The sequence below is a fragment of the Oryctolagus cuniculus genome, chromosome 7 (genome assembly GCF_964237555.1).
Source record: "Oryctolagus cuniculus chromosome 7, mOryCun1.1, whole genome shotgun sequence".
Classification (NCBI taxonomy): Eukaryota; Metazoa; Chordata; class Mammalia; order Lagomorpha; family Leporidae; genus Oryctolagus; species Oryctolagus cuniculus.
Genome location: NC_091438.1, coordinates 77,676,432 through 77,908,522, shown reverse-complemented (window position 1 = coordinate 77,908,522; position 232,091 = coordinate 77,676,432). Strand labels below are relative to the sequence as shown.

The window sequence follows — 232,091 nt, the reverse complement described above, 5'->3', positions numbered from 1 at the left end:
CACACCGGGTTCTAGTCCCGGTCAGGGCGCCAGATTCTGTCCCGGTTGCCCCTCTTCCAGGCCAGCTCTCTGCTGTGGCCAGGGAGTGCAGTGGAGGATGGCCCAAGCAGTTGGGCCCTGTACCCCATGGGAGACCAGGAGAAGTACCTGGCTCCTGCCATCGGATCAGCGCGGTGCACCTGCCACAGCGCGCTGGCCGCGGCGGCCATTGGAGGGTGAACCAACGGCAAAAGGAAGACCTTTCTCTCTGTCTCTCTCACTGTCCACTCTGCCTGTCAAAAAATAAATAAATAAATAAAAGCAATATAAAATTTAATGCAAAAAGAGCACTTAAACTATCAAAATAGCTGAGAATGGGACCAACGCCATAGCACAGTTAGATTAATCTTCCACCTGCAGCACTGGCAACCCATATGGGTGCCGGTACTAGTCCCGGCTGCTGCTCTTCCAATCCAGCTCTCTGCTGTGGCCTTGGAAAACAGTAGAAGATGGCCCAAGTCCTTAGGCCCCTGCACCCACATGGGAGACCCAGAAGAAGTGCCTGGCTTCGGATCAGTGCAGCTCTGGCCGTTATGGCCATTTGGGAAGTGAACCAATGGAAGGAAGACCTTTCTGTCTCTCCCTCTCACTGTCTGTAACTCTACCTCTCAAATAAATAAATTAAATCTTTTTAAAAAAAATAGCTGGGAACTAGCAACTTGTAAACTAATGAAAATGATTACACTGTGACCTAAAATTTAAAGTATATGAGGGTACTTCAAAAAGTCCATGGAGGGTTCAGTGTTGTGGTGTAGCGGATAAAGCCGCTGCCTGCAATGCTAACATCCCATATGGTTTCTAGTTCAAGTCCCAGCCACTCCATTTCCAGTCCAGCATTCCCAGGTGGTCCCAATAGCAGAGGCTGGGCAAGGCTGAAGCCAGGAATGAGGAGCTTCAGCCAGGTCTCCCACATGGGTACAGGGACCCAAGGACTCAGACCATCTTCCACTGCTTTCCCAGGTGCATTTAGCAGGGAGCTGGATTGGAAGTAGAGCAGTGGGAACTCAAACTGGCACCAATAAGGAATGCCAGCATTGCAGAAGGCTTAACCTGCTGCACCACAACACTGCCCCCCCCTTCGGTTTCTTTACCAGGCAAATAAAGATAAGAGTCCCCAATGAAAGAAATACTGTGAGATATGTTTTTATTTCATGGAAATGGTTGAACAACCAAAAGGGGGGAAAAAAACAAGCCGTGTACAAACTTTAGATAAGGCTAATTAGCACTGCACCCTCATCTCCCCTTGTGGGGAAAAAGGATCAGGAAACACACGGAAGTGTTGCTTTTTAGTAACGTTAATTTAGCTTTTGTTATGAACTGGGCTTCTAAATGTGACTGGGAAGCAGCATGCCTGACAGGCCATGCTGCCACCACCAGTACCACTAAATAGAATTTGTAAACGAATACTATGGTAATGAAGTCATTTTCCTTGGCTAATCTGAAGCCCATAGAGACACACCAGGCCTCCTCTGTGTAGGACATTAACAAAAAAGACAACCAGAGGCCAGTTACACAAGGAAAGAAACAGTGTTGAATTACGAAAAGTCAATTATTAAGTTACCTTTCTTTCCTGCAGGTGTGGAATTCAGCCTAAGGCTTCATAAATTCTTGTTCATCATTTGAATAGCCACAATGCAATGAGGTAACATTCTTAAAATAAAACTGAAGAAATGTTAACAAGCTGTTTCTGCGTTTTGAAGATTAAGCTAAGTATACAAATGCTAACTCAATAAAAAAATTTCCTGCTGTAGCAGTTGCGCTATTGTAAGTTTTTATATGCAATTAAATGTCGTTGTAGACATTTACCCGTTTCCCTTTGGGGTTTCTAAAGGCAGCAGTCATTTTGGTGGTAACCATGATAAGCAAAGACAGAGAGACTAGGGATTTGAATTGAATTTATAGCTGACTCATAGGGAGTGTTTACAGCGACACTGGCACTGGGATCTGCCCATCTCACACCCTTTCAGTTCCATACTGCACACTTGTTAGGTAGTACCTGTAAGGAAAGCTAGAAATGTAGAGGACTAGGAATACTGAAAGCAAAGCTTTTGGAAATTTTATGAGCTCTAACAGATTTTTATTTTCTTCCTTATTTCTTCTCTCCCTTCCTTCCTTCTTTTCTTCCTTGCTTCCTTCCGTCCGTCGTTTCCTCCTTCTGTGACTTAGTTTGTCTTAGCATGACCTTCTCTTACTGTGTTTTAGGTGCCCAGTCTGAGGCATTGGCTACAGGCTTATATAATTAGATGGTTTCAGTTCGTGGAACTTGACCCTAGATAAAATTATTAATTTGGTAGAATTTTCCTTTTTGGCTATTTTTTCTCTGTAGCTGAGATTTGCCAGCTATTGTGTTCTATTAATGGATATTATAGTCGCATTAATCAGGAACAATTGGGAGTTTATTGTGCAATGCAGAAGCAAGGCATATGCCTTTAAGAGGTCTCTAAAAGAGAGTAAGCCACTTCTTCCACTCTCCTAAAAGAGGTCTGGTGTACTATATTGGTTTCAAAGGATTGCCTCTCTAATAATGGCTTATGTTTTTAAAGTATCTCTAAGATCTGGGTCCTGTGGAAGTACTCCCAGTCTATTATCTCACTTTAATCTGCACCATAATCCTATTGTCAACCTTGTTTACAAGTAAACCCCAAGGAAGTCATGAAGAATGCTTCATTTATTTACTCACTCATGTACTCACAAACATTCAAGTGTGTCAGACACTTTCCTGAGAAGAACAATAACTACAACCGATCAGCAATAATGTCATAGGCCACATAAGACGGCCATTATTAGGCTCAGTTAAAAGATGAGGAAGCGGCTGGCTCCACGGCTCACTAGGCTAATCCTCCGTCTTGCGGCGCCGGCACTCCGGGATCTAGGCCCGGTTGGGGTGCCGGTTCTGTCCCAGTTGCTCCTCTTCCAGGCCAGCTCTCTGCTGTGGTCCGGGAGTACAGTGGAAGATGACCCAAGTGCTTGGGCCCTGCACCCGCATGGGAAACCAGGAGGAAGCACCTGGCTCCTGGCTTCAGATTGGTGCAGCGCTGGCCGTGGCGGCCATTTGGGGAATGAACCAACAGAAGGAAGACCTTTCTCTCTGTCTCTCACTGTCTAACTCTGCCTGTCAAAATAAATAAATAAAAGATGAGGAAGCTATAGCTAGTCCAGAGTCAGTCACATTGTTAATAAAAGGAAAAGCAAGAACGTTACATGTCTTTCTTGTGTCATTTGGAGTCAAAATATCGCAGCAGTTGTGCTCACACTCTAGTGTAAGAATGTGTAGTCTGATGTAGAAGACATATATATGAACAAATAAATGGACAAGAGCATGGTGTGTTCTGTGATATGAAGATAGAATGTTGGCTGGTGCTGCGGCTCAATAGGCTAATCCTCTGCCTTGCGGCGCCGGCACACCGGGTTCTAGTCCAGGTCGGGGCGCCGGATTCTGTCCCTTTGCCCTTCTTCCAGGCCAGCTCTCTGCTGTGGCCAGGGAGTGCAGTGGAGGATGGTCCAAATGCTTGGGCCCTGCACCCACATGGGAGACCAGGAGGAGTACCTGGCTCCTGCCATCGGATCAGCGCGGTGCGCCGGCCGCGGCGGCCATTGGAGGGTGAACCAACGGCAAAGGAAGACCTTTCTCTCTGTCTCTCTCTCTCACTGTCCACTCTGCCTGTCAAAAAAAAAAAAAAAAAAAAAAAAGATAGAATGTGGTGGGAATAACTCTCCTGGCAGAGAGAGCTGTGCTAGTGTTATCTGCCTATTCCCCCTTCCATCTTTCCCTATAAACATGTATAATCACTTTTTTCAAGCTAAACCAGTCACATTAACTTAACTGCCTGGCTGTGCTAATTGGTTCAAGGGGGTAGGCTTGCAAGAGTCTATCCTGGAATTTTTCAAGCCAGATGATGAAGCTCTGAGGATGTGAACTCAGCAATCCTGACTGTACTCAAGGCAGCAAAATGAAATGGAAAGCAGTCTAAGGGTATTAGAATTCCTGGTTCTGGTCAATTCTCACTTTCCTAAGACTTTATTGTTCTGATTTTTTAAAAAGAAAGATTTATTTATTTGAAAAGCAGAGGGACAGAGAGAGAGAGGGAGAGACAAAGGTCTTCCATTCATGGGGCTGGCGCTGTGGCTCACTTGGTTAATCCTCTGCCTGCGGCCCCGACATCCCATATGGGTGCCAGGTTCTAGTCCCTGTTGCTCCTCTTCAAGTTCAGCTCTCTGCTGTGGCCTGGGAGGGCAGTGGAAGATGGCCCAAGTGCTCCCGCGTGGGAGACCAGGAGGAAGTGCCTGGCTCCTGGCTTCAGATTGGCACAGCTCCAGCCGTAGCAGCCATTTGGGGGGTGAACCAACAGAAAGAAGAACTTTCCTCTGTGTCTCTCTCTCTCACTAACTCCACCTGTAAAAAAAAAAAAAAAAAAAGAGAGAGATCTTTCATTCACTGGTTCACTCCCCAAACACCTGCAACAGCCAGAGCTAAACCTGCCAAGTAGAAGCCAGGAGCCTGGAACTCCAACCTGGTCTCCCACATGGGTGTCAGGAACCCAACTACCTAGGCCTTCTTCCACTGCCTTCCTAGGCACATTAGCAGGAAGCTGGATTGAAAGTGGAGCAGCCAGGACAAGAGCCAGTGCTCTGACAGAGGATGCCAGCCCTGCAAGCAGCAGCTTAACCTGCTGTGCCACCATGTCAGCCCCCAGATCTTTCTTTAATGCAATGATCTCCCCAATAATCTTCTAGTGACTCATTAACTCATCCCTATTTTTAACAAGTTACACTGGGCACTGTTGTAGGCACTGGAGGTAGATACCTGCAGAAGCCATACTCTAACATGGCCCCAAAGGATCCTGGCTGCCTGTTACTCATTCCCAAGCATGGGACCTCCCACCTAGAATAAGGACTTCTCTGTGTGACCAGTAAAGCACAGCAGAAGTGATAGGGTATACCTCTGAGAACAGACAGGCCTTTGTACCTTTTACTCTGTTCTCTTAGATCATCTGTGTCCTGGAAGCTCTGGGAAGGGTAAAACCCATCAATGTGCAGAGCCACCTTGAAAGCAATTCTTTCAGCCCCAGTCAAGCTATCAGATGGCTTTGATCCTGGCCCACATCTCACTGAATCTGACAAGCATTCCAAGCCAGAACCAGCCAGAATGCTGCTAACAAGTTCCTGATACACAAAAACCATAAAATATAATCAATGTTTATTTTTGCTTCAAGGCACTAAATCTCAGAGTGATCTGTTGCCCAAAATACTAATGAATAGCTATAGATAACCCATATAACGTATCAGTGACAAAAAAAATATAACCTCTGTCTTGACTAAGCATAAAATCCTGGTGTGAAGGCTCTGCGTGGTGGCGTACTGGGTAAAGGTGCTGCCTGTGACAACTGCATCCCATATGGGCATGGGTTCGAGTCCCAGCTGTTCCACTCCTATCTAGCTCCCTGTTGATGTGCCTGGGAAAGCAATAGAGGATGACCCAAGTGCTTGGGCCCCTGTACCCATGTGGGAGACCCAGAAGTAGCTCCTGGCTCCTGGTTTTGGTCTGGCTCAGTCCTGGCAATCTGGGGAATGAACGAGCAGATGGAAAATCTCTAGAGCTGGCACTCTAGCGCAGTGGGTTAAAGCCCCAGTCATCAGTGCCAGCATGCCTTATCCCATATGGGTGCCAGTTTGAATCCTGGCTGCTCCACTTCCAATCCAGTTCCGATAATGGCCTGGAAAAGCAACAGATGATGGCCCAGGTACTTTTGCCCCTGCCACCCACATGGGAGACCAGGAAGAAGCTCCTGGCTCCTGCCTTCAGCCAGGCTTAGCCCTGGCCATTCCAGCCATTTGGGGAGTGAACCAGTGTATGGAAGACCTCTCTCTTTCTCTCTCACTCTCTCGCTCTCTCTCTTTCTCCCTACCTATCTCTGTAACTTTGTCTTTCAAATAAATAAAATTATTTAAAAAAAAAAGAAAAGAAATCTCTTGCTCTGTGTGTCTATCCCTCTCCTGTGACTCTTCAAATAAATAAATTAATTAAAAAATCCTAGTGGGAGGAAAGAGGCAATAAACAAATATACATTGTACATTTAAAAATATGGTAAGAAAGGCCGGCGCCGCGGCTCACTAGGCTAATCCTCCGCCTAGCGGCGCCGGCACACCGGGTTCTAGTCCCGGTCGGGGCGCCGGATTCTGTCCCGGTTGCCCCTCTTCCAGGCCAGCCCTCTGCTGTGGCCAGGGAGTGCAGTGGAGGATGGCCCAGGTGCTTGGGCCCTGCACCCCATGGGAGACCAGGAAAAGCACCTGGCTCCTGGCTCCTGCCATCGGATCAGCGCGGTGCGCCGGCCGCAGCGCGCCGGCCGCGGCGGCCATTGGAGGGTGAACCAACGGCAAAAGGAAGACCTTTCTCTCTGTCTCTCTCTCTCACTGTCCACTCCGCCTGTCAAAAAAAAAAAAAAAAAATATGGTAAGAAAATGGGATATCCTTATACAAATGAAGTTGGATCTTTATCTTATACCATATATAAAAATTAACTCAAAATGGACCAAAGACTTAAAAAACTGCACTCAATACATGACCAAGGACAAAGCCATTAAGAAGTTTCATTCCGGAGCTGGCATTGTAGTACAATAGGTTAAAAACCACTGCCTATAACGCCAGCATCCCATATGGGTACCAACTTGAATCCCAGCTGCTCCATTTCCAATCCCGCTCCCTGCTAATCACCTGAAAAAGCAGTGGAGGACGGCCCAAGTGCTTAGATTCCTGAACCTACATGGGAGATACAGATGAAGCTCCTGGCTCTTTGCTTTGGTCTAGCCCAGCCCTGGCTTTGTGTCCATTTGAGGAGTGAACCAGCAGATGGAAAATCTCTCTATCTCTATTTCTCCCTTCTCTCTCTCTCTCTCTCTCCCTCTCTCTCTCTCTGTATATATAGAAATATAAATATATATTATATAAATATATATAATATATAAGATAAAATATAAATATACATTATATAAATATATTTAAAGGTGGAGATTTATATATATAAATCTATATATATATATCTCTACTTTTCAAATAAATAAAGTAAATTTTTATTTAAAAAAAAAAACATCTTCAGGGATATTTCTGAAGCAAGTGTCTCGGACATCTTTGGGCTTCCCAGGCTGTAGGAGTATGTGAAGCTGCATTTCTGTGTGAGTTGTGCCATTCAGTGCAAGGCCATCAGGAATCAACATCATGATCCCGGAAGCACGGAGCATCTGCACCCCAGTTTAGACAGGCTGCTGCTGTCCACAACCTCCAGCCAGGCTATGTAAAGACCTGAGTCCTTAAGGACTGAAGGAAACCACCCCTTGGAAAGACAAAGTAGAAATCACCTTTAAAACAAACAAACAAACAAACAAAAAACAGTGAGACAGGGGCCAGTGCTGTGGCACAGTGGACTAAAGCCGCAGCCTGCAATGAACGCCAGCATCCCATATGGGCGCTGGTACAATCCCAGCTGCTCCACTTCCCATCCAACTCCTTACTAATGTCCCTGGGAAAGCAGCGGAGGATAGCTCAAGGACCCAGGCACTTGGGCTATGTGGCAGACCTGGAAGAAGCTCCGGGCTCCTGGTTTCAGTCCGGCCCAGCTCTGGCCGCTGTGGCTATTTGCAGAGTGAACAGCTGATAGAAGACCTCTCTCATTCACTCTGTCTCTATCTCTCTCTGTAACTCTGTCTTTCAAATAAATAAAATAAATATTTAATGTGGTTGGCACTGTGGCACAGCGGGTTAATGCCCCGGCCTGCAGCACTGGCATCTCATATGGGTGCTGGTTCGAGACCCAGCTGCTCCACTTCCAATCCAGCTCTCTGCTATGGCCTAGGAAAGCAGTAAGAAGATGGCCCAAGTCCTTGAGCCCCTGCACCCGCATGGGAGACCCGGAAGAAGCTCCTGGCTCCCGCAGCTCCAGCTGTTGCAGCCAATTGGGGAGTGAACCAGCGGATGGAAGACCTCTCTCTCTGCCTCTCCTCTCTGTGTAACTCTGACTCTGACTTTTTTTTTTTTTTTTTTTTTTTGACAGGCAGAGTGGACAGTGAGAGAGACAGAGAGAAAGGTCTTCCTTTGCCGTTGGTTCACCCTCCAATGGCCGCCGCGGCCGGCGTGCTGGGGCCGGCGCACCACGCTGATCCGATGGCAGGAGCCAGGTACTTATCCTGGTCTCCCATGGGGTGCAGGGCCCAAGCACTTGGGCCATCCTCCACTGCACTCCCAGGCCACAGCAGAGAGCTGGCCTGGAAGAGGGGCAACCAGGACAGAATCCGGCGCCCCGACTGGGACTAGAACCTGGTGTGCCAGCGCCGCAAGGTGGAGGATTAGCCTAGTGAGCCGCGGCGCCAGCCTGTAACTCTGACTTTCAAATAAATAAATCTTTAAAAAAATAAATAAATAAATATTTAAAAAAGAAAGAGAGATAGCAGAAAATACCAAAGTAGGATATATAATCTAATGCAATTTTTGCTTGTTTCTTATACATTAAAATATTCTATGTGTATGTATATGTATGTCTAAGTCAAGATGTAAACTGTACACCATGGTTTTGCAAAAATGCTGCCATTGGGAGAAACCAAAACATACAAGAGATTTCTCTATAGTATTTCTCTTTTTTAAAGATTTATTTATTTATGTATTTATTTATTTATTTATTTTAAAGTCAGAGTTACAGAGGGAGGGGAGAGAGAGAAAGAGAAAGAGAAAGAGATCCTCCATCTGCTGGTTCACTCCCCAGATGGCTGCAATGGTCAGGGCTGGGTCAGGCAGAGGGAGCCAGGAGTTTTTTCCAGGTCTCCCATGTGGGTAGCAGGGGCTCAAGCACTTGGGCCATCTTCCACTGCTTTTCCCAGGCGTGTAAGCAGGGAGCTGGATCAAAAGTAAAGCAGCCAGGACTCCAACCAGCACCCATATGGGATTCCTGTGTTGAAGGTGGTGGCTTTACCCACTATACCACAATGTCAACCCCATCTGTAGTATTTCTTACAACTACATGTGAACGTACAATTATCTCAATAAAAATTCAACTAATGAAAGGTGAACTAGACAAAAGATAGCTACAGTAGCTATTAACACTAGACACATTATATTATCAGGGATACAGTCACTGCATAGTGAAAACTTATCAATTCACCCAGAAACAAAATAAGTTTTTGTTTTTAAAACTTAGTATGAGGAGCAGGTAATTTTCATAGCAGTTAAACCACCACATGAGATGCCCGCATCCCATTTCAGAATCCCTGAGTCAGGTCCTGGCTCTGCTCCTTATCCAGCTTCCTGTTAAAACACATCCTGGGAGGCTGTAGGTAATGGCTCAAATACTTCAGTCCCTGCCACCCACATAGGATACCCAGATAGAGTTCCTGACTCCTGGCCCAGCCCCAAATGTTAAAAACACTGGCAAAGTGAAACAACAGATAGGCAGTCTCTATTGCTCTAAAAAATTCTTACACACATGTATTAGGAGACAGGTCCAACTGGGTTCACATTAGCCTCGTTAGTAATGTTTTAAAAACCTACAAACAACCCAAAGAATGAATGCAGTATATTTACACAACAGGATATTATATATCAGTGAAAATCAATGGACTACTGCTCCAATCAACAATATAGATGAATCTTAGAAAAGTAGTACTGAGTTGCAGAAGCAACAAGCAGAAAACATCTGAAGATATGAGACTATGGGCAGTTTGAACTGGTGGGTAAGCTGCCTGCATCTCACACTGGAGCACCTGGATTTTTTTTCCCTTAAGATTTATTTATTTGAGTGGCAGAGTTACACAGACAGACAGATGGACAGAAAGGTCTTCCATCCACTGGTTCACTCCCTAGATGGTTGCAATGGCCAGAGCTGGGCTGATCCAAAGCCAGGAGCCAGGAGCCAGGAGCTTCTTCTGGGTCTCCCACATGGATACAGGGGCCCAAGCACTTGGGCCATCTTCCACTGCTTTCCCGGGCCATAGCAGAGAGCTGGACCAGGAGTGGAGCAGCGGGACTCCATCCATATGGACATCCCCTATGGATGCCAGCACTGCAGGCAGAGGTTTAGCCTACTATGCCACAGTACCAGCTTAGAACACCTGGATTTGAGGGCACCTCTGGCTGCTGACTTCAGGTAATGCAAACCCTGGGAGGCAGTGGTGATGGCTCAAGTACATGAGTTCCTGCCACCCATGTGAGAGACCTGGATTGCATTCCTGGATCCCCCTCTGGGCTGCCCTGGCCCTGGCCATTGAGGCATTTCAGGAGTGACAACACAGGCAGGGGTTTTCTGTCAATTGTCTCTGTGTGTGTGTTTACCTCTCAAGTAGGTAAATACAAGTGGAGGGAAAAAAAAAAACCATGATATTAAATAGTGCATTTTATTAGAAACATAAGTATCTCCCAAAAAATATTCAAAAGAGATAAGAGAATGATGATAATGTTCAGATTAGTGCTTTCCCTCTGCAGAGAGAGACAAAACATAAAATGAAAAGAGAGTGGCCCAAATAGGTGTAATGTTATTGGTAATATTTAGTGATCAGGTGGAGTTCTGGACTCAAAGCCATTTGTTTTATGCATTAAGTTTGATTATACACAGATATTCTTCTTTGGGCAAATACTACCTACTAAAAAAATAAATCAAAAGGAAAGCTCTGATACAGTGAACTAGCAGCAACACTGTTAACATCCCAAGTTTAGGTGACAAAAACATCCAGTGAAATTTTCATTCCACTTCAAAGAAAATCCCAGAGATTTAAGAGCTGGGTTCACTGAGCCCCTTCGCACTGTTTTGTCTGAAGGGAATGCCCCTGACCCTCAGTTACTTAGAGCCTGGGAAATATAAATAGAGCCCATCCTGGACAATGCAGGCAAGTTGGCATAGTTTTTGTTAACCAAGGCTTTTTCTCTCCCACCCCTAAGGAACTGGTCCAGCTCTGCATGTTTCTCATTCATTTCCACAGTGTTCTGGTTCCCAGGGTGGGAAGGGAATGTTTTCAAGTTTATTGGGAAATTTCTCTGCACCCTTCCTGCCATGCATCCTTTCTTTTTCTCTTTAATTTGATTACAGAAGCATTACATATTAATTGCATAAAATGTCATTACAGAAAAACACAAAGATTAAAATCACTTGTAATCTCATCACCAAACGATAATCACCACAGATATGCAGTCTATTTCCTTTCTGTCTCATTTCTAAGTATATGAATACATAGTTCATTTGTTTGTGAAAACAAAAGATGGGATCATATTTCTTAATGTATTTAAGGTCATGAAATTGGGGCTGAAATTGTGGCATGGTGGGTTAAGACTCCACTTGTGATGCTGGCATTCCATAGTGCAGTGCTGATTTGAGTCTTGGCTGTCCCACTTCTGATCCAGCTTCTGGCTAACACACCTGGGAAGGCAGTGGAAAACAGTCCAAGTGTCCGGATCCCTGCCACGTATGTGGAGACCTGGATGGAGACTCCTGGCTCCGGCCTAACCCAGACCTGGTTACTGTGGCCATTTGGAGAGTGAACCAGTGGATGGAAGATCTCTCTCTCTCTCTCTAGCTCTCTCTCCCTTTCAAATACATAAATAAATCCTTAAAAAGAAACGAAAAGAGAAAAGAATCCTGAATCTGCAGCAGTCAGCCTCTGGCTGTCCTGCCTGCCCACTGTTCCCTTGCAGCATGTGAAATAAATCTGACTCTGCTCATTCTATCCGACTGCTCTGCTGCACTCAGATATATATATATATATATATATATATATATATATATATATATATACTTAGAAAGTGGTGTTTATTTTCCGTCAACCTCATTTCCGTTTTTGCTTCAGAGACTGTGCAGAGCAGCTTGAGACCACCCAGAGGTTGTTCCCACCCATGCAGTGGCCCGAGCAGTGGGAGCTGCAGCCCAGTCTTCAGGGTCGGGCTCAGGGGGGAACTGGTGAGTAGGCACAGAGGTCACCTGCAGGCCGGTCCTCAGCCTCAGGGTGAGCAGCAGCCAACTCAGGAGCTGGGGCCCTCCCTTCAGCCTGAAATTCCCCCTTGCTCTCGCAGCGGCCTGCTCTTCTTACTCAGTCTCTTTGGGATCTCTGTACAAGCAGCGACCGGGCATGACCTCCCATGGGTGTTGGGGAGATGGTACTACGCATGCCTAGAACCTCCCAGGCCAGCACCCACCACACAAGACCACTGAGTGGGCTCCCTTGCTGCTGCATGGGATGGCAATGTGCCATGGTGCAGAGGAGAGTCTGTGTTACACAGAGCAAGGGTAGGCAAGTTCACAGAAGACGCCTCCATGAGAGGCAGGTGGTCAGCCCCAAGATCACCCCTGTCGCACACATGGGAAACCTGGAAGAAGATTCTGGCTCCCAGTTTCAGCCTGGCCCAGACCTGGCTGTTCAGTCATTTGGGGAGTGAACCAGCAGATGGGGGCTCTGTGTGTGTGTGTGTGTGTGTGTGTTTCTCCGTCTCTGTCTGCAACTCTGACTCTCAAATACAAGAGGGAAAGGTGTATGTCCACAACAGCATGCAGATAGGTGGGTAGCCTGGAAATCTGTAGACTTTTCTGATTGTGTTTATAATTTCTCAGTGAAATTTGAAGAAAGGTTATCATCAGGGAGTGAGGGTAGGAAAAAGATTGACAGTTTGAGGATCAAAGAATAAGTATGAACTTTTTGCCTAGGTCCTATAATTCCAATGTTTGTGTCACCCAAAAAGTCATACATTGAAAACCTACTCACGCCGGCGCCGCGGCTCACTAGGCTAATCCTCTGCCTAGCGGCGCCGGCACACCGGGTTCTAGTCCCGGTCGGGGCGCCGGATTCTGTCCCGGTTGCCCCTCTTCCAGGCCAGCCCTCTGCTGTGGCCAGGGAGTGCAGTGGAGGATGGCCCAGGTGCTTGGGCCCTGCACCCCATGGGAGACCAGGAAAAGCACCTGGATCCTGGCTCCTGCCATCGGATCAGCGCGGTGCGCCGGCCGCAGCGCGCCGGCCGCGGCGGCCATTGGAGGGTGAACCAACGGCAAAGGAAGACCTTTCTCTCTGTCTCTCTCTCTCACTGTCCACTCTGCCTGTCAAAAAAAAAAAAAAAGAAAACCTACTCACAAATATGATGATATTAGGAGGTGGGCACCTTTGGAGGGTGATTAGATCATGAAGATGGAGTCCTCATGGGTGGGATTAGTGCCCTTATAAGAGAGGTCACATTGTCTTTGGCACAAAAGCTTAAGCTGCCATCTGCAATGCTGGCACCCCATCGGAGTGCCAGTTCAAGTTCTGGCTCCTCCACTTCTGATCCAGCTCCCTGCTAATGCACCTGAGAAAGCAGCAGAAGATGGCCCAAGTGGTTGGGCCCCTGCACTTACGTGGGAGACCTAGATGGAGTTTCTGACTCCTGGCTTTGGCCTGGTCCAAACCTTGCAGTTGTAGCCATTTGGAGAATGATCTAGCAGATGGAAGATCTCTCTCCCTCTCTCGGTAATTCTGCCTTTAAAATAAATAAATAAATAATTTTAAAAAATTAAACCAAATAACCAAAAGAGATCACAGAGAGCTAGCTTGTCCTTTCTACCATGAGGACACAGCTAGACATTACCATCTATGGTCAAGAAACTGAGTCTCACCAGACACCAAATCTGTTGGCAGCTGAAGCTCAGACCTCCCAGCTTTCAGAGCTAAATTTGTACTATTTATAAGTTATCCAATTTACAGTATTTTGTTACAAAAGTCTGAGTGGACTAGGACACCTGAGATTACCAGCTGTCACCAGCCATGGTGACATGATCTCAACATAGGAGCAGCCAGCATTGCTGTTTTACTTCCTTCACACTGGGCCTCCTGGGTACAGACACAGAGGAGGCAGAGATACAAATGAGATCAAAATTCAGATTTTGATCAAATGAATAATATTTTTCTGTGACTTTACATTATTCCCCAAATTATTTGTTTAGTAGAAAATAGAATGAAACATTTCAACCAAAACAAAAAATGTCACCCATATCTATGCATTCTTCCCCTTGTCATTGTAGTCTCTGTCCCGTGGCTTCAACCTGTCTGCCTAATTCCTTCCTGCCCTCTCAGAATGATGTCTGCTAGTCCTGCAAGCTTTAGCAATACTTTTCATGCACAGCTGCATTTCTCCTCTCTTTTATTTTTAAATTTTTTAAAAAAATTATGTGAGACAGAAAGAGACAGAGAGCTGCAGCAGCAGGCCAAAGCCAGGAGTCCAGAACTCAGAAGCAAAGCCAAGACTCCAACCCAGGCACTCTGATGTCGGATGTGGGCATCCCAAGTAGACTCCAATGCCAAATGCCCGTCCCCACCTCCTTTTGGGTTTGTTGGCTCGATAAACACCTGATTACACTAAAGGTCACATCTTTCCCCACTTAATCTTGTCCAAAACTCCTCTTTCCCTCCCCGAGTAGGGCATCTGATGGGACATTTGTCATTCAGATTTCAGAACTACTTTGTCCAACCGTCTTCATGCTCCATCTTTGGAAATGCTTTTCCTACAGGATGAAAATTCAATCAAGTTTTATTTAGGATATATAAATAGTAACAGAGAGAGAGAAAGAGAGAGAGGTCTTCCCTCTGCTGGTTCACTACTCAAATGGACACAACGACGAGCTGGGCCTATCTGAAGCCAGGAGCCAAGAGCTTCCTGTGAGTCTCCCACGTGGGTGCAGGGACCCAAGGATTTGGGCCATCTTCTACTGCCTTCCCAGGCGCATTAGCAGGGAGCTGGATTGGAAGTGGAACAGCAGGGACTCAAATCGGTGCCCATAAGGGATGCTGGTGCTGCAAGTAGAGGCTTAACCTACTATGCCACAGAGCCAGCCCCTGGAATATATATAAATAATTAATTACTGTTTTATGTGATTGGATTTATGTTGGAGGAAGGTTATTATTAATCATGATATGATTAAAGTAGAATTTCAGGAGTGCAAAACTTATGGAAGCATGAAGAATAGATGGAGGCAAGCATGATGATAGGTTGGGAAGTCAACCATACTGCGAGTAATTTGTGCCAAAAAAAGAGTGTGTCCAATTTACCAAGTTTATCAGATAGACACTTAATGATTATAATACAAAATTATCAGATAGACACTTAATAATTATAATGCAAACAACCGCTTCTCACTGAGACAATCCACACTGGAGCTGTGTCTAGTAGGGTTCCCTGTGCTCGGTGGTCTTCCTAGCAATGCCCTGTTTTTCAAGTAATTGTCAACAGAGTATGAAGTGAATAGTTTCTGATGAGCAGACTTCTCTAAAAATCTGAATCCTTAATGCAAGCATTGTCTAAACAAATCTTGCTTCTTGCCCAGACGCGGCAATTAGTTTATCTGAGTTTTCATCAATGGCTAAGGGCTCTTTGGGACTCAAAAATAGCAATTTCTGACATCCAACTATGACCTCATGAGTCCTCTATCTGCAGTGATCTGGAAGCATGATAGCAATATGCGACAAATCAGAAGACAGTCCCCGGCTCGGGATCCTTAGGGGTTGGAGGACGTTTTCCTTTCCCACGTATTTTGTTGCCATTTACCTCTTGTTCAGAGTCATTGGCGAATAGGAGGCTGGGAGGGCCAGTCTCCCTGTGGTGATTCCGTACAGCGCGTCCTCAGTCTGACACTGCAGTCTCTGAACCACGAGGAAAGAGGTGCCTCTGACAGCTCCTCCCTGTGAATGCCAGGGCCAACGAGGAAGGTGGGAGAGAAAGCAGCCCCTGGTAGAAGAGAGAGTTCCTGGGAGGGACCAGGCCTAGTTGTGTGTGTCACTTGCTGTTGGGCACTGGTTGAAGAACTACTTCCTGTGGAAGTTCTAATTTGGTCTAGGGAACTACTTAGAAGATCCTATTTTTCTTTTTTCTTTCTTTCTTTTTTTTTTGTAAAGCATAATGAAATCTCAGTGCACATCTACTGAGTTTTTTTTTTAAGATGTATTTATTTAAAAGGTTTCTTTGGGAAAAATAAAATAAAAAATGTATTTATTTATTTGAAAGGCAGAACTAAAGAAAGAGGGTCAGAGACAGAGATCTTCCATCCGCCAGTTCACTCCCCGAATGGCCTCAATGACCACAGCTGAGCCAGTCTGAAGCCAGGAGCCAGGAGCTGCTGCTGCTGCTGCTGCTTCTCCTTCTTTTTCTTCTTCTTTTTGCTTAAAGACTTATTTATTTATTTATTTATTTGAAATTCAGAGATACAGAGTGAGAGGGAGAGACAACAGAGAGAATCTTCCATCTGCTGGTTCACTCCCCAGATGGCCCCAATGGCTGGGACTGGGCCAAGGCAAAGCCAGGAGCCAGGAACTTCCTCCAGATCTCTCATGTTGGGGCAGAGGCCCAAACACTTGGGCCATCTTCCACTGCTTTTCCTAGATCATTAGCAGGGAGTTGGATCAGAAGTGGAACAGCTGAGACACGAAATCAGTGCCCATATGGGATTCTGATAATGCAGAGGGAAGCTTTACTTGCTATGCCACAATGCCAGCCCCAAGATCCTATTTTTCTTAGAACCTCTCTCAAATCTCTCCTTCTTTCTATGGTCTCTACTGGATGCCCAAAATAAATTCCATATATATCAGAGAAACAGAACCAGTAGAGGACACACACATGCACAAACTCAATTACACAATTTCTTTTAAGAAATTGGCTCATGTGGCTATGGAGGTTGGCCCATCTGAAATATGTAGACAGACAGACAGACTGGAAACTCAGGTAGGAGTGGATGTTCCAGTCTTGAGTCTGAAATTTGCAGGGCAGGCTGGTTGGCTAGAGACTTGGGCTTTATATTGTTTCTTCTCCAGGAAATCTCCTTGTTTGCTCTTTAGGTTTTCAACTGATTAGATGGGGCCCACTCACATTATCAAGGGTAATCTCCTTCACTTAAAGTCAACTGATGATAGATGTTAACCACATCAACAAAATACCTTCACAGAACCACCTACATTAATATTTAATTAAATAACTTTGTACTATAGGCTAACCCAGTTAACTCATAAGATTAACCAAGACACTACCACATAAAAACAAAACTACAAAAATAGCTATATTGGGGCTAGCACTGTGGATAGAGTGTTAAGCCTCTGCCTGCATTGCCAGCATCCCATATAGAGGCCGGTTTCAGTTCTGGCTGCTCTACTTCTGATCCAGCTCCCTGCTAATGTGCCTAGGAAAAGCAACAGAAGATGGCCCAAGTGCTTGGGCCCCTGACCCTTATGGGAGACCAGGAAGAAGCTCCTGGGTCCTGGATTCCATCTGGTCCAACCCCAGCTGTTTCAGCCATTTGGAGAGTGAATCAGCAGATGGAAGATCAATCTCTCTCTCTCTCTTTCTCACCTCTGTCTGTATCTTTGCCTTTCTTTTTTTTTTTTTAAGATTTATTTATTTATTTGAAAGTTTGAAAGGGAAGCAGAGGCAGAGAGAGGTCTTCCATTCACTGGTTCACTCCCCAAATGCCCGCAACGGCTAGAGCTCTGCCTATATGAAGTCAGGAGCCAAGAGCTTCTTCCAGGTCTCCCATGCAGGTACAGGGTCCCACAGCACTGGCCCCATGTATCTCTGCCTTTCAAACAAATAAACAAGTCTTTTTTTTAAAAAACTACATTTTATTCAACATTTACTATATGCCAACAATAAAGCTAAATACTTCATATGAACTACATTATTTAATATGACAATTTCAAGGAGTAAGTAGTATCTTTTTTATTTACTTATTTATTTATTAAAGTTTTTTTTTTTATTTATTTGAAAGGCACAGTTACACAGAAAGACAGTGGGAGAGAGAAAAGAGAGTTTCCATCTGGTTCACTCCCCAAATGGCCACAACAGCTGGGGCTGGGCCAGACTGAAGCCAAGAGTCAGAGCTTCTTTCTTTCTTTCTTTTTTTTTTTTTAATCTTTTTTTATTTTTTTGACAGGCAGAGAGGACAGTGAGAGAGAGAGAGAGAGAAAGGTCTTCCTTTTTCCATTGGTTCACCCCCAATGGCCACTGCGGCTGGTGCGCTGCGGCCGGTGTACCACGCTGATCCGAAGCCAGGAGCCAGGTGTTTCTCCTGGTATCCCTTGCGGGTGCAGGGCCCAAGCACTTGGGCCATCCTCCATTGCACTCCCAGGCCATAGCTGAGAGCTGGAAGAGGAGCAACCGGGACAGAATGCAGTCCCTTAATCGGGACTAGAACTCGGAGTGCCGGCGCCGCAGGTGGAGGATTAGCCTAGTGAGCCGTGGAACCGGCCTAGAGCTTCTTTTGGATTTCCCACGTGGGGAGGGGCCAAAGCATTTGGGATATCTTCTGCTGCCTTCCCCAGGACATTAGCAGCGAGCTGGATCAGAAGTGGAGCAGCTGGGATTTGAACTGGTGTCATATGGGATGCCAGTGTCACTGCCAGTGGCTTTACCTGCTACATCACAACACTGGACCCAAATAGTATCATTTAATACCATTGTGCAGGTGGGAAAAACAAGGCTTGGAGCAGTTAAGCTTAGAACCACACAATGAGTGAGCCATTGAGCCAAGATTCAAACCTAAGTCCATCTCCACTTCTGATTCAACTTCCCACTAATGCAGCTGGGAAGCAGCAGATAATGGCCCAAGTACTGAGTCTAAGCCACCAGGAAAGACCGTGATGTTGTTTCCAGCTCCCGACTTCAGCCTGGTTCAGCCCCAGTTGTTATGGGCATTTGCAGAGTGAGTCAGTGGATGGAGGACATGTCTCCATGTCTCTCTTTGGTTCATATGTTGGAGCTTGCTGCTTTGTTCCTCATTCATTAACACTGGCCAGAATTAAGTCCTTGATGAACTTTCACAAGAAATTCACTTCCAGCAACATTTTGAGAATTTTAGAAGACTTCATTAAAGATATGTGGGGTCATGGAGAGGGGTTAGCTCACAAAAAAGCCCCCACAGTGGCTTTACCCTCGTTTCTCTTCTTTTCCCTCTGTTCCACCCATTCTACTGCTTTTCTTCATCAAAGTGAGGTCTTCACCTGGCTTGTTCTGTGCAGTCACCAATTTGTATGCTTGTTCTCAAGGTCTCATCCTCCACAGTATCCCTTTCTCCCAGTTTTTCCTCCACACACACTGTCCTGTGCTCTCCTGAGTGGGGAAAAATGTGGGGCTGGCCTTGTGGCACAGCAGATTAAGCTGTTGCCTGAGGTGCCAGCATTCCCACATGAGCACCAATTCCAGTCCCAGCTGCTCCACTTCTGATCCAGCTCCTTGCTAATGTGCCTGAGAAAGCTGCAGAAGATGGCCCAATTGCTTTGACCCCTGCCTCTCACTTGGGAGATCTGGATGGAGTTCCAAGCTCCTGGCTTTGGCCTGGCATAGCCCTGGCCATTGTGGCCATTTGGGGAGTGAACCAGTACATAGAAGATCTCTCTTTCTCTCTGTAACTCTGCCTTTCAACTACATAAAATAATTTTTTTAAATCTAACTACTACAGAGGAAAAAATTCGCTTTGTTCTTGGGAAAAGGGCTTGTTTTATGATTCTTTGATAAATGTGTCACCATCACTAAAATCTTATCTTGGAAGTCATGTTAATTTTATACTTCTGGTGGTTGAAAAATCTATTCTAAATTGGGTATTTTTAAAGCAATCTGCCATTCTAGAAATTTTCTTGCCTGTGCCTTTACTTCATCTGTGATAAGAATGACCCAATATTTTAATAATTATTTCCATGATAAATGACCAAAGAAAGTACACATGGTAAAGGCAAACATTCCGGTTTAGTAGAGAAGTTAAAGCTATACCACTTACACCCACACTAATACTGATCATAATCTGTTATTCCAGTGTCAATATTGCAGCTATACTGGTTATGTGAGACTTGTTGGGCAAAGGTCAAAGGATTTCAACTGCACCTCCTCAAAAACTAAAGATAAGGCTGTCACCATCAACCCAGGAAGCCAAATGTAGGTCACTGCAGATAACCAACGGTGATGACTTTAGGATTTCTACAGAGCAGGGGCATAGGGCAGCCTTCTAGGTGGGGAGGTGGATGAGGGGACAGGTCTTGCAGTGCATGTGCATAGCACTTTCCAGAAACTGAAAAGCTACCAGTCGTCTGTAGCAGTGACTGGGGGATATGCTGCAGATCATGTGGAGACCAAAGCCCATCCTCCCCTTGGGCTCCTGGCCCTGGGCTCTGAAATGGCCTGGAGTCTTTCTGGCTTGCTGGTTTATGCGGTCATCAGAATATACAAATTCACTGCAATAAATAACCTTAGACATCTTGAAAACCAGTTCTCACTCTGAGCTGACCTTTGCCTCAATTCAAGGACTGGCAGCAGGTTTTATGAGGTCAAACAGAGGGACGAAAATGAGGAGGCAGTAGGGCTAATAGGTGCAATCAATTCATAGCTGAAGGGAGAGCATCCCTTTGTGCTTTTTTTTTAAGATTTATTTATTTAGTTGAAAGTCAGAGTTACACAGAGAGAGGCAAAGAGGCAGAGAGAGAGAGAGAGAGAGAGAGAGAGAGAGAGAGAGAGAAAGAGAAAGAGAGGTCTTCTATCCACTGGTTCACTCCCCATTTCACCACAATGACCACAGCGCCTGCCCTTGTGCTATCCTTTATAGAAGATAAAATGGCAGAAACTACTGTGATACCCACATCAAGTGTTCTATATTTTTGGGCCAAACTCAGAAGCATACATGAATATGATTTATGCAAAATCCATAAAGTCCTGTGTTTACTCCCTGGCTTTAGGACAATACTTTGACATGTGAAATCACTTACTGACATCTGCTGACTCTGTCACCAACCACCTTCACTTCCTGAGCATGCCCTGTGCCCGCCAAAGCACTTAAAAGACACACCTGTGCACACACACACATTTTTACTTATTTGGAAATAAACAGAGGAAGCTCAGCAAGCTTCTCTCAGATTTTCACCTGTATCTTCCTCCCCTTCCCAATTTCCGAGCCAGTAGCCAGTAGTTGCACCTTCTTCAGGAGTATGTAGTTGGAGAGGAGTAGGTCATCTGTTCATTTCTCTGTTTTCCTTTGGTCTCTAGAAATACGGTGCCATTGGGGCTGGCACTGTGGCATAGCAGGTAAAGCCACCACCTGCAGTGCTGGCATCCCATATGGGTGCCAACTCGAGTCCCAGCTGCTCCACTTCCGATCCAGCTCTCTACTCTGGCCTGGGAAAAGCAGTAGAAGATGGCCCAACTGCTTGGGCCCCTGCACCTGCATGGGAGACCTGGAAGAAGGTCCAGGCTCTTGGCTTAGGATTGGCCCAGCTCTGGCTGTTGCGGCCATTTGGGGAGTGAACCAGCGGATGGAAGACCTCTCTCTGCCTCTGCCTCTCTGTAACTCTGCCTTTCAAACAAATAAATAAATAAATCTTGAAAAGAAATACAGTGTCATCTTAGGACAGCTTTCTGGCAGCACGCCTCCTTCTGGTGTGTAGTGGTACTGCAAATAAAGCCGAACTACCCAGCATCAACTGTAAACTTGTATTTGTGGGAATACTTCAAATACAAGTGAGGGGGCTGGTGCTGTGGCGCAGCGGGTTAACGCCCTGCCCTGAAGCGCCAGCATCCAATATGGGCACCGGTTTTAGATTTGGCTGCTCCACTTCCGATCCAGCTCTCTGCTATGGCCTAGGAAAGCAGTGGAGAATGGCCCAAGTGCTTGGGCCCTGCACCCACGTGGGAGACCCGGAAGAAGCTCCTGGCTCCTGGCTTTGGATCAGCGCAGCTCCGGCCATTGCCGCCAACTGGGGAGTGAGAGGCCTCTCCTCTCTTTGTGTAACTCTTTCAAATAAATTAAAAATATTTATATTAAAATATATTTAGGCTGGCGCCGCAGCTCAATAGGCCAATCCTCCGCCTGCGGCGCCAGCACCCAAGGTTCTAGTGCTGGTCGGGGCGCCGGATTCTGTCCCGGTTGCCCCTCTTCCAGGCCAGCTCTCTGCTGTGGCCAGGGAGTGCAGTGGAGGATGGCCCAAGTGCTTGGGCCCTGTACCCCATGGGAGACCAGGAGGAAGCACCTGGCTCCTGCCATCGGATCAGCGCAGTGTGCCGGCCGCAGCGGCCATTGGAGGGTGAATCAACGGAAAAGGAAGACCTTTCTCTCTCTGTCTCTCTCTCTCTCTCACTGTCCACTCTGCCTGTCAAAAAAAGAAAGAAAGAAAGAAAGAAAGAAAGAAAGAAAGAAAGAAAGAAAGAAAGAAAGAAAGAAAGAAATATATTTAAAAAAAATCAGTGAGAAGGTGAGCAGCAACAGCTCAGGAGAAATATTAGTGCTCCCGATACATAAAGAACACTTACAAATCAATCGAGGAAAAGACCAACAAGCCAATAAAAACTGATAAGTATAAACAGTAATTTACAAAAGTTAGTCAAGTAGTATTTGCCAAGGTCAGGAGTTTAACCTATGTTTATCTAACTTTAGAGAAAGAGAAATATTTGCAAAAGAATTAGAATATTTGGGATATGTGACCAGAATACTTTTATTGATATTTTCAATTTTATTTAACATAATTGTTTTAAGATTTACATATTGGTTTGAAAGGCAAAGTTACAGAGAGGCAGAGGCAGAGAGAGAGAGAGGTCTTCGTTTGCTTGTTCACTCCCCAAATGGCTGCAACCGCTGGATCTGGGCCGAACTGGAGCCAGGAGCCAGGAGCTTCTTCCAGGTCTCCCACACAGGAGCTGGGGCCCAAGGACTTGGGCCATCTTCTACTGCTTTCCCAGGCCATAGCAGAGAGCTGGATCAGAAGAGCAGCAGCTGGGACTTGAACCAGCGCCTATATGGGATGCCAGCACTACAGGCAGCGGCTTTACCTGCTATGCCACAGCACTGGCCCCTATAGTTGTTGAACAGTAAAGGAAAGAAAAAAATTCTGTCCTGGTTGAAGTTCTTTCTTACAAAAATTTATTTTTACTTACTTAAAAGGGAGAGAGATAAATGGAGAGACAAAGAAAGATCTTCGATCTGCTGGTTCACTCCCTAAGTACCCACTAGAGCCAGGGTTGAGCCAGGCTCAAGCCAAGAGCCTGAAACTCAGTCCAGGCCTCTCACGTGGGTGGCAGGGATCCAAGTGCTTGAGCCATCACCTGCTGCCTCACGGGATGCACATTAGCAGGAAGCTGAAATGTTATGTACGGTCAGGACGTGAACACTCCTGTATGGGATACAGGTGTCCTATGTGCTTTACCAAATGCCTGACATCTCTTTTGAAGCAGTTTTTACAGATGCTGGAGAAGAACCAAAGGAACCAGTAACAGAAGTAAAGTACAGAGAGAAACTGGATTTTTTCCCCTGAGATCCCGTAGGCATAACTTAAAAAAAATTTTTTTAATCTATTTGAAGGAGAGAGAGAGACAAAGAGTGAGAGCGAGAGAGAGAGAGAGAGAGAGAGCGCTGCCACCTGCTGGTTCACTCCTAAAATGCCCACAATGGCTGGGGCTGGGTGAGGGCTATGGCCAGTAACTCAACCCAGGTCCGTCATGTGGGTGACAGAAACCCGACTATCTGACTCATCACCTGCTGCCTCCAGGGGTCTTCACCGGCAGGACGCTGAAATCAGGGGCTAGAGCTGGGAATCAAAATCAAACACTGTGATGTGGGGCAAGCATGTTAGCCACTAGGCTAGCCACCTGCTCTTTAAGCACAACCTTCTAACATGAGCCTAATTTATTAGGTAACATAGTTGCATACATACTGATGTATTTTATTAACATTATTTTACAGTTTGTCAATAATTAATTAGCTCAGCAGATTATATTTCTCAAAGAGGGCTACAATAAACCCATTCTGCCTGCCCTTCTAGAACCATCCAACTGCTCCCATTGGGAAGTAAAATCCTTGTCTGTCCTCTCTTGAGTGGGTCTTTTTGATGACCTGAACCAACACAGTACTGTGGAAGTCATTGTATGCCAGGCACTTCTACATTGTTCTCTGAGAAACTCCATCTTGGAACCTAGCCATTCATTCTTTTAGGAAGCCTGGAAATCATAGGCAGGCCTATGCAGAAGGAACCATGCTCCTAACCAAGAGCAAGCTCCCACTTGCCAGCCATGGGAATGAGCCATCTTGAATGTGGGGCCTGTTGACCCAGCTGAGCTGCTTCAGCTGACACTGAATGGGGGAGAGGTACACTTGCAAAGCGAGTCCTGCCAAGTTGCTGATTCCTGTGCAAAATAAATGAATACATTTTCATTCTAAAAGCCTCTGTATTTGGGGGTAGATTGTTACAAATTGATAAATGGAATATGCAGAATAAATGATCAGAGATAGTGTGCTTGCCGTAATAGTCATTTCACACCAAACTCTGTTCTGCATGCTGGGAATATAATAGTGATGGATTATTTTTAAATATTTATTTATTTATTTGAAAGTCAGAGCTAGAGAAAAAGAGAGAGAGAGAGAGAGTGAGAGAGAGAGAGAGAGAGATCTTCCATCTGCTGATTCATTTGTCAAATGCCCACAACAGCAGACTGGAGCTAGGAACTCCATCTGCATCTCCCATGTGGGTGGTAGGACTCCAAGGTGAGCCATCATCCACTGCCTTCCAAGTACATTAGCAGGAATCCAGATTCTAAGCACAGAGTAGAATGTGGGACTAGAACTGGCTCACTGTTATGGAATGCAGGTGTCCCAAGAGGAGGCTTAATTCACTGTGCCACAATGCCCACCCCAGCCATGTTTTAAGCCTGAAAGAATTGGCAAAAATAGAGCAGGAAGGGAGGGGCGGGGAGGAAGGGAAGAAGGGAATATCATTATATTTCTAGAATTGTACCTGCAAAGTGCATTGAATTTGTTAAAAACTAATCAAATAATAAAAAAAAAAAGGCTGTAGCTACTTTGGATAATTACAGGAAAAATGTAGACACAGAAATTTACTTCCCAGTAGGATTCCCATCATGGAACACATTCCTGCCCAGCTGCTTCTTTCTCCTTATTTCTGCCCTTTCTCAATCTAGTGGCGATAAGAGGTTTTTCAGGCAAGTAGTGTGATGACAACCATCCTTAAAGCAACATTAGCCTCTAAAGTATAGCAAACCTCAGACTTTTCTTAATGACTTGCTAAACCTGGCCTCTAGGGAACCATCTAAGTATTACAAAATCATTTAAATGTTTTAGCTTTCACATACAGTTTTAAGTAACCATATGATAGATTGGTGTTTAACTGTCCAGATTTGTCCTAAGAACTGCCTTGTGAACTCCTCCTATTTCTAGTAATATGGGCTTTGAGTGAACAGAGTTTTGTACATCTTCATTTTCTGAAGGATTATAATGCTTCAGGCTCAGCATGATTGTGGGGAGCAACTCGGACTAGACTAAGTTACTGGAATTAAGACTTATTCTATGCATCTGCTCTCCCACAATATGGCGCTGGGAGAGGAGAAAACAGCTTCTACACAGCTGCCTCCAGTTCAACCAATAAACTGTGGGACCTGCTCCTGATTGGAGGAGAGCAGCGTACTCGGCGTGTGGGTAGCAGAGTTGGGATTGGCGGAGGAGGACTATAAAGGAGGAGAGAGAGAACATGCACGAGGAACATCTAAGAGGAACATCTAAGGGGAACACCTATGCAGCCCCCGAGAGAGCCGGCCGGCGGTGTGCCGCTCCCCTGCGGAAGTGGGGAATGCGGCCAGGGGGAACTGCCCTTCCACGGAGGTGGAAGGGACAGTAGCCAACCCGGGAAGAACCAGCAGCAAACCCGGGAAGGGCCGAGCAGACGAAAGAACAGCGCAGGGTCCTGTGTCGTTCCTCCACGAAGACGGGGAGCGACATAATGGTGCCGTGACTCGGATATAAAACCTAGGCAGGGTTTAGTGTCGTCCCCCCACGAAGAGGGGCAGCGACACATGATGATCTAGAAAATAACCGTTTACTAGTTGTAGTTTCTTCTTCATTTTTAAAATGAAGTAATTAATGTAAAAGAGAAAGAGACAAAGAATGAATATCTCCAAATACCAGCAATGGGTAGGGCTGGACCAGGTTAGGACAAGGGCTGTGCTGGGCCACGTGGTGGGAACCCAGCTACTTGAGCCATCGTTGTTGTTCCCCAGGGTCCGCACTAGCAGGAAGCTGGAGTCAGGAGCCAGAGCTGGGGATCAAGCCCAGGTACTCCAAGGTGGCACCTGGGCATCTTAAACACAAGCTAAATGCTCACCCTTTCTTCATTTTTAAACAAAGCTAGTTGTAACTGGTCAAGCCAAAGAATGTTCACAATTCAGTCAAACAAAAACATGTTCAAAGTCAAATACACACATTTGAAAATTTTCAGAGTACCAGTTCCTTCTTTTAGCACAGTTTTAAGGCAGTCTCAGAACTGGAAACTATGCTGAATACTGCCTGTGTCCCACTGTGATAGGCTGTGGCGTGCATTTCTTCAACTGTACAACGAGGAAAATGATATTATCTTCTAGACTAGTTTAAAGGATTAAATGAGATAATGTAATAAATGCTTAGCATCGACCCTGGCACATACCAAGTTCTCAGTAAATGCTTGTTATTTTTAATATATAGAAGCCCAAAGCTCCCTTTGTTTTCTGCACACAACTTCTCCCCGCAGTCGAGCCCAAGTCATTGGGATCAACCACAGATCAGCGGAAGCAGGGGCAAGTCCAGCACAGCAGTGGAGCTGGAAGCAGGGCAGGCATTTCGGGGACTGTTGTCTCTGGGGAATGTGGAGTTGCCAGAAGTACTCCCTTTAAGCCAGGCAAAAGGGAAGCTTGCTCTGGCCTTGGACTTTTATGAAACCCTGCATATCACAAACACACAGAAAAGTCACTGCATTAAAGAATGCATTCAAAACAGAAACAGTGTTATGACCACAGACGCTCCTTTCACTGAGGACTTGGCCCTCAGCTCTCACTAGAAACTCTAAGCACCAGCCCTGGTAATCAAAACCCTCCAGGCCCCAGGCAAAGGCCACTCTGCCTTTCTTGTGCTGGGTCCTCAAGACAAAAGGCAATTGTGTCTGAATGCCATGAAGAGTTTTAGGGTTTGTGCTGCTGTTGACATTTGAAATGGACACCGCTTTGGCGCACACAAGGATCTGAGTAATGGAATTTTTCTTTCTGTTAGAGGAAAAACACAGGCAGCAGCATCACCAGCTACACCACAGCTACGGCCCCTGTCTTTATCTTGTCAATCACACAAACATCACTAACCTATCAACAGAACAACCTGGCATGCTCAATTATAATTGCCTTTTATATTTTTGGTGACTTTCAGTCCCACTAAAAGCTGTAGTTTTACGGGAAGGAGTTAGCTTAGTGATCAAGACAATGGTTACAATATCCGTGTACCACTTTAGAGTATTTGGGTTTGATTCCCAGCTCTGGCCCCTGACTCTAGCTTTCAGCTAAGGTAGACCCGGGGAGGCAGCCTGATGGGCCAAGTGATTGAGTTCTGTAACCCTAATGGGAAGGCTGGATTGAATTTCTGCTTCCCAGTTTCTTTTTTTCTTTTCTTTTCTTTTTTTTTTTTTTTGACAGGCAGAGTGGACAGTGAGAGAGAGAGACAGAGAGAAAGGTCTTCCTTTGCCGTTGGTTCACCCTCCAATGGCCGCCGCGGCCGGCGCGCTGCGGCCGGCGCACCGCGCTGATCCGATGGCAGGAGCCAGGAGCCAGGTGCTTTTCCTGGTCTCCCATGGGGTGCAGGGCCCAAGCACCTGGGCCATCCTCCACTGCACTCCCTGGCCACAGCAGAGAGCTGGCCTGGAAGAGGGGCAACCGGGACAGAATCCGGCGCCCCGACCGGGACTAGAACCCGGTGTGCCGGCGCCGCTAGGCGGAGGATTAGCCTAGTGAGCCGCGGCGCCGGCCTGCTTCCCAGTTTCAGCTCCCCTTTGTTCTGGGCATTTTGGGCATTTGGGGAGCGAACCAGTGGATGGATGGGAGCCTGCTCTCTGCTCCACTCCTCTTTTCTCTACCTCTCAAATAAAAAAAAAAAAAATCATAGCTTTAGATGTATTTTTTTTGCTTTAGATGTATTTTTAGAAATAAACAAAGTTTATTCTTTCTTTGGGTATTTTTTCCCTAGATTAAAAATACAGGCTTGAAGTATGAAAGAATTTTCTCCAGTGGATACATCTATAAAGTAGATCCAACTGTAAAGCAGTTCACTCTATTTGCTGCCCTTTAGTGTAAAACTACAAACTCACGCAAAGCAAAAACTGATCACAAAGAAAAACATTTGAAAGTAACATGATACTTTATAAATGTTGATAAGTATTATATATATTATATACAGCATATTTGGAAATACATACAAATTATAGGATGATTAAATTGAGTTAATTCACATATGCACCATTTCACCTATTTGTCATTTTCTTGCAGTAACAATGCTTAAAATCTACTCTCAGCAATTTTCGAGAATATAAACCATTGTTATAACTTCAGACACCATGTTGTGCAATAGATCGCTCCGCCCCATTCCTCGGTCTGACTGAAATTTCGTATTGTGACTTTTTATATCATGATTATGAGTGTTGGTGGTTTCAGTCCAGAACCAGCTGATTAGGGCAGCATGCACCTCAAATCACAATACATGGGTAACATCTTCAAAATTGTTCCACATATTGGTGTTACATCATCAAACCATCACCACCAGAGGTAAACATTGCTGACTGCCGACTTCCTTCTCTCTCTCTCTGAGTCACAGACAGCAGAAACTGCCTTCTCACAGTGGTTCCGGGAGCAGGCAGTGTGAGAACGCGGTGCCAGCAAGGCGGGTGTTGCCACGGGCTCTCTGCCGGGTTGCAGGCTGCCGACTTCCGCTGTACCCTCAAATGGTGGCGAGCAGAGAGAGCTGCTGATGTATTTTCCACTTGTAACAGATGTTTGATAGGTTTGATGGCACTGAATTCACTTTCATTTTAAATAATAAAAGCTATGCTCCCCCAAATCTCTCTCTCTAATTTTTAATTATTTGAAAGATAGAGAGCGAGGGATGGAGGGAGAGAAAGATCTTCCATTGCTGGTTTACTTCTCAAATGCCTACAAGGAAGCCAGGGGCCTGGGACTCAATCCCAGTTTTCCACATGGATTCAGGGACCCAAGTACTGCAGGCATCACTGCTACCTCCCAGGTGCACGTAGGCAGAAAGCTAGGATTGGAAGTGGAGCAAGCACTTGAACCAGGCTACTATGATATGGGATATGATGTACCAAGCAGTGTCTTTTTTGTTAAGATTTATTTATTTATTTGAAAGGCAGAATGAAAGAGAGAGAGAATACGTGAGCTGGCGCGTGCTATCTTCCATCTGCTGGTTCTCTCCCCAAATGGTTGCAGGGACAGGCTGAAGCCAGGAACCAAGAGCTCCATCGTCATCTCCCACATGGGTGGCAGGAGCCCAAGCACTTGGGCCATCAGCTGCTGCCTTCCCAGGTGCATTAGCAGGAAGCTGTACCAGAGGCAAGGTAGCTGGGACTCTGATATGAAGTGGCACAATGATATGGGATGCTGGTCTCCCAAGCAGTGTCTTCACCACTGTGCCAAACTGCCCCTTAACCTGTCTCGATTGTTTCCTAAGCCATTTGTTGAAAGTTGCAGAAATAATGGTCATTTCTCCAAAATATTTCAGCATGTGTTTCCTTAAAAACAAGAACTCACACTCATAATTATGATGTGTCTATCACATCTGAAATCAACACTGATTCATTAGTGGCATTTAATCCACAAACTCCATTCAAATTTCACTGATTGCTCTGACAATGTCCTTTGAACGAAATAACTAAAAAGCCTTCTCTCCTCCTTTCTTCTTTCTTGTCCAGTACGCAATCTGACATCATACATTGCATACGGTTGTCCCGTCACTTTGCTCCTTCAACTCGGAATACTTCTTTACTTTATCTTTCACAATCTCATCACTTTTTTTTTTTTTTTTTTTTTTTGACAGGCAGAGTGGACAGTGAGACAGAGAGAAAGGTCTTCTTTTGCCGTTGGTTCATCCTTCAATGGCTGCCGCGGCCGGCAGGCTGCGGCCGGCACACCGCGCTGATCCGATGGCAAGTACTTCTCCTGGTCTCCCATGGGGTGCAGGGCCCAAGCACTTGGGCCATCCTCCACTGCCCTCCTGGGCCACAGCAGAGAGCTGGACTGGAGCCGGGACTAGAACCCGGCGCCCATATGGGATGCCGGCGCCGCAGGCAGAGAATTAACCAAGTGAGCCGCGGCGCCGACCCCCAATTTTCATTAATACCCAAGAGCACCTGTGCAACTCTGTTAGGTGAGACACATTCTCGCTTGAGGTCCTTTTCTGTTTGTTTACTTGGATCGTTCTCTTCAGTCTCCACGTGGAGAATGGGGAAAGGAAACGACTCATTCTCCCAGTTACAACTAGTTTTAACATAATAAGGACTTAAAACTTCAAGCATACCAGTTCAGAATGGTGGAAGAAGAGAAGAGGAATGCAGGTGATAGGAATCAGGGCAGCCGATGGAGGGAAAGGGAGACCCGGGAGAGAGCAGTCGTTCTCTTACTGTGTAGCAAGTACCGAGCGCTTGCTCAGGGTCCACACTGCGCCAGGTGCTGGAGAGCCACAGGTGCACCAGACGGCGGGGCCCAGCCGCCGAGTTTACAGTCTGTAGTGGGCTGAAGCACGTGCGAAGGTGCGTGGGAAAGGAGGGCGCTGGCCCCGATCCCAGACTTGGGACTCTCAGCAGAGCTTCCCGGACCCAGTGGCACCTGTATCCTCTGGACTGGGATAGGTGGTCCAGGATTTTATATAGTCCTAAATAGTGCTTCAGAGCAAATTCATTTTGTTTAACTTTTTTTGGTCCTGTTTACAAAATTAACATGCTATGAAAAAAAAGGTTCTAACCAACAAAGTGAAAGACTCTTGAAATCCGCCGTGTTCCTGCTCACGGTCCACCCTCGGTGGCTCCTCTACTAGGTGCGACGGGACCCAGCGCCGTAGAGGCGTCGTCGCGACCAGACTAAGGCCTGTATTCAGCCTCCAGCCAGCAGGGGGAGAAACGACGCACGCGTAGCAGCCAGCAGCCTCCCTCTTCCGTACGTCGCTCGCGTAATCGTCAGTGCTACATACTGCGCCTGCGCACGAGCTACGGCCTTTTCCCCCCCTGTAGCGCTGCTGGGCCTGCAGGTCTGTGTCGAGCCGCGGTTGCGGGTCTCTGTTCCGCAGGATGGTAAGTGGGCATCTTGATCTTGAGGCTCCGGATGCACGGGGGCTTCTTCTCTTTCCCCGAACCCTAGTTTAGAGACCATTCTGCGCGGCGTAGGGGTCGGATGGCGGTAGATTACCCGCTCTGCTCCGGTCCTGCCTGTGGCTCCCAGCGTGGCCTTAATGGCTGCCGCCCAGTGCTGAGCTGAGCTTGGGGGGAGGGGTTGGCGAAGATGGGGAGCCGGGAGCTGGGGTACTGAATCCCGGAAAGGGGTAAGCATGCGGGGGTAGGGCTGGCTCGTCCGAGGGGGTGCCGGCAGCAAGCTGGGCGGGGAGGGTTGCGTGGAATTGGCCGTAGACTACCCGGGGGATGCGGAGTAAGCGCGGGCTGCCGGATCCTCTGGTCGGGCTCGACCCCCTGCTTCGGGAGTTTTCCGAGGAAGGGTCCTTGCCGGCTAGTTTTTCGGAAGACCTGTCCCCGTGGGCCGAGGAAGTGGCTTTTAAGCCGAAACTGTCAGTGGAGCTTGGATACTCTGGCGTTCCTGGGTTCCGGAAGGGAACCTGGTTTGCCGTAGGCTCTGCTGTCTGCTTGGTCCGTCTCTGGCTCCAGCTGTTAATGAATGTTGGGGTGGAGTTTTAAGATGGGATGGAATGCTGCATTTAAGGGGGAAAATTGCTGAATGTGCTGTTGTCTAAATGAGCGTTACGGGAGGTGAATTAAATTCTTGAAAAACCGTGGGAAGGGAGAGAAATAGGCAGTTTTCTAGAGTTAGGTGTTCGAAGTGGGACTTGGAGAATTCAGCTTGAGGTTTGGTGCCATTGACTACTGCCTAGAAAAGTGCTTTTTAGCAAGGACACCAGTGCAGAAATTTTGAGTAGACATTTAAAAACCCTGAAAAGCAACGAGGGAGTGCTCTTATATAATGAGTCTGACAAATTGGCACCTGCACCTTATATGTGTTAAAACTATCAACTCCGTGACAGATGAACAGTTGAAGAAAAAGCTCGTTTGAAGGTGGGAGCCTACTAAAGTTGACAGAGGGTCTGGACTGGCTCTGGAAGCTCAAGTGATACTTTGTTGCGCTGTTTACTTAAATCAAAAGTATCACCAGCTAAAACATTTACCTTTTTTTCCTTTAAGGGGTTTGTTAAAGTTGTCAAGAACAAGGCCTACTTTAAGAGATACCAAGTGAAGTTTCGAAGACGGCGAGGTAAGGATACTGTCATATGTACAGTATTAGAATGATCTGCAGTGAGAAATTTTTCCTAAACTATATTTTTTCTCTTTTCAGAGGGTAAAACTGATTACTATGCTCGGAAACGCTTGGTGATCCAGGATAAAAATAAGTACAACACACCCAAGTACAGGATGATAGTTCGTGTAACTAATAGAGATATCATTTGTCAGGTAAATTGTATTCTAGACAAGTGGATGGCAAACCCTCCCCCTTTACTCATGAAGTTGTGTTGGGAGAGCAGAGCGTGTGCTGTAAGGATTAGAAGAACTGTGCGTGCCTCCTTTGAGTTAGTAGTGGTAGCTCTGGAGTTGGAGCTTGGAAAATGGGTATTTTAAAGATCGTGCTGGGAAATGCTGAGCCAACTGAATTCTATTCATTTCCTAATTTGGAGGAAAGAGAAGGAAACCTCTATATGTGTGTGTGGGTGGGAAGAATTTGAGACAGGTAGAAGGTTCCTGCCCATCCCAATTCCAGTAGAATAATTGCATGTCATGGATTAAGTCCTAATGCTTGCTATATGGCGTTACATACCACTTACTATTGAAGAGGTAGGTAGTAACGAGGGTTAAATGGGATTGCTCTTACTTAGGCTTGTTTGAAGTTCTTACTAAAATGTGCAGAGGTGTCTCCCATGTGAAAGACTCAGACAGTGGCAGTTATCTAGAGTTCTGGACTTTTGTGGGGAAAATTCTACCTGAGGTTGGCTGAAGCTTTGCAGGCACACCCATTCTCTGAGCAGATTAATTTGTTGATCGCGATGTCTACCTTCATACTCAGATTCAGTTAACTAAACAGGAGGCACCTGGAACTTTAAGCTTTTCAAAAGGTGTTTGAAATGGTTGGGTATTCCTCTGACTTTTTAAAGTGCCTTTTATATTCGTTAGCTAATTCAGCTAAGAGTCTTCTACAGTTAGAAGTTAGGAACCACATAATGAGTTCCAAATACATTCTGGTATGCAAAATCTGGTTGGTAGCTTTAGCCTTGCAAACTGCCTCACATTTAACTGCTGTCTAAGTGACCAGGTCATGAGTTACAGTAGGTTGCACAGAGACAAATATTAAGTGATACAGAGCTGTGTTCATCCAATTGTTTCTTTTGTTAATCCTTGGGAAAAGAAGGCACTTAAGTAATGAAACAGTGAAAGCAACAGATGACTGAATCGATTTTTCTCTTCCTGTAGATTGCGTATGCCCGTATAGAAGGGGATATGATAGTCTGTGCAGCTTATGCACACGAACTGCCAAAATACGGTGTGAAAGTTGGCCTGACCAATTATGCTGCAGCATATTGTACTGGCCTGCTGCTGGCTCGCAGGGTATGTACAAGATGATACAGGTCTTGGGTTAGCTCATTGTGTGGGGTGGTTTGATGTTAAGATGTTTGCACATGTGTGATAAGATACCTTCAGTTGTGGCTTCCAAGGACATCAGCAGGCATGATTTTATAAATACATAGTCAGCTGATACAGTGTTTTCCAATAATCTGGGGGAGCAGCTGTCTCTTCCTATTTTCTTCCTTTTGGTGGGTGTTTTCTAGATCAACTCTGTCCAATAGAATTTTCTGCCTTGATGGAATCTGTAATTTGCCGTCTAGCTGGGATACCCACTAGCCACTGCTGAATTCTTGAAATGTGGCTTGAGCTAACAAGGAATTTTTTAACGAATTTGTAAAGACATTGATGGCTACTTAATTAGAGGTGTATTTCCTCTGGCTGTCAGCGTACATGAACTTTTTGTTTGTTTGGATTTTAAAGATTTATTTATTTGAAAGGCAGAGTTACAGAGTGCCAGAGAGATCTTCCATCTGCTGGTTCGCAACCCCCAACTGGCCGCAACATCTGGAGCCGGGCCATCCTCCACTGCTTTCCCAGGCGCATTAGTTGGGAGCTGAATTGGAAGTGGAGCAGCCAGGACTCAGGGTCCATATGGGATTCCGGCTCTGCAGGTTGCAGCTTTACCCACCACATCACAGTGCTGGTTCAGCGTGCATGAATTTAAGCAGACTTAGGGGGATGTACTCCACACCCTCAGGATCTATTTTGATAGGCTGTCACAGTGATTATATGCATAGTGATGGTTGAGAAGCAGTGTCTTTGGATGGGGTGGGGGGTGTTGTGGCATTGATGGGAGGATCTTTTGTTTTAATCCTTTTCCATTGAGTTGGCAACATTTCATATTGCAGGTGTGGCATAAAAATGTGATTTTGCTTTGTTTTTGCAGTTGTAAAGAATATGTATCAGTGTTGAGGACCTATATCTTCATTGATGATAGATAGGGGGGAGGGGATGTTGTCATTGTGTGTGAGAGCAGCTTGGTGCAAAGGCACTATCTGGTAAAACGATCAACCATCACGAGGTGACTGTACCAGCAAAGGAGTGTCCCTGAGTAACAGTGCATTCAAAGAGCAGAACCACAGTAGATGTCCCCTTCAGCCCAGGATCCTCTCCCACCCAAAAAACTTCTTTCAGATTAAGTTAAATAAATCTTCATGTGATCTTTGGTAGTTAGTAGTTGAATTATTAGAGTCAAGTATGACTGAAGAAATGTGAGGTTACCTGAGTAAATGAAGTATGAAAGATCAGATTGGGCATTGAAATAGTGACAACATGAAATATTTTAGAGTGGTTTGAATGTATTCAAATTCAATATTTTAGAGTGATTTGAATGTATTCAAATAGGTATTTACATTGGCTTCTTTGTTAATAGCTTCTCAATAGGTTTGGCATGGACAAGATCTATGAAGGCCAAGTGGAGGTGACTGGAGATGAATACAATGTGGAAAGCATTGATGGTCAACCTGGTGCCTTCACCTGCTATTTAGATGCAGGCCTTGCCAGAACTACTACTGGCAATAAAGTTTTTGGAGCCCTGAAGGGAGCTGTGGATGGAGGCTTGTCCATCCCTCACAGGTAACGTTAGAATTCAAGACCTCACTGCCCCGACTCCAGCAGTTCCCTATCTGTAGCTGTCACTGAATGTCTGCTTGAGGCTAGGGACTCTGCAAAAGGAGCCTGGCAGGAGGACAGAATTGTAACTCATTTTATAAATAGACTGAGACTCGCAAGAAAGAGTGATTTGTCCCACGTTTTGGAGCTAATAAGAGGAGCTAGGGCAGAGTAGAGACCTACTTTTTTTTTTTTTTAAGATGTTATTTACTTGAGAGGTAGAGTTACAGACTGAGAGAACGAGAGACAGAAAGATCTTCCAGCTGCTATTTCACTCCCCAAATAGCCGAAATGGCTAGAGCTGGGCTGATCCAAACCCAAGGGCTGGGAGCTTCTTCTGGGTCTCCCACGCGGGCACAAGGACCTAAGCACTTGGGCCATCTTCTGTTGCTTTTCCAGGCCATAGCAGAGAGCTGGATCAGAAGAGGAGCAGTCAGGACTCGAACTGGCACCCATGTGGGATGCCAGTACCAAAGGCAGAGGCTTAGCCCACTATGCCACAGTGCCAGTCCCAAGACCACTACTTTTTGCATTTGACTTAATTTTTATTAAAAATGAGCAGCTCCATCCTCCTGGAGCTTTGTACATTTTCTCATTCAGAATAATTTACTACAGAAGAGTGTGGGTCCTAGAATAAAAAATTTTAAGAAAGCTTATGAAAAATTTCTAAGCTTAGGACTGAAATAAGATTGCAGGCCATTCTTGGAAGTTGAGGTTATTTAATTTGTAGTTCGTCTGGTTTGAATTAATGATTTTTTTGTTGATTAGATGTATCTTAAATTATTAACTTTTTTTAAAAAGATTTATTTGTTTGTTTGAAAGGCAGAGTGAGATCCTCCATCCACTGGTTTACTCTCCAAATGCCTGCAGCAGCTGAGCTGGCCTAGGCTGAAGCCAGGAGCCTGGAACTCCATCCAGGTCTCCCACAAGGGTGGCAAGTGCTGAAGCACTTGAGCCATCCTCTGTTTCCTCCCAGGGTGCATATTAGCAGGAAGCTGGATTATTCACTTCTTTAGGATGCTTTTATAGGTGATTATGTAACAATCAAAAATGGTTTTAAACAATATTTATTTGTAGTAAGCCTGAAATGTAACCTAGTTAGAATTTTAGTTTTACAATGTATGAAATGGGGGTTCTTTTTTTTTTTTTTTTTTTTTTTTAATTTTTTTTTGACAGGCAGAGTGGACAGTGAGAGAGAGAGACAGAGAGAAAGGTCTTCCTTTGCCGTTGGTTCACCCTCCAATGGCCGCTGCGGCCGGCGCACCGCGCTGATCCGATGGCAGGAGCCAGGAGCCAGGTGCTTTTCCTGGTCTCCCATGGGGTGCAGGGCCCAAGCACCTGGGCCATCCTCCACTGCACTCCCGGGCCACAGCAGAGGGCTGGCCTGGAAGAGGGGCAACCGGGACAGAACCCGGCGCCCCGACCGGGACTAGAACCCGGTGTGCCGGCGCCGCTAGGCGGAGGATTAGCCTAGTGAGCCGCGGCGCCGGCCGAAATGGGGGTTCTTTTTGAGACCTTGTTAAATCTCTTGCAGGGTACTCAGTAAATGTTTTTGCGTGTTTTCTCATTTACTTTCTATAATGGTCAAAATCAGCCTACACTGTAAATTCCTGCTGTTAGAAATAAGGTAGGCAGGTCTTAAATGTCCTAAGAACACTCACTTGACCATTTTGTTACCAGTTTGTTACCTGTGGTCTTGGACAGACAAATCACTTAGGCCACATACCTTGAGGTACCACTGAGAAATGGGCTGAGTTTAGGGACGCTTTATGATGCTGTTCAGGAGACCTTGCCTCGCAGTGATAGAAAGCCATTGCAGCGGATTTTAAAGATGTTTGTGCTGTGAATTTCTTTTCTAACTGGAATTCGGAGATGAGCTGCTGAATGATGATATCCCACTCACTGAGCAGTCAGTAGTTGGTCCTTTGGTTGCATATGATGCAACAGTTGTTTCAAGACGGGACTGATGGCAGCTGCTGATATGAATTCCTGCAATGAACTAGCTCTAATCAATGTATACTAAAATGTGAAAAACTTTATTTTAGTACCAAACGATTCCCTGGTTACGATTCTGAAAGCAAGGAATTTAATGCAGAAGTACATCGGAAGCACATTATGGGGCAGAATGTTGCAGATTACATGCGTTACCTAATGGAAGAAGATGAAGATGCTTACAAGAAGCAATTCTCTCAGTACATAAAGAACAATGTGACTCCAGACATGGTAAAAAATTTACCTAAAAATGGCTTTTTTGGTTTATTTATAGGAACAGGTTTACTGCTTACATTGTTAGGTGGGCTCATAGGTAGTCATGTGAGCTGCCCTTGGTTTAAAATGTAGTTAGAGTGGATTAACAAGTCGGATAAGACAGTGTAGGTAATGTGCTGGAAGTGACTTGTTTCAGGAAGCTTGTTTCCAGCTCCCGGTGCCACCTTTGATACTTTGGCTGTTCTCTCTATAGAAGTCATTCCTGGCGTCAGATGTGTTCTGCTTTGCTTGATTTCAAATGCTAGATTAGAACTAAATTGCACTAGTTTTGAGGCTAAAGGGGAGGAAAGTTGTTTTTGTTTTGTTTTTGTTTGTTTGTTTGTTTGTTTTTTGACAGGCAGAGTGGACAGAGAGACAGAGAAAGGTCTTCCTTTTCCATTGGTTCACCCTCCAATGGCCGCAGCGGCCGGTGCATCACACTGATCCGAAGGCAGGAGCCAGGTGCTTCTCCTGGTCTCCCATGCGGGTGCAGGGCCCAAGCACTTGGGCCATCCTCCACTGCACTCCCTGGCCACAGCAGAGAGCTGGCCTGGAAGAGGGGCAACCGGGACAGAATCCGGCGCCCCGACCGGGACTAGAACCTGGTGTGCCGGCGCCGCAAGGTGGAGGATTAGCCTAGTGAGCCGCGGCACCGGCCGGAAAGTTCTTTATAGCAAACAGGTACTATGTTGTGGCTTTCTAAATAGCTCTGACATGCACACGGAAAGGGAGCTACAGATTCCAGCACTCTGATCTCACATGCACGGAGGGCGCCATGGTTTCTTGAATGTTTACACTGGATGTTTACCAGGACTAAATCTAACCCTCAGGGCCACCTCTGTTGAGAACAGAGTAACTGAAGGTGATGGTATTGTTTTGAAATTACAGTGAGAATGTAGAACACAAATCACATTATTATAAATCTTTCATAAATATAAGTAGATGATGTGTTAAGTAATTGTTTTGCTAGGTTCTTTTCTGTTGGTATATAGTGGTTTCTGTTTGGCATAGCTTTGGCTAACCAGAGGTTTAAAGAGTCATAAATGGGAAGAGATCACTTTATTTGTATTTGTTGAATGCAGTCTGAATAAACACATAGTTTGACTTTGGTTTTAGTATTTTATTTTATTTGCAAGGTTGGGTTACAGAGGGAGAGAGGTCTTCTATCTGCTGGTTCACTCCCCAGATAATGGCTGTAAAGGCTGGAGCTGGGCTGAACCAAAGACAGGAGCTTCATCCAGGTCTCCCACGCAGGTGCAGGGGCCCAAGTACCTGGGCCATCTGCTGCTGCTTTCCCAGGCCATAGCATAGCAGAGAACTGGATGGGAAGTGGAGCAGCTGGGATACAAAACTAGCACCTGTATAGGGTGCTGGCACTGCAGGCGGCTTTACCTGCTATGCCATCAGTAATGTTTCAGACTCCCAATTTGTGCTTTTAGATTTTTTTTTTAAGATTTATTTATTTATTTGAAAGGCAAAGTTACAGAGGGGGAGAGGGAGAGAGGTCTTTCATCCACTGGTTCACCCCCAAATGGCCACAACTGCTAGAGCTGGGCCAATCCAAAGCTAGGAGCTTCTTCCAGGTCTTCCACACAGGTGCAGGGGCCCAGCACTTGAGCCATCTTCTATTGCTTTCCCAGGCCATAACAGAGTTGGATCAGAAGTGGAGCAGCTGAGATTTGAACTGGCACCCATATGGGATGCCAGCATTACAGGCAGAGGCTTTGCCCGCTTTCCAGCCCCTTAGTTTATTTCTCAATGCCTCCCTTAGGCTATAGGAAAGGTAGAATGCTCTTTGGCTACTGTAGTTTCTCACTGGATACTATCTGCCATGGCCTGTTTCTTCCTGTGTACCTGTTAACATCCTCTGCAGTCATCTGAAGTTGTCTTTACCTAGATTGACTGGATCACCTGCATACATAGTTGTGTTTCCTACTTACCCCTTGGAGGGAAGAACCCGATTACTTAGATATGTAAATGACTACTTGAAGTCATGGTTTATTAAATGCAGTGGGTAGTTATGATAGAGTGCTAAAAGAGAGAGGTTAACTTTTAAAGGAAATGTATGTAAAGTCATAAATGCAGTGACATTTTTACATTGTTTACCTTTGCTAAGCTTTTTTTAAGATTATTTTATTTGAAAGAGTTGCAGGGAGATATCTTCCATCTGCTGGCTTATTCCCTAAATGGCCTTAACAGTCAGGCTTGGTTTCTGGGTCTCCCACTTGGATATAGGGGCCCAAGATCTTAGGCCATCCTCTGTTGCTTTCGCAAGCCCATTAGCAGGGAGCTGGATTATAAGTGGGACTCAACTCAATTATAAGCCGGGACTCAAACCAGCGTTCGTATGGGATGCTGGTGCTGCAGGCAGTGGCTTTACCTGCTATACTACAGTGCTAGGACTGCTCCACTTCCCATATGGGATGCCCATAGGGGATGCCAGCGCTTCAGGCTAGGGCGTTAACCCGCTGCGCCACAGCACCGGCACCAAGTAAAAGAATTTAAAAAGTTTTTGTTATTCTGTATTAGGAGCTCAGTATGTGTTTTTGCAGAAATAAGTTTCCTTTAGAGTGACTTGAATAGTTGAGTTCCTCAAAAATATGCATATAGATTTTTCTTGAATAAGATAATTTACATTGCATAAGGTAAAAATTGGGAATCCGGCTTAGGGAAGGACAAAATAGAACATGTAATAGAATACTGTACATTAATGTAGGGCATATGAAGAAACCAAGTACTGTTTGCTTTCCTTTGTTTCAGATGGAGGAGATGTACAAGAAAGCCCACGCGGCTATACGAGAGAATCCAGTGTACGAGAAGAAGCCCAAGAGAGAAGTTAAAAAGAAGAGGTATGTGTCTTATTGTCATGTTTTCAAGAGAGTGAGTTTGAGAGTGGTTCCTGCCTTACTTCATCTTGTGGGTCAAATTCTCAGTATTGTGCAAACTCGATCACTGGCTCTGCATGATGTGGCAGTAGCAAAGGGAACCAGGTTTGCAAAAGTAACTGTGGTGATAGAAATGTTTTAGCCTCAGAAGCTGCTGAGGTGGCCCATTCTATCCCAGTACAGTGCTACTGCATTTTTTAGGGGCTACCTAAAGAAAATAGTTACCTTTTGTTGATCTTTCCTGTTTTGGTTTTTGGATGGAATAAAATATGATACTTAACGAACATCTGAGCACTATACTAACAAGTCTTATTTGGCCATGTGTTAATAGGCTGGGGTTTCAGAAAGTTAAAGATCATAAACAAAGATAAATATTAGAACTTGGATTATTCAGCTTTCATCTGATAATGAAATTTTTCATTTTCAGTTGAAATTAAATATTGTGTCCTTTTTAGCCATAGATTTAAAATATATATACTTAACTTTTTCTTAATTCTTTGTTTTTTAGGTGGAACCGTCCCAAAATGTCCCTTGCCCAGAAGAAAGATCGGGTAGCTCAAAAGAAAGCAAGCTTCCTCAGAGCTCAGGAGCGGGCTGCTGAGAGCTAAACCAAACAACTTTCTATGAAGATTTTTCTGATAAAGACAATAAACTTATTGAAAGCAGCTATTTTGTGTTGAGCTCTTGTTATGAAACTGTAGGAGACACCCTGAAGTGCATTTAAAAGCAGAGGAGTTGACAGTTTGCTCCAGGAAACAAGTACAGGTTTTTCTAGAAAAAAAAATTGGCATGTTGGCTCCAGTAAAGTTGACACCCGTTTCTTGGGCTTCTATTCTCCCTGACAGGAGTTACCGCCTCAGGTTTTTTGAAGTGCAGCTCTTGCTAGAATCTGGCAAGCAACAGACCAGCGATCGATCATTTGGAAATGTTACTTCCATCCATTTATTACAACCAGATGGTTAGTGGGAAGAAAAAGTACCCTCAAAGTATACAAACCTAAAGCATACAAAACTGGTGGTAATCCATGGCTTTATATTTTGAGAAAATTGATGAAGGTCACATAGATTTAACACATTATATTGAACCCGGTGAGACCTCTCCAAAAGGAGGGGTTGTATTTTGTGAAGATGTTGAAAGGTACATGCCAGGGCCTGAATTTACATGGGAAAATGACATGAGAGGAACAAGTATTAAACTTATCACTGGTGGTAATGTTTGATAAGTAAATTTATATGCCAATTTAAGAAATAGCCCTTTGGCCCACAGGAAATGCTGTTGGGAGATAGAATCTCCTGGGATTTCAGTCTTGTCCCTAGAGTTACAAATACCCTAGCTCAGATTCAGAACATGTGGATCTGAACTGGGCTGATCATATGAGGTTAGTTTTTAAGGGCTCAGTCAGCTGGTTGATAATAGGACAGAGCCTTCAAACAGGATAATTAGAAGTATGCATTTCAGCCACAGAAATCTTGAGCTAAAAGTCATGGAAACAATCTGAAGCTTACACAAAACATTGGATGTCTGAGGTTAAAAATGTAATTCTACAATAAACCATGCTATTAACCCAACATCTGTTTGTAAAGGAGTAATTTTAATTTACCTGCTTCGCAGTTTTAAACTTCAGTTAATGTGCAAATTTTACCATGCTAAGACATTAGTACATTTATGTATAAATCTTTTTAAAACAGCAGCTTCAATGCAAATATTTCCAGCAATGGTAATTTGGCTAATAGTCTACAAAACACTTGATGTTTATGGAATGAGGCTTTTCACAGCATTATTTCAGTCATTAGTCAATAGTTAACACAGTGAATGTATTTGGGAAATGTAACAGGGCTTCTAAATGGGGTAGGAATGCAATCTGGACCTGTTGGTCCTACACCTGCCCTTCAGTAATTGCATGTATTTAAGATGACACTTAAGCCTGGGGGAAGTGATCTCTGAATTAGAAGCCATTATTTTTTAAACGCTCAAAATTGTTCAGAAGTGGTGTTCCTACAATGGCAACAGTGTCCAAATGAACTAAGAGTCATTTGTGTAGGAAATTTTCTTCCATAATAATGTTTTTAGGTTATTTAGTATCAAAGAATGTTCCATTTCCATCTGATTTGCTGTGACTTTGAGAGCAATACAAGAATAAAGCTGTTTTTCTAATTCTTCTCGGATTTCGCTGGGAGCACCACGCAGTAGGTAGTCTTTGAGCAACTGACAGGCTTTTGCTAGGTTTGGCTGTATTACTTCGGAAGTACACTTCATTGTACTCTGATCACAGCTAGTTCTGCAATCTGTGCCGTAGACACAGTCCAAATCAGACTCACAGTGACGATCCTTAATCAGTTCCTTCAGGTTTGTCTCTGGCACGATTTTTCTCATATCTACCATTTTCAAATCATACTTCTCATTATATCCTAGGTTTTTGGCACTAGTATCGCACATGAGGAAGTTTCCATAGGGGCCATGGAAAACATCTTCCACAAATTCTAGAAGTCCTATGGCTATTTTAGCCTTTCTAGGCCATGATGGTGTGAACAACTGGTCCATACTTCTCCTGAACCCAGATGGAATAAAAAGCTCAACGACCCAGGGAAGACTTATTCCATAAAGAGAGGTGTATTCAACACTTTCCATCACATAGAGGTCACCACAGAACCCCATTAGCTTGGGGGTGTGTTCTTTGTCTTGCAGGATCACCATGAGAAGAAATTCATTGAGCTGAAGAAGAGCCCACGCTGACTTTGCTTCTCCCAGGGAAACCTGGCCATCTTTGTCTCCATCAGCCACTGTCAGGATGAGGTTAACCAGTTCGGAGAGGTTTCCTTGGTCACCCAACTTTGCCTGTCAAGAATTATACAGAAGGAATAAAAAACTAATTCCCCATCACTGAACTTCCTATGTGAGCATTATGGTCATGCTAGTAACCTTTCCTGTGAAGGACAGGGGTGCTCCACCTGCTGGTTCACTCCCTAGATGTGTGCCAACGGCCAGGGTTGGGTCAGGCCAAAGCCAGGGGCCCAGAACTCCAGCTAGGTCTTCCACATGGGTGGCAGGGACCTAAGTAGTTGAGTGAATCTGCTGTCTCCCAGGGTGCACATTAGTAGAAAGCTGGATTCAAAGCACTCCAATATGGGGTTTGGGCATCCCAAGTGGCAAGTTAATAACCACTATACCACACACCTGTCCCATCCTGGCAATAATCTTGTTAAATTTAACAGGTTATATCTCCAAATACTTACGATGTTTCATAAGCAAATTAGAACCATGTTGTAGGGAAGGGCATTTGGCACAGCAGTTAAGATGCCGCTTGGGATGCCTGCATTCTATATCGGAGTACCTGGGACTGAGTCCTGACTCCACTTCCAATGCAGCTTCTGGCTAATATGCACCTTGGGATACAGAGGTATTGGCTCAAGTACTTAAGTACCTGCCACCCACATGGGAGACCTGAATGCAGTTTCCCTGGGCCCATGGCCATGGCTCTGTTGACGGCACTTGAGCCATCATGGGCGGCTTTCCCAGGCACATTAGCAGGAAGTTGGATAGGAAACAGAGCAGCCAGACACGAGCTGGCATTCTGATACAGGCTGCGCCGCAAAGGCCAACCCCTGTATCTCACCCTTTTTTGTATCAGTTGTAACGTCAAACTCTACAGTCTGGGTATTTAAGGAAACCCTCTTATACCTGGACATTTTTTTTTGCTATTAATGTTAAAGTAAACATCTTCCAATATGTGTATTTTTTTAAATTATTGCCCCAATGATGGAGACCCTGATAGAGGTCAAAGCATATCAGCTTTTCAGTGTTTTAGCATGAGGTCCCGCCAGTGCCTTAGGAAGAGTGTGCGTCCCACTAGCAACATGTGAAGAGATATCCTTACCTTAAAGAGACTGTAGACCATTTCTTTGAATTTCTGCACCGTGGTTCCCCTTGTTGGCTTGTCAAATAGCACTATTTCTTTTCTAGGTTCCAGTTCAGTTCCAAAATCAACATGAAGCGCTTGTTCCATTTGACATTTCACAACACCTGGTAGATTATCCCAAACCCCTAAATACATCTACATGAAGAAGAATGACATTATGCATTACGCTGAGTAGAAAACTACAAAAATATAGCACAGTATTTTTACGGTTCAGCTCCTCTTTAAAAAAAAAAATTACACAAGCCAGCATCACAATTCTGAGATTGAGCTATGACTGTCTGCTTGTTTATTTATCTACTTTTAGTTATTTCTTTAAAGATTTATTCATTTATTTTGAAAGAGTTATAGAGAGGGAGAGAGAGACAAAGATAAAGATTGTCCATTTGCTGGTTCATTCCCCAGATGGCTGCAATGGTAGCACTGAGCCAGGCGGAAGCCAGGAGCTTCATCTTGGTCTCCTATGTGGCTGGCAGGGGCCCAAGTACTTGGGCCATTTTCTGAGGCTTTCCCAGGTTAACAGCAGGGAGCTGGATCAGAAGTGCAGCAGCCAGGACATGAACCAGTGCCCATATGAGATGCCAGCATTGCAGGTGGCAGCTTTACCCAATACACCACAATGCTGGCCCATATTTATTTATTTGAAAGGCAGAATAAGAGAGAAAAATATCTTCCATCCACTGGTTTCCTTCCCAAATGCCCACAACAGCCAGGGCTGGCTGGGCAGAAACCAGGAGCAGGAACTCCTCTGGGTCTCCCTCAGGGATAGTGGGGACCCAAGTCCTTGGGCCATCTTCTGCTACCTCCCAGTGCATTAGCAGGGAGCTAAATTGAAAGCAGAGTAGCCTGGACTTGACCTCACTCTGATATGGAATGCTGGCAACACAAGTAGCAGTTTAACTCACTGTGCTACATACACCAGCTTAAGTCACGGTGCAAATATTTTCGAAATCCATATTTGAAACAGTTCAAAGAATTTTTTGCTTAAGCTAATATTTTTAATTATAAAGTAATGTATACCTAAACATATTTTAATGATCAAATTAGTAGGATGTAAGACATAAAGCAAAGTTCCTCCACATTCCATTTCCCTAATTCCTCTCCCCAGAACTAATCACATTTTTTTCTTTAAACAGAATTTTTATGTTCTATCTATCTATAGTGTTCCAATAATGGAGGTTAAAAAAGTTTTCCATGTTAAGGTTCTCTGAGATAAATTAGTCTGAAATGCATGTTACATGGCCAAATGAAAGATGTTGAGTGAAAAGAGGAATAAAAAAGAGAAAAATAGTTAACACTGTAATCATTTTCATTTTTATATATTTCTACATTATATGAGTATTTCTTTAAATTAAAAATAAAATTTTCAGAGTACATTAATTTATTTTATTTTATTTTTATTTGACAGACAGAGTTAGACAGCGAGAGAGAGAGACAGAGAGAAAGGTCTTCCCTCTGTTGGTTTACGCCCCAAATGGCCACTACGGCCGGCGTGCTACACCGATCCAAAGCCAGGAGCCAGGTGCTTCCTTCTGGTCTTCCATGTGGGTGCAGGGGCCCAAGCACTTGGGCCATCCTCCACTGCACTCCTGGGCCACAGCAGAGAGCTGGACTGGAAGAGGAGCAACCGGGACCAGAACCCGGCGCCCATATGGGATGCCGGCTCCGCAGGTGGAGGATTAGCCAAGTGAGCCATGGTGCTGGCCCCAGAGTACACTAATTTTGTCTTACCTTTTTTTGGTATCAGTTTTAATGTCAAACCATACAGAAGTCCAACAAGTTAATGAGATTCCCTCATATATGGACTTTTTTGCTATTATAAATAATGTCAAAGTATATACCAAATTAACATTACAGTGTGTTCAACATGTCCTAACTTATTTTATTGTTGTCTGAATGCTTCTATCCCAACCCAGTGAGGTAGGTACTATTGTTACCTTCCCTTCACTGAGAAGAAAATCAAGCAGTCAGGGGAAGTGGCTCGCCGAGGTTAACACAGAAGTGCAAAACTGGCACTTGGACCCAGAGGTCAAGACTAAGAGCTCATGGTCCATTTTTCTTTCTTTTTCCTTTAAGAACTTTTATTTGAGCGACAGAGAGAGACAGATGGATACATAAAGAGAGAGCTCCCATTCACTGGTTCACTCTCCAGATGATTGCAACAGCCAGGATTGGGCAGGAACTGACTGGACCTCCCATGTGAGTGACAGGAACCCAACTCCATGAGCCGTCACCTGCTGCCTTCCAGGGTCTGCGTTAGCAGGAAGCTGGAATCAGTAGCCACAGCCAGGTATTGAACGAACCCAGGCACTGCGGCGTGGGACACAGGTGTCTTTAACCAGCATCTTAATGACTAGGCTAAATGCCTGCCCTGAGCTTAGGGTCTTATCTACCAGGGTACGCTGTCTTACTCTATATAAAGAAACAAATAGGATCATATGAATTAATAATAATAATAATACTAATCCAAACAAAGCAGATTATATCATCTCCCTGCTTCAAATCCTCCATTAAATTCCTAAATCAATTAGCATAATGTCCGAAGTCCTTCCCACTGTCTGCTGGCTCCATCTGAGCTGGCTTGACCTACTTCCCCGGCCTGATCTTGTCCCCCTTCCTCCCTGATTCTCCCCGCCCCAGCTACACTGGCCCTTCTGTTCTTTGCACCTGCTCGTTCCTGCTTCACAACGTGCGTCACCTGCACTGCTTCTGCCTGGGATGCACGCTCCCAGATCTCCACGTGGCTGGTTCCTGCACACCATTCAAGTGTCGGCTCAGACGTGCGGCTCCTTGGACGGGTCTCCCCCGCCCCTTCCTCCAGTAGGTTCCTCTTCTATCCCAGATGGCCTCTAACCCACCCCTGCTAGCCACGGCACTGTCTGAAATGGTCTTCCTTATTTGTTGACTCATTTCATAGCGTCTTCTTCCATGCTAGAGCGTAAGCACACGAGGCCAGAGGCTTGTCTGTCTTGCTCTCCGTGGTCTCTCCCAGTGCCTCACACAGTGCCTGGCGGGCAGCTGACATTCAAATGTTGGCCTTTGTTTCAGAAATCCTCTTAAATATGCTTGTTAATTTAAAAATCATTTTAGGGCATGGCATTGTGGTGCAGGGGGTTAAGCTACCGCCTGCAACACCGGCATCCCATATGGGTGCCAGTTCGAGTCCTGGCTGCTCCACATCCAATCCAGCTCCTGCTAATGTGCCTGGGAAGGCCATGGAAGATGGCCCAAGTGCTTGGGCCCCTGCACCTACATGGGAGACCCAGAGGAAGCTCCTAGTTCCAGAAGCCTGGCCCAGCTCCAGGCACTGTGGCCATTTGGAGAGTGAATCAGCAGATGGAAGATTTCTCTGTCTCTCCCTTTCTCTGTAACTCTGCCTCTCAAATAAACAAATAAATGTTTTAAAAAATTCTTTTAATAATGCCTTTAGCTACCATTAAAATCAGAGTATACGATCATTCTGTGCATACCTGATTGTTGGGCTTGGTGGATAAGCATTTTCCAAAGTAAAGCGTTTCTGTTACACAAAGGCTGTTACAAGCAGGCCCATCAATGACTCCAGTCTTGTACTTGTCACACTGAAAACCAGGAAATAAAACAGCAGTTAACAGAAAGAAAAATGCTCACAAGAAGGAACCTCGGAAAGATCCCACAAAGAGATATCTACATCCTTAAGACAAAGTCCTGTGATGGGAGGATCTCAGCCTCAGATCAGTCAGAGCTGGATTTGAGCCCAGCCTCTGTTACCGCCTCCACGACCACGAGGGAGCTTGCTGCTCCTGCCCCGAACACTGAGTTCCAAACTAGTTTCCCCTCTTGTGCCCTGAGGCAGTGCGGCACCTGCTCCTCCAGGAACAGAGCACTCTCTCTTTAAAAATGGCTGTGGTTTTGGGGCTGGTTTGCTGGAGCCTAGTAGAATAAGCCTCAGTCTGAGGCACCGGCATCCCATATGGGAGCCGATTCTCATTCCAGCTGCTTCTCCTCCATCCAGCTCCCTGCTTCTGGCCCGAGAATGCAGTGGAAGGTGGCCCAAGTCCTTGGGCCCCGCACCCGCGTGGGAGACCCGGAGGAAGCTCCTGGTTTCCTGGCTTCGGATTGGCACAGCACTGGCCGTTGCGGCCATTTGGGGAGTGAACCAGAGGCTGGAAGATCTCTCTTTCTCTCTCTCTCTCTCTGTAACTCTGCCTCTCAAATAAATAAAATCTTAAAAAAGGGGCATTAGCTTTAAAATAAACTTCAGAAGTTTAAAATATGAAAATAACATTAATTTACTTCTTCGATTTCGTCATCCCGAGACCACACCAAAGAAGGAAAGGAAAAGGAAGCAGGAACTCAGCCTGTGCCAAAAGAAGGCCTGGGCGGGGCTGCTGAGGCCCGGGAAGAGGAAAGCGGAGCCAGGAGTGCACAAGAGCAGGAGCCTGAGGCGGCCCGGCCCTCGGACCCGGCGGACTGGGCAGGGGCACCCCCTGCTCTGCAATGAAAGCTTAAGGGGCGCAAGCTGCGGGGGCTTCCTCGGACTTTATCAGGCTTGTGCAAGTAGTGGGGCAAGGCAGGGCTGAATGACAGAGCCCTTGACAATGGTTGCTAGCATGAGCTAGGGCTGGGGCAGCCCCAGCTGGGAGCAGCCCTGCAGCTTCCGGGGAGGGCGTAGGGTAAGTGCAACTGTGTGGGTCTTCCAGTCTCACCTTTCTTTTCTTTTCTTTCTCACACCACACCACACCACCTGCACACGCACCTGCACCTGCAGCCACAAGCAACTTCTCTCTCTCTTTAAAAGATCTATTTATTTGAAAGGCAGAGTTAGAGAGAGAGAGAGAGAGAGAGAGAGTGGGAGATGGAGAGAGATCTTCCATCTGCTGATTCACTCCTCGAAGGCTGCAATGGCTGGAGCTGGGCTGATCAGAAGCAGCCAGGAGCCAGGAGCTTCTGTGTAGGTCTCCTATGTGGGTGCAGGCGCCCAAGGGCTCTAGGCCTACCTTCTGCAGCTTTCCCGAGCTGGACCAGAAGCAGAGCAGTCGAGACTCAAACTGGCACCCGCACAGGACGCTGGCATTGCAGGAGACAGCTTTCCCCGCCATGCAACAGCGCCCGCCCCACGCAGCTTCTCTTTTAGCTCAGTTCATTGCCAGCTGCTTCCTGCAAATGGCTAGCTGAGGAAGAACTCACTTCCCTCAAACTGAGTAATAATCAAAAGAAAACAAACAATCTATACAGCAAATCCACAAGAATTAGGAAAAAAGGAATAGGAAAAGGAAACATCAGAAATTGTCCCCCGAAAAATGCTGCCACAAGGCAGACCAAATGTATTGCCATGATTTAAAGAGACTTCATGAAATGGTTTAAAGTAAGAACTCAGGGGCCGATGTGGCACAGTGGGCTCAGCTGCTACCTGCAACACCCGCATCCCTTTATCAGAGCGCTGGTTGGAGTCTCAGCTGCTCCACTTCCAATCCAGCTCCCTGGGAAGACAGAAGATGGCCCAAGTGCCTGGGCCCCTGCCACCCATGTGGGAGACCCAGCTGGAGTTCCAGGCTCCTGGCTTTGTCCTGGCCCAGCCCCGGCTCTTCCAGCATTTGGGAAGTGAACCAGTGGGTGGCAGTGTTCTCTCTCTCCTCTCTTTCTCTGTCACTCTGCCTTTCAAATACATAAAATTTTTTAAATAATATTTTAAAAAAGAAGAAATGATGCTCAACAGAAAAAAGCGAGCTAACAGAACTCAGAAAGGAAGAAAAAGAAAGAAAAGTCCCAGAAATAAAAGCTACATTAGAAATGGGGAGAGGGAAGACAGATGAAGAAAGATAAAGACCCAGAGAGACTCAGCAGGACAACACTGGGGAACAGGCACGAAGCGACATGGGAATGCGAAGAATCAAAAGGGATCCTGGACAAACTGACAAACTCAGATGTCAGAAGACATCCAGTATGTCCATGTGAAGGAAACAGGAATAAAGTAGAAAAGGAAAAAAAAAAATCCAAGCACAACTCAAGGAAAGTTCACACAAATGAAGGAACATTTTAATTTATAGACCAAAAGGACATATAGTGTCCCAATAAAAACGGGTATGAGTAATCGCTGGAACACATCCCAGAGATGATTACTGGACTTCAGAAATAAACCATCCTTTAAGCATCTGGGTAGAAAGATCAAGGCATCCTTAAGGGGAAACAAACCAGACTGCCATCAGATTTCAGTGCTGGAGAAGAGCGCAACGCCTCTGGGCAAGGCAGTGTGACTTCCTGCATCTAAACTTTCTCATCTGCAAAAGGTGATGTTCACAGTATGGCAGCGGGGCAGGCAGTTGGCCTGGTGGTTAAGATGCCATTGGGGCCGGCGCCGCGGCTCAATAGGCTAATCCTCCGCCTGCGGCGCCGGCACACCGGGTTCTAGTCCCGGTCGGGGCGCCGGATTCTGTCCTGGTTGCCCCTCTTGCAGGCCAGCTCTCGGCTGTGGCCCGGGAGTGCAGTGGAGGATGGCCCAGGTGCTTGGGCCCTGTACCCGCATGGGAGACCAGGAGACGCACCTGGCTCCTGGCTTCGGATCAGTCCAGTGTGCTGGCCGCAGCGGCCATTGAGGGGTGAACCAATGGAAAAGGAAGACCTTTCTCTCTGTCTCTCTCTCTCACTGTCCACTCTGCCTGTCCAAAAAAAAAAAAAAAAAAAAAAAAAAAGATGCCATTGGGAACGCTGGCATCCCCCACTGGACTACTTGGGTTCCAGTTCCAGCTCCACTCCTGATCTCGGCTTCTGGGGAGATCACGTGGGAGACCTGGGTTGAGTTCTGGGCACCTGCTCTCTGCCTCGCTTGGTTCTCCACTTTGTGGGCATTTGGGGAGTGAACTAGTAGATGAGAGTGCACTCTCTCTTCCTCTCAAATAAATAAAGTAAAAATTAAAAAACAAAGCTAAAGCTTGAAAAAAAAATAGTATGGCACTCTTACGATGATTAAAGGATATAATAAGTATAGCTCACTTGTGACTTCACTAAGTGTTCAATAATAGCTATTATTATTTTACATAGCCAAACTGTTCATTCTAGTAAAAGACATCAAATGTTTTTGAACGTGCAAGGTTCAGAAAATATAATTTGCATTATTAGTATCTCTTGAAGAAATTACAAGAGAATTTCAGCCAACCAAGACATGAGATGAATGGGGAAACCGAACATGGAAGCCAGATAAAATGCAGCCCTGGGTGTTGAATTAATGAGAATTGTTAATGAAATGCCTGGCAGTTACTATTTGCTTACCACACATCAGGTACTATTCCTAGTGCTCTACATTTTAAAAAATTTATTTGAAAATCAGAATTACACACAGAGAGATCTTCCATCTGCTGGTTCACTCCCCACATGGCCTCAATGACTAGAGCTGGGCCAGCCTGAAGCCAGGAGCTTCTTCTGGGTCTCCCATGTGGGTGGCAGGGATTCAACTATTTGGACCATCTTCTGCTGCTTTCCCAGGCCATGAGCAGGGAACTGGATAGGAAGTGGAGCAGCAGGGACATGAACCAGTTCCCGAATAGGATGCTGGTGTTGCAGGGGGCAGCTTTTCCTCCTATGCCACAATACCAGCCCTGTCAGTGCTCTATATTTTTTAAAAAATATTTACTTATTTATTTGAAAGGCAGTTGAGAGTCAGAGAGAGAGAGAGAGAGAATCTTCCATCCACTGGTTCACTCTCCAAAGGCTACAACAGCCAGGAGCCTCTAGCCAGGTTTCCCATGCGGGTGCAGGGGCCCAAGCACTTGGGCCATCTTCCACTGCCTCCCAAGAGCAGCGGAAGGCAGCTGGATCAGAAGTGGAGCAGCCAGGATGCCAACAGCACTCTGACATGGGATGCCAGCATTTAAAGTGGCCACTTCATGCACTTCATGTGTGAAGGATCAGGCCCTACTTTTAATATGACAAAAACCCTGGGAAAGAAGAGCAATTGCTATACCCATTGTGAAGACAAGGAAGCAGAAGTATCTGTTAAGTGACTTGTTCGCTGCTACAAAAGGAAAAAGCCACGTGTCCACTCCAGGCAGGCTCCACAGCCCATCTGCTGAACCATGACTGTGAACTGCTCAGAACAGCGCAGGCCCCTCAGACATGCCCACTGGGTCCTCCTCCCAAAAACACAGCCCTGACTGGGATCAGGGGCGCTGGCCAAGCGAAGCACTAAGTGTCAGCAGGCAGGAGCTGAGCCGGAGGAGTTCCGGACCATGGTCTGCATTCTCTGTCTAATCCTGGCTCTAAGCAAGAACAGGAGTTTCCATAGAGAGCAGGAGCCACGTTCAGTTCCCAGGCCCGAGTGTGGGGCCCATGTGGAGACATGCTCAGTGCCTTCCCTCGATCTGGTCGACCACAGGGGAATTTTAGGAAAGGCAGAATCACCTGCTTGGCCCCTCTGCGCAGGACCAGGTGGCCAGCAATCTCACTGGCACATTTCTCCATGGTTGCAAAGGTCCTGGGGCCCTGAGGTCTTACTCGGGAGCCTGAGAGAAAGCTCCTACAGCTCCCAAGGAATTTAAGCCACAGAGACCACAATTTTTTTTTTTTATTGGAAGGAAAAAAAGTTAGGTTTCAGTTCTACCCATAGCTCCAACATGGCTCACTGGAAAACAGAAAGTAAAATGAATGAAAAACATTAAAGGCAAAAAAAAAAAAAAAAAAAGATAAAGTGAAAAGGGACACAGATATATATGGCAACTACAAAGCACACCCCTAAATGACGTGTGGGTTACAGCAGAAATGGCTATGGAAATAAAGACTAGTCAGCACCGAGCAGTAACAAGGGCACTGGAATCCCAACCTTGTGGGAGGCAGCAGCTGGAACAGTGCTTAGAGGGAAATCTCAGCTTTGAACGCAATGACGCAATGACGAAAGGAAAAAAAAAAAAAAAAAAAAAAAACCAAGAGACTGAATATAAAGAAGCAAGCACTCAACTTAAAACATCCAACAATACCTGTGACCGACTGCTGGCAGGTGGCAGGAGCCCAAGGCACATTTCCCCCACCCGGGCTTCCTGCTGAAGGGACTTGTAGTTGCCAATCAGGTAAAGGGCTCCCGGGTGTGGCCCAGGCCTGTCTGGATCACATGGAAGGCTACGTAGGCTAGGTGACCTTCAAGCTGATTGGAGAAACAAAGCGGCACCAATATTGGCTTTATCCTACAGAATCAGTGTCGCCCTGAACTAGCTACGCCTCCTCTGCCTGCCCTTTCAAAGCTTCTGCTTGATTGTTAATAAACAAACATGTTCACCAAAACTTGTCTCCAGAGTTTGTCAAAGAACGTGACGCCCAACCATCCCGACAGTGCGGGCCTCGGAGGACGAGCCCGTACAGAAATGCAGTGGAAGAACTAGACCCTCATATATCAACAGGGGAAAATACTAAAACCTAATGTTAAAGTGGAGAAACTCGCAGAATGATTTATGCAGATCAGCACCAGTTACTAAAATTTAGAAACACGCAAAGCAATACTCTCTATTACTTATGTACCCATAAGCACATGGCAAAAGCATAAAACATGATGGCAAAAGTTCCTACCAATAGTGGTAGGATAGTGGTGACTCAGGACAGAGAAAGTAGAACTTGAGGAAAGAGAAAGGGAGCTTCTGCAGCTCCTGTAATGTTTTACTTAGTTTTTAAAAAGTGAAGCCAGGGCGGGCATTTAGCCTCGTGGTTAAGATGCCCATGGCCCGTCACGGAGTGCCTGGCTTGGATTCCTGACTCCAGCTTCGTGTTAATGCAGAGCTGGGAGGCAGCGGTGATGGCTCAGGTAACTGGGTTACGGCCACCTGTGTGAGAGACCTGGATTCGGATCCTAACTCCCAGCTTCAGCTCAGCCACCACAGGGATTTGAGAAGTGAGCAGGTGAACGGGAGCTGTTTTTCTCTCTCCCTCTCAAATAAAACATTAAGTAAAATTAAAATGAAGCAAATACGGCAAAAGGTTAAGATTTGTTAGATGGCAGTAAGTACACAGGTGTCTGTCCTCCTGCTTTTACATGCCCATCTCTTAGATGGCACGTAATCTCCAGTCCTCACAGTCTCCCTGCAGAGTAGATATCACCGTGCTTGCAGCGGGGCAGGCACTCAGGGGGGTGAAGTTGCAGCTCTGAACACCTGCGGGTCGCACTGCGGTGCCTGGTTTGAGTTCCCACTCCATTTCCAATCCAGCTTCCCGGGAGGCAGAGGATGGTTCAAGTACTCAGGTCTCGGGAGGGTGATCCAGACTGACTTCCCCAGTTGTTGGGGGGATTTGGGGAGTAAACCAGCAGATGGAAGTGCACGCTCTCTCTCTCTCTCTCTCTCTCTGTCTCCATATCTCTGCCTTTCAAATACGATGGAAAAAAGAAAGAAAGGCACAGAGCTGATTAAAGGCAAAGTTGGAATTGCAGTCTGCGCAGTTTGCCTGGGGAGCCTGTGCTTTCACTCAAGCAGGGGCCCCGTGTCAGAGATGACCACTCGGGCAGCTTTCACGGGGCAGGGCCGAATGCCTCTCCCCAGAGATCCCGCTAACGGTCTCTGGTCACACCCATCCCCTCCACACAAGCATTTGCAAAGAGCGCCGAGACGTTCCTCCGTGTTTCCTTGGGACTGTGCAGGGCACCTGCCGCATAATCCAATGCACATGAAAAGCACTTGCCGGTGAGTGGATGGACGAGGTGCATGCTGAGCTTTTCTCCAGAAGGAGGGCACCGCGACAAGGACAGCCTGATCCCGAGCACCTTGCAGCCTTGTGTCCCCAACTCTCTGATCAAGGTCAAGATTGAAATGTGGGCCTCCCTACACCACCAAATCTTCCTACGAAGAACTCAGGTTGTGTGTCTCTCGTGTGAGTCCATATTCTCCCATATTCTCGCTCTCTTTTTTCCTTGTGTTCCAAATTCTTTTTTTCTTACATTTATTCATTTATTTGACAGGCAGGGAGAGAGAGAGAGAGAGAGAGAGAGATATCTTCTATCCACTGGTTCACTCCCCAAATAGCTGCAAAGGCTGGAGCTGAACCAGGCTGAAGTCAGGAGCCAGGAGCTTCTTCCAGGTCTCCCACGTGGGTGCAGAAGCCCAAGTAGCTGGGCCATTTTCTGCTGCTTTCCCAGGCACATTAGTAGGAAGTTGGATTGGAAGTGGAGCAGCCGGGACAGGAACTGGTGTCCATATGGGATGCTGGGACTGCAGGCAACAGCTTTACCTGCTATGCCAGCCTCTGTATTCCAAATTCTAACATCGTTTTTGTTCATGTTTTCTTTCCTGCTGAAAAGCAAGATGGCTTGGAGGCAGAGGCTCAACCCTGGCCCGCCCCAGCACATAGCACAGTTAGGTATTTCAGCAGCTATTAAACAACCAACATAAAGAACCTGTGGTTTTGGTTTTCAAATTACACTGAGGATAAAGTGAATATTTTCCCATAATTCTAAAACTTTTTTTTTAATAAAAGTACGAACCAGGCAGCTTATTAGCCGACTAGCGAGTAGGGAAGAAAGTCTGGCATTCAGCTGTAGGAATCAGATTCTGGTGTTGCACAAAGGCCTCAAGCCAACCCTGCCTCAAAGAGGGAGCCACAAAGAACAGGCTCTTCAGCCTGTGGCTTCCACCCCACACCAAAAGCCAATTTCCCACATGCCTGTGTGGAAAGGATGGCTGGCCACTTAACGGTTTCATTTCATTTCTCAGGCACAGCTATACAAACAGTCATCAGTATCAGTAATATGATCATCTGAATACAAAACAGAAATGATAAAGCATGTTCAACTGGCATTGAAATTGAAAAAGGTTTTCCCCAAGTCCTCACTACCTCCTTGCTTGCACATACCTCACAGGACCGGCAGAGGGCACTCTTTAGCTTTATTTTCCAAAGCCCACCGGCGGCGAAAGAGTAATTTTGGTACTGGGGGAACTGTAGCACGAGGGGGAAATAACAATCAACTGACGGATAGCGCCAGATTTTAAATAATTTTCTAAGATCCGGGTTTTAAGAATGTGTTTCAGACAAAAGCATCGATTTCTCCTTACTAAGAAAAAAAAAGTAGCAGGATTGGATTCTTCATGCCGTGGGCCGCTGACACCGCGCCCACTCCTGGCTCGGCGGTCCTCTGCGCTCTCAGTGACAGGTCCCGGGCGGGGACCGCGGCTTCGGCCGGAGCCCTCGGCGGCAGTTCTCGGAAGCTGGTGAAGTGCTTCTACCAATATATCCCTGACCTTCACCGCAACCGATCCATTTCTGAGCTTTTGATTAGAAACGGAGGATTTTAATCGGTAAAACCTGTGATTCGTTATACAGTGTGGCGCCCGTTAGAAAGGGACTCTCACTGGTGAAATGCAAGGTGCCTCTGCTAGGTAGACTGGCTAGAATGTGAGATATTCCGTCCCTTTCCACAAGGAGGAATTAGGACCAGCTGGGGCCCTGTGCTTTTGTCTTTAGAGGTTTCCAGTGGGGGTCCTGGGACTTTAGGGAGCTTCGGGTCACCTGCAGGCCTTGCTGGGAAGATTCTGGACCCCACTCTCGGAGTCTTGGGTGGGGCTGACATTTTGCGATTACAGCAGGTCCCCAGGTGATGCTGAGGCTGCTGGTCTCAGAGAATACTCGAGAGTCCCTGGTTCAGAACTCACGGTCGCCTCATGTTCATTTTAAGGGAGCAGAAGCCTGTCTCTGGGGTATCGCTGCTTCTGCCTCCCGTTAAGTCGTTCGTGCAAGATGACAGAGCACCCCAGAGGACTGAGTTACAGCGTCCAATAGCTGTTTTATGACTGAATAGATGCCCCTTCGTGTAGCAGAAACTGTTTTCTTTATAAAATGGTAATGAGATTGTGTGGCATTAGTTAAGCCTCATCTATATCAAGGACTTTCAGTGGCTTCCGTTTCTTTCTTCTCTCTGTGTCTTTTATTTCTTTTTCTTGCTTAATTATAGCAGCTAGAATATTTGGTGAGATGTGGACTAGAAGTGAGGCAGTCATACATCCTTGCCTTGATCCTAGGCTCAGAGATTATAAAGAACTATAGAAATGGATCCCTGAAAAGTACGGTCTATAACCTTAGAGGTTATACATTCCAGCTCTCATCATTTTTTACAATGGTGGCTGTGGTTTCTTGTATATGCCTTTATCATACTGAGAAAGCTCCCTTCTGCTCTTACTTTGCTAAGAATTTACTGAATTTTGTCAAATGCACGTATTTTATTTATTTATTTATTTATTTATTTTTTATTTGAGAGAGTTAGACAGTGAGAGAGAGAGACAGAGAGAAAGGTCTTCCTTCCATTGGTTCACCCCCCCAAATGGCCACTATGGCTGGAACTACGCTGATCCAAAGCCAGAAGCCAGGTGCCTCTTCCTGGTCTCCCATGCAGGTGCAGGGGCCCAACCATCTGGGCCATCCTCCACTGCCCTCCCGGGCCACAGCAGAGAGCTGGACTGGAAGAGGAGCAACCGGGACTAGAACCCGGTGCCCATATGGGATGCTAGTGCTGCAAGTGGAGGATTAACCAAGTGAGCCATGGCACCGGCCCCAAATGCATGTATTTATATAATATAGTATTTCTCTTCTATTCCTTTAAGATGGTGGTAGAGTTTCAAATGTTCCACCAGTCTTGCATTGCAAGAATAAATCCCACTTTGTCAGGACCCACTTTCCCCCCCCCCAAGATTTATTTATTTATTTGAAAGGCAGAGATACAGAGAGGCAGATGCAGAGACAGAGGGAGAGAGGTGTTCCATCCGCTGGTTCACTCCCCAAATGGCTGCAATAGCCAGAGTTGTGCCCATCTGAAGCCAGGAGCCAAGAGCTTTCTCCAGGTCTCCCACATGGGTACAGGGGCCCAAGGACTTGGGACACCTTCTAATGCTTTCCCAGGCCATAACAGAGAGCTGGATTGGAAGTGGAGCAGCAGGGACTTGAACTGGTTCCCATATGAGATGTTGGCACTGCAGGTGGTGGCTTTACCCGCTATGCCACAGCGCCAGCCCCATGACCCACTATTTTTCAAACAGAATCTAAGGAGTACAATTGAGTAAACTAGATTGGGTCAATGTTAGATAGTTTCCCAGACAACAGGAGAGAGCAGAGCAGGTGTGGTGTTGTGGCACAGGGAGTTAAGCCACTACTTGGAACACCTGTGTCCTCCATCACCATGCCTGGGACTGAGTCCTGCCTCCCTTCAGATCCAGCTTCCTGTTAATACACACCCTGAGGGAGAAGGTGATGGCTCAGCTACGTGGGTCTCACGGGAGCTCCTGGCTCCGGCCTAGTGCACCTGTGGCTGTTGTGGACATTGGAGTGTGAAGTAGTGGATGGAAGATTTCTCTATCCCTGTTTCTGATCCTCAGCCTTTCCAACAAATAAAAAATAAAAATGAAAGCAACCTAAATGTTCCTCAGCGGATGAGCAGATACACAAAACGTGGCAGATACACACTGTGGGATATTATTCCACCTTGGAAGGGGAGCGGTTCTGACACCTGCTACAACCAAGGAAGACGCTTGGGGACGCTGTGCTAAGTGAGACGAGCCAGGCACACCACCAATACTGCGCGATTCCATTTACGCGAAGGTTCTGGAGTAGTTCAAGCGACAGAAACAGAAAGTGGGAGAGCAGCTGCCAGGGGCTGAGGGGTGAGGAGCCGGAAGTGGCCTAGTGAGTGCAGAGCTTTCAGTTTCCAGAATGAAAATGCACAGCACGAGCCGGCTCCAGCGTGGCTGGGTGAGGTGGTGAGTGTCACATCAGGCGTATTTTACCAGGGTCTTAAAAGAACAAACCCATTTCCCAGCAGTTTGTAGACGGAGCCCGTGTTCAGGGGTGGGGAGGGGAGCACTCACTGCTCCTGCGGCAGCTCAGCCCCACACCCTCTGCAAATGCTCATGACCACTTCCAGCGAGGGGCGCTGAGGGGCTCGGCTCGGCTGGAGCAGGCCCTCCTGCGGCATCTGTCCTTGCCGGCTGCCCTGCAGGAAACTCCGCCCTCACGCTTCAGTTATGGGCCCCTCAGTCTGCACCCCTATAGGCCTGTGGGCATCTCAGGGCAGGGACACGCGTGTCTGTCTCCTCCGCAGGCTCTAGCCATGGTGCTGGCAGCACATACAGAGAAGAGATCAGGAAATGAACCCATGCTGGCATAAAGAGAAAAGGGGCTATATTTTTGTTAGAAGGGAAAAAAATTCAGCCTGTACCATGTTCCAGGGTGAACACTGTGGTGCAGCAGGTTAAGTCACCACTTGGGACTCCAGCATCTCACGTCAGAGTGCTTGGTTCGAGTTTCAGCTCCTCTGCTTCTGATCTAGCTTCCTGCTAATGTGCCTAGGAAGGCAACAGATGATGGTCCACGTTCTGGGTCCCTGCCACCCATGTGGGAGACTGGGATGGCGTTCCTGACACCAGTCCCTAAAAGCACAGGCAAGGTAACACCTGCCCGGCCTCCGGCCCTTAGCCCAAGATCTCCTTGCCTTTCCCCTGGGCTAGGGAATTGAGGGAGTGGCCAGTACAGCTGGCCCTGTGAGATGCTAATCACTGGCCTTAAGGAGTCATCTCCCGTAGATAACACCTTGATGGCCAGTACTGTCCAGAGCGGTTGGTTTAGGCCGGGTCCATCCAGACAGGGAACTTCCAGGTCTGGGGCAGAAGGTATGTAACTCCCCAGGCCAGCTGAAGCCACCTAGCCACCATAAACATTCCCTACAGAGCATCGCCGATCACAGGAAGGCCACAAGCACCATCGATGAACCAGGAACCTGGAGACGAGTGAACGCGCACCTCTCAGTCCCCGTCTCAGCCTGAAAGAACCTTCGGTCCTAACTCCATGGATGAAGCAATGGCTGCCGGGCTCCTGGCTCTGTGCTTTGCATTAAATACCCACTTTCTTCCTCCCCGATGTGAGTGACTGGCTTTCTGTGCACGTGGCGAGGGGACCCAGGTTGGGGGTTCTGGAGCAACACCTCCAACTGGTTTGGGGGTTGTCCTGCAGCCTTCCCAGCTCCTGGCTTCGGCCCTGGCTATTGCAGGTATTTCCAGTGAGCCAGCACATGGGGGGGTCTCTTTCTCTTTCTTCCTTTTTCTCTGTCACTCTGCTTTTCAAAGAAATAAACCTTTTTGAAAAAAAACACAAAAACCAGAACACAACAGTGTGCTCCAAGTAGAACTGGTTCAGGACATTTAAAAATACAGAATAATGACACCAAATGAACTTGTCAAGTCAAATCAGAGTTGATGCTAGGCCAAGGCCGAGCTACATGAAATATCATTATATATTACTATCTAATTGAACACATGGTTCTAAACATCTCAGATTCAGTATATCTTTTTTTTTTTTTTTTTTTTTTTTTTATTTTTTTTTATTTTTTTGACAGGCAGAGTGGACAGTGAGAGAGAGACAGAGAGAGAAAGGTCTTCCTTTGCCGTTGGTTCACCCTCCAATGGCCGCCGCTGCAGCCGGCGCACCGCGCTGATCCTGGCAGGAGCCAGGAGCCAGGTGCTTTTCCTGGTCTCCCATGGGGTGCAGGGCCCAAGCACCTGGGCCATCCTCCACTGCACTCCCTGGCCATAGCAGAGAGCTGGCCTGGAAGAGGGGCAACCGGGACAGAATCCGGCGCCCCAACCGGGACTAGAACCCGGTGTGCCGGCGCCGCAAGGTGGAGGATTAGCCTATTGAGCCACGGCGCCGGCTAGATTCAGTATATCTTATGCTAGTTGTTTTACCCAATAAACCATTATCCCTAGAAATTGAATCACAGAAGAGACTGTAATAAAATTTGGAGGCTCTTTCATCTTTTAATGGTTCCTTTATAAAGGGTGTGCTCATGTCACCGCGACAAAGGCCCGCTGGGGTGCAGTGAGCGAGTCCTCATTATTATCCAGGTGGAGCCTTGCGACTCTCGGTCACAGGGCAGCATGTCAGAGACATCAGCATTAAGTGGTGTTGTCCCGAGAGACGTGCAGAGGGGAAACAGTCCTCCCTGCCGCTTCTTCTGTTTTTTTCTTCCAGAATCGAGCACACATAAGATGCTGTCGGGGTGGGCGTTGCTGTAGTACATTCAGCCACTGGGGTGCCTAGGATTGAGTCCCACCTTTGCTTCCCATCCGGCTCCCCAGTAATGCGCTTGGAAGGCAGCAGGTGGTGGCCCAGATATTTGGCAGACCTGGATGGAGTTCCTGGGTCCTGTCTTCCACCTGGCTCAGCCTTGGCTGGTACAGCATTTGGGGAATGAACCTGTGAATGGAAGATAGCCTCTCTCTCTTTCTGCTTTTCAAATAAAGAAACATAAGTAAATAAGCCTTCAGACATGCTGTGTCAAGGGAATCTCACCTACACAGACAGTGCCACACTTCTTTATCATTAGGCACCAAACAGATTTCCCTGGAACAACGAATGAATTGGTGATTTCTATAATCAGAGAAAATGTACATTGAATGACACATCATATTATGTAATCAGCTTGGTGGAAAAAGCACAACTGGGGAAAACCCTGGACCCTACCAAGCACATCAAAGTAGGGTTCAAGGTTGCTTTCATTTGGAGAAAGAGGTCCCTACACAAAGAAGAGCGAAACACAGGCCCTCTCCCCGCAACTTCCCTGAGTTCCCTTGGCTTTTTCGGGTGCTGCAGCCTCTGCTGCATTTCCCTCTGAGTTTTACAGACCTGTTATCCGCTACACCAGAGTCAAGCCCTAGGGAATGGATGTGACACTGGGAAGTTTCATGCATTAATTAAAATAAGAAATATAAAAACAAGAAACTTGAATTCTAGTTGCAAATCAGTGTACAAGTGTGCAAAATTAAACTCAGTTTTGGCTCCTGGCTTCCTAGAAGCTGAGAAAATTTAAGAATCCTATTAACTTTAGATGATTCTCCTCTTTTTAATAAAAATTATCCATTGGTTGCAGAAAAAATCTCAGGGAAATAATACCAATATCCCAGTGACTGCTGATGCTGAAATGGTAATACACTTGGATTATGTAATTAGACTTATCACCCAGTACATAATTTATATGAAATACATATCTAATTTGCTTGACATTCTGAGTTTGTTTTAAAATTTGCTATTAAAAAAAAAAAAGAGAATACATTAGTTTACAGTCAGCCAGAAGCCCCAACCAAGGTAGTTCTGGGAATTCTCTGGCCTAACATTAATCAGTATCTTGCTCTGTGGGATAAAAGTGGAAAGGCAGGGTTGGCTTATAGTTAGGAGGGCTCTCGCCTTTTTCTTTGCTTTATTCTCTTTTTTTAAAAAGATTTACTTATTTGAAAGGCAGACTGACAGAGCGAGAGGAAGAGGGACAGAAATAGATCTTCCATCTGCTGGTTCACTCCCCAGATGGCTGCAAAAGCCAGGTCTGGGCCAGGCGGAAACCATGAGCCAAGAACTCCATCCAAGTCTCCCACACAGGTGGCAGGGGTCCAACTATTTGGGCCATCTTCCACTGACTTCCCAGGTGCATTATCAAGAATCTGGATGGGAAGTAGAGCAAAAGGGACTCAACCTGGCGCTCTGATATGGGAGATGGGTGTCGCAGCGGTAGCTCCTGAGGGGACCCTCCTTAGTGCCTTTCCAAATTCTAAGGTCCTGTGGAAGTCCTATTTCTTCTACAAAGCCTTTCTCTACTGTTCTAATTGCATTGACTTCTTTATTTATTGAAGGCTTCTTTCTTTCAATTTTTGTACTACAACTATTTATGCCACAATCATCTTAGCTGGCTGTGTCAGCTTAGCCGGGCTACGGCCCCCGTTTACGGACGTCCACAGCGGAGGTGCTGCTGTACTCTAGGGATGACAATCCATGCAGCTGATGCAAGGTAGTTTGGGCGGGCCTGGTCTGGTCTGCTCAAGGACCTGCACGGCCCCGCAGAGGCTTCCCAATCAAAAGGAGACTCGTCAGGACGGGGAGCAGATACTGTGTAGACAGCAGCTTCAGCCCATGCCGAGAGCTCCAGCCAGCCCCTCCCGACGGCCTGCCCTGGGGATCTGCCCAGCCAGCCTCCACAACCACGCAAGCCAATGCCTTGTAATAAATCTCCCTATATTGCTTTTGCTTCTCTGGTTGAACTCTGATACACTTGATCGTGTCAACATTGTGTGTGTCTGGATGTGTATCTTATCTTGCCAGACAGACTCAAGGGCCGGGACCTGACAATATAAAATGATGGTAATACTACTTTATCGAGCAACTCCTGTGCATCAGGCACGGTGTTAAGCCATCAATACATGAATTCGTTCTGCCCTCACAACCACCTGATGTGCAAGTATTATTAATCCTTGTTTTCATACAAAGGCTAAGTAACTGCCCAAGCTTACAGGGCTCAGAGATGACGAAGCTGGAACTCACCAGAGCTCTTTTATTCCGGTGCTTATGCTTGAAGCCACTTGAGCAGAATTGAGCCCTCCCACACAAATGGAAAGACAGAACACACAGAGGGGAAGAAAGCTGTGTACGCCAGAGAGACCTCGGTGATAACCCTGCTATAACCCGCCCACCTCCTCAAAGATCATCTCAGCTTGGGGCAGTGCTTTAGTGGGTTGGCTACAGCCAGCTCCTAGGGACAGTTCTGAGTGGTAACGTTACAGGGTCAGCATGACAACCACCAGAGCACTAAAGGCAGGCAGGTAAGGCCTCAGGAAACTCCTCTGTGCTCCAGGCATCTCTCCGAGCATCACCCAGCGAGACATCCAGGTCAGCTGGCTCCCTTCCGCTGCATGAGTGACAGAGATGTTTTCCTCACGCAAGCCATGAAGTGACACACGCCACTGAAAGTAACACACTCCACTGCAAGAGAGGGGAAGGCGGCTGCTTGGAGTCCAACCAGGTATTTTTTCTAACAGATCAATCAGGTTATTACAGGTAGTAAATAAGTCCTTCAGACTTGGTGGGTTGCACCTTTCATAGGCAACGTTTAAAAATGTTCATAAGCCGGCCAGTGCCATGGCTCACTAGGCTAATCCTCCACTTAGTGGCGCCGGCACACCAGGTTCTAATCCCGGGCGGGGCGCCAGATTCTGTCCCGGTTGCCCCTCTTCCAGGCCAGCTCTCTGCTGTGGCCAGGGAGTGCAGTAGAGGATGGCCCAAGTCCTTGGGCCCTGCACCCCATGGGAGACCAGGAGAAGCACCTGGCTCCTGCCATCGGATCAGCGCGGTGCGCCGGCTGCAGCGCCCCGGCCGTGGTGGCCATTGGAGGGTGAACCAACGGCAAAGGAAGACCTTTCTCTCTGTCTCTCTCTCTCACTGTCCACTCTGCCTGTCCAAAAAATAAAAAATAAAAAAAGTCCATAAGCCACACGTGAGAAGAAATTTCTGAATCACAATGTTATGGTTTCGGCAACAACAACTATTAGTTCCTGTCCCAGGTGGAAGGGCTCGGGAAGCTTCTCCGTGCTCCGCAGAGGCGTCCGTGCATCACTCGGCAGCACACGGCCAGGTTATCTGGTTCAGTTCCACTTCATGCTCATATGGCCATTTCCTCAACTCACACCCTTCTGGCATTTGCACGCTCCCTTAGCTTACTCATTCTCTAATAATTATTACAATTATACCATTTATCGCTGTGCTCGGCAGCACCTGAGTTAATAGCTTTTGTTTTTATTGTACACCTTCCACTGTTAGCACGTCAGCTCCTAAACGGAGCTGGGGATCCTGCTTATCACAGGATGCAGCAGGTGCTCCACAAACACTTGTTGACTGATGCGGCTTTTAAAACAGGTTATTCTGTTTATATGATTGTTAGAAGATAGTAGCTACCATGAAAATGCATATAAATTATTAAACATAGGAGAAAAAGAGCAAGAGGAAATTTGAAATCAGCAACATCAAATACCAAAGGGAAGAGAAGAACCCATGCTTTTAAACTTCAGCAAATATTTATAGACCCTCTTTTGGATCTTCTGTGTCTCTTTATAATCTTCTTTATTCACAAAGATGAAATGGACTGAGGATTGGATGGAAATCCATCCTAAGCTTATGCACAGGACACTGTAATCCTGTGCCAAGCATGCTTTTGCTAAATGTGGTTGTGACATACTGCGGTTTTATATTTATGCCCAAATTTTAAAACGACCAATCGTATATGCTGTGGTTCCATCCAGTCTATTTAAATAAAAGAATTATCTATGCAGTAATTGAAAGAGAGGGAGAGAGACCACTGGTTTAGACTTCATATCTCAAAACAAGAGTGGCCAGGACCAGAATTATGTGTGGCTTTATTATCATACTTTATGAAAAGGCCAGGCAATTACTTATGCAGATATTGCAAAATTGGAACAAGAGAGAAACAAATCTAAAATATATTACTTCTCAAGCCAAGTAAAGACTGATTCCGATTTTAAAAAAGAGGTGTGCAGAAGGTGTTTAATCTGGTGATTAAGAAACCATTCAGATGCCCTCGTGCCTGGGTTTGATTTCGTACTCCAGCTTCTGACTCCAGCTTCCTGCTAATGCAGATCCTGGGAAGAGAGGTGCTGGTTCAAGTAACTGAGTTCTTGCCACTCACGTGGGAGACCCAGATTGAGTTCCTGGCTCCAGGCTTTGGCCTTGGCCTTCCCCTGGAATTTCGGGCATTTGGGAAGTGAACTAGTAGATGGGAGTCTTTTCTTTGTTCACATCTGTCTTTCTCTCTTTACCAAATAAATAAAATAGAAGGCTATATAGTATATTAACACAAACACACTCGAAAATACATAGAAAATACCATTTCTTTTTTTTCTTTTTTCTTTTTTTTTTTTTTTGACAGGCAGAGTGGACAGTGAGAGAGAGAGACAGAGAGAAAGGTCTTCCTTTGCCGTTGGTTCACCCTCCAATGGCCGCCGCGGCCGGCGCGCTGCGGTCGGCGCACCGCGCTGATCCGATGGCAGGAGCCAGGAGCCAGGTGCTTTTCCTGGTCTCCCATGGGGTGCAGGGCCCAAGCACCTGGGCCATCCTCCACTGCACTCCCTGGCCACAGCAGAGGGCTGGCCTGGAAGAGGGGCAACCGGGACAGAATCCTGCACCCCGATCGGAACTAGAACCGGGTGTACTGGCGCCACAAGGCGGAGGATTAACCTAGTGAGCCACAGCGCTGGCCTAATTCTTTTTTTTTTTTTTAAAGAATTTTCTGGCCGGCGCCGCAACTCAATAGGCTAATCCTCTGCCTGCGGCGCTGGCACAACAGGTTCTAGTCCCCGTCAGGGTGCAGGATTCTGTTCTGGTTGCCCCTCTTCCAGGACAGCTCTCTGCTGTGGCCAGGGAGTGCAGTGGAGGATGGCCCAAGTCCTTGGGCCCTGCACCCCATGGGAGACCAGGAGAAGCACCTGGCTCCTGCCTTCGGATCAGCACGGTGCGCCGGGCCACTGGAGGGTGAACCAACGGCAAATGAAGACCTTTCTCTCTGTCTCTCTCTCTCACTGTCCACTCTGCCTGTCAAAAATAAATAAATAAATAAATAAATAAATAGTTTTCTATTTATTTGAAAATCAGAGTTACAGAGAGGGGGGGGGTGGAGAGATCTTCCATCTTTTGGTTCACTCCCTAAATGGCCAGCAATGGCTGGGCTCGGCCAAGCTGAAGTCAGGAGCCCAGAGCTTCTTCCAGGTCTCCCACATTGGTGCAGGGGGCCAACCACTTAAGCCATCTTCTGCTGCCTTCCCAAGTGCATTAGAAGGGAGCTGGATCAGCAGCAGAGAGAATCAGCACCCGTATGGGATGCCAGCGGCAGATTAACCTGCTACACCAAAATGCTGGCCCCCTGCTTTCGACTCTTGGTATATATCTGAAAGTGAAATTGTTGGATCATATGGCATTTCAATGTTTAAATTTTAGAGAGATTCCATACTATCTTCCAGATTCTTTTTTTTTGCCAGGCAGAGTTAGACAGTGAGAGAGAGTGACAGAGAGAGAGTTACAGACAGTGAGAGAGAGACAGAGAGAAAGGTCTTCCTTCCATTGGTTCACTCCCCTAACGGCCGCTACGGCCGTTGCGCTGCGCTGATCTGAAGCCAGGAGCTTCCTCCCGGTCTCCCATGCTGGTGCAGGGACCCAAGCACTTGGGCCATCCTCCGCTGCCCTCCCAGGTCACAGCAGAGAGCTAGACTGGAAGAGGAGCAACCAGGACTAGTACCTGGTGCCTATATGGGACTAGAACCCGGGGTGCTGGCACCACAGATGGAGGATTAGCCAAGTGAGCCACAGCGCCGGCCTCCAGATTAATTTTTATATGTTGCAATTCTGTATTGAAATTATCCATTGTTTTATATAATTATTCTCCCATTTCCCCTACTTAATTGAACATGAACAGAAACATACGTTATTTTAAAACCTTTTTTAGAGGATGCCAAAATCCAGATCATCTGTGGATCTGCTTCTAGTGTCTGTGCTGATCTCTTAGGTTTTGGTCATGTTGTCTGGTCTTCTGGCACCCCTGGGATTTTTTCACATAGCGCCTTTAAGGCTGGGTTTCCCTTTCCTCCAGCAGGCAGGTGTCACAGTCGCCGACCACCTTCACCCAGTCAGTGGCTCTGCTGTGCTGAGGCTGAGTGGCAGCTCTGGTAGAACTCACTCCAACTTCAGCTCATCCCTAGTCCAAGGGCAGAGTCCTTTGATGTTTTCAACAGACAGCGTGGCATTCACTGGGGCTTATCCCTCTGGCGGGTTCGTAACTCTCATCTGTATCGCGTGAGGCTGCCAAAACGTCTGTTCTGCTTCTCAAAGGCTTTGCAGGGAGGGTTTTCGCCTTCGTTTCTGCAGAGCCCCAGGAACTGGCCAATATCCCAATGGGACAACTGGCGGACATGGGCGGGGGGAGGTGAGGCGAGTTTTCGAGGCAGCCTCTGCTGGCTTCTTGTCCCCAGCAGCGGCTCCCTGCCAGCATATACAAAGTTCTGTTCTCAAGCCCCTGTCAGGCCCAGAACCAGCAAATTCCGCTATGGTAACAGATGCCAGAAAATGCCCCCGGGGTCAGAGGCCAGGAAAGTCAGCTGATCCTCACTCCCGGCTTCAGCCCTTCTGGTGTCCGCCCAAAGCATGGTACACCAAGGTCCCTGCGCTTGGTTGAACTTGGACCACCGTCTTGTTTCCCAGCCCCGTAAGACTGGATTTCAGGGCAAACGTCTCCAGGACAAGCAGACACAAACACCAGACTCACCTCTTTCAAATCCTATCCTTTCCCAGATCACAATCAAGCAATCCTGCATTATCTTGTTACCTTTTGGAAGCTTTTAAATATACTTTTTAAAAAATCTATCTATTTATTTGAAAGGGGAAGAAGGGGAGAGGGAGGGAGGGGGAGAGTTAGAGGGAGGAAGGGAGTGGGAGGGGGAGACAGAGAAATAGAGAAGGAGAGACAGACATGGGTGTCTTCCATCCTGGTTCACTTCTCAATGGCCACAGCAGCCATAGCTGGTCCAGGCCTAAGTCGGGAGCCCAGAATTCCATCTTGGTCTCCCATGTGGGTGGCAGAGTCCCAAGCACTTGGGTCATCTTCTACTGCTTTCCCAGGTATACTACCAGGGAGCTGAATCAGAAGCAGAGCAGCTGGACTTAGATATGGGATACCAGCAACCTAAGTGGCAGCTTAGCCTGCTGTATCACAACCCCGGCCCCCTACATATATATACTTAAAAATTTTTTTCTGCTTCCTTTTTAGTACTAACCCCATGGCTCCTATGTAATATTACTACTATTTTAGCTTTATAATACTGACCTTAGTCCTAAAAATTTTTTTGTTTTATTTGAGAAGCAGAGAAAAAGAGTGAGCTAGAACTCATTCTCATCCACTTGTTTACTTCTCAAATGCCTATAATGGCCAGGGGACCAAAGTCAGTAGCCAAAGGAACTCAACCTGGGTCTCCCATGTGGGCAGCAGAAACCCAAATACTTGAGCTTCACTGCTGTCTTCCAAGATCTGCATTAGCAGCAATGCCAGAGTCGGAGGTAGGAACCAGGAAATGAACCCGGGTGCTCTGATGTGGGGTGCGGTTGTCTTAACCAGCATCTTGTTTTTTGTTTTTTTGTTTTCATTTTTTAAGATTTACTATTTGAAAGGCAGAGTTTATATATAGAGAGAGGAATAGAGAGAGAGAGAGAGAGATCATCCATCCTCTGGTTCACTCCCTAAAAGGCTGCAATGATCAGGGCTGGGATCGGCCAAAGCCAGGAGCCAGGAGCCTCCTGGAGGTCTCCCATGTAGGTGGCAGGGGCCCAAGCATTTGGGCCATCCTCCACTGCTTTTTCTAGACCATTAGCAGGGAGCTGGATAGGAAGTGGAGCAGTCAGGACTCGAACCAGCATCCATACAAGATGCTGGCAGCACAAGCAGTGGTTTTACCTGCTATACCACAAAGCCAGCTCCAAAATCCTCAAACATTTAAAAAATAAGTGCTATAGAGCCAACAGTGACTACTAGCAATCACAGACTGATAGTGATTTTCCTAAGATGTATCTAATCATTAGTATAGAATTAAATAGATATATTTATATGGTTTTTAGGCAAATTTTGGTATTGAGAATGACTTTACTTAACCAAAAGATGTGCTCCAGAAATACTTCCCATAAATAACACTTTCACACTCTACACATTGAAAAACCCTCCTTATTAGAATAAACTAAACCTCAGATGTATAAATATTCAAAAAACAAAAATCCCTCTTTGTAATGAGGATGCCCCCACACTAACTTACTTATGTTAATATTTAGATTTCTGAATACTGGAGTTTTCAAAGTGGAGAACACTCCCAACTTGTTATATTCATAAAGTTAAGACGCTCATCACAACTCCAAGATCAAGTTAACTTTTATTTTGAAAATAACTATGGGCAAGGACATAAGTAATAAACACAATGTGTTATTAAGCTTTTCAATGAGCCAGGAAATTAACACTACTTACTATGATTTTCTTACAGTCCTTCCCTCTGCATAGCTCTGTGTAGGCGGAATACTGCACATACAGAATCCAGCTGCCAACAAAAACCGCCAACCAGGAGAAGAAGAGATATTTCATCCGCACGTACGAGAAGCGAGCCTGTTAGTGAGAGAGCACACAAGGATCAGTCACTCAGCCCCGAGTCAGCATTCACCGTCCTAGAACACGAGTCTGCCCCCTTTCCTGAAATAACCCAGTATATATTCTAGGCTTTCACGTGGCGATTCTAGAACAAAGTGCACTTTCACCGAGGCCAAACAGCACCGATCTTAGAAAAGGAAGCTCCTTGGTTCTGCCAAAGAGGAAGGGAACAAAATACAATTTAAAATACATAAGCTTGCAAATACCAGCATCAGCAAGAGCTACTTATTAATAAGCACCAGCATGTACTCCCCTGCCACCCTGTGCGCCTGCGATCAGGTGAACAGAGATGCAATCCTGTTTCCCAGGAGCTTACAAATGACAGTTGCGGATATGAATCTCAAAGGTCTTATGGATAATCATGCTAATAAAGAATGATTTCATTTTCAAAAGAAATAAGAACCAAGAATCTGATTATTTATCTAATGTCTCACAGTGATGATCAGAATGAAAAATTAAACTTTTCAGTCACTCCCATTTCCTCGTGGTGTTCAAAAGGGCTTTCTGTCCCTTCCATTCAACCAACCAAATGCTCGACCTGATGGATGTTCTAGAAACTGAAGAGAACGTTGCAAGTATTAAAGGAGAAACGACTGGAGAGGAAGGGTTAAGAGGCATCCGGAACAAACGACTCCTTGCATGTCAACTGGTCAGACCCCACAATAGCAGCCTTTCTGCATTGTTTTGCTCTGAGCCTCTGGTAGCTGACTGCAACCTGGGTCCGCTGGTGCCTTTTCTCCACCAACCACGTATCAAACAGTTTGGACTTCAAAAGTGAAGTCGGTCGACATAATTTGGCATTTATTTTTGGGGTCTGGAGCTCCAATGTGACTTTGCAAACGGTAGAACTGGGAACCAGGGAGAGAATTGCGCAGAATAAATTAAAGATATGTAAACAGACAATGAGAAGCTAGTTTTGCTTGTATAATCACGAGCCAGTTTCTCACACTGGGAAACAGTGGGATATTGTGAGCCCTGTGAGCATGCAAGGAAGGCAGCGAGAGAGATGAAAGAGACTTAAATGCACCTGCAGAAGACAATGAGTGCACAGGAAAGAGAGGCTCAGGAAACACTGAATTCCGTTGGCCCTGTTTGCATTTAGCTATCCGTCTTTGTGAGGTGAACAGATGGTAAATCCCCTACCAAAAAGCTTGAGTACAATGAATTCACAGCTAAATGACAGGTCTCTGAGTTCTATTATCAATATTTTAAAATTAATTTTAATTGAAATTTTTAATTAAAATATTTTAAATGTTAGCTTTTAATTAAAAATGCTTTTAATGTAAAATATTTTTATATAGCTCTAAATGAATTCACTAAAAGAAATTCAGACACAACTCCAAATGAAACCACATAATGCCAGTGGGGTAGGTACCAAGGTGTCTGGAATACGCTGGAGATCACTCTTCCCCTAATGAAAGACCTAGTCATCACTCAGGAGATGGACCAGTTCAGTGAGGCTTACCTGAGATGAAACAGTGCAGTGCCTTTAGGGCGTGAGCACAGCGCTGGGCACACTGTAACCAACTCATCTGCAAGACGCAGCCAGGCTGCCATTGGCTAGCACCTGCTTTTCGGACTTGCCGAAAAGGAAACTGAATCTGGATCTGATCAAGCCTTTACCTGCAGCTCCCTGTTTACAGGAAACACAGGAGGCAGAGGGACAGAAGTGACACTTCAGTAGGCGACATTATGGGAGGACACAACCAGCAAGCTCCAGGCTGCGAGGCAAACAACCACCCACCTTCTTCAACAAAGAAATTATGTGGCGGAACAGAGAGCAGGGGAAATTTAAAAACACTAAGAAACATATCAAATACTTAAAGCACATGCGTCTTGCCTGAGTCCTGATTCAAAGGAGATTATAAAAAATGATAAAATGAGACAAGAGAAAATATGAAGAATGACAGGAGTATTAGGTGATGTGGAGGATTTTCATTTTTAGATGTGATTGTGTTTTTGTGGTGCTATTGAAATATTTGCCTTGTCTCTCAAGGAGCTGCTACGTTCCTCTGCCTCCCCTGGCTTATGTGTCAGGTGAAGCACACACGGGCACTGGCTTGCCCTGGGAAAGGAAGTCAGATGTCCCCAGCAGGGCTCTGGCATCCCCTGTTGTGGACAAAGTGACAAGAAAGTGAAGCATGTTTTTATTCCAGTATGTCGTGAAAAACTGCTGTGGCTTGGGAGTACCACAAAATAAAAAGGCCTTCATGTGTCCTTTAATATGTGCAGATGCTGTGGCTTTACATTTTTTTTTCCTTCCGGCCTTACATTTTAAAATAATGATTAAAGAAGGAATGGGCCATAAATTACATCAGCAGCTATTAACTAATTTTATTGCCCCGTATGGCATTCACTAAAGTGTTCCTAGTGGGCTCTTCTGTACCAATTACCTAGATCATCCAGTCCTTGATTAAGGAATGTAGTCTGACATTTTTGTTTATGCTGAACTGTGCAAAACTACTGTCTAGCACCTTTTCCGCTCTGCTGATTTTGTGCCTACCTAACGAATAGTACATTGCTTTATTCTAAATTATGCTCATGAAAAACATGAGTAAGAATTTTGGTATATATACCAAGGCAGGGCTTCTCAGTTGGAGTCAGTTTTGTTCCCCAAGGAACACACTGCAATGTCTGGAGACATTTTTGGTTTCAGGACGGGGGATCAGTAGCAGGATTTTGTGGGGAGGGGCCAGGCATGCTGTTAACATCCTGCACCGTGCAGAGCAGCCTCCACGACAAAGCAGCATCCAGTCCCAAATGTCCATAGTGCAGTGTTTGAGAAACTCTGTATTGTGTTTATGCAAAAAAAGGAAAGCAAAAATTACGGAGTTTTAAGAATAAAATTTGTGGGGCCAGCGTTGTGGCACAGCAGGTTAAGCTGTCTACAGTGCCGGCACCCCATTTGGGCATTAGTTTGTGCCCCAGCTGCTCCATTTCTGATCCAACTCTCTGCTAATACTCCTGGGAAAGCAGAAGAAATGGTCCAAGTTCTTGGGCCTCTGCACCCATGCTGGAGACCCAGAAGAAGCTCCTGGCTTCGGCCATTCAGGGAGTGAAGCAGCGGATGGAAGACCTCCCCCCGCCACCATAACTCTTTCAAATAAAATAAATTTTAAAAAATTGTATAGTACTGTCTTTGTTAGTAAATTAGCCTTTCATGTATAAACTATTACTAATTAAAGAAAAATCACTGGATATAGAAAACATGCACATGATGAAACAAACTTTCTCTATGATTCCACTCTAAAGAACAGTGAAAATTTTTCTTTATTCTCTTTTTAAAAAGATTTATTTCTGGGCCGGCGCCACGGCTCACTAGGCTAATCCTCCGCCTAGCGGCGCCGGCACACCGGGTTCTAGTCCCGGTCAGGGCGCCGGATTCTGTCCTGGTTGCACCTCTTCCAGGCCAGCCCTCTGCTGTGGCCAGGGAGTGCAGTGGAGGATGGCCCAGGTGCTTGGGCCCTGCACCCCATGGGAGACCAGGAAAAGCACCTGGCTCCTGGCTCCTGCCATCGGATCAGTGCGGTGCACCGGCCGCAGCGTGCCGGCCGCGGCGGCCATTGGAGGGTGAACCAACGGCAAAGGAAGACCTTTCTCTCTGTCTCTCTCTCTCACTGTCCACTCTGCCTGTCAAAAAAAAAAAAAAAAAAAGATTTATTTCTGGGGCCGGTGCTGTGGCCTAACAGGTAAAGCCGCCGCCTACAGTGCTGGCATCCCATATGGGTGCCCTACTTCCATGTGGGAGACCCGGAAGAAGCTCCTGGCTCCTGGCTTCGGATCGGCGTAGTTCACTCCCCATTGCGGCCAACTGGGGAGTGAACCAGTGGATGGAAGAGCTCTCTCTCTGTAACTCTTTCAAAAAAATAAATAAATCTTTTTTTTTAAAAAAGATTTATTTCTTTGAAAGACAGAGTAACAGAGGGAGAGGGAGAGAGAGATCTTCCATCCGCTGGTTCACCCCCAGATATTGGCAACAGTCAGGGCTGGGCCAGCCGGAACCCAGGAGCCAGGAGCTTCTTCTAGGTCTCTCACATGGGTGCAGGGTCCCGCTGCTTTCCCTGGTACATTAGCAAGGAGCTAAATTGGAAGTGGAGTAGCTAGGACTTGAACCAGTGCCTATATGGGATGCCAGTGCCACAGGCAGAGGCTTAACTCAATACACAACTCAGGACTTCCTCCACCCCCCCCATTTATATATATAAACTTGTTCTCATTGTGATAACTTCTTTTAAAACAAATCTGAAAACCTTTTTACATTGTTATAAAAAAAATAGGCAGAAAGAGGCAACACACAAAAATTTAGCCAATTAAAACTACCTCTAGGGGTGGATGTTTGGCTCAGTGCTGAAGGCCACCCAGAGTGCTCTGATTTCAGCTTCCTGCTAATGTGCACCCAGGCAGGCAGCAGGTGATGGCCCAGGTATTTGGGTCCCTGCCATCCATATGGAAGAGCCAGATGGGCTCCTGGCGCTTGGTTTCTGCCTGGCCCTGTCCCAGCTATTGCAGGCATTTGGGGAATGGACCAGGAATGAAATCTCTCTCTCTGTCTCCCTACCTTTCAAATAAATAACATAAACAAATATTTTAAAAATGAACACAATTAGGCTTATAAAATAAATGAAATAATCACTATCACTCATCAATCGTTTATATTTAATGTCTTACCTAAACATCTAAAGCACAAAGTCCCACTTACTTTACTCTTAAGTGCTTCCTACACAAATGTTCTTGATTTTGAGAACTGGGGAAGAAATATACAGCTTCACTTTTGCCCACAAATATTTTCCTTAACATATTTAATGGATTTGAACACTCAGAAAATATAATAAATTAATAAATATATCACTTGCAAAAGCTCAAATATAATCATCCCATCATTTACCATTTCATAGTAAAAGCTTGGAAATACATTTGCTCTTTTTAGTTTTGTCATCACCAATCATTCTGAAACAATCTTGAAAAAAATTTTTTTCTTCTAGTTATATTTACAACACTGTAGCTAGCTGTCTTTCACAGCATCTTTAGGGGTAGTCTTGCTGAAGAAAAATCAGACAAGATTATTTAACCATATCCCCAAATAAAACTTTTATCATTTCCTTATAGACTCTAGAAATTTGTAAGAATAATACTTTTGAAAAACATGCTCATTGTAAAACCAAAGATATGAAGAAAGATATAGGGAAAATATTTTCTGTATATCACAACACATCCAAACAAATTTTATTTGGAATGGATCTTGTACTCTTATAAAAGGCACCTCACTGCCAGTCAGAGGGCTGCTGGAAAAATCATTCAGAAGACCCACATGTTTCCAATTTAAACTGCCCAAGTGATAATTTTCACAAACATCAAAAGTCAGCTAGGATATGCAAAGAAAAATTTAAAAAGTACTTTTGTCATTTCAAACAAGAAAAATGTTATTTTTTGACTATTTAAAATGCCCATGCTCTCCAGTTCTTTTGAGCATGAAAAATGTTTTATGACAAAACTTTGAACAGGAATTCCTTGTCAAAGGCCACTAGTCCACCAGCCAGGGTTTTAGCATTCTTAATCTTTCCAAAAGATAAATGTTTACGTTTATGGAAAGAATTTTAGTTCTCCTCTGAACTAGCATCTAAAGATTTTATTTGCATGAGCATATTCTCTGTCTCCATTGCACAAGAACTCTAGAAATAAGACTTCAACAAGGAGCCAAGGAGCAGATAATGTTGACATTTTCTCTGAATACTGGTTCATATTTCTTATGCTTGAGGTTGACAGCATAAAAAATGCAAAAGCACCTGGGAATGAGCTGCATGGGGGTAATTCTCAATTCTGTGGCTAGGCGCGACAGTAAAATACTATTCCAAATTAGTGTCAAAGTATGGGGAAAATGCTCATGATATATGAAGTGAAAAAATCAGCTTTCAAAACAACATGCACGATATGTTCCCAACTTTGCTTTTAAAAAGAGAAAGCCTCTAACACACTGTAGAAACTACCAGGAAATAAACCAAAATGTCAAAGGTGGTTATTCCAAAATGTCAGAAGCATGGAATTATGGATGATTTTTATTTTTCTTCTCTATCATACACTTTTTTCTATAATAACATGTATTATTTTGTAATCAGAAAAAATATAATTTTGCATGGGTGCATTTAACATACATATTTTAAAATACATCCTTAGGATCCAAATGTCTCTCTCTTTTTTAAAAAAAGAATTATTTTACTTATTTGAGAGGTAGAGTTACAGACAGTGAGAGGGAGAGATGGAGAGAGAGGTCTTCCCTCCGTTGATTCACTCTCCAAATGGCCGCAACGGTCGGAGCTGCACCGATCTGAAGCCAGGAGCCAGGAGCTGTTGAGGGCACTGGGGAGTGAACCAACAGGAAGATCTCTCTCTCTCTCTCTCTCTCTCAAATAAAATCCCAAAGTCATAAGTTAATGGTACTGAGAGTGGAAACTTAAATCCAATTATGTTTACGAAGTGAGGCCTGGTGGAAGGTCCTCAGGTTGCTGGGGGTGTGCCATAGTTAGGTAGTTCTCATGAGATTATTATAAAAGCTTGAGCTGACTGTAGCCTATCTCTCTCTGTCTCTCTCTCTCCCTCTCTCTGCTTTCTGGTCCACCATCCTTCTTCTACCCGTACTCCAGCACCTGCCCTGTGGCACTCGCTGACACCTGCATCATGCCGCTAGCACGTGCAGCCTCCAAAACCTGCGTGAGTGCAGTCTTACTCCTTATTAAGTTAGTTGCTTTAGGAATTCCACAACAGTAACAAAAACCTGACTTACATACTGACTACGGGTTCTTCCTTCTGCTATTATAGTCCATTAAGAATATTCGTGGGTGTATATATTTATGCTCAAGTTGACAATATAGTTCTCATTCCATATAATGGGCTCAATGACTATGAACAAATCTTTTGCTTATGTACATAAAGTCCCAAGTTCAAGAACTCCTTGAGATATGTCTTTTAAAAAAAAAGATTGATTGATTTATTTGAAAGTCAGAGTTACACAGTAAGAGAACGAGAGGCAGAGAGAGAGAGAGGCAGAGAAAGAGAGGTCGGTCTTCCATCTGCTGGTTCACTTTCCAATTGGCAGCAACAGCTGGAGCTGCACTCATCCGAAGCCAGGAGCCAGGAGCTTCTTCTGGGTCTCCCACATGGGTGCAGGTGCCCAAGGACTTGGGCCATCCCCCACTGCTATCCCAGGCGATAGCAGAGAGCTGGTTCAGAAGTGGAGCAGCCGGGACTTGAACTGGCGCCCATATAGGATGCCGGCACTGCAGGCGGTGGCTTTACCTGCTATGCCACTGGACGGGTCCCTGATTTGCTTTTGCTACATAAGAAAAGCACAAGTGTGTGCCCAAACACAAGGTGGCCAGGAAGGGGTGGAGGTGGCTGCGCAGCTCTGAGCATCAGCGCTCTGACTCTGGATCACTGAAGGATGCAGGCTGCCGGGGGAATGGGAGCCCAAAAGAGCTGGCAGGCATCTGGCCCGAGGGCCCTGGAGGCCATGCTACTCCCACAGGTTGCTACCCTGTCATGGGCTGCCACGGGCTGAGAAGGCAACAACTTTGTTTTGAAGGGGAAAAAGAAAAAAAGAAAAAGGCAACAAGTTGGAAAGTGTCCATCTAGTCCATTCTAATGAGCCTTCTCCAAGGTAAAACTTTTCATCTGTTAAGCAATGAAAACATAAGTAGCATATAAATGGTAACTACATCAGAGCTACAAGTATCCTCAGTGAACTTTGAATCAAAATACTTCAACACCAGGTAACAGTAAATGACTAGGGAAGAAAAAATGGACAGGTTGTTGTCCATGTATGTGCATGTATGGAATGCATTATCTTTTAAGAAAAATAAAATTGGAGCCGGCTCCGCGGCTCACTAGGCTAATCCTCCGCCTGTGGCACTGCCACGCCGGGTTCTAGTCCGGGTCGGGGCAGCGGATTCTATCTTGGTTGCTCCTCTTCCAGTCCAGCTCTCTGCTGTGGCCAGGGAGTGCAGTGGAGGATGGCCCAAGTGCTTGGGCCCTGCACCCCATGGGAGACCAGGAGAAGCACCTGGCTCCTGGCTTCGGATCAGTGCAATGCACTGGCCACGGCGGCCATTGGAGGGTGAACCAACGGCAAAAGGAAGACCTTTCTCTCTGTCTCTCTCTCTCTGTCCACTCTGCCTGACAATAAATAAATAAAAAGAAAAACTGGAGTCACATGAGAAATATAATTTATCTTTTTTCACTTAACATAAACATGTGCCTTTGCCATCAGAGTTGATATTTTTAAAAAAGTATAATTAAGGAGCCAGCACTGTAGCATAGCAGGTAAAGCCACCACCTGCAGTGCCGGCATCCCATATTGACGCTGGTTTGAGTCCCAGCTGCTTCACTTTCTGATCCAGCTCCTTGCTATGGCCTGGGAAAGCAGTAGAGAACGGCCCAAATCCTTGGGCCCCTGCACCCATTTATGAGATCTGGAAGAAGCTTCTGGCTGCTGGTATAAGACTGGCCCAGCTACAGCCGTTGCGACCATCTGGGGAGTGCACCAGCGTGAAGAAGACCTCTCCTTCTGTCTGCCTCTGCCTTTCAAATAAATAAATAAATCTTTCTTAAAAAGTATAATTAAACAGATTCACTACACCATTTCACAGTATCAGTGTGCAATAATTTCCTTCACCCTATCTCTATTGTTGAACATTTTTGTTACTTCCAATATTGTGCTATAACAACACTCACATAATCATAAAAGATGACACCATTAATGAGAACCAGTATTTATCAGTATCACTTTGCACCTGGAACTGTTGTATGTACTTTCTCAATTTATTTAATCTTTATAAGAACTCTAGGAGCTAGTATGGTAAATTAGTCGGGTTGGAAAACTGTGGCCCATGAACCCAATCCAGCCTGCTCCACCTGGCTTTGTAATAGTTGTTTTGGCACACAGTCACCTCATTCAGTGATAATGCTATCAAGAGCTGCTCTCTTTCTATAATCAGAGTGGAATGGCTGCAACCGAAATGACGCAGTCCACAAAACCCAAAATATTTACTACCTGGCTCTTTACTGAAATCATCTGCTGACTCCCGAATTGCCTAGAAAATTCTCACACTCTCCCTCTGTGTCATCCTCTCTGCCTTACTGACATGGGGCCCAGCCTTGTGACTCGCTTTGGTCAGTATATCTGCTGGTGGAGGGGACACAAAGCAGAGTGTGCACTGCACTAGTCGTCTTCCACTTCAGACACTGCAGGTAGACCTACTGCAGGTAGGTCCCTGGTAGTCTACTGATGCCCAAGTTATAAGTGACACTGTAAGCCCCCTGAACCACACCACTGTCTACAGCCCAGTGGGACTCCAGCTGCCATGCCGATGTACGAGTGGGACATAAGTGCTTTCTGTTTGCCACCAAGTTTGGGGGAAATTTGTTACACAGCACTGCTGTGGCAATGCCGTGACACTGGAAGGACTACTATCCCTAACAATAACTCCTGAGTGGGGACTGTGCCTCATTTGATGGACAGAGAAACTGGGAAACACACAGTGGATAACCAAGACTGTATTAGTCCTAAATAGGAGGACCAGGATTTGAAATGAGACAACCTGGCTTCAGAGCCTATGCTCACTCTACTGCTCTTGTATTAAATATAGACATAGTTGCCTGAGTGTTTGGTTATTTCCTTTTTTTTTTTTAAAGATTTATTTTTTTTTTGAAAGTCAGAGTTACACAGAGAGAGAAGGAGAGGCAGAGAGAGAGAGAGATAGATAGAGAGGTCTTCCATCTGCTAGTTCACTCCCCAATTGGCCGCAATGGCTGGAGCTGCACCGATCAAAAGCCAGGAGCTAGGAGCCTCCTTCAGATCTCCCACGTGGGTGCAGGTGCCCAAGGACTTGGGCCATCTTCTACTGCTTTCCCAGGCTATAGCAGAGAGCTGGATTGGAAGTGGAGCAGCTGGGTCTTGAACCAGCGCCCATATGGATGCCAGCACTTCAGGCCAGGGCATTAACCCACTGCGCCACAGCGCTGGCCCTGGTTATTTCTTTTCTTTTCTTTTTTTTTTTTTTTTTTTTTTTTTTTTTTTTTTTTTTTTTTGACAGGCAGAGTGGACAGTGAGAGAGAGAGACAGAGAGAAAGGTCTTCCTTTTGCCGTTGGTTCACCCTCCAATGGCTGCCACGGGCAGCGCATCGCGCTGATCTGAAGCCAGGAGCCAGGTGCTTCTCCTGGTCTCCCATGGGGTGCAGGGCCCAAGGACTTGGGCCATCCTCCACTGCACTCCCTGGCCACAGCAGAGAGATGGACTGGAAGAGGAGCAACTGGGACAGAATCCGGCGCCCCAACCGGGACTAGAATCTGGGGTGCCAGCGCCGCTAGGTGGAGGATTAGCCTAGTGAGCAGCGGCACCGGCTCCCTGGTTATTTCTTCAGAAGAGATTTCAGAAAGTAAAATTTCTAGGTCAAAGGTTATTATGCAGTTTTCAGGATTTATAAGAGGGGCTGGCGTTGTGGTGCAGTGGGTTAAGCTCCTGCCTGTGACTCCAGCATCCCCTGAGGCCTGGCTGTTTCATTTCTGACTAAGCTCCCTGCTAATGCCCCTGGGAAGCAGTAGAAGATGGTCCAAGTGCTTAGGCCTCTGCCACCCATGCGGGAGGTCCAGATGAAATTCCAGGCTCCTGGCTTCAGACTGGCCCAGCCTGGGCTGTTGTAGCCATTTGAGCGGGTGAGCCAGTGGATGGAAGATCTTTTGTCTCTCCCTCTCTCTTTCTGTCACTCTGCCTTTCAAATAAGTAATAAATCTTTTAGAAAAATATTTTTGATACATGCAGTTTCACTGCTTTCAAAGCAAGCTTCTACCCCTATAATCCAATTTCTATTTATTAAATAAATGTTTTTGTTTTTGTTTTTTTTGACAGGCAGAATGGACAGTGAAAGAGAGAGACAGAGAGAAAGGTCTTCCTTTGCCGTTGGTTCACCCTCCAATGGCCGCCACGGCTGGCACGCTGCGGCCGGCGCACCGCGCTGATCTGAAGCCAGGAGCCAGGTGCTTCTCCTGGTCTCCTATGCGGATGCAGGGCCCAAGCACTTGGGCCATCCTCCACTGCACTCCCTGGCCACAGCAGAGAGCTGGCCTGGAAGAGGGGCAACCGGGAAAGAATCCGGCGCCCCGACCGGGACTAGAACCCGGGATGCTGGCGCCACAGGCGGAGGATTAGCCTAGTGAGCCGCGGTGCTGGCCAGCCTTAGGAGCTCTTAAGATACTTGCATTTGACTATGTTATCTCTGTCCTGCAGGTGCTTTAAAATTTGACTAGCTCTCTTGCTTCCTGGAATCACTTTGAAATAAATTTTCCTGGGTACATTCCTGCAGTTCCGTACTGTGGCATTCTGGAGGTGGTCATTCACCAGCTGTACTCAATGCCCCACAGACCTAAGCCTGCCTGGACCTTTGCCATATGGAATGCTAAAGAGTCAGAGGGCATATTTTTTAAAAGCCAAGACAAAAATCACCTATAGGACTGGGCAAGGTAGAAGAAGTGCATTTGTAAGAATCATTGAATGTTGGGGCCGGCACTGTGGCACAGCAGGTTAAAGCTGCTGCCTGCAGTGCCAGCATCCCATATGGGCACTGGTTCAAGTCCCTGCTGCTCCACTTCCGAGCCAGCTCTCTGCTATGGCCTGGGAAAGCAGTAGAAGATGGCCCAAGTCCTTGGGCCCCTGCACCTACATGGGAGATTGGGAAGAAGCTCCTGGCTTCAGATCAGCACAGCTCTGACCGTTGTGGCCATCTGGGGAGTGAACCATGGGATGGAAGACCTCTCTCTCTCTCTCTCTCTCTCTCTGCCTCTCCTCTCTCAGTGTAACTCTGCCTTTCAAATAAATAAGAAAAAATAAAAACGCATCTACAGGAATTTTTAAAAATTTTTTAAAAATTTTTTTAAAAATTTTTTTAAAATTTTAAAGAATGACCGTAGCGGTCATTTGCGGGTGAACCAATGGAAAAGGAAGACCTTTCTCTCTGTCTCTCTCTCTCTCACTGTCTAACTCTGCCTGTCAGGAGAAAAAAAAAAAAAAGCTCCTGAGGGTGAATTCCTGGGGCCTGACCTAGAATAATGAAAACACAGAAGACTCTAAGATGCGCCTTCAGGTCACATGGGCCCAGGGGATGAGAATTATGGCCTTAACCTGTCCCTCTGCAGTCTTGCAGGGAACACAGAGGCTCCTTTCTGGGTGAACACCACCAGCACTTACCTTTCAGTTTGATAGTAAACTGCTGACGGTCGCCGCAGCTTTAGAATAGCCCAACAATCTGTGCGGAATGGCAGAATCTATTTTGAAAATATGACAAGCCATGCAAACCAGATGGCCACCTAACTCTGTCACTTCTCAGACAGGTGTTAATACAAATTCGTGCTCTCATTTCTCTCAAAATTCAAAAGAAAGCTAAAAACAAAACCTGTAGAAAATGCTTCACAGACAAATGACAGCTGTTTTGATCGTAGCAATTTTTACTTAGAAGGAGAGGAGCTGATTCCCAAAGAAAATGCAGAGACTATTTCTAAACGACAACGTTCTTGCCATGGCATCTCAGAGAGCTGAGGCGCCCTCTACACTCACAGTTATTTACCACAACACAAATACTCAGAAAAATAATAGGATTCATCCTTCCATATGGGAAAATGATGAAAAATAATTACTGAAAAGTTCTCATGAAAATATACAGATAGACATGACTTTATGGTGCTTAAGGTAGCAGGTACTTTGTAAATGATGTTTGTAGAGACTGCTGCTATGAATCTCTTGAATACACAGCACATATCTAATATACAAGATACTGATGGAGTTTTAAATGATAACAAAGATCAGGAAAACTTTTTTTTTTTAAGATTTATTTATTTATTTATTTGAAAGTTAGAGTTACACAGAGAGAGAGGAGAAGCAGAGAGAGAGAGAGAGAGAGAAAGAGAGAGAGAGAGAGAGAGAGAGGGAGGGAGGTCTTCCATCCGCTGGTTCACTCCCCAATTGGCCGCAATGGCTGGAGCTGCACCGATCCAAAGCCAGGAGCCAGGAGCCAGGAGCTAGGAGCTTCTTCTGGGTCTCCCATGCAGGTGCAGGGGCCCAAGTACTTGGGCCATCTTGTACTGCTTTCCCAGGCCACAGCAGAGAGCTGGATCGGAAATGGAGCTGCCAGGTCTTGAACCGGCAACCATATGGGATGCCAGCACTTCAGGACAGGGCGTTAACCCACTGTGCCACAGCGCCAGCCCCAAGATCATGAAAATTTAACACTGTGTTAGTGAATTAATTGTGAGAGAGAGAGAGGCAGAGAGCTCCCAACCATTGGTTCACTTCCCAAATGCTCACAATGGCTTAGGCTAGGCCAAGCTGAAGCTGGAAGTCAGGAAGTCAACAAAGGTCTCCTCGAAGGTGGCAGGAATCTGGCCGGCACAACGGGTCACTTGGCTAATCCTCCACCTACGGTACCAGCACCCTGGGTTCTAGTCCTGGTCGGGGCGCCAGATTCTGTCCCAGTTGCTCCTCTTCCAGCTCTCTGCTGTGACCTGGGAGGGCAGTGGAGGATGGCCCAAGTGCTTGGGCCCTGCATCCACATGGGAGACCAGGAGGAAGCACCGGGCTCCTGGCTTCGGATCGGCGCATTGCGCTGGCCGCATTGGCCATTTGGGGGCTCCTGGCTTCGGATCGGCGCATTGCGCTGGCCGCATTGGCCATTTGGGGAGTGAACCAACGGAAGGAAGACCTTTCTCTCTGTCTCTCTCTCTAAAACTGCCTATCAAAAAAAAAAAAAAAAAAAAAAAAAAAAAGGAAAAGAACTAGAAGAGGCTTTGAACATGATTGCATATAATAGGACTCCACAGAGTCTTTAATTTATAACTGAGGTCTCAAATGTCTTGGGATTTGTCAAATACCTCTCAATTACTAAGTTACATGATGTTGAGTGAGTTACTAATTTTCCCTGAGCTTTAACTTAGCGTCTTGGGCAAAATATTACATATATTTGAAAATTCCTACTCATGGTAGTAAGATAATATACACCGCATTAATATAGTGGCTCAGATACTGAGTGGCATATGCTCAAAAAAAACCTCCCAATGGAGATGCATGATGAAAAAAGTGGAGAGCAGCGGGATAAGGCCCGGCACATGGGACCTGGCAGGGAGTGTTTCTGCTCAGTTAGCAACAGATCCAGCATCCTGCTCTTCTCATGACACTCTGGGGTCTCCATCAAATCTAGGGACCCAAACCGTCTGGCTATGAATGCAAAGGGGCTGAGCTCCTTGGAGAAAGGAGCCTAAATTACCTCTGATCATTAAAGAGGGTCTCTGAATTAGAATGCAATTCAATCTGGATCAGTATGCGTGAGCTTACCATCCCAACCGATCCTATCCTGGGAATAATCCTAAGTCAGTGTCTGAGCTCAGTTAGAATCCTTAAATGTTTGCTATTCATGGGAATAACAGAATAACTTAAGATTTATATTTTTAATTGATGGGAACTTTAGGGTGTGACTTGGACAAATTAACTGAGAAAATAGAGAAATGGAAAGACATTGGCATACAGCAGTCCATAAATGCTAAGATTAAAAATTCTTTAAGGTTTTGGAGAGATTTTGCTGTTCTTTTAGATATATTACCTAAATAAAAATGAGAGCTCTTTTTTAACTAAAGTAACAATTATTTGTACTTACATTGCTTTATAGACACAAAGATATATAGTTTTGTATATAAATTGATTTATTTTGTGGACTTACTTCCCCCATCTCCACTGCTCTAAGTATTCCTAAAGGGTAACAGAATGTGTGAGTGTGCAATATAAGGGAGAATTAGAATAGTGTTGAATTATGAGTTAAGAGTTTAATCCAAAAATTTCTATATATTTAATGGGTAAACTTAAATAGAAAATAAAAAACTTTTTTGCTACCAAATTATATTGTTTATTAATAAAATCATTATTTTAAAAAATATTTTATTTATTTGAAAGAGTTACACAGAGAAAGATACAGAAAGAGAGAGAGATGGAGAAAGAGTTATTTTGGGGGCTGGCGCTACGGCATAGCGGTTCAGCTGCCGTCTGCAGTGCCAGCATGCTATATGGGTGCTGGTTCAAGTCCTAGCTACTCAAATTTTGATTTGGCTCCCTGCTAATGCACCTGGCAAATCAGCAGCAGCCGACCATGGCCCAGTGCTTGGGCCCCTGCACCCCTGTGGGATCCAGAATGAAGATCCTGGCTCCTGGCTTCTTCCTGGCCCAGCCCAGCCATTGAAGCCATTTGGGGAGAAAACCAGCAGATGGAAGGAAGATCTGTCTCTTTCTCTCTCTCTCTCTGCCTCTGCTTTACTGTAACTCTTTCTTTCAAATCAATAAACATTTCTTAAAAAAAAAAAAAGAGAGAGAGAGATCTTCCATCTGCTGGTTCACTCCTCAAATGGCCACAATGGCCAGGGCTGGGTCACGCCGAAGCCAGGAGCCAGGGGCTTATTCCAGGTCTCCCATGTGGGTACAGGGACCCAAACACTCAAGCCATCTTATGCTGTTTTCCAGGCCATTAGCGGGGAACTGGATCAGAAGTGGAGCACAGGAGAGAGACTTGAACCGGTATTCATATGGGATGCTGACGCTGAGGTGTGGCAGCATTAGCTTCTATGCCACAACACTGGCCCCTATTTTAAATTTTAATTGATATATAATAATTATACATATTTATGGGGTACAGTGTGCTACTCCTATACATATATTCAATGTATAATGAACAAAGTAGGGTAATTAGTATTTCTATCACCTTATACATTTAACATTTCTTTGTGTTTAGAGATTCTAAACTCCTCCCTCCCAGCTTTTCATAAAATACATAATAGGGGGCAAGCATTTTTTCTAAGTTAATGTGGTTAAGACACTCACATTCCATTCCATATGGGAGTACAGCAACTTTTCTGAGGCTCTGAGTTGCTCTCTTCCTTTATTCCCAGAGAGAAAACAGAAGTCTTCCGGGATTTTTTAAAAAAAGATTTTTATTTATTTGCAAGCTAAAGTGGTATGCACACACATGGGAGTGTTGGGGAGGAAGAGAGAGAGATCTTTTATCCACTGGTTCACTCTCTAAATGCCCGAAACAGCCAGGGCTGGGCCAGGCCAAAGTCAAGAGCCTGGGGCTCCATCTGGGTCTTCACATGGACAAAATGGACGCACATACTTGAGCCATCCTCTGCTGCCTCCCAGGCACCTTTGCAGGGAGCTGGATCAGAAATGCAGTAGCTGGGACTTGAACCGGCACTCCAATATGAAATGTGGGATCCCAAGTGGTGGTTTAATTCTCTGCACCTCAATGCCCTCCCTGTGTGGTGTCAGTCTAAAAACAGGGACTGCTGGAGGACAGAAACGCTGGGGGAGGTGGGTAATCTTCCTTAAGTTCAGTTTTGTTCATATTGAAATGGATGTGTCTCCCAGTCACTCAATGGCAAATGGGGGCCAACTGGATGTCCAGGTCTATGACTGAGACCAGAGTCAGGGCTGCAGGGAGAGCTTTGGTGGTTACAGAGAAAGTAACAGAAACCATGGGAATAACTGCCATCACTGTTGAGGAAAAAAAAATCTATAGTGAGAAAAGAGTTTAGGACTGAAGCCCAAGAACTGTCACCATTTACTGATTCAGTAGGAAAAGCAGAGCTGATAGGAGAGCAGGGAGAAGCAGACAGGATGGGAGAAAACCAGAATGGTGCAACATGGGTATCACGGGAAGGGTTTCGAGAAGCAGAGTGGTCAGGATGACGAACCGAAAAAATAAAGAAGCATCCGTTAGCACTAGTGACCCAGAAGTCAGTGCTGAAGGTCAACGTCGTGGAAAAGCCAGACGGGAATGGTCTGAGGAGTAGGAAGTGTGAAAAGGAAGACCACCAGGCAGCTGCCTGTAACGATAAGCTGCACTAGCAAGTGGGGAGTGTGACATTAGCGGGCTTGAGGCGGAGGTTTGTAAAAGACATTTAAATGCTGACAGGAAGAGGCTGGATACAAGGAGATGTTGACAGAGGACAGAACAAGGTTCCTGAGCGGTTAGAGGGAAGGGGTGCAGACAGGAGACCAAGGGGCTGGGCTTGGGCTCAGGGGTAGCTGGAGGAAGGCCAAGGGGGCACATATGTGTGCCTGGGGTGGGAGGCAGGAGAGTCCCTACCAGGAGACTTCTATTTTCTCTCTGCTTGAGAATCAAAGGGGAGAGAAATGTTTCAAAGTATAGGGAAAAAATAAGTCTGTTCAGAAAATGAGAGGAAGTATTACAACAGGCAGCTCTGTACCCACATGTTTGTAAACAAACACCACAAAGTTTGCCATTTGAATTTTCTAAGAATAAATAAAATGTTAGCGCCAGACCTAAGTCCTTTCACCTTCCATTTCTCATCTCTCCTTTTGTCCTCAGAGGAAATCATTGTTTGGAAATTGATGCGTCTGTATCATTACCATGAGTAATCTGTACTTTTACTACATCAAGTATCGAGTTAGGTAACACACAGTACCATATGTTTTGTACTCTGAGGTACAAAGATACAATGAAAGCTGTGCCTGATACACAGTAAATACACTTGGGGTCAGGTGCAGGGTTCGAAAAGAGCAAGCAGGTGCAATGTTTGACCATGACGACCTGAAAAGACAGGCTAGAGTGAGGGCTTCCACAGGACAGCTCACTCGCTCAGCGCACATGTCCAGCAGTCTGGGAACAGGTTGGATTAGAATCTAATTCAAGTCCAAAGAACCCTAAGGGAAGTCTCCAGTGATTTGCTCAAGGTGGTAGAGCAGAGAGAGAGTCACCCAGATTGCTCAAGCTACAACCTAAGCACCCCAAAAGGTAGAATACAATTTATTTGCATCTGTTTTTCAACATCAACAATCATTTAAATGACCTGACTCATACTGTTTGAGGTTGGGGAAAGATGGACCAGTTACTTTGTTGAACTTCATTTACAAAAAAAATGATGGATTAAATGAATACGATATTTTCAGAGTTTATCTAATGCTTTGACATGCCTCATCCTAGCAGGCTTCCCCTACCTGTGTCACCAGTGCAAGAGTCTTTACCTTCTTTTCACCAAATAAATCACGTGGTCAAGCCGACCAAAGTTAGGGGATAGGGCAGGGGCTCCTTCAACATGAATAAAACCAAAGGCAAGCTCCTTTCTGAGTCAGAACAAGTACTTACTCTCAGTTTGGTCAAACATTCTTTTTCAACATGTGGATGTTTGAAAAATTTTATAAGTACTTTGCTCTCAAGATTCTCGCTTAATCACAGATCCAAAGGAATTTAAAGGGCTCTTACTTACATATCATATGATTCATTCTTCATAATTGTTGACCTCTTGAATCAGAATCACCTGATACAATTATTTGTAGGTTGACTGAACCCAGAGAAGCCTAGGGCCAGGGGCAGACATTGTGGCACACTGGGTTAGAGCTACTGCTTGGGATTCCCACGGATGTGCCTGGGATCAAACCCTGCCCTGGTTTCTGAACTCAGCTTCCTGCTGATGTGCCCAGGAGTCAGCGAATGATGGCTCAAGCACTTGAGTTCTTGCCACCCACATCAGAGACCCAGACTGAGTTCCTGGCTCCTGACTTTGGCCTGGTCCAGCTGTGACTGTTGTAGGCATGCGGGAAGTGAGCCAGAGGATGGAGCATCTCTATCTGCCTCTCTCTGTCACTCTGCCTTTGAAACAAATAAAAATTAATAAACATTAAAAAAACTATCTAAGTTATCCATATTAAATATAGGGGAAAAGATAAAAAGCTAATAGTGAAAACTTTTCAGGAATCCCCTGTCTAGCTGTAACTAAAATAAGATTATATTGAACAACTACTTTACTGGTAAGGGTGCCAGGACTAGAGTAAATCATTCAAAGCCCCTGACTTATTGAAATTTGAATCAAAAATATTATTTAAAATTGGTTTTTTTAAAAATTTTGGGGGCCAGCAGCACCAGCATCCCATATGGGTGCTGGTTTGAGTCCCAGCCACTCCACTCCTGATCTAGCTCCCTGCTAGTGTGCCTGGGAAAGCAGTGGAGGATGGCCCACGTCCTTGGGCCCCTGCACACATGTGGGACACCAGAAGATGCTCCTGGCTCCTGGCTTCAGATCATTCTCAGCTCTGGCCATTGAGGCCATCTGGAGAGTGAACCAGCAATTGGAAGACCCCCACTTCTCCCCCTCCCCCAGTCTCTACCTCTCTAACTCTGTCTTTCAAATAAATAAAATAAATCTTTTTAAAAAATTGGGTTAAGGGTCGATGTTGTAGCATAGCAGGTAAAGCTGCTGCCTACAACACCAGCATCCCATATGGGTGCTGGTTCTTATTCCATTTCAGATGTGGCTTTCTGCTATTGGCCTGGGAAAAGCAGTAAAAGATGGCCCAAGTGCTTGGGGCCCTGCACCCATGTGGGAGACCTGGATGAAACTCCTGACTGCTGACTTTGGCCTAGCCCAGAGCTAGCTGTTATAGCCATCTGGGGAGTGAACCAGCAGATGGAAGATCTCTCCCTCTCTCTGTGTAACTCTTTCAAATAAATAAATATTTTAAAAAATATATTAAATAAAAAATTGAGGATATTTTTAGAATCATATAATACAGAAATCCTTTTGCTGGGGGATGGTGGGTTAAGCTTCCACTTGTAAGGCTGACATGCCAATGGGAATGCTGGTCAAGTCCTGGATATTTTGCTTCTGATGCAGCTCCCTACTAATGTTCCTGGGAAGGCAGCAGAAGATGACCCATGTATGTGGGCCCCTGCTACCCATATTGGACACCTATATAGATTTCTTGGTTCCTGGATTTGGCCTGGCCCAGACTTGGCTATTGTGGCCATCTAGGAATTAAATCAGCAGATGGAAGATTTTCTTTCTCTCTCTCTTACTCTCTCCCTCCCTATCTCTCTCTATCTTTCTCTCTCTCTCTGTGCTCTGCCTTTCAAATAAAGAAATCTTTAGAAATCCTTTTGCTGAGTTTTCTCCAAAGTTAACACTTTGAAAAATTCTAATATCTCAATTATGACACTGACACTGATACAATCCATTGATTTTATTCAGAATTCCAGTTTTACTTGTTCTCATTTTGTGAGTGGGTGGATACATTCAGTTCTCTAAACTCTTGTCTGTAGGGTTGTGTACACAACCATTTCCATCACTACAAGAATCCCTCATGTTTTTCTTTAATAACCACATCCACCTCTACCTCCTTTCCTATTCCCTGGCAACCATGAATCAGTTCCCTAGCTCTACAATTTCAAGAAAGGCATTTAAATGATTCATACAGCATGTAAACTTTTGAAGTTGGCTTTTTTTTTTTTTTTTCACTCAGCATAACTCCCTGGAGATCCACCCAGGTTACTGTATTCTGTGGTCTGAATATTTGTGTTCCTACCAAAACTCACCTGGAAACCTAGTGCCCAATGTGATGGCATCAGGAGGTGGAGGCTGGGGAGGTGCCTAGGTCATTAGGGCAAAGCCATCATTAATGAGATTAATGCATTAATGCCTGTCCTTCCCACCTCCTGGGAACATAGCTAGAAGGCACTGTTCTATGAACCAGAAAGTGAGCCTTTACCAGACACTGAATCTCTAAGTACCTTGATCTTGGACTTCTTGGCCTCCCAAGACTGAGAAATAAATTTCAGTGGTGTATAAGCCACTCGCTTGATGGCATTTATTATAGCAGCCCAAAAGGACAAAGATGTTGTACAGATCAGTAGTTCTTTCCATTTTATTGCTGAGTAGTACACAGTATGCATGTGCCACAGTTTGTTTAACCATTCACCTGCTGAAGGACAAAGGACATCTGGATTGATTCTAGTTTTGAGATATTCAAACAAAGCTGCTGAAAACATTTATTGTGTACATGGTTTTACATAAAAAGAAGTTTTCATTTCTCTGGAATAAACACCTAGAAGTACAATTGCTAGGTCATATGATAATTACATGTTTAGTTTTTAAAGAATCTGCCAGGCTGTTTCGCAGAGTGGTTATACCATTTTTTTTAAAAGATTGGATTTATTTATTTGAAAGGCACAGTTATGGGGGCGGCAGGGGTAGGGAGATAGATCTTCTATCCCGTGGCTCATTCCCCAAATGGCTGCAACAGCCAGGGCTGGACCAGTTCAAAGCCAGGAGCCTAGAACTGTGCAGGGGCCCAAGGACTTGGGCCATCTTCTGCGGCTTTCCCAGGAGCATTAGTAGGGAGCTAGATCAGACGCAGAGCAGCTGGAACTCGAACCAGTGCATACATGGGATGCTGGCATCACAGGCAGAGGCTTTTCCTGCTACGCCACAGTGCCAGCCCCAGTTATACCATTTTACATTCCCACCAGCAATGCGGGACTGATCCAGTTTCTCCGCACCCTCACCAACATCTGCTGTCACCAATGACTTCAATTTGACGCACAACAATCCACATTCTAATTATTTATCAATTGAGGAATCATGTATTTACGATGAAGAGCACTGGGCTTAGGATGAGAATGTTTAGGTTTCTGCCCCATTTCCAGCACTTGTTAACACAGACAAACTGTAACTTAAAATTCTTAAGTTGTGATAGGTTCATTGGTGTTAGTTTTTTATTATTATTATGATTTCTAACTTACTATGATATAATATATATATATTTATGTGCCATTAATGGAATTTTAAAAAGAAAACAGTACACCTCTCATCATAAAATTCTAAAGTCCCTCAGACCTAAAAGGAAAAGGCAGAGAACAAATGCATTACATGAAAACAAAGACATAACTTTTTTTTTTTAAAGGTTGGGTTTTTTTTTAAAGATGTATTTATTTAATTGAAAATCAGAATTACACACAGAGAGGAGAGGCAGAGAGAGAGACGTCTTCCATCTGCTGGTTCACTCCCCAATTGGCTGCAAAGGCTGGAGCTGCTCCAATCTGAAGCCAGCTGCCAGGAGCTTCCTCCAGGTCTCCCACATGGATGCAGAAGCCCAAGCACTCAGGCCATCTTCTACTGCTTTCCCAGGCCATAGCAGAGAGCTGGATCAGAAGTGGAGCAGCCGGGACTCGAACCAGTGCCCATATGGGATGCCGACACTGCAGGCGGCAACTTTACCCGCTATGCCACAGTGCCAGCCCAAAGATGTAACTTTCAAAATACTGCAGAATATCAGATACTTCCACAAAAGCCTCACTTACTTGGACTTCCAATCCCCACGGGCTCCCTTCTCCAAGGTCTGATGAATCCAAAGATCTAGAGCTTACAGTCCAACACCATCACTCAAATTCTCTCTAAAGTCCAAGTGACCACAAGAAGCTAGAATTCAGAGGCCAGTTGAATAATCCAAAATATGCACTCTTTTTTCCTCTGATGTAGCTATACCCAATGCATTACGTTATCAGCCACAACATCATGTTTACATGTGTAGAGGAAGCCACAGAGTTAATTAGGCCATTATTTCTAGCCACTTTGCTAATGCCAAAACATGTTGATTTTCTTACTATGCACAAAATTCAATACTGACTCACAATAAAATTAAAATTTACACAATTTATTCCAGAGTTCACCAACTGGTGTGTGAGAAAAGGTTAAAAGTGGGTCAAGACACTGAGCAGGGGCTGCACTAGGGCTCAGGGGTTTAAGCCACTGCTTGCACTCCTATGGGACTGCCAGTTTCAGTCCAAGCTGTTCCACTTCCAATCTAGTTTCTTTTTAAGCACCTGGGAAGCAGTGGCATATGGCCTAAGTACTTGGGCCCCTACCACCCACATGGGAGACCTGGACAGAGTTCCTGGCTCTTGGCTTTGGCCTGGCCCAGTCTTGGCTATTGTGGTCATTTGGGGAGTAAACCAGAAGCTCGCGTGCGTTCATTCATTCTCTCTCTCTCTCTCTCTCTGCCTCTCTGCCACACTCCCTTTCAAGTAAATAAATCTTTTTTCTTTTTAAGATATTGATTGTCTCAACCCCAGGTTAGTCCCCTCCAGCTGACAGTAGCTCTGTTTGTCCTAGCGCTTTATAAATAACCATTTTTAATCCCTAACAATAATAAGGAAGATATCAGTCAGAACAGTTAGCACCTAGTCAATGTTTACTGCATAACAAACACTGCATTAAGAACTGGAAGGGATGTTAAAACATCACCAGGGAGCCCTCATCCTCTGCTAGTGGGGATACACAATGGTGCAGCCGCTCTGGATAGAGTTTGGCAATTCTTCAAAAAGTTAAACACAGACTTACCAGATGACCCAGCAATTCCATTCCTAGGTATATTCTCCCTAAGAACTGAAAACATATGTCCACACAAAAATCTGGACATGATCCAAATGCTCACTGCAGCACTAATTACGACAACCAAAAAAAAAAAAAAAAGGAAACAATCCGATCCAAACCTCTACCAACTGATGAGTAGAGAAAGTTACAATGTGTTATACCACACAATGGAATGTCATCTGACCATAAGAAGGAACAAACTACTGACTCATGCTACAGCATGGATGAATCTTGAAAACATTATGCAAAAGGAAAGAAGCCAGTCACAATGGCCACATATTTTATGATTTGATTTCTATGAAATGTTTACAATAGGCAAATCCACAGAGACGGAAAGTGGATCAGTTGTTGGCAGAGGAGGGGGAGGGTGGAGGGGAACGTGGATTTTCTTAACCATTGCTGACTTCCCCAGGAGGCCATTCGGTATCATGTGCGCAGAACGTTCATTTTTATCTTACTAAGGAAGCACACGTTTTCTTCTTTCCCTGGGTGCAATTATTTTGGCCAATGAGAAAACACAGAGAGGAGCTCGGATTCCACAGTCTTTCCTTCTCTTTGCTGCAAAACTTCTAGGATAATAGTTTTAATTTGCTGGCAATCTGAAACTCTTTAAATTTTCCTAATTTTACTTATTGAAGAAAAAAACTCTCAATAAAGTTTAGAAATTTGCCCATAATTCCACTACACCAGAACAACAGCTGTTTTCATTATTCATTTTCCTTTCTAGTTGTCCACATGCAATTCATCTTATACACAGCTGCAATCAGTGTACATATAATTTTGTATTCATTGTTTCTTTCTACTGTAAACATTCTGTTGAACATAGTTTTAATAACAGTCATTTTCAGTGTTGCAATAATATTCCATTTGGATGATGCATCATTATTTACCTAACTTTTCCCCTATGTTGACTTTCAAGTTTCCTTTCCCCAATTTTTCTGTATGTAGACAAGCCAATAATGGACTTTTAGACTTTTCCTTCTTTTGAATTATTTCAAAATAATTGAGAAAGCACAGTTTCCAAGTCATTCAATATGAATGTTTTGATGGCCCCTGCTTTCCGAACCATTTTGAGTTTTTCAACACTATTTCGTCCTGCTGGTGGTAGTTAGGGGTGTGTGTACACAGACATAGACATACATCTACTAAATTAACTTAATAGAACTGAAATGGTACTAAAGCCCCTATTACCAAACTTCATTTTTCAAAACGGAGCCATCTCTACTTTAGCAAATGCGTCTGGACAAACAATGTACAAAGCACACGCTCAGAAAGTGAAAGGTTTCCTCACTCTTCCTTTGAAGCATGATTCAAAGGCATCACATACATTTGAGTTCACCAAAGTGTGAAACATGCTCAGTGATCAGCACTAACCCTTGGGTGCAGGGGCCCAAGGACTTGCGCCATCTTCTACTTCTACTGCTTTCCCAGGCCATAGCAGAAAGCTGGATCAGAAGTGGAGCAGCCGGGACCCATATGGGATGTTGGCACTGCACCAGCCCTGGAGGGTCTTTTTCTTTAAAAAAAAAAAAAAAAGATTTATTTATTTGAAAGGCAGAATTACAGAAAGGTAAAGGCAGAGAGAGAGAGGTCTTCCATCTGCTGGTTCACTCCCTATATGGCCGCAACAGCCAGAGCTGAGCTGATCCGAAGCCAGGAGCCAGGAGCCAGGAGCCAGGAGCCAGGAGCTTCTTCTGGGTCTCCCATGTGGGTGCAGGGTCCCAATCACTTGGGCCATCTTCAACTGCTTTCCCAGGCCATAGCATTGAGCTGGATCGGAAGTGGAGCAGCCAGGTCTCGAACCGGCACCCATATGGGATGCCAGCGCTTCAGGCCAGGGTGTTAACCTGTTGCGCCACAGTGCCCACCCCAGGGCATTTCTTAACAACAGACTCTAAAACACTAACAAATCTTCAGTTTACAAGTATCTCTCAATTTTGCATTTTCCATACTCAGCTATCTCTGATGGAAGCTGTTTTTCTTAAGACAAACATCTGGTGGTTTCTTGTTAACCCCACACAGTCTGAATCATTCACATAACCCTGTGTCGAGATTGCACTTAGATTCCGTCTTCACAATTGTAGTTGGCACTAACCTGTAGATTGCTTGGCAAGTGCTCTAATCTACATACGTGGGTATATTCTGTGTCCCCAGCGACAATGCATGCTTCAGGGAGCACCTTCATTTTCATTCCTACAACTACTCATACAAGAAACACTACAATGTTGCCGGATGACAACGGAACCTTGCAGAATTCTATGAAAAAAAGGTGATGGAAAATTGCAACACATGGCTTCAAGTCTGGGTTAGTAACTTCACCAACAATATTACAGACTCTACCATTCTCTTAGTTGGAAAGCTGCCCGAACACAAGAGATCATAGCACTGAAAACATCGTCTATTACCCAGCTCCATCTCTCACCACTACCACCACCTTCATTCTACTGAACTTTGTACTGCAGAAATAACCCAACTATTTATTGTTTCTGGAACACACGGCCCTATTTCTCCTGTAGGCCTGTTGCACAGGTAGTTTCTTCTCTCAGAGTACCTTAAGCTTCTGCAGTGTCTTTTCATCCTTTAAAACTCACTCAGAAGTTGCCCTGTCCAGGATTCCCAACGCCTACCCTAAGAAGTCAATCATGCTTTCCTCTTTGCTAACTCTGTACCTGGCAGAAACTTCTGTCCACTGAATGTCCTGGAGAGGAACTGATTTCTTTACTCTTCCTTATTCGATTAGGTCTGATTCTAGGCGAGTTGTAGTTTTAATGTGGCCCCCCAAAATTCATGGGTTGAAAACTCAATCCACAAATCCATATGCTAAGAGTATTTGGAGATGAGGCTTTTGGAACATAATGAGAAGTAGATGAGGTCATAAGGGTCAGGCCTCCACGATGGGCAATAGTGGCTTATCGAGAAGAAAGACCTGAACCAGCAGGCAGGGCTCTGTCTTGCCATGTGATGCCCTCTGCCATGTGATAATGCAGCAAGAAAGCCCTCACCAGATGCTGAGCAGGTACTGCACCAAGTTCTCAAGACTTCCCGTCCTCCAGAATCATGAGCCAAAAAACTTCTACTCTTTATAAATTACCTGGCCTGGGCTATATTGTTACAGCAACAGAAAATGGACTAAGACAAGATTCATTAGCACTTTATCCAGACAAGGAAGAATGGGAGGAAAGGATGTAGAAATGAAGGGAGGGAGCCCCAAGAAGTTTCAGGCACTTGCTCTGGGGCAGGACCTATGCCTTATTCATCTTCATGTACCCGGCGGGAGGGCAGTATTTAGGACACACAGCTGCTCGTCACATATGTGATAAATATATTTGGCATAAATCATTTTTGGTTTATGCTTTTAAACTTTATTTAATTTACTTTTTATTGATTTTCTTTATTTTTATTTCAAAGGCAGAGAAACAGGGGGGAGAGGAGGAGGGAGAGAGAGAGAGAGAGAGAGAGAGAGAGAGAGAGAGAGGGAGACATCTTCCATCTGCTAGTTCATTCCCCAGATTCTTGCCAGGGGCTCCATCCTGGTCTCCCACATGGGTGGCAGGGATTGGAGTACTTGAGCCATCACCTGCCACCACCCTCCAGGATGCTTGTGAGCTAGAAGCTAGATTGGAATCAGCTAGACTCAAACCAGGTATTCTAATCTGGGTTGCACGTGTCCCAAGGGGTAACTCAACAGCTGTGCCAAATGCCCACCCTGACTTAAATCTTAAACGGGAAAAAAAAATGAAACACCACTACATGAAATTCTTATCAAAGGGAAAACTGCCAGTATTCAAAATGATGTATCATTAGAGCCAAATCTATTGCAGTACACATGAGCTCATCATGGGCCCAGCTGAGACTATATAACTACTAATTACCAAGAACAAATCCAGACACAGAATTCAAAGATGCACAAGATAGGGTTCTCTTCCTCTCAAAAAGCTGATAGTTTAGGTGAGGAATCAGATTTGCAAAAAGATGATTACCATACGAAATGAAGAAAACCAAATCTAGGACATGTTCAGAATACCATGGTAAAAGAAAGAGATGCATACAATGTAGCTGGAGGCAAGGCAGTTGGGGGAATTCAGGAAAGACTTCCTGGAGGAGACTGTCCCTGAACTGAACCTTCTATGATCAAAGCATTTTTAACATGGTAAGTGGGGTAGTCCATTAAGCAGACTTCTTACACTCCTGGGAGAAAATGTATTGAAAGGGACAGTGAATCCTAGCACATAAACCAGGCTAAACACAGTGGGCTGGTGTTGGAGAGACAAGACAATCCTGAGACCAGCTAAATAATTGCATCTCAAAGAACATTGTCTATCAAGGCATGGGTGTGGCAGAACACATTACATAGGAGCCAGGGTGGAAGAGGAAGGGAAGAGGTAAGGGACACAGCAGCCAAGAGAAAACCAGCCATGGAACACAGGCTGAAGGCAACAGCCACCGCAGAACTGTCCAGGGATCTATCTTCGAAAGCACGTTTGAGCTGTCCCTGGGGACTTCCTGAATTAGTTGGGGGAAGCGTTTGGAGGAAGCCAGGGTTTCCCCAGTTGGGAGGCTAATGCACAGCCAGAGAAATGTTACTTGCTGCTGTTGCTGACACTTCATCATTTATTATTTTTTTAAATCCCCAGTTGCTTTGTCCTACTAGGTTGCATAAGAAAAGTATGAGACACTTTTCCAGGCATCCAGGGTTTACAATTGTGTAGAGAAAGCCATTGTATATGATCTTCCCATGTCATCAAGAAACTTGTTTTCTAGATGAGGAATGGCAGGATCAAATGATCAAATGAGACTTTTGGAGTGAAGATCTAGTTAACCCCTACTCAGTTTGGACAGCAGAGCAGTGTAGTGTTTTTTTGTTTTTGTTTTTTTTGTTTGTTTGTTTGTTTTTGACAGGCAGAGTGGACAGTGAGAGAGAGAGACAGAGAGAAAGGTCTTCCTTTTGCCGTTGGTTCACCCTCCAATGGCTGCCACGGCTGGTGCGCTGCGGCCGGCACACCGTGCTGATCTGAAGGCAGGAGCCAGGTGCTTCTCCTGGTCTCCCATGCGGTGCAGGGCCCAAGCACTTGGGCCATCCTCCACTGCCTTCCTGGGCCACAGCAGAGAGCTGGCCTGGAAGAGGAGCAACTGGAAAGAATCCGTTGCCCCAACCGGGACTAGAACCCGGTGTGCCAGCGCCGCAAGGCGGAGGATTAGCCTATTGAGCCGTGGCGCCGGCCCAGTGTAGTGTTTTGACATCTCTCCCTACCTGCTGCTTGTGATAGGCTCATCCTGAGAACATCCCATAGCAATCTGATATTATCACATGACCTATGGGATATTGCGTCTCCAGGGCTGAGTCAGTTGGGAGAGACCAACGACTACAGAGTAGATCTTCCTGTTGGGTTAATGAACTAGACTGCTTCTGTCCCCTAATTCTTATTATGCAGGAAGCAACAGTTAGGATATCTTCTAAGTGTCTGTATTAACTCAATGGCAAGTGCCTCAGATTCTCTGCTGGTCTTGGCCAGTCTCCCTGATTTGGGGTACCAGCTATATTTCATCTTTGACATTAAACCTTTCCAGGGTAAGGTGTGCACCCTTATCCAGGTGCTGCTTTACAAAGGCTAATTACTCCTAGTCATCACCCAGCAATCAGAACCAACGGATTGCCCCTTTGCCCATGGTTATGATGTCAAATAGTGGACTGACTCCAGCAACAGGGGAAACAAACTTTAATCACAGGCCTTTACTGACCACTGAGAGTGAGGCCTCACGCTCAGACTGGGATATAGCATGTGGAAGCTTTTTGTTTGTTTATAATTTATAAAAATGTAAATGATTACTTTATTGCTAATTTAAAAATAAATAACTTTGTATTGATTGGGGTGGGGGAAGCCACTGTGTGCTTTAGGTTTTAAGTGCTATAGAAACACACTCAGGATGGACAAACTGTGAGCCTTCCCAGAACAAGAAAGAATGGGAGTAGGTGAGAATGTCAGACCAAATCCAAAAGATACCTGGAAAATGCAATGAGTTTAAACACACACACACACACACACACACATACACAACACTGAAGTAGAAACAGGTGGCAGACATAGGTTTACTAATTAGAGAGGTGAGTTTTTGGTGGTAGGGTGCAAAAAAAAGGAAGACAATGCATACCCCCTGCCCCTCAGAGGATATAGCATTTAGAGTAGGATCTGAGACTCAGTGCAGAGAGGCTGTGGGGGCATGAAAACCCAGGGCCATGCTGTGGCGTAGCGGGTAGAGCCACTAACTTTGATGCTAGTATCCCATATGGGTGCTGGTTAGAGTCCCAGCTGCTCCATTTCCCATCATGCTCCCTACTGATGTGCCTAGAAAAGCAGCAGAAGATGGCCCAAGTGCACCCACAAGGGACCCCTGCACCCATGTGGGAGACCTGGGAGAAGCTCCTGGTTCCTGGCTTCAGCCTGGCTCAGCACTGGCGGTTACAGCAGATAGAAGATATCTCTCTGTGTAGCTGTGCCTTTCAAATAAATTTTTTTAAAAAAGAATGAAAACCCCATCTACAGAAAGACCAAAACTCCTCAGGGCTGGGTGGGAGGTAAGAACTGCATCCACAGAGAAGTGTCTAGAAGATTCTGACGGACAAGTGAATTTGGGAGAGGGAATTTGGAAGGATTTGAGTCAGAAGTAGCACAAAGAACTCTCCAGGGAATTCTGAACCTGAGGTGAATGATGAAGGGCCCTGGCTTAGCCAGGAGCTCCGAAGCAGGCCCTTTAACTGGAGCATCTCTGTGTCGCCAGTGGTGGCGGGCAGGCAGGCAGTGAGCATACGCGCATGTGTGCAAGTACTCAGGGCCTGCAAAACATGTCAGTGTCTGCTTCTCTTCAGCTCTCTAAGCAGACTAGGTGACTGGGTGGGCTACTAATTGCTAGAGGAGGGGCTGATGTGGGTGAACGTTTGATGCCATCTCTATTTTCAGATATCAAACAAACCAGAGCGGTCACTAAGAAGTACACACAGGTCACGTAGAAAAGGTACAGGCGCCAGAGCTGGACTTCAGTCCTGCAGCCCTTGACTCTCTACCCGGGAACAGCGACCTGGGGAGCTGTCAGGCCTGCAGGTCATCAGAACGTGGTCTGATCATTGCCTCAGCTTGGCGGTCAGAGCGCAAAGGTATGGAGAGTTCATGTGTGCTTTATCATTTGTTTTGAGAAGTTGAGAATTTTAAATCTAGAAAGGTCAATGTATCCAATGTTTACTTTTATGTTGGTTTAGCTAATACAATCTTCTGAATAATATTTGTGTTTTCGAATTTAACTGTTTAGTAAAATCTTAATTGTTTTGGATTTCTCTTCTTCTACTCTTTTGTAGCCTTCTTTCCATTAAAGTAAACAATACCATCTTCATCAATGTCCTTTTATTTATAATTTTTCATTTAAAAAAGCTCTTTTCAAAAGTTGAAAAATGCTAGGTACAGAAGATCTTTTTAAAAAATCACATCTTAGTAATAATTAAATTTCTTTAACATCTTAAGTACTTCAACCAGAAATTTTTCATGCCATTTTTGTAATCTTATTTAATTGAACTTCTGACTTTTGTGGTAAACAATGCCGGAGGGAGAAGATTTTCCAGATGAATTGTTTGTGACCAATTACACAATTTTGTCCCGGGGGAGGAACAACTCATGAGGAAACTGTTTGCTTTTAAGTTTCACCCCATGCCAAGGCGATAGATACCCTTTTGCGGACTCACGGCTGCACCCGGCTACGCGGCTGGCTGAGGAGCAGACTCTGCTGGCGACAAGGGATGGCCTGGTGCTGGGGGGCAGGCCCTCAGAAGCCCACAGGGCTTTCCGAAAGGCACGTTGCATTCTCGATGCCGTTCTGATTTGCCTTTCAGTCAACCCAAAGCTGGTCTGGTCTTTTCCCTCTGAGCAGGTTCCGCGGCTGGCAAGTGAACGGTCAGTTACCTTCAGGAATGAGGCGTAGCGGGAAGGGCCAACCCTCCCCAGGCACAATCCTTTCCCTGGAAAACTCTGGCTCACTCAGACACTGGTGTTTCAGAAACGCCTGCCACCCACAGCTACCGTCTCTCCCCAGGTCTGCATCTCTTGTACGCTTTTCCTCAGCAACCCAAGGAAAGCAAGTCTCCGACGTGTGTTTGAGTTCGGTGAGCTCAGGACAGCTCGGAGCAAGTCCTGCTTTCCACGGCCTTGCAGGAGTGCTGGAACAGTGCCACCGCACGTCCTGCCACACACGCCACCGCCCCCTTGCATCTGGCCTCTGTGTCCCCCCTCTAGCGTGCTTCAGTCCCAGGGCCTGTGTCTCCCTGAATCCACTGAGCATGCCCAAAAAGCTCTTAAAGTTTCTACCAGTTCTTTCTTCTGAATGTTCATAACGATGTTCCCCTTTTCCCTGTTTTGCAAAATCTTTTTTCTTTAAAAAAAAAAAGATTTATTTATTTCAAAGTCAGAGTTACACAGAGAGAGAAGAAGAGGCAGAGAGAGAGAGAGAGAGAGAGAGAGAGATCCTCCATCTGCTGGTTCACTCCCCAATTGGCCGCAACAGCTGGAGCTGCGATGATCCGGAGCCAGGAGCCAGAAGCCTCCTCCAGGCCTCCCATGTGGGTGCAGGGGCCCAAGGACCAGGGCCGTCTTCCACGGCTTTCCCAGGCCATAGCAGAGCGCTGGATGGGAAGTGGAGCAGCCAGGTCTTGAACCAGCGGCCATATGGGATGCCAGCACTGCAGGCGGCAGCTATGCCACAGTGCCCGCCCCTGCAGGTTCTCTAAGTCCCATCTTGTTACGTGATAACTCACTGGAGGATGAGAAGAACGTCCAAGCCCTGGGACTTGACAAGGCCCGCGGACTGCCCCTGGCCCCATGCTGTCAAGCCAGGCACTGGCAGCCCCGCGCTGAGCGCAGCTTCTAATCCAGCTCCCGGTGCCTGCCTGCCTCCCGTCTGGCGCATATCTGCTGGACGAAGATCCAAGTCTCAGGCTTACTGCGGCGCAGAAATGGAATATTAAAAACCACAACCAAAGCAGAAAACCTACTGCCTTCTGTGTATTACTACCTAAGACACTCTCGATGAGGAGTTAACAAAAAATCGTAACTACCTGGCTTCAACTGCGACGGGGCACGTGGGCTCAAATGCCTGGGAAGTTCTGTACTACTCAGGGGGCTGCTGCCGCTTTTTTACTTTTCATTATGGAAAACTTCAAACCTGCACAAAGTACACAGAACAGTACAATAAACCCTTACACACTCATCACCCAGCTTTAACCACTCATTAAGATTCAGCCATCCCTGTATCGCCTATGCCTACACTCTCGCCTTCCTCATTCTTGACTAATTTTTTTAACAGATGTTTTTGGTTAACATATATGTAAATTGAAAAGCACAAATCTTAACTGAGTAATTTAAACATCTGGCTACACCTATTGCTGGATGTGGTTAGGCCCCAAGGGATAGTCTCTTATTTTCTTCTAAAAGCTCTATAGTTTTAATTTTTATGCTTAGGTCTCTGATTCATCTTGCATGAATTTTTATGTGTAGTGTAATGTGCCTAGGATTGGGTCCACCCCTGCTTCCCATCAAGCTTCCTTCTAATGTGTGTGGCAGGCAGCAAATGATGGTTCAAGTTCTTGGCCTCCTGCCACCAACGTGGGAGATCTGGATGGAGTTCCTGGCTCCTGGCTTCGCCCTGGCCTATGGGCATTTGGGGAAGTGAACCAGTGGATGGAAAATCTCTCTGTCTCTCATTCTCTCTCTCTATATATATACGTGTGTGTGTCTGTCTCCCACTCTGTCACTTTGCCTTTGAAATAAATAAATCTTTTTTTAATATAATAAAAGAAATAGTGAGTAGGCATCCTGTCTTGTTCCTGATCTTAATGAAACTGCTCAATGGTTGACTACTAAGAAAGATGTCACATGAAGGCATTTTGTAGAATGAGTAAGTTACCTTCTAATTCCAGTAGGCTGCATTTTATTTAAACCAAACATAAATGCTAATTTTGTCAAATGCCTTTCTGCATCTATTGCAATAGCCACATTTTTCCTCTTTATTCTGTTAATATGGTGGATTACTTTGATTTATTTTCAAATTTAAAACCAATTGTACATTCCTGGGATAAAATCCACTTGGTCATGCTGTCTTAATCCTTTTATTTATAGCTGGCTTCAATTTGCTGACATTCTGTTAAAGGGCTCTATGTCCATGTCCATAAGGGATTTTTTTATTTTAATTTTTCATGATGTCTTTACTAGGTTTTAGTACCAGGATCATACCAGCCTTACAAAATTGAGATGTGGTTCTTCTTCTTCTGTTTTCTAAAACAGTTTGTTAGACTGTTATAATTTCTTTCCTAAATATTTGATAGAATTCACTAATGATCATCTCTGGGCCTGGAGTTTTCTATATGAGTTTTTTTTTTTTTTTAATTACAAATTCAATGTTTTTACATATACAACTATTCCTACTTTAAATTTCATTTTGTATCAATTTTAAAAAGTTGCATTTTTCTAGGACTTGATTCACATCATCTAAGTTATCAAATTTATTGAATTTTTTTCTCTTACTAACCTTTGGACACATATAGATCTGTAACAATGCTCCTCTTCCATTCCTAATATTGGTAACTTTTGTTTTTCCCAGGAATCTTTTAGTGTCATTTATCTTTTGGAAGAACCCATTTTGGCTTTATTAATTTTCTATATAACTGATATCTACCATTTTCTTTCTCTTGGTTTTAATCTTTTTCTAGCTTCTGGAAACCTAAATGTCACATTTTAACCCTTCTCCCTTTCTAAATAAACAATTAAAGCTATAGATTTCTCTTTTAGCAATGCTTTTGTTGTACCCCACAAATGCTGACATGTTTGTTTTTCATTATTATTAAGTTCAAAACATTTTTACCAGGGGCAGGCATTTAGCCTAGCAGTAAAGATACTGGTTAAGATGCCCACATCCTATATACAAGAGTGCCTGGGTTGAATACCAGGTTCCAGCTCCTGACTCGTTTCCTGGGAGGCAGCAATGATGGCTCACCTAATTGGGTTTCTGACACCCAAGGGGGAGATCTGGACTGAATTTCCAGCTCCTGGCATCGGCCCCAGCCTAGCCTTAGTCATTGTGGGCATTTGGGGAGTGAACCAGCAGGTAGAAGCTTTCTGTCTCTCTGCCTCTTTTTTCTTCCTTTTTAACATTTTTATTCACTTATTTATTTTTTAAAGATTTATTTTATTTATTTGAAAGGCAGAATTACAGAGACAGAGAGAGAGAAAGAGAGAGAGAGAGAGACAGGTCTTCCATCTGCTAGTTCTCTCCCAGATGGCTGCAACAGCCGGAGCTCTGCAGATCCAAAGGCAGGCATCTAGTGGCCACTACAATGCCATGAACTGAATGGCTTAGGCTTGAATCCCTGGCCATCTCCCACCTCTAGCCTCGTTCCTTATTTCCCCAGAGGCCTCAAGTTTCAAGCTCCTTGGTGCTCTCTTAGGCCAAAGAAGTGAGGTGGTCGTATACCCCTCCTTGTGGAAGGTACAGCTTTTGGTGGCTTGCAACTTTGAAGACAGAGATCAGTTCCAATTCTGACTCCACAGGTCTGAAGCCTTTTATCCTCACTTCCTTAGGCCTGAGAACCACAGCGCCCACTCCTCACTGTCCACACCAGCCTTATTTAGCTCCCTTTCCTATCTGGGTTTTAGTTTCCTCTTCATTTCTAGTCTCCTTTTCTTGCTTTCCAGCTCAGTTACACAGGGAGCAAGAAATAACTGGGAAAGAGAGCTTACATCTTATTAGCATTTCTAGGGACTTGAAGAAGAAAGTAAGAGGGATCTTCTCATGTCAGCTGAACCCACCTCAGTAGCTTTCCTAATCCTTCAGGAGACACTCGAACCCTGAAACGGCACAGACTCTAATTCACTTCGTACACGGTGCCCTTTATGATGTCGTCGCCCTCCTTAGTCTCAGGAACAGCTATCCCCAAATGCAGCAGCTGCCTCTGCTAACGGAAAACTGTGTAATTCCTCGTTCACGTCCTGCCCTCTCACCTCTGTGCGCTTTCAAATACTGTCAGTAGGGAATGCCGTCTCCTCCAGGTACCCACTTCCTCACACTCAAACGTTCATGAAGGCAGCTGCCACTCACTCTAAAAACCTCTAACCAAGCATGACCTGCAGATGCCTCTTCAGTCGCTCCTTCCCCTATTTCAACTCAAACTAAGCAGTTCCTTCCCACAGCCCTCTAACATGCTATACCCACTCCTGCCCTAGCCACTATCACTCCCACTGTGGATTTACCTTCCCTACTGAATTATACACTTTTGGAGAAAAATAAATCTTATACAACTGTTTATCTATAGTTATGTTTTCCATGGTTTCTAATACTCTCATTCAACTACCGTCTCAAAATATTAAATGGAAGATCCCAGAGATAAAGAATTCATAGTTTTAAATTGCACACTCTTCTGAGCAGTGTGATGAAATCTTGCTCTGTCCCACACCGTTCTGCTCAGAATGTGAGTCATCCCTTTGTCCCATACATCCATACTACAAGTGCCACCCACCCATTTGGGCACTGAGTGGCCATCTTGGCTATCGGAGGTGCTGTCGTGGTATTCCAGAGCTACCCACAATTTCAGACATCCACTGGGCATCTTGGAACAAATCCCCTGAGGATAAGGAGAGACTACTGCAATGTATTGCTTCTCCCACTTCATTCTTTCCTTGCCACACAGCTTATATTTCACAAGTGTCTACTGAATCAATAGATTGAAAAACATACCTTTTTTTTTTTTTTTTTTTTTTTGACAGGCAGTTAGGACAAAGTTTTTTGACAGGCAGAGTGGACAGTGAGAGAGAGAGACAGAGAGAAAGGTCTTCCTTTTCCACTGGTTCACCCCCTAATGGCCACTGCGGCCGGCGCACCACGCTAATCCAAAGCCAGGAGTGAGGTGCTTCTCCTGGTCTCCCATGGGGTGCAGGGCGCAAGCTCTTGGGCCATCCTCCACTGCACTCCCGGGCCTCTTGGAAGAGGGGCAACCGGGACAGAATCTGGCGCCCCAACTGGGACTAGAACCCGGTGTGCCAGCGCCGCAGGTGGAGGATTAGCCTATTGAGCAGCAGCACCAGCCAAAAAAACATACTTTTTTTAAAAAAAAAATTAATAATTTACTTTTAGACCAATTTTAGGTTTACAGGAAAATTGAGCATAAGTTCAAGAGTCCTCATACAGCTGCCAAAACCTGGAAGCGACTAAGATGTCCTTCCATAAACTTCAGTACATCCAGAAAGTGTTAAAAGAAATGAACTGGTGCGGCACTGGCACACCGGGTTCTAGTCCCAGTCGGGGCGCCGGATTCTGTCCCGGTTGCCCCTCTTCCAGGCCAGCTCTCTGCTGTGGCCCCGGAGTGCAGTGGAGGATGGCCCAAGTCCTTGGGCCCTGCACTCCATGGGAGACCAGGAAAAGCACCTGGCTCCTGCCATCGGATCAGCGCGGTGCGCCGGCCACAGCGCGCCAGCAGCAGCGGCCATTGGAGGGGGAACCAACGGCAAAAGAAGACCTTTCTCTCTGTCTCTCTCTCTCTCACTGTCCACTCTGCCTGTCAAAATAAATAAATAAATAAATAAATAAATAAATAAATAAATAAAATAAAATAAAAATGAACTGGGACAGGCACTGTGGCATAGTGGGTAAAGCTGCCACCTGCAGCACCGGCATCCCATATGGGTGCCAGTTTGAAACCAGGCTGTTCCACTTCCAATCTAGCTCCCTGCTAATGCATCTGGGAAAGCAGTAGAGGATGACCCAAGTGCTTGGGCCCCTGCTCCCACATTCAGGACCCAGAAGAAGCTCCTGGCTCCACGCTTCGACCTGACGCAGCCTTGGCCATTGTGGCCATTTGGGGAGTGAATCAGCAGATGGAAGATTTCGATCTCTCTCTCTCTGCCTCTATCTCGCTGTAATTCTGCCTTTAAAATAAATAAATCTTTAATAAAAAAAAAGAAAGAAGGAAAGAAAGAAGGAAGGAAGGAAGGAAGGAAGGAAAGAAAGAAAGGAAGAAACTGTCAAACCATGAAAAGGCATGAAGGAATCTTAAATGCATATTTTTAAGTTAAAGAAATTAATCTGAAAAGGTTATATACCGTAAGATTCCAATTATGTAACATTCAAAAAATGGCAAAACTATAGAGACAGTAAGAAATATCAGTGGTTGCCAGAGGTTAGAGGGAGGGAGAGACAAACAGGTAGAGCATGGAGGGTTTTGGGAGCAGTGAAAGTGTTCTGTAGGATACCATACTGATGGTTACCTGTCATTATACCTTTGTCAGAACTCACAGAATGTGCAACACCAAGAGCAAATTCTAATAGGGACCATCAATCTTAAACAGCTATAAAAAGTAAAGTCTATTTTTGAAAAAATGAAAGAGCTAAATATACATTTCAAGAAGTTAAAAAAAAAAAAAAAAGGAACAGCAGAACAAAAACCCAAAGAAGCAGAAAGGAGGGAATAATAGAGATAAAAACTAATGAAGGCCGGCGCCGCGGCTCAGTAGGCTAATCCTCTGCCTTGTGGCGCCGGCACACGGGTTCTAGTCTCGGTCGGGGCACTGGATTCTGTCCCAGTTGCCCCTCTTCCAGGCCAGCTCTCTGCTGTGGCCCGGGAGTGCAGTGGAGGATGGCCCAAGTGCTTGGGCCCTGTACCCAATGGGAGACCAGGAGAAGTACCTGGCTCCTGCCATCGGATCAGCATGGTACACCGGCCGCAGCGTGCCGGCCGCGGCGGCCATTGGAGGGTGAACCAACGGCAAAGGAAGACCTTTTTCTCTGTCTCTCTCTCACTGTCCACTCTGCCTGTCAAAAATTAAAAATAAAAAAAATAAAAAATAAAAAATAATGAAATAGAAAATAACCTAAAGATCAACCAAACCAAAACTTCATTCCTTTAAAAAAATTCCTGGAGGAAATAGACGAGAATAATTTCTATACCTAAAAACAAGGGCTGACACTGTGGCACAGCAGGTAAAGCTGCTGCCTGCAGTGCCGGCATCCCATATGGGTGCTGGTTTGTACCCAGGCTACTCCACTTCTGATGCAGCTCCCTGCTAATGGCCTGGGAAAAGCAGCAGAAAATGGCTCAAGTGCTTGGGCCCCTGCACCTATGTGGGAGTCCAAGTTGAAGTTCCTGGCTCCTGCCTTTGTCTTGGTCTAGCCCTGGCTGTTGCAGCCATCTGGGAAGTGAATCAGCAGATAGAAAATCAATCTCTCTCTGTAACACTGACTTTCAAAATAAATCAATAAATCTTAAACAAACAAACAAACAAACAAAAACTCACAAGGGAAGGAGAAAGTGTCAAGGAGGCAGGCAAGGTCAATAGTAAAACAATGCCAGAACAAAGTAAGGTGCCATTAGGCTTGGAAGTCGCCTGGAGAAACCGGCAGTAAGATCACTGATAACCTTAGCTAGAATGGCTTCAGTGCAATGGAATGAAGCAGAACAAGTTTCTAAATGGAAACAAGAACCCTGGAAGTTAACATTAACACCGATATATATCTGTAAGAAGCTAGGTTTTACTTCTTTTTACCTTTGCACAATGTCTCCCACGTGGATGCTCACAACAGTGTGTGCTGAATTAAGTCAGCTGGATAGAAATGAAGAGACCACATACAGAAAGCATTCAATGCTTGACAGTACTGAGACTTGAACGCAGAAGTTCCAAGATTTCTAAACAGACATATTTAGTCTGTTAAATTTGATGTTTAAAGATTCAATTTGGATGTCAGCTCAGTAGTTTTGAAAGGGAATACTGAGGGCAGGGAGAGCAGTTAGGAAGTTGTGGCAGCAATGGAGGCCATGAGTGATTCGGAGAGGCCAACTGCAGCAAGGACGCAGGGGGAAATGGGAGAGACATGAAAGTAAAATCGCTAGCACTTGTCAGTAAATAGATACGCAAGTTAGAAGAAAATGATGTTAAAGGTACTTGAAAGACTAAAAAAACTGATACTTAAGAATGAAGATCAGTGGAAGCACACAACTTTTTTTTTTATTTCTAAGGCAGAGTTACAGAGAGAGAGAGAGAGAGAGAGAGAGAGAGAGGGATCTTGCATCCACTGGTTTACTCCCCAAATAGCTGCAACAGCCAGGGGGCCAAAGCCAGGTGCCAGGAGCTTCCTCTGAGTCTCTCACATGGGTGCAGGGGCCCAAGAACTTGAGCCATCTTCTGCTGCCTTCCCAGGTGCATTAGCAGCGAGGTGGATCAGAAGTGGAAGCGCTGAGACTCAAACCGGCACCCATATGGGATGCCAGCACTGCAAGCAGCAGCTTACCCAGTTATGCCACAAAGCAAGCCCCATACAACGACTTTTTTTTTGTTGTTTAAGATTTTAGTTATTTACTTGAGAGGTAGAGTCACAGACAGAGAGAAAGGGCTTCCATTCGCCGATTCACTCCAAAGCCAGGAGCCAAGAGCTTCTTTTGGGTCTCCTGCACGGGTGCAGGGACCCCAGCACTTGGGCCATCCTCCACTGCTTTCCCAAACCGTACCAGGGAGCTGGATCAGAAGAGGAGCAGCTGGGACACAAACTGGCACCCTTATGGGATGCCAGTGCCACAGGCAAAGGCTTAGCCTACTAAGCCACAGCACCAGCTTCACACAATGACATTTTAACCAAATGTAACCTCAACTAGATTTATTTCTGTAGTTTAAGAAATCCGGGTATTTAATTTTCAGCATATAACTTTCAGTGCCCAGGCAAACTTTGTTGAACAAATGAATTTTAAATCCAGATGTTAATTGGGATCTTTACTCCGCACATGAATAAAAAACAGGGAGGAATTTATTCAAACTCAAATACTTTTATTTCCAGGAGGTAAAACAACAGGATAGTTTTGAAATATTTAGTTCAACATGTCAATTTTTCATAAAATAAAAAATTATTTTTAACAGTTTAAAACTAGGAGATTAGTTGAAAATATAAAAATTTAGGCAAGACAGTCTAAAATGACAGATCTGGTAAGATATTTAATATTATACACATGTTCCAGAACTTTTCACCTCTTTTCATTTCATTTTGGCTCATCTCCATCCTCAAACATCTTGGAAACACAGATAGTATGGAAACAAATGAACATTAGCTATCTCTGAGAGCATTCAGAATCAAATAGCTCAGCATTCCTCTTCTTTTTTCACTAAACTGTGCACGGCACCACAAAATTAAACAGACGTCTCCAGGGATGAGGATTTGCCAAGAGTGCTTTTGGCAAAAATAAAATCTGGCCCTTCTCCAAACTGCTATACATGGACACAGTGACTGCTCTGCAGATGGAGACCGATTGCTGGCTGGCTGGTCTGTGGTTACTTCGTAGTGTCAAGATGAAGAACAGCGGGCACAGATCATTTCACGTCCATAGGCTTTTTTTTTTTTTTTTTTTTTTTTTTTTTTTTTTTTTTGACAGGCAGAGTGGACAGTGAGAGAGAGAGACAGAGAGAAAGGTCTTCCTTTGCCGTTGGTTCACCCTCCAATGGCCGCTGCGGCCGGCGCACCGCGCTGATCCGATGGCAGGAGCCAGGAGCCAGGTGCTTTTCCTGGTCTCCCATGGGGTGCAGGGCCCAAGCACCTGGGCCATCCTCCACTGCACTCCCGGGCCACAGCAGAGAGCTGGCCTGGAAGAGGGGCAACCGGGACAGAATCCGGCGCCCCAACCGGGACTAGAACCCGGTGTGCCGGCGCCGCTAGGTGGAGGATTAGCCTAGGGAGCCGCGGCGCCGGCCTATCCATAGGCTTTTGACAACAAGCGCGCACACATCCAGCAATGACGAGAGCTATGTAATGAGGAGACGGTCCTAATTCTCACCCCATTCCTTTACGGTACAGGCAAGCAGACGGAAGCCCAGAGAAAGTAGGCTGTTTGCCCCAGATCACACAGGCAGCTGGTGACAGGACAAAATCTAAGTCTTGAGACTCTCGATTCAACAACCTTTCAACCTCCCTATTGAACCATACTACCTGCTAAATTAAAGAGAACATGCGTGTATGACTCAAACTCTTTTTATCTATGCCATCAAAGGCTCTTTCCCATACAGTGTTTTGGCAGAAACAGCTATTGTATTTTATGAGATGCTACACTTTATAGTTTTTAAAAGGACTCTGTATTCAAAGTCCCACAGTCACCAATATAAAAATGAGACTAGAACTGGCTGAAAAATGATTCAAACACAATTCAGAAATTCTAAATATTTAAACATGGGTAGATTCCTTTAACAGCGTAGTTCCAATATGTTTAAGAGGAGGGGGCAGCAAAATCAAGGTCAGGAGACCAGGTTTTAAGACCTAGCTCTGCTACAGACCTGCTGTGTGCCAAGAGCCTGTTCCTTCCTTTTCTATAAGATGAGCAGACTGGATCAGGCTCACTAAAATTAATTCTATCACATAAAATATGATTCCAGATAACTCAAGGATAAGAGCTTTGTCTTACCCTTTCTATCTTATGACCTACTCAAATAATAGAGCAAAACAAACATACTGTTCCATACCTGATTAGCAAAAGAAGTTAAAACAGGAAATATTACCTCTACTATAAAAAAGCTGTATGGGGCTGGCATTGTGGCATAGTGGTTAAAACTGCCAGTTGTGATGCTGGCATCCCATACGGGCACCAGTTTGAGTCCTGGCTGCTCTACTTCCAATCCAAGTCCTTACTAAATTACCTGGGAAAGCAGCAGAGGATGGCCCAAGTGCTTGGGCCCCTGCACCCACGTGGGAGACTCAGATAAAGCTCCTGGCTTTGGACTGACCCAGCTCCAGCCATTGCAGCCATCTGGGGAGTGAACCAGTGGATGGAAGGTCTCTCTCTCTGTCTCTACCTCTCTGTAACTCTTGGAAATAAGTAAATCCATCTTTTAAAAAATAAGCTGTAGATTTGGCTCTGCACATAGTCAAACAAGAAAACAATATTGTCAGGAAAATACAGCACTCAACTGAAGTTACGGAGCTGTGGATCACGTTTCCACAGTCATTTAACAGCACACCCAGGGAAGCAGCAGGTGATGACTGGTTTTGAAAACTTCAGAACAGTTTTCCTGAAGGAGGAGTAGAGAAGGAGACCTGTTTTAGTCCAGCTCTGCCAGAACCACCATAACAAGCATATACCAGATATCAGGAACCTTTATCTATTGCTTTGTTGAGTATACAGGGCCCAGGATGATTTAAGTTTGAGCTTGTTTAATGATAGATCTTTGAGGAGGGGAGGGGAAAACCTACCACTAGTTAAGAACTTTCATATTCACTTTTGTACTTCCTGAGATTACTGTTAGTCCACAGAGACTCCAGATGTCCACTACATGCAATGCAGTGTCAGCTTCTCTAGGGACAACCTGCAGGAGAAACCCAGCCCCTGTACGCACCTGCTGCTGTTCACCACTGACCAGGATCATGTGAATGTGACACCTCTGAGTTACTAGTTTTTATGTCCCAATTTAATTGCATTTAGGCCCTCTATCCCTTAGCTAATAGACATAAAACAGAAAAGTTCATTTGTAAGGTACTAGAAAAAAGGATTAAAGTATCAGAAAGAGTTAATCCAACTGATAGTCATAAAAGGAAGACAACAAGGGACTATAAGATTATTGAGCTCTATGAGCTGAAACCCTTCCAACCTCCAGCTCATTGGTCAAACTTAAAATATTTTACTTTAATGAAACATTGAATTTTATTTATTTTCCACAGGATAAATCAAATTATGAAGCTCTCTGTCTAGATCAGTTTGCCTACAACCAGTTGATAAAGATGGTTGGGTCAGGGCAATAAGACTACTGAGTTATCCTTTTTTCCAAATTATTTATAAAACTCCTGCTAAACTGTGATAATAATACCAGTCTCAAAAACCTTACAATGCTAGTTAGTACAAGGATTACAATAAAATAGTATAAGTGAAGCTACTTTGTCAGTAGTTCCTTTTTTTTTAACTTTTATTTAATGAATATAAATTTCCAAAGTACAGCTTATGGATTACAATGGCTTCCCCCCCCCCCATAATTGTAAGTAGTTCTATACATATAAGATTAGTATTAACCAGTTTTTTTAAAAAACTGTCACATAAAGTCCAAAACTGGATATCATCAGTTTTGTACCTTTCTCCAATCACTTCAGCCTCCACCTGGCACATTAATTGGTGACAGATCCATCATAAATAATTTGCAAGTGTTCAAGGTAACTGCATGCCAGTACTTCTATCTACCTGGAGCAGACGACTTTCAGCTTGTTGGGGCTTCAACAGAAATCCACACCTGATTTATTTGGTAGAGTCTTGATGGTGAATCAAGAAAGAAAAGAGGCCTTGAAACAATCTTTCAACCACCTCTTGGGCAAAGATTGGAACTCATTCTAGTAGTGAATGACCCAACTACTGCCAAAGTATTCATGCTGCTTTTCAAAATATCTTAGCACCAGATCACGTGAATACCCAAATGGGAGATATATATCTAAAACTCTAATTACCTATATACAAAAATCAGTTCTGGATGGGCTGCATTTATTTTTTTTTTAAGAGTTACACAGAGAGAGGAAGTGATAGAGATAGAGACAGAGAGAGAGAGACAGAGACAAAGACAGAGACAGAGTCAGAGAGAGAGAGATCTTCCTTCCAGTAGTTCACTCCCCAAATGGTTGCAATGGCCAGGGCTGGGTCAGGTCAAAGCCAGAAGCTAGAAGCTTTATCCAGGTCTCACATGGGTGCAGGGCACCAAGCACTTGGGCCATCCTCTGCTGCTTTCCCAGGTACATCAGCAGGGAGCTGGATTGGAAGTGTAGCAGCCAGGTCTTGAACTGGTACCCATATGGAATGCTGGCACGGAAGGCAGCAGCTTTACCCAATATGCTACAACTCTGGCCCTGCAGTTTTTTTAAAAAATATTTTATTTATTTGACATGCAGAGAGAGAGAGAGAGAGAGAGAGAGAGAGAGAGAGAAATCCCCCATCTACTGGTTCACTTCTCAACTGCCCAAAACAGTAGGAGGACAGGCCAAAACCAGGATCCTGGAACTCAACCCCAGTCTCCCAAATGGGTGGCAGGGACCCAACTACTTGAGCCATCACCTGCTGCTTCCCTTGGAGCACATCGGAAGGAAACTGGAATTGGGAGTGGAGCCAGGATGCAAACCCAGGCACTCTGAGACGTGGGTGTTTTCACTACTGCACCAAATGCTCATGCCTAGACTGCAGATCTAAATGTGAAAGATGAGACAATAAAATCTGAGAGAAAAACCATAGGATAGCTTAGTGACTTTAGAGTATTTAAAGTATTCATATTCTCTTAAACAGGACACAATAACTCTGAATTTAAAAGGGAAAAAAATGATAAATTAGATTATATTTAGAATTTACCAATAGATAACCAATAAAAACAGAAGAAGATACGACAATAACAAATATGACAAAGGACCACATAGATTATGTAGAGAATTTCCATGAATCAATAAGAAAAATACATAGATCACCCAAGAGAATTAGGAACAGAAGATGTGAACCTGTATGACTTCTTAAATGGCAAATAAATCTGAAAAGATGCCCAACTTCATTAGTCATCAAGGAAATACAAATTGAAACTACAATGTGACATCTCTCTACAATCATCAGAACTTTTTTTTTTTTTTTAAGATTTATTTGAAAGACAGAGTTATAGACAGAGAGAGAGGCCTTCCATCCGCTAGTTCACTCCACAAATGGCCGCAACAGCCGGAATTGCGCTGATCCGAAGTCAGGAGCCAGGAGCCTCCTCCAGGTCTCCCACGTGGGTGCAGGGGCCCAAGGACTTGGGGCATCTTCCACTGCTTTCCCAGAGCCATAGCAGAGAGCTGGGTCCTCAGACCCGCTGCTCATCACTGGGTCCAGGTGTTTGGGCTCCAGATCCACAGCTCAGCCCACTGCTCGAAGATCAGCATCTTCATTTTAACCAGACCCACAAGTGATCCAACAGAGCAGTGCTCAGTTTTGGAGTCAAGTCCAAGATCAGCAGCAGCGGAGGGTGGAGGTGTGGAGATCGAGTGGAGAAAGCGCAGTACATGCAGGCAGCCAGTCATCAGAGCTTCTAAAATGATGATGATGGAAAATACCAAGTATTGGGGCAAGCATTGTGGCACAGCAGACTGGGTCTCCATTTGGGATGCCTGCATCCCCTATCAGTGTGCCTGGGATTGAGAAGTCTCATTTGCATTTCCAATTCAGTTTCCGGCTAGTTCATCTGGGAGGCATCAGGCACTTGGGTTCATGTCACCCATGTGGGAGATCTGGACTGAGTTCTTGGTTCCTGGCTTTGGCCTGGCCCAAGTCCAGCTGTTGTGACCATCTGGGGGAATGAACCAGCAGAAATGATATTCTCCCTCACTCTCTCCCTCTTTCTTTCTCCCTGTCTGTCACTCCACAAAAATATCGGGGGTTGGTATTGTGGTGTAGTGGGTAAAGCCACCACCTGTGATGCTGGCATCCCATATGGGTGCTGGTTTGTGTTCCAGATGCTCCACTTCCAATCCAGCTCCCTGGTAATGGCCTGAAAAATGCAGTGAGCAATGGTTCAAGTGCTCAGGACACCGCCACCCACATGGGAGACCCAGATGAAGCTCACAGCTACTGGTCTCAGCCTGGGTCAACCCTCGTCATTGCTGCTACTTGGGAAGTGAACCATCAAACGGAAGACCTCTCTCTGTCTCTGTCTCTGCCTCTCTCTAACTTTGACTTTCAAATAAATAAATAGGGGCTGGCACTGTAGCTAAGCGGGTTAACTGGCAGCACCAGCATCCCATACAGGCACCAGTTCTAATCCCGGCTACTCCACTTCTGATCCAACTCTCTGCTATGGCCTGGGAAAGCAGTAGAAGATGGCCCAAGTCCTTGGGCCCCTGCACCCACGTGGAGGACCCGGAAGAAACTCCTGGCTCCTGGCTTCAGATCAGCGCAGTTGGGGCCGTTACGGCCAACTGGGGAGTGAACCAGCAGATGGAAGACCTCTCTCTCTCTCTCTCTCTCTCTCTCTCTCTCTCTCTCTGTCTCTCCTTTCTCTGTGTAACTCTGAATTTCAAATAAATAAATAAACCTTCAAAATAAATAAACCTTCTTAACGCCTATATTAAAAAAGCTTCACATAGTGATCCACCCTTTATCGCCATTCTGCCTACCACCAGATGAGAATGTCACAATGAATAGGGCATCAATAGAGCAGGACCTCACCAGGCACCTAACCTGTGGAATATTGATTTTTGAAATTCCTGGTGTCCAAAACTACGAGAAGTAAGTTCTGCTGTTTATAATTTCCCAGCCTCAGATATTCTGCTATAGCAGTACAAGTGGACTAAGACACTGCTGGCATTTGTGGGCCTTGTAGAAAGGCCCATGGAACCTCACCACAGCAACTGCTGGACTCTGAATGCGGTGCGGCTCCTCCTAAATCAGTCCTCAGCCCCCATCTGCTCTCCGGGATGGCCTCGGCCCCAGGCCCTCTGGGACCACTAAGGGGGTACCCTTTGTGGCTGCCTCCTGTGCCTCTATTTTGAGGAAGGGCCTCCTCTCATCACCCTGTTCACACTGCTAATAAAATTGCCAAGAGTTTGGCCATAAATAAGCAAACTGGTAGAATCATTTGGAAAACTGATTGCAATTATTTATTACAATTGAACATGGGGAAGATGTTGGTCAAAGGATAAAAAACTTCAATTAGGAGGAATAAGGTGTGGAGATCTATTGTATAACATGAGGACTACAATAACAGTTTATTCTAAACTTGAAAACTGCTAAGAAAATAGATTTTAAGTGCTCTCATCACAAAAAAATAAGTATATGAGGCAAAACATGTTTATTAGCTGAATTTAGCCATTCCACAATGTATGCATATTTTAAAACATCAGTTGTGTACCATACATGTATACAATTTTTATTTTTCAATTAAAAATAAATTTTTAAAAATACAAGAAAACTGAACATAAGAGTATCTATGGCCCAGTCATTCTGTTCCAATAGAAATGCTTACATATGTTTACCAAAAGACAGGTACTAGAATATCCATAGCTTTAATGGCTAAAATATACCCATGAACAGTAGAATGAATGAGTTGGGGTGTGTTCATTCAATGCAATACTACATAGTAATGAGCATGAATGATGTATAAGTACATGTGACAAAACAGGATGAGTCTCAGAAACCAACACTGAGCAGATGAAGCCAGATTTGAAAGATAGGAGTCTATTTATGTAAAACAGAAAACAGGCAAAACCAGACTTGTATCAGAAGTCAGGGGTGGTGGGGCCAATGCTGTGGCATAGCAGGTAAAGCCGCTGTCTACAGTGCTGGCATCCCATATGGGTGCTGGTTGGAGTCCCGGGTACTCCACTTTTCTTCCAGTTCTCTGGAAAGCAGAAGATGGCCCAAATCCTTGGGCCCTGCACCTGGTTGGGAGACCTGGAATAAGCTCCTGGCCCCTGTTTTCAGATTGGTGCAGCTCCAGGGGTTGCAGCCATCTGGGGGAGTGAACCAGCAGATGGAAGACACCCCCCAAACCCGCCTCTAATTCTGTAACTCCGCCTTTCAAATAAACAAACAAATCTTTAAAAAAGAAAAAGGATAGGTGCCACGGCTCACTTGGCTAATCCTCTGCCTGCGGCGCCGGCACACCAGGTTCTATTCCCGGTCGGGGTGCCGGATTCTGTCCCGGTTGCTCCTCTTCCAGTCCCGGGCTGTGGCCCGGGAGGGCAGTGGAGGATGGCCCAAGTCCTTGGGCCCTGCACCCCATGGGAGACCAGGAGAAGCACCTGGCTCCTGGCTTCGATCGGCGCAACGCACCGGCCGTAGCGACCAATTGGGGGGTGAACCAACATAAAAAGGAAGACCTTTCTCTCTGTCTCTCTCACTGTCTAACTCTGCCTGTCAGGGGTAGTAGTGACAGGAGCAGGACAAGTGAGAGTGACAGGAGGGAGCCTCCGGAACGCTGGCGAGGTTGTTTCTCAAGCACACTTGTGCTTTTCCACACATGCTGCACGTCCGTAAAAGGTGAAGAGGACTGCTTTTTCTTGCTACTTCATGTTACAGGTCTGGCTTTTCACAGAGGAAGCCAGCCTCCCCTTGGAGAAACTCCAAAGGCGACTACCAATGCAAGAAATGAAGCTGATTTTAAGCCAATTGCAGATTAACTCTTACCCAGGCTCACACAGCCTCACACAATGAGGAACCTAGCAGCAGTCTGGCAGAAGGAACTTCCTCTTTTCTGATTAAAAATAAATAAATATTTAAAAAGTCAAAAGCACACTAGAAAGACTTGATCCTACCCACCATTATTATTGCTTTTATTACAAGCTACATAAAGAGCAAAGTGTATTATATACATTATTTTATCTAATCTTCATAAATCCGTGAGATAATTTTATGAGATACAGGTTGAGTCCCTTGTCTAAAAATACATAGCACAAATGAGGTAAAGCCAGGGTTTGAATCCTGGTTTGTCTGACTCCCAAGTTCATATTCCTCAATATCTTACACTGTCTCACTGTCATACTGAGGGCTTTGCAGCACAGGGTGATAATACGCTTCGGCTTTTGTCCAGTCACTTTAGAAGGCCAAAGCATCCCCGTCCGCCCACTTTTTAAGTAAGAACCTATGGAAGGCCTAGACTTTTAAGGAGTGAAAGGCAGATATTGACAAGCCAGGACAGAGAGCCCATGCCACAGGCAGGTCTGCAATAAAAATCTCTGACAGCTTTTAACACCTGGCTGAGTAGGAAATTCCATAGAGGTCTAAGCAGATCATTCTCAAAAATGCCAACAATTCAGAGTGCGTGTTTTACTTAGGCCAAATGGAGGAACCAGGACTCACTAAGCAATTTTGTCAAAAATGAAGATTAATGAGAAGGTTCTTGATTGTGCACACAGACATCTGTGTGTCTCTGAAGCTTTCTTACAGCATATTAGTTTTTTCAAAAGTTATGCGGAGGGGCCAGCACTGTGGAGTAGCAGGTAGAACAGTGGCTTGCAGTGCCGGCATCCCATATGGATGCCAGTTTTGAGTCCCAGCTGCCCCACTTCCAATCCAGCTCTCTGCTGTGGCCTGGGAAAGCAGTAGAAGATGCCCCAAGTCCTTGGGCCCCTGCACCCACGTGGGAGATCTGAAGGAGGCTCCTGGCTTTTGATCAGTGCAGCTCCAGCCATTGCGGCCAATTGGGGAATGAACCAGCGGAAGGAAAACCTCAATCAATCTCTCTCTCTGCCTCTGCTTCTCTGTAACTCTGCCTTTCAAATAAATCAATAAATCTTTAAAAAACAAAAAGTTATTCTGACAAGTACTGATTATTTAAAATGGGTGCTATTAAAGCTTTAATACAGTTTAGTTTGTTAGAAGAAAAATATGATTGACTGGATGATTAATCGGATACTTCTCCATTTACTAGGCTACTAGATACTTTCCCAAGTTGCAGATATGGTGCCTGAGAGAAAATAAGCACTTTGGAATATCCCAAACTTAAAAAGTTTAAACAGTTTTTTTTTTTTAAACTTAAAAAGTTTGGGATACTGGAAGCGATTATTTTGCCGAGCAGTTAAGATGCTCATATCCCACACTGGAGAGCTTGAGTTTGACTCCCAGCTCCAGTTCTTGACTACTGAGACAGAACCTGGGAAGGAAAAGGTCATGGCTCAAATAACTGGGCTCCTGCCACCTACAGGTGACCTGGACTGCCTGGCTCCCATCTTCGGCCTCAATCTGATCCCAGATAACGGTGGGCGTTTGGGGGGAGAAACTGTGGCTGAGAATTCTGTGCATGCCTATGCCTGTTTGTCTGCCTCTCTCTCGAATAAATAAACTTTCAAAAAGAACAAAACCAAAAAATGTGTGCCAAAGTTCAATTTTAGAGTTAAAAACTAGATCTTTGCCTCAGTATAGTTCTATCATCTTTCATGTAAGGAAGTTGAAAGTTTATTTTTGAACCACTCAACATCAAAGCCATTTAAAATTTAAATGTCATTCTTTATAACAAGAAAAATGTATTTATCATTATTATAGAATGCAATACTTAATGAGTATGTTAACTTTTTTTTTTTAACACAAAGTCAGAATCTTAAATTAAGAACTAGGGATCCTTCCCACTTCCACCCCTCCTGACACTTATAGACGAGGCAGCTTCCACAGGGGGTGTCCCAATCTTAGCTGTCTAGTGGAAGAGGCCCGATGCTGAATCTAGGCTGGCCATCACCTGCCGTGAGGCTCAGAGGAAGGACATCCCATGTAGACCCACAGTTGCTAAGGACGCAGTGGGGAAAGTCACAGGTGGCCCTCTTGAGCACATCCACAAGCAGCCACTCCCAGCTCCACTGTGCTGCTCTCCTGGGGTCCCTCCTTCAGGTGCACAGTGAAGGGACTGCTTACGCAGACGCCTACGAAAATGTCAGAGGAGCCTTTTTCACATTGGATAATGTGACTATGACTCTACTGCATGCCTCTTACTGAAGGGAAGAAGAATGGGTAACTTTATACTTTGTCCAGTATCTGCTTATTATATACAAAGTGAAATTTTCTAAATTCAATATGACAAAATCTAAATAGAGCTAGTATATTTTTAAAATCTTTGTGTAATAGGTTTATAAACAGCTCTCACTAAGAAAAAAGTATATTGATTACTCCAAGGTAACTCATAAGCATATGCCAATAATAAATAGACAATTGATTTGAAAGGAGAAATTTGCCATTTCACTAATCTGATCACAAAAACTTCTTAAAATAGGCAAGAGTCCAACATAGAAAAGTATAATGTGTATTTTGAAAGTCATTCAAAAATTTTTAATTTTTGGACATCATACCATTTTATAAGGAAACTAATAACCCTCTTTTTTTTTTTTTTTTTTTAGATTTATTTATTTGAAAAGCAAAGTTGCAGAGAGGCAGAGGCAGAGGCAGAGAGACAGAAATCTTCCGTCTGCCGGTTTACTCCCCAAATGGCCACAACAGCCAGGGCTGAGCCAGACCAAAGCAAAGAGCCAGAAGTTTCATCCAGGTCTCCCACATGGGGTTCAGGGGCCCAAGTACTTGGGCCATCTTCCCCTGTTTTCTCAGGAGCATTAGCAGGCAGCTGGATCGGAAGTGGAGCAGTTGGGACTTGAACCGGTACCCATTTGGGATGTCAGCGCTGCAGGCAGCAGCCTTACCTGCTATGCCACCATGCCAGCCCCAAGATTCCTCTTTCAATAGTCATTTAGTTCTCTCAGAATTGTTATTAGGGAGGTAAGAAAACACTGTCCCATCAGTCATTGTCTCACAAGTAAATGCAAAAATAAGGCCAAGAAAGGCAAGGGAGCTTGATACAAGTCAAATCACATATTTGAAATCTCATGGTCAAGTTGATTACTCATCTAAAAATCACACAACATTAGAATTCTTTCTGCTTTTCTTTAAATTCAAAATTATTTGGGGCCAGCGCTGTGGCACAGCGGGTTAAAGCCCTGGCCTGAAACAACAACATCTCATATGGACACTGGTTTGAGTCCCGGCTGCGCCACTTTCAATCCGGCTCCCTGCTAATGCACTTGGGAAAGCAGCAGAGGATGGCCCAAATCCTTGGGCCCCTGCACCCATGTGGGAGACCCAGAAGAAGCTCCTGGCTCCTGACTTTGGATTGGCTCAGCTCCAGCTGTTGCAGCCATTTGGGGAGTTAACTAGCAGTTGGAAGACCTCTCTCTTCTCTATTTCTCTCTGTAACTCTTTCAAGTAAATATAATAAATCTTTTTAAAAAAAGATTATTCATATTAAAATATTTGCCCCATAAGACATTTGTAACCCAATACTACCATTTTGTATACTCAATTTCTTTCATCTTTGGAGAGAGAAATCTACATAATATAGTGACTTTTTACAGTCACTTGGTAGATCAAAGCTATGGGCCATTTTCCCATTAATCTTTTTTTTTAATTGAGATAAAAAAAAAAAAGTGATGGAAAGAGACAAGAGAACCCCACAACAGCTGTGGAGACAGCTACCAAGTCTCATTGCTTGAGCCATCACCTGCTGCCTCCCAAGGTCTGTATCAGCAGGAAGCTGGAGTCAGGAACTGGACCTGGGAATCAAACCCCAGCACTCTGATGGGGGATGCAGGCATTTTTATCAATAGGCTAAATGTCAGTTCCATATATTGATCTGAATTAATGGGATCTATTTCAGGTTAACTAACCTTCAGACATACAAATTCCTCAGTAAGGCAGTCAGTAGTACTTCTTAAAATTTACCAAAACATTCATAAATTGTGTTTATTGAAACAAACAAAATACTTCATATTCTGCTTCTATTTGTAGCCTTTAAAGCTTAACTCTCCGTTTCCTTACCTTCCCAAATGCCCCCTTCTAACCTATATCTTTCCTCTACATTCTTCTCTATCAACTAGAAAAAATTGCATCAGACATAATTTACATTCATCAAATAGCTAAAATTGATTTATACATAAACAACATAAGTAACCCCAAAAGGACTTGTATATTAAGCCAACTAATAGTGACAGGAAAGGCTTAATCTCTTACATAAGACGACTGAGCCATCATCAAGCATACAGAGAGATTTTCTTCTGGGGAGGTACAAATAGGAAGCCTGAAATCATGAATTATTTCACACTTCTGGAGGCTGGAAGTGTGAGGTCAGGGTGCCAGAGGGCTCTGTGGAGAGTTATCTTCCTGGCTTGCATACTGCTGTCTTTCTGTGTCCTTCCATGGTAGGCAAAGAGAAAGAAACACAGAGAGGAAGAGAAGGAAGGAGAGAGCAAGCTCTCTAGTGTCTCTTCTTACAACGGCACTGATCCCACCACGCGGCCCCTCCTTCATGATCTCATCTAAACCTAATTATCTTCCAAAGGCTTCACATCCAAATATCATCATGTTGGGATTTGGGCTTCATCATATGAACTGGGGAGAACATAAGTCAGCCAATAGCACTAAGTTTTCATTTCTCTGGGATAAATTTCCACGAGTTTAACTGCTGAGTCATATGGTGGTTGTATTGTTGTTTTTAAAGAAACTGCCAAACTGTTTTCCCTAGTTATTATCATTTTACATTAATGTATGAATGATCCAGTTTCTCTGAGTCCTTGCCAGCATTCTTGACTTCAGCTACTCTGATGATATCTCATCATGTTTTTAAAAATTTTTTATTTATTCAAGAAACAGAGAAGGCTCCCATGTGCTGGTTCACTCCCCAAAAGCCTTCATCAGCCAGGGCCGAGGTAGGCCAAAGCTGGGACCTGGGAACTCAATCTAGGTCTCCCACATGGCTGCAGGGACCCAATCACTTGAGCCATCACTGCTGCCTCCCAGAGTCTGCACCAGCAAACTGGCTGGAGTCAGGAGCTGGAGCAGGTGCACCAGCATGAGACACGGATGTCGTAACCGCTAGGCAAACTCCTGCCCTCTCATCTTGCCGCTGCTGTTGTTTTAAGATTCATTTACTTACCTGATAGGTACAGTGACAGACAGAGGGAAAAGCAGAATACTTGCAATTGCCAGGGCTGGGCGAGGCCCAAGTCAGGAGCCAGGAATTCTATCCCGCTTTCAAGTAGGTGGCGGCAACACAAATACTTGAGCCATTGCCCACTGCCTCCCAGTGGCATTAGCAGGAAGCTGGATCAGAATCAGAGGAGCTAGAACTCAATCCCAGGCACTTCAGTATTGGGTGCTGGTGTCCCAGTGCTTAACCTACTGTACAATGCCAGCCCCTCATCTTGGTTTTTAATCTGCAACTAATGAGCCTGAATGAGCTAATGAGCCTGAATGTCTTCTCATCCATGCTTATTTGTCTGTCATTTATAGAACACTTTTGGTGAAATGTCTGTGCATTTTCTAATTGGATTGTTGAGTTTTTCATATATTCTAGATAGGATGTTTGCAAGCCTATAGCTTCTATCTTTTCATATTTATTTTTTATTTTTTGACAGGCAGAGTGGACAGTGAGAGAGAGAGACAGAAAGGGAGAAAGGTCTTCCTTTTTTTGCTGTTGGTTCACCCTCCAATGGCCACCGCGGGCCAGCGCGCTGTGGCCGGCGCACTGTGCTGATCCAATGGCAGGAGCCAGGTGCTTCTCCTGGTCTCCCATGGGGTACAGGGCCCAAGCACTTGGGCCATCCTCCACTGCACTCCCTGGCCACAGCAAAGAGCTGGCCTGGAAGAGGAGCAACCAGGACAGAATCTGGTGCCCCAACCGGGACTAGAACCTGGTGTGCCGGCACCACAGGTGGAGGATTAGCCTAGTGAGCTAATCTGCGGCGCCGGCCTATCTTTTCATATTTTTAACAGGGTCTTTTGTGAGCACAAGATTTTAATGTTGATGTTATCTAATTTATCGATTTTTTCCTTTGGAGCCGGCACTGTGGCCCAGCAGGTTAAACTACTGCCTGTGATGCCAGCATCCCATATGACTGCAGGTTTGAGTCCCAGGTGTTCCACTTCCAATTCAGCTCCCTGCTAAATCCACCTAGTAAAGCAGCAGAAGGCACAGTGCTTGTGCCCTTGCCACCCACATGGGAGACCAGAATGGAAGTTCCAGGCGCCTGGCTTCAGCCCAGCCCAACCTGCAACCCTGCTGCAGCCATCTGGGGAGTGAACCAGCAGATGGGATCTCTCTCCCTGTTTCTCCCTCTCCAACTTTGCTTTTCAAATAAATAAATAAATAAATATTTTTAAAAACTGCTTTTTCCTGGGCCGGCGCCGCGGCTCACTAGGCTAATCCTCCGCCTAGCGGCGCCGGCACACCGGGTTCTAGTCCCGGTCGGGGCGCCGGATTCTGTCCCAGTTACCCCTCTTCCAGGCCAGCCCTCTGCTGTGGCCCGGGAGTGCAGTGGAGGATAGCCCAGGTGCTTGGGCCCTGCACCCCATGGGAGACCAGGAAAAGCACCTGGCTCCTGGCTCCTGCCATCAGATCAGCGCGGTGCGCCGGCCGCAGCGCGCCAGCCGTGGTGGCCATTGGAGGGTGAACCAACGGCAAAGGAAGACCTTTCTCTCTGTCTCTCTCTCTCACTGTCCACTCTGCCTGTCAAAAAAATAAATAAATAAATAAATAAAATAAATAAAATAAAAAAACTGCTTTTCCTGTTATGGATCAAGCTTTCGGTGTCAGATCTAAGAACTTTTTGCCTAGTCACAGACCCCAAACATGTTTTCCTTTTTTGATCTAGAATAGTTTCAATCTTTCCATTTAAATGTACTTTGAGTTAATTCAAATCCAATACTTTTTTTTTTTTTTTTTTTTTGCATAGTCCTGGGCCCCAAATATTTTTTCCTTTTTTTTTTTTTTTTTTTTTTTTTTTTGTCTGGAAGTTTCAAGTTTTCCTTTATGGCTATGAACCACTGTGGCTTATTTAACTTACTTAAGATATGTCAGGCTGCTCCTTCCCCACACAAACCCGACCCCCTTCCCGGCCACCAACATGGATATCTAATTTCTCCAGCAACGTTTTTTTGTTTTTGTTTTTGTTTTTGTTTTTTAATATTTATTTATTTAAAAAGGCAGAGTTATACAGAAAGAGAGAGAGAAATCTTTCACCTGCTGATTCACTACTCAAATGGTCACAATGGTCAGGGCTGGGCCAGGCCAAAGCCAGGAGCCGGGAGCTTCTTTGGGTCTCCTAAGTGGGTGCAGGGGCCCAGGCACTTGAGCCATCTTCCCCTGCTTAACCAGGCACATTAGCAGGGAGCCGGACTGGAAGTGGAGCAGCCAGGACGCAAACCAGCACCCACGCGTGATACTTGTGTCACAGGCGGCGACTTTACCCACTACGCCACAGCACCAGCCCCCAGTACCATTTATTAAGAAGGCTATCCTGGGGCAGCAGGTTAGCCTAACAGTTAAGATGTGTGTGTCCCACATCGAAGTACCTGGGTCTGCATTAGCAGGAAGCTGGAGTCAGGAACCAGAGCCAACACCCAAACCTATGCACACTGATGTGGGATATGGGCATTTGCTAATGCAGACCCTGGGGGTGGCAGTGATGGCACAAGTGAGTGAGTTGCTGTCAGACCTGGATAGAGTTCCTGGATCATAGTTTTGTTTTTTGACAGTTACAGACAGTGAGAGAGAGAGAGACAGAGAGAAAGGTCTTCCTTCCGTTGGTTCACTCCCCAAATGGCCGCTACTGCCGGCGCTGCGCCGATCCGAAGCCAGGAGCCAGGTGCTTCTTCCTGGTCTCCCACATGGGTGCAGGCGCCCAAGCACTTGGGCCATCTTCCACTGCCTTCCCAGGCCACAGCAGAGAGCTGGACTGGAAGAGGAGCAACCGGGACTAGAACCCGGCGCCCATATGGGATGCCGGAGACGCAGGTGGAGGATCAGCCAAGTGAGCCATGGTGCCGGCCCCCTGGCTCATAGTTTTGGTCAGCCCAACCCTGGCCATTGTAGGCATTTGGGCAGTGAACCAACAGATGGGAATTCTGTTTCTGCCTCTCAAATAAATAAATAAATATTTTTAAGAAGAAATGAGTGAAAATTTTCTTCCTCCATTAGTTCATATTTCCATGCCATGACCATTATTTATGGCCAAAATTAAATAGGATTAACATTTAATTCTATCCTTATTTTTTTGTTTTTTATAACTAAGTAGTGAAAATCTTTTTTCCAGAAATGAAAAGATGAGAATGGAAGACTTGATATAACAACTTTCTCTCAATCTGCTGAAATATTTTGGGTTACATGGCAAATAGTAACCTGACATCAAAAATATACTTAAAGATCTATTAGTTACTTAGACACTTCATTCAGTTTTGTGGAGATCAAAATAACAGAAACCATTTTTTTAAAAAAGCAGTTGCTTGGTGCTCTGCCTGAGCCTGAGCCTGAGCCATTTGCCAGCTTGGTCTTGGGGATTACTGTATCAGGATTGCAGGATTTTTTTTTTAAGATTTATTTATTTATTTGAAAATTAGAGGTAGAGAGAGATAGGTCTTCCATCCACTGGTTCACTCTCCAATTGGCCACAATGGCCAGAGCTGTGCCAATCCGAAGCCAGGAGCCAGGAGCATCTTCTGTGTCTCCCATGAAGGAAAAGGGGCCCAAGGACTTGGGCCATCTTCTACTGCTTTCCCAGGCCAGACCAGAGAGCTGGATCTGCAGAGGAGCAGCCGGGACTCGAACTGGCACCCCTATGGGATGCTGGTACTGTAGGTAGAGGCTTTACATGCCACACCACCATGCCAGCCCCAAGGACTTTTTATTTATATATTTATTATTTCAGCAACAGAGAGAGAGAGAGAGAGAGAGAGAGAGAGAAACAGAGACAGAGAGACAGAGCTCCCATTCACTGTTCACTCCCCAGATGCCTGCAGCAGCCATGGCTGAACTAGCTTAGGCACTCCTGACGGATGACAGTGTCCCAGGCAGACCAAAGCCCTGCCCTTGGAAGCCTGAACTGCAAAATCAACTGTTATCCAGTCATTCACTGAGATAGTATTACTTAGATATTCACTATCTTAACGCAAACATCAGTATTTTCGATTGTCCTTTGTTTGGTGCCCTGGCCATTTTTACATCCAGGGCCACAGACTCTGAAAGATCAGCGCTGGATAAGCAGTATGCCGTTCTTGTACAAAAGAGGGAGAAGGGCAACTGCGCAAGAGCAGCTGGGAAAGCAGAGCCTGTACCTCCACCACAGGCTCAGGCTCAGGCAGAGCAAAGCCAGGAAAAAAGTACATGGAGAAATCAAACACCTAGACCTCAATTCCCTTACACTATCTATGCTCCACACTCGGAAAAGTGCAGCCGAGTTAAAAGACAAAAGCCTGGGTGTATCTGCAGCCCATATATCAACACCAGCACGCAGAATATACGGAAGGGAGCAGTAAATGTTTTTTGATGAGGGAAAGTGCAACAGCAAAATGACAAGCACCAAAATAGCAACACGATGTATCAAAGGAAGAACTCCACTTGAAAGCTAGGAATCAGACTGAAGCAAACTAAGTTGTTGCTTAAAGCATAATAATTAAGGCTTTTAAATTCAGCAAACCATTCTGCTATCACAGACTAAAAAGGTTTGTTTATCCCTTCTTTGTCCTAGGGGAATAAATTATCCCATGAGTCTTTCTATTTCACCCAAGTGCTACTTAAAAGCTGATGAAATGTTTAAGCAATTCATTACATTAATATAAAGATCTTTTATAGGACCAACGTATGATCAGAACCAAAGTGTAGATAGCACTATGAGTAAAGTGGAAAGGAGACTGAATATATCCTGTAGAAATCAGGCACAACTTGATGCTAATTTTAAGATCCTAAATTTTGAAAAGTTTATTTCAGGCTTTACTCAAAAAAACTGTTGTCATTATACAGGACTTTCTGGGGAGGAAAAACCATGCAATCATATCTTTATTCATCTGAAGTTATTTACTCTAGTTCTCTTGCCTTATTTTATTGAAATAATTTATTAGGTATGCAATGCTAACCAGACTGCAGCCATGAAGACAGAGTTGGTAAATAGTTCAAAATTCCCATCAGGATTTTCAGTTCAAGGTGGTATACTGAAGATACAGGTTTGCTATTTATGGCTTGCAAAACCACACTCAGAAGAGAGATGCAATTGGGACCGGCGCTGTGGCGTAGTGGGTAAAGCCGCCGCCTGCAGTGCTGGCATCACATATGGGTTGCCGGTTCGAGTCCCAGCTGCTCCATTTCCAATACAGCTCTCTGCTATGGCCTGGGAAAGCAGTAGAAGATGGCCCAAGTCCTTGAGCCTCTGCACCCACGTGGGAGACCCAGAAGAAGCTCCTGGCTCCTGGATCAGCACAGCTCCAGCCCTTGCAGCCATTTGGGGAGTGAGTGAACTAGCAGATGGAAGACTCACTCTCTCTCTCTCTAAATCTGCCTTTCAAATAAATAAATAAATAAGAAGAAGAAGAAGAAGAAGAAGAAGAAGAGGAGGAGGAAGAAGAAGAAGAAGAGGAGAGAGGCAAAAGTGGTAATAAACCTCCAACATCAGGAAAGAAAGAAAAGTTGGGGATTCACTAGTGGATAAAAGAGCCAACAAATTGTGTTGATGGACGAGGCAGGCAGAGACAGCCATGGCCCAGAATACTTCATTAGGCAACCTAACAGAAGCTGGAAGCCACAGTGTTTGTTGGAATGCTATGAAGAATCCAGAGGGCCAATCTGTCCCTTGGAACACCTGATGGCTCTAGGCTCTGTGCCAACAGGTACAAGGGAGGGCAGGAGTAGGAACTGAGGCTAAAGACAGCAGGGATAATTGAAGATCTGTACTTGGAAATGCACTAGTTGGCAACCCCATCTGCTTACCCCACTGCACACAGATCACAGGAGCCTGGCACCAAGTCTCAGTCAAAAAACCAGATAGCTGAAGGAACAAACAACTTGGGGAAGGCCAAAGCTTCCAGTGTGGGTATGATCTGACCCGAGCAAAGTATTCCAATGGCACAAAGGCTTCTGGGGATGAGCACAGGCTCATGCTAGAGCAAACAGGCCAACCAGTGCATCCCTCCCCAGTGCAGGGCTCAGCTGGCCATCCACTCAGCTGTCAGTCCTAACGCAGAACAGACCAACTTTTCAGTTACCCAGTCCTTCCTTCTAAAGCATGCATAGACAGCTAGGGTACACCAGGCACATGAGGAAACCCAGCAGCATGAAAGACAAGAGCCAGGAAAAAACATACACAGGAGAAAAAAAAAATATTCCTGATGACAATGAAGGTAATTAAAGGACACAAAAAAATTTTTTTTAAAAATACCATAATCAGGGGCAGGTGCTGCGGCGTAGGGGGTAAAGCAGCATAGGGAGTAAAGTGCTGCCTGCAGTGCCGGCATCCCATGCGGGTGCCAGTTTGAGTCCTGGCTGCTCCACATCCGATCCAGCTCTCTGCTATGGCCTGGGAAAGCAGTAGAAGATGGCCCAAGTCCTTGGGCCCCTGCATCCAGGTGGGAGACCTGGAAGAAGCTCCTGGCTTCGGATCGGCCCAGCTCTGGCTGCTGCGGCCATCTGGAGAGTGCACCATCGGATGGAGTTCTCTCTCACTCTCCTTGCCTCTGCCTCTCTGTAACTCTGCCTTTCAAATAAATAAATAAATCTTTTTTAAAAAATACCATAATCAAAATATTAAAGAGAAGGAACAGAAAACAAAATATGTAAAAAAGGAACAGGAACCATGAACAAGCAACAAAGAACTGGGAAGAACACTTTTAAAATAAATTCAAAATCACTGGAGTTTAAAGAGATTAGAAATCAGCAAATGGGGCCGGCGCCGCGGCTCAATAGGCTAATCCTCTACCTTGCGGCGCCGGCACACCGGGTTCTAGTCACGGTCCGGGCGCCAGATTCTGTCCCGGTTGCCCCTCTTCCAGGCCAGCTCTTTGCTGTGGCCCGGAGGTGCAGTGGAGGATGGCCCAAGAACTTGGGCCCTGCACCCCATGGGAGACCAGGAGAAGCACCTGGCTCCTGGCTCCTGCCATCGGATCAGCGCAGTGCGCTGGCTGCAGTGCGCCGGCCGCGGCAGCCATTGGAGGGTGAACCAACGGCAAAAAGGAAGACCTTTCTCTCTGTTTCTCTCTCTCACTGTCCACTCTGCCTGTCAAAAATAATAATAATAAAAAAAAGGCCGGCGCCGCGGCTCACTAGGCTAATCCTCCGCCTAGCGGCGCCGGCACACCAGGTTCTAGTCCCGGTTGGGGCGCCGGATTCTGTCCCGGTTGCCCCTCTTCCAGGCCAGCTCTCTGCTGTGGCCAGGGAGTGCAGTGGAGGATGGCCCAGGTGCTTGGGCCCTGCACCCCATGGGAGACCAGGAAAAGCACCTGGCTCCTGGCTCCTGCCATCGGATCAGCGCGGTGCGCTGGCCGCAGCGCGCCGGCCACGGCGGCCATTGGAGGGTGAACCAACGGCAAAGGAAGACCTTTCTCTCTGTCTCTCTCTCTCACTGTCCACTCTGCCTGTCAAAAAAAAGAAAAAAATAATAATAAATAAATCAGCAAATGATCTGCAAAATAAAATTGAAAGACTCAGGAGAACAGCATATGGATAAAAATGAAAGTAATAGAGAAATCTATCCATTATAAAGAGCCAACCTAACAGCTACACCATTTGACTAACAAAGAATCCCAGAAAGAAGGAACAAACAGAAAGGAAAATCTATTTAACAACCAGCAGAATACCCTGGAACTGAGGTACGGAAGACCCAAGTCAGATTCAAAAGGTTCAGCAAGGGCCCATGTGTATGGCTAAAGATCCACATCTACACAGTTCCTCATGGAATTTCAAAACAAGAATAAAAAAGAGATGATTCTGCATGGGAAAACAGTTCACCCACGGAGGACTGACAATTAAACCAGCTTCTCGTCTGCATCAGGGGTGCTGGAAGACAATGGAGTCACGTTTTCAAATTTTCTAAAGAGAATTACTTTCAACTCAGAATTCTACACCCAGTCTATCTACAAAGAAGTACTAGGTGCGGCAGGCATTTAGTGCAGATGTGGTGTGGACCCAAGTGGGAAATCCGGATGAAGCTCCTGGCTCCTGTCTTCTCCTGGCCCAGCCCCAGCTATTGTGGCCATTTGGGAAGTGAACCAGAAGATGGAAGGCCTCTCTCTCTCTCTCTCTCTTTCTCTGTTTCTCTCTAACTCTTTCAAATAAATTTTAAAAATTTATTTTTAAGATGTAGCTTGAGATGTCCACATCTCATATAGAAGTGCCTAGGTTTGGATCCTGGCTTCACTTCTGATTCCAGCTCCCTGCCAATGAACACCCTGGGAAGCAGCAGGCGATGGCTCAAGTCTAAAGCCCTTGCCATCCATGTGGGAGACCTAGACTAAATTCCTGGCTTCTGCCTTTAGCCTGGCCAGCTCTGGTTATAGTGGGGTATCTGAGGAGTAAACCAGTGGAAGGGAGACCTCCGTCTGTCTATCTCTACTTCTTTGCCTTTCAAAAACAAACAAAAGTGGGGGGGGGGGGGCAGCATTGTGGCACAGCAAGTTCAGCCACAGCTTATTATGGGAGTGCCAGTCTGAGTCCCAGCTGCTCTGCTTTGAATTCAACTCCTTGCTATGTACCTAGGAAGGGAGCAGACGATGGCACAAGTACGTGGGCCCCTGCTACCCATGTGGGAGACCAGGACAGAATTCCTGGCTCCTAGATTCAGCCTGGCCCAGACCTGGCTGTTGTAGCCATCTGTAGAGTGAACCAACAGATGTAAGATTTTTTTCTATCTCCCCCTCTTCATCACTCTGCATCTAAAATAAATAATCTTTAAAGAAAAAAAAAATAAGTACTAGAGTATAATTAAGATGTTTTTAGACACCAAAGAAATCCCAAGATCTACTACCCACGCATCCTTTCTAATGAAACTATTTCAGGGTATACTCTAGTAAAATGAGAAAATACAGCAGGATAAAGACAGTATTCTAAGAACAGTGACTCCAGTCCGAGAGAAGAGAAGGGGGAAAGCTTAGGAAGGCAGATGTGTAGTAGGCCTAGAAAAAGCATCTGGTCATATGAAAACTACAGAATGGAAAAGCAAGGTTTAGGGGAAAAAAAAAAAGGGAAGGGGGAAAAAAAAGGACAGAGGGGGTTTCCAAAGAATATAAAATATAACTGAGAGTACAGAAAAATGAGACTATATAAAGGCGTATTATGCAAGACAAAGATGAAAAGCAATTAGAAACCCTGAAAATATTTTCAAGAGAAAATGAGAGAGAGAGACAGAGGGAAAGAGACAGAGGGAAAGAAGGAGTGAAGGAAGGAAGGCAGCAAAAAAGCTACATCCCAAACACGAAGCAAGCTTGTAAGTACCCGATTATAAGGAACTGATGGAGTGTGAGAAAAGAGGATCCAGTTGCTATTAATGCCGGAATCCTGAGAGCCCAGGGGTTATTACCCTGGCCCTAGAGAGAAGAAAATGTAATCCTAGCATACAAACTGGCTCTGAACTAAATAATATTTATAGAATCAGATTTTACAGGGTACTAAAATTAGAGATGTCCTTCATCTTAGGCCAGAGTCAACTTTGATATGTTTGGTCTCAAGACATAAATTTCAGAGTCTTAAGAGAAAGATTGGCTCAAAGTGTTTTTTCTTCATTTTCTGTACACATGGCACCAATGAGTCCTAGTTCCTATCTGCAATGCTCTCTCTGAACGTTTGAGTCCCTTTCATTATTCAAACGGACCCAGGCACAAGAACTAGCTAGGCTCACTCGCATTTAGGGGTGGATAACAGAGGAATGGATGCTTCCTGCAGTTGAGTATAACTGCTTAACCATACCAAGTATGCCATCCCTTGGCACACACAGGGGATTTGTTTCCAGATCCAATGACACTGTAATCTGCAAATACTCAAGTCCCTTATTCAAGCATACAGTAACATAGTATTTGCACATAAGCTACACACATCCTTCCATATACTTCAAATCATCTCTAGATTACTTATAATACCCAACACAGCTGGCGCTGTGGCTCAATAGGCTAATCCTCTGCCTGCGGCACTGGCACACTGGGTTCTAGTCCCGGTCGGGGCAACGGATTCTGTCCCAGTTGCCCCTCTTCCAGGCCAGCTCTCTGCTGTGGCCAGGGAGTGCAGTGGAGGATGGCCCAAGTGCTTGGGCCCTGCACCCCATGGGAGACCAGGAGAAGCACCTGGCTCCTGGCTTCAGATCAGCGCCGTGAGCCAGTCGCAGCAGCCATTGTGGGGTGAACCAATGGAAAAGGAAGACCTTTCTCTCTGTCTCTCTCTCACTGTCTACTCTGCCTGTCAAATAAATAAATAAATAAATAAATGCACAACACAATGCAAAAGCTATGTAAATGGTTGTTATACTACTTGTTTAGGAAATAATGACAAGAAAAAAGTCTGTACATGTTCAGCACACGTGAAATATTTTTTCTGAGTATTTTCAGTCTGTGGTTGGTTGAATGTGTGAATGTGGAACCCATAGGAAGGAGGGCCAACTGTAATGACAGCTCAAGGGAGAAGTTGTGGCCCAGCATGACCTTAAAACATAAGTTAGATATTTCAATGAGGATCCCAAATGCTAGGTTTGATATTACTATACTTTATCAGAAGTACCAGAAAGCAAAGCAGCATGATTTCTTAATAGAAAGGGACTTTTTATAGGGAATTTGCAAACATCACGTGTTTTTTTCCCTACTGGCAGAAACACAGTTTAGCTTCTGGGAAGGACAAATCCTTGCAGTAATGTGCTTAATAACAAGAGGCAATTGTTGAGCTCTCTTAATTCTACTTGCTTCCTATGACAGAGGGGAAAAGCTACAAGCTGCCATCAGGGGTCTCAGGTTCGTAAGGGAGATTTTTCTTTACGGCAGAGCTAACAAGCAGTAATGACAGGACCCTATTTATAGTTTTCATCCTTTAGATTCAACTTATTTGGAGACTTGGATGTGGTAACAGGACAAAGTGTGGATGTTATCAACTTTGACAATGTAAAAGCATAGCTGACGGAAGTGGGAAGTAAGAGAGCCCGACAAGCAGGTGGAAAAGGAGCACGTGTTCCAACGTGCCCCCTTACACAGGGGGAGCCAAGACAGACCCACCAAAGCTGGTGAAGTAACAGAGAATCATTATTTTCTGAAGCTACCAAGGTCAGCAACAGAGGAAGCAAAATCAAAAATACAGCTATCAAACTCTGGAAGAGAGATGAGATGACTGTAGTGAGAGAAAATACTCATTTTTAATGAGAAATACTGGGAAAGTCTATGCATTAGAGCATGGTCTCTAAACATTTAAAAATATTTATTTGAAAGGCAGAATAACAGAGAGAGGGGGAGAGACAAGAACATCCATTGGTTCATTCCCCAGATGACCCCAATAGCCAGGGCTGCGCCAGGACAAAGCCAGGAACCAGGAACTGCAGTTGGGTCTCCGAAGGGAGGGGCAGGGGTCCAAGTACCTGGACCATCAGTTGCTGCCTTAAAGGTGTCTTTGCAGGGAGCTGGATTGCAACTGAAGCAGCCAACTCTGATATGGGATGTGGGCATCCCAAAAGGCAGCTCAACCATCTGTACCACAGGCCCACTCCCCAAATGTTTTGATGGCACAACTCTATCAGGAAAATATTTCCAAGCATAAATTCCTAACTTAAGCATTTTGCTTATTTATATCCTAAATAAATGCATGACTAGGGGCTGGCGCTGTGGTGCAGTGGGTTAACACCCTGGCCTAAAGCACCGGCATCCCATATGGGCGCCAGTTCGAGACCCAGCTGCTCCACTTCCAATCCAGCTCTCTACTATGGCCTGGGAAAGCAGTAGAAGATGGCCCAAGTCCTTGGGGCCCTGCACCCACATGGCAGACCTAGAAGAAGCTCCTGGCTCCTGGCTTCAGATCGGCGCAGCTCTGGCTGTTGCGGCCAATTGGGGAGTGAACCAGCAGATGGAAGACCTCTCTCTCTCTCTCTCTCTCCTTCTCACTCTGTGTAACTCTGCCTTTCAAATAAATAAATAAATCTTAAAAAAAAAAAAAAAGAAATACACTATGAAATTTTTAAAAAATGTATGACTATAAGGCCGGCGCCGCGGCTCACTAGGCTAATCCTCCGCCTTGCGGTGCCGGCACACCGGGTTCTAGTCCCGGTCGGGGCGCCGGATTCTGTCCCGGTTGCCCCTCTTCCAGGCCAGCTCTCTGCTGTAGCCAGGGAGTGCAGTGGAGGATGGCCCAGGTGCTTGGGCCCTGCACCCCATGGGAGACCAGGAAAAGCACCTGGCTCCTGGCTCCTGCCATCGGATCAGCGCGGTGTGCCGGCCGCAGCGCGCCAGCCGTGGCGGCCATTGGAGGGTGAACCAATGGCAAAGGAAGACCTTTCTCTCTGTCTCTCTCTCTCACTGTCCACTCTGCCTGTCAAAAAATAAAAAATAATTTAAAAAAAATGTATGACTATACTAATCTGTTGTATATACAAGGTAATTTACACAAAACTTGAACCTAAATGAAAATATGTTGATAATTTTGAGGGGCCAGCATTGGCGGTAGTGACACGAGCATTCAATATGGATGCTGGTTCAAGTCCTAGCTGCTCCACTTCCAATCCAGCACCCTGCTAATGCGCCTGTGAACGCAGCAGAAGATGGCCCAAGTTCATCCTGGAGACCAGGATGAATCTCCTGGCTCTTGGCTTTAGCCTGGCCCAGCCCTGACTGCTGCAGCCATTTGGGGAGTGAATGAGCAGATGGAGAGGCACGGGCTGGTAACACAGGGTTGAAGCTCACTTCTATTTGGATTGGAATAGAAGACAAGCGAAGAGATAGAACGACCCCGAGACTATACAAGACGAGAAGTAGGAGAAGGTTGGAGCCCTGGGAAAAGCAGGAATAGAGGAGGAGGGACAGGTGGAAGAAAGTGTGTGTGGGGGGGGGGGGTATCTGAGTAGCAACGAAGGAAGGAGAGAAATGCAAGGAGGTGGCAGGTGAGCAACAGGGAGGAGCTGAAATGAGGTATCCTGGGAGCCATGTGAATGGGGAAAGCAAGGAAGCCAGGAGGGGCTGACAGAGGAAAAAATAAGGGTGGCAAGGGCCTCAATCAAGGTGATGGTGACTAAGACAATACGATGGTGGTGCAGGTAGCAGTAGAGGGAGAATGCGAGGTTGGTGCTGTGGCATAGTAGACTAAGCCTCTTCCTACAGAGTTCAAGTTCAGTTTATATCTCCTAAAAACAAGCACTTTATATCAAATAGCACAATTTTACAATGATATAATAGTACTATATGACACACAGTTCATTTTCAAATTTCCCCATTATCTTAAAAAAATCATTTATGCCTGTTTAAAAATACAAAGGATCCAGGGCTGGCGCTGTGGTGAAGTACACTGAGTCTCCACCTGTGGTGCCAGTACCCAATTTGAGCACTGGCTCTTGTCCCATCTGCTCCTCTTCCAATCCAGCTCTCCGTTAATGGTCTGGAAAAGCAGTAAAAGATGGTCCAAGTGCTCGGGCCCCTGCACCCATGTGGGAGACCCGGAAGAAGCTCCTGGCTCCTGGCTTCGGATGGGCTCAGCTCCAGCCATTGCGGCCAATTGGGAAGTGAATCAGCAGATGGAAGACCTTTCTTTCTGTTTTTCCCTCTCTCTGTAACTCTACCTCTCAAGTAAATTATAAATATATATATATACAAATATATAGGATCCAATAATATATACACATACATATATAGGATATGTAACTTGGCATATTGATCAATCTTTTAAAATTAAAGTAAATAGGGACCAGCGCTGTGGCGCAGTGGGTTAACACCCTGGCCTGAAGCGCCGGTATCCCATATGGGCGCCGGTTCGAGACCTAGCTGCTCCACTTCCAATCCAGCTCTCTGCTATGGCCTGGGAAAGCAGTAGAAGAAAGCCCAAGTCCTTGGGCCCCTGCACCCACGTGGGAGACCCAGAAGAAGCTCCTGGCTCCTGGCTTCGGATCAGCTCAGCTCCAGCCGATTGGGGAGTGAACCAGCGGGTGGAAGACCTCTCTCTCTCTCTTTCTCCGCCTCTCCTCTCTCTGTGCAACTCTGACTCTCAAATAAATAAATAAATCTTTAAAAAATTTAAAGTAGATATGAAGTACTAATATTCAAGCAATGGAGGACAGGGAGTAAAGCTTGTGGTGCCAGCTCTAAAAATCTAACAGTCCAAGATTCTGATACTACTTATATCTAAAATAGATGTACTAATTATTAGTTCAGAAGGTTATTAGTACACTAAAAAATCTCTTGCAAGAAGTCTGGAGGCCAGTGTTGTGGGCACAGCAGGTTAGGCCACCACTTGTGACATGGGCATCCCATACTGGAAGTTCAGGTTCAGCCACCCATGTGGGAGACGACAATGGAGTTCTGGCTCCTGGCTTCAGCCCAACCCTGACCTGACTGTTGCAGCCATTTGGAAAGTCTCTCTTTCTCTGTCTCTCCCATTCTCTCTGTTGCTCTGCCTTTCAAATAAGTAAATAAATCTTGTTTTAAAAAAAGTCCTGGCCGGCGCCGTGGCTCACTAGGCTAATCCTCTGCCTTGCAGCGCCGGCACACCAGGTTCTAGTGCTGGTCTGGGTGCCGGATTCTGTCCCGGTTGCCCCTCTTCCAGGCCAGCTCTCTGCTGTGGCCAGGGAGTGCAGTGGAGGATGGTCCAAGTGCTTGGGCCCTGCACCCCATGGGAGACCAGGAGAAGCACCTGGCTCCTGCCATCGGATCAGCGCGGTGCGCCGGCCGCAGCGCGCTGGCTGCGGCGGCCATTGGAGGGTGAACCAACGGCAAAGGAAGACCTTTCTCTCTGTCTCTCTCACTGTCTACTCTGCCTGTCAAAAAAAAAAAAAAAAAAAAAAAAAAAATCCTAGGGGCCAGCGCTGTGGCGCAGTAGGTTAATCCTCCGCCTGCAGCGCTGGCATCCCATATGGGCTCTGGTTCTAGTCCCAGCTGCTCCTCTTCCAATCTGGCTCTCTACTATGGCCTGGGAAAGCAGTGGAAAATGGCCCAGGTGCTTGGGCCCCTGAACCCATATGGGAGACCAGGAAGAAGCACCTGGTTCCTGGCTTTGGATCAGTGCAGCTCTGGCCATGGCAGCCATTTTGGAAGTGAACCAACAGAAGGAAGACCTTTCTGTCTCTCCCTCTCATTGTCTGTAACTCTACCTCTCAAATAAATTTTTTAAAAAATTAAAATCTTTAAAAAAAAGTCCTAAAATATGATTACTCTGTTCTTGGGAAAGAAAGGGGAACTCCACTTACAACAGCCCATAATCCTATTCAATAAATAACAATCTGAAACAATAAGAAGGAGCTTTCTCCAAAGAAGATATACAAATAGCCAAGAGTACATGAAAATATGTACAACATCACTAATCATCAGGGAAATGAAATCAAAACTACAATATCACCTCACATCTGTTAAAATGGCCACTCTCAACAAATCAGAAAGATAACACGCGCTGGCAAGGATGTGAAAAAACTGGAACGCTGGAACTCCTGTAACATTGTTGGGAATGTAAAAAAAATAAAAAATAAAAATAAAAAAATACAACCACTATGGAAAATAGAATGAAGGTTCATCAAAAACTTAAAAATAGAATTACCAGTTGATCCAGGAATCCCATTCTGGGTATACAAAAGAATTCGAAGCAAGATTACAAAGAAATATTTGCACTCCCATGTTCATTACAGCATTATTCCCAATAGCCAAAAGATGGGATCAGTCCACTGACTGATGAACAGATTCAGAAAATGTGCTATATGCATACGATGGGATATTATTCAACCTTAAAAAAAGAAGGCAATCCTGTCATACTCTACATCATGAATGAACACTGAGACACCATGCTAAGTGAAATAAGGCAGTCACAAAAAAGACAAACACAGCATGACTTCACTTTTATGACGGATCTAAAACTAACAGAAAGCAGAATGTGGTTCTCAAGGGCTGGCGGAAGAGGAAATGGGGAGCCGTTATTCAATGGGTAGGGTTTCAACTTTGCAATAGGAAAGAGTTCCAGAGATTGGCTGCACAACAAGGTGCTCATAGCAAAAGCTCCTGTACAGCACACTTAAAAATGGTTAAGATGGTGATTTTATGTGTTTTAGGCCACACATACACAGAAAAAAAAGACATAATACCATGATCACATCTAAATAAATACCCAGTTGACAAAAAAAAAAAAAAAGGAACTATTTATTTCAAAAGAAAATTCATCTACTAATACTTTAAGTTATTTAAATATATTCATGTTAGAATATCCTGATTTTCTAAACCCATAACTTTGTGGGGTTTTTTTTGCTTCATTGTTTTCTAGAGAGACAGACAGCTCCTATTGGCTGGTTCACTCCCCAAATACTTGAAACGGCCAGGACTGGGCTGCAGTTGGAAGCTGGGAACACAATCCAAGTCTCCCACTTGGGTAGCAGGGACTCAGACTCTTGAGCCATCGCCACTGCCTCCCGGGGTCTGCATTAGCAGGAAACTGGAGTTAGCAGCCAGAGCTAAGTGTTGACCCCGAGTACTATGATATGGAACACAGGCATCTTAACTGGTGTCTTAACTGCATGGCCAAATTATCCACCCCAGTAAGGGCACTGTGGTGTAAGAAAAATTTTGAAACCCATGAATGTAAAGAATAAGGTATCAGAAATGTTAAACAAGAGGCAGGCACTGTGGTACAGTAGGTTAAACTCTTGCTAGAGATGCCTGCATCCCCTACTGAAGTTCCTGGTTCAAGTCCCTGCTGCTCCACACTTCTGATCCAGTTAACTGTTAACACATCCAGGAGGCAACAGATGATGGTCCAAGTACTTGGGTTCTTGTCACTCACATGGGAGACCCAAATGGAGTTCCTAGCTGTACATTGCAGTCTTGCCCAGCCCTGGCTGTTGGGAGCATTTACGGAGTAAACCAGTAGATGGGAGATTTTGTCACTTTGCCTTTCAATAAATAAAATTAAATCTTAAAAAAAAGTTGAACAAACACCAACACCCCAATTAGAACACACCATCTATCACTCATTAAAGATAACTGAATATTTTTTTAGAGAACACCTCAAGAAATTTAAAACTTTTGCAGTCTAAAGGGCCTGAAAATCTTCAAAAGCTCTAAGTATCTCAGACTTCAAAACCCGTAAGAACTGCACCAACTTCTCGTAGGCAACAGGGCACGTAGGCGGGATGACTAGAATGGAAAATGTGTATAATCCAAGTTTAGAGAATTACCCTAAATTGTCTTAAACTTTCATTCTTCCAGGACTTAATGATAGTGAGACAGAATAAGGTATTCAAAACTAAAACCAACAAATTACAGGGCTGCTGTGTTATCAGCCTCATTCAAAACCGCGAGTAAATCCTAAACAAAGTAGATCTTAATTTGTAGAAAACAAACTGCTAAAAACAGACAAATGCAGGTGTTATTTTGACCATATCCAGGTCATAAGTAGTACACATCATAAGGGGCATGGAATAAAAATACCACCTCAGGGGCCAGCACAGTGGTACACTGGGGAAAGCCACTGCCTGCGACGCTCTCATCCCACATGGGCTTCACCTCCCATCCAGTTCCCTGCTAATGTGCCTAGGAAAGCAGCGGAGGGAGACCTAGAAGAAGCTCCTCACTCCTTGCTTTGGTCTGGCCCAGCCCTGGCCATGCGGCCATTTGGGAAGTGAACCCAGAGATGGAAGTCTTCCATCTGTCTTCCTCTGCCTCTCCATCTCTGTAACTCCACATTTCAAATAAATAAATAAATCATAACTAATTATGATTGAATCAGGCTAATATATCCACAGGATATATATATATCCAATGAGATCAGAGGCAGGATTCTACTGTGTTCAACGCACTGCAATAGTTGGCTCATCTCAGAAGTGCTATTTGCCAGCTAAGTTTTCAAAAAACAAAACAACAATTGGAAATTGGCCTGTTCTGAAAAGCTGGCTGGCCAGGTAAACGCTGGCTCTGTGTTTCAGACAGGCCCTGAGCCCTCCTGGCCCACACAGAGGCTGCACAGACAAGGCCCATGCACCACTCCCCTGTACCAAAAAGCTGGCATCGGGGCGGACTGCTGCAAAGGGCAGACAGGAGGATGACACGGCCATGGAAAGAACTCTTCCACAGCTAGAATGAAATTCACCTACCATGCAATCTGCTCACTCAAAGTGGCCCATCCAGTGGCTTTCAGAATCCTCTGAGCTGTGCGACCATAACCACTATCCATTTTAGAACATCTCCATCCCCTTCCTCCCCCAAAAACCTCCTACTGGTGAACATCACTCCCCATCTCCCCAGCCCATGGCAAGCACCAGTCTATTTTCTATATTTACAGATTTGCCCATGCTGGACCCTTCATGTAAATGGAATCATATGGTGTGTAATGTTCTGTGATCGGCTTCTTTCATTTGTTTCATGCCTTCACGGTTCATCCACACAGTGGTATGGATCAGTTCTCCATTTTGCTTTATTGCTGAATAACATCCTACTGTACTGGCAAATCTTATGAGTTCTTTTCTTTACAAGCAAGAGAATCTCAGTTGCTACATGAACAAAGCTGAACACAGTGATTAGGTGCTCATACATGCCTATTACAGCTGAAAATAGATCATTAATTGCACAATGCTACAGTGTTGCAGAAGGATCATCAACTATTACAGGGATGGCTACTGATAGATGCCTCTTTTATAGTTAAGTCAACTGCTTAAAATTTTTCCTGTAAGTTGCAAGAAAAAAGGAACTTGCAAACCCTCGGGACTGATCACCTCAGGACTGCGGACAAACTCACTGCGCTCTGGGGACAAACAGAAAAACTGCAAGCAACAAACCTGCCTCTGCAACCCCCTCCCCTCCTGCAAGGCCCTTCATCTCTTCCCTGATCTTTGAAACAAAGCCAAATGCTTCCTGAACTCTTCCTTCATCTACGCTAAAACAATCTCTCTCACACCTGTTGAATCATTACAGCCTCCCCCTAAATTAAAAGAACACACTTGTTTGAAAATGTTACTTAAATCAGCCATGTGTGTTCTAAGATATGAACCTGAAACAGAAAATAAGTGTACCTCCTGTGAAGAATTTCTGGGCACTGAGCAAGCTGGGAAGGGGGAGGTTTTTTTGTTTTGCCAGGAGAACTTTTTGTATCACAGTAAAACCTTTCCATGGCGAACTGATTTAGCCACCACTTTCAGGGTGATGCATGTCCAGGAGAGTGGGGACAACATAAGAAATTGTTATTGATTTTGCTAGGTGTGATATGGTCTTGTGATCATATCTAAAAATGTACTCATCTTTTAGAAACACACACTGAGGTCCTTGGATGAAACAATGTCTGAGGTTTGCTTTAAAATACTCTGGTTGGAAGTGGGTGTTAGAGAAGGGAAATCAAACAAAATACTTTTAACAGGTTTTAAAATATTTATTTTATTTGAAAGAAAGACAGAGACCTCTTCAAATGCCTACAATAGCCAGGACTGCCAGGCTGAAGCCAGGAGCCAGGAACTCAATCCAGATCTCCATGTGGGTGGCAAGGATCCAAGTGCCTGAGTCATCACCTGCTGCCCCCAGGGTGCACATTAGCAGGAAGCTGGAACAGACAGCAGAGCTGGGACTCAAACCCAGGCATTCCATATGAGACAGGCATCCAGAGTAGCAACTTAGCCACTATACCAAACACCCACCCCTGATAATTACCAAGGACATGTGATGGGTACATGAGAGCTCTTTATTCCTTCATTTTATGCATGTGTAAACATTTCCATAGTAAAATATTTTTAAAAGAGAGCAACTCTTCTCTCTTCTCAGGCAGTCTTTTGCTCATTCTCTTTACTTCACAGCACTTACTGTTGTTACTACACATTCCTGAGATTATCCGATTACTGTCTCTTTCTCCAACTAGACCCTTAAGTTCCTTAAGGATCACTAAGGTGTCTGCTTAACTTGAAGAGAATCCCCATCCCCACCTCACACAGTCTAGAGCATGTGACAGCCATCTGACAAATATATACTAAGTAAATGGATGAGTCAACAAAATAAGTAATCACAAGCACCTAATCAATAAATGCTCAAGAAATAATAGAGGTGGGATGGAAAGGATTCAATGTATTTGCCTGCATTGACTTACCATTGACATCACATGCTTTTCTATTAAAAATGCACTGAAAGGCCGGCGCCACGGCTCACTAGGCTAATCCTCTGCCTAGCGGCGCCGGCACACCGGGTTCTAGTCCCGGTTGGGGCGCCGGATTCTGTCCCGGTTGCCCCTCTTCCAGGCCAGCTCTCTGCTGTGGCCAGGGAGTGCAGTGGAGGATGGCCCAGGTGCTTGGGCCCTGCACCCCATGGGAGACCAGGAAAAGCACCTGGCTCCTGGCTCCTGCCATCGGATCAGCGCGGTGCACCGGCCGCAGCGCGCCGGCTGTGGCGGCCATTGGAGGGTGAACCAACGGCAAAGGAAGACCTTTCTCTCTCTCTCTCTCTCTCTCACTGTCCACTCTGCCTGTCAAAAAAATAAAAAAATTTTAAAAATTAAAAAAAAATGCACTGAAAGGGGCAGCTACTTGGTGCTACGCTTCCATCTCTGTGTCAGAGACCTACATCCCATATCAGAGTGCCTGGTTCCAGGTCCCACTCCACCCCTTCTGATCCAGCTTCCAGCTAACACACATCCTGGGAGGCAGCAGACGATGGCTCAAGTATCTGGGTCCCTGCAGCTCATATGGGAGACTCAAAGGAGTTCTAAGCACCTGGCTTCAGCTTGGTCCTGCCCTGGCTGTTGCAGGCATTTGGGGAATAAACACCAGATAGAAGATTTTCTCTCTCTCAAGTAAAATGAAAATACATTAATGAATAAAATAGCAAAAAATAAAAATAAAAGGTACCAAAATTGTCACAAAATAGATTTATTTAACTCCATCTAGCTTATCCAGGAGTACATTCATGCTGTGCACTTAGCTAAGAATTAAAATCACCATTTAATGATATGGAAAATCTAAAACCAAAAAGTAATTAATTGTTTAAGGTCATAATGAATCAGATGCCCAAATGTGAGCAGAATTCAGAACTACTCTCACTCCTCATGCTATTTCCAAAGAAACATGATTTTATCTCAAGAAAAATCAGAAAAGAAAAGGAGTGCTTTATTAATTCAAACCTCTGTGGCTGAGAAACTAGCTGAATAGTAGTCTCAGTTGAAATATTTTTGTTTTTGAAGTTGAAGTCTGAAGTTCCTCTAGTGGTAGAGGAAATGTAAAAAGCAGGTGAGATATTTAGGCAATAGGGAATGGAAGGTGTGACAACAGTAACTTGAAGCCACTTTAAAAAAAAATTGGTTAACTTGAAACAGCATGGTGAGGGACAGCTAGAAAGAAAATTCACAAAGAGAATTCACCTTGATATCAAGATGATGTTTAAAATACCAGTCCCCTAGGATTCTAGTTCCCAGGTTTGGGATCTTTTTTTTTTTCCTCTCAAATACACTATAACCTATGGCGTTTCTATTTGATAATTATTTTATACAGAAATGACCCAGTAAAATATCACTATGCCCCAAATGCTTTTGAAATGCTGAAAAATCCGAGTTTACCTTCACTGGGTAATAGTAATGTGCAAAATCACAAAGAACTGCCGAATGTTTGCCGTTGGTGGAAGTACAACTATTTGTAAAATTAATCTTAACTCATCCGACCTGAAAGCTCTGGTGCTACAGTATCCAAAAAAAAAAAAAAAAAAAAAGTTCCAGCCTCATTTCTGGAGACTATTTATAGCCCCCCAAAAAATCAAAGTCTAAAATAAGGTCTATGACCAAATTTTCCAAAACCAAGCATAGTCAGGTAATTTTAGGAAAAATTATATATTCCACGAAATTAATTTGGGGGGGGGGGGGTCAGGAAAGAGGTCCCTGGCCTGAGAGGAATTCTAGCTCGATGATACTGTTACTCCAGGCTCAATTACTAGTGGTGGCGCTGCTTGCAAAGACTGTGGATGGGAAGTTTCCTTTCCGCACCCTGATGACCACGGGCTGTCAAACCGTGTTTCCAATTCGCAGCACATCACTCACCGCAGGGTAATGAATCACACACGCGCTTTTCAAAAGGACATCAAGATTCACTGCCCCAGGAGGCCCCCTCACCACTTTTTTCAGCATTTATAAGAGCACCAGGCGACCCACAAATAAACTAACGCAGTCTCTCCGTGTAGGCGGTGCAGGATCCCCGGGCCCCTCAAGGCAGACACCCCGCATGGATTTGTAGTTGTTTTCGCAGCGCGGCGAGGGAGCGGCGCTCGGCTGCTCACGCCGTCTGCGAGGTCCCCCTGGTGACCAAACAGTACCTGAAGCCAGCAGCAGGGTTCGAGGGCGCAGGCTGGCGGCGGAACAGAAGATGGAACGGGATTCGGGAAACATCAACACGCGATCGGTTCACACGACACGACCGAGACCTGCATTCGTGTGGCTGGGGTACGTGCAACCCTCAACACCAGCCACTGCCCCCTCTCCTCCTCAAAAGCAAACACCCATCCTCCGGGCTCGGGTTTCCCATCCCCACCTCCCATTTAAATCACCGATGCGATGGGAAGACCAAACCGAGGGGCTCCGCTCACTCCGCTTCCCGGGGGCGTGCGGCGGCCGATGTGACAAACTGTCACGTTTCCTAAAACATGGATGGATGACCCACCACCCTCCCCACCCCGGGACCGGAGACCCGAGACGCTGAGTCCGGAACAGCCGCGCTGCGGGGCCCTCGGGGGAGGGGAGCACCGCGGGAGCCGGGCGAGGACGACGGCCGCACGTCCCAGGCTGCGACCGGACAGGGGCACGGGCGGGGGCAGCGCCGGGGCGCGGGATCGCACCCGGGTCACGTCTCGGGCTCCCGGGCTGCGAGGGCGAGCCCGGGCGGAACCACCTGGGCGCCCGGCCCCGCCGGCCGAGGCGCGGGAGGCCGGGGCCGCGGTGGGAGCGCGGGCAGCTCCGCCCGGGGGCTGCGGCGCCGGGGCGGGCGCGGAGAGGGCGCCGCCAGGTGCCGGACGGCAGGGGGCAGCGGGCTTCGGGGCGGGCGCCGGCCCGCGGAGAGGACAGGGCGGAGAGTCCGGCGCGGCGCGGGAGGGCGCGCGGCGGGTGGCGGGGCCGCCGCCGGCCTACCTGGAGGTAATAGGGTTTCCTTAGCCAGGCCCCCGGACAGAGACTCCTCGCCATGGTAATCACACATCGCCCCGCCGCGCCGCAGTCAGAGGCGGACCCGAGCGCCGCCGGCCGCGCTCCCCGCCCCCTCCCGCCTCTCCGCCCCCTGCCCGGCCGGGCCCGCCCACTCCTCCGCCCCCGCCCCCGCCGCGCCGAGCTGCGCGCTCCCGCCCGGCCTCGCTGCGGGGACGGCGGCGGCGGCGGCTGGGGGCCCGAGGCGCGGTCTCCGGCTTTGCCTGCCGGGCCGCCGCCGCTGAGAGAGCTGCCGCAGCCGACTCCGCCATAAAGGGGAGTCGCACCTCGCTTCCGCCGACACAAATCCAGCGGCGCCTCGCGCTTAAAGGGGAGGAGCGCGGAGGAGGGAGGGGGCGCCGCGGAAGCAGCGGTGTCGCGCGAGGGGCAGGCTGAGGGGCGGGCGGCGGCGGCGGCCCGGGGCGCCCACCCTCGGAGCGTCCCGGCTTCGCCCCCTGCTCGAGCTGCCTGCTCGAGCTGCCCGCGTCGCGCCCGGCCGCGCGTCCCGTCCCCGCCCCCGCCCCGCCGCCGGACTCTCGCTCCTGGGTCCGGACCTGTCTGGGCGGGCAGCGTCGAAATTCAAGGGAAGCGCCGGCTGCTTCCCCGGAGACCGGGGACTTACCCGGCGCGCAGCGGCTGGCGACAGGCACTGCGGCCAGGGCGTCCGCTCTTGCTGACCTCGCCTTGCCCCGCACCCCGTCCTGTTCGCCTCTAAATGACCTTTAACTTCTGTGTGTGTGTGTGTGTGTGTGTGTGTGTGTACTTTCGTAAAAAAAAAAAATTCCGGCTTTTTTGGGTTTATGTTGTTTCAAGAGAGCTTCGGGGTTTTCCTGGCCCCACCCAGGAACCTTGATTCAAAGGGGAAGAAAATGATTGAATTCAGTCAGTCCTGAAGGCGAGAGACCTCGGACGTGGCACCAGGGCCACTGAAGGCGGCAGGGTGTGGTGGCTCTCTTGACTGTGAGGTCCAAATAAGGGAAAGAAAAAGTCATCGTAGTGGAGAGCAGCTGTTGATCCGGGCGGCTTCAGTGCGGGTGTCGCTGCGTCGCACCCCGCGTGCCCACTCTGCCGGAGGCACCTCTGCATAGCTGAGGTGGCCGTTTAGAAGGCCTGCTGTGAGGGGTGGGTTCCCCAGAAGCAAAGCTTGACCCACTCACACCATGGGTTTTACAGAAGCCTGCTGGTGCTGTTCCTCTCTGAAGGGCTACCTTCCTCCCACCCACGCACACGCACAGGTTTTTAACTTTGAGGGTGTTTTATTGCTTGCAGATAAACAGTTTTCATTGATTTTTTGTTTGGGTTAAGAGACTTCAGTAATTTCTGGGTAAGCTAAGGATGGATCCTACTGTGTTCATTCATTCAGTCATTGACTTTGCATGTGTGGAGTACCCACATTTCAAGTTGAGTTATATCTGTGAACAAAACAAAAATCCCTGCCCTGGTGACATTACGTTTTTCGGGTGGGAGAGAGGGAGGCAATAAATAATAAATGCAATCAATAAGGAAATCGAATAGAGTAAGAGAGCTGCTAAGGGTTATGGCAATGGCAAGAAGGCTACAGGTAGAGGAGGTTTGAGGGGAAAGGTCAGGACGTGTTGCATTTGAATTATCCGTTAAAAATCCAAGTGCAGAGCTTGAGCAGGCGGTTGTGTACTAGAGTCTGGGATTAAGCAGAGTGGGCCAAGTTGGGGGATACAGGAAAGATGTCAGCATTTAGATAGGATTTAAAGCCATGAGACTGGAGAAGATCACCAAGTGAGTGAATGTAAGTAGAAGAAAACCTAGGATGAAGCCCTAAAATGTGACTGTAAGGGGAGTGAAGTGAGTGAGTCAGCAAATGAGTCTGAACGGCAGCAGTGAGTCTGCCCTGACAGGCAGGTGAAGTACTTGTGCGTGAGTGAGGCTTGAGAATTCACCACTGGATTTAGTGACACGTGGCCAGTTTTTTATTTAATAAATATAAATTTCGAAAGTACAACTTTTGGATTATAGCGGTTCCCCCCCACCAATACCTACCCTCCCACCCGCAAACCATCCCATCTCCTCCCTCTCCCATCCCATTCTTCATTAAGATTCATTTTCAATTATCTGTATATACAGAAGATCAATGTAGCATATTCTAGGTAAAGATTTCAACAGACTGTACCCACAAAGACATACAAAGTATAACGTACTGTTTGAATACTAGTTTTACCATTAATTCGCATAGTACAACACATTAAGGACAGCTCCTATGGGGGAGTAGGTGCACAGTGACTCCCGTTGTTGATTTAACAATTGACACGCTTATTTATGATGTTAGTAATCACCCGAGGCTCTTGTCATGAGCTGCCAAGGCTATGGAAGCCTCTTGAGTTCACAAACTGACCTTATTTAGACAAGGCCATAGTCAGAGTGGAAGTTCTCTCCTCCCTTCAGAGAAAGGGACCTCCTTCTTTGATGGCCCGTTCTTTCTGCTGGGGTCTCACTCACAGAGATCTTTCATTTAGGTCATTTTTTTGACATGGCCATTCTTAACACTTCAGTGGAGGAACTGCAGTGGGTTTAAGAAATGGCTAATGCTCTCCTGCAGTGAGCAGTCCTCAATGGGACAGTAGCTGGTGGGAAAGTGGAGTCAAAAGTAAATTTTTTTTTAAATGAGGAAGTAATGTTCATTTCTGATGGAAATGATCCAGAAAGGAAGGAAAAATCAATGAAATTAATGTAGGAGCAAGAAGGCTGAATTGCAGGAGTGGTGTTCTTCCGAGGGGAAAATGTTTGGAATCTAGCAGAGAAGAGGAAGAATCATTATGTAGACCAGAGCACAGACTGTCCATCCATGCAACAGGCAGGCAGGTGGGCAGGGATCAGAAGTTCTTTTCTGGTTGTTTTCCTTTTGTTAGAAATGTAGGAAGTACTTACCAGCTGAGAGGAGGTGGGAAAGATTAATGGAGGTTTAATGAGCAACGAGAAAGTGTGAAATAGTCATCTTGGAGAATGGGAAGATGAGTAGGCTAGAAAAAAATTGTGCACTGCCGACTATCATTAAGAGGCCACTTGAGTTCACGGTCATGAATTCAAGTGGGACAAGTCAGTGTGACTGTGCTTTTTTTCTCAGCGATAATCAACTGCTGGGATGCAGCCTCAGAGAGTAGGCTGAGAATTCTATTTAGTCAGATTTTACCAAGGGAATAAGCAAGGAGAGGAAAGCGAGGAAGTTGAGAATACAAGCAAGGGAGTGATAGGATTCACCATGGATTGGAAATAAGTGAAAAGGGAAGAGTAGATATGGAGACATTAAAAACAGGGAAAACAGGACTGTTTCAGAGTTAGACCTGGTCTCCTGGATGCTCGGCAGTGACTACACAAGAGATGAGAAATTGATGCAGGGAGCCAGTAAGGTTATCAGAGTGGCCACCAGAGCAAGGCAGACTCTGGGGTCCCAAATGTGCTCTTCCCCACTTTGAAACTAGTAGGGTGACTTTTCAAGGAGAAAGGGTACCTGTGGAGGCTCAGGGAAGACAGTAGGCCCTTAAATTTTTAGACAATCAGCGTGAGACCCAAGACTGACCACAGGTAAGTTACAAGTGTAGTAGTCAATTTTTGTTTGAATGTGAAAAGAAAGGAAGATGGTATCTGTTATGGTTACAAAAAGATGGTAGTGTTGGTGAATTGTGGGGTTGAGGGATTGTAAGAGTAAAGGGAGCTGGCGCTGCGGCTCACTAGGCTAATCCTCCGCCTTGCGGTGCCGGCACACCGGGTTCTAGTCCTGGTCGGGGCGCCGGATTCTGTCCCGGTTGCCCCTCTTCCAGGCCAGCTATCTGCTGTGGCCTGGGAGTGCAGTGGAGGATGGCCCAAGAGCTTGGGCCCTGCACCCCATGGGAGACCAGGAAAAGCACCTGGCTCCTGGCTCCTGCCATCGGATCAGCGCGGTGCGCCAGCTGCAGCGCGCCGGCCGCGGCGGCCATTGGAGGGTGAACCAACGGCAAAGGAAGACCTTTCTCTCTGTCTCTCTCTCTCACTGTCCACTCTGCCTGTCAAAAAAAAAAAAAAAAAAAAGATATTGAGGGTGTTACTGGAGAATGGCAGGGTTCTTGTCTTTGGGCAAGAAAGAATTCAGGCGTGAGACAGAGTAGTGGAAAGTAAAGTAACAAAGTTTATTAGGGAAGGGACATCCATAAGAACGGATGGGCACCTCTCCAGACAGGACCTGAGAAAGAGTGCCCAGTAGCTCGGACTTGGGGGAGGAGCGAGGTTACATGGTTGAGTGGAGAGATTACACCTGGGAAGGCCAGGTGAGCGGCTCACCAGAGAGGAGGAGGGCTGAGCGTGCAGTCCTGTTGAGGCTGGGGGGTTAAGGAGATGGGTCTTTGTCTTCATACATCTCCTCCTGAAACAAAGGATTTTATGGATGTAAATATTAAGAAGCTCCTATCTGAGTTTTCCCCTGAAGGTATCAGACAGGAGGAAGCCTAGCTGTCGCCATCCTAAATTTAGAGGAAGGACACTGGGCTGCAGATGCAGATGCTGGACATAGATGTCTTGTCTTTAGGCCTGTCACACACACATAAGCTCATATCTGACTTCCTACCTAACAAGGGCATAGAGGGTTTTTGCTGGTGGTGGCCTGAGGTTTTTCTTCACAGTGGGAAAGCCTTGGAAATTGGGGAGTAGGAAAAAAGAGTTCAGAATAAGTGCTGTGAAGAGCTTTGGGTGGGTTAGCACACAGGAGACTAGGGGTGACCTGAACTCTGGAGTTTCTCTGGTAACTCATGTAAGCAAGGATAACAAGGACAAAGACTGCTGGAAGTGGGAAGAAGTAGTATTCACTTTCTGTTTACAGTCAACACAGACTGAATGTCATTCATATTTTATTTGAAAGGGGAAAAGTAGTTTAGATAATTTCCATTTCAAACTTCGATTTATTCCCTTATCATCACATGCCTCAGGACCCTGAGGGAGACACCTGGGGCTACTGCAGACCCCAGGGTCTATGCTGGGAACCTTGTACTACTAGACTTGCATTTTGTCTTTAAATGCACTTGGTAGTCCAAAGGTGGGTCCAAGCAGGTTGGCCTGTGGCAAACTGGGGACTACAGAGGCCCTGCCATTCTTCACGTCATTTAAGGGACTTACTTTACTGACATCTAAAGCCACCTGTTCTAGTGCTCATCCTTGTAGAACTCAAAAGTTTCTGTTCTTCTAAGTAACAGCCAGCTAACTCAGAGACATCTATATGTGGAGGTGCTAATTTGGGTCCTCTTGGTCATCAGGTATAATGTAACTTTGGCTTTTCAGAGACAAAAGAACGACTCCAGTGGTTTTATATATAGGAGAATAAAAATCAGTGGCCTTTGAACTTAAAAAATTATTTATTTGAAAGGCAGAATTACAGAGAAAGAAACAGAGAGACAGAGATCTTCCAGCCACTGGTTCACTTCCCAAATGACCATAACTACTGGGACTGGGCCAGGTACAAAGCCAGGAGCCAGGAACTCCATCCTGGTCTCCCTTGTGAGTGGCAGGGCCCTAAGCAATTGGACCATCTTCTACTGCTTTTCCTAGGTGCATTAGCAGGGAGCTAGAGCTGTATCAGAAGTGGAGCTGCTGGGACTCAACCCAGCATTCATATGGGATGCTGGCATTGCAGGCACGCGTGCGGTGACTTAACCCAGCGCACAACAATGCCAGCACCGTCTTTGAACGTTTTAATTTGCATATACCCAAAACAACTTTGAAAAATGCTTGCATCCCTTTCCTAATGTTTTATATCAACATCCAAAATTTGTATAATAAATTTAACAGTTGTAAAGCAAGTAATTTCCAGTTTTATGTGTAAATATTGGCATTTAAAAACAAAACTGTGAGGGCAGGCATTGTGGTGCCGTCAGTTAAGCTGCTGCTCCATATTAGAGTGACTGGTTCAAATCCTGGCTCCTCCATTTCTGATTCAACTTCCTGTTAATGCACCTAGGAGGCAACAGATAATGGCCCAAATACTGGGGTTCCTGCCACCCATGTAGGAGACCTACATGGAATTCCTGACTCCTGGCTTTGACTCCTAGCTGTTGCAGGCCTTTGGGGAGTGAATCAGTGTACGGAACACTCTCTCATTCAGTGGCTCTCTGTGTCCCTCTGTCTCTCTGTCTCTCTATTCTGCCTTTCAAATAAATAAGCGACTCTTTAATTTTTTAATTTTTTTGATTTATTCATTTACTTGAAAGTCAGAGTTACAGAGAGAGGAGAGGCAGAGAGAGAGAGAGAGAGAGGTCTTCCTTCCGTTGATTCACTTTCTAAATGGCCGCAATGGCTGGAGCTGCGCTGATCCAAAGCCAGGAGCCAGGAGCTTCCTCTGAGTCTCCCACGCAGGTACAGGGGCCCAAGGGCTTGGGCCATCCTCTACTGCTTTCCCAGGCCATAGCAGAGAGCTGGATTGGAAGTGGAGCAGCTGGGTCTCAAACCGGTGCCCATATGGGATGCCAGTGCTTCAGGCCAGGGCGTTAACCCGCTGCACCACGGCACTGGTTAATTTTTAATTTTTTAAATGATACATTTATTTATTTGAAAGGCAGAGTGTTAGAGAGAGCACAAGATCTTCCATCCACTGGTTTACTCTTCAAATGACCACATCAACTAGGGCTGGGCTAGGCTGAAGCCAGGTGCTAGGAACTTTAACCTGGCCTCCCATGTGGGTAGCAGGCACTCAAGTACTTGGACCATCTTCTGCTACCTTCCCTGGTTCATTAACAGGGAGCTGGATTGAAAGCAGAGCCTCTGGGATTCCAGCTGGCACTCCAATATGAGATGCTGGTCTCACAAACAGTGGCTTAACCCACTGGACTACAACATAGGCCCAACATTATTTATTTTAGTATTTTTAAAACTTTTATTTATTTATTTGAGAGGAAGAGCGACAGAGTAACTCAGAGACAGAGTGAGCTTTCATCCACTGGTTCACTCTCCAAATGTCCACGATGTCCAGGGCTGGGCCAGGACAAAGACAGGAGCCAGGAACCAATCAGGGTCTCCCACATGGGTGGCAGCAACTCAAGTACTTGAGCTATTACGGTTGCCTCCCTGGATTTGTGTTAGCAGGAAGCTGGAATCAGGAACCAGAGCTAAGTATCTAACCCAGGTTCTCCAATGTAAGATGCACATCTCTTGACTGCTAGACTAAATTCCTGTGCCCTGTTTTAATTTTTAAATACACAATACTCTCACCAGCTTCAAAAATTAAAACTAAATTGAGGGGCCAGCACCGTGGTTCACTTGGTTAATCCTCCACCTGCAGTGTTGGCATCCCATATGGGTGCTGGGTTCTAGTCCTGGTGGCTCCTCTTCCAGTCCAGCTCTCTACTGTGGCCCAGGAAGGCAGTGGAGGATGGCCCAAATGCTTGGGCCCTGCACACACATGAGAGACCAGGAGGAAGCACCTGGCTCCTGGCTTCAGATCAGTGTAGCTCTGGCCATAGTGGCTATTTGGGGGTAAACCAACAGAAGGAAGACCTTTCTCTCTGTCTCTCTCACTGCCACTGCCTAACTCTATCAAATAAATTAAAAAAAAAAAAAAACTAAATTGAAAGTATATGTTGAGAAGTCCTATTCATACAGTCCGTGCTTTTCCTCTTTACTCTACCCTTCCCCACCAAGAATGCTCATTAAATTTTAAATGTACCCTTTCTGTGCTATTCTTTCTCTCTATTAAAAAAAATTGAGTATGTAGTATTAAGTTGAATATGTATTTCATTCTCTCTTTCTTAGTAAAAAGTGAATTACTAGGGAGGGCTTTTGGCTCAGTGTTAAGACACTGGTTGGGACACCCACATCCCATATTGGAGTGCCTGGGTTCAACTTCTGGCTCTGCTTCCAATTCCAGCTTCCCACTAATATATTCCCTGGGAGACAGCAGGTGTTGGCTCAAATACTTAGGTCCCTGCCACCCAGTGTGGAAGTCCTGGATTGACTTCCTGGCTCCCCTTGACCCAGCCCCTGCCATTGCAGGCATTTGAGGAGTAAGCCAGCAAATAGAAGATCTCTCTGTCTTCCTACCTTTTAAACAAAAATAAAGAGAAAATTATTTTTATAAATCACTTATGTTTTTAAAACTGCAGAATGAAAATCTATCAGACTAATGAAAAAAATCCTAAGAGACCAATATCAAATCACAGGCTCGATAAGAATTCTGTTCCCTTTTGCCTTGATAGTTGGGTTAGATCACAGAACTCAACTCAGATTCTTCAAAGTCATGTCAGAAATCTATGACGCTTAAAGGGCTTTGAATTCAATACTGAGGCAAGCACAGGTTGCTGCTATGGGCAGCCCTAGGCAGATACAAGGGTACTTCAAAAAGATCATGGAAAATAGAATTTTAAAATAGGTTTACTTTGGTGCAAAAGAAAACTGAAATCTATGCATACAAGAGGTCTTCAAAAGATTCATAAAAAATGCACATTTTGAAAAAACTATGCATGGATTTCCAAAAATCTTTTGCACCATAACAGACTTATCTTTTAATTCCATTTTCCATGAACTTTGGAACTATACCTTCTATGTTTCATTTGACTAGTCCAACATTTACAAATTGGGGCATTTTTATATAAACATTCAGATTTCTGGCCCTTTTGAAAATTAGAAGACCAGACAACCCCGCCTTTCATTCACACATCAGCTAGGCTGGTGTGGCCCCCTCTGTGTGGAGCCTGTACCCTGAAGTCGGCCATAGTCCCTCTCATTCTCTTGTTTTCCTTCTCCAGCCCTCAGCATTTACCAGCTTTTCCATCTGGCCCCTGGAGACATCTGACCTCGTGACTCTGAAGTGAAGTCAGAGCAAGTGACTCAGGAGAGAAGACGCTGGGAAGCTTTGGAATGCGAAGCAAGAGGCGCCCAGGAAAAGGATACAGGGAGGAGGTTAATTTCTGAATTAGTGATTCTAACAACCCATGCTTTACCTGAAATTTCTCAGATAACAGACAAGTGAGTTTTCTTACATATAATGTAGCCTACATTCACCTTTGTAGGGCTCTAGGTGGTACAGGTAAGATGGTGACTGAATTTGTACCCCTTGAAAAATAAATGTTATGACAATCCAGACTGAAATGAGAGGCAGGGCTCTTTTTTTTTTATCTTCCACAAAAAGGCACATTGGATATTAGAATTAAAAATGATTCTCAAATTTTCACTCACCGCCACCAAATATTAAGAACATATTGTACGGGCTGACACTGTGGCATAGCCTGTAAAGCTGCTGCCTGCAGTGCTGGCATCCCATATGGGCACAGTTTAAAGTCCCGGCTGCTCCACTTCCTATCTAGCTCTCTGCCACGGCCTGGGAAAGCAGTAGAAGATGGCCCAAGTCCTTGGGCCCCTGCACCTGCGTGGGAGACCCAGAAGAAGCTCCTGGCTCCTGGCTTCAGATTGGCACAGCTCCAGCCATTGCAGCCAACTGTGGCCAATTGCAGAGTGAACCAGCAGATGGAAGACTTCTCTCTCCCTCTCTCCTCTCTCTCTCTCTGTATAACTCTGACCTTCAAATAAATAAATAAATCTTTTAAAAAAAAGAACATATTGTATCTAAAGTGTTATAAAGGAGCTGTGGCTCAGTAGGTTAATCCTCTGCCTGTGATGCCAGCATCCCATATGGGCTCTGGTTCTAGTCCCGGTTGCTCCTCTTCCGATCCAGCTCTCTGCTGTGGCCTGGGAAAGCAGTGGAGGATGGCCCAGAAGCTTGGGCCCCTGCATCTGCGTGAGAGACTAGAGGAAGCTCCTGGCTCCTGGCTTCAGATCTGCACAGCTCTGGCTGTTGCGGCCTTTTTGGGCAGTGAACCAGTAAATGGAAGACCTGTCCCTCTGTCTGTCCTTCTCACTGTCTGTAACTCTGTCTCTCAAATAAATAAATAAAATCTTTCAAAAAAATAAATGTTGTTCAGTATGGAACACAAGAAACTTCTTATGAAGTAGGGCAGGTGTTTGTGTACTTGGTTTTTATTTGGAATGCAATGCTTTAAAAAAAGATGATTAGAACTTGGAGGGAGATCCTAACTCATTGTATGTCCCCAAGACCTAGCACAGCACTTGACTTACAGAAGGTAATCCATAAATATTTGTTGGAAGAATGAATGCATGAATGAGGCTGCCAGGATGATACAAAGTATAAGAATAGAATAGTGTTTTATAGATTGTTATTTATTTATTTGTTTACTTACTTACTTATTTGAGAAGCAAGAAGAGAGACAGAGCTATAGTCAGAGAGAGCACAGTGCCTCCTGCTGATTCACTCCTCCAAATGCCTGCAACAGCTGAGGCTGGGCTAGACTGAAATTGCGAGCTAGGAACTCCACCAGGGTCTCCCACATGGGTGGCAGTGCCCCAACTACTTGAGCCATCACTTGCCATTGCCCAAGGTGTCCATCGGCAGGAAGCTGGAATAAGGAGGGAGTTAGGGCTCCCCAGACACTCCACTAACCTGACATCTTAACTGCTAAGTCAAACACTTACCCCAGAATAGGTTTTATTTTTTTTAAGATTCATTTATTTATTTGAAAGTCAGAGTTATACAGAGAGAGCAGAGGGGGAGAGAGAGAGAGAGAGAGAGAGAGAGACAGAGAGACAGAGTCTTCCATCCGCTGGTTCACTCCCCAATTAGCTGCAATGGCTGGAGCTGAGCTGATCCAAAGCCAGGAGCCAGGAGCTTCTTCTGGGTCTCCCATGCAGGTGCAGGGCCCAAGGACTTGGGCCATCTTCTACTGCTTTCTCAGGCCATAGCAGAGAGCTGGATGGGAAGTGGAGCAGCCAGGACTCAAACTGGTACCCATATGGGATGCCAGCACTATAGGCAGCTGCTTTACCTGCTATGCCACAGCACCAGCCCCTAAAAACTTTTTTAGAAAATTTATTTAAAAGGCAGAGTTACAAAGAGGGAAGAGAAAGAAGGATCTTCCTTCTGCTGGTTGATGCCCTAAATGGCTGCAATGACTAGGCCAGGTTGAAGCCAGGAGCTTCATCTGGGTCTCACTGAGCCGGCCCCCTAGCATAGGTCTCAAAGGTGTTTTGGCTCTCTGCTCCTCCCCATTTGACAGACAGCTGCATGTTCACATGTAGTACTGAGATGGTAGAGGTCAAAGTAAACGTATTTGACCATATTGGACACCTGATCACCAGGACTGCTTTTTAACTCTGGCAAAGTAGATGTTGTTGCCATCAGTGACTCCTTTACTGACCTCAAGTACATGGTCTACATGTCCCAGTAAAATTCCCCCCATGGCATGTTCAGTAGCACAGTCAAAGCCAAGAACAGGAAGCTTTCTGTCAATAGGCCATCCATTTCTCCACCAACACCAAATGTGGTGTTGCTGCTGATGACATGTTGTGGAGTCCACTGGTATCTTCTCCGTTATTGAGAAGCCTGGAGCTTACTTGAAGGGTGGAGCCAAAGGGTTTATCATCTCTGCCCCCTTTACTGATGCCCCCATGTTTGTGATGCGTGTAAACCTTGAGAAGTATGGCAACTCCCACAAGATCTTCAGCAGTGCTTTCTGCATCACAAACTGCTTAGACTCCTAACCAAGTCATCCGTGACAACTTCGGCATCATTGGTAACATCAGCCCATGCCATCACTGCCACTCAGAGTGCTCCAGGTGGCTCATCTTTGCAAATGTGTCTTGGTGGCCATGGGGCTGCCCAGAACATCACCCCTGAATTTATTGGCCCTGCCAAGGGTGTGGGCAATGTCATCTCTGAGCAGAATGGGAAACTCACTGGAGTGACTTTCCGTGTGCCCACCCTCAACAAGCCAGTTGTGGATCTGACCTACAATCTGGGGAAAGCTGCCAAATATAATGACAGCAAGGATGTGGCAGGCTTTTGCCATAGTGGTTAAGATGCCATTTGGGACACCCTCATCTCATATTGGAGTCCCTGGGTTCAAGCCCTGGCTCTGCTCCCAATTCAGCTTCCTGCTAATGTGTACCCTTGGAAGCTGCAGGTAATGGCTCAAGTAGTTGGGTCCATACCATCTGCCTAGAAGACTGGGATTGAGTTCCTGGTTCCTGGCTTTGGTCTGGCCCAACCCTGGCTGTTACAGGCATTTTAGGAAGTGAACCAGTAGATCTCACTCTCTCTCCCTCTCTCCCCCCTCCCCCACCCTTCAAATAAATAAAATCAATTGATTTTTAAAATATTTAAAAAGAAGGTGGGCCGGCACCGCGGCTCACTAGGCTAATCCTCTGCCTTGCGGCACTGGCACACCGGGTTCTAGTCCCAGTCGGGGCACCGGATTCTGTCCCGGTTGCCCCTCTTCCAGGTCAGCTATCTGCTGTGGCCAGGGAGTGCAGTGGAGGGTGGCCCAAGTCCTTGGGCCCTGCACCCCATGGGAGACCAGGAGAAGTACCTGGCTCCTGCCATAAGGAGGACCTTTCTCTCTGTCTCTCTCTCTCACTGTCCACTCTGCCTGTCAAAAAAAAAAAAAAAAAAAAAAAAAAAGAAGAAGAAGAAGGTGGTGAACCAGACACTGGCAGGTCCCCTAAAGGGATCTTGATTACACTGCAAACCAGGTTGTCTCTCTCCTTCCTTCCTTCCTTCCTCCCTGCCTTCCTTCCTTCCTTCCTCTATTTTTTTTTTTTAGATTTATTTATTAATTTGAAAGGCAGAGTTACAGAGAGGCAGAGAAAGAGAGGTCTTTCATCCACTGGTTCACTCCCCAGTTGGCTGCAACCGGCCAGAGCTGAGCTGATCTGAAGTCAGGAGCCAGGAGCTTTTTCCGAGTCTCCCACACTGTTGCAAGGGCCCAAGGACTTGGGCCATCTTCTACTGCTTTCCAAAGCTATAGCAGAGAGCTGGATCAGAAGTGGAGCAGCCGAGACTTGAAACTGCCCATATGGGATGCTGGCGCTGCAGGCGGCGGCTTTACCTGCTATGCCACAATGCCAGACCCTCGTTGCCTTTCATAAAAATGAATTTGGCTACAGCAAACAGAGTGGTAGACCTTGTGTTCCACATGGCCTCCAAGGAGTAAGAGTCCCCTCGATTGCCAACCCCAGCAAGATCATCAGCAGAGAGAGGGCTCAGCCACTGGGGAGTCCCTGTCCCCACTCAGGCCCCCAACCCTGAGACTCTTGCGTCTTGCAGTGCTCATCTCAGATCATCTGAAGAAGGGAGGGTTTAGGGAGCTATACCTTTCAAGTGCTGTCAATGAAGTCTGTGGCAGCAAGCCAAAAAAAAAGTGTTTAGTTTGAAAGCGATATTCAAAAACTGAAACAGAATCATGAATGTGATTATGATCGTCATGAATGATAATTTATTTTGTTATTCTTATTGGTATATTCCCTGAAGAAATGCTGTTGTTTGGAATAATCCTTCAAGAAAATAAACAGCTGAAATATGCGCAATTATTGTGTGTCAATTAAAAAAGCAAACAAAGAATGATCAGCCTATAATAATTTGGTGCTAGGATTCTGTCTGGCTTGAGGCTTAACACTATAATTCTAGAAACTGAAATTCTCCCTAATAAAAATGTTGAACTAAAAGACACATTGTGGGGGGGAGCCGGCACACCCCACTTGGTTAATCCTCTGCTTGCGGCACTGGCATCTCATATGGGCACCAGGTTCTAGTCCCAGTTGCTCCTCTTCCAGTCCAGCTCTCTGCTGTGGCCCGGGAAGGCAGTAGAGGATGGCCCAAGTGCTTGGGTGCCTGCACCTGCATGGGAGACCAGGAAGAAGCACCTGGCTCCTGGCTTTGGATTGGTGCAGCGCCAGCCATAGCAGCCATTTGGGGGAGTGAACCAACGGAAGGAAGACCTTTTTCTCTGTCTCTCTCTCTCTCTCATTGTCTATAACTCTACCTTTCAAAAAAAATAAATAAATAAATAAAAGACACATTGTGGGGCCAGTGCTGTGGAGTGCTGTGGCATAACGGGTAAAGCCACCACCTGCGGTGCCAGCATTCCCATATGGGTGCCAGTTCGAGTCCCAGCTGCTCCACTTCCAATCCAGCTTTCTGCTATGGCCTGAAAGCAGTAGAAGATGGCCCAAGTCCTTGGGCCCCTGTCCCCACTGTGGAAGACCTGGAAGAAGCTCCTGGCTCCTGGCTTTGGATCGGCGCAGCTCCGGCTGTTGTGGTCAATTAGAGAGAGAACCAGCATATAAAGACTTCTCTCTCTCTCTCTCTCTGCCTCTCTTTCTCTCTCTCTCTGTAACTCTTTCATATAAATGAATAATTTTTTAAAAAGACACATTGTCAGAAATAAGCATATGAAAACTATCACAGGGAAGTTGTTAAAGAAATTGAGACCAAACCCCTATAATATAAAGGCAAGACCCAGCCTCTCATCTGTCTCCCTAAGCCCAAGGTGTCCTTGCCTGTCCTTTATCAAAAGAAATTCACTGATTGAGGGAGTGATACATCTGGCCCAACAAGATTCTAATCACCAGACTCAAAAAGTCATTTGTGGTGCCAGCATTGTGGCATAGCGGGTAAAGCCACTGCCTGTAGTACCAGCATTCCATACGGGAGTTGCTTGAGTCCTGACTGCTCCACTTCCAATCCAATCCAGCTCCTTGCTAATGTGTCTGGGAAAGCAGTGGAAGGTAGCTCAAGTGTGTGGGCCACTGCACCCACATGGGAGACCCTGAGAAGCTCCTGGCTCCTGGCTTCAGCCTGACCCAGCACTGGCCGTTGCAGCCATCTAGGGAGTGAACCAGCAGATGGAAGGCTCTCTCCCCACCCCCCGCTTCCTTGCTCTCTCTATCTCTGTTTCTCCCTCTATCTCTGGAACTCTGCCTTTTAAATAGATAGATATGGGCCGGCGCCGCGGCTCACTAGGCTAATCCTCCGCCTAGCGGCGCCGGCACACCGGGTTCTAGTCCCGGTCGGGGCGCCGGATTCTGTCCCGGTTGCCCTTCTTCCAGGCCAGCCCTCTGCTGTGGCCAGGGAGTGCAGTGGAGGATGGCCCAGGTGCTTGGGCCCTGCACCCCATGGGAGACCAGGAAAAGCACCTGGCTCCTGGCTCCTGCCATCGGATCAGCGCGGTGCGCCGGCCGCGGCGGCCATTGGAGGGTGAACCAACGGCAAAGGAAGACCTTTCTCTCTGTCTGTCTCTCCTCACTGTCCACTCTGCCTGTCAAAAAAAAAAAAAAAAAAAATTAAAAAAATTAAAAATTAAAAAAAAAATAAGATAGATAGATAGATAGATCTCTCTTCTTTTTTAAGAAGTAATTTGCTTCTATAATACATAAAACACTGTTGGCTAGTATTGTCTATAGGGGCTTGTTTAGGGGAATTCCAGATCTAGACAGGGAAATTCCAGGTCTGGGCAGAAGGTAACTATCCACACTCCCCCCTACCCCTGCCCAGACCAACTGAAGCCCACCTGGCCATCATAAATTCCCCGAAGACCACAGCATCATGAACAATCAAAGGAAGGCCACAAATACCATCGACCAACCAGGAATTGGACTCCAGCTGATCATGCACCTCTCAGCCCTGATTTCAATCTGCAAGAACCTTCACCTCCACCTCCTTGAGGAGCCCGGGGGAATTCAGTAATAGCTGCCCGGCTGCTTGCTCTGCTTTGCAGTAAACACCCTACTTTCTTCCCTCACCCTATGTCAGTGACTGGCTTCTGTATATTGGGCAAGCAGACCCAGTTTGGGGGCGTCTATAGCAATGCCTCCAACTAGTTTGGGGGGGTCCTGCTGCAACAGGAATGCATTATCGCAGTGGGCTATGATCTGCAGAAGGATGTGAAGCGATCTGAGACTGAGACTATGTGAAGCTTCCAGCAATGGTCTCAGGGACTTTGTGTGCATTAACTGTCGATGGCATAATATGATTTCACCACTCATATCTTTCACAATATGGTTTCACTGCTGTCTTAATTTGGTGTCTAAGGACATGTCATGTTCTCTGCAGAAGAGGAAAACAGAGGCATCATGCAATGCAAAGTGGCCTGGGAGTGCTGCCCCAGCACTGTTTGCTGGGTGACTTGTGGTGTTCTCTTCCCTCTGATGACCAGCCCTAACACTCCTAGTTCTCTTGAGCACAGGAATGACCATCCACACCCAGGAAGCACCTGGGCCCTTCCAAAGGCACTCAGAGCCTCGAGGACCCGGATGTTTCCTTGCTGATGACCCTCAATAAAATCCACTGAGAGCCAAGCACTTCAGACAATACCCCCCAGCATCCACAGTCCTTGTGGAGCATATTCCTTAGCTTTTCCTGAGTTTCCTATGTAATGATTAAGGAACTCTATATGAACCACTGGAGACAGATTGGCTCAGTCTAATTCTACCACCTTCTAGCTGTGCGACCACAGGCAAGTTACTTAAAATCTCTATTGTCTCAGTTTCATCTTCGGTCAATGGGTGATTAACCTGTGTGAAGATTAAATGAGGTTATGTGTTATAAAGTGCTTAACATCTGCTTAGCATAGAGCAGGCACTGCACACGCATAGAGGGCCTGACGCAAACAGGCATCTAAAATGTCATACTGCGGGGGCCAGCGCTGTGGTGTGGTGGGTAAAGCCTCTGCCTGCAGTGCTGGCATCCATGTGGGTGTTGGTTCGAGTCCCTGCTGCTCCACTTCCCATCCAGCTCTCTGCTATGGTCTGGAAAGGCAGTAGAAGGTGGCCCAAGTCCTTGGGCCCCTGCACCCACATGGGAGACTCAGAGGCTCCTGGCTCCTGGCTTTGGATCAGCTCAGCTCCGACCATTGCAGTCAACTGGGGAATGAATCAGTGCATGGAAGACCTCTCTCTCTCTGCCTCTCCTCTCTCTGTGTAACTCTGACTTTCAAATAAATAAATAAATCTTTCAATAAAATTATAAAATATCATACTGTGGATGATTAATATTGTTATGGAAGAAATTCACAGAAAACCAGTTTCTTCAACAAAACTCCCCAAAAAGCTTTAGAGAAAAATGGCAGTTTGAGGTGAAAACAATTTTTAGTTATAGGGAAATGACCTTTTCCACAGAGATTAATTATTTTTATTTTTTTCCTCATTAAATTTATTTCAAAATTCTGTGACAGATTTTTGGTCAAGGTGTTTCCATTGGAAAAGTACTGATTTTATAAACTAATAATTAAAAGATGCCACTCACACACACCACCACCACCACCAACAACAACAAACAATGGTCCTCAAAACATTTTTTCTTCCTGAAGGCTTTATGTTATGCTGCTATTAACCCGTCTTTACTATTAAACTTTAATGGCCATTTGAGACAAATTATTTGACTAAGACCGAGGTGACTGAGGTTAAGGAATGTGTTCATTAGGATCTGAGATTTCTGGACAGACGTGGTGATCTTGCCAGCCTCAGCAGGCCACTACTTTGATGACATCCACAGCATCTGTGTGTCTCCTATCATGAACAGCAACAGGAGCCAGAGGAGGATAGTCAGAGAAGCTCTCAACACACACGGACTTGCCAGGAACCATATCAACAACGGCAGCATCACCAGATTTCAGAAATGTAGGGCCATCTTCCAGCTTCTTACCAGAACAGCAATCGATATTCTCCTTTGGCTCAGCAACCTTGCAAGCAATGTGAGCTGTGTGACAGTCCAGAATAGGGGTGCAGCCTGCACTGCGCAGCCTGGACAGTCCAGGGTAATCACCGGAGCAGTGAGGCCACCTGCTCTGTGGGCAGGGCATTTGTTTCATTTTTGTAAAGATTTATTTTATTTATTTGAAAGACAGCGTTACAGCGAGAGGTAGAGACAGAAAGAGAGAGGTCTTCCATCCACTGGTTCACTCCCCAGACGGCTGCAATGGCCGGAGCTGCACCAATCCGAAGCCAGGAGCCAGGAGCTTCTTCCGGGTCTCCCACGCAGGTGCAGGGGCCCAAAGACTTGGGCCATCTTCTACTGCTTTCCCAGGCCATAGCAGAGAGCTGGATCAGAAGAGGAGCAGACGGGACTAGAACCGGCGCCCAAATGGGATGCCGGCGCTTCAGGCCAGAGCTTTTACCCACTGCACCACAGCGCCAGCCCCATGGGCAGGTCATTTTTGCTATCATCTCTGATGTTGCCATGATAAACATCATTGATGGACACGTTCTCACATGGACACATTCTCACACCATCTCCAGGAAGAGCTTCACTCAGAGTTACATGGTGCATTTCAACAGATTTTGATGTTGACTGGAACAAAGATGACCACAGTTCTGGGTTGGGGGAACACCCCAGTGTCCACTCAGCCCACAGGAACAGTACCAATACCACCCATCTTGTAGCCCTCTGGAGGGGCAGACACAAGCTTGTGGCTTGGATGAAATGGTGGCATGACCCAATCCAGAGCTCCAGATAGCGTGATTCCACTGGCACTGGCATCTGTATGGTCTTTCCATCCCTTGAGCCAAGGCATCTTAGCACTTGGCTTCGGTATGGTGTCACCATTCCAATCAGAAATTAGCACAAATGCTACTGTGTTGGGATTGTGACCAATTTCCTTAACGTAGGTGCTGATTTCCCTAACGACTTGTTGCTGAATGTGGCTTGCTGTAATCCATTTTGTTAACGCTGACAATTAGTTGCTTCATAATCACTGTGCTCACGAGTCTGCCCATTCTTGGAGATATCAGGTTCAAATTTGCGAGTACCAAAAGCAACAGTCAGGACAGCAGTCAGGCTGAGATGTGACTATAATCATGATTTTGATAAAGTCTCCTGGGGTGTTAATAATAGTCCCATAATACTTGCTAGTCTCACATTTCCATGGGGAGATGTCAATAGTGCTATCACGCTCATGTTTGGCTTTTAGTTTATCCAAGACCCAAGCATGCTTGATGGATCCCTTTCCCGTGTCTGCAGTCCCCCTCTCAGCTTTTTCAGCGGCTCTTTTGTCACTCCCACCACGTGGCCAGTAGTGGTGGACTTGTCTGTGTGAGTCCACTGACAATTATGTTGATTGGAGTCTTGTTTCCACTTTAGGCTTCATCTAGCCATGGTTTTCATGACATCTGTCTTCTGGAAATAAACTCATTGTGAAAAAATATTAGTTTTCCTTAAAAAAATTTTTTTTTTAATTTATTTGAGAGAGAGGGAGAGAGAATCAATCCTGCTTTGGCTGAGTCAGTCCCCAAATGCCTACAATAGCCTGGCTTGTGCCAGGTGGAAGCCAGCAGCCAGGAACTCCACGCACATCTCCCACATGGGTGGCCGGGACTCAAGTACTTGACCATCATCTGCTGCCTCCCTGGCACATTAGCAGGAAGCTGGGTTAGAAGCAGGGTAGCCAGGACTTGAACCAGGCACTCAAACGTAGGATGTAAGCATCCAAAGCATCAGTTTAATCCACTGCAACACTAAGCCCATGCCAGTATTAATTTCCATAGCAAAAACAAAAATAAACAAAAAAACCTAGACCCTTTAGGCACCAACTCTTGCAAAACTTTTGACTGTAATTATATTAATAGAGATCTTTTTGAACTGTGTCACCTGGCCCCTGTCTTATTAAACAGATTGTAAGGGACACAACGTAATATACACTGCAGAAATGTATCTGGCACCTCGGGAATAGTCTGAGTATGGCCTACCAATACCAGAGAGGAAAAAACCAGTTCTGAACACATCTCCTAAGATGGGACATGCCAACAAGTATTTAAAATATTTCAGAGCGTCACGCTGTATAGTTCATGGAAGCAGTTGTCAGTGTGTGGAACAGGCAGCAGCTAGATAGAATCAAGTTGACATAGAATCAGTTTAGAGGGAGATACTGCCCTGGAATTCAGACCAGCATGTTGCAGATGGCAACTTTGAGGTCTGTTCTAAGATTGCCGGTGTATATATCCACCACCTGTGTGAAGGGCAGAGATCGACTCTACTGAAGTTCAGTTTTGGAATTAGGACCAAGACAATAGTATGGTTATAAGAACAGGGAAGAGATGGCCAGCACCGCAGCTCACTAGGCTAATCCTCCGCCTACGACGCCGGCACACCGGGTTCTAGTCCTGGTCAGGGCGCCGGATTCTGTCCCGGTTGCTCCTCTTCCTGTCCAGCTCTCTGCTGTGGCCTGGGAGTGCAGTGGAGGATGGCCCAAGTCCTTGGGCCCTGCACCCCATGGGAGACCAGGAGAAGCACCTGGCTCCTGGCTTCAGATCAGCGCAGTGCGCCAGCCGCAGCGCGCCAGCCGCAGCGCGCCGGCCACAGTGGCCATTGTGGGGTGAACCAACGGAAAAAGGAAGACCTTTCTCTCTGTCTCTCTCTCTCACTGTCCACTCTGCCTGTCCAAAAAAAAAAAAAAAAAAAAGAATAGGGAAGAGAGTCATAAAGAGAACTAAAGTTTAGTATCTCATTAAGGTGAAACCAGTGGCAGAATGACTTGACCCTAGGTCACAGGCTGTGGGACTGGAGTTGGTTAAAAATCTTTCTCAGAGGGCAAGAGGCTGAGTAATTCGCACAAGGTCACGTTGTGCAAGCGCACAGCCAGAATTCTGTCACAGGCTGTCTGACTCCCTACATATTTCGGCTACTTTGCTCCATTCACTTAAAGTAAAACAAATGTTAGGCTCTTCTGGCGAATATAGGAATAGTTGGATCTGTTTTTCTGATTCCAAGGGAAATTCCAGCTGTACAATTCTAGAGTCACATAATTCAAAATGTTTGACGAACAAGAGAGAGTTACATAATTATTTATAAGGAAAACATGTTGTTCGTATGGAACTTCTTGTTATATGTCTACCTTAAGAAATAACTCTCTTAAACCCCTACAGCCTAAACTTAAACTTTCTAATGGAAGCCACTGTATCCCTATAAAAATAGTATAATTCAATTAGATTTAAAATAAAACATGAGTTTCATATTTGAGACACTAAAAATAAATTCTCTTCGGAATCTGTGAATGTTATTTTAACCGCTTTAAAAATCAAAATCTATAGATTCAAATTTTGATATAAACTAAAAGTTCAAAGAAACCAAACTTTCATGATATGAAAAATATAATATTATTAAGAACCAGTGATCTTGCCGGTGCCATGGCTCACTTGGCTAATCCTCCGCCTGTGGCGCCGGCACCCTGGTTTCTAGTCCCGGTTGGGGTGCCAGATTCTGTCCGCGTTGCTCCTCTTCCAGTCCAGCTCTCTGCTATGGCCCAGGAGTGCAGTGGAGGATGGCCCAAGCGCTTGGGCCCTGCACCTGCATGGGAGACCGGGAGGAAATGCCCAGCTCCTGGCTTCGGATCGGCGCAGCACTGGCCATAGCGGCCATTAGGGGAGTGAACCAATGGAAGGAAAACCTTTCTGTCTCTCTCTCACTGTCTATAACTCTCTCTCTGTCTCTCTCTCTCTGTCTCTCTCTCTCTCTTTCACTGTCTAACTCTGCCTGTTTTCCAGCAAAAAAAAAAAAAAAAAAAAAAAAAAAAAAAAAAAAATCAGTGATCTACCAGGGTTCTTAATTCAAATTCTCCTTAAACAAAATTACTATCATTACCAATTTACCAACAGTAAAAGGCTTTTCTACCTCATCTTCAAATTCAGATGTTGTTCACTCTGTTCTGCATTTTTGCCTTCCTAGGATTCAGTTTTAAAAAGGCTAATCTCCACCTCCACGCTAATCCTGCATTTCCTCTTTCCAAAAAGGCATTTCCTCTCTGTTGCTCCACCTCCAGTTCTAAATATATATATTGTCTCTGGGATTGTGAACAATGGTGGTGCTTTGAAAAATGGGTTCAGAAAAAAACAAATAGGTGAAGGAAACTGGAAGTAGGGTGTCAGTAAGACAGCGGGCCAGCAAGAATGGGAAAACAGGAGTCAAAAGCACACAAGAACCAAAGGATAGCAACAATCCCTGATCCAGTTGCCAAAGACAAGCCACTGGGAGTGTGCCAGAAACGGGGCTTGCAGGGAGCAGCCAAGGGCAGCAGCCAAGGGCGCCAGAAATCCCGATGGAATGAATGCATGGGAAAAGCCCGGCAGGCGATCAGACACCCAGTGAGCAAAGAGGTGATCGGGTCGAAAGAGGTCTGGACCCCAGAGGTCAAGCACCCAGGTAAAGAAGCTACAAGGAGAGCTCAGTTCTCAGACCAAGCCACGTCGAGCTTGGCACTCTCGGGAGTAGGGCCGACCAAGGCAGGTCCTTTTCCTCCTGGGAACAAATGGTTGGTTCAGGACGAGATGGTGAGCCCAGGATCTTCACTTCCGAATGCTTGTATCCAGGCGCTCTCTGCGGCTGTCTTCCCAGGAGAGTGCTTCATCAGTAGCCACAGGTGCTAAGCTGATTCAATTTGGAAAGAGACTTGGAGTATCTCAGGACAAGTTGAGAACTGAAAATAGATCCTTCCTATTGACTCAGCAGGACTGGAGGACTGAAGACCGACACACCAAGTTAGAACTTGCGCTTAGGACGTCCTATTCCATCCCAGCATGGGTGTGGTTTGTTCTGAAGGTGGTTTTCCTGGTTAAATAGAAGCATGGACAGCTGGTACCATAGGATGGTCTCCCTCTTTCAGACTCCAACCAAGTTCAAGAGATGCAGAAAGTCTGAGAACTTTTCACAAGTACAGGTCTCACAGAACCCACCCCCATCAGCACCATCTGGGGAAACAGTCTTTTCATAGCTCTTGGCAGAAGAGTTCACTGTTTTACTTCCTGTTTTTAAGCTAGGGATCTTCTGATGTAGTTACTTTTGTAGGTAAATTACTTCCTGCCTCTGCCTTACCTGACCAAGCAGGTAGCAGAGGTGAGGGTATTTCCTTCAGGGGGTGAGAACCTTTGTCCTGCCAGGGACCATGTGAATATTTCCAACATCAAAATGACAAGCTTCAAAATGAGCCTGCTATAGTTTGATTGAATTCAGAGTTCCACCTGTGGTTCTTTGGCAGGGCCAGACCATGTGATTCTTGTGGGCCTTCTATGGCCTGCAGGCTGGACGGTCCCACCTCTACAAGGTAACATTTCTTTTACGTTGGGATCATGAATGAGGATGGGCAGAGTTAGGCCCTCCACCCCCTTATCTTCACAGTGACTGTCGCTGTCAGACAATTCTGGGTCACATTTAGTATTGTTGAGACCCCTTTGGTGAGCCTTCTGTGAATTGGATCAGACTGCCCGAATCTGAATCCTGGCTCCATAATTTTCTGGCTATACAATCCTGGGTAAGTTACCTAATTTCTCTGGTGCCTAGGTTTTTTTAAGTACATTTAAAAACTGTTTTTTAAGATTTATTTATTTATTTGAAAGTCAGAGTTACACAGAGAGAGGAGAGGCAGAGAGAGAGAGAGAGAAGTCTTCCCCATTGGTTCACTCCCCAACTGGCCGCAATGGCCAGATCTGCGCCAATCCAAAGCCAGGAGCCAGGAGCTTCTTCTGGGTCTCCCACGTGGGTGCAGGGGTCCAAGGGCTTGGGCCATCCGCCACTGCTTTTCCAGGCCATAGCAGAGAGATGGATAGGAAGTGGAGCAGCTGGGACTCAAACCGGCATCCATATGGGATGCCAGCATTGTAGGCAGCTGCTTTACCTGCTATGCCACAGCACCAACCCCTAAAAACTTTTTTTAAAAATTTATTTAAAAGGCAGAGTTAAGAGAGGGAAGAGAAAGAGGGATCTTCCTTCTGCTGGTTGATGCCCTAAATGGCTGCAATGACTGGGGCTAGGCCAGGTTGAAGCCAGGAGCCAGGAACTTCATCTGGGTCTCCTATGTGAGTGGCAGGAGCCCAAGTATTTGGGCCACTGTCTGCTGCTTTCTCAGGCCACTAGCAGGGAGCTGGATCAGAAATGGAAGAACCAATATTCAAACCTGAGCCTACATGGGATGCTGGCATCAAAGGTGGTGGCTTAACGCACTGTGCAACAGGACTGGCCCCTGGTTCCTAGTTTTCTTATGTCTAAATAGAGAGAGAGAGAAAGGGAATACTGTACTTACATTCCAGTATTTGTGGTGTGGAATACACAAAACAATATCTGAGGGTGTCTTAGATATTGTAAGTGTTCTGTGGATGTTAACAAGGGAGGTGTGCAGAGGGTGTTCCCTTTAGGCTCTTGATCACGTGACTATTTACACCTACGACTGTTCTTTCAGGGAGCATAATTTGATTATTTTTTTTAAACTCCCTAAGGGCCCCTTTAAATAGATGGCTTGCCTCTTGATTAAGTGGAAATTTGCAGCATGCTGGTCCCCAGAGCAGGTTAGTTTAACTTTTGTGACTTTAATAGTAACTTGGTAGGTAGTTAAACGATACCATGCACAGAAAAATCAGTTTTGCCCCTTAGAAAATAGGCTTAGAAAGGTGGGGTCGCTTGCCATGGCTCGGTGGCTCGTGGCGTTCTACCCGGTGACTGCCCCAGCCTCGGCTAGTGCCGCTGTCCCTCAGATGGGGTGCACTTCGCCACACAGACTTCCCTTTCAGTTCCTCCCTTGCGCCACACTCGCTCCTGCCACACGGCTTTTGCACATGCTGCTCTCACTTCCTAAAATGCTTCTTGTCTCTCCCCAAACTGCTGATTCCCCTGCAGCTCTCAATTTAGAGAAGTTTTCCCTGACGTCCAAGAAAACTTCCGATCCCACTTCACATGGTCTCAAAGCCCCTCCCACCCACAACCACTTATGACCTGTACTGCACTTGTGTGACTATCTGATCAATGTCTCTCTTCACTTCTAGATCAGAAACCCCATGAGGACATGGCCATGTCCACTTTTTTTTTTTTAAAGATTTATTTATTTGTTTATTTGAAAGATTAGAGAGAAAGAGAGAAATCTTCCATCCACTCACCCACTTCCCAGATGGCCACAGTGGCTGGAGCTGGGGCTGGGCCAGTCAGAAGCCAGAATCCAGGAGCTTCTTCCAGGTCTCCTATGTGGGTGCAGGGGCCCAAGCACTTGGCCCATCTTTCACTGCTTTCCCAGGCCATTAGCAGGGAGTTGGATAGCAATCATGGCAGCCAGGACTCCAACTGGTGCCCATATGAGATGCGGGTGCTGCAGGTGATGGCTTAACCCACTATGCCACAGCATTGGCCCCTTGTTTTGCTTTTTTTAACCTCTTATTCCCAGGAACTTACTGGATGCCTGGTATATAGTAAACTGGTTTATTATTTAAATAAATGAATTAACTGGTTGTAGCATTTAGATCTTTATGACTTTTTCACTATCATTTCCCAGAATTGTTTAATCTGGACATGTTGCCATCACAGGGGTAACTCTCCTGGTCACACTAGAGTTGTGACAACAGAGTTTGATGTTGATATTGTGGATGCTGGTATTAATGTGGTGTCATAGACGCCTCATGGAACACTTTAGATTCTTAGTTTGAGCTGTGTAAGTGCAGTGACTGCTCCTCGCCACCACCAGAGAATTAGGCAGGCTGCCCGCAGCTTGCCTTGACTGAGGAGGGAAAGTGCGTCACCCGCCACTCAGCCTTCCCCAATCAGGGGCGGTGTGGAGCCCAGTCGAAGCAGGGTCTCACTTTATTGTAAAAGGGAGGTGTATATATAGCTGAGGTACAGAGCGGATGGTACAGAGTGGGATGAGCAGATGCGGGCAAGGGGTGGGGTGTTATGATGTAAAAGGGTCTTAGTCACTCCTATTATACCACCTTAATGATCGTTAGGCAGAAGCGCCCTGGGGCTGTGGTGTTTGCCACCAGGGATTTGAAACTTAAAGTCAGGTTTTCAAACTCGAGGCAGGCTCAGGAAGAGTCCTCTAGGCCTCTCCAGATTCAGCCTCCCACACGATCCAAAGGTAAAATGGATGACTTGGTACCATGCATTCTAAAAAAGAAGAGAAGATTTAAGGTAGTTTACATAAATATATAAAACATGAAACTTTTTAAATGTGCTAAGATAAATGAATAAGTGAGGCAAAGGGAAAGTAAAAAGATAGGAAAAGGTGGTATCTAGAGTTTAAAATCAGATACTGTTAAATATTGTAACATATATGAGCAACATCAAGACACAGAAATTCATGCATGAACTCATAATAGATACTGAGAAGTAAAGAAATTTGGCTCAGGGAAAAATAAAGCTAATACAAGATTCACAGAACCCGTAAGATAAAAGAGGACCCCACGATGACACAAAGAAGCTAACTTTTCTGTGCTGTGATGTGTAGATGTTGTTCTGGACCAGCAGGGAAAGTGTCTTTTCCTTCTAACCCATTTTAGGCTCAGTAACTGGGGCCACTGTGACAAGATAGGCAGATGAGAGGAAAGCATACAAATCTGTTTAACCTAAGCCTCACGTGACACTGGATCCTTCACAGGAGAACGAGATCTGAAGAAGCAGTTAAGCCTGAGAGTATTTGTGCTAAGTTTCATGAAGAGGGGAGCGTCGTGGAGAAACATGACAGGGCCAAGAAGAAGGAAGGTCAGGTGTGATAAACTGGGGCGACAGCAAGGCCTGTTGTCCGGACTCCTCTTGCTGGCCTTGTGTCTATGGAGATAGACTCTCTTTTTCTCAGGGTCAAGGAGGCCACCTCCCACTTCTAGGTGGTTCTTACAAACCGCTTCCGGGGAGGTCAGAAAATCTTTCCTGCTTATGCCTTTTCCCAAATTCCTTCCCCCTAAAAGATTCAATACACATGTTGGGCTAGTGCGTCTGACACCATTCTCAATGATCCTGTGGTGTGTGCTGTGCTGAATGGAAAGTGACTGTTTCTTAAAACACCTCGCAGTATAGATTCAAGGCACGATGCCAGATATAGAACAAAAAAGGGGCCAGGCCGTGGGGCAGTGGGCAGTGGAGACGGCGTGGTCCAGGAAATCTCCCCAAGGATCTGTCTGTAAGTCTGAGGACGTCTGGAAGACTGGATGTCCATTCCCATCTGGCAGTTCTCTCTCACATCACTTTCACAGCTAAACCTTTGCTAATAATTCCACACCAGGGGATTCGAGGTTGCATTTTTCTGAGAACAACACCAGGTGTGGATACGCTACAGGTTTAGCATAATGAGTCAGAATGGACTCCCTTCAAGACAGGAAAGCCCCACGCCCCTATGCGTACCTAAGTACAAAGCCTGCCAGGGCCCAGATTTTCCTCAGACTGTACTTCTGGGTCCCTTCCAACACACACACAACAGGCATTCACATGCATTCTCAGCAGGGAAGAAGAAAGCATTTTAATTACAAAAGTAACAAACACTTGTAAAACGGTCAAGCCAGACAGAAAGCCTTCCTCCTGGTTCTTGCTGCCTTGAGAAACCACCAGGGACAGTTTCCTGGGTCTCCTCCCAGGCCTTGGTTTCATTGAGGACACCCCCTCTGGGAGCTCGGATAGCCTTGGCTCTGTGCTGTGATCAGCCTGCTTGGTTATACGGAGCAGATGAGATGAGCTGGCTGTATTATTCTTAAGCAAGGTACACCAGCACCTGTGTGGTCTTTCCAAGGAGATAGCACACGTTTCTGCCACAAAGGAAAGCTCCTGGAGCATCCACAAGTACCCTACTTTGAGCTCAGTATTAGAAAGCAATGCTTGGCCGGCGCCATGGCTCAATAGGCTAATCCTCCGTCTCGTGGCGCCAGCACCCGGATTCTGTCCCGGTTGCCCCTCTTCCAGTCCAGCTCCCTGCTGTGGCCAGGGAGTGCAGTGGAGGATGGCCCAGGTGCTTGGGCCCTGCACCTGCATGGGAGACCAGGAGAAGCACCTGGCTCCTGGCTTCGGATCAGCGTGGTGCACCGGCCGCAGCGCACAGGCTGCAGCGGCCATTGGAGGGTGAATCAACGGTAAAGGAAGACCTTTCTCTTTGTCTCTCTCTCTCTTACTGTCCACTCTGCCTGTCAAAAATAAATAAATAAAAAGAAAGAAAGAAAGAAAGAAAGAAAGAAAGAAAGAAAGAAAGAAAGAAAGAAAGAAAGAAAGAAAGAAAGAAAGAAATGATTGCTTTCTGTGTTTCTGCAAAACCCTGGCAGAAACAGCCGGCTGTCCTTTGCCGTCCCAAATGAAGTAAGAGGCCAAAGTTAGCTGTCACCATAGGGGTCACAATTTATGCCCTGAGAGAATTAATAGACGACATCAGAACATCTTCCTGCTTCAGAACGTGAACTTGGGTCTGGCAGGGGTAAACAGTATCTTTCCTGTTGTTGATGCTCATTGCTTAGCAAGAGAACCCACAGAGGGGCCCAATTCCGCTTGGATCATCGAGCGGCCTCACCTTCAGGCAGAGGGGTGGGGGTTGCGTGACTGGTATCAAGACATTACCAGTGGGCAGGTGTTTGCTGCTGTAGTGCTTAAGACTCCAATTAGGATGCCGCCTTCTCATATCAGAGGGCCTGGGTTCAAGTCTTGACTCTACTCCTGGTGACTCCCACTTCCGGGTAAAGTGCACCTTGGAGGGAGGAGGTGAAGACTCAAGGACTTGTGCCCCTGTCACCCACATGGGAGACCTACACTGAGTTTTTGGCACCCAGCTTCAGGCCTGGCCCAGTGGACATTGGGGAGAGAATCAGTAGAAGGAACATTTTTTTTCTGTCTCTCTCTCTCTCTCTCTGCCTTTCAAACAGACAAAAAAAGATACTGCGTGGTCTAATTATAAACTACAAAACAAAATTTTCTCTCCTACCCACTAACAAAAAGCAAAACCAAAACAAAACTAAAAAACTCCTATGACTCTCAGTAATTTTTGTTTTTTTTTTTTCCTGTCCTGAATTACATTTTTAAAAAATTGTTTGAAGGGCTGGCGTTGTGGCACAGTGGGTTAAGCTGCCACTTACAGTGCTGGCATCCCATATGGGCACTGGTTCTGGCTGCTCCACTTCCACTCCAGCTCTCTGCTAATGGCCTGGGAAAGCAGCAGAAGATGGTCCAGGTCCTTGGGCCGCTGCACCCACGTGGGAGACCCAGATGAGGCTCCTGGTTCTTTGCTTCCATCTGGTCCAGCCCTGGCCATGTGGCTATTTGGGGAGTGAACCAGTGGATGGAAGATTTCTCTCTCTCTCCCTCTGCCTCTCCCTCTCCCTCTCCCTCTCTGTAACTTCACTTTTCAAATAAATAAATAAATAAATCTTCTTTTAAAAATGTATTTGGAAGGTAGAGAGGCAGAGAAAGAGAGACGATACCCACTCCCTGATTCATTCCCCAAACACCCACAGTGGCTGAGGCTGAGTTGGGCTGAAGCCAGGAGCCGTGATAGACATGCAATCACTTGGGCCTTCAAAGCTACCTCTCAGAGTCCACATTAGAAGGAATGCTGAGTCAGGAGCAGGACCTGGTACTACAACATGCTACTCAAACATGGGATGTGGACTTCTTAACTAGGAGACCAAATAACCTAAGGTCATCCTATTCCTTATAACAGTTTTATATTTATACTATAGGGCCACAGTAAAAAAGAAGCCCATTACAGAATTGTAATAAAATGTACTATCATATGAAGGGGCCATAATTTTTCAAAAACTTTTTTATTAACAAATTTTTTACTTTGTCCAATTTTCAATTGTTCAAATAATGCTTTTATAAGAATAGTTATATATATATGTTCTTAAACTTTAGATGGAGTGTAGCTTCTTGGAAATGAAATTGTAGATCAAAGTATACATGCATTTTATTAGTTTATTTTTATTTATTATTTATTTTAAAGGCAGAGAGACAGAGATAGAGAGGGACCATCTAGCCAATGACTCACTCCTCCAAATGCCTGCAACAGCTGGAGATGGACGAGGTCAAAGCCAGGAGACTGGAACTCAATCCAGGTGTCCCACGCTGGTGGGAGGGACCCAAGTACTGGGTCATTATCTACTGTCTCCTAGGGTCTGCGTTACCAAGAAGCTGGAATCAGAAGCAGAGCTGAGACTTGAACTCGAACCCAGGTACACCAACATGGGATGCAGGTGTCCCAAGCGGTGTCTTAACTGCTGTGCGAAATGCCTGGCCTCTGCACATTAAATCACAGTAGATATTAGAAAAATTTTCTCCAGAAACGTAGTACCAATTTATATTCTTATAATAGTTTATTAAAATGTTTGTGTTTTCTCTTTGTTTTAATTCTTATTTATTTATTTATTTGAGTGAGAGAGATCGAGATCGACCTCCCGTTTGCTGGTTCACTCCCCAGATGCCTGTTATACAGCAGGGGCTGGGCCAGGCCAAAGCCAGGAGCCAGACCTAAATCTGAGCCTCCCACTTGGGTAATAAGAACCTAACTACTTGAGCCCTCAGGGTGCTTCCCAGAGTGCACTTTTGTAAGAAGCTGGAATTGGGAGGGGCAGGGACTGGAACCCAGGCACTCCAATACAGGATGCAGGCATCCCAAGCAGTGTCTTAAATGCTACACCAAAGGCCTGCCCTGTTCCTTTAATTTTTTTAAAGATTTATTTTATTTATTTGAAAGGCAGAGTTACAGAGAGGCAGAGGGGGAGAGAGAGAGAGAGAGATAGAGAGAGAGAGAGAGAGAGAGGTCTTCCATCCACTTGTTCACTCCTCAGATGGCCGCAATGGCCAGAGCTATGCTAACCCGAAGCCAGGAGCCAGGAGCTTCCCCTGGATCTCCCACATGAGTGCTGGGCCCAAGCACTTGGGCCGTCCTCCACTGCTTTCCCAAATGCATTAGCAGGGAGCTGGATCAGAAGTGGAGCAGCTGGGATTCAAACCGGTGCCCATACGGGATGCTGGTGCTGCAGGCCACAGCGCCGGTCCTTAACTGTTGTTTCTAATGGAGGAGTATATCTGGTTACCATATTCTATCATGTCTGGAAACAAAGATTTGTTATTCTAACAAATAGTTAATAGTACTCTGTTCTTCATTAAACCCTTACTGATCAGTGAAAGCAGATCTTTCCACACTTTTAAGGCCTACAGACACCAAATCTTCTGTTTGATACCATTATTAATGAGTAGAGAAGCATGAACGATGTGTTAGTTGTGTTTGTTACTTGTTTTCTTTAACAAAATGAGTGATTCTTTCTAGGTGAAACATCTTTCCTCTTTTTATTCTGTAGTCTTTCTTTATGTCTTAGTCTGTTAGTGCTGCTGTAACAAAATACCTGGACTGGCTAATTTATAAGCAGCAGCCATTTATTTTCCCAGGGTTTGGGAGGCAGGGAGGTCCAAGGCCAATCGCACCATCGAACCACTTCTCCTCATCCTCCACCTCCTCCTCCTCCTTTAAAGACTTATTTATTTATTTATTTGAAAAGCAGAGTTACAGAGAGGCAGAAGCAAAGGTAGAGGCAGAGAGAGAGAGAAAGAGAGCTCTTTCACCTGCCAGTTCAGTCCCCACGTGGCCACAACATCCAGAACTGGGTTTCCTCTGGGTCTCCCATGTGGGTACAGGGGCCTGAGACTTGGGCCATCCTCTACTGCTTTCCCAGGCCATAGCAGAGAGCTGGATTGGAAGTAGAGCAGCCGAGACCTGAACCAGTGCCCGTATGGGATGCCAGCCTGCAGGTAACGCTTTACCCGCTGCGTCACAGCACCGGCCCCAGAGCTTCACTTCTAAGATAGCTCCATGGTGCCACATCCTCTGGAGGGGAGACCCCCTGCATGCCTCACGTGGCAGATCCCTCATGACACGATCATCTCCTAAAGGCCTTGCCTCCCCACAGTGTTGTGTTGGAAACTAAATCTCAGCATGAATTTGGGGAGGAGACAAAAATATTCAAACAACCATTTTGCAGTTTGTGACATCAGAGCTCAACACATTTCTAGGTTTTAGAGGAAATCACTATCTGATTGGCAATCCAAGGGAAGAAGTGATGTTTCTTAAAAATCTCAAGGACCGGGGCTGTGCTGTGACATAGAGGATAAAGCAGCCACCTGTAGTGCCGGCATCCCATGTGGGCACCCATTCAAGTCCCGGCTGCTCCACTTCCCATTCAGCTCTCTGCTATGGCCTGGGAAAGCTGTAGAAGATGGTCCAAGTCCTTGGGCCCCTGCACCTATGTGGGAGACCCAGAAAAAGCTCCTGGCTCCTGTCTTCAGATCAGCTCAGCTCCAGCCATTGCGGCCATCTGGGGAGTGAGCCCACAGATAGAAGACCTCTCTCTCTGCCTCTGCTTCTCTGTAAGTCTGCCTTTCAAGTAAATAAATAAATCTTTAAGAAAAAAATCTCAAGAATCTTTATATATATATATATATGTCAAATACGCATGCACACACACATGCACTATTTTCCTATGTTATTTATGACATTTTCATTTTGCATATGGTTATTTTTAACATGATAAGAGTAATGTGTAAACAAATAAGCAAAAAAAAGTCTCAAAGATCTAATTTTTTTTTTTTGACAAGCAGAGTGGACAGTGAGAGAGAGAGAAAGAGAGAAAGGTCTTCCTTTTCCATTGGTTCACCCCCCCAATGGCCGCTGGAGCCGGCGCGCTGCGCTGATCCGAAGCCAGGAGCCAGGTGCTTCTCCTGATCTCCCTTGCAGGTGCAAGGCCCAAGGAATTGGGCCATCCTCCACTGCCTTCCCGGGCCACAGCAGTGAGCTGGACTGGAAGAGGAGCAACCGGGACAGAATCTGGCGCCCTGACCAGGATTAGAACCCGGGGTGCCGGTGCCACAGGCAGAGGATTAGCCAAGTGAGCTGCAGCACCCGCCAAGCCTCAAGGATCTAATGATGCTCCAGGGTTTATCCATATGTGCTCAAGAAGGGGCAAGAGCGATGGCTTCCATAGCTCAGCAGGATCAGAGGTGTTGACTCGGGTCCCTGGGTGACCAGTGTGGCACTCTGAAGTGTGGCACTATTCCCTGGAGGGAACTGTAGGATTCAGAGGAAGCTAACCAGACGCCTCGGGCCTGCCCCATCTGGCAGGCTCTCTGAAGTTGGACTCTACAGGGAGTTTTAAATACATCTGCAAAATTGCTGCAGCTCTCCCCTTCGAGAGTCTTCCCTGCCCTTAGCTGTGATGTGCACTTGGAGACGTGCTTCTAGCAAACTGAATGTGACGCCGACACACTCGGAATTGCTGCTTCTGCCTGGCTCTCTCTCCCTTGGGTCACTCACTCTTGGGGGAAGCAGCTGTCAGGTTTGTGAGGAAAGGGCCAACAGGGAGGAATTGAGCCAACAGCCATATTAGGGAGCCACCGTGGAAGCAGCTCCTCCAGCCGTCTCCAGGTGACGCCACCCCAGCTGACGCGTCGCCTGCAGCGTCATCAGAGCCCCTGAGCTAGCGGCACTTTGCTTAGCCGTTCCTGAACTCTGACCTTCAGAAACTGTGAGCGACTGTAAATGCTGCTTTACATGTGGTGATCTGCTATGCAGCAATAGGAAACGAGTGCTTTTTCATGATAAAATAAGTTTCTTGGATTTGAAATAAATAATAGAACTCTATTTCTATTTCCGGAACTCAGAAGGCACCAGGGCACATTCCTCTGCCATGTTCTGTAAGAAGCACTGAGAATACTGATGTGGAAACAGAAATGACGGGGCAGAGGGCCCAGGGACGATGGGGCCAGGTGCTGCAGCAATGCAGACTTCCACGGGACGTGGTCGCAGGCAAGTGGCCCTGTGGCTATGGGAAAGTACCTGAGGCTGCTTATGCTGATACAAAACCACACCGGTTTCATTTTAGATTCTGTTATGCTTTAAAGACTTTTTATTTATTTATTTGAAATAGAGAGAGAGAGAGAAAGAAACAGAAACTTCCATCTTTTTCAAATGGCTGTGACAGCTGGGGCTGGGCCAGGCCTTAGTCAGGAGCCAGCAACTCCACCTGTATCTCCCATGTGGGCGATAGAAACTCACATACTTAGGTCGGCACTTGCTGCCTCCCAGGTGCATTGCTGGGAAGCTGGAGTGGAAGCAGAGGAGCCAGGACTTGAGCCAGGGCTCTGATGTGAGATGCCACACCCCAGGAAGCAACTTAGCCCACTGTACCACGATGCCCATCCCTCCACGCAGATTGTAGAGACTTCAGGAGAGAAAAGGCAAAGATTCTGGAACTCAAAGTTAGAGGGCTTTTTGCCTGTCTTGTAGCTCTTCTCTGCTCCTGCTTGGACTGGATCATGGATATGCCACTGCCATCTTATAGTGGATTTCTAGTGGGGCCATCCAAACTTTTTGACTTAGTGGAATTGACAGATACAGTTTATAAATTCTGGACACCTGGGTCATTTGTTGTGCCAGTAGTCAAACAATATGCCTTTACCAGAGAACTCGCTCTCTGCAGCTTACCAAGAACTACTTCTTCCTTTCCTTCTTCTTTCTTCTTTCTTCTTTCTTCTTCTTACAGGCAGAGTGGACAGTGAGAGAGACAGAGACAGAGAGAAAGGTCTTCCTTTAGTTCATCCCTTGATGGCTGCTACGGCCAGTGCTGCACCAATCCAAAGCCAGGAGCCAGGTACTTCTCCTGGTCTCCCATGGGGTGCAGGGCCCAAGCACTTGGGCCATCCTCCACTGCCCTCCCTGGCCACAGCAGAGAGCTGGCCTGGAAGAGGGGCAACCGAGACAGAATTCGGCGCCCCGACCGGGACTAGAACCCGGTGTGCCGGCGCCACAGGCAGAGGATTAGCCTAGTGAGCCCCGGCACCAGCTTTCTTCTTCTTTTTTAATATTTATTTATTTATTTGAAAGTCAGAGTTACAGAGAGGTAGAGGCAGAGGGGAGGGAGGGAGAGAGAGAGAGAGAGAGAGAGAGAGATCTTCCATCTGCTGTTTCACTCCCCAGATGACTGCAACAGCTGGAGCTGTGCCGATCCGAAGCCAGGAGCCAGGAGCTTCTTCCAGGTCTCCCACACGGGTGCAGGGGCCCAAGGACTTGGGCCATCTTCTACTGCTTTCCCAGAACATAGCAGAGAGCTGGATCAGAAATGGAGCAGCCGGGACTCATACTAGCGTCTATATAGGATGCCAGCACTGCAGGCGGAGGGTTTATCCACGACGCCACAGCGCCGGCTCCCCAAGAACTGTTTTTCATAGGGTATGGAGGTCTCTGCTATGAGTGCCACGACTGTTTTCCTGAATCTCAGGGCCTGCACTGTGATTCTCCCACCAGGGTTCTCCAGGGATCCCTTCCTGCATGTTTTACTAATTCTGACACACACCATGGGGCCTGCTGGGTCGTGTGCCCCAAGCGGCAGAGCTGTTATGCCATGTCCCAGACCAGCTGGAGTGTCCTTTCTTGTTCTAAGCCCTCTCAGAGCTGGCAGCCTTCCATATCGCTTAATACATGAGCAGGAGTGATATTCCTACATGCAGACCGTGCCGCTCCACAATCCTGAGATTCCAGGCTCTGTGCTGCTTTCTTTATGGTGCGGGTGAAAGATGCTGCAATTTCTCTCTCATTTTGGAGAGCTTTTTCTTCAAAAAGAAGACCATGGGACACCTAGAAGCTGCACTACAGTATCTGGTTCCTGAATCTTCGTGGAGTTTATCTCCCAATTTTGGAACACATGTCTTACCAAGGTATTCAGCTACCTCCACCTGACCACAGCACACCCAATAGAAAGAGAGTTGCCCACTTATCTGGGAGCTATCTAAGCTGCCAAATCATAGATCTGGTGAGCCTGGAGCATCCCACCATCAAGGGGAAGTTTCATATATATATAAGGTCAGGTTCAAAGAGCTTCTGAAGACCCAGGCAAATCACATGAGCAGGTGGCTCTCAGGGTGCTTTTTCCATTCTGTACTTTGTAACTCTCGTGGGAAGTTTTCTACAGTCAGTTGATAAAGGAAGAAAAAAGTCAAGCCCAGGTCACAGACAGCTTTCCTTGTTGTGATGTCACCAGTCAAAATCAAATGGCAACAGCAGTCCACATGTATGTGTGTGTGGAGGGGAGCCTGAAGGAAAACAGAGAACAGGCACCTTCCCTTGGAACGTCACTTTTCAGTTCATCTCATGGTCCATTTGCCAAGGAAGACAGGTGGACTGAGATGAAGACCTATACAAATTCAAGAGCAGGGCCTAAGGGTACGGTTGCATGGTCACAAACTTGGAAGAAAGACCAGAACATCAAAGAATTGGTAGCTGGTGATTTAGAGAAAATGTATGTGAATGGCCCCAGAATGTAAGAATATCTGTGTCCCGTGTGAATGATCATCAGATAGCCTTTGAGGTTGATAGGTTCTGAATAATCATCAGTGAACAAGATTAGCCATTCCCCAAACAGGTCAGTATTTGCCCAGTTATTCATGGGCTTACATGGGTTTCCCCTCCACAAAGCTGATCCGGCTTCTGCCACTACTGAATGTCAGCCTGACCTTGGCCCTCAGTGCCACATACCTTGAGTCTCTGCTTCACTACTGTGGTCATCAGGAAAAGACTGCCACCTAGTGGCAGGTTGATTACATGGGTCCTCTTTCTGTTACTCTAAATAATAAGCGGGTAATTTGTCCTCATTGGAAGAGAAATTTATTCTGGGCAATCTGCATTCTTGCCTTTCATGTATCTGCCATCAATACTATCCTTGAACTTAATGCCTCATTCATTAGAAGAGTAAACAACACAGCATTGTTTCTTGGTCAAGGAATTTATCTTACAGTAAAAGAAATAAGGCCAGAAAGGGTGTTGTGTTAGGCTACTGCTTGGGACACTTGAGTTTGATTTCCAGCTCCGCTTCTGATCCAGCTTCCTGCCAATGCACACCCTGGGAGGTGGTAGATGATGGCTCACGTGCTAGGGTTCCTGCCACCTACATGGAAGACCTGGATTGAGTTCCTGGCTCCTGGCTTCAGCTTAGCCCAGTTCTGGCTATTACAGGCATTTGGGAGTGAACCAGATGATGGAAGATTCTCTCTCCCTCTCTCCCTCCCCCACCCCCTTTCATCTGCCTTTCAAAATAAATAAAAACAGTTTTTTAAAAAGAGAAGAAATAGGGGCCGGCGCCGTGGCTCACTTGGTTAATCTTCCACCTGTGGCACTGGCATCCCATATGGGCTCCAGGTTCTAATCCGGTTGCTCCTCTTCCAGTCCAGCTCTTTGCTGTGGCCCGGGAAGGCAGTGGAGGATGGCCCAAGTGTTTGGGCGCCTGCACCTAGAATTAAAAATTCTAGAATTAAAAGAGAGAGAGAGAGAGAGAAGAAATAAGGCTATGTCTCTGAGACTCACTGACCTTAATATATAATTCACCTCCCGAAAATCTTAGCATTCAAGGTAATCTACTTAAAATTCAGTGCCCTGAAGGGAATGGGGGTCTAGCCTCTAGGAAATGAGACTACAGGAATAAGGTGGGAAAGCGAGATGCTGGCTTCTATCTGGAGTTCAGGACAGAGTTAATATGAAGCTGGAAAAGTCATGCAACGAGCAAGCACTGAGCCCCGCAGTTAAGCCGCCCCTGGAGACGGCCACATCCCATACTGAAGTCCCGGCTTTGCTTGATCCCAGCTTCCTGCCAAGGCACACCCCGGGGGGCAGCTGTTATGGCTTGAGTTTTTGGGTCCCTGCTACCTTCATGGGAGAGACTTGGATTGAGTTCCTGGATCCTCTCTCTCTCTCTCTCTCTCTCTCTCTCTCTCTCTCTGTTTCTATCTCTCTGAATCTTTTAAATAAATAAAAAATACATCAATAATTTTAAGTCTAGCTTTTGGAAAATCATAAAGCTCTTTGAAAAAGCCAGAAAGAAAGAAAATCCATGAGACCCAGCAAGAAGGAGTGTAGAGTGGATCCAGCTTCTTCTTTATTTATTTATTTATTTGACAGGCAAAGTGGACAGTGAGAGAGAGAGACAGAGAGAAAGGTCTTCCTTTGCCGTTGGTTCACCCCACAATGGCCGCCGCGGCCAGCGCACCGAGCTGATCCGAAGGCAGGAGCCAGGTACTTATCCTGGTCTCCCATGGGGTGCAGGCCCCAAGCACCTGGGCCATCCTCCACTGCACTCCCAGGCCACAGCAGAGAGCTGGCCTGGAAGAGGGGCAACCGGGACAGAATTCGGCGCCCCGACCGGGACTAGAACCTGGTGTGCCAGCGCCGCAAGGCGGAGGATTAGCCTAGTGAGCTGCGGCGCCGGTCCAGCTTCTTCTTTTTTTGAAGATTTATTTATTTATTTGAAAGTCAGAGTTACATAGAGAGAGAGGAGAGGCAGAGAGAGAAAGAGGTCTTCCATCTTATGGCTCACTCCCCAGATGGCAGCAATGGCCAGGGCTGAACCAATCTGAAGCCAGGAGCCAGGATCTTCTTCCGGGTCTTCCACATGGGTGCAGGGGTCCAAGGATTTGGGCCATTCTCCACTGCCCTCCCAGGTCGTAGCAGAGAGCTGGATCGGAAGAGGAGCAGCCAGGACTAGAACCGGCGCCCATATGGAATGCCAGCGCTTCAGGCCAGGGTGAACCCGCTGCGCCACAGCGCTGGCCCCCTAGCTTTTTTTTCCCATGGCCTTTGTGGGGACCCTATTCAGAGTGGGATGGTCACATTTAGAGTTGTTTGCGGCTGGGAGAGCCTGAGCTGCTTTTGTCATCTCTGTTGGCTCAACATGCTTTTAAAAAAATGTTTTAGGGCTGGCATTTTGGTGTAGCAGGTAAGACTGCCACCTGCAATGCCAGCATCCAATATGGGAGCTGGTTCAAGTCCTGGCTACTCCACTTCCTATCCAGCTTGCTGCCAATGGCCTGGGAAAAGCAATAAAGGAAGGCCCAAGTGTTTGGGCCCCTGTTACTCATGTGGGAGACTCAGATGAAGCTCCCAGATCCTGGCTTTGGCCTGGCCCAGCTGTGGCCATTGCAGCCATTTGGGGAGTGAATCAGTGGATGGAAGATTCTCTCTCCCTCTCTTTTTCTTTCTCTCTCCCCGTAACTCTGACTTTCAAATAAATAAATGAAAGGCAGAGAGAAAAAGAGAGAGAGAGAGATACAGGGAGACTGAGAGATCTTCCATCTGCTGGTTCACTCCCCAAATACCTGAAACAGCCAGGGCGGGGACAGCCAAAGCCAGAAACCAGGAATTCTAGCCATTCCCCCACCTTGGGGACAGGGACTCAAGAACTTAGGCATCATCTGCTGCTTCCCATGTGCCTGAGCAGGGAGCTGGATAGGAAGGCGGGTGCTGGATTCCATCCCAGGCACTGAAGCACGGGTTGCAGGCATCCCAGGCAGTGGTTTAACCTGCTGTGCCACAGTGCATGCCCCAGCTTGCCTTGTCATGCAGCCCTTTGTCCTGTTTTTTTTTCCCAGTCTGTGCTCACATCCATTTCATTGACCACCACTCATGCCGCTGCATCTCCATGAAGCCTTCCTTCACTGGCCACAGCAGCCCAGAGTGATCTACTCCTCATCCATAACGCTTTCTGTCTGTATAATTTGTTTGGCATTTATCATTCATTCTTCAATGATAAATGGACATATCTTGTTTTTCCAAGTGGATTCACAGGGACAACTGCACAGACTTCATGGCAGGAGCACAGTCACTGACGCAGCTGGATATCTACAAATGCATACGGAATGATTGATTGTCTAATATAACTGTGCATGATAAGGGGTAAATGCCATAGACAGTCACGGAGGGAAGCGAACAGAACACAGTGCGCAGCAGGCACTCAATAATCATTTGAATGAATAAGTGAATGATTAAACTGAGAAATGAGCTGATCGGTTGGGGGAGGTGGCAGGAAGGAGGTGGGGTGGGGGTGGGGGGCTTAATTTTGCTTGAGGAGTAAAGCCGTGTTTAGAAAAGAGAAGCAAGAAGCCAGAGACTGAAGCCTCTCCCTCCTCAACTGGGAGGCCCTCCACACCCCCCTCCCCACCCACCCTGAGGTTGCTTCATAGAGAAGTGTGGTCACTGGCAAACAAGCCCCAGAAGAGCAGGAGAGCAAACTTCATTTGTTGCAGAGCCGATCACGTGTCCCGCCTGCCTTCGGTCTCCAGGACCATGACACAGCACAACATTTTGGTGAGTAGAGCCAACACCCAGAGATTGGTTCTAGGCCAGTCCTTACGGCCCAGGCTGGAATGAGGCAAGTCTGTGTCCTCCTCCATCATCTGAAACAGGCCAGTGTTGACTCCCTCTTCAGCTCTGTGCTGTTCTGGGAGGTTCGGCGGCCGCCTGGAGAATATACCGCAGGATAAGATCAGTTCAGGTGGAATGGAAGCCCAAGACCCTCTCTGAGGCAGTAATGGATAAACTGCAATTTTGGCATCATTTCTTGTCTCTGCTGAGTCATGGGCTGGCTAACGTGCTGCATTTTTTACTTAGCTGTTTCTTATGTCCCAGGGGTAGGGGGTAGGGAGGAACCTTGGGAGTTCTGCAGAAGGGAGGACAGCTATTTGTTATTCCTTGTCTCAGACACTCTGGAAGATTCCAGATGAGCACAAGGATATTGGCAGGCTCAGCCTGGGGACTTCTCGATCCCGTATCTGGAATAAGGTCTTTGCATAAAAGAGCCAGAGGGATGCCAGACTGTCAAGGCCAACCACAAGCCACGGGTGCCATCGATACAGCGTGGAGTTATCTCCATCACCTCTCAATCACGGAGTGGTTTTCCTGGACCAGGACTCACTTATGAGGGCCACTTATTTTCTTTACTGTCAGTTCATTAATCACTTTTACTACTTATGGCTAAATCTTAGTCCAAATTCTTTCTTACCAGTTCTCGCTTTATAAAATAGCTTTCCTTGACTGGGTTTATTCTGATTAATTAGCATGGTTTTTCTGCCGTCACCCTTATTGTTTTAGGGGAAAAAAGATTACTTCTTTAGAGGGATATTATGCCAAGTCATTTTTTCTTTTTGCCTTTTTGGGATTCTTTTTGCCCTTATGAAGGAAGTTCTTAAATGCATTACTTTCATCAGGCAGTTTTAATTCTGTTTACTGTTTATATAAACGGGAACTGATTAATATTCAGAACTTTCCTTTTTCGATCCAAGTCCCTTTATGAAAATTAGGCCACGACAGTTTGCCAAGTGAAGAAAGAAAAAGAAAGAAAAGGGCTACTGAACTCTGGCTGGAACGGTGCAGCCGTGTTGAATAATGCCAGAGATCCTAAAGCTATCACTAGCTTTATTATGCCTTTTAAAAGCTATTTTTATTTATTTGATAGAGAAAAATGTCCACAACAGTGGGGGCTGGGTCAGGATCCAAGCCAGGAGTCAGGAACACAATCCAGGTCTCCCACGCTGGGGGTAGGAATCCAAATATCCTGCCACCTTCTACTACCCAATCAATCTCACCGCCCTGAATCACCCCTTATTCTCCCCTGCTTGGCTGAGGCTGATACTGAGTCTCAGCCGTGATGACCTGCTTTGATATATGTCTCCGGTTTGTCCTGGCTCTTGGTTTTGGACACAGTCCTGGAATTTGCCCTGTTAGCTCTTGCTTCCAGGCCTTTGAAGAGACACCCTCTGCCTCTGATGTCCACTTGCCAGCCCCCTGTTAGGGGAGGGGAGCCTGACCCAGCTCTGACACAGGGTCAGGGCGACATCAGGAACAGACCAGTGAGAGCTGGCAAAGAGTAACAAGTCAGGCAGGGAAACAGCAAGGAAGCATGCCAGCGCCCCCAGCATGGCCAGTGACCCTGGGGGGAAGTTTCTGAAGGACGGTGTGGACTTTGGAACCCTCAGACTTTACGGTTGAAGATGATCCGGAGTTAGATTCCGCAACTTGGTCTTCGTAAGACTTGCTTTCGTATGGCCCGGCTCACTCGCTCTGTGGTGGGAAGAGTGAATGTTAGTGTGTTGGGTTGTCTGTAGAGGGATTTTCTGACATTCCTGGTGGAAGCTGAAGGCAAAGCACAGGGAAATGTGCTCCAAACCTGTCTACCTGGGTCTGGTGCAAGACACAGGCAGTTAGTTAGCTGTGTTCTATTGCGATTGGCAGGACCCGCTAACCAGATACTTACCTGGCCTCTGTGTGTCCTTAAGAAACATATACAGTCAGGGATGAAGCCAAGCAAAACAGCTCTGGCTCAGAATTTGAGCCCAAACCCCATTTGGTTTGTAGATGTGCTAGATGTGCTGAAACCATGGCAACTGCAGAAGTCTCTTTCATCATTTTTTAAAAGATTTATTTGAAAAGTACAGTGATACAGAGAGAGATCACCCATCCACTGGTTCATCCCCCGAATGGCTACAATGGCCAGGGCTGGGCCAGGCCGAAGCCAGGAGCCAGGAGCTTCTCCTGGGTCTCACACATGGGTAGCAGGGGCCTAAGCACATGGGCCGTCCTCTGCTGCTTTCCCAAGGTGCCTTAGCTGGATTTGATGTGGAGCAGCTGGGACTCGGGAGGCTGGCATCCATTACAGGTGTGGTTAACCCGCTGTGCCACAATGCTGGCCCCATTCTCCTTTATCTTCCTAATAGGACTCTCCCTTCTAGGGCTCCCACTCACAAGACCTTACCCCAGCCGTCAGCCCCTTCCTTGACCCTCACCTCACTCCTAGGCCATCTAAGGGCAACCCAAAGGCCAACCTTACCACACAACTGCCTCCCTTTCCAAGAGGAGAGGAGCAGTTGCAAGGCCATGCGACGGTAACTGAGGGGTGGGCATTTGGCCTGCAGCTAAGAGTGTCTGGGTTTGATACCAGCCCTAGATCCTGACTGCGCCTTCCTGCTAATGCAGACCCTGGGAGGCAGCAGCTGATGGCTCAAGTAACTGGGCCCCTGACATCTCCATGGGAGATCCACATTGAAGTCCCAGCTCCTGGCTCTGACCTCAGCCCAGTCCCTGCTTGTGGGCTTTTGGAGAGTGAGCTAGCATAGGGGAGCCCTCTCTCTCTCTCTCTCTGCTTCTCAAATAAATAAGTGGAGCTGACAGCCTCAGAAGGAGTCTCTCTGACATAACAGAGGCCTCTTCGACTTAACACATACCCAAATGATGGGGCAACACCCAACAGAAGTGTGGTGGGGCCAGAACTTGTGGGTTTATTCCTGAGTATACATGAGATACTCCTGGGGGACGTCTCAAAACATTTGCGTGGAATTGGGAGGGAAAACTTGTAGGGGGTGAGGTCATGAGTGGGTGGGGGTGATGAGCTTGGAAATGCACATAAAGACTCCCCTATGACCTCATTTGTATTCCAGGCTGGAGGCCTGGGTTCATCCAGGTTTTGTGAAAGAGGCTAAAGAGGTCTGCAGGCTTTCCTCAACCCTTTGAAGCTGCTTTCTTGCAAAGGAGGGACAGGAGTGCTCTGTTTCAGTTTGATTTCATCAGGCCCACCGGGTAATTCCATTAGTGAAATATTTTAAAGAGTGAAAACCCCTGTTATTTACACCTCATGTGCTGATACGCCAGATGATCTTGAAATGGGGAAGTCAAAGCATAGAACTTGATCGTTTCTCTGTGATGATGCAGCACTCCCCACGTTGCACAGTTAGGCAGTAAGACTTCTTTGTAGTTTAAAACAATAAGCAGACAGTTTTGCAAATGCCTAGATTTCCAAGCTCTAGGTAGGAATTGCTCCCTTTAAAAATATATATTAGGGACAGCATTGTGGCAAAGTGGCATTGTGGTGCAGCATCCCGTGTCAGAGGGCCGGTTCAAGTCCCAGCTGCTCTGCTTCCAGTTCAGCTCTCTGCTAGTGAGCCTGGGAAGGCAGTGGAAAATGGCCTAAGTGCTTGGGCTCCTGCACCCCTGTGGGAGAGCAAGATGAAGTTCCTGTCTCCTGACATCTGCCTGGCCCAGTCCTGGCTTTTGCAGCCAAATGGGGAGTGAACCAGCAGATGGAAGACCTCTCTCTTCGTCTCTTTTCCTCTCTTTGTATAGCTTTTTCTTTCAGATAAATAAATCTTTAAAAAAGTGAATATTAATGAAATTATAATGATTTTAAGATTTATTAATTTATTTGAAAGGCAGAGTTACAGAGAGAGATCTTCCATCCACTGGTTCATTCCCCAAATTGTGCAGATACTAGGCTGGGATGGTCTGAAGCCAGAAGCCAGAAGCCAGAAGCCAGGAGCTGCATCTGGGTCTCCCATATAGTTAGTAGGCCAAAGGACTTGGACCATCTTCCATTGCTTTCCCAGGTGCATTAGCAGGAAGCTGGATTGGAAGTGGAGCAGCCAGGACTCAAACCAGTGCCCATATGGAATGCCAGTGCTGCAGGCTTTAACCCACTCCCTTTAACCCACTGTGCCACAGTGCTGGCCCATACTGATGTGTTTTTTTAAAGGATTGTACTCTAAAAAGAAAAGTGTTAATGAATTAGTACTAATATGAATACTTTAAATTATGCTTCTCAGGAATTTGGCAATTACTGATGCCATTTTTCTATTTCTTCCTCCATGTCTATCTTTTCCCTTCCTTTTATATCATCTCTCTTATCCTTAAATGACAATTTGGAACTGGATTTTTTACAACTAATTTTTGTTAAATAGAATTTTCTGTTCCTTACTAAAACTAAAAGACAAAATGACATTGCTTTTATCTTCTAAAGGCTTTTTGGCTGAAACATCCCTAAGGCCATTGATCCTTGAGAGATAAAGCATTCAGAAACCGCATCAGTGGGTGTTCCCACAAGGAGGGTGGAAACAGGCTGTGCGCACAGCTTCCCCCCACCCTTCTCCCCCACCCCCGCCCCACCACTGTGTCTCCTTCCGGAGGTGGGGACTTTTTCCGATGGGGTGGGCTGGCAAGGACAGAGCTGGAGGAGGAAGTGTGAGGGAGAGAAAGGCTGGCATCCCCTTTATGTGACTGCTCCATCTGCCGTTGACCTTGTCTATGTTCCCAATCTCAGGCTGCAGTTCCGCTTCTAGATAACCAGCCTCCTCCTTGGTCCATGACAAGGGCTTTTTTTTTTTTTTTTTTTTTTTTAAGCTTGGGGAACAAAATCCTACTTAAGAAAACAGGTTGGTATTTACATCTGATTTGAAAGTGCTGTGACATTTTTGGGAATTGCTGGGCTCTAAGAGCTTCCTGGAGTGAGGAGACCAGAGAGCCTGCCAGATGACATGTTTGCACATGGGAGGGGCGGTGTGGAAGAGCGTGGAGTTTGGACCCTGCACTGCCCGCCCGGCTGCAGGAGCTGCTTGCTCACTCCCGTACTTGGTGCCGTGCCCAGGGAACTGTCAGACCACAAGCAATCATTGTTAATTCACAGTGCAAACCGGAGCCATTAAGGAAAATGTTACAAACCTGTTCCAGGATCATAACATTTTAGAGGGCAAAGAAATAAGATGCCAGTCTACCCATTTTACGAGATCACCCGTGGAAAGCTGCTGCCAAATGTAAAACAAAGACAATTTTTTCCATATGATCAACCATGGATTGTTTTCTTAAATATTGATTGGTTTGTTTGAAAGCATTACGGAGAGACAGAGACAGAAAGAGAGATTTTCCATCTGCTGTTTCACTCCCCAGATGGGGGCAATGGCCAGGGCTGGGCCAGACAGGAGCCAGGAGCCAGGAGCTTCATCTGGATCTCCCACATGGGTCAAGGGCCCAAGCACATGGGCCATCCTCTGCTGCTTTCCCAGGCACATTCGAAAGGAGCCGGATTGGAGGTGGAGAAGCCAGGACTCGAACCTGTGACCATATGGGATGCTGGTGCTACAGACGGTTTAACCCGCTAAGCCACAACACAGGTCCCCTATCATGGATTTAAAAAAAGACCATGTGCTTAGAGAAACAAATTTGCTGTAGCTTGGGTAATAGGGACAACAAAGGCAGAAAGTCTGGGCAGCTGACTTTCAGGATGCAGCAGAATAATTTGATTATCTTGTGGGGATTCCCTGGTCTTTTTTTTTTTTTTTTTTTTAATGTATTTGAGTGGTAGAATTACAGACAAAGGGAGAGAGAGAGAGAGATCTTCCATCTGCTAGTTCACTCCCTAAATGGCCACAATAGCCAGAGCTGGACCTATCAGAAACCAAGAGTCAGGAGCTTCCTCCAGGTTCCCTTGGGGATGCAGGGGCCTGAGCACTTGGGCCATCCTCCTTTCCCAGGCCATCAGCAGAGAGCTGGATCCGAAGAGGAGCAGCCGGGACTGAACCCGGCACCCATATGGGATGCTTAACCTACTACGCCGCCATACCAGGCCCGATTCCCTGGTCTTGACACGTTCATGCTCCAGGGATTTGTGTGGGTCGTCCCATGTGGGATGCAAACTGAATTCCTTGGAACTTCACTGTGAAATCTGCTTCTCAAGAACACTTTCCAAAAGATTTTGCCCGAAGATTGGCAAAAGCTGCAGATCCCAAAGGTGTATTCATCAGAATTCACAGCTAAACGTGGTAACAGAAGAGACGGCTGGGTGAAGGCCTCACGGTGACAGATGTGAGTATGTGAGGTGACAGATGCATTTGTCAGCTTGATTTAGTTGCTTCACAATTTGTACATCGAGCCATCACATTGTGCACCACCAACATATTCAACTTCCATTTGTCAGCTATGCTTTAATTTACTTTCATTAAAGATGTATTTACTTATTTAAAAGCCAGAGTGACAGAGAGACATCTTCCATCCACTGGTTCACTCCCCAAATGGCCACTAAAACCAGGTTTGGGCCAGTTCGAAGCCAGGGGCCTGGAACTCCATTCTGCTCTCTCACATGGGTGGCATGGGCCTAGGGCCGTCTTCCACTGCCTTCCCAGGTGCTTTAGCAGGGAGCTGGATCAGAAGTGGAGCAGCCGGACTCAAACCAGCACTCTCTTCTGGGATGCCGGCATCGCAAGCCGCAGTTTAACCCACTGCTCCACAACGCCAGCCCCTGTACCTTAATTTAAAAAAAGAAAATGAAAGGGTAGAGGGATTTGTCCAATGGTTACTGAGATTTTCATTCAATCTTTGTTTCACAATGAGGATGTTTGATATCATGCCCCCATGCAGACCAAGAAGTGAGAAATTTTACTCTTCCGGCTTCTTCCCAAGATGACAGCTTCCTTCCAGGTGACTTTCTCCATGTGACCACCTCTTCCGGGGTCTGGTAACTGCTCCCTTCCCTCATCACTTCCGGTTGCGGTTATCCTGTGGGGTTCCCCTACACCCTGCACACATCTTTATTTGTAAGTCATTCTCTTTCTGTTTCCAGCTAGTCATTCTGCAAGTTTGATCACAGCCTGGAAGGACAGTCTAAGACATGATAGGGTGCGAAGCTGGGCATAGGTGCTCCTTGGGAGCTAGTGCAATGTCCAGCCCATTGCCGAACCCCCTGTGCCAGCGCCTACTGTGTGGGGCTCAATCTGCAGCTTCTCCCTCGCCCCACCCCCCAGCCTGCCAATTGTCCACTTCCCTCTCGTCCTACTGCCACCTCAGAGGTTCACATCACCACCGTGTCCCCCTGACTCCTTGGCAGGCCATCCAGTAAGCCTCTGCATGCATTTTTTTTTTTAAGATTTATTTTATTTGAAACATAGAGTTACAGAAAGGGAGAGACAAAGGCACAGGGAGATCTTTTATCCACTGGTTCACTCCCCAAATGGCTACAAGGGCCAGGGCTGGGCCAGGTGGGCAGCCAGGAGTCAGGAGCTTCATCTGGGTCTCCCATGTGGGTGCAGGCGCTTCTGCTTCCCAGGTACATTAGCAGAGAGCTGGATTGGAAGTGAAGCAGCCAGGACATGAACTGACACAGGGAATGCTGGCTTCGCAGAGACAGCTTAACCTGCTATACCGAAACACTGGCACCTCCCCACACCCCCACTTTTTCCCTAAGTTTATTGTATTTGTTTGAAGGCACGGTGACATACATACATACATACACAGACAAGAGAGAGAAAAATCTTCCAAACGCTGATTCACTCCCCAAATGTCCACAACAGTCATATCTGGGCCAGGCCAAAGCCAGAAGCCAGTAAATCCAGTCTCCCACATGGGTGCAGGGACCCAGTGCACCTGGGCCGTCATCTATTGCCTTCCCAGGCACATTAGTAGGAAGCTAGATCAAAAGCAGAGCAGCAGGGACTTGAACCGGCATGTCAATATGGGAGGCTGATGCCACGAGCAGTGGCTTAACCTACAGCACCACAGGGACGCCCCCTCCCCGCTCCCCCCAACCACAGGAGGCTAAGGTCTGGCTCCTGCTGAACCCAGTGGCCTCACCTCCTCCTGACTCTGCTGCAGCCACCTGGCCTCCTTTTCGGCCCTGGAGTGAGCTGTGCTCTTTCTGGCTTCAGAGCTTCCTGCCTGCATCCTTTGTGTTAGAAATTGTTCTTGGGGCAGGCGCCTTGGCTCACTTGGTTAATCCTCCGCCTGTGGCGCCGGCATCCCATATGGGCACCTGGATTCTAGTTCCGGTTGCTGCTCTTCCAGTCCAGCTCTCTGCTGTGGCCCGGGAAGGCAGTGGAGGATGGCCCAAGTGCTTGGGTGCCTGCACCTGCATGGGAGACCAGGAGGGGGCTCCTGGCTCCTAGCTTCGGATCGGCGCAGTACTGGCCGTAGCGGCCATTTGGGGAGTGAACCAATGGAGGGAAGATCTTTCTGTCTCTCTCTCACTGTGTGTAACTCTACCTGTCAAAAAAAAAAAAAAAAAAAAAAGTTCTCCCTTTCTCCCTCTCATCCTGCAGGTCTCAGCTGCAGTGTCTGCACTGGCTTGGAGAAACCTTGCCTAATTACCCAACCCCCACACCCAGACCAAGTTGCTTTATTCATCTCCGAGAGCACCATTAATTGGCTGATGGGACGTGATGGGTTAAGCTACTGCCGGTGATGCCAGTGTCTCCTATGGGCTCCGTTTCCAATCCAGCACACCTGGGAAAGCAGCAGAAACTGCTCTACCTGTGCTCTTGCTACTCACGCGGGAGACCCAGCTGGAATTCCAAGTTCCTGGCCCAGTCATTGCGGCCATTTGGGGGAGGAAGCCAGCAGTTGGAAGATCTCTTTCTCTCTCTCCCCCACTGTGTCTTTCAAATAAATAAATCTTTAAAGAAAACCCCACGATTAATTGTTTGTATCGTCAATGTCTGGTTAATCTAGTGTTTTTCTGCCTTGCCTGCGAACACCCTCACCTTACCATCAGCCTGCTAGCCTGGATGGCTGGAACCTCCCACCCCCAACTGGTTCTCCACAAGTTCTTCACAAGGCTGCTCTCCTGATCTTTTCAAAACATAAAGGGCTCATGGCCTCTCTCAGCTGAAGACCCTCTGGGAGCTTCCTGCCATGCTGAGAGCCAAGCCCCCGCGCCCACTCTGGCTGCTGCCCTGTTGCAGGGGCTGCTGGCGCCATCTCCGACTTCGTCCCCCAGCTCTGCACCTCACTCAGCCTGCACTCTCTGCTGCTCCTCCTCCTGCTGCTCTTTCTCACCTGAAGTTCTGTCTCCGGATTTCTGGTGTACCTGAGTGGTTTGGGAGGGACGCCCACATTCCCATGCACACAGCTGTGTTTTGTTTTCCTCATGCTCTCTCTCCTATTCTTTGGGTACTCAAACTCCCCTCCCTTAGCAGATCCTCTCCCACTCCAGTCGTTTTGTGTTTTCCAATTGAGGTATGATTGATATGTAAAATAGGGTGCAGATTTAATATATGCATCTTGATGGGTTTGAAAATAAATGTACACCTGTGAAACTGTCACCAGAAACAGTACCATAGGTATAACCATAACCTCCAAAAATTTCTTCCAGTCTCTTTTGTTTTTGTATGTGTGTGTGCTAAGAACATTTAACATAAGGTCGGGTGCCAGTTCTGTGTCCTCTTCCAATCCAGCTCTCTGTTAATGGCCTGGGAAAGCAGTGGAAGATGGCCCAGGTGCTTGGGCCTGTGCACCCTCGTGGAGACCTTAAAGAAGCTCCTGGCTCCTGGTTTCAGATTAGCCCAGCTGTGGCCATTTGGGGAGGGAACCAGCACATGGAAGACCTCTCTCTCTGTCCTTCTCTCTGTCAGTAACTCTTTAAAATAAATAAATAAAAATCTAAAAAAAAAAAAATTAAAAGCCAAAACATATGATCTCCCTTTGAGCACATTTTTTTAAAAACAAATTTATTTATTTGAAATAGTTACAGAGAGAGAGAGAGAGAGAGATTGAGATTTTCCATCCACAAGTTCACCCCCAGCTGGCTGCACAGCCAGGGCACATTAGTAGGAAGCTAATTAGGCCAGCCCGGAGCCAGGAGCTTTTTCCAGGTCTCCCTGTGCATGCAGGGGCCCAAGCACTTGGACCATCCTTCTGCTGTTTTTCCTAGGCCATTAGAGGGAGCTGGATGGAAGTGGAGCAGCCAGGACACAAACTTGTGCCCTTATGGGATGCCGGCGTCACAGGTGGCAGCTTTACCTGCTGTGCCACAATGCCAGCCCCTTCCTCACATGGTAAGTGTTCCACAGTGTTGTTAACTGTGTGCACTTCCCTGCACAGCGGATCACTCAGGCTTACTCACCTGCGTGGGTGAAACCAGGCAGCCTCTGACTTAGACCTCCCTGATTCCCTTCCCCCTCTACTCTGTCCCGCCCTCTGGGGTTGACTATTTCCATTCCTGATGTAAGTGAGGCCCATTCGGATCTACTGCCGCCTACTCCGCCGCAGGTGTGGGACGCAACTCTGATCAGTGTGGTCTCCATTCCCTGGGGCTTTATTACACACAGAAAGAGTAGACCAAGTCTTAAACTAGGCCGTACATAAGGATTTCATAAATGTGTCAAGTCCACTTTTTATTTAGCACGCTTTCATTGAGCACTTTCTATGCTCCCTAATTACTGTTCTAGAAACTTGGAAAACATGTGGCAGTGGACAAAGCAGACGAAACTCCCTGCCCTAGACAACTCTGGAGCTCAGACAGCATGAGACATGTGATTGCTGTAATTCTGAGTGCTAAAAGGGGTTCCGAGCCTTCGCTGGACCTGTCAAAGACTTTTATAATCAAATAAATTTTTGTCGTAGATTTTTGTGGGATGCTAAGACTAATTACTCTACAAAGCATATTAAAAATGTGAGATATTAATAGAAAGAGACATTAAAATTCAATTCTTTCAAAGAGCTGAATCACACTGCTGGGGAGAGATAATATGTAATCAGTTCTGAATCGAAAATGACTCTGGAAAGTCGAGACATACCACAAGGTCATGCTCACATCTCTTCTCTTCAGAGATTTTCAGAACATAGCGCTGTATTAAAAAGAAAATTGAGAGAGAGTGAGGAGAGGGAGAGAGAGGAATTCTAGGCTTAGGAACTGAAAGTAATATGAGTTTGGTACTGCAGAAAAAATGGAGAAAGAAGTTTCCATCAGTTCAGTATAGTCAATGACTTTTTGGCAATAGTTTAATTCTTCCACTTTTATGATTAATTTTGTTCTTTTATTTAGTGAAGGAGAGTTGCACAGTGATGGATTCCTGCTAATATTTTGACAAGTTTTCTTGCAGTCTTTTTTCACATTCATGCTATTTTAAAAAATATTTCTGTCTTTCTGTCTCTGGATTTCTGTCTATCTATTTATTGATTTACCCTTTTCTAAAAGATTGGTTTATTTATTTGAAAGGCATAGAGAGAGAGAGAGAGAGAGAGCGCTCCCCCAGTTGCTCCTTCACTTCCCAAATGTCCATAACGCAGGGTCTGGACTGGGCTGAAGTCAGGAGCTGGGAACTCAATCCAGGTCTCTTATGTGGGTGACAGGAACTCAGTGACTTGAGCCATCACTGCCACCTTCCAGGGTCTTCATTGGCAGGAAGCTGGAGTCAGGAGCCGGAGCCAAGGACAGAATGCAGGGATTCCCATGCAAACTCCTAACCAGTGCCCTAACCACCAAGTTAAACCCTCATCCCGGTCTCACTCATGTTTGAATCTCCATCATTTTGCCAAATGCCTGGCATGTGGCACAGGTGCAATAAATGTTTTTTAAACACAATAATCAGTAACAGAACCAACTTCTTCCAACAACAGTAGTCATTCCATTTCCTGTGAACCGACATCACTGTTTATGTCTTTTTTATGGCATGACTGTCTATAGAGCCCTTTTGTGGGCAGGAGCCACATAACACCAGGCTTAGGGCTTTGTGTATTGTAAGCATGCAATTAATATTTTAATGAAGTTGGGTAAAAATTTTTTTGAGAAACAGAAGTATTTACTGTGATCTAATTAATAGGAGAAATAAATGCATGTAGGTTCAACACAGATGCAGGAATATAAATGGGACCTTTCTTCCCTCAGTCCTGTCATCCCAGAGCCAGCAGGGAGATTTTGAGGTTTCAGCCTGCTGATTTATGCACGCAGGGCCTAGCAGCCAGAGCAGCTCAATCAGCTTGCCCTTCCTCTCCCTTTCCCTCAGGCCTCCCCTCCAGCTAAAGATAATTGTGACTTTCACACTGCAAGGAAAAAATGGTGCCTGACAAGTCAGAGGGTTGTTCCAGTTCAACAGCAAGTCTGTTGCAGGCTCAGGGACTGCTGCTGTGGCATAGTGAGTTAAGCCTCCACCTGCAGTGCCGGCACCTCTTATGGGCGGCGGTTCCTGTCCTGCCTGCTACTCTTCCCATCCAGCTCTCTGCTACCGCCTGGGGAAGCAGTAGAGGATGGCCTAAGTGCTTGGGCCCCTGCACCTGCATTGGAGACCTGGCAGAAGCTCCTGACTTTTGGCTTCGAATTGGCGCAGCTCCAGACGTTGTGGCCATTTGGGGAGTGAACCAGTGGATGGAAGACCTCTCTCCCTCTCGGTCTATCCCTCTCTCTAACTCCCTCTCAAATATATAAAATTAAACAAACAAACAAACAAACAAAAAAACCTGCTGGCTCAACAGATCTGCCCTCCCAGGCTCCTTGGGGTTGGCCTTCTTTTATACAAGCCCTGGCATTGGGAATGCAGGGCTGGCCCTCACACTTGGGACTCAGCTAACACACAGTGTGCTCAGAGAAGCTGCTGGATGATTCCAACCTCCCCTCCACATTCAAATATTCAGATGGGTGGAAGCTTCTTCATCGGACACCGGAAGACACACCCCTCCCAGCGTACACCTGTGTCAAATACCCAGCTCTCGTTAATGCCCTGTGTGCACAACCCTGCCAGCCAGGAGCTGCGCACCATCATCTTTGTGCAGTGGGAGGGACTCGGAGGTGTAAATTATTTAACATGCAGAGGGCAGCGTGCAGGTCCTTAGCTTCGTCCCAGCCTGCCTAATGATGCTGAAACCGAAGTCTGGATTGTGCATGTCCAAGCTCATGTCCACGCTGGCGAAGCGTCCCGTGTTGCCTTTGGCCTGAACCAGCACACCAGCTGGAATTTAGGTCTGTGCTGCGTAGCCACAGTCAGCTACCCCAGGCTTTCCTCACCTTGGGCATTTGGGGCCCAGTGTTTCTTTGTCATGGGCTGTCCAGAGCCTGGGAGGATTTTCTGCAATATCCCTGACCCGTGCACATCAGGTATCCACAGCACCACTGCTCTCCTGAGCAGCCGAGGCAACTGCTAATATTCCCAGGTGTTGCCAGTGTGGACGGAGGAGCAAAATTGCCCCCTGTTAGACCCTGAATTACTTGCTCATCATCCTCCAAGCCACAGAGAGGTATTCCCAAGCTCCTCTGGGTCCCCTCACTGGCTGAGCTGTGTCTTCTGTGTCTGAGCCTTAGCTTTGACTTATGTGAAACCTTAGCTTTCTCTCCTATTTGCCACTGGTTATTGGTCTCCTGGTTGCTTGGGCAGCTGGAGCTCATTTTCCTGTGACCTTGGATGACCTCCTTGTTGTCCTGTTTCACCCATAAACTTCTGCACCAATGAACACGATGTACATTTCCAAACTCCAAATTTGCAGCACTTATCCAGGAAACATTTATATATATAATACATATATATATTTATCTGTATCTTCTGCTCTGGTGATATGCCAGGATATGTTCAAGATCGTGGAGTTTGTCGGTTAGAATTCTGTTCCCCTGTGGGCGACAGCGGCTCTAAGGCAACAGAAGTGTATTCCACACGGCAGTGCAGAGTGAGGCAGACCAGAACTCACGTGGCACTTGTTGTGCTCAGGGAAGTTGGGCTGCCGGGCCTGGCCTTGCCTCTCAAGGTTGCTTCACAGTCCGAGCTAGCTGCCTGCCGTGGCTGCTAGCCATTCAGCCCCAGGAAAAGGGAAGGCAAGGAGAAAGCGAAATGAAGGAAGGTTCCGGAAGACTGCTCTACACACCTGTGCTTGCGTCTCACTTGCCTGGCAAAGTTACCTGGCCACAGCTGTCCGTAAGGCAGGCTGGGAACGTGTGCTCTTTGCTCTGAGTGTTAAGGTCTGCAGCATGAGGGTGCAAGGACACTTGAAACACAGGCCTACTCAGGAGGCTTCACTTTGGTTCAATCATTGTTTGCATACACTACTCCCTGGAGCTTCACTTCACTAAAATATTTTTTTTCCTGAAAGGTATGATTACAAATAATGACAAAGACATAAACCTAAATACTAATTAACCAAATGAGTACAAGGACACATGTTTACATTTGTGTCATTGTGACTGTAGTTCTCCAGGTCCAGGGGCCGGCGCTGTGGCGTAGTGGGTAAAGCAGCTGCCTGTGACACTAGCATTCCATACGAGCACTGGTTCAAGTCCCGGCTGCTCCATTTCCGATCCAGCTCTCTGCTACCTAGGAGGGAGACCCTGAAGAAGCTTCTGGCTTCCTCCTGACCCAGCCCTGGCCATTGTGGCCATCTGGGGAGTGAACCAGCAGATGGAAGGGCTTTCTCTCTCTGATTTTCAAATGAATAAATAAACATATCTATAAAAAAATTCCCTAGGTCCTGAAATTCTATTCTGCAACACATTTGAATTTAACTTTCAGAAGAATTTGTATGTTAAGAAACAAATTCAGGGGCCGGAGCTGTGGCATAGTGGGTAAAGCCGCTGCCCGCAGTGCCAGCATCCCATATGAGCGCTGATTCAAGTCCCAGCTGCTCCTCTTCCGATCCAGCTCTCTGCTATGGCCTGGGAAAGCAGTAGAAGATGGCCCAAGTCCTTGGACCCCTCCACCCACATGGGAGACCAGGAAGAAGCTCCTGGCTCCTGGCTTCGGATCAGCTCAGCCCTGGCCGTCGCGGCCATTTGAGTACTGAACTAGCGGATGGAAGATCTGTCTCTCCTTCTCTCTCTCTGTAACACTGCCTATCAAATAAATAAATAAATCTTTAATTAAAAATTATTTGAATTTGAGAGGCAGAGACAGAGAAAGGGAGAGCACATTCTCTGTTCACTCCCCAAGTGCCCATAAATACTGGCGCTGGACAGAATCGAAGCCAGGCATTCAACCCAGGTCTCTCACATGGGTGGCAGGAAACCAATGGCTTGTTTTTTTGTTTTTGTTTTTAAGATTTTTATTTATTTATTTACTTGACAGGTAGAGTTACAGTGTGAGAGAGAGAGAGAGACAGAGAGAAAGGTCTTCCTTCCGTTGGCTCACTCCCCAAATGGCCGCTATGGCCAGAGCTACTCTGATCTGAAGCCAGGAGCCTGGTGCTTCCTCCTGGTCTCCCACACGAGTGCAGGGGCCAAGCACTATGGGCCATCCTCTAGTGCCCTCCCAGGCCACAGCAGAGAGCTGGACTGGAAGAGGAGCAACCGGAACTAGAAACCTGGCGCCCAATTGGGATGCTGGTGCTGCAGGCGGAGGATTAACCAAGTGAGCCACGGTGTCGGCTCCCATTGATTTTTTTTTTTTTTTTTTTTTTTTTGGACAGGTAGAGTTATAGACAGTGAGAGGAAGAGACAGAGAGAAGGTCTTCCTTCCGTTGGTTCACTTCCCAAATGGCCACTACAGCCGGCGCTGCGCCGATCCAAAGCCAGGAGCCAGGTGCCCCTTCCTGGTCTCCCACACGTTTTCAAGGGCCCAAGCACTTGAGCCATCCTGCACTACCTTCCCGGGCCACATCGGAGAGCTGGACTGGAAGAGGAGCAGCTGGGACTAGAACCGGCGGCCACATGGGATGCTGGCAACGCAGGCAGAGGATTAGCCTAGTGAGCTGCGGCGCCGGCTCCTCCACTTCTGATACTATTTCCTGCTAATGCTACTTTTGGAGGCACCTTGTGATGACTCAAATTCTTGGGGCCCTGCCACCCGTGTGAGAGACCCAGTTGGGGTTCCTGGCTTGGGCCTGACCCAACCCTGGTTGTTGCAAGCATTCAGGGAGTTCAGAGTGAACCTGTGGATGGGAGTGCTCTCTCTCCCTTTCTCCTCTTTCTCCCCACCCCCTCCACCGCCTTTCAAATGAAATAAGAAAAAGAAAAAAAATTCACTTAACAATTAAACAGTTGAAGTGAAGACAGTGGTAGTCATGGTATTATGACTGGCCACTAGAGGGAGACAAAACTCTTCTTAACCTGCCTAAGAACAGTATTTAAAAAGGAGTGAAGGGTTTGGGTTCTGCATTGGTTGAACCTGTTTTCACTTGCCAGCCCATAAGTAGACATAATAACACACACCAAACTTACTTCAGAGCTGTTTACATTGTCCCAGAGTTTTTCACAGTTATATTATCTACTGTCCTGTTTTCGAGGTGTTTCATCGGTCCTGGGCCCACAACTAAGATGCACGCTTCTTGGCATCAGGGGACACGGCCAGTACTGCACTTACTACTTTCAAACAGCGCATGACACCCGGCACTGTGTGAGCTGCCTTATAAACACTTGCTTGCTGGTGGGTTTGGATGCATAAATACCTTAATTTACACAGTACACATGGTTTTGGGGCCAGCATAAGCCAATTTAAAAATTCATTAGGGGAGATAGACATTTAAGGGAATCCAACAGTGAATCCTTTTTAATTAAGTCAAAAGCACCGTGTAATCTGGCCTTTGTAAATCTATTTTCATATGCAGTTTGGCTTAAAGCAGAAAGCACCTGGGTATCCTTGGTTGAATAAAAACGCATTTATGTACCTTGTGCAGGGTTTAGGAAAGGCTTGCTCGCATTCTGCCTTTTCTCCTGCAGTTGATAGCAACAAACTGGGAGCTCAGGAGAGCCCTGGGTGTCAGGTGATCTAGATGATGCCAAGGAGGCAAGGACCTTTGAGTCCTGTCCCCTTCACTCACTGTAGGGCAAACCATTTGAACTTTCTGGGGTCAGTGTCTTCATCCATAAAAAGATGGAGTTGAATGAGTTGAGCTTTTTTAAAATCAACATTCAATTCCCAGGTAAGGGGGAAGATCAAAGAGCCCACCCAAGCCCTAGCACAAGATGGCTCCACTTACTGCAGCTGCATTCAGTGCTTTAGCTAGATGCCACCTGGAGATAGTTTGCAATGATAGAGTCATTGCTCACTAGGTATTGAATGTTCCCTTTATCTTTCTCAGTCATACCAGATGCTATGTAAATATAAGGGCAAATACGATCCTTGTGTTCCAAAGAGCAGGTGTATGAGAGTAATAAAGATCTGACAGTTGTTGAACCTAAAATTTTACTTGGCTCCAAAGCAATTCCAAAAAAAAAAAAAAAAAAAAAAAAAAAACACCTTCCAGATATTAATTTGTTCCCACAAAGAATTATAAACATTTGAAAGGTGTAATATTATTCACATATTTCATTTTCTACCAAGGGATACTATGGTTCATTTAACTTTAGAATCTATCATAGGCAAAGAGGGTTGGGGCCATCTGGGAGGGAGTTACGAGCTGTAAATTGAGTGCATTGAGAACAATTAAGCCTTTAAATTAGAGCCATGTGTGAATTTAACAGCTGGTAAGTGTCATCAATTGCAAGCTACAGATCACCTGCTTAGCAGGATCTGCATACAAAGGGAAGAAAATAGATGGAGTGGTAGAGAGTGGAATCTGGAGTTGGTCATTTGGCGCATAAGTTGATTGCACATCCAGCTGGAGAATCTTTCAGATGAATCCAGAAATAGTGCAACTCTTCTGGGGATGCTTCGCCGCACAAAGACGCGGTAGGCTATTCAAAACGTGCAGAGTTGCAGTTTCATCACTCTCCACTGGATAGCGTGGGCTTCTTTCAAGAGAATCTGACCTTGAAGACTGATGTGTATTTATCTATCATAATCATTTTTAGTGCTAAAAAGAATGGCTGTAATGAAAACCTAGAGGCTTTATAGAATATACTAAAGAACATTTTTTTTAACCATGTTCTCTGGATCCCGCTTAGGGGTCACCATTGAAGGGGGAAAAGAGGGGTTTCCTGAGACATTAGCCTTCTGGCCTTCCTTACTGATGGACCTTTCAGTTACTTATGTCTAAATTCTTTGTGATCCTGTATTGACAGTTGCTGAAGGGGCTACGATCAGAGGTTTGGAGTTATGCTTGGTCTGACCTACGCTTACTCCTCTTTTTCATACCACACAGCACAATCATCCAGACCCGGATCTGTTGCTCTCTCAACTGTTTAAGGCAGCAGAGGTGGTAATTTCTGATGCGTCAGGAGACATCACTGAATAGGGGAATGTTTTGAGAAGTCTGAGGGGCCGGCACCTCGGCTCACTAGGCTAATCCTCCGCCTTGCGGCGCTTGCACACCGGTTTCTAGTCCCGGTCGGGGTGCCGGATTCTGTCCCGGTTGCCCCTCTTCCAGGCCAGCTCTCTGCTGTGGCCAGGGAGTGCAGTGGAGGATGGCCCAAGTACCTGGGCCCTGCACCCCATGGGAGACCAGGAAAAGTACCTGGCTCCTACCATCGGATCAGCGCGGTGTGCCGGCCGCGGCGGCCATTGGAGGGTGAACCAACGGCAAAGGAAGACCTTTCTCTCTGTCTCTCTCTCTCACTGTCCACTCTGCCTGTCAAAAAAAAAAAAAAAAAAAAAAAAAAAAAAAAAAAGAGAGAGAGCGAGAGAGAGAAGTCTGAGGAATTCTGTGGTGCTGCTCCACTTCTTGCAGTCCCTTACTTAACCTTCCTGCCTTGGTCTTAGAAGCCATGAGATCCTGAAACACATTCTCAGGCCCTCACACATTCATGAGCTCATTCAACAAATGGTAGTTGAACAAAGACGAATAAGATTGCCCTTGGCCTGCAGCTCCAACGCCCCACTTCTCATCCAGACCCCTGCTGATGGTCTGGGAAGGCAGCGAGGATGGCCCAAGTCCTGGGGCCCTGAACCCATGTGGGAGACCTGGATGAAGCTCCTGGCTCCTGGCTTTGGCCTGGCCTAGCCCCAGGTTATTGCAGTTTTTTGGGGAGTGAACCAGCAGATAGATGGAAAGTTCTCTCTCTCACTCTCTCACTCCCCCACCCTGACCCGGTAGCTCTGCCTTTCAAAAAAAAAAAAAAAAAAAAAAAAGATTGCTCCTGGCCTTCAAGGAGCCCTCTTGGTGAAGCAGACACAGAAACATGGCAGTAACTGCTGTGTGACATAAGAGTTCGCACACTTTGAGTTGTTAATGTCAGGCACTTTCCTACACAATTCACATAGAAATCTAATTGAATCCTACTGTCACTGGCGGCAGCCATCTTGCCTTTGTTGCTTTTTGCCAACAGAGTAATAAATTGCATTTTAGAGAGATGAAAGCAAGGCTAGCAAAGCAATCGTTTATTGAAATATGTTCCAACAGAGGGATGAGCTAATGGAAAGAGCACGTGGCTCCTTCTAGGGAGGAAAAGGCCAGTTGAGAGAAAATATTGCCCCATTTCTTCTTGTTTAGGATTTTAATCCCTAAGGGTATGAGGGGCGTTGACTAATGATATGGCTGTGATGCACATGACTGGCATTTGTGATTGACAGCTGGGAGTGGCATACCTTTGCACTCTCTGTACATGTGGATACAAACTAGGCTTTTCTAGTCAAGGCTTGGAGTCTGCACACCACACAGACAGGTGGGGCAGCATCCTGGGGCATGGGACATTCGGTTGCTGGGCATGTCTGGCAGGGGGTTAGGCGAAGACTGGCAGGCCCAGGTCCCCTGGAGGCCCTGGGCCTCAGGTTCCTGGTGGCACCTGGTCTCAGCTCACCTGTTTAACAAGTTAAGCTGCAGAGTGGTGATCCCAGGTGGGTCTTGGCAGAGAGCAGAGTCCTTGGATTCACTCCTGGAGGAGGGCCTTACAACCCCTCCCCAGTCGCTCATATCTAATCATAAACAGGCAGGTGCACATCTCCCTGTTTGCAAGGTAGAAACAGGGCTTAAGCAGTTACCTTGCCATCCTCTCACTCTCCCCTGCAGAAAACTCACCTCTTCAATTTTATTTTACTATTTGAATCCTCAACCAGATTGTGTTAGGAGCGCACTCCTTCAAGGAGAGGACAGCTTTATAACATTTGTAGCCTTCGGTGGAATTCGTGCTCAATAAAAGCCATTTGATTGAAGGAAACATGAAAGAGTCATCATTTAACCTTAAGTGTGCTTGGATCCAAAGCTCTGGCTGTCTGCATTCGGTGAATTTGCTTTCCAAACTCATGAGCTAAGTGCAGTTGTAGAAACATATAGAACAGTGGAACCCAGAGAAGACAGATGGGATTCCTGGAAGGGTGATCATCTGAGCTGGGTCTTGGAGAATGCACGGTAATTTGTCAAGCTGAGAAAGCACCCAAGCATCGCCACTGGAGAAAGAGCTCCCACAATGGTGTGACAGAGCAAGGTGCATTTCATCTGTGGAGAGTAGCAGGTGGTTCTGTATCCATAGCGCATGAGTTGAAAGGGGCTTAAGGATGATGGACGGAGTCTGGGGCTTGCCAGAATGTGAGAGACCTTGTATGCCATTTGAAAGCCACTGATGGCTTTTTTTTTAAATAAAGATTTATTTTATTTATTTGGAAGACAGAGAGGGAGAGACAGAGAGAGGAAGAGAGATTTTCCATCTGCTGGTTCACTCCCCAAATGGCCACAATGGCTAAAGCTGAGCCCACCTGAAGCCAGGAGCCAGAAGCTTCCTCTGGGTCTCCCATGTGGGTGCAGGCTCCTGGCTTTGGCATGGATCGGCCTCAGTCTTTGCAGCCATTTGGCAAGTGAAGCAGCAAATGGAAGATCTCTCTCTTACACTCCGATTTTCAAATAATACAGATTGAAAAAAAAGACTCCCCAGTGTCTACTCAGGCAATCACAGATGAAAATTGGAAGCCTACGTTACTTTCTGACCATAGCAACCAGCCTGGAAATGAAGCAGGGACCCAGTCCCGAACCTGCTTTCTTTGGAAATGGATGGTCCCCTGCCCTGGGACTATGTTAGATGGGATTCCATGTCTATCTGGGATGCAGGCCCCTGAGATGGTGCTCTCTGGGGCTCTGTGGACAGGAAGCCCAGCCTAGGATGGAACGGACCCTCAACCTGGCCTCTTTGTGGAGGAGTGCCACGTGAGGACCCCAGTGTTGGTCTATGTTGCTGTCAGTTGGGACACTAAGAGGCAACAGTATTTACATTAGCCTGGAGAAGTGCAAGACCATGTTTTTGGGTTAATAGAGAGCCTCTATTTCTGCCACCACAGCCAGTCTATTCATAAACCTGTTGTGCCCATAGCAGGGTTGGCAATGGCAAAGGCCAGCTAGCACCAAGCCAAGAAGTTTGTCTACTTGATTCTGTGCTTCCAGGCAGCTTAAAAAAAAAAAAAAAAGATTGATGGGGCCGCTGCCGTGGCTCACTTGGTTAATCCTCCACCTACGGCACCAGCATCCCATATGGGCGCCGGGTTCTAGTACTGGTTGCTCTTCTGCAAGTCCAGCTCTCTGCTGTGGCCCAGGAGCGCAGTGGAGGATGGCCCACGTGCTTGGGCTCCTGTGCCTGCGTGGGAGACCTGGAAGAAGCACCTGGATCCTGGCTTCAGATCAGCGCAGTGCCGGCCATAGTGTCCATTTGGGGAGTGAACCAATGGAGGGAAGACCTTTCTCCCTCCCTCTCTCTCTCTCTCTCATTGTCTATAACTCTACTTGTCAAATAAAAAAAATTTTATTTTATTATATTTATTTGAAATACAGAGTTACAGAGAGAGGTAGAACCAGAGAGAGAGAGAGAGAGGTCTTCCATCCAATGGTTCACTCCCAATTGGCTGCCACGGCTAGAGCTGCACCTATCTGAAGCCAGGAACCAGGAGCTGCTTCTGGGTCTGCCATGTGGGTGCAGGGGCCCAAGGACTTGGGCCATCTTTTACTGCTTTCCCAGGCCATAGCAAAGAGCTGGATCGAAAGTGGAGTAGCTGGGGCTCGAACTGGTGCCCATATGGGATGCTGGTGCTGCAGGCCGTGGCTTTAACCAGCTGTGCCACAGCACCGCCCCTCCAGGCAGCTTTGACATGTGATGTGACAATCTGCCATGTGATGCCTTAGCAAGTGCCTCTGTTCCTTGCCTCCCATCTTCTTGTCTATCCCTCAAGCCCTTGACCAGTTAGTTGGTCAGGCTCCTGTCTCGGGTCTTTTCTGCTTTAAACCCCCTCTTCCTCAATGGGAGGCACAATGAATGACCTGACAGATAAACGTGGAGGAGGGTCAGCAGGCAGCTTCCCAGGGATTCAGGTACCTGAGCCATCATCTGCTGCTCCCCCAACCCCCAGGATGCAAATGAACAGGAATCTGGACTCGAAAGCAGAGGCAGGACTTGAATCAGGCACTCAGATATGGGATGCTGGTGTGCCAAGTGGCGATTTAGTCTCTGCACCAAACATCCACCCTTCTCAAGTTGCTTGGGTTCTAGTCCCATTTGGGGTGCCGGATTCCGTCCTGGTTGCCCCTCTTCCAGTCCAGCTCTCTGCTGTGGCCTGGGAGTGCAGTGGAGGATGGCCCAGGTCCTTGGGCCCTGCACCCGCATGGGAGACCAGGAGAAGCACCTGGCTCCTGGCTTCGGTTCAGCTCAGTGCGCCGGCCGCAGCGGCCATTGCGGGGTGAACCAACGGAAAAGGAAGACCTTTCTTTCTCTCTCTCTCTCTCACTCCACTCTGCCTGAAAAAGAAAAAAAAAAGTATTTTTTAAAGATTTCTTTATTTAAAAGTATTTTTAAAATACTTATTTATTTATTTGAGAGAGAAAGGGAGAGAGAGAGAGAGAACAAGATATTCTTCCATATGCTAGTTCATTCACCCAATGGCCAGATCTGGGCAAGACCAAATCCAGGAGTCTGGAACTCCATCTGGGTCTCCCACATGGGTGGGAGGGGTCCAAGCACTTGGGCCATCTTCCTTTGCCTTCTCAGGTGCATGAGCAGGAAGCTAAATCAGAAACAGAGTAGCTGGGACACATTAGAAATATGTTTTTAGCGACTGTTTGGTGGCAGTATGTCATAACTAACTTTTTCTGTTCAAAGTGATGTTGAAACCTGTTTATTCAAGTTAGCAAATTATTCTGAAGGATGACCTGTGGGAACTGGATCATACAATTTCATCTCAAATGTACCTTGTGTTTTTTAAGCAAAAGAGATGCTTCCTCTGATGTTCACTCTTAATCTGTTGGTTGGAAACTGTTATCCCACATCTGACATTCTGGTGGCCCCAGCTGGGACATCACATACCTGAAAACAGATGTGTGGGTCCTACAGATGAGCAGAAACAGTGGGAACATCACGGAGGAAGCCTGGTTTTAACCACAAGGTGCCAGGTTTGATCAAAGGACACCATGGGGGCCGGCACTGTGGCATAGCGGGTAAAGCCACTGTCTGCAGTGCTGGCAGCCCATATGGGCGCCAGTTTGAGTCCTGGCTGCCCCACTTCCCATCCAGCTCTCTACTATGGCCTGGGGAAGCAGTAGAAGATGGTCCAAGTCCTTGGGCCCCTGCACCCACATGGGAAACCTGGAAGAAGCTCCTGGCTCCTGACTTTAGATCGGCGCAGCTCTGGCTATTGCGGAGTGAACCATCGGATGGAAAACCTCTCTCTCTCTCTCTCTCTCTCTCTCTCTGCATCTCCTCTCTGTGTAACTCTGACTTTCAAATAAATAAATCTTTAAAAAAAAAAAAAAAAGACGTTGCCAGGGACACTTAGCTAGAAATTCCCTCCAGATTGGTGGATACCCTTTGGGTAGAGCATCCCATAAACAATGAAGACGCTTGTTATCCATCTCCCTGCTTGCAGCTTAATCTCCTATCCACAAGGAGACAATGGGACATTTTTGTCAGCTGCCCTGCTCTCCTTAGGAAACATGGTGTTCTCAACATTTCCTTCATCTGTCAATCTGGTTGATTAAAAAAAAAAAAGTGATGTTGCTTTCTTCAGCTTCATTGCAGCTTCCCAGTTCACAGATAATCAATGCCAGCATAAATTATACATAGATTCTTTTCTTTCTTTTTTTAAAGATTTATTTACTTAATTTTTTGAAAGTCAGAGTTATAAGAGAGAGAAGGACAGGCAGAGAGAAAGGTCTTCCATCCGCTGGTTCACTCCCCAATTGGCTGCAACCAAGTTCTTAGATTACTAATATAAACCTACCTTTTACACATGAAGAATATTCTAGGCCGACGCCGTGGCTCACTAGGCTAATCTTCCGCCTGCAGCACCGGTACCCCGGGTTCTAGTCCCGGTTGGGGCGCTGGTTCTATCCTGGTTGCCCCTCTTCCAGGCCAGCTCTCTGCTGTGGCCCGGGAGTGCAGTGGAGGATGGCCCAAGTGCTTTGGCCCTGCATCCACGTGAGACCAGGAGGAAGCACCTGGCTCCTGGCTTTGGATCAGCGCAGCGTGCCAGCCATAGCAGCCATTTGTGGGGGTGAACCAACGGAAGGAAGACCTTTCTCTCTGTCTCTCTCTCTCACTGTCTAACTCTGCCTCTCAAAAGAAAAAAAAAAAGAATATTCTAGATAAAGCTTGGGTTAATGGCACAAATAAAACTGTTTCCTGAATACTAAGTCCAATACAAAGGGAATTTATACAATTCATATAAAGGAGATCAGAGAGTAGGTGTAGGAAAAGCTTTGGTTTCTATGATTTTATGCCCAGTAAGTCTGTCATAGAGAAGTTAAAATACCTCTGGCATTAAGTGGATTTCTTTTTTCAAAAACGAATCAAACCGAATGCACCATGATTTTAAAGGGTGCGTCCTTGCATCTTTTCATACACTGAGGATTCCTAACGTAGAGGAGAATCCCAGGTGGACTCTGATTGCTCTGGACTTGAACAATGCTGTGAAAATTGGTCTGAGATTGTATTTCCCAGGCTTCGGCCTCCCTTTGCCAGTCAGTTGCACGTCAACCATCTGCACACGTATAAACTTTATACTTGCAGCACCAGTTCTGAAAACAGTATGTTGTTCCAGTTACAGGGCTTACAACCCAAGAAGGCAACAAAATTAAACTTTATAGCCATGAAAGGGCAGAAGTCTGGGGAATTAAAGAAATGCACAACATTTATTTGACAGTAATAAAAACAGGTTTTTATTTTTTAAAGCAGAAGTATGTTTTTAATGATATATAGAGAGGTTTGCAAATCCAGACTTAGAAACTAAACAAAATATCTGCTTACTAGAGGTTTTTTTTTTTTGACAGGCAGAGTGGACAGTGAGAGAGAGAAACAGAGAGAAAGGTCTTCCTTTGCCGTTGGTTCACCCTCCAATGGCCGCCGCGGCCGGCGCACCACGCTGATCCGATGGCAGGAGCCAGGTGCTTATCCTGGTCTCCCATGTGGTACAGGGCCCAAGTACTTGGGCCATCCTCCACTGCACTCCCTGGTCACAGCAGAGGGCTGGCCTGGAAGAGGGGCAACAGGGACGAATCTGGCACCCCAACCGGGACTAGAACCCGGTGTGCCAGCGCCGCAAGGCAGAGGATTAGCCTAGTGAGCCGCGGCACCGGCCTACTAGAGTTTTTATATTTGGTCAGAGCATGGGAAATACTGATATTCAACACACAAGCAAGGTATAAATAAAATATTCTAGAAGGTAAATCTTAAGAGCACTGAGATAGGATCATATTAGAATAAAACAATGTTTTGGGCCGGTGCCGTGGCTCACTTGGTTAATCCTCTGTCTGCGGCGCCAGCATCCATATGGGCACTGGTTCTAGTCCCGGTTGCTCCTCTTCCAGTCCAGCTCTCTGCTGTGGCCCAGGAGGGCAGTGGAGGATGGCCCAAGTGCTTGGGCCCCTGCACCTGCATGGGAGACCAGGAAGAAGCACCTGGTTCTTGGCTTCGGATAAGCGCAGCTCCAGCCATAGCAGCCATTTGGGGGGTGAACCAACGGAAGGAAGATCTTTTTCTCTGTCTCTCTCTTTCTCACTGTCTATAACTCTACCTGTCAAATAAATTTTAAAAAAGTAAAAAAAAAAAACAAAAACAAAAACAATGTTTCATTGCCACTTTAAACTTTTGAAGTACTTACTTGAGTCCAAGGCCATATATAAAATCCTATAATTGTATGTAGTACTGGATTTAAAAGGGAAGTGTCAGTTAACAGGCATTTCTTTTTCTTTAAGTTTATTTTTATTTATTTGAAAGGCAGAGTGACAAGGAGGGGAAATGAGAGAGAGAGAGAGAGAGAGTTTCCGTCTGCTGGTTCAGTCCCCAAATGCCTACAACAGCCTTATCCAAGCAAAAGCCAGGAGCCAGGGACTCCATTTGGGTCTCCCACGTGGTTGGCAGGGACCCAGCCATCATCTGCCCCCTCCAGAGTGTGCATTGGCAGGAGGCTGGATGGGAAACAGAAGTTGAACATGACCCAGGGCACTCTGATATGGCATGTGGGAGTCTTTAAGCAGTGGCTTAACCTGCACCACCACGCCTGCCAAACAGGCCTTTCCTACTAACCCAATAGAGGATAGCAGAATTTATCGCATTTAATAGCATCTAGCAGCCAACACCACAGTCGAAACTGCTTTTCTTCAAAATTAGATCCTCTCATCTAACTCTACAGTTGGTAAATGTGTTTGAACTCCTATTATTATAACAGTAATAAAATAACTTAGAAATGTGCTGTGCTTTGGCTCTCTCAAACTGATGAAAGTATTTTTCAGGTTGAATAGTAAATATTATAAGAAGCTTATTGTTTAAATATTTCCTTCAGGCAATTTGTACAGAGAAACTTTATTAAGGCCATTAAATTAGATGTGGACAAGAAGCAGTATTTAAAACATTATTATGGAGCATCCCCAATTTTAATTCATAAATCATTTATTTTGATGTTCTCTGTGCTTCTGAGAGAGGCGAGGGGAGAGCTTGGTTTGCCTGAAGGCTAACGTGATGCACATGCAGATCAGACACATGCCCCCTGGAGCCTCCAGCCATGCTCCCAGCTACCTCCAACTGCTCAGCCCAGCCCTGGTTTCTCAGTCAACCACAGCCCCTCCTGGGGGTTCAAACCTTTTGCACAAGGCCATCTGTTCCCCAGTTGGGTGAACTGAGCCAAATGACTCAGAAATTCACTCTTCCTTTTTTTTTATTTTTAGGTTAGGACAGGATAAGGGAGCAATGAAAACAAGGAATTAAATTCCAAGAGCCTGCTGAACAATGTCATTTGCTCCAAGCCACCCAGTTGTAAGAAAGATTAGACCTCAAGAAGTGTTATGCTCTCAGATGCATTACTTCTCCGAAGAGGTTATCTAAAACTGTTCAGAGATTCAGTATTTCAACCAACCTGTGTACTCACACAGGCCCATGCTCAGAAGACCTCCTACTTAGTTGAATGCTCTGCTGCTTCCATCTTGAAATTCTTTCTCAATAACTTCATCTCCGAATTTGTACTTTAGAAGTGAAGATCAATGGGACGATGACAGATATATGAGTGTCCTCCTTCTTTGCTGCCAAGTTTGCATACAGCCTTCTAGATCTGGCCCATAAACATAAAATTCCAGTGTAGACTTACCACAATGTCTGTGAGTTTAGCAAGCTCCAAGGAAAATCCAAGATTAGCATGTTAGCTCCACAACTAAGTTGTGTGCTCACAATCCTGAGGGGCCAAGTTCTCCATTCAAACTGCTTTGAATGCAGAAAGCAAGCAACACAAATGACAAAGAAGCCTTCTCATACCCTTCCGACTTCTCACTGCTTCACTGTGTTAGCAGCCGCTTACACTGAAAATGATGCCATGGCAGGAAAAGGGAAAGAACCCCCATACTTCCATTGTTTTTAGTTCCTCCTTACTCATCAGTGAATGAAAGATAATGCTGATAGAATGTGTGCATATCAGGAACTGAAGCTGGGAGCCAGAGATGTGGCCTGAAGCACCAGCATCCCATATGGGCGCTGCTCCACTTCTGATCCAGATCTCAGATATGGCCTGGGAAAGCAGTGGAAGATGGCCCAGGTCCTTGGGACCCTGCACCCACGTGGGAGAAACTCCTGGCTCCTGGCTTTGGATTGGTGCAACTCTGACCACGGCGGCCAGTTGGGGAGTGAACCATTGGATGGAAGACCTCTCTCTGCCTCTCCTCTCTCTGTGTAACTCTTTCAAATAAATAAATAAATCTTTAAAAAAATAAAAAAGAACTGAAGTAAAAATGGTTGAATTAGTTTAGTGCAGTGTTTCTATTCTTTTGGTAGAAATAGCTTGTGCATTAATATGGTGCAGTATGCAAAACTGTACCATTTTGGTGACTGTATGAGTTAAATGCTCTGGTATTTGTATTTTAAAAAAAGATTTCTTTTTTTGAAAGTCAGAGTTACAGAGAGAGAAAGGAAGAGACAAGAGAGAAAGAGATCTTCCATCTGCTGGTTCCCTCCTCAAATGACCACAATGGCTGGAGCTGGGCTGGGCTGGGCTGAAGCCAGGAGCCAGGGGGTTCTTCCAGGTCTTCCAGGGGGGTGGCACAGGCCCACCATTTGGCCCACCTTCTATTGTTTCCCAGGCCATAAGCAGAGATGGCTGTGGGACAACTGAAGGGCAGAGTAACAGGTGCTGAAAGAATTACAAGAAACACAAGGTAGAAGGCCGGCGCCGCGGCTCACTAGGCTAATCCTCCGCCTAGCGGCGCCGGCACACCGGGTTCTAGTCCCGGTCGGGGCGCCGGATTCTGTCCCGGTTGCCCCTCTTCCAGGCCAGCCCTCTGCTGTGGCCAGGGAGTGCAGTGGAGGATGGCCCAGGTGCTTGGGCCCTGCATCCCATGGGAGACCAGGAAAAGCACCTGGCTCCTGGCTCCTGCCATCGGATCAGCGCGGTGCGCCGGCCGCAGCGCGCCGGCCGCGGCGGCCATTGGAGGGTGAACCAACGGCAAAGGAAGACCTTTCTTTCTGTCTCTCTCTCTCACTGTCCACTCTGCCTGTCAAAAAAAAAAAAAAGAAAAAGAAACACAAGGTAGAGAGAAGAAAAGCAGGGATCAGGGGACTCTCTGCATAATGGTACTTGAGAGCCCCTAAGATCTCCCTTGCTCTTCATTTTTTTATTGAACTACATGGCTTAATCATTAACATCATCCAAGTACAGATACAATAGCATGGAAACGCAACACATAGTTTGAAACTCCTTAAATCTATCAGAACAAAGCAAGGGATAAACAAAGCCATTTATCTTCTTTACTCCATGATCTCAGAACTGCTAGGGCTTACTCATTAACTATTAGTAACAAACACCAACAATAACAGGAAAACTTAGTAAATATCAGGAAGCTCTTTAAGGTGATCAGTAGCAGAACTAGGAACAGGATGAAACAAGAAACAAGGTAACCCTAATCAACTTACTTTGTCAAACATCTGAGGTGGGGAGCACCATGCTGTCAGATGAACAACAGGCAACCAATTCCACTTACGTCATTTACTGGAAACAAGGAAAATCAGGTGCTGTTGCACAAGATTTATCACCTCCATCGTTCTGTGTCTGACTGGGAAAGGTCAAGCTCAGGGCAGTCCAGCACCATCTAGACGCATGGAACTTACTTCTGCTTTAGAACCTGTACTTCTACACTAAGCTGTATAATAGTAACTAAACCCCAACACTCCTCGAATGGCCACAACAGCTGAGGCTGGGCCAAGCCAAAACCAGGAGCCAGGAGCTTCATCTGGGTCTCCTATATGAACATAGAGGCCCAAAGACTTGGGTCATTTTCTATTCCTTTTCCAGGCTTATTAGCAGAGAACTGAATTGAAAGTGGAACAGTGAGATTCGAACTGGCACCCATATAGATGGCAATGTTGCAGGGGGTGGCTTAACTTGTCATGCCACAATGTCAGCTCCTGATATTTGAATTTAAAACTAGCATTGCACAATACAAAGATGAACATTAACATTCATACTAATAATTATTGGTTTAAAATTTTCTTTATTTAGAATAACATTAAATGAAGAACCTTAAAAATCAAACCAAGATGGAGTGACTTAAGCTAACACTATTAAAAACAAGAAGTCACCTTTGCCCCAAATAAAAAATTAAAGTTTAAAATTACAGTCCTAAACTTTTTTCCCCCAAAGCTAAAATTAGGTGCAGCTATAAAAATAAGGGACCCTATGCTTAGCTGGCTGTGACACTTGTGCCTGGCTGTGCTAAGACCTAACCCAGTTTGTATGCCTCCTAATACTCAAATAACGATGTGGGAAGCGAGACGTCGTCCCCACCAGGGTGAACAAGATGGCGCTGGCAGGGAAAGGAACTACTAAAGAAGTAAACAACAAAATGGTGACGAGGTGCATGCCTCCCGTGTGATCCCGTAGCTGATTGGATAGAAGACACATGCCCTTCACATGAACAACTCACGGATTGGACTGCTGTGTGCATGGACTCTATAGTGCTTTTGATTGGTCGCTGCGGGTATATAAACTGGGTGGCTTGTCCTGGGGGTGCTCTCCGGACTCCGGAGTTCAGGAGGCCCGTCTGCGCAGACGCCAGATAAATCCTCTTGCTTTTGCATCAGCTGGGCTGGAGTCTGAGTCTCTGGGGTGTGCCTCTCAACGTGTTAGCATCCTCACTCCGTGGGTCTAACAAAATAGCAAATGAAAATCACAATTGCAAGTCAAGAAAGAGAGTTTGGGATAAATAAAAGAGCTTTATATTTTATTGCTTTTTTAAAAAAAGATTTTTTTTTTTTTTATTTTAAAGGCAGAGTTACAGAAAGGCAGAGAGGCAGAGAGACAGAGAGAAATCTTCTATCTGCTGGTTTACTCCTCAAATGGCTGCAATGGCTGGAGCTGGACCAGTCCAAAGCCAGGAGCCAGGAGCTTCTTCCCGGTCTCCCACATGGGTACAGGGGCCCAAGCACTTGGACCATCTTCTACTGCTTTCCCAGGCTCTAGCAGAGATCTAGATTGGCAGTGGAGCAGCCAGGACTCAAACTGGTGCCCATGTGAGATGCTGGCACTGTAGGCAGCGGCTTTACCTGCTATGCCACAGTTTCGGCCCCCCATAGCTATTTTTAAAAAGTAATAAAATAGGGGCTGGCACTGTGGCACAGCAGGTAAAGCCGCCGCCTATATTGCCGGCATCCCATATGGGCACCGGTTCGAATCCCAGCTGCTACACTTCCTATCCAGCTCTCTGCTGGTCTGGGAAAGCAGTGGAGGATGGCCCGGGTCCTTGGGTCCCTGCACCCTAGTTGGAGGACCCGGAGGAAGCTCCTGGCTTTAGATTGGCGCAACTCCAGCCATTGCGGCCAACTGGGGAGCGAACCAGTGGATGGAAGACTTTTCTCTCTCTGCCTCTCTATAACTCTGTCTTTCAAATAAATAAATAAATCTTAAGAAAAAAAAAAAGCTCCAGGAGCCAGCCTTATGGCATAGCAGGTAAAGCCGCCACCTGCGACACTAGTATCCCACATATGCACTAGTTAGAGTCCCAGTTGTTCCACTTCCCATCCAACTCCCTGCTAACTTGCCCGGGAAAAACAGCAAAAGATGGCTCAAGTGCTTGGGCCCCTGCACCCGCATGGGAGACCTGGAAGAAGCTCCTGGCTCCTGGCTTTGGCCTGGCCCAGACCCAGTCATTATGGCCATTTGGGGAGTGAACCAAAGATGGAAGATCTCTTTCTTTCTGTCTCTCCCTCTCTGTGTAACTCTTTCAAAATGGATAAATAAATCTTTAAAAAAATAAACCAGCTCTATTGGGATATAGTTCACATGCTATACAACCCATTCATTTAAAATGTGCAATTTGATAATTTCTGATATATTCAAGATAGGTGCAATCATCATCACAACAATTTGGGGACATTTCCCCAAATTTCCACAGCAAAACCAAACATGTACTCTTTAGCTGTTACCTCCTTACCCATACAGATCTCCCTGTCCAACGTAGTTCTTGTAAACCATTATCTTTACTTTCTTTTTTTTTTTTAAGATTTATTTATTTATTTGAAAGTCAGAGTTACACAGAGAGAGGTGGAGCCAGAGAGAGAGAGAGAGAGAGAGAGACAGAGGTCTTCCATCTGATGGTTTACTCCCCAATTGACCGCAACAGCCGGAGCTGCTGCGCCAATCCAAAGACAGGAGCCAGGAGCTTCTTCCAGGTCTCCCACATGGGTGCAGGGGCCCAAGCACTTGGGCCATCTTCTATTGCTTTCCCAGGCCACAGCAGAGAGCTAGATCGGAAGAGGAGCAGCCAGGAACAGAACCGTCGCCCATATGGGATGCTGGTGCTTCAGGCCAGGGCATTGACCCGCTGGGCCACAGCACCAGCCCCTTCCTTTACTTTCTGTGTCCGTAGATTTCCCCATTCTGAATTTTTCATGTGAATAGGACCATATAATAAGTGGTCTTTGTGACTGCCTTCTTTTATTTAGCTAGTTTTCAAGATTCATCCATGTTGTATTACCTATCAGTATGTGCTTCCTTTATATGGCCAAATGACATTCAATTGTTTGGATACACTTTATTTTGTTTATCTATTTGTTAGCAGATGGCCATCTGGGTTGTTTCTATTTTGGGGGTAGTATGAATAACTCTGCCACAATATATTTTAGAACTTGCAGAGGCAATTTTCTTTTGGATTTTGAAAAAGACTCTTCTGTATTTCAACTTTTCCCTACTGACCGCCACAAATTATATAGCCAGTTCTGATTTCAATTCTTCTTTTTTAATATATGCCCCAACTACCCAACTATTCTCTTTTTTTATTAAAAGATTTATTTATTTATTGGAAAGTCAGAGTTACACAAAGAGAAAAGGAGGGGCAAAGAGAGAGAGAGGTCTTCCATCTGCTGGTTCACTCTCCAGTTGGCAGCAATGGCTAGATCTGCACCGATCTGAAGCCAGGAGCCAAGAGCTTCTTCTGGGTCTCCCACGCGAATACTGGGGCCCAAAGAATTGGGCCATCTTCTGCTTTCCCAGGCCATAGCAGAGAGCTGGATTGGAAGTGGAGCAGCTGGGACTCGAATTGGCACCATTATGGGTTGCTGGCACTGCAGGCGGTGGCTTTACCTGCTATGCCACAGCGCCAGCCCCTCAATTCTTAATTTAATTCAAGAAATGTTTGTAAGGTGTCTATTCTACCCAAGATAATAGAGTAGACACAAACGTTAAGAAAATAGCACCTGGGGCCAGCGCTGTGGCACAGCGGGTTAAAGCCCTGGCCTGGAGTGCTAGTATGCCATATGGGTATCACTTCTGATCCAGCTCCCTGCTGATGCACCTGGGAATTCAGTGGAGGATGGCCCAAGTGCTTGGGTCCCTGCAACCATGTGGAAGACCTGGAAGAAGCTCCTGACTCCTAGCTTTGAATAGGCTCAGCTCTGGCCGTTGTGGCCATTTGGGGAGTGAACCAGCAGATGGAAGACCTCTTTCTGTCTCTGTCTCTATCTCTCTCTGTAACTCTGTCTTTCAAATGAATAAAATAAAAAGAAAAGAAAATGTTCTCATTCTACCAAAAAAAAAAAAAAAAAGCAAGCAGTACCTGAGTACCTTCCCTGAAGTGATCTACAGTATGATAAACAAATATAAATCAAATATGTATCATACTTGGATTGTTAATTTTGAGGAAATTTCAATATTAAAAATGTACTAAGTACTAAAACACCTCAATATGTAGAGTGTAGTTAGACCTGTCAGGGAGTTCTCCATGGAAAAGTGTGTTCAAACTTCTAGGATCTTTCGTCAATTTCACTATACTACTGACTCCCTGAAGTTTGATGAACATGAATGCATTTTCCTTAAAATAAGCAGAAAACAGTAGGCATGCTGATAAGGATCAGGGAAAGCCAACTACTGAAGCTACCAGGTCCTCTGTCCATTAAAGATGGAAGAGAAAGGATTTAATTTTTGGTAAAAGACGTTATACTGACTTATTTGTCTTTGTGTTTCTGTTGTGGCTGGTGCTTGCATTAAAGTAAATTACAGTTGACTGATGAATGGTACAGATAAAAAAGAAGACCAAGACATCACTCTGAATCAAACAGCACCTCTATGACTTGAGTAAGGACAAGCCTGCAGGCTCCTTTAACATTTCAGAATTAGTGAGTGAGGACTGAGGAAGGATGGCCCCCAGGACACTCATGAGTGTGATTCCTGGGTACAGAAGTGGAAAAAGAAAAAAAAATCTATGAGACAGAAACACACAACAAGAAACCAATGTCAATTTTTCTTTTATCTGCTCTGCTAAGGGTACATAGAGACTAATTCTAATAAAAAATGCACAGGCAAAAAGAAATACTGTTGAAAATGTTGTTCGCCTGACTGTTCTTCATCACGGTTACACCATGACCTGGCCATACAATAGTACACTGAGGAAGATGAAGATGAAGTTACCACAGGAACAAAGAAAGGAAGCTCATTCCAGGGCTATGGAAAAAGGTCCCGATATCATGGCCCTGGAATGTCACTTCTGTCTTGTGGAATCAAAGGTGTTTAAGGAGAGAAAAGATATGATTAGATGCATATTCTAGGAAGACAACTCTAGGCTTCATGGAGGAAGAAGCTCTGAAGGTAGAAGAGAAAGTAGGCTCAAGACAGAGACAAGGTAAGAAACAACCTGAATTGTGTTAAGGCACTGCAGTGAGAAGGGAAAGAAGAGAGCTGAGAGACAGTGCAAGTAGAATATAAAAGATTCAGGGAATGTAAGTCATCCGCAAACTGAAAGCTACATGGTAGGACTTAACTGAAAGTGCTCACCCATAATAGCAGTTTACAATCAAACTGAGAAGACAAGGCAATTGCACACATGCACACACACACTCCAGCAAACAGATAATAGCCTGGTTAGAGTCCTTCATCACAACTGGTATATCCTTAATGCTTGATGAGTGAGTGAATGGAATAGTTAACAAATACTACAAGAGCTCAGATAATACACTATCAGGCCTTTAGGTGCCATGGTTAAGAAAACAGGCTATGGATTTAGGCCTTTTTAAAAATCTTGGCACAGCCAACTACTAGCAGGGAAGACTTGGGTGAGTTACTCAGCCTCTCTAAGCTTCATTTTCTTGTAAAGTGGGTATGACAATCACTCCCTTAAATTGTTGATGTGAAGGCCTACAAGTATTGCATGGATAGGGCAATGTGCAAGGTATATGATTGGCACATGACAAGTATCACATTTATGATAGCTTGAGTATGGTCCAGGAAGATTTCTGTAAGGAAGTTGAATCTTACAGAAGATAGACTGGATTCTGGATGAGGCATGGATTTTCTTGTAGGCAATGCAAGGCATTCACTATATATGTGAAAGATATGACCAAAATTAAAAATTAAACAAGGCAAATTCATATGCAAATACTCTGCTGTTCTCCATAACAAGCTGTACATAGGGATTTTTGTAAAAAAGACTTTTTTTTTTAATTTGAGAGGTAGAATTATAAACAGAGAGAGGGAGAGACAGAGAGAAAGGTCTTCCATCTGCTGGTTCACTCCCCAGATGGCCACAACGGCTAGAGCGATCTGATCTGAAGCCAGGAGCCAGGAGCTTCTTCTGGATCTCCCACACGGGTGCAGGGCCTAAGCACTTGGGCCATCTTCTACTGCTTTTCCAGGCCATAGCAGAGAGCTGGATCAGAAGTGGAGCAGCCGAGACTCAAACTCATGTCCATATGGGATGCCGGCACTGCAGGCGGAGAATTAATCCACCATGCTGCAGCACTGGCCCCTGTACATAGGGATGTTTAATATCCAGTTCTTAGGGGCCAGTCCTGTGGCTTAATGGGTTAAGCCATCATCTATAGCACCGGCATCATGTATGGGTGCCAATTTGAGTCCCAGCTGCTCCACTTCCAATCCAGCTCTCTGCTAATGTGTCTGGGAATGCAGCGGAAGATGGCACAGGTGCTTGGTCCCTGCACCCATGTGAGAGACCTGGGTGAGACCTGATTCCTTGCTTCAGTCTGGTTCAGCCCTGGCTATTGTGGCCATTTAGGGGAGTGAGCAAGTAGATGGAAGACTCTCTCTGGTCTCTGCCTCTCTCTCTCTCAGTAATTCCACCTTTAAAATAAATAAGTCTTTTAAAAAAATTCCAATCCTCTCCATCTTTGAGAGGAAGGAACACATCATTCATGGATGGAGCTGAATTCTCAGTACCTAACATACCGCTGGTGCACACCAGACACTTAATATGATGTTGAGTGAGAGAACAAATACACAAACAGCCACGGAGACCAGCTGCAGGATAAATGAACATTGGATTTCATGTGGCAATGTCACTTACATGTATTATCAGCAGGATATCTTTTCTCTCCTATGAGCGTGGGATGAGTATATCATCCCACTCCCTTCTTGCCTGTAGGGTTTCTGCTGAGAAGTCTGTTGTTAATCTAATTGGTTTTCCTTTATGTATGCTTGGACATTTTTCTCTTAGAGTCTTTAGCATTCTTTTCCTGCCCTTAACTTTTGAAAATCTGACATAATATGCCTTGGAAAGGTCTTTTTTTCATTGAGACTGTCTGGGGTCACCTGAGCTTCTTGAATCTGGATGTCCACATGTCTTTTGAAACTTGGGCAGTTTTTAACTATTATTTCATTCAGTAGGTTCTCAATGGCTTTTTCCTTCTCTTCTCTCCTTCAAGTATCCCTATAAAACAAGTATTTGTTCACTTAATGGTACCCTATATGTCATATAGGCTTTCTTCATTCTTTTTCATTTTTTCCCCTTTATCTTTCTCTCAGTTATTTCAAAAGTTCTACGCTCCAAATCAGAAACTTTCTTCTATTTGATCTATTCTCTTGTTAAAGCTCTAAATTGTATTTTTTATTTCATTGTTTGAAACTCTGAGCGCAGAAATTTCTTTGTGGTTCTTTTTAATGATTTCTATCTATTGAATGTGTCACTCATGTCATTTGTTGTTTTCCTTATTTCTTTAAACTATCTCTGTATTTTCTTGAATCTCATTGCACTTCCGTAGGATCATTGTTTTGAATTCTCTTTTGGGCATTTCGTAATTTTTTTTCAGATAAGGATCTATTTCTGGATAGCTACAGTGTTCTTGTGGAGAAGTCCTGCTTCCTTGCTTCTTCAGATTTCCTGTGCCCCTACACTGACATCTGCACAACTGGCGTCATAGTTCCTTTTTCTAATGAAGTAGGTTTCATTGAAAAAGACTTTATTGTTTAGATAGAATGTGGGATATCATTTGGGTTGTAGCTTTGGCTTTGGTTCTGCGTGAGCCTCAAAATATAATCTCTGAGTGATTTCTTCAACAATTATCTGTGTCAACAGTATCTGTAAGTGCCACAGTTGTCTAATCTGCAGCAGTTAAATGGAGGTAGTAGTATGACTTTGAAGTGCTTGTGGGCTTCTAAAGGGGTGTGTGTAGGTAGTCACCAGAGAGTTAAATGTCACACTAGAGTTTATGCTGGCTGCAGCCATGTTTCTGGTGCTGTGGGACACAGAAGGGGCTGTTCCCTCCCCCTACCCTGAGAAGCCAGAGTGATGCTGGGGTTTGTGGCACCAATAGCGATGGCCTTTGGGCTGTGTGATGCAGATAGAACCTTCCCAGGTCCTAGTGTGTGGATGTGACTTTTGTTGTGACTTACAGCACCATGAGCCCATGTCCCAGCACTGGAGATATTAGGGGAACCTTGTTCCCGTCTCACAAGGTGAATACAGTGTGCTGAGGAATGCACACTGGCAGTTGTGGGTCTGGAGCACTGGAATGCAGGTGGGCTCTTCCCTAGGCCAGAGGGTGTGTTCCAACGATTCTGAGGAATATGATACTAATAGTCACAGCCCTGGAGCTGCAGGATACAGGGGGCCCTTACCCACATTTCACAGGTGAGTGCCAGTTATGCTGGGAATTGTGGACTGGCAGTCATCAGCCAAAAGGGTCCTCTAGATCTCACAGGTGAGCACAAGTTACTTGGGGAGTTCTGGCACCTGGCTTCCTTAGGTCTGGTCCCCTGGGATTGTATATGGGCTACTGCTGGCAAGTAGTCCCAAGAAGCCACGGGGAAATTTCTTACTTTGCACAGAGCAAGCAAGCATAGCTCCAGGACTCGTGGAAGTCTTCCTTACTAATGTTTTTTTTTTTTTTTTTTAAGATTTATTTATTTATTTGAAAGTCAGAGTTACACAGAGAGAGGAGAGCCGGGGGGATGGGGTCTTCCATCCAATGGTTCACTCCCCACTTGGCCTCAATGGCTGGAGCTGCACCGAGCTGAAGCCAGGAGCCAGGAGCTTCTTCTGGGTCTCCCATGCGGGTGCAGGGGCCCAAGGACTTGGGCCATCTTCTACTGCTTTCCAGGCCATATCTGAGAGCTGGATTGGAAGTGGAGCCGCCAGGTCTCAAACTGGCATCCATATGGGATGCCAGCACTGCAGGTGGCAGCTTTACCCGCTACGCCACAGCACTGGCCCCATCTTTTTTTTTTTAAAGATTTATTTTTGGGGGCTGACACTGTGTAATAGCAGGTAAAGCCAACGCCTACATTGCTGGCATCCCATATGGGCACCAGTATGAGTTGTGGCTGCTCCTCTTCTGATATAGCTCCCTGCTAATGTGCCTTGGAAAGCAGTGGAGGATGGCCTAAGTGCCTGAGTCCCTGCAGCCAATGAGAGACCCAGAAGCAGCCCCTGGCTCCTGGCTTTGGCCTGGCCCATCCCCAGTCATTATAGCCATTTGGGGAATGAACCAGTGGATGGAAGAACTCTCTCTGTCTCTGTCTCTCCCTCTCCCCCGTACCCCGTAACTCTGCTTTTCAAATGAATAAATAAATAAATAGATAAATAGATAAAATTTACAAGAGAGAGAGAGAGAATCTTCCACCCACTGGTTCACTCCCCAAATGGCCACAAAGTCCGGGGCTGGGCCAGGCCAAAGCCAGGAGCCAGGAGCTTCGTTTGAGTCTCCTACACGGATGCAGGAGCCTTGTCAGAGGCCGTTTTACCCAATGCACCACAATTTCAGCTCCCATCCTTGCTGACACTTCCCCCTCAGTCTCCTCAGTTCTAGTATTCTAGATATACAACTGTTTTTCAGCAAGATGGCATCATCCAGCTGGGGAGTAAGGTAGGAGTGGTGGTTGGTAGCAGCCACAGTGTCAGTGGTAATGGTGTGCCTTGTTCTCTCTGCTGGTTTTCAGCCTGTGCTGTTTGTAGTTCTCATCAGTGTTTACCGAAATGTTCCTCAGTCCTAATACTTCACATGCAGACTCTTTTTCCTGGCAAGATGGTGTCTCCTGGTTTGAGCATTGGGGTAGGAGTGGCAGCAGTAGCAGTGGCCGCAGGGATGTGCTTTGTTTCTCTCTGTGTTAATTTTTGGAGTCTGTGTCCTATTTGCAGTTCCCATCACTTCTTTCTTTTTATTTATTTATTTTATTTATTTGAAAGACAGAGTTAGAGAGAAAGAAGAGGCAGAGAGAGAGAGAGAGGTCTTCCCTCCGATGGTTCACTCCCCAAGCAGCCTGGCTCCTGGATTCAGATTGGCACAGCTCCAGTCGTTGTGGCCATCTGGGAGTGAACCAGCGGAGGGAAGACCTCTCTGCCTCTGCCTCTCTGTAACTCTGCCTTTCAAATAAATTAAAAAAAAGAAAAAGAAAGAAAATCACTTTCTCTCTTCACTTCTGGTTCATTGGAGCTACTTACTGGTAATTTCTAAAATATGTATTAGAAAAGAAAATATTCACAATCTATTTAATCGATTCTTAGACCAATATCACATTCCTTTCTTCCTTTTAAAGGAAATATTTGATATGGAAAATATCAACATCAAAATGTTACTCTAAGTTTTATTTCTTGATTTTTAAAATATATTTCAGAAATAACACCAAAATTTTAGAATCAGAAAAAACATGTTTTAGAGATAGCTATTGGCTCATACAACAATTTTTTTGGCTTTTCTGAAAATATAGAGGAAAAACTAATGTTGTATTAAAATGAAAATGGTGCCTGTTAACAAAGAAATCCTTGTACAGAAGCTTCTTAGAAATAAAAGAAAAATCAAGAGCAAAGCAAAAGTCATGCCATGACTCTTAATCACTTTACTCCCAAAGATAGAAAATCTATTAATTTAAACAGTGGAACTATTGTCCATAAGAACACTAAATATGCTGAGTGGAGAGAAGTCCCCAGCTGTAAACAGATGGACTTCTATGGCCTAAAAGCAACTGAGGACTTCCATACTTAAAGAATATTCCTCATGTTACAGCAATTGAGATTTCTGAAAAATATATAGAACAGATTGTGTTTCCCTCTCTTTATTTGCACAGTTTGTTGAAGGTGGGTTAATACTGTGGGAATCTTAATTCCATTCACAGCTCTGAATATGTATTTATTCATCCAGAGTTTAAGTGATCCCTCACACTGCCATCTGCACAGGAGTAATTTTCACTCTAAGAGCTACTGGTCCCAAGGTATTGTTTTGACGAGATACACTATAGTTGATTTAAAAGAAGCAAAAACCACAACAGTTGGTGCTGTAAAACAAAATTCAGACCAATAATTTTCCTATTATTGTGAAATCTAATATACTAATCACCCATTCTAGAGTCAAAGTGAAAGCTTGGGAAAGCAAGAATGAGACATACATAGAAACTATGGTCGCTCATTTGACAAAAGGTCCTTAATGAAATCAATTCTGGCTATAAAGTTCAGTTTAGCAAAGTTACATAGACCTAGAGTTCTCCAAACTTATTAACTATGGCTGTTGACTAATATTTATGGCCTGCCTTTCTACTTGTAGTCTGTAAATTTTTCATTCATTTATATTTTTTCAAGGATTGAATGTTCAAAAACAAAACTAAACAATTTAAAAGCAAACCCTGGAGTGGGCATTTGACACAGTGGTTAAGACTGCTCGGGATGCCTACATTCCGAGTAGGAGGGCCTGGTTTATTTCCGGGTACTGTGCTTCCAGTCCAGCTTCTTGCTAATGTGCAGGTGATAATAGCAGGTGGTATCTCAAAGTAACTGGGTCCTGCCACTCACATCACAGACCTGAATTGACTTTTGGGTCCTAGCTTTGGCCTGTGCCAGTTCTGGCTGTTGCTAGCATTTGGGGAGTGACCCAGAGAATCAAAGGTCTCTGATTGTTTGCTTCTGTCTCTCTGCCTGTCAAATAAGTAAATAAAAATTTAAGCACAAGGTTTCAATCTTGTCTGTAATGTTTTGTTCCTTTTTTCTAAAGAGAATCTTAAGCCAAACAACCAAACAAAAAATATGTATTTATTTATTTATTTATTTATTTTATTTTTGACAGGCAGAGTGGACAGTGAGAGAGAGAGACAGAAAGAAAGGTGTTCCTTTACCGTTGGTTCACCCTCCAATGGCTGCCACGGCCGGCGCACCGCACTGATCTGAAGGCAGGAGCCAGGTGCTTCTCCTGGTCTCCCATGGGGTGCAGGGCCCAAGCACTTGGGCCATCCTCCACTGCACTCCCTGGCCACAGCAGAGAGCTGGCCTGGAAGGGGGGCAACTGGGACAGAATCCAGCGCCCTGACCGGGACTAGAACCTGGTGTGCTGGCGCTGCAAGGCGGAGGATTAGGCTAGTGAGCCGCGGCGCCGGCCAAACAAAAAATATGTAAAAGCAAAACCTTCCTAGGGATTTAGAAGCAACCCAAAAGAAATCGGAAAAGCATGTGGAAAATACTGATACACTATAACCTTTTAGAAATTTTAATAGTAGCCAAGGCACAATAGGTACCAACCATAAAACTTCAGCTACAAAAGATCATTTGAAAATGCATTTTTGAAAATGTGAGCAGCCGGTCAATCATTATAATATGTCCTACCAGCCTGGGAAAAAAAAGCATGGAGAAAGCACAAGTATTGTTTTTGGGTAAAATTGATGTTACTTATTTACAAGTTTTATGTACTTCAAATATCAATATAATTGAAGTTTTGTGCTGAATAGTTTAGTCAAATCTGTCTATGGTTGGAGAGAGAAAAGATTCTGACAAATTGCTGTATTGACTAATTCCTAACCTTAGTTGTAATGTATACTTAACTGACTCTAATGTTATCTTCAAATATTAGGTCAATATAATTGTAATTATCTAATTCTAAATATTCAAACACATATGGTTGGCAATAACCACCCTTGAATAGGTCTGTAGTTCATCAAGGAGTTTGACTTGTTCTATCAGGAAAAAAAATTGAAGAAAAGAAACAGTGGAACTGTGGACATGTTCAATTGTCAAGGAACTCAATAAGGGAGGGAAAAGTTACATTTCTTGAGTACTACTACATACATATCAAATATCATGCTAGATATTTTACATGAATTTTCTTAACTGTCCCATGAGTAATATATTATTATCCTATTTCACAAATGAAGAAAATGAGATTCAAAAGGAGAAAGTGACAGGTAGGTGACACTTAGCTCCTCTTTGTAATGAAAACTGAACTCATGAGAATAAATTAGAGAGCTATTGTAAGACAGAGAGTTGAGCAGAAACATATCAGATGAATTTCAGTATGAACAAGTGCAAAGTAACATTTAATATAGGTATATTTATAGAATAATGGCTTTGTAAGTCATTATTAACTATCCCCTTAAACTAGTATTCCTCAAACGATTACAGCCAATACCCTAGTAAAAGATGGGTTGTGAACAAAAATTAGTGGAAAACTTAATTGAAAACCCTGCCCTACCCTTGAGCAAACTGTGGAATATGTACATCTAAGTATTCTCCTTGCTTCTTCTCTAAATAATGGAACCAAAGAGACCCAAATTAAATTGACTGAGTTGTTTAAAAGAAAGTGACACTTGAAGCTTCTGAGGCTACACATACAGGCACTTCCATCCTCAGATCACTTTCTGTGAATGCTAATCTAGTCCTTGGAGTATGATGGCAAGGGGGATGAACACATTCACTCAGATTCACCCAATCATTCATGTAACAAACACTAGACACAGCACCAATACTAGAAATTCAGCTCCTTGCTAATGTGCTTGTGAAAGCAGTGGAAGATGGCACAAGTACTTGGGCCACCCATGCAGGAGACCTAGATGGAGTTCTGGACTGCTGGCATTGGCTTGGAACAGACCTGGGCATCATAACCGTTTGGGGAGTGAACCAGTGGACGGAAGATAAATCAATCAATCTCTCTTTTTCTCTCCTTGACTCTCTCAAATAAATAAATCTTTAAAAAATTAATTGCTAAAGTCATACCACATAGATTTTTCTTCTTATCTCTTTCTGTATTTTACATTTCTATCTACACTCAATAATAATATTTGTTAAATAAGCTAAGTAGGCTATTTGCAATAATAATGAAAAAGAAGAAAGTTCTATTTTGAAGATTTGAAGATATCAGGATAAAGTTAATGGTTAAAGTCCACTGGGTACTTATCTAGAGAATGAATATGCTTTATAGTTGAGACAGGCAGCTTATCAGAAAGGCAAGATTCAGGGCAGACCAATAGGTCAAAAAAGAGATGCAGCATCTGGTTCACATATCAGATTCAGGAGTGACAATCCAGTACCCTGGATAGCTCCCCAAAAGAGTCCATGTTTTGATCAACTGGGAACTTTCAAATGCCCCTCGCTGACAGCATTAAATTCTTCCACGGTCTCACAAAACCAGAAATCCATATAATTGCGCTATAAGAGTTTTAAATAACTTTTTTGAAATATTACAACAGATAAAAAATTAAGAAATAGGAACATAAAGTTGAAAATAAAATCCTAGCTCATTAGAGATAAGTATTAACTACATTCATTATTAACTGATAACAACAGTGAAACAAGATCCATAAAAGGCTCCTTTTTATTCAGTCATGTCTTCCCTTGTTAGAAATTCTTCGAATGTTCAAGTTTCATGTGTAAATTTTGTGGAATTAGATGTGAATAACTAAGATTATATAACTGAATATATTCTAATTCAATTATAATTACTTTTTGTGCCAATGTCCTTGGCATGAGAGAGGCATGAAGGGCATCAGTCAATCAACCTGACTGGAATATCAAGGTTTGATTAGATGTACAGTTTTCCATTAAATATCAGTCCTCTCCTTTTTAAAATTTAAAAAAGAATATTCATTCATGAGGCAGAGAGACAGAGAAGACAGACGAGACAGAGCTCCTATCCACTGACTCACTCCCCAAATGCCCACAGGCACACAGCTTCTATCTACTGGGAGTCGTGAACTCAGTCTAGGAGCTGGAAACTCAGCCAACATCTCCCACATGGAGGGCAGGGATCCAACCACTTGAGCCATCAGCCTCTGTCTCCTGGCATCTGCATTGATGGGAAGGTAGAGCTGGGAACTGAACTGAGGTACTCCAGTGTGGAATGCAGGTATTTTAACTGTTAGGCCAAATGCCTGCTCCAGCCCTCTCCTTTTTTGAGCTTCAAATGCACTGCTGTCATAATGTCCTTTTTATTGGCACTATTCCCCTTTTAAATCAAATTTCTGCACAATGCCCGAAAGTTATTTACAAAGGATGGATCTATTTTAAAGCTTCTGGTGGTTCTCGTGTTCAAATAAAGGATAGTGGTTAAGAGGTAGTCAAGCGGCCGGCACTGTGGCATAGCTGGTTGGGCTGCCCTCTGCAGTGCTGGAATCCCATATGGCTGCCTGTCCAGGTGTTGGTTCGAGTCCTGGCTCCTCCACTTCTGATCCAGCTCTCTGCTATGGCCTGGGAAAGCAGTTGAGGATGGCTCAAGTCCTTGGGCCCCTGCACTTGTGTGGGAGACCCAGAAGAAGCTCCTGGCTCCTGGCTTCAGATGGGTGCAGCTCCAGCCATGTGGCCACCTGGGGAGTGAACCAGTGGATGGAAGCCTCTCTCTCTCTGCCTCTCCATAACTCTGCCTTTCAAATAAATAAATCTTTAAAAGAAAAAAGGTGGCCAAACAGAACTGGACTCAAATCAGTACTTCCTATTGTGTGACCTATGAATATTAGTTTATCATCTCTGGGCCTCAACTGCTTTATCTGTAAAATAGAAATTAATAATATCTTATTTATAGGGTAGTTGGAAAAATTAAATAACTAGCACATATAAAGTACTTTTTACACAGTTTGGCACAGGGTGAATATTTACTAAATGTTATTACTGCTACTACTGTAATGATTATGGACATTCAAGTTTTCATTGCATATTAGCAGTCTCAAAATATTTTAGAAGCTCAGAATGGCATCTCTCTTTGAAGAAATATTTTCTTTACAACTCTAATAATGGCAGCTAATAACAGACTGCACTTCTCTGGCTACAGGGATGGGTACTGATACAACTTTTATTGAATATAATATCTCATCGCTTGGGCTACAGCTTCTGGTCCAGCTTGGGCATGTGTC

The 232,091-nt window shown here is 45.9% G+C and overlaps 2 protein-coding genes, 2 long non-coding RNA genes, 2 other non-coding genes and 1 pseudogene across 10 annotated transcripts; 5 read left to right on the top strand and 2 right to left on the bottom strand.

The window, feature by feature from the left end:
* Positions 1–30,804: 30,804 nt before the first annotated feature.
* RPL5 (ribosomal protein L5) lies at positions 30,805–41,092 on the top strand. Of its 2 annotated transcripts, none has more exons than XM_070076630.1 (8): positions 30,805–31,137; positions 32,254–32,323; positions 32,405–32,520; positions 33,532–33,666; positions 35,057–35,259; positions 37,341–37,519; positions 40,307–40,391; positions 40,936–41,092. In XM_070076630.1, exons 1-8 carry the CDS (start codon positions 31,135–31,137, stop codon positions 41,033–41,035), a joined length of 891 nt encoding a protein of 296 aa, XP_069932731.1. In that variant the 5' UTR covers positions 30,805–31,134; the 3' UTR covers positions 41,036–41,092. The 2 variants fall into 2 exon arrangements, with proteins under 2 accessions (XP_069932731.1, NP_001182608.1); NM_001195679.1 differs by having other exon boundaries at positions 31,083–31,137; positions 37,341–37,518; positions 40,303–40,391.
* LOC127493814 (small nucleolar RNA SNORD21) lies at positions 37,175–37,269 on the top strand. The gene has a single exon (XR_007924352.1). It is a non-coding gene; the product is annotated as a small nucleolar RNA SNORD21 (small nucleolar RNA).
* On the top strand, positions 40,480–40,612 carry LOC127493819 (small nucleolar RNA SNORA66). The gene has a single exon (XR_007924358.1). It is a non-coding gene; the product is annotated as a small nucleolar RNA SNORA66 (small nucleolar RNA).
* A 253-nt stretch (positions 41,093–41,345) lies between the features above and the next one.
* Positions 41,346–147,896, bottom strand: DIPK1A (divergent protein kinase domain 1A). 3 transcript variants are annotated; one of them, XM_070078033.1, is made up of 5 exons: positions 147,786–147,896; positions 70,151–70,285; positions 47,811–47,918; positions 44,302–44,478; positions 41,346–43,262 (listed from the first exon to the last, which is right to left on the bottom strand). In XM_070078033.1, exons 2-5 carry the CDS (start codon positions 70,262–70,264, stop codon positions 42,450–42,452), a joined length of 1,212 nt encoding a protein of 403 aa, XP_069934134.1. In that variant the 5' UTR covers positions 70,265–70,285; positions 147,786–147,896; the 3' UTR covers positions 41,346–42,449. The 3 variants fall into 3 exon arrangements, with proteins under 3 accessions (XP_069934134.1, XP_051713461.1, XP_051713462.1); XM_051857501.2 differs by lacking the exon at positions 147,786–147,896 and adding an exon at positions 147,113–147,269; XM_051857502.2 differs by lacking the exons at positions 47,811–47,918; positions 147,786–147,896 and adding an exon at positions 147,113–147,269.
* Positions 143,375–146,436, bottom strand: LOC127493588 (uncharacterized). The gene is made up of 2 exons (XR_007923984.2): positions 146,305–146,436; positions 143,375–143,563 (listed from the first exon to the last, which is right to left on the bottom strand). It is a non-coding gene; the product is annotated as an uncharacterized lncRNA (long non-coding RNA).
* Positions 146,304–156,699, top strand: LOC127493586 (uncharacterized). Of its 2 annotated transcripts, XR_011390571.1 has the most exons (3): positions 146,304–146,431; positions 155,896–156,049; positions 156,454–156,699. It is a non-coding gene; the product is annotated as an uncharacterized lncRNA (long non-coding RNA). The 2 variants fall into 2 exon arrangements; XR_011390570.1 differs by lacking the exon at positions 156,454–156,699 and having other exon boundaries at positions 155,896–156,238.
* Positions 156,700–158,101: 1,402 nt separating this feature from the next.
* On the top strand, positions 158,102–159,139 carry LOC138850602 (glyceraldehyde-3-phosphate dehydrogenase-like; annotated as a pseudogene).
* The last annotated feature ends 72,952 nt before the right edge of the window (positions 159,140–232,091 follow it).

Coding starts and splice junctions, on each gene's coding strand:
- RPL5 (NM_001195679.1), top strand. Junction 33,667..35,056: donor GCCTGCTGCTGGCTCGCAGG/GTATGTACAAGA, acceptor CTTTGTTAATAG/CTTCTCAATAGGTTTGGCAT. Junction 37,519..40,302: donor ACAATGTGACTCCAGACATG/GTAAAAAATTTA, acceptor CCTTTGTTTCAG/ATGGAGGAGATGTACAAGAA.
- DIPK1A (XM_051857501.2), bottom strand. CDS start 147,166: ATGGCGAGGAGTCTCTGTCCGGGGGCCTGGCTAAGGAAACCCTATTAC. Junction 47,919..70,150: donor AGGACTGTAAGAAAATCATA/GTAAGTAGTGTT, acceptor CCTGGTTTTCAG/TGTGACAAGTACAAGACTGG. Junction 43,263..44,301: donor TGGTCTACAGTCTCTTTAAG/GTAAGGATATCT, acceptor AATTCTTGACAG/GCAAAGTTGGGTGACCAAGG.